The sequence below is a fragment of the Catharus ustulatus genome, chromosome 17 (genome assembly GCF_009819885.2).
Source record: "Catharus ustulatus isolate bCatUst1 chromosome 17, bCatUst1.pri.v2, whole genome shotgun sequence".
In the NCBI taxonomy this organism is placed as follows: domain Eukaryota; kingdom Metazoa; phylum Chordata; class Aves; order Passeriformes; family Turdidae; genus Catharus; species Catharus ustulatus.
In genome coordinates this window covers 371735-652595 of record NC_046237.1, presented here as the reverse complement: position 1 = coordinate 652595, position 280861 = coordinate 371735, and the positions used below count along the sequence as shown (strand labels likewise).

Sequence of the window (280861 nt, the reverse complement as noted above, 5' to 3'; positions counted from 1 at the left end):
TGCTGTGGCACAAACCCAGGTATCATCCCTGTATTTGCCTCCTGGGGCTGGATCTCAGGGCAGGTTGTGGGCATCTTCTGGTACACTTTTTACATGATGTAAAAATCCCTTTTTTCCCCTTCATTGTACTTGCTGCTTTTCAACAGGCTCAGAGCCTGTTGGCAAAATGACTTTTACTGAGCACAAGTAGGATACTCACATGTCTTTGGAGTGAACGTGGATTTGACACTGATTTGATTCTGCTTTTTCTGCCTGCAGCTTATCTCCCAGGCTCTCCAGTGAAGGACATTATTTCCTCGGTGCAATATTTTCCATATGACTAAATAATGGCCAGGGGCTGTGATTTTTGTGTCAGTGCTTGGCACTGAGGGTTCCTGCTCAGAAATCAGATGGGCATGTGAGAAGAAGCCCTAAAAACAAGCACTGCATTGTTCGGAGTGACAGGGTAAAATGAACTGGGGTATTTTTATTTCCATGGCACTTAGAATTCGTCTCTTTTTCCCCAACGAAGCTGGAAGTCACAAGGAGATTCATTCACTGTCAGCAGACACCTTCCCTGTCAAACTGGAAGTCATGTCCCAGTTTCTCCATTTGCAGTCCCTGGAGCTGAGGAGCACCAGTTGAGCTGCAGGATGTCCAGATCCCACCCTGGAGGGAGCAGGATGTCCAGATCCCACCCTGGAGGGAGCAGGATGTCCAGATCCCACCCTGGAGGGAGCAGGAGCTGTCCCTGGAGCTGAGGGGCACCAGCTGAGCTGCAGGATGTCCAGATCCCACCCTGGAGGGAGCAGGATGTCCAGATCCCACCCTGGAGGGAGCAGGATGTCCAGATCCCACCCTGGAGGGAGCAGGAGCTGTCCCTGGAGCTGAGGGGCACCAGCTGAGCTGCAGGGTGTCCAGATCCCACCCTGGAGGGAGCAGGAGCTGTCCCTGCAGCTCTGACAGCACAGCACCTTGGTGAAGGGGATTCTGATTTCCAGTTGTGTTTGGTCAAGAGCTCCCCATTGCCAGCAAGCAAAGAGGTTTCTGAGTGGGGTTCAGGTAAAACCCGCCTGGGCCCCTCATCGAGGGGATCTTGCAGTCACAGCTCCCTGACCTGCCTGCTCTGTGCTGACTACACGTGGTTCAGCCTGATCCTGCAACAGGGAGAGGAGCTAAGGGCGTGGAATTAATCCAGATAAAACCACGGGTGTGGAAGGCTCCTTTAGAACTGTCTTTACTGGAGTAAAGAAATGTGGGAAAGCAATTACACCAGTGCCAAGGAGCAGAATGAGTAGGAAGATAAGGGGAGAAAGTTACTGGCCTGACAGTCCTTCAGAGAAGAGGAGGAAAAATTGGCTTAAAAATTGAGCCTGATAATGGTGTTTGATTACTACACACAAAAGTGGTTGTTCCTTGAAATACTAGTTTTATAGTCTAGTGCAGAAAAGCTAGGTAGCAGCAAAGAAAGTTGATAGATTTCAAAGGGAATATTAATTAGGAACAATTTGAAAGCCTAGCTAAGGATCTATTTAAATTGATGCATTTTAAGGAAAATTAATCTTCCACAACTTGGAAGTAAAATGACTTGATAAGATGCTAAGTCTGTATGTGTTCAAAGTAGACTTTGAACATTAGGAAAGAATAAACCAAAAACTAAAGGGATTCAGGGCATGAGGCAGTGCTGGGAGACAGGAGGGCTTGGTGCAGGTTCCTGTGCCTCTCCACGGTGCTGTGAGCGAAATTCAGGATTTTTGTAGAGTGTTAAGTGTGCAGCTCGGTGCCAGAGGGGCTCTGCTCCTGTGTGGGGCTGGCAGGGAGCTGGGCTGGCTCCACCTGGCAGTGCCAGGAACTGTGATGGGTGCTAGTGGATGTGGCTGAACATGGCAGAGTTTTTGCAGAAAATGAGATTTCCAGGTGTAATGATCCCGTGTGTGCTGGCAGCCTGGAGCTGAGCTGTGGTTTCTGGGTTTTCTGGGAAATGCAGGTGGGTCTGTGGCGTGGAGGAGGCACACAGAGGGAGCTGGGCTGTGTTTGGCTGCAAAGAGCTGCCCTGAAGGGCTCTTTGGCCCGAGCACATCTGTTCCTCTGAGATAACCTCTGGAGCAGGGAGCTTGGCCCATCCACAGCAGGCAGCCCTGACCCTGGCTGGGAGCTGAGAGCTGCAGAGTTCCTGCAGGGCTGTGCAAAGGAGCTCCCAGGTGGGGTGACCACAGCTCTGTGGGTGCTGCTCTGAGTGCTCCTGACTCTGTTTGGAGCTCATGCCCTCGGCTTTCCAGGCTTTCCAGGCTTGCTCCAGCACGGCTCACCCTTGGTTCCCACACCAGAGCCCGCTCCAGGAGTGCAGCTGTTACTGCTCTCACCTCCCTGCTCCCCTCGGCTCCAGGCTCTCCCCAAAGGTTGCTGCAGGGTGAGAGGTGCAGGGGAAGGGGAGAGGAGCTCCCTGGCTGCTGTGCTGAGGCTGGCTGGGATCCCCAGGGCAGTGCCCTGCCCAACTGCAGAGCTGGGCACGGCTGACTCAGCCTGGAGAGGATCCTGAGAGCGAAGGGTTAAACTCTGGCCAGCTGGACTTTGAGCCAGGCAGCATCCCAAGCAGAGCGGACAAGTGGGATGTGAGAAGTCAGAACATGCAGGCACTGGGAATTGTGGGTGGCACTGAAAAGCCAAATACACAGAAATACATATATTTAATATATATTTCCATTACAGTCACAAGCACAAATTGTGAGGGGGGAAGTGCATCTCAAGAGCAGCATATGTGTTGCCTCATGCCTGCAGCAGAGTATACAAGCATGGGAATTGTGTCTATTTAACATAAAGCTGAAGGTTTGGTGTACAGATGGTGGGAAGTTGGGCAGCAGCATGTGTAGCTTGGATCTGTCCTACGTGAATGCCATCACCCAGCATTGTTCCCAGCTAAATGCCACCCTCAGAGCTGTCCCTGACCCATCTACAAAGATGCTGAGCTGCCTCTCCAGGGCAGGAGGGCTCGGGAAATTACGTGTGTGTGACCTCAGCTGGGCTAGGTGAGAATCCAGTGACGGTAAAATCAGATGAGAACACAAAGCAGTGGGAGAAATACGGGTTGCTAAAACCAGCCAGAGGGCCTAAATCTTGTCAGACAAATGTGGGGTTTGTCCCTTCCCTTTAGGGTGGGACACAGGAAGGAATGGACTCAGACACCTGTGAGTCACTTGGGAGTGAGGCACCACGGGCTGATGGGTTGGATCAGCAGGTACAAAATGTGCCTGGGGGATCCTGAAGGAGGAAATGTGACTGGAGGGATGAAAAACTCATTGCACAAAGAATTGAGAGCCGTGCACAGACAGGTAATGAGCAGAACCTCCAGCACACTGTGTGACATTAATACCATTAATGCTGCTTGCAGGTGGGGAGAGAGGCCTGGGGAGGTGCCATGATTCATGGAAAGTGAGTGCAATAGGACTGGAAGTAATTCTTTCCAGATTAATTTCATTAGTGGGCTGTGCTGTGGCTGCTCTGGTACACCCCTGCTCCAGCCAAATAACCAGAGGGCACTGTGAGGGGAGCAGGCTTTGCAGAGAACCTCACTCCACATTCAGGCAATTTTTTCAGAATCTTCTTCTGTGTCTATTTATGGTGACCATTTTTGTCTTAATCTGGCCAAGCCCATTTTTCAATCTGCTGTGATTGAGGTCAAATGCTAGGAGCATGCTTTTAGGGAAATAATTTTTGCTCTCATAGATTGTGTTGGGCTCTGTCTGTTCTGAAGCTTAGGACACTGTCTGCTTTGTGGATGCAATTGAAATCTGTGCTTTGAGCCTCTGCTGTGTGTTTGCTCTCTAGAATTAAACGCTCCTGTGGTCTGAGTGGAAGCCAAGAGTGCAATGCTTTAGCTGCAGCTGCCTGCCTTGGAGACCTCTCAAACTGATCTTCATGAATTTTCTGCCAAGTGGGGACAGCAACACTGCTGAGATGCTGTTCTCACACAGGCAGTGGGGCTGGGAGGTGACCTGCACCTCACAGAGTCTCTGCTGTGTTTAACCCCTTGGGCTCTCTGTGAGGGGCAAACCCAGCCACAAGAGCAGGGTCCAAAGCCCCTCCAGCTCCACTCTGTGTGGGCAGTGCAGATCTTCACTGGCAGCACCACAGGAGCAGCCTGTGAGCAGGTCAGTGATGGCCCAGGAGGGTTTTTGGTCTTCTCTGCCCATTCAAGGTGCTGGCACAGCAGTGAGTCCTCCTGGGGTCCCACCTGAGGCCTCTCCATCAGCTCAGAGGGGTTTGGGCTGCAGCTGTGCTGTCAGCCGTGCACAGAGAGTCAAACAAGGCACGAGAGATTCCTTGCAGAGGTGCTGGGCAGGATTCCCCCTTTGGCTGTGACTCTGGGCATGACTGGCCAGGTGAGTGAGCACAAGGGACCCTCCTGCCCCACGTGTGGCTGTTTGCTGCTGCCCCTCCTGCCCAAGCAGAGCTGGCTCCGAGGGCTGTCCCTCCCTGCAGCTGCCAGTGCTGGACACAGTGTGTGTGTGGCACTGAGCCCTTGCTGCCTGCACATCCCAGTGCTGGACACAGTGTGTGTGTGGCACTGAGCCCTTGCTGCCTGCACGTCCCAGTGCTGGACACAGTGTGTGTGTGGCACTGAGCCCTTGCTGCCTGCACATCCCAGTGCTGGACACAGCTCTGGACAGTTCTCTGGGTCACTAATCCAGGTGAGCAGGGAGAGAGCTTCCTCCCCATTGTCTCTGTGCTCCCCTGTGCCATGAACACAGCCATGGGTTGATGTTTCATTTGGCTGAAGGATGAGGCTCCTTTCAGGCCTGGACAGTGCTGGGTGCAGCAGCACAGCTGCCTCGAGCTCCTGTGCCCTTCCTGAGCTCTCAGAGGGATCCTTCCACGGGGCTGGGCTATTTCTGGTCACCCTCACACTCATGACAGTTCCCTTGTGCACAGAGATTTGGATTTCCATCTCCTGCTGAGGTGCTGGAGTGCCCTTCCAGGCTTCCTCTGGCTCCTCGTGCTGTTCCCTGTTCCCAGGTGAGCTCCAGCTCCTCCTCTCCATCCCTTTCCTCTGTGCCCACCTGCTTGGGAGATGATGGGAAGGGGACAGGTCTGAAATGCGTGAAGGGCAAGGCTGCCCTCAGAGTCCCCACCTTCCCTGGCCAGCACAAAGTGATCATTCCAGTCTTTCTCTTTCACGAATTGATTTGATAACTTGTTTTTTGAGCACAATGCCCTCAGAGCTGTTTTGCCACTTGAGCCTTGGATCCCTGCTCCCTGTCACTTTATTTTTGCCTCTCCTGGCTTGATTATTGAGAGCAATTTGCAGTACATGGCTCTTTACTCATCAGGAACAAACCAGGGACGCAAGACAGAAAAGTATTCCCATCTTCTTTGTAGGAGGCTGAGCAATGTGCTTCCAAACCTCTTCTTTGCACACCTGTGCTGTCACTGATTCATTCTCAACTCTGTCATTTGCATACAAATGACCGTGGTTCCCCCAGGCTGCAGCTGAGCTCCCTGCCATGGAACATGTTCTCTGTATCTGTCACTGCTCCTAAATGAAAAGCTGAACATTTCCTCCCTTGCAGTGTCTGATAATGGCTCCATTTCCATTTGTGTGTTGCTGGCTGATTTTCTGGTTAGACTATGATAAATAAGATTTAAACATTCAGAACAGATCTCTAGCTAGTGATGTTAACACGTTTTGGAAATTTAAATTACGCCTCATAGCACTGGTGCATTTACAGATTCTTGCTGTCGGTGCCTTCCAGCACAGGGGCAGAGCCTCCAGCTTCTCAAAGTCTCATCTTCCTTCCTCTGCCCCTGACAGAGTTTGCTGCCAGCATTTCAGTGGGGTGATCCCAGGAAAGGCTCCTGTGTCTGGTGGTGAGCTGGTGGTTTCCCAGAGGTGGAGGGATACGAGTTTCAGGTTTCTCCCACCATCTGGAGTTCAGAAATGCTAAGCCAAGGCTGGGCAAGGACCCCACGGGGCACCTGTGACAGGAGCAGCTGGGCTGGGCTGCACTGTCCCTTCCTCACCTGGTGCAGGAGTGACACCTCAGCCCACCGAGCAGCTGGGGAGCAGGAGAGGCGGCCCCAGGGCAGGGCAGGAAGGTCTGGCACCAGCACACCTGTGTGTGCATGTGCATCTCATCCCCTGCCAGCTTCCCGGGGCTGGAAAAGAGTCCAGACACACGTTTGGAAGAACCACAGTAATTTGGTTTTGTTTGTTTCCATTTTCAAGTTCTTTGTAATATAAAGAGTCCATAAGCTTCATTGTAGAGGTGGAATTTGGAATGCTTGCTCCTAGATCTGGAGTCTGGCATTGAAAAAGGAGATGTTCCAGCTGCTGGAAGGAAGAAGAAGAAGGGAGAGCTTAGAAAATGAAATTTGAGATTACAGAGACCACAGCATCTCTAGGATTCACAGCAAAGAATTAGGCTTCAGGTTGGTTTTGGTTTCTAGACAACAATCTGCTGGTTAATTCCCAGGTCAAAAGGACTCCTTTGAAGACTCTGTGCCTTGACCACTGCCATAAAAAGCAAAGTTGGAAGGGTGGTGGGGCTGGGCTTGAGCACAGCTCTCTGTGTGCTTAGGCTTGAGAAGAAAAAGCTGTTCCATGGACAGCCAAGGGTGGGGAGTGTGTTTTCCTGCAGGTTTGCTTTCCTGTCCCATCACCTCCACAACCCCTGGCTCCTCCATCTCCTCTGAGAAAACTCTTGCAGGTAAGAAGGGAAGCAGCAAACTGGGATCTGTGTCTGCTCCATGGCATCTCCTCGAGCTTCCTCACCTTCTCACACAGCTCTCCTGGGTCTCTCCCTGCTGCACAAACCCTGCAGGAGCTCAAAGACTTCGGTCCCTCCTCCGAAGCTGGGTGAGGCTGACACCGAGAGGGAGGTTGGTTTCCAAAGGAAAACAGTGCTGAAGGAATAATGCAATGGTGCCAATGTGCCACAAAGCTCAGTAACTGCTGGCAGTGCAGTGTGATGGAGAGTGCTGCTGCTCCTCTGTGAGCTTGTGACTGCTGAGAACTGCCTGTCCCTTGGGGTGTTACTGAGCATCATCCCTCAGGGCCCTTCCCGGTGAAAATGGGGCACATTCCCTGGGACAGGTTGGGATTTTGGGGTTAACTCTTGCCCTGTGAAGAGGCTGCACAATGGGGCCTCAGACTTGGCTGAGGCCTTCTGTATTCCTGGAACATAAACAACAACTAACTTCCAGTTTCTAACAATCTCAGTGTGTATCTATTTACATAGCTGGGGAGAACATAAATGATTCTATGAAACCTCTTTCACACATGTGAGTACATAAGGCTATTGCTGTGCTTTTCTCCAGCTTTGGATTTCCTTTATGAAGCAAATTTAGGCATCTGGATCCAAGCTGACCAGTAGTCCTGGCAGTATTTGAAGCTCTAAAAATTAATATTAGGATTTTTGATATTGTTCCCATTTCTTACTGGCAACCAGGGGAAAACTCTTGGTGTGCAGGATATTAACAAAATTAAGTGATGGTTGTGATGTGTTTCACCAAGCAGACAGGTCAAATGCTTTGTGTGGAAAACAAAACCCAGCTCTGACTGGAAACAGACTCAGTGCGACAATCCCCACGCCCTCATCCCCCCTGCCACTCCCAGCATGTCCTTGGAGCCCCTCAGGGGTCCTGCCCAGCGGCCAGGTGGGTCTGCAGGGACAGGTGAGTGAGTGCCCAGCCTGTCTCCCTCGGGGCACAGGAGAGGGGTGGCCAAACAGAGCTGAAAACGAGCCCGGCAATGCTGAGGCCACAGAGCGCTGCTTTAACATCCCCTCCTCTGCTTTAACATCCCCTCCGCGTGCCTCGGCTTCTCTTGCGGTGAAAATCGCGGCTCCACGGCCGGTTCGTGGAGTGAGGGAGCGCGGCTGGGGTGACCGGGCTGAGGGGCAGAGAGGGGAGGGACAGACAGAGTGGTGCGGGAAGGACAGAGCGGTGTCAGGACAGAGCGGTGTTGGAAGGACAGAGAGGTGTTGGAAGGACAGATCGGTGCCGGACGGACAGAGCGGTGCGGGACGGACAGAGCGGTGTCAGGACAGAGCGGTGTCGGACGGACAGATCGGTGTCGGACGGACAGAACGGTGTTGGAAGGACAGAGCGGTGACGGACAGACAGATCGGTGTCAGAAGGACAGAGCGGTGCCGGACGGACAGATCGGTGTCAGGACAGAGCGGTGACGGAAGGACAGAACGGTGCAGGACAGACAGAGGGGTGCCAGGACAGATCGGTGCAGGACAGACAGAGAGGTGCGGGACGGACAGATCGGTGTCGGACGGACAGAGCGGTGTCAGGAAGGACAGATCGGTGTCGGACGGACAGAGCGGTGTCAGAAAGACAGATCAGTGTCGGACGGACAGATCGGTGTCGGACGGACAGAGCGGTGCAGGACAGACAGATCGGTGCCGGACGGACAGAGCGGTGTCAGTACGGAGCGGAGCCCAGCGGAGCTGTCCCTTGCCGGCGGTGCTGAGCCCGTGGCGGAGCCCCGGTGAGTTCCCGTCGCGGGGACACGAGCGGGCTGCACCGGGGGCTCCCCGGGAAGGGTGAGGCTGCCCGGGGTGCGCAGGACGCGGCTCCCCGCGGGTGTCCCCTGGTGCAGCAGGGCTGGGAGTCCCCTGGGGGCTGTGGGGACGCTCCCGAGGGTTCAGGGGGCTCGGGGGAACCGGGAGGGGCTGCTCTGTCCCCCCAGACCTGCCCTGGGCACCGGTGGTGGGAGAAGGGAGTGAGTGAGTGACTGACTGACTGACTGACACACTTCAGAGTGTGAGCAGGGCTGAGCTCCCCGGGAAGGGGTTTGCAGGAGTCCCAGATAACTGGGCAGAAAGCAGATTTTACTGTCTGTAGCCGGTGGGGACAGGCAGCCCTGGCACAGCAGAACTCTCTAATTCCGGGTAGGGGTGCCTGTCCTCACACTGCTCTGTCCCTCAGACCCTGAGCACTTCTCAGCTGTGTGCTTTTACTGCTCTGTGCCTTTCTAAAGCCTGCACTCTGCTGGGTAGGCAACAGTGTCTGAGCTTCCCCTGAACTGGGAATTGCAGAAAATGATTCCTGCCCTTCACTACTGAGAGACTCTGGAGCTCAGGAGTCTCCAGGCTCATCAGGTTTCTTCCTCCTCTCCAAGGCAGGCTCTGGCTTTGTGGCAGGTTTGCAGAAGAAAAGCAGCTGTTCAGGTCTGGAGGAGAAAAGGGCAAAGTTGGCAATCATACAAAATGAAATTATTTTTGTCTTGTAGACAGAGTGCATGTGATCAGGCCAGCCCAGCGTCCTCCCAGGCACCAGACACAGACAGGGATGGAGGTTTGGGTTTAGGTTTGAGTCTCCCTGAGAACACAGGAGTGAGAGCTGGGGTACAGAACACAAGGCTTCCCTCAGAATGTACCTGTGGCAGCAGCTGCTTGGAAAACTTCATCTCATTTTGAAGTCTGATTAAATTGAGGGGAAAGGAGCTTTCACAGTCTGTCTCTTCTCAGAACAGCATCTGAGCAATGGAGTTTAAATCAAATTCAGCAGCTCTGGTGCCCAGGGACTACGTGGCTGAGCAGTTTGATGTTGAAGGCTGCACTGTGCTGGCTGTACCCCCGGGGACAGTCTGGGCTCAATCCCTCCCAGAGGAGTCACAGATTTAGTCTTGATGGAGCACAGTTATGTGTTTGGAATATTTCTGAGTTAGAAGAAAACTCTAGTGGCTGTTTCTATCAGAAATGACTGTGGGTGTGTTTGGTGCCTGCACTGACATTTCTGCAGTTTGTGACTCGCCACTAGAGGTGAGAGCAGAGAGGAGGCCTGTGCAGATAGCCCCCATCACATGCTCATCTGAGGGAGCACCTTGATGGGAGGATCCAATCTATGATTTCCTTTTGGACACAAAAGGGATGGCTCTCCCTATTTCTATAAAACTGATTTATCGTCTGTGTGTCGGTGACATCAGAGCGCTGATCAGTGTAAGAGAAGCATTTTCATCAGTTCTGTGTTGGAATGAGAGGTGTGTGCTTCACAGCACAATCATGGAAATAGGCTTTATCCTAAGTAATATGTCAGAAACAGAAATTCCTCTCCTGTCATTGTTGGTCCTTTTCACCAGCTTGATCTCCCAGGACACTTGCAGCTCCCCTGATGTAATGCAGGATGGAGACGTGCCAGGGATCTGAAGGAAATCAAATCCTCCAAGCTTTGCCAGTTCTCTCCCTTGCTGCATGTGTGCTGAGGAGCAGGAACAATTCCTTCCAGACTGTTTGTGCTGGGCCTTGTCCTTTCTCATCACCAGTGCAGCTGTGTGATCACAGTCCCTTCTTTTCTCCTGGCTCTGTGTTCTGAATGCACAAATGTTTTTTTAAAGCCTCTTGGAGAAGTGATGTGCATGTGCTGTGTTCAGCTTGGCTACTTCCAAGGGCTCTTGAGGAAGAGCAAATATGGCCTAGGGGAGAACTGTGCATTATGAGAAATTCAGGAGTGATTTCCCCAGCTCTAAATGAAGGCTGTTTCCAGTTAGCTTAATGAAGAAATCATTCTCATGTCCAGAGTCACTTGGTCTGTACATGGAGATAAAAATCACTTGTCCCTGTACACAGAACTCTGAAAAGCACCGGAGGGTAAAGATAATTTCCATTGGGTTGTGAAGCATTGAGCATCCAGGGTGTTCTGTGGAGGGGCTGCCAGCTTTGGGGGTGTGCTGGGGACACCCATCACCCCTGGGGACACCCATCACCCCTGGGGGCTGCTCTGAGCAGCCAATCCCTGTGTCCAAACACGCAATACCTGCTGCAGTCACACCAGGCTGGGACTTGCCAAGAGAATGGACCAAAGGCTGATGCTCACAGTGAAATCTGTGACTGAAGGAACGGTAACCAAGTGGGATCACCAGCCTGATCCCATCCCAGGCCTCTCAGTGCCCCTGGCAGCATTGGCCAGAGGATCCTGCTGGCCAGGAATGTGTCCCCACGTCCTCTGGGGAGCTGGAGGAGCTGGGCACTCCTCATTAGCCAGAATTCACTCTCACTTCCATTGTATCTTGCTTTACAGATGGGGAATGTGTCCAACAGCTCAGTGTTCACCTCCACCTTATCAGAGAGACAAGACCTGATTTTTGGCACTCTCTATTTAGTCTTTGGTAAGGAAAGATGCCCTGTTGGTGCCTGTGTCCCTGCCCAGCTGCCTGCTAGAGTCAGTCAGGCATTTTCAGCCACTGATGCTTCCAGAAGTGTCCAGTCATTAGCAGAATAATTAACCTGACCCTTCCCATGTTACTCAGAAGTATGATCTGGTGTCTGCATTCCCCTCTCAGGTGAATTGCCAGTGCCTGTTATACTTTAAATATTTGAGAAGTTGCATAAGTTTGAGGAACATGCTGTAACTCCTACCACAGCCACCTGAGGTGAGACAGGCAAGGGCTCTGTTGGTACCCCCAGCTTCAGGTCCGTTGAGGGGGATTAGGAGCTCAAGCTGGCCCTTGATTTCAGCAGCAGTTGGTAAAGCCACTAAAGCTCACTTAGCACAGATGTGAGCCTCGCTCTGTGGGAAAAATGCCTTGTGAGGCTGGGAAGAAGGATAAACATCTCAGTACTCTGCTCTCCAGTGACTCCAAAGCTCTGGATTTGGCCAGATCCCACGTGGGAGTCCTGTTCCTGAGGGGAGCCTTAGTGTCAGCCATTCAGTGGCTTTGGAAGCTGTCCTTACCATGAGATTAATTTGCAGCCTAATCCATTAGTGAGGAGCTCTTATCCTGCCCAACCTGCCCCAAGAGCAGCAAAGATTCCTCTTCTGAGGACACTGAAACCTCTTTTCCATGAAATCACAATTATGTAATGAAAAAGAGAAAGCCCTCCTTATAAAACTTTAATCACCACTGTTGATTTAAATACATTAATAGCAAACAAAGAGCCTTCTTTTGTTTAGTCTGGATTTTCCTTGATCTTTATAATGCCTTTCTTCTTGTTTATTTTGTTACCATGATGTGGGACAGTGCAGACTCACAGGAGTGACATTGCCAGGAAGAAATGAGGAAGGCCAAGGGGCCCAGCTCCCTGGCCCCACATCAGAGGAGCAGTCACACACAGCTCCTGTTATTTATCTAGCTGGGAGGAAGTGTCCCCTTGCTCCTTCCAGCTGCAACGAGTGTCTTTGGCCAGCTCCTGCACCCAGAGCCCATTGCAGTCTCATCCCATCTCTGCCCTCCTACCAAACTGAGGATCTCAGCAAGGGGAAGGGATCTGATCCAACGTAAAGCAGCTCCAGATGTGCTCACAGAGCTCTGTGAGTCCCCTGGGCTCCCCTGCTCAGCCCACCCCAGAGAGGGAAGCCTGGAGCCCTCCCCACTCTCTGCAGACTTGTGCAGTGTTTCCTTCACATCTCAGGACGCTCCTGGTTCCTGTGCTGGCTCTGTCACACACAGCAGCATTCTCTGCCTCCTCCACAGGCATCCTGTCCCTGTCTGGGAACTCACTGCTGCTGCTGGTGGCCCATCAGAAGAGGTCCCTGCTGAAACCTGCCGAGTTCTTCATCGTCAACCTGGCCATCAGTGACCTGAGCATGACAGTGACACTCTTCCCCTTGGCCACCTCCTCCTTCTTTGCACACAGGTACCTCAGGGGGCTGGCTCTGCGCTGGCCAGTGGCCCAGTTTGCAAACTGGGAGTCAGGAGGTCTCTGGCAAGTGCAGAGGGCACGGGGGCACATGTAAGCTGCCAGACAGCCATCCCAGAGTGAGTGTTTGCTGCTCCTTGTCCCTCCAGTTCCTCACACTGCCACAGGGGTTTGGTGCTGGGTGTCCAAGCTGGCACTGCAGTGGTGGGAGCTGCTGTGGGTCAGGGTGCACGTTTGGGATGCTCAGGGAACAAATCAGGGGCAAGGCCATGCCAGTATTTCCTTGGCCAGGTGCTGGTACCTGTGCAGCCCATTGGAACCTCTCCACATGTGCCCTGCTCTGGTGCAGGAATCCCAGCCCTGGGAAATTCCCACAAAGGAGAAGCCTACTGTGCAGCCGAGGGACAGGGCTGTCAGCCCTGGGGAAAGGACGAGGGACAGGGCTGTCATCCCTGGGGGAAGGACGAGGGACAGGGCTGTCATCCCTGGGGGAAGGATAAGGGACAGGGCTGTCAGCCCTGGGGGAAGGAGGAGGGACAGGGCTGTCTGCCCTGGGGGAAGGACGAGGGACAGGGCTGTCAGCCCTGGGGGAAGGACGAGGGACAGGGCTGTCTGCCCTGGGGGAAGGACGAGGGACAGGGCTGTCTGCCCTGGGGGAAGGATAAGGGACAGGGCTGTCATCCCTGGGGGAAGGATAAGGGGCAGGGCTGTCAGCCCCCACCTGGGGGAAGGATGGGCTCACCTGCAGGCTCTCCTTGCAGGTGGCTCTTCGACCAGGCTGTGTGCACCCTCTACGCCTTCTGCGGGGTCCTGTTCGGGCTGTGCAGCCTGGCCAGCCTGACGGTGCTCAGCACGGTGTGCTGCCTCAAGGTCTGTTACCCGGCATATGGTAGGTGCTGGGATGTGTTATCTGATCCTCACTCACACCGCTCTCTGTTAACAGAGCCCTTTTTCTTTTAACGAGCCGGATCCATCTCTTCAGGGGAAGCTCTGCCCCACAGCAACCTTTCCCCAGTCAATATTTAGAGTCACAGAATCACAGAAACAAGTTTAGGCTGGAAAACATCTTTGGGGTCATTGAGTCCAGCTGTTACCCCAGCACTTCCAAGTCCAGCACTAGACCATGTCCCCAGGTGCCACATCTGTGTGGCTGTATCACAGCAGATTGCAGGTTTTTGAATGTCCATACACACAAGCTTAGAGCAGAGCAGGCTGCAGCTGGGAAGCCACAAGCTCTGGCAGAGCAACAAGAGCTGCTTCCCCTGGTCCCTGGTGGGAGAGCCATAGGCTAAATGTATTTAATTTGCTGAGATAATTAATACAGGAGGGCTGGGTTTGCAGTGTGGCAGCTCATGCCTGTAGCCCTGTTTTCACCTGCATGTCCTCCACGGAGCCAAGGTGAAGGTTTGCACTGCAGAGAGCACCTGAGGAGGTGAGGGAGCCCGTGGATGTTCCTTACACAGCTCCTTCTCCAACTCAGAGTTCTAAATTTCCTCAGCTCGGCTCTAATCCCTCTAGCATTTATCTTCAGAACAGACTTTGCGTTAAAGACCAAAAATAGAAACAAAATGGGAAATCACACATAAGTTTGGTTTGCAGACCAGCACCCCGGGGTCCCTCTATCCCTCTCTCCCCTGACTCACTGCCCATGTGCTCCGAGCCAGCGGCTGCTGCCAGCCACCAGCGTGTCCCCAGCAGCTCTCAGTGCCTCAAGGACAATGCTGGAGCAAAGTCACCTTGGTTATATGCCAGCACAACAGCTCAGGAGGTGGCTGAGAGGTGGGAGGAAAGATGAAGATGTAAGTTGGCTGTGGAAAGGCAGCCCAGGTGATGGTGGCTTTTCCCTGCACAGCCCCTGCTCTCGATCAGCCAGTGCTTGGCAGCCTGGCTCTTGGGGCTTGTCTACAGCCCAGCCCAGCTTCTGAGAGGAAAATGCAAATCAAATTGTGCTTTTAGTTGCTTAGTTTCAAAGCAAAATGTTGCTTGAATGTATGTCTGAAGATTTAGCACTTTTCAGTGAGTCTTAGAAGATCAGAGAGTTTGAGATTTGATGGGGGTTGGGACAAAAACGAAAACAAAACGTTTCCCCCAGAGCTTTACTCTGCAGGGAGGGAAAGTCCTTCGAGTGACGGGGTCTGGGTGGCCTAGAGGAGCAGTGACCCCACGAGGCTCGGAGGGGCTGCATGGCCAGACCCCGGCGTTCCCTGGGGGTGCCTCAGGGTGCAATTCCCTCTCTGTGCTGTCCCTGGCCCACGGCAGCCCTCCTGTCCCCCCACAGGGAGCAGGTTTTCGCGGAGCCACGCCGCGGTGCTGCTGCTGGCCGTATGGGCCTACGCCCTGGCCTTCGCCACGGCACCCCTGGCCCGGTGGGGCAGCTACGGCCCCGAGCCCTACGGGACGGCCTGCTGCATCGCCTGGGCGGCCTCCAGCAGGGAAAACACGCTCTACATCCTCCTCCTCCTCATCTTCTGCTACCTGCTGCCCTGCCTGCTCATCCTGGTGTCCTACGCGCTCATCCTGTGGACGGTGTGCGTGTCGCGGAGAGCCGTGAGGCGGCACTCGGCCCCCCGGCCTTGCTGGTGCCGCCAGCCTGACACGTCCTGCCAGCCTGACACGTCCTGCCGCCCTCACACGTCACCCCCAAGGCCTGACATGTCCTCCTGGACCCGAACGTCCCCCCGGCACGGGGCCCGCGGCCTGCACGGCCTGCTGCTCAAGGTACTGGAAATTGGGGGTGCTGCTCTTCAACATACTGGGAATTGGGAGGTGCTCCTCAAGGTTCTGGGAATTGGGGGCTGCTCTTCAAGGTACTGGGAATCAGGGGGTGCTCCTCAAGGTACAGGGAGTTGGGGCTGCTCATCGAGGTAAAAGGAATCAGGGGCTGCTCATCCAGGTACCAGGGTCAGGGGGCTGCAGGGTCCCGTGTGCCCTGCCCAGCCCATTGCCCACGGGCAGGGGGACAGCAGGGGGACAGCAGGACCCTCCTGCCCAGCATCCACTGCTCCTGGTGAATTCTCCAGGCGTTTGTGTCGCTGTGGGTAACAACACATTGCTCCTCATTTAAAGCCATCAGGTGGAGGAGTTTTTATTTTAAATTACATTGGAAAAGATCATAAAGGAGCTTGCATGAGTCATTGTTCCCCAGACTACAAGCTAATACTATAATTTACCAAGGATAAGTAAAAAACCCTGAATAACCTTTAAAAAATACAGCACGAAAGAATAGAGCTTGCAAGCCTGGCTTCAAAGGAAACATCCACATCCAGTCAGGGGATGAGGACTGAGCACAGCCCAGGCCTCCCAGGTCACACAGGTTGCTGGAGGGATTTCCAGCTGCCAAAAGCTGTTGGGGTCTGATGCTGAGCCGGGTCACTGGGTCTCTCTTGTACCCATCTCCCAGAGCAAGCTGAGGCTGTTCCTGAGTTTCCCAGGTGGGACAGGGTGTGAGTGCCCTGAAGCTGGAGCAGGTCTGTGCACGGGGTGTGCTGAGCTGCTGCCCTGCTCTCTGACATTGCAGTACAGGTCAGCAGCTGAGCATGTGAGGCTGCTCAGGGTCCTGCTGCATGAGGCTGACTTTGGGGGGTGTCAGCATCCCCTGAGCGCTGCAGGCAGCTGAGGGCACCTCCATCTCCCTCTGCTCCTTTTGCAGCTGAGCGTTGCCGTGTGCCTGGGGTTCCTGGCTGCCTGGACCCCCTACGCCGTGCTCGCGCTGTGGGCGCTGCTCGGGGATGCCAGCCAGGTGCCAGCGCTGGCCTTCGTGCTCTCGGCTGTGTTTGCCAAGTCCTCGACGCTCTACAACCCGCTGGTGTACCTGCTCCTCAAGCCCAGCTTCCACCAGCTGCTCTCCAAGGACAGGGTGCTGCTGCAGCTCCTGTGCTGCGGCTGCCGGGGCACTGCGCTCCAGTCCTTCCCATCCCCGGGCCGCCCCGGCGCTTGCAGGAGCTGCAGCGATGCCTTTGAGCGCCTCAGTGACTTCCCCAGGTGCCACACACCCCCCCGGGTGCCCAGCAGCTCGGCCCAGCCTGGCCCCCTGGCCGTGCTGGCCCGTGGAGCCGCCGGGCAGCCGGGGCTGAGCAGGACGGTGCAGGTGATGGTGCTGCTCACACGGAGCTGGTCAGGCCTGGGCACTGCCAGCGTGGCACGGGAGGCTCTGCCCTCGGCCATCACCAAGGACCTGCTCTGAGCCCAGCCCTGCCCAGCTCTGTCCTACCAGAGCCCTGAACACAAACCCACGCACAGCATTGTCTCACCCCCATGCTCTGTGGGTCCCAGATGTTCCACATGTGATGGACATGAGCATGAAAGACCAACCCCTCTGGTCTGGCTCTTTGAGCTCTGAGCGTGTTTTTGCGTGCTCAAAAACAAGAACAAGAATAGACCCCGTTGCCTGAGATGTGCCCAGGGTGCAGCCCAGGGTACAGTCTCTCCTGCAGTTTGCTCTCTGGGCCCTTGGCCTTTGTTTTTCCAACCTGGTGCTCTGATGGCTAAGTTGCACCTTGACTGTCTTAAAAATTGTGCCTGGCAGGATGCCACGAGCTGTGGCCAGGCCGAGGGTCCAGCACTGCCCGGGGACCCCTCTGTGCCAGGCTGGATCCATCCCGTGGGGCACGGCACAGCTGGGGCCAAGGTAGCCGTGTCCCCAGCGGGGAATGGTGCCCGCAGCTGCCAGCAATGACCTGAGGATTAGAGACAGCCCCAACCTCGAGGGCAGCTCCCCTGGTGTGCTGAGAAGAGGGATTCACCCTGGGAGCTGAGGCCCAGCAGGGTTTGGAATGGGATTCCGGACTGCAGAACCAATTTCTTTGGATTTGGTCATGCTGCAGCAGGTGAGAAGGGAGCTGGGGGCTGCATTGCTGCATTTCTGCTCAGTGAGAGCCTGGCCCTGGAGCAGCAGAGGAGCCAGGGCTGCCTTGGGGTGGGTTTGGTGCCCAGGGGCTGCACTGTGGGCGCTGCATTCCCCACTCTGTGCTGGCTCTCTCGGGAGTCTGAGGGCACAGCTACAACTCCAAGGTGGCAGGGACACAGTCTGGCCTAGGAAAGGAAAAATGGGAAATAAGGTGACTGTCAAGGAAAGTTAGCAAAACCATAAATGAATGTGAAAATCAAACATAGCAGAAATTTCTTCCAGTGGCTCTGAGCTATGGAGGTTAATGTGTAGTTTGAGGCAAAGTGAAATTTTATTTCTGAGTTGTGTAAGCATGGTGATATTTTAGTGCAGTTGCTTTTTAAATAGCTTTCCCACCCCTCATTGCTCCAGCTTCGTTGCCTTAAATGATACAATTCCTTCTGTGGTGCTTAACTGGAGGTAAGGAACGCTTCCAGCTCGGGCTCTCGGCTCTTGTCCTGGTGCTGTCCAGGGGCAGGGCTGGCAGCAGCCCCAGCCTAACTAAAGTAACTGCCAGGCAAATCAATAAACAAGAATATTTCTTTTCTGAGCATATTGAGTGAAGAACTCCGAACTGTGAAATGACTGACAGAAAAGCCATTATATTGATAAGTGAATATGAGCATAAGGCAAAAACTTCTTTTGGTTCCAAAACAAGGGAGTTGGCTTTGCTCCCTCAGAATACGCACTTAATTCCGGGTATTGACAAACGTAATATCACGTTAAGTTTTAGAGTAGTCGGTTTTAAATGCAACTTTCCTCAGAGTTTTCGCTGGAAGCGCTTCAGGGCGATTCCCTCCGTTCTTCCCTTCACTGCTGCGGTGCCGCCGCCAGAGGGCGGCAGCGAACGGCGCGACCGAGCCCCGGGCACCGGGAACGGCCGGGAATTGCCTGGAATTACCGGGAACGGCCGGCAATTACCGGGAATTACCGGGAATGGTCGGGAAATTACCGGGAACGGCCGGAAATTACCGGGAATTATCGGGAATTACCGGGAACGGCCGGAAATTACCGGGAACGGCCGGGAATTGCCGGGAATTACCAGGAACGGCCGGGAAATTACCGGGAACGGCCGGGAATTGCCGGGAATTACCAGGAACGGCCGGGAAATACCGGGAACGGCCGGGAAAGGCTGGGAATTACCGGGAACGGCCGGGAAATTACCGGGAACGGCCGGGAAATTACCGGGAATTACCGGGAACGGCCGGGAAATTACCGGGAACGGCCGGGAAATTACCGGGAATTACCGGGAACGGCCGGGAAATTACCGGGAACGGCCGGAAATTGCCAGGAATTACCGGGAACGGCCGGGAAACTACCGGGAACAGTCGGGAATTACCGGGAACGGCCGGAAATTACCGGGAACGGCCGGCAATTACCGGGAATTAGCGGGAATTGCTGGGAATTACCGGGAACGGCCGGAAATTGCCGGGAATTACCGGGAACGGCCGGGAAATTACCGGGAACGGCCGGCAATTACCGGGAATTAGCGGGAATTGCTGGGAATTACCGGGAACGGCCGGGAATTGCCGGGAACGGCCGGGAATTACCGGGAAATTACCGGGAACGGCCGGGAATTACCGGGAACGGCCGGGAAAGGCTGGGAATTACCGGGAACGGCCGGAAATTACCGGGAACGGCCGGGAATTACCGGGAACGGCCTGGAATTGCCGGGAAATTACCGGGAATTACCAGGAACGGCCGGGAATTGCCGGGAACGGCCGGGAATTGCCGGGAATTGCCTGGAACGGCCGGGAATTACCGGGAATTGCCTGGAATTACCGGGAACGGCCGGGAATTACCGGGAAATTACCGGGAACGGCCGGGAATTACCGGGAACGGCCGGAAATTGCCGGGAACGACTGGGAATTACCGGGAACGGCCGGAAATTACCAGGAATTACTGGGAACGGCCAGGAATTGCCGGGAATTACCGGGAAAGGCCGGGAGCGACCGGGAATTGCCAGGAAATTACCGGGAACGGCCGGGAATTACCGGGAATTGTCGGGAATTACCAGGAACGGCCGGAAATTACCAGGAATTACCGGGAACAGCCAAGAGTCACAGGGAATTTCCGGGAACGGTCGGGAACAGCCAGAAGTCACCAGGAATTGCCGGAAGTGAGTGGGAATCACCGAGAGTCACTGCGGGGAAGCGCAGGAATCACCGGGAACCTCGGGGACTGAGGCTTTGTGCCACCCCCGCTGCAGCAGCAGCTCCATCACCGAACGCCTGAGGAGAAGCTCTCGGGACCTTCCAGCAGCTCCCGGAGCACAGGGTGAGAAACGCAGTAACAGCGATGGGTAACTGAAGTTTAACTCAGTCTGCTGGGGTCTAGGACGGTGACAAAGGCTGGTTCTCACACACATCCTGCCAGGGATCAAGCAAGCACCGATGGCTTTCACAGCTCTGGGACAAGCAGTGAGGCCCTTTCCAGGGGCAGGGAAAGGCAGCAGGGGACAAGATGTGGTATTTTGAAAAGCTGCTCAGACAACAGGTTCAGACTCCAAATACATTCTTGAACTTTTATTCTCTCAGTAGGTAAGCAGCGGATTAAAAAACTCAGTAGCAAAACCAGACCAAAACTAAGTCTCACATCTTCAGAAACAAATGTGCATGTGCAGGTCAGATTTGGGTGCTGAACTGTAATTCACATCCTGGCAGAGGATATACAAATGGCCAAGGAGGAATTTGGCAGTGGGAGCAAACTGCTGCACGTGTCACCATGGCAAATGTGCAACAAACACGTTCAGGTGTTGGCAACGCTGAGCAAACACTGGGCCATGGAGAACAAATGCAGCGGTACCACAGCTTCTGAAACAGTGTAAGCACAAGAGAAAAATGGGACAGCTTAATGGGAGCTGTTTGGCACTTGCCAGCAGGGGCTGCTTCAGCCACGTGCAATATTAATCCTTCTGTACCTGGATTAGATTTTGTAGGCTCTTTTTCCTCATGTAAATGCTGCTTTTGCTTCCACTGAAGCTTAAAAATTCCACTAGTGAATTCTGGAGTGTTAGGGACACTTCATAAATTAGGCAAAACAGAAGCTGCTCTTTGCTAAGATTTGAAGCCAAAGTGCCAGCAAGGAGCAACTGCCAATTACAGAGACCCAACTGCAACTGGCTTTAGCCAAAGAGAAGAAACTACAATTTCAAACACAGCTCTGTGCTGTCACAGGCCTCCACTTCCCCAAAACCATGCTATAATCAGTACTGTGGATTAGATCCCCTTAGTATTAAAACCGAAAAATCCCTTAAAACAGAAATCAAGAATCTCTTAAGTGACAAAACTACATTTTCAAAGGTGATTCCCTGTATGTGCAATATCTGCTCTTGTCAAGGTATGCACCTTTTCTGGGTTCAAAATGTGCAAATTCCATAAATTATACATTTCTTCCAGTCAGATTCCCTTACTAGTGCTGAAACAAATTCACAGTATAAACTGTCAAAACTCTTCATGCTGTGAATTAATATATATATATAAAAGGTAAAGTGCAATTTACTCTGTTCTGCAGAGCCACACAAGGGCCCTGTACTGCAGTGTGTGGTCACAGCAGGTTTGGGGATGGGAAGGAGCCCTCCCCATTCACAATGTCATCCCTTCATGGCAGACGGTTCTGCTTTTCAACGGGCTGCGTGCAATTTGCTATGCAGTCAACTCTGAACAAAAGGTTCCTCCTTCAGCCCGTGCAGCGTCTGACCTTGGTGGGTTTCCCTTCCTGGACAGTCACAGCAGAGCTGTGGTGTCACCCAAGCGAGGAGCAGGGGCAGTGTGTAGGTGGGAGTGCCCCGCTCAGCGCGCGCCGGCCCCGCTCTGCTGCAGCAGCTCCTGCTCGTCGTCCTCGGAGCCCGAGGGGCCCTGGCGAACCTCCTCGTACCACTTGTTGGTCAGGGTCTTCATCTGGATGCGTCCATCGTGCAGGTCCTGCCGAGGGCAAACAGCAGTGGGGTTGCAGCAGCACCCCAGGGCCAGGCACAGCACCTGCTGTACCTGCTGTACCCCAGGGCCAGGCACAGCACCTGCTGTACCTGCTGTACCCCAGGGCCAGGCACAGCACCTGCAGCACCCCAGGGCCAGGCACAGCACCTGGTACCTGCTGTACCCCAGGGCCAGGCACAGCACCTGGTACCTGCAGAACCCCAGGGCCAGGTACAGCACCTGCTGTACCTGCTGTACCCCAGGGCCAGGCACAGCTCCTGGTACCTGCAGCACCCCAGGGCCAGGTACAGCACCTGCTGTACCTGCTGTACCCCAGGGCCAGGCACAGCACCTGCTGTACCTGCTGTACCCCAGGGCCAGGCACAGCACCTGCAGCACCCCAGGGCCAGGCACAGCACCTGGTACCTGCTGTACCCCAGGGCCAGGCACAGCACCTGGTACCTGCAGAACCCCAGGGCCAGGTACAGCACCTGCTGTACCTGCTGTACCCCAGGGCCAGGCACAGCTCCTGGTACCTGCAGCATCCCAGTGCCACGGCACAGCACCTGCAGCACCCCAGGGCCAGGCACAGCACCTGCTGTACCCCCAGGGCCAGGCACAGCACCTGGTACCTGCAGCACCCCAGGGCCAGGCACAGCTCCTGCAGCACCCCAGGGCCAGGCACAGCTCCTGGTACCTGCAGCAGCATCCCCAGGGCCAGGGCACAGCACCTGCAGCACCCCAGGGCCAGGCACAGCTCCTGGTACCTGCAGCAGCACCCCAGGGCCAGGCACAGCACCTGCTGTACCCCCAGGGCCAGGTACAGCACCTGGTACCTGCAGCACCCCAGGGCCAGGCACAGCTCCTGCAGCACCCCAGAGCCAGGCACAGCTCCTGCAGCACCCCAGGGCCAGGCACAGCAGGGCCACAGCTGCACACATTCCTCAGGAAATCACTGCTCCTGCTCTCTGAGCACACACAGCCATCAGTCAGTAATTACTGCTGCAGATGAGTTTTGATGATGGGTGTTTCTACCTGTGTTCTCTAGACAGTTCTGCTCTGTGTTTCAACAATCCCAAAGCTGTCTGCAGGGCCTGGCTTTGCCTCTCCTCGTGTTCCCAGGGACACTGGGAAGCCTGTGGCCTGCCCTGGTGATTCACATGCTTATTTTTCCAGCCTTTGGTTGCAATCTGGATGGCAGCCCATGCTTTTGGCTACCAACTACGAATCAGATGCTTAGTTTGATTTCTTGATTCCATTCTGGTTTTGCAATAAATGACTCTAGTCTTTGTAGGAAGGTGCTGAAAGGGTACTTTTGAAAAGTACAAAACAAGAGGAAAAACAGTAATTTTGAGCAGGCTAGGAAGATGGAATGTGCACTTACACAAAATTATGAACTGCACAGCCAAAATGCTTCCATGGGAAATCTGAAAAACAGTGAATTCTGTGGCTAAGGAGCCTCAGATTTCTGAAGCATGGGAGTGAAAAAGGCACAGTATTTACACCTTGGGCCACTCAGTGTTAAGTTACTGTCAGATGTTGTTTTGCATTTATAGCCTCAGAGCCTTGGTCTCTGGAAAGTGAGCGGTCTGGAAAGTGAAAGGGTGCAATGCTGGTACCCATTTCCAAGACAGAAACTGCACTCTGCAGCAACATCACAGCTCCACAAGTCCCAGCACCACTGACAGCAAGGGGTAGGAACTGTGTGTGACAGCCCTGCACAAACTCTGCCTGAGTGGCAGCAGCAGCAGCCAGTGACTCCTGATGCCCTTCATGGGTCTCTGCACCATTAAAGGCAAGTTCAGTAAATCCTGACACCAAGTTTAAGTGGGGTAGCTCTGAGATGCCCATTCAATCCAACTCACAGAGCAGCTGTTCAGTACAGCTGCTCTCTCTATGCATGAGCAATACACAGATGTCCCACTGTCCCCACACAAGTGGCTGCACCATGAGCCCTGTGTGGTACTGAGGACAACAACCAACTCCACCAGTTTCCCTTCTTCAAGAAAATAAGAAAGACTTACTTCTTGTGTGAGCCTTCTGGTGAAGAAAGGATTCAAATACTCGACATCGAGCCGCATGAACCCCTTGAGGTTCTGCCGTTTTATGTACTGGGCTTCATACTCCTCCTCTGTGAGCTCTGATAAATGCTCAGATTCTATTGTGTTTCCCTAAAAAATCACAAATATTGGAATTACCCAAGAGAAGTGGCAGTCATCCCAGCACCCTGATCAGCCCCTGCTCCGTGGTGTCCCTTCTGACAAGCAGCTGCCATGCTGGAGCAGTGTGGAGATGATCCCACGTCAGCCTTGCAGGGCTTGGGGCTGTTCAGCCAAGCCCAGAGCCACTCAGCTTCCCTTTCCATGTTGAAAGGGAAAAGACCTCAAATGTTCCATGTTTTGTGTTGCCACTATTGCTGAGAACAGGTTTCTACTGTGCAGGTTTTGTCTTTTGAGCTGGACAATGCAGCAAGCAGCACTGGCATTGTCCCACTGAAAACGAGCCCTGTCCCTGCACTCTTCCTGCCCTTCCTTGTGCAGGGTAATTCTACAGACTACAACCAACCTCATGCAAAGAGAAAATGCTCTTAAGATCCTCTAGAACAATACCCTGCATATATTCTTCAATGGTTTAGAGAAAAACAGGCAAAAAATGTCCTGTGGTAGTTTTAATTCTCCAGTCTTTTGCACAAGAAGTTCCAGAGTGGCTTTTGGCTTTGTCAGATTTCTTGCTATGCCAGAAACTGCTTTAAAATAAACTCCAGTCAGAGGAGGGCTATTGTTACCACCTTCTCATGATCTTTGAATTTTCAAAATAATTTCCAGCTGCCTTTTATGACTAATTTCCATCTCACACTGTACCAACTACTTTCTGTATATGACTCAATCCTCTATCATTTGCTTTATGCTTTTCCATGGGTTACTTTAATTTATATACATCAACTTGCAATTGGGTTGAATTAAAAGACTGTTTCTCCTCCCCTTGTCCAAACACGTATTTTGTATAAACACTAACCAAACTCTGTCTTTGGGATACTTTAAAATCACATTGCTTGGCTTTGTCCTACTATCTTGGCTTTTTCTACTGCCTTCACCTTACTGTTCAGTAAAAGATCATGTACTAGCCATGAAAAATGTTTAAACTGAAAAACCCCCCCAGCAAACCCCAGTGATCCCCTGCATGAAAACCCCAAACCAACCATCTTCTCTGTCTTGCTGAGATTGACATCCTTCTTGTTCCTCTTGCGGGGCTTGGAGTCCTCGATGTCCACGAGCCTGATGAGGGGCATGGTGCCCCCGCCCAGCAGCAGGATGGTGAAGAGCACGATGATGATGGTGGTGGTGCCGATCAGCTGCCGCTTCTCCATGGGCTCCAGGCCCAGGTGGAGGCTCAGGGCGTAGGGAATGGCACCACGTAACCCTCAGGGAGAGAGCAGGGCAGCAAGGGACAGTCAGCCAGCAGCAGCCCTGAGCACCCCACAGCGATTCTGCACCCCCAGAGGGTTTCTACAGTCCCATGGCATGGCCATCACCTAGCACTGGGCTACCACCCCAAAACAAGAGTGAGCACTTCAGACACTGCTGCTCAAACTGTGAAGCTCTTGGGCCTCTACACAGAAAAGCTCTCGTGGGGCTCACCACAGTAAAGTCCTCCAGCACAAAGGGAAAGAGAACATTTCTCTGCACTTCAGAGTAGTGCAAATGTTCAGTTGAATTTTGCCCAACCAATGAAAAACCTCTTCCTCCTAGAGTGGGCCACACACAATGAAAGACATAAAACATTTCTTCTGCTTCTCACTATTTTGAGCTTTGACTTACCACTAAACCACATGATAAACATCATTTTGGGAGTGATTTTATGATCACGGAAAAAGTTGAGTAGGTAGGAAAGTGGAAAAATATTCACTGCTCTACCAAACAGAACCAGCACCTGAAAAACAGAAATAGAAGCAAAAACCATTTGATGTGTTACATGCAGCAGCCCAGCTGGTTTTACAGGGGAAGGTGAATATGCTCTTCCTGCTCACAGGCAGGTGTGTGCTCCATGAGCAGACAGGGCACTCTGCAATGTTACTCCTCAAGCATTTTGTCTGCTTAACTGGAACTAAATCAGACCTGTCACTGATGGAGACCAGGCTGCTTTACTTATAATAAATAAATGAATGGAACCCAGGAGGCATTCCAGGGAGATCAAGAATTACTTTGGGTAGGAGCACCCTTCAGCTCAGCTCCTTTAATCATTCCCTTGGTGCAGCAGCCAAGAGGCAAGAAGGAATTTCCATTGTCTCCCTGTGGCCCAGTTGCTCAGAAAGGGCAGGAGCCAAACAAACAGCACTTCAGGCTGTTTCTCAACACTTCCCTGGGTATGGCTGTAAAACATTCCCCACACTGAAGCAACACTCTGAGAGCGGCAAAGAAAAAAGGGGACTATTGATTTAATGGCAAACAATTAACAAACACAGCGAAAACTTTAACTCAGAAAAAGGCAAGGTTTTCCCAGAGCATTGTTTTTAAGCTCCACTACAAACAGACCTTGATAAGGCAAATATCCCAGAATTAGTCAGCAGGATCCTTGAAGGGCTGTGCTGTTTTCCTTTATGAATCACCCCAAAATTACACAATTGGCATTACACCTGAGAGGGCAATGCTGCTCAGGAGGAAGTGTCACACCTTAGGTACACACTAGATAGGGAAGTTGTGTGCAGTGCAGGCAGAGCAGTTCCCTGTGCTGATATCCCTGTCTGGGGAAGCTGTAGATAAAATCCTTCCCTGAACATGGGATGGGCCAGTGTGCTGTGCACAACTGGAAATGGATCCACATTGCCCTCACTGGACTCTGCAAAAGGGAACACACTTTTCATACTGGTATTAAACCACTGGCAACAGATGGAGGCAAGCCCCACCTGAAAGGAAATTCAGTCACTGCATTAAGAAAAGAATTAGGAAAGTCTGAGAATTTTTTATAAAGACCTATAAATTGTAACACTTATTCTACAATCTTTTAACTGTAAGGTGTTTCCCCCCTCTCCAATACCAAAAATGCATCTAAAAAGATATGGAAGAAAGTAAATACCTACTATGCACCAGATGACAAAGGACATTTCAAACTTGTGAGGAAAACTAAAAATTGACAGGCCAAGAAATGCAAAAACACACGTTTCTGAAAAAGAGAAATCACATCTTAAATTAACAATTCTAGAAAACCTTTTCTACTCCTGTTATGAATTACTACATAGAGTACATAAAATGGAATTTCCTGACAAAGCTCTGGAGAGCTGGTGGTGCTCACTAAGGAGTGGTTAAGCTCACTTAGCAGCAAAGCCACTCCCTGATCACACTGCAGCCTCCTGCAAACAATACAGGATTCATTCATGGCAGCCCCCAGAAACCAGGGCCATGTTTGTAATGCAGGAACATGGCATTTCTTCAAAGGTTTGCTTTGGAAAAGGAACTGGAAAGGCTCTAGGACTCTGAGCTGCTTGTACCACTGCTTCCAAAGACTTCCATATTTAAAGTTACTCTTTTTGCAAGTAGCTTTTTATATAAAAAACAAATTTAAAAAATCCCACTCAACCCCCATTTCCTCGAACTAAAAACAAACCAGAGGAACACACAAGTCAGAGATCTCTATCTGACCATCAATCTTATGGCAAATCTTAGCAGGAGCCTGCAGGATGGGAGAGATTTACTGCCTGTTTTATGCAGTGTGGCAGGAAAGGTGACTTTTGAGTGCCTTCCAGCCTCCACTCTCAGGAATTCTTCTCTTGAAGACACACAACGACACACAAGTGCCTGGATGCAAATTCACACCTCTGCTGCTCCCAAGAGAATCACCATTCCATGCAAGTGAAATTTTTAACTGTGAATACTGGATTTAATAGCAGGCAGCACCTACCACACATGAAAGCAACAGTTCTGAGTGTCTGCTGCATCAGGATCTGTGTCACTGGGGACAGGTTGTGGTGTGTGTAGTGAGACATCACGATGCCAGAGAACAGGATTGCCATGATACCTGTGGGCAGGAACAACACCAGATCTGCAAAGATTGACTGCTCCAGAGTAATCCTCTCACAGGGCAAAGCCTGCTTCCACAGCAACAGAAATATTTTAATGTATCAAACAGTGTGGTCAGAACTCATTTTGCTACTCACCTGAGAGTGAGATCCCTTCTGCAAGTCCATAAGGAAGGTAAGCAAAGATAATCATCATCCCAAATTCTAGGGAAGGGGTCTTCCTTAAATCAATGTGCTTTAGTACGTACACAGAAATGTTATGGAAAAAGTAAATTAAAAAACAAATCAAAGAAATACTTTGATGTGTTCATTCCATTACCAAACAATGATTATGTTAATGTACTTTAGTGAATAGCCAATAAAATCTGCATATTGGCCTTCAACTCAAATATGGAAAGATCAAGTATGGAAAGATCAGTCATTTCTTATGTGAGGAATGTTTCTTATAGAAGCTACTGCTGGTAGAAGTCTGTCAGAAGACGGAGTAAGAGACAAAAAAAAAAGATCTCTTGCTAATGGTGCCTCTACAATACTGATAACAGGTAAATCAAATACCTTTGAGTCACAAGTAAAGGGAAAATAAACTGTTTTTCTCTTTGATTTAGTATGATTTAGATAGGAGTCAAGAAGAGTTGAGTATCTATCTCCCTCTTCTGTTGTGATGCATGGAGTAATTTCAAAGTTTGTTGAATTAGGCTGAATTTAATCAAACAGTCTACTCCTGTTGTTTACAAAGTGTTTGGCAGTGTGTCCCAGCTGACAGGAGTAACAGCCCAGAGCTCACACAAGAACTCAGAGCCAGATTAAACACCCCCAAAAGTAACAAAGGTGTCTGGGCTGCAGCAAACCCCTCCTGATCCCAGCACAGCAGCTCCTGCCTTGTTTAGCAACCAACTCATGGAAGTGGAAGAGGAAAAATGCAGGCCAGGATAAATCCACACAGAACAGAGCCTGCATTCAGCTGCCTGCACATGATCCATAGGGACAAACGAGCTGGGCTGACTCAAAGGCCCTCGGGAAAAGCACTTTTTTTCCTTCTTAATTAACTGTTTTATGTATGTAAAAAAAAAAGCCATATGCTTGTTAAAATGGATTGGTATTGAAATGGAATTAATATATTTTGAATTTACAAAACAATTACCATATCTTATAACACTCCAGTGCACACAAGCTATTATACAACATCTCAGACCTTAATTATGTTCATAAAAATTTGATGTGACTTTTAATACACATCCATGCACACTAACATAAAACCAAAATAATGTCTAATAAGAAATATCCTCTAAGAAATGCTGGAGAAGATGGGAAGAAAAATACTACTAGAATGTTACAGTTCACCAATGTATACATATATATCACCAAAATTAAAAAAGGATATTAATGCAGAAATAAGACCAGTAAGTGTGCCAAGTGCTGCAGAGCCAAAGAACATCTTGAGAAAGTATCCCAGTGCCTGTAGAAAGGTTTGCCATCCACTTACATCTGACATATTTTCCCTTGTCAAACCTTCTGCTGTGCTAGATACAATTAAAAGAGAAATAAAAAGAAATTGTTATACATTCTAAGCCTGGATCCAAAAATATCAAACATCTTTTCAGCATAACAACAAAAAAGACTCCCATTTCTTTGTTGCTACCACTCTTAAAAGGCTTTTACTGTGATATATATAACAAGAGGAATGTCAAAAGATGTTAAATCAAGCCCTAGTGTAATCCCCAAAGGGAAACCTAATTCTGCTAAAAATCCAGCCCTGCTCCTCTGAAGAATCCCAGAATGGCGTAAATAGGCTATGGTGAGGCCCAGTGTTTCAAAACAATGCTCCAACTCTGAAAAGGAAACACATCCTACACTGGTAAAAACTCATGTGATCCTCTGAGGAGAACAAATGAACAGGAAGAACTCTCATCAAATATTTAGGTGTGGATGAGAGACAAGGTCACTGATGGAAAACAAAGCAGCTCTTAACAGGAAAGGGGAGAAACCTCCTTGAATTTCAGGAATATATTTCATGAAAATTCTTTGCAATGAACACAGATTACAGCTAGTGTTTGTCATGGATGGTTTCAGCCTTCAGCACCACAACTGTAATAAAAGCAATTAATTCATTAGAAAATGACTCTGACTTCACTACCTGCTTGGTACAGTTCCTTTTATATATTCACAGCCACATATATTGGCTTCAGCAATAACATGAAAATTTATCTATGCATTTTTTACTCTTTCAGCCCCCAAGAACTATCCTAGGTGAAAGACAAGGATTTTGGATGCTCCTCTTTCCCATGGCAGCCCCAGCACAAACACAACCCCATTGCATGGAGGCTGCTGCTTTCCTCCCCAGCCACAATGGCACAGCCACAGCAGCTCTGGGAAGGTGAATTTTTCTGTGCCTGACAGGTGAACTGTGGGGCTCCTGTTGTCAGGACCCTCAGATGGAAAGAGAGCTGATAGAGAATGGAATTAGAAAGCAATTAATTACCTAGGCTCAATGAGATAAGGCACTGAGGAGGGGGTAATGAGGCAGCCATTGCTGTCTGCTGTAAATGTTCATGTTTTGGATTGCTTTTTACACAGAATCACCACACAAAATTCAGCTTTAACCTGAAATACACCATTTGTTCCAAATGAAGATGGAAGGATCACTGTGTATCTGAAGAACTAACAGGAAATGATGTGGCTGCTGCTTCCATAAACGTGTGTGGCTCCAGTGCACTTACTTGGTCAGGACAATTGAGACTGCATCGTTGAGAATACTTTCTCCAAAAACCAACATGTTAAGCACAGGATCCACATTAAGGGCATTGAAAATGGCAATTGTAGCCACGGGGTCAACTGCAGATATTAAAGAGCCGAATGCAAAACTGGGAGGACACAAAAGAGGAAACCAGATGAAACAAATACCTACCCAGTAACCTACAGCAACAACAGTAACAAAGCCCGTCTGTGTCACAGTTTCTACACTGTGATACGTTGTACTCTCCAAGTGCAACTTGCCAAGTTCTTGAAAAAATCTACATTATTGATACTGAAACACTTTTTCTGCCTTTTAAGAGAAGATTTGGACAAGGAAGTTATACCCTTATCCCATATTAATAATACCAACTAATCAAAGTTTACAAATCTTAAAGATTGGTTAAAATACCCAGTATCTGTCTAAAGAAATCACTGAGCACAGAACAGAGTAGAATGCAATAGGTTGGAATATAATACAATACTATTTGGAAATAAGGGTGTAATAAATAGGGTACAGAAGGGTTCCATCTATTTCTCAGTTTCATACACAATGCTGAATCTCAGCAATCTAAACACTAACCAAAAGAGGTGGCCAACTGCAGTGCATGTCCCACCCCTGCAGCTATCCTGAGGAAAGCTTCATTTCATACACTACACCATTTCCCCAAGAGCTTACCTGTCTGTCATGTTGAGTTTATAAATTACATCAGCCTGAAAGAACAGATAGAACATAATCACAATCAACTGTGGTGTTCTGCTGCTCCTAAAAACCAAGCTATTCATCAAAGCCCAAGTTCATTATGAAGGAAAATTCATAGCAGTGATGTTATCAGTTTAACACTGCCCTCCAACAGTAATCTACTGCTACAGTTCTGGTCACCCAGCATCAGGGAACCAGAGCAGAGTCAGGTGAGCAGAGTAACCAAGACATTCCAAGGAAGAGAAATCTGAGTGGCAAACAGGAAAGTGCAGAATGCTTGGCCCACCAGAATGAAGTCTGTGAGAAAAGGTAACTATCTGTGTCTATATATAATCAACAGGAAACACCAAACCACAGAGGCAAAAAAAAAAAATTACTATTGTAGAGTACAAGATGGCTCTAGAGAACACAGGTACACAGGTTTTGGAACAGCCTTCCAACAGGAAGATTGTGGAAGTCAGAAAAAATCAAAACTCAAGTTTTAATTGCTTTTCCCACGGCACATGCTGTGTGACAGAGTCACAGAGTGGCTCAGGTTGGAAGGGACACCTGAGGTCACCTCCTCCACACTTCCTGCTCCACAGGGCCCCTGGAACACCTCACCCATGGATAATGTCCATGGGCCATGTCCAGAGAGCTTCTGAGCACTTCCAGGGAAGGAAACTCCAGCAATATCCATGGCAGGGGCTGTAGCACTGCCTTTGTGAGAGCAGAGAACTGGACTTTGTGACCAGGAACTCACTTTCACTCTATTTGTCTTTCAAACAAGAAGCCAGACAAACTGAAGTGCTTCAAAGCAGTAAGTCTTACCCGGCCCAGGAAATAGATTCCTCCACCTACAATGAAAGCTGATATTGCAGTGCCAAATACTGAGAACAGAATGATGGAACCAATGTTCTGAAAAAAATTACCCTGGAACACAGTAAGAGAATAAGTAGATTAGCAAAAATGGCCTGAAGGAAAACTCATGTTTGGGTTTGCTAGATTTAATTAGATTCTATTTCACAACTGGGTTTTGGATTCTAAAGGCCCAGTTTGTGTCCAGGTACCCCAGGACACACATCCACACCATGTGCCCAGAGGGACTGCAGCTCTCCTGAGGACAACAGCAATTCCTCTGATTCCCAGGACTGATTCCCAGCCTGGCACCACAACAAGAACCCAATCCTCAGGAAACAGCTGGATATTCCCCACCTGGCAGAAGTGGAAGGGAATCCGTCTGCTGGAGACAGGGCGTGTGAAAAAGCCTGGTACACTTCCCAGTTCTAGCCCACTGCTTGTGATTCTGTACTAAAACATCTCCAGTGCTGGTACCAGCCCCTGGTGTCACCATGGCCACTGTCCCCTCCCTGCCCTGCAGCACAGCTGGAGCACAAGGGAGCACCAAAGCCCCTTGGCCAGGAGGAGAGCTGTGAGAAATGCCCATGGAAACACAGTCCCAGGCAAGGGGCAGAACCCTACACACAATTCCCTCTTCTTCAGCTGTGGAGTGACCCCACCTTCCCACTTCTGATCTTACACCTTCCCACTTCTGATCTTACACCTTTCCCACTTCTGATCTTACACCTTCCCACTTCTGATCTTACACCTTCCCACTTCTGATCCTACACCTTCCCACTTCTGATCCTACACCTTCCCACTTCTGATCCTACACCTTCCCACTTCTGATCCTACACCTTCCCACTTCTGATCTTACACCTTCCCACTTCTGATCCTACACCTTCCCACTTCTGATCCTACACCTTTCCACTTCTGATCCTACACCTTCCCACTTCTCCTTGCCAGCAGCCCTTGTACAGCTCTGCTGAGGTAAGAAACCTCTCCAGCCAGGGCAAACCTCGTGTGTGCTGTTCCCTGGCAGCACTCAGTTATCAACAACAAGCCACACTCCCTGCACTCTGGGTTCAAGAGGTTCAAATTTTGCACTCTCAGTTCTCTAATGATTAATATAATGGAATTTAATGCAATTATCCTAAGCTTCATTAAGATAACTAAAAGCAGAATCTGTTCCAAACAAAACCTCAACACCCAAAATGAGTATCTGGCAGGGACTGACCTTGTGCAGTGAATATCCAGATTCAAATATAATAGGTGGAAGCAAAAGCAGAAAAAACATATTTGGACGAAACATTTCTTCTTCCTGCAAAGACCAAAAAAGTTAATTATAATTTCAGGGATATCATCATTATTGAAATAATGTAAAATCTTCCATAAGAAAATCTATTAAAAATATAATGATGGAAAACGAAAAATCTTTCTCCCTTCTTATCATGAAGTAGAAGACTGAAGAACAGTAAACTATTCCAGGCCTGCTACTTCCATTGTTCTTTTTCAACCCAGTCACAGAAATCTACGAGTTACTTATTTTAAATTACTGTCTCCAAAAAAGCTGCATAGAAAACAGGTTATTTATGGTAAAGAAACAATCTTCCTGTTTCTACAAAAAGTATTCTCACTTTATCTGAGAGTCTGGAGATCTGTAGGGACTGCCAAGGAACAGTGACCACTGCTGGAACAGAACAGGTTAACTGGGACCAAGCAGTTTCACTGGAAAACTCATCACTGGAAAACCACATCATCAGCCCAGGGCCCTGCAGGTGACAGGCTCAGGTGACACAGCACCTGAGGGGCCCGAGGCTGGATCCTTCTCAGCAAATGTGACTTCTGCCCAAGTGGAATGGCACCATTCTGAGGGCTCCTTTTTGCCATCACAGTGATATAACTGATCCAACCCCAGGTAAGATGCTATTTGTTGTGTCCTCAGTCTTTGTCACTTATCTCATCCCCTGGCCATCAGTGCTCAGGATGTCCCCCAGCCTGGCACCCTGGCTCTTCTCTGGCAGAGTAACACAGAAGGCAGAGGAGTCCCAGGCTGAGGGCCAGTCTCCTTACCCACCTGGGCACTCCCTCCTGGTCCCCCCAGCACTGAACACAGGATTGTCACCTCCTCAAGCCCAGATTAACTTGTTTAAACCCAGGGTAAACAGCTGATGGACTGTTCTGTTCCAACAGCAGCTTTCAAACCAGAGGTACTCATCTCTTTAAAATCTCATTCCTGCCTGTACCAGTGATAATCATCTTAAAGGATTTGGGGGGCTTAGAAAGCAAAACTCATCCTCTGGGCTGAAATGCTGCATCCCATGACTGTGCACACACAAGCCTGTGAACACAGTCCTGGCTGACACTGCTGCTGCTGCCAGCACAGCCACTGCACCAGAACAAAACCCAGACCTGAGTCACTGCACTTGGGACAACCCCAGAAACCAGAGCTGCACGAGGAAGGGACAACAGTGGGAAGGAAGGACTGTGGTTGTGCTGTGTGGAAGCAGAGGAAAATCAAACATGGGGACTCTGACTATCAGCTGTGCTGGCCAAGAACCATCAGCAGGCACAAGGACTCGGTGGTGAACTTGAATGAACACTCAGTAAGGTGTGATCATTAGAAACTACACAGAAAAGTCTTCAGAGCAGGGATATTAGCAAGATTTGCTTTGTACAGGGATATAGCCTGCAGTTCAATATTTCATTTTTTTAATCTTATCAGATTAAAAAATAAATATTTAGTAAATTTAGAATCATTTATAACCATGTAATAAAGTACATAATTATTGATTAGAAAATTTCACATCTAAAATTACGACAGCCTATGATAAAACCTAAGCTTTATTGCAGTGAAAGTAACACAAATGAGCAATAATAATGTGATATTTGTGGTCTTTCACCTTGGCTGACAACAAGAGTAAGCCCAGCTCCCCAGTGCCTCCCAAGATGTGACCAACACCTTCCAGAAAACCTCCACATAATTCATCAGCTGTCACCAGCATTTCCCACATTTAGAGAACAAGTGCTCAAATCACAGCATGAAGGATTTTTAAATTTCTTACATACATGCTCTTACTCAGATTATTTTACTTAATCCATTAGAAACTAATTTAAAATGCTGATGTCATGGCCATTTAACTGATTTTCAATTTTAAGTAAAATGTGATGCTGTGAAACAAAATCACAGTTTAAATGCTGCAAGATTTTAAATTAAAGCAGGAACAGTGAAGAGTTCATTGCTTTGATAATGTGGATAAACAATAGGAGGCAAAATCCTTGCTTCACTGTAGACCTCACCTCTCGGAGAAACTTCTGCCACGACTTGCCCTCTAAAACATCAAGTATTACAAAGCCTTCTTCATAAGACTTAGGGATTTTTCTACAATTAAAAATTAATTGTTACAACAATACCTTCCAGTTGGCCAGCTTTTGAGCCTCTATGATTTTTATAAAAGCTCCCATAAGGATACCTAGGAGAGAATAAGAAAACATTCTGAAATAGCCACAAAACATCATTGTTTATCAGCTCTCCAAGTTTTAGTAATGAAATCAAGGCAAATCATAGTGCAGCAAGTCTTTCACTCCTAAACCATGAAAACGCTGAGTGTTTTTGGGTTTAACACCCAAATACCCAGTTTCCAATATGTTACATAACTGCAGAGTTTCCCTGCACAACAGATTGTCTCTTGGGATATCCCAGCTCCAAACAGACCTACTGAGAGGGTGATGCTCACTGGTTCAGAAAGATAACAGGCTTAACTACTCAAAAACACTTCTCATCTCAGCTGCACTCAGATTTCACCTTTCTTGAGTCAGGCATCTGTGCTTCACGTCACTTCAATACTATCTGCAGTTAAAGCAGCTTAAATGAAATCAGCCTTCCCCACAGAAGTGAATTTTGTTTGAATGAAATCATAGCACTTTCTGGCAATGAGGAAGGCAACAAACCCTGATCAGGGTGGAGACCCTGTCAGAACTGTTTTCCAAATGAGTTACACACTGTTTAAGTAATGCAGAAATAATGTGAATTTAGAAGAATTTTATCAAGGCTGCTGCACACTGTGGTTAAAGGTTATCACACTCCTTCCTCCCGTATATCTTCAAACATAAACACATAAAACTGTAACAAGATTTCTTCTGGCAGTCACAAAGCTAACTCATGAACTGTCGTTAATTGTTTTCAAGTAGTTACAGGGAACTTGTCTTCTGCCAGATTTCAGATCTGTGTTTCTGCACAGTTGTTTTATTATTTACAGAATGGAGACTTCACAGTCTAACTCTGGGACACAGAAGTCAAATACTCCAAATGAAAGGTACAGAGTGTCTGCAAAGCTTCCAGTTTGCTTTCCTGTAACTCATGTTAAGTGTGCTTTCCTGTAACTCGTGAGACCTCCTCTCATGCTGCAGCTAACAAAAGAGTCTCACAAACAGAATCACATGGATTACTGCTGATGGATGTGTCACACACACAAAGCCATGAGGCCTAAGCCTTCTTTTATACCAAAATCTGGGAAGGCATCGGTCCCAGAGGGGAGAAATAATTGTTCCATTAAATGGTTTCTATGGAAAGGAAGAGAAAACTTGAATGAAGGAACATCAAAGCTCTGCTGCTCCTTGAAGGACAGAATGCAGACATAGCCACTCACATGCCACATACATTCACAAACTACTCTTCCTTTGTTACTAAATGAATGAATGCAGGTTTTGATCAGCTGTTTCTGTTAAATCAGGCAAGCCAGTTTTGTCAAAGTGCTAATTAGAAGGGTAAGTCTGTAATAGCTAATCTATACCTAATATGTTGGGAAAATTTTATAGCATTTTCTTACTGCAATGAACCTTCATTTTTCCTGAGGATATGTTAAAACTCAGTAACAAACCAAAGAGAAAAGACATTTCTGGGAATTATTTTTACCAACAAAATTCCAGCAGCTTAGGAGGATGAGGATCAAAACCCAGCCTCAGAGAATGCACTCCCACCCTGTCCACAGGAGAGACACACCCTCTAGAAACCATAAACTTCTGAGCAGCTTAGACAATGGGAGGAAAAATGCTTGAGAAAATCATACCTCTCTTCTCTGCTGTCACTTTTATTAGCCTTCAATAACTTCCTGAGAGCATTTGCTAAATTTACAAGCCAAAACAGGACACACCTCACTTCTGGCACTGCTGGCAACAGTGGATACTTGAAACCCAAGGTGTGCTCCTGCAGCTGTGCAGAGGGCTGTGGGCAGCACTGAGCTGGCAGCTCCAGTGCTTGTACAGGTGCAGAGCCCTGTCAGCAGGGCTGAGAGCTCTTCAAACATCACTGAGCCCACAAATTACATAAGGCTGAAATGACACAGGCCATCTGTGAGCTGGGCTGCTCCTGGGTACAACATCCTGCTGACTCACACACTCGCACCTGCTGGTATCGTGTCACCTCACTGGGGGGACACACTGCTGTGGCCACCCCAAACCCAGCTGAGCACGCTCCTGCAGGAACTCAGAACAGAACACAGAGATGCAGCACTGCTCCTTCTGACCCACCCTGGGCAGGAGACAGCCCTGGCAAGGAGCTTCCTGCTTCTTGAACAGGGTTTTGTTGGTGCTCACAGCACACACCAACACAAAATCCAACAGCTAAAACCCTTCTCCTGCAGCTGAGATGCCAACCCAAGACACAGAAAGAGGAGAAGGTCTGTGTCTCTGCTGCCCTGCACAGCTCAGCAGGAGCAGGGACACAAGCTGGCCCAACAGCGCACAAATAAATTAAATTTCCCTGACATAAAACTATAGGCTCAAGAATAGTCCAAATTTAATCCAAATGAAGTAAGCACTAGATCTCCATGAAGGGAGACACTCATAGCTCTAGCCACAGGAAGAGCTCTTGCCATGGGACTGCTGGGATAATTAAGGATCTGGCAGTCCAGGAGAGTTTTCAGGATAGTTGCAGTCCCCAGCCACATTAAAATGTCACACTCAGATGGAATTCTGCCACCAGTACAAACACATGAACCACCTCAAAGGGAAGGCTGGAGCCTCATGACCAGGGAGAGATGCACATCTTGTCCTACCCTGAGGATGCAATCTAGAGGAAGATGCAAACGACTCAGGTAGTGACATCCCCATAGGTGTCATTTTCCTGGGCCAGTCTCTGCATGCCTGCTCATTTCTTTATTTCTTCAATCAATTTAACTCTATTAATTAGTTGTTTTCTTCACTGCACCAGCTTGCTGCATCTTTCTAGTGATGGCTAACACACAACAGAGCATTTTCTGCAGTGCACATTACTGACAGTTCTGGACTAACACAAAACCAACGTAAAAATGTCACATTACTCACCTAAGGAAACAACAGCCACGCTCTCTGGTAAAAAATGAAGCCGGTATTCTATCAGTAAATGCACCAATATGATGCAAATAGCTGTGAAGGGGAAAAATGGAGATTCAGGAGTGTTGGAAAAGAACAAAATACACTTTTAAGTAGTATTTTTTAAATACACAAGCAAACTCCTAATGATTTATCAGACTTCACTTTGGCAATAAACCAAGAAGCACCAGTGGAAGCCGTAGCTCCCACCAGCATAAATGTTCTCAATCCCTGTGCCTGTGCAAAACCCCACTTCACAGAGAACCAGAGCAGAAATAAACCACTATGATTTTGAGTTGGCCTATGTCCTCAGACACAGACAACAGTTAACAGAGATTAACAGACTTTCAGTTCATCATTCACCTATAACAAGAAGGCTAAAAAAGATTGTCATGCCACTAGACTGTTCCTCCTGCTGTGCCTGGACTCCAGTCTGAACGGGAAGGATGGGTTTGGGAGGCGTAGGTGCCACCAGCTTGGTGGTAGCAGCCAGCAGAGTGTGGAGGGTGGCATTGATGACTTCATGGGTGACGTTTGCAGACCTGTCAGGATAACACAATATAACAGTGATTATACGGGATGGGAGCAGCACGATAAAGCCCACCACAGATACGCACACATCAACCAACCACCAGATCAAACTGAACTCGTACTGGTGACCAACTCGTTACGGTCGTGTTTTAAAAGCAGTCTCTGATTAGAGAAACATTGGAAGTTCCTGCTCGTGGAGCTGACTATTGCAGAGCTGCTTCATGCATTGTAGACCCCCGAGACACAGTGACAGCCCAGCACGCAGGGACAGCCCGGCCTGCAGGGACAGCCCGAAATGCAGGGACACACCCAGCCCACCCGGGTGTGCTCAGAAACAACCCCGCTCACACCCCCCGCCACCGGGACTGCGGCCAGGCCCCGCCGCCTCCAGCCCTGGAGCCCTCGGCGCGGCGCGGGGCCCTCGGGACAGCCCGCACCGATGACCGCACCGGCACGGCACGGCACGGCACGGCACGGCACGGCACGGCACGGCACGGCACGGCTGTGGCTGTGGCCCGCCGCCCCCGCCGCCCCGCACTCACTCCGCCATCTTGCCGGGCTCCGCTCCCACGGCGCCCCGCGCGCCGCCGCTTCCGGCGCTGGGCGGGCACGTCCGGGCGCGCGCGCGGCGCCGGCGGAACGGCCGCGGGAGCGGCTGCGGGCGCGCGCCACCGGCGCGCCACGTGACAGCGGGCGGGCGGCGCGCGCGCGACGGGGCGGGGGCGACTGGGGCGCCCCCTATCGGCGGGGCAGCGGCTACAGCGCCGCCATCGCTCCCTGCCCTCAGAGCCACCATCGTGTCCTGCCCTCAGAGCCGCCATCCCTTCCCTGCGCCTCAGAGCCACCATCGTGTCCTGCCCTCAGAGCCGCCATCACTCCCTGCCCTCAGAGCCGCCATCGTGTCCTGCCCTCAGAGCCACCATCCCTGCCTGTGCCTCAGAGCCACCATCCCTTCCCTGTCCTCAGAGCCGCCATCCCTTCCCTGTCCTCAGAGCCGCCATCGCTCCCTGTCCTCAGAGCCGCCATCCCTGCCTGTGCCTCAGAGCCACCATCGCTCCCTGTCCTCAGAGCCACCATCCCTTCCCTGTCCCTCAGAGCCACCATCATGTCCTGTCCCTCAGAGCCGCCATCGTGTCCTGCCCTCAGAGCCACCATCGCGTCCTGCCCTCAGAGCCGCCATCGTTCCCTGTGCCCCAGAACCGCCATTGCTCCCTGCCCTCAGAGCCGCCATCGTGTCCTGCCCTCAGAGCCGCCATCGCTCCCTGTCCTCAGAGCCGCCATCGTGTCCTGCCCTCAGAGCCGCCATCCCTTCCCTGTCCCTCAGAGCCACCATCATGTCCTGTCCCTCAGAGCCACCATCATGTCCTGTCCCTCAGAGCCGCCATCGTGTCCTGCCCTCAGAGCCACCATCGCTCCCTGCCCTCAGAGCCACCATCCCTTCCCTGTGCCTCAGAGCCGCCATCCCTGCCTGTGCCTCAGAGCCACCATCGTGTCCTGCCCTCAGAGCCACCATCGTGTCCTGCGCTCAGAGCCACCATCACTCCCTGTGCCCCAGAGCCACCATCGTGTCCTGCCCTCAGAGCCACCATCGTGTCCTGCGCTCAGAGCCACCATCACTCCCCATCCCCAGAGCCGCCGCTGAGTCCCGGTGGCACAGGCTGGTTTCCGAGGCTGCTCTGGACACCTGGCAGTAACGCCTGTGACACGTGCTGCAGTGTCACACCAGGCTTGTTCTGCGGTGCTGAGGGCAGGAGCTGGATCCTGGCTGCCCAGCCGCAGCCTGGCCTTACAGCCACAACAAAGCATCTGACGAGTCCCACTGGGCTGAATGACAAGGCCGCTGCCTCAAAACCAGTGTAAAAATGCACTTGAATTAAAATATCAATGAGTAACTAATTAGCGATTTCAATCGCCACCTTTATTTGGTCTAAGTTCAAATGCCCTCCTGGTCCAGGCTGCTGCTGGAGTTGTGTCTCTAAACTCTCTTGTGCATCCTGGAAAATGAGCTAATTACCATCTTTCAGCTTTCAAAGCCATTTGAGGATATCCATCCATCCATCCATCCATCCATCCATCCATCCATCCATCCAACAGCATCACATTAATTTCTGATTTGGTTTCTGATTTTACTAGCTCAGGAAATAAAAGGGGAGTTGGACAAACACACTTGTTGATTTGAATACCTCAGATTGTTTTAAAGGCCCTCTGAAATATCCGCTGTGAACTTAATCAAATGAAATTTCAGTTTCATTTCCATAAAAGTGAAAGCCACCTGAATAGGCATGAACATGTCTGAATTTTAAAAGCCAGTAACTAGGACAGCAGCTGTTTTTCTCCGTGTTGCTGGCAGGACAGAGCAGGAGGATGTCTGGTTTCCCGTTGACAGACTGAACCTACACCTCCTTTGCTCATCTGATGTGGTTTTGTGGTGGCCTACTTAGATAGTCTTACCCCAGTTATGACCAAGGGTTTATTTCCACGCTGGCTAATTTCCGACAATCTGCAGTTTGCTAATCCCCATCTGCTTTAACTCATTCTCTGCATCCCAGTAGCATTTGGGACAGAGTGCATGGCTTCAGCCGAGGCACAGCTCACGGGGTGACTCAGAGCCCACAGGTGCCAGTGGAAAATGAGAGTGGCACTTTGCAAAGGGGTGCAAACTGATTTCCAGAGTGATGTGTGCGCATCTTCCTCTGCTTGGAAACAGTGGGACTGCAGGCCTCCAACTCATCAGGAACTCAAGCACTTCTGCTTTTTGGTCTCAGTTTTCATGATGTACTGGAGTAGAGATTTTGAACAACATTTCATCCATAAATAATGAAGCTTTATCCAGAATGAGATCCACTTAAGCTGATGAAACACAGGAAATTTCCTTGTGAATACCGTCTTCCTTTTTTCTGTGAAAACTAAAATTCAGAGTTTGCCAAGGATGGCTGGAAGTAGCTGGTCAGTAAAAGGTGAATCATCAGTGTTTCCCTTGAGAACGCCTCTAAGAAGAAATTAATTTCTGCAAACTTGCATGTTTTTTTCTCGTAATAACTTTTGAAGGTTTTCTTTGCTTTTCTGGGAAGCACAGTGACAAAGCCAGAAGTTACATTGAAAGGGATGGAGGGAGAGTGGGTGGGATTATGACAGAGGACAGTGGGGGCCATGTGCCTCTCTCCTCCACGCAGAACAGCTCATGCTCTGGGTCACAGGACAGGAAAAAGCTCCCCAGCCATGCAGCCCAGTCCTCTTTGGCAGGTCCTTATCCTGTCCTCTGAGAAATCGGGAAAAAAAATCACTGAAAGCACCTCTGGAGAGCTCCAGTCCATCCTCTGTTTACAGCAGCTCCAGCTTCAAGGTCAGAGGAGGATGCTTCATCCAGAGAAATTTTGAAAATAAGGATGGAATGTCCCACTCCATGGAGGAGCTGCTCTGGGACTGACCTGTCCTCGTGCTGCTCTCAGGGTGAAGGACTCTGTGTGCAGCTGGAAGCCCCCGTTACATTTCATAGCTGGTGCCATGGCCGGCGTCTGCTCCTGCCTTACAGCTGTGCCCACACTGATCTGAGGCAGGAGTAGCTGTGGCCGTTCCTGGTGTGTGAAATCCAGTCAGAGTGGTGGAAGAGCCATGGCAGCTGTGCTGGGCAGGGACAAGGGCATGGCTGGGGTCCTGTGTGACCAGAGCAATGTTCAGTTCTGTACCAGGCTGGTGCAGAACAAGGAAAATCTTAAAACTCTCTTTCCTAGTCACTTGAGTTGTGTTTGGCATAATGAGCAGGTCATCTGGTCTAAGAAAGCAGGCCAGAAATTGTACTGGTCTGCTGTTTCTTTGCTTTTCTCTTGTTTGGGGTTTTTTGGTTTTGGCCTTGGCCTCAGCCTCATTTTTTGGGTTGTTTTTGTTCCTTAAATCTTTCAACTGGTGTGATCAGAAATCTCCACACTTGTTTTGTTTTACTGGCCTTTTAGTTGTCATGTGCTTTTAATCATGAGGGACTGGTGCAGAAAATAGATGAGTACAGATGTAATTCTTCAGGACGTGACTGACCTTGTCCTCACTGTGCCTGCTGGCCCTGGCCAAAGGGAAACCACAGATGGGGTTTGGGAGCCATGGGAAGGACTCAGGAAGGAATGTGGAAGGGAGGAAGATTTAGCCAGGAAAGTGGAGGCCTGACAACATAAACACATACCCAGGACTGAACCTCACAAAGGCTAGGATCTGAAGGGGAAAAAAAATAAAAAACAGGAAAAGGGAAAAAGGTAGATGGAGAACAAGGGTCCCAGGGAGCCCTGCTGGAGGGGGAGCATCAGAGCAGGAGGCAACAAGGGCTGCTGGGTCAGGCTACTGTGTGAGAACAGGAAATTGCAGCCAGCAGCTGGTCAGCCCCTCTGAACCGTCCTCTTCCCGCTGAGCTGCACATGCTCAGCACTGCACACTCCGGGTGAAGCAACCACAGGTGATACCAAATTATAACGTCTCAAACGCTCTGTGCAGAGACATGGTGATTTTCGTGTCGCATCTCTGACTCATCAGCAGGAAATGCCACTGCTCGTTTGACCTGTTGTTCCCAGTGGGAAGGGGCCAGTCCGTGTCGCTGCCACTGAGGTAACCAAGCCAAGCACCGCTCCAGCATCGCCGTGCACTTGGTGTTTCAAGGACTTGGCCACAAGGAAAGCAGTAATTTTGGCAGGAGGCTGTTCGGGCTGCTTCTCACTTGTGGTTTTGTGATGCACAGCTACTGAGCATCTGTTGATTAATGCATGCGCTGAATGTTGCTTTTAATAGATCACAGGAATTTCACAGTTGTTTAAGCTCATCTAAGATGATGTGGCTGTAGGTAACATAGTGTTTAGTTTTAATTTTTAAATTATGCAGAGCAGCCTAAATAGATAGCAATGTACAACATCGAGGGCGGGCACAGATGTGTTAGTGACCCGCAGTAACCTTGTGGAAATGTTGGGGAAGGTGCTGATTTACAGCCCAGGACTTTGTTCTCGCTCGGGAGCGGAGCCTGTCGGCTCTAAAGACCAAGGCCATGCCAGATTTACTCCAGGGAGTTGGTTTAGCCCTTATGACAGTCTTTGGCCTTGACGACATGTGGGTTTGCCTTTTAGATTATCTACAAACATGGTGATCTCAGGCACGCTGAAGTCACCCTTGAGTCAATTCTCTCTGAAACAGTGCTGAAATTCCTTCTGCAGTGGGGTGCAGTGACAGCGGGAGGAGGCTGCCAGGAGCAGGGAAGGTGGAAGTGCTTCAACTAGATTTATTGTAGAACTGTGCTACAAGTGTTGAAATACACCAGTTCCCTTCCAAGCTTGGGTTCATACAAAAGATAAAATATTTCCTGGGTTGCGGAGAGGGGTTCAGCTCTAAACTCACCTGAAGCCAGATCCTGATTCTGGCATGGAATTCTACAGGCTGTAACCCAAAATGAGCCTGTGTTTTCAAAGACAAAATCAGCAATATTGAGAACACCAGGATCAGCAGTGGTCTTAAAATGGCCATATCTGTGGCTGCATGTGAGGAGGGAATGCCTATGGCACCCCAGGACCAACAGGGCAGTTATTGCTTACAAAAGAGCTGCCTTTGGGGGCTTCAGCACCACCCGGGCCCCATTACAGCTGCTGAACTTGGCAGGCTGGGATGTGGGTGCTGGAGAGCTGCATTGGCCTGAGAACAACCTCTGGGCGAATGGATCATCTGCTCTCACTCCCCTCTCTCAGTCTGAGACTGAAAAAGAGAGAACCGACCATACTTTCACAGGACAGATGAATGATCTTTGTTATTAAACCCAGGGCGTTTCTATATTACACAGGTGAGGGTTCAGCTGCCACTAAGAAGGCAGGGAAAGCGTCAGTGTTTGATTTGCTTTATTGCTTTGGCATAGATGTGAAAGATTCTCTTAGGCTGACCTGACTGAAGAAATGCTGAAAATACTTTTAGACCCTTCACTGTGCAGAGTTGTTTTTCTATTTCTTAATGTGCCTTAGCATTTTATTCTCTTGTTCTCTAGCAGATCTCTAGCACATCTCTGCTATGTGCAGTAGCCATAAGCCTGGGTGCATATATACACACAGACTTGCATGTATAAACATAAATAAATACATAGGCAGGCAAATTCCAAACACTAGTTCTCAACAGATAATGTCTCTCCAGTTGCTTTGTTGTCTGTTGTTTGAAACTATTGGATGCTTGGTTTGTTTGCTTTTCATTGCATGTTTAGGCTGGTTTTGACACGCTCAATCTGGAGCTTATCCAGGAGGAAGCAGTGACAGTGGGGATCACATTGCGTGGCTGCAGCCAGTGCCCAGCGAGATCTGCTGCTGTAGCCAGGCACCAAAGGTGGTGATTCACCTGAAGTGCAAAGGGAAACAGCCCTTGGAAACAGGGCCCCAAAGGGCACTGGAGGGAGTGTCCCCAAGGACACGGCCACGTCACCTGCTGGCACTGCTGGCTGAGTGGCTCAGCACACAGGCTGGAGAGGCTGAGCTCCTCCCACGCCTTGGATGGGCATGGGGTGAAGAGCACCTTGCTGAGAAGTGATGGAAACTTCTCCAGCCATGATTGCTTTTCAGGGAAGTGCAGCTCTCCTGACCCCAACCTCATGTCTCCGTTTTTAGCAGCAGAGGTTTGTTCATGCTGTGCCCTGCCACATGCCAGCAGCTGCTCTGCCAGGCAGGCACAGGACTGGCCCCGTGCACAGAGCTCGCTGGTTTACCAGGATCTGCAGGGTTCAGACACTGACAGGTACAGCCAGGATGTGCTATCCCAGAGACAGGACACAGAAGAATTTTCCTCTCTTATTTTTTGCTTTAAACACTGAATTTTTTTGACTGTGAACTCAGGCATTTCATGGATCTCAGAGCTGGTGCTGTGCCGTGACTCATCGAGTCCCCTCTCCCAGCAGTGTGTGATGGGCCTTCTGTCTCACGGCGTGACTCTCCCAGCACAAATGGGCTATGTTTAGTGACAGGCTTCAGCAGGAGGCAGTTGCTGTTTTACAAATGCCTAAACTGAGGCACAGAGAGGCTGCAGAAACGGGTACAGAGAGGCTGGAGAACAGACAGCAAGTCAATGGGTGAGCTGAGAAGAATCTCACAGCGCCCCTTCTACCTGCTTCTGACCAACACTTCATCTTGAGACCCAAACATACTGGGGAAACCTGCTCCCACTTTTTTACCCCAATCTCCCAGTGAAGAGGTTTTGGTTTGTTTATAGGCACAGATGGCTCTCACTAGCACCACTTACTTATCTGCCCATTCTGCACCCTGCAGGCAACCAGCCAGATGGGCTGGAGCCCAGCACAGGGCAGATCCACGTTTGTGTCTGCTGCCAGCCCCAGGGACACAGCCACACTGCACAGACCAGGGACACAGCCACACTGCACAGACCAGGGACATAGCCACACTGCCAGCCCCAGGGACACAGCCACGCTGCACAGACCAGGGACACAGCCACACTGCACAGACCAGGGACACAGCCACACTGCCAGCCCCAGGGACACAGCCACACTGCACAGACCAGGGACACAGCCACACTGCCAGCCCCAGGGACACAGCCACACTGCACAGACCAGGGACACAGCCACACTGCCAGCCCCAGGGACACAGCCACGCTGCACAGACCAGGGACACAGCCACACTGCACAGACCAGGGACACAGCCACACTGCCAGCCCCAGGGACACAGCCACACTGCCAGCCCCAGGGACACAGCCACACTGCCAGCCCCAGGGACACAGCCACGCTGCACAGACCAGGGACACAGCCACACTGCACAGACCAGGGACACAGCCACACTGCCAGCCCCAGGGACACAGCCACACTGCCAGCCCCAGGGACACAGCCACACTGCCAGCCCCAGGGACACAGCCACACTGCACAGACCAGGGACACAGCCACACTGCCAGCCCCAGGGACACAGCCACACTGCACGTCTTCCCAGCGCTGGCCAAGGGCTTCTGCATGCTCATGACAGGAGATGTGAGAAGGCAGTGATGACTAAGTAACATCCTTTTCCATTTCTTCCTGAATGTCTTCCTCAAGTCAATCTACTTTCTTTTTCAAAGGGCTGTTCAACGCTTCCTTTCAAACAGCACTGCAAGTTTGAGCCTCCCGCCTCCTGCCCCAGCTGTGGTTTCTGGAGTGCATTTATGTATTTGGTACATGTGTATCCATCCCAGAGTGTGATGGCACATTGTGCGTGTGTGTGTAGGGGAATGACAGGGAAAGAAGACAACAGCAGTAGAAAGAATCATTTGTAAATTAAGGAAAAAAGAAAAACAAACAAAAAATGAAGAATGAAGTAATCAATTATGGCCAGGCCAGAATTAGAATTTAAACAACCTCCTGCCCCCATTTCCCATACCCAAAGCTGTATGGAGGCATCTCAGGAGGCAAAGAGCAGGGTAAGCCTGACTCCAAAAGCCTCTCCAGCTACTCCTCAGTATATAAGAATCACAGAAACTTCTAGTACCTGCAGCTTCCTCTGGCAGCCAGTCCCCACTGGACTGCGAGCACAGCCACCTCCTTTTCTGTTCTGGACCTGGTTGCCCCCAGATTCCTTGGCCAGGGGCCCATGTGCTGCAGGGAACCGTGAGTGCTGTGTCCACGTTTGCCCTCGGTGGACAGGCAGCAGCTGCTGCCCTCACAGGAGCCATTCGTCACCGGGAGGTGAAACCCCAACACCCTCTGCACAAATGCCATCTGCAGAAAGCTTGGCCTGGCCTGAGCCCTGCCCTCCTTCCTGCACAGCCACCTCCTCACTGCTGTCCTGTGCCCAGGGTTCCTTTCAATGTTGAATACCTGTTTGTTAAGGGCAGGGTTCAGCACTCTCTGGATTACATTCTTGCTGGTCTATAAATTAAAAGTTCTTCCTCTTTCCTTATTACAGACTACCCTGGAAGCCCTTCTGTCAATGGGTATTAACAGATCTTTGTGACAACTCTGATAAACAGAGTGTTTGGTTAGCTGGATTACATTTACTGGTGCCAGCTGCAAATGAGTCTGAGTATCTGTTGTACTGGTGAGGTGCATCTGCTGTGACATGTCTGCAAACAAATGGAAAAGTGAGCAACTGTACAAACAACTGCATTTCTCGCTCAGGGCAGTAGCCTGGAGCTGCTGGGCACTCCCAGGACGTGTCACCTCTCGCTCACACGAGCATCTTGCTCTCCAGCTGCCTCCAGAATCGCCAGCCCTCGCAGGAGGAAGCGCAGGACCCTTCCAAGAAGGGCCCTCCAAGAAGGATGCCTGCCCTCCCTGCCCTTTGTCAGTGTTGGGACAGCCTGGCAAAGGCAGCTGGGACACAGGGAGGCACACGGGGTGGCACTCCAAAGTGTGTGCCAGTGATTTCCCAGCTGGTCTTCCTGGCCTCCAGCCCGCTCTGCTCAGTAGCCATGCTGCAGCTAGCCAGACACCTCTGCCCAGTGCCATCCAGCAGATTGTTGGGAATACAAGCAGGAGCACCTGGAATTTTTGGGAGGCTCCATTACTTTGTCCATGATGCCTCTGCTGGGAGAGAGAATTTTCACAGCTGAAATGATATAATTATTCTGTTCAGTACCCAGGAAAGTCAGAGCAGAGAGAGAAATAATCACCTGAATGTTGCACTCAGCCTGGTACACCGCACATCTTCCTGTCAGAGGCTGCTGCTGGTGACTTTTATGGGCATTCTCTGAAGTGTAAGAAGTAAAAGAATGTTCTACTTCTGTTATCTCTGCAATCCTTCATCAGGACAGCAATTGCTCTGTTGATAAAACACTGCTCCTGTTCACACCTACTTCACAAATCACTTTTGACACACAACATGCAGGACCCACAGGACCCAGAGCAACATCCCTTCCCTGTGACCTGGAGAGAGAACACGGCTCCTGCATCCTGCAGCGTAGGTAAGGGGACAAATGCAGATTTTAGAGAGGTAAAGTGGAAAAGCATCAATAACGAAGATTTAATGCCACATGAGTGATAACTATCTCATAGGAAAAAGAGGATATTTTATGAAAGAAAAAGAAAAGACAATGGAAGGAAAGGAATCTAGCTGTGGTGGGCTACCCAGCCAGGTGCTCGCTCCCCTCCAGTCAGATGGGGAGAAGATCAGGAGGATAAAAGTGAGAAAAAATGAGTGTATTGGGACAAAGGCAGTTTAATAAGTGAACCAAAGCTGTACAAGCAAGAAAGCAAGATAAGGAATTCTGTCTCCACTTTTCATCAGCAGGCAGGTGTTGGGCCATCCCTAGGAAAACTCATAAATGTTACAAACACCATAACCTTGAACATCTCTCTTTCCTCACCCTGTCCCTGAGCTTTCACGGCTGACCACGATGTCCTGTGGTGTGGAACATCCTTTTGGCCACTCAGGGTCAGCTGTGTGTCCCCCCCAGTGTCTCACCTCCCCAGCCTCCTCGCTGTGGGGGCAGAGTGTGGAAAAGGCCTTGCTGCTGTGCCAGTCCTGCTGGACAGTGGGTAAAGCACTGGGGTGTTAGCAGTGTTGGTTTAGTCAGAGCTACAAACCACAGCACCTGAGCAGAGCCACTGCAGGAACTCCACTGCTCCCCAACCAGACCCAGTGCTGGAGGAGGAGAGCCTGGTGAGAAAAGAGCAAAGGGCAAGGGAATGATTTCTTTCTTTGGCAAGCCCATTTTTCTTGGATACTCCTCTCTCTCCAAGAAGGGATCGCTCTCCAGCCCCCTTTCACCCCTGCAATGGCTCTTTTGACAGACCCAGGTGCTCCTTCTCACAGCCCCAGCCCTGCAGCCCTGGTGCACAGACTGACGTGGGTGCACTGCCCATTCCTGCAGTGCTGCTGCCCTTGGCTGTCCCTGCCTGGGGGGTGAGATGAACCTGGAGCCAGCAGCTCCCCCTGCTCTCCTAGGGCCAGGTCTTTCGCTGGAACTCCAATTAATTTCAGGTCTGAAAAAGGGTTGCACAGTCTCAGTTTCAGCTGGGACATACAACCTCACATCCCTCTGTCCCAGCAAAGCAGTGATGGCTCAAAGTGATCCATGCTATTCTAAACCCAGAAATCTGCAGCACCAGGAAAAACGTTAACAAAAAGCTGTTTGTTTAGTTTAAAATACCCTTACAAACTAAACAGCTTAAACCCAGGTTGTGTACAATGAACTGCACACTGTAAAAAAATCTTTTTCTTGGTGTGTCTGAGAAAAATATGCTGATGGCAAGGCCAAGCCTGGTTTGTTGTTGTAACCAGGCAGCGTTCTTAGCAAGCTGGGCTGCTAGCCTCAGTCAGCCATTGTGAATAACTAAGGGAGGTTGCATAAGAAGAGGAACTCTGCAAACCTGGCTGAAACCAGCTGGTCATGCAGGGAGCACCCTCACCCTGGTGAATCATGGGGTGGTGATTGTTTGGGGACACACCAGTTAGGGCCAGCAGACCCATTGGGTGACCTTCACTGGCCACCTCTGTATCACAGGCCAGTATTATCCTCTGTGAAACCTGTAATGAGCCCCACAGCTTCTGTTTCAGGATGTGTGGTTCACACTTAAATTCCATGGAATTACACTGCTTTAATTGGGTGACAGCAAGACATAAAAAACCCTTATCACTTCCACTTTTGCCCTTACAAAATTCAGCCTGACTCTAAATCAGAGTATTTCAGGCTGCAGTTATGTTACATGGTCACTCAGGTTGTTCATAAGAGGTGAGTATGAGCCCTGTGTCCTGGACAAATTGCAGCTCAGGTGATGCTGTTCTGCTTTGCCACAGCTTCCCACCATTGCTGCACTAGCTGGTGATGCTCTGCCCTGTGTGCCCTGCCCCACATCCCGGGGTTATTCTGCACTGTCAGCTGCAGACCCTGTGTGGGCTTGGGTGCAGATTCTGAGGTTCCTGCAGGAAATAACAGAGCAGGGTCAGCCCGACTGTGGATTGCAGCCCCTGCTCCTGTTCCAATGGCACAAACAGCGTCACACTGGATCCACAGTGTCCCTTGGGAGATGTTCTGCCTCTTTCAGAGCCCACCTGGACACAGCTGCTGCCTTTCCCTGTGGGGACCAGAGCTGCTGCTGTGCTGTGTGGGGTTGGGGCTGGTGCCTTTCCCTGTGCCTTTCCTGGGTGGAAGGTTTGCACAGGCTCAGCAGAAGCACCACAGCGGGAAGGTGCTGACCCATCACACACACAGCTGCACAGCACCTCCACGATAATCCTGCTGCTTCCAGAAGGGGCTGGTCCTGCAGCACATGGACTGTGTGGCTGACACAAAAACGCTGTTCTTCCTGACTTTGCTGTGTGGCAACACAGCACTGCTGCACAGCACTGCTGGCCAGCCTGCACAGCCCTGGCTGCTGTAAATCTCTCTTGTCTCCACGTACAACATCTCAGCTGAAAAAGAGCAGGTATCTGGGGAAAGGCAGGCAGGCAGCAAGCTCGTCTTGAGGGATAGCTGCAGTTGTGAAATAAGGTGTTTCCAGATGCCTTATTATCCCTTGCAGTGAGGGCATTAAATCAATACCCATTTCACTCCTATAGGCAGGGTCCTGCTTGTGTCAACAGCTGATACTTGACAGCATTAAGTAATTACAAACTGCAGAGTGAGATATTCCATGGAGTAAAGATCTGTTTAGACCAGAGTGTTGTGACTGGAGCTGGATAACCTGTGAGGGCACTCAAAAAACACTTTGCCCTTGAATTCTGGAGAAAGAAGGAAGAGAGATTTGCGCATGGCCTTGCGTGAAGATCACTGGAGCGATGTTTGTGGTGAGCATTTTCTGGAAACAGTGCTGAGAAGGCAGAGTGTGAGCAGGGGTGTGGGTGCAGGTGTGTGCCCTGCCCTTGGTGGCAGCTCACTGGCCTTGTGCTGTTGAAATCACTGATTTGCATTGTCCTGGTCAGCAGGTCACGGCAATGGCTGGAGCAGGCAGTGCTCAGAGCACGGAGCCCCGAGGGCCAGGGCCAGTCTGTGCAGAGTTTGCAGCCCTGGATTCAGAGTCCTGCTGGTTTGGCTGTTACAGATAATCCCACATTCAAACCCTGAGTTTCCCTTTCTGCTCCGTGCTGGGGAATTTCTGGTTGTTAATTTTGCAGAGGCACCCAGCAAAGCTGAGTAATGCAGGGAAGCAGCCTCAGACTGCCTGAGCGTGGAGGAAGTTACACATTTGGCATTTGAGAAAATGTATGCAAATAGCTTTTCCAAGGCATTCTCATCACCATCCACGTTTAAAGCAATTAAACCTCCCTCAGAGCGACACTTCCATGCAATAAACATTATACAGCACCTCACCAGTCTCCAGCACAGCCAAATAAATAATTGAAGACAATGATTCTGAGCTCTGAACTGTTGTTCTCCAGATGAGGAATAAATCAGCTGCAGCAGGAAGAGCAGTAGCTGTTTTTAGAGCTGGTGAGGGTCTCTTTAGCTTGACTTCACCTTCCCTGCTCACAGTCACGCTCACTTCTGCAAAGATTTGAGAGTCATGTATTTATAGAGGACAGCAGGAGTCCCACAGCAAACAGGATCAGAATCAAGCATGACAGGAAATCATTAGGATTTCCTCAGAATAAAATAAATATAGTAAAGGTGCAAATGCTCCTTCGGGGAAAAGCAAGAGCCCATGGCACAGACGGCGCTGGTGCCAAAAGCAGGCAGTAATTAAGCCCAGAGGAGAGGAAATCTGAAAGGGCGGCGGTGCTGGTTCCAGCACATCTCTCACAGGCTGAGCTGCTTCCCAAGCCTTGATTCAGCACCTGCCTAACCCTGCAGAGCTGGGGGCTTTGCAGCAGGTGTCTGAGCCCTCTGCCAGGCTGCAGGGGAGCAGAGGGGACAGGGATGCCTGGCTGAGCCCAGCACGCTGTGTGTCGAGGTTACCCTGCCCGTGTCAGCTCCACATCACTGCTCTGATGGGAGGAAAGCACCCAGAGCTGTGGCAGGAGCCCCTCACGGGCTGCAGCCAGCTCCTCACTGCCCTGCAGGGCTGCAGCTGCTGCAGCTTTGAGCAGGGACAGCAGGGAGAGCTCCCCAGCCCCCTGCTCCTCATGGGCACCTGGACAACAAATGCCCAAGCTCCTGCTGGCTGTGGGGGCAAGCAAACCTCCCCTCCTCATCTGACCAAGACGAGCAGAAATCACTCTGTGGTTGTTCACTGCGTGGCTTCTGAGTGATAAATCCAAAAACAGAGCCCGACCTTGCTACAATTTTAAGAGGAATGAAAGGCTGCACGTGTTTTAAGGAAGTCCTACAAGCCCTTTCCTTGTACATCAAAGGGCAGTGACTGCAGAGGCAGTGCCTGGGTGGTCAAGAGGTTCATCTCTTTGCCTTTCTAATTTAATATTTATTCCAGTTAATCAAAATCCAAGTTGAGAAGAAGATTAAGGTGGCTGGAAGGCTTCATACTTTATTCCAGCAACATATCCAAATATATTCACAAGATTAATTATGATTTTGTGTGTGGCTGAAAGTGCAAGAAGGGATCCAGAAGGGAGTCATTTCCTGTAGTCACCTGAGCAGCTTGCCACTGGTCAGCAATTGAGTGGAAGTGGTTAAAACCCCTCTGTAGTAGCTGTTGAATTAATTTGGCTTCTTTTTTGCTTCACAGCAGAAGAATTTATGTTCTGCATTTGCACCATAATACTTAATGTGACCGTGGAAGGTTCTTACTCACCATACAACCGTTTTCCTCTCTTGGGAATCCAATTAAGCTATTGGCCTTTGTGAGTTAATTTTGCATTATGTAATTACGAGTTAATAGAAAGCAATTTCCTCTGAAATGTTCGTTTGTTCCTGGTTGTCCTTGTCCCCGGATTTCTGGAAGGCAGTTGCATTGCTACATGGTGTGAAGTTGTGAAGTCAGGTGGCTTCAAGAGAGGCGGAATTGCATCCTACTTCCTTGGCTCTGCTGCTAGTTCTGAAATCCAGCTGTGTGCCTGAATAATGCAGATGTTTTTCCATCCCTGTCACCTGGCAGGGCTTAGGCAGGATTCCACTTCTGTCTGCATTGCCTTTTCCTCTGGTTTTGCCTGATGTGCTTGCAGTCCTTCACAGACCAGGGCAGAGCAGCCTTCTTCCATCCGATCCACAAACAAGGCTGGCCCCAGTGGAGAGCTTTCTGGCATTCCCCTCTTGGCCTCCAGGTGTACTGGAAACAACCTGTTCATTTTCTGACTCTCAGACAGTTTGGGCAGTTTGGCAGTAATTTACCCCAGCCATTGCCACAGCCTTTTGAGAGGGACTTCTGAAAACAGTATTTTAAAATCTGGATGAATTACTTGCACTGAATTACAGAGTAATTTTATCTCGTCAGCTGAAATTTCCTTCCTTGGGAAGTTTTGGGAAATACAGCCTGCTGTATTCCCTTGACTGAATATTTTGGTCTCAAAGGCATTTTATGAGTCTGTGCACAATCCATTTTGACTGGGTCAGATGATCAACTTTCAGAGGTGGGCTGATGCAACAACTTCATTTGAATCTCTGCAATGAGAAGATAACCATTTCAGCCTATTTCTCTGATCAGAGCTGCCTTCCAAGCGAACGTGGAGCTTTGCACAATCGTTCCTGTGGATCTTGCTCCTTTTGGGGAGCTATGACACATCTGTTGACTCTGGCAGAGTGAGTCATCCCTACGGTTAGGCATGTGTACAGGTGCTACTAATATCAGAGCCCTAATAGCCTTGTTAGAAAGTGTAGTGGGTGGCATAATGTGGGAGCTGGTCTGCAGCTCTCCTGTGTGCAAGGAGCACCTTGCAGCGTTCAGTGGAGTTTTTCCACCTTAACAAATACCTGCTTTTGGTTTTCTCTCTGTGACCGCTGGCACATCAATGTGGGATTAAATTGCTGCGTCCGTGGGTGGCAGTGGTCTGATAGCCAGCCGAAAATGCCAGGGCCACTTAGGTGTGCTCTTATTGCCAAATTAAGTACACACCCTGTTGTGTCTTTCTGAAAACCTGCTGCATCAATAATTATGTCTCTGATCTGGCACACAGCCTATGCTGAGTATTTATTGCATACACTGGGGCTGTGGGTGTGCATGTAAAAAATATTTACATTCCTACTGTGCGTGCATTCCCTGTGTCCTGCTCCTGCTCAGGGCCCAGGATGACACTCTGCTGTCTTTGAACGGATCTGGAGCAAGCCCTGTGCTGCAAAGGGACAGTGGAACAGAGAGGGAGCATCCTGCAAGGCCGAGAGCTGGTCAGCATCCAGTCCACCCCAAGTTTCTGTCTCTCTGAGAGACACAGCTCAGGTTCCCACTTCTCTCACAAACCATCTGGCAGCAGAAACTCCAGGGAAGAGCTACAGCAAGAGCATTGCTGAGCAGCTGGAGGGCTGACAGTGCAGGGCTGACTGTCCTCACCCTGTGCCCAACCAGGCTGTGATTGCCAGAGCTGTGCCCAGCCAGGCTGTGACTGCCAGAGCTGTGCCCAGCCAGGCTGTGACTGCCAGAGCTGTGACTGCCAGAGCTGTGCCCAGCCATGCTGTGACTGCCAGAGCTGTGCCCGGCCAGGCTGTGACTGCCAGAGCTGTGCCCAGCTGTGCTGTGACTGCCAGAGCTGTGCCCAGCCAGGCTGTGACTGCCAGAGCTGTGCCCAGCCAGAGCTGTGACTGCCAGAGCTGTGCCCAGCCATGCTGTGACTGCCAGAGCTGTGCCCAGCCAGGCTGAGACTGCCAGAGCTGTGCCCAACCAGGCTGTGACTGCCAGAGCTCTGCCCAGCCATGCTGTGACTGCCAGAGCTGTGCCCAGCCAGGCTGTGACTGCCAGAGCTGTGACTGCCAGAGCTGTGCCCGGCCAGGCTGTGACTGCCAGAGCTCTGCCTAGCCAGGCTGTGACTGCCAGAGCTGTGACTGCCAGAGCTGTGCCCGGCCAGGCTGAGACTGCCAGAGCTGTGCCCAGCCAGGCTGTGACTGGCAGAGCTGTGCCCAGCCAGGCTGTGACTGCCAGAGCTGCGCCCAGCCAGGCTGTGACTGCCAGAGCTGTGACTGCCAGAGCTGTGCCATGGCCAGGCTGTGACTGCCAGAGCTGTGACTGCCAGAGCTGTGACTGCCAGAGCTGTGCCCGGCCAGGCTGTGACTGCCAGAGCTGTGACTTCCTGAGCTGTGCCCGGCCAGGCTGTGACTGCCAGAGCTGTGCCCGGCCGTGCCATGGCCAGGTCTCCCTGGGGTGGCAGTGCCAGCTGTCCCTCACACTGCAGCAGCAATGTCCCTGTCACTGTGAACGTGCAGTTCCCACCACCCCAGACCGAGTGTGGTGGAACAGTGACCCTGTGCTCCCTCCCTGCACCCCGGAGCCACCAAAACCTCCTGCCCGCAGATACAAAATGTCATTTGTGTGCAGTCGTGTGAGAGTGGAGTGTGCAGTTACATCTTCTCAGGGCTGTGGGTGCGGTGGCAGGACCTGTCCCTCCATCCCGCTCATGGCCCCACACTGACAGCCCTTGCCTTCCCCGTGAGGCTGTGGGCAAAGCTGCTCACACAAACCCTCCCTGAAGTGTCTCAGGCACCGTGGGTTGGTTAAACTCTGCGGAAAGTGCAGGATTTGATGGTGCTCCCCGCAGCTGGGAGGCTGCAGGTGGGGCAGAGCCAGCGCTCCCGGGCACTGCCCGGGCACTGCCCCGCTGGGCAGCTCCGGCCCCGAGCCCAACCCTGCGTCTGGAACGATCCGAGGATTTGCAACCTCTCCTCCTCTTCAGTGTCATTTCTCTTATTGGACAAGGGTGACGAGCGGGAGGATGGCTCTGTCTGATGTTCCTAATCCCTTACTGGAGGGACAAGAGGGGAAGAGACGAGGCAAAAGAAAAGGGTCAAAGTGAAGTGGGTTGACTGGAGCCCTGGGGAGGGAGGGAGGAGATGGGAGGTGAGTCAGAGCAGGGCAGGCATGTCCTGCGTGGCTCCCAGGCTTCCCTTGCCTGTGACAATCCCGCTGCGGCAGCCAGGCCTGGGAGCGAGTTTCTGGGTGGCTCCTCCAGCAATGTCATTGCTAATTAAATATGTTCTAAAGGTTCGATTATTAGTTGAGACGATGTCTCACCTTTGACCATGTCTGCATCAAACAAATCATAAACCAAGCAAGAAATCTTTTTGCATTTCCTTGCCCAAGGCGTCCTTTTAGGAGTTGGCTAAACGCTGTTTTGTGAACACCAAACCCAGCTGCACTTGGCCGGGCAGTTCTGCTGCTGTGCTGTGCACTATCAGAAGTTAATAGGGTTCGGATTTAATTTATTTCAATGAAGGTGGTGATGGAGCGGCAATCCTGGGAAACAAGAACAAGTACCAGTTTCCTCATTCCTGAAGTTAATGCAGGTCATAAAGCCTCTCCAGGGAAATCCCTGTTTTCCTCCTCAGCATCCTTCCATGCCTTGGCACATGAAGAAAATGAATGCCTTACCTTTTAATGAGAGATTTCTATTTTTCTGCTAAACTCTCCTCTTTTTAAACTTTATTTTTATTTCCTCACTCTGTGTCTGAGAGGAGCTTGCTTGTGTCCATTTGCTGACTGTGGGAATGTTTGTTAATTTGCCCTTACTGCAAGGGGGGCCAGTCCTTCCAGGGGTCACTGTGACACAGCCACACCTGGAGCATCCTTTACCCCAGGCTGGCACGGGGCTGGTGCAGGGCTCTGCCCAGCAGTCACCGTGTTCTGGGATCAGAAGTTTGGGTTGAGCAATGCCTCACTCCCTGCCTGGGAGAGACTCGTCCCGGGACACGTGTCTGGAGGGACATACAGGGCATGTCCTGGCAGATGGCCCGTCCCTGTCTCCTGCCCCACAGCCTGGGACTGCTGCTGCCTCTGCTGCCCAGCCTGGGCTGTGGCAGCTGGCCATGTCTGGCCCACAGCCTTGCTTCCTGCCTAGAGCCTGGGCTTGGTTTTCTCAGCACTATCTGTTGGTGAAATAAGAATTATCTCTCCTTCTAGCCTCCCCCGAGCAAAGTCTGCAATCATAAACGAGGCAACAACCAGTCCTCTCTGGGCTGGGCCCCATCTGCTCTGCAGCTACTTCTGGCTTCCTCAATAAAGATGGTGTTTCTGGTCTCCCATATTTTCATTTTCAGGCATCTCCATATCTCCTTCCAACTCCTCCTACACACACCAGGGGAGCTGCCCACAAATGTGTGCAAAACTACTTAATTACTCTGTAACCAACCGGGCTGCTGGTCCTGCTGATTATTGAACAAACCTCACGGCTTCACCCCCTCTTCCCTTCCACCCACCCCCGTCCATCACCTTCCCTCTGGCGCCTTCTTCCCCTGCCCCACGTCCAGGGGCACCCAGAGCTTGCTCCAACAGAGCCCTGGTGCTCGGTGGGCTGGGCAGGGGAGAGCCCTGTCCTGGGGCTCTGTGTGACAGGGCCACGGCTGGGTGTGCCAGGGCCACGGCTGGGTGTGCCAGAGCTACAGCTGGGTGTCCTGAGCTATTGATGGGTGTCCCAGGGCCATGGCTGGGTGTCCCAGAGCCATTGATGGGTGTCCTGAGCTATTGACGGGTGTGCCAGGGCCATTGATGGGTGTCCTGAGCCATTGACGGGTGTGCCAGGGCCATTGATGGGTGTCCTGAGCTATTAATGGGTGTGCCAGGGCCATTGATGGGTGTCCAGAGCCATTGATGGGTGTGCCAGGGCCATTGATGGGTGTCCTGAGCCATTGATGGGTGTCCCAGGGCCATGGATGGGTGTGCCAGGGCCATTGATGAGTGTCCCAGGGCCATTGATGGGTGTCCCAGAGCTATGGCTGAGTGTCCTGAGGCATTGATGGGTGTCCCAGGGCCATTGATGGGTGTGCCAGGGCCATTGATGGGTGTGCCAGAGTTATGGCTGGGTGTCCTGAGCTATTGATGGGTGTCCCAGGGCCATTGATGGGTGTGCCAGGGCCATTGATGGGTGTGCCAGGGCCATTGATGGGTGTCCCAGAGTTATGGCTGTGTGTCCTGAGCCATGGCTGGGTGTCCCAGAGCCATTGATGGGTGTCCCAGGGCCATGGCTGGGTGTCCTGGGCTCAAGGACAGATTCCCTGGGATCACGGCCAGCTGCCCTCAGCCCCTTGTGAGTGTCTCGGGGCCGTTTTTGGGTGTCCCTTGAGCGCTGCCGGTGTCCTGGGCCATCGCAGTCAGTCTCAGCGCCATTGCCGGGGGCCCCGAGCCACTGCCGGGGCTAAGGCTGGACACCGCAGCAGCATCGGCAGCACAGCAGCAGCAGGGCCGGCTGTCCCGATGCCGCCGCCCGGTCCCGGGGAGCAGCGGGGCGGTGTCAGCGGCAGCCCCGGTGCGGCGGGGTCGGTGTGCGGGCCCGCCCCGCGCCGCCCCGCCCCGGCCCGCCCCGCCGCGGCACATTCATGCGGCGGCGCTGGGCGCGGGCGGCGGCTCCGAGCGGCCCCGGCGCGGCGCCTCCCGCCGGGCCTCGGCGCATGTGAGCGGGGCCGAGCGGTGCAGGGCGGCGGCGGCGCCGCATCGGCCATGCGGTGGCCCCGCGGCCCCCGCGGCGCCTGGCGGCTGCTGCCCCGGCGCTCGCTGCTGGCCGCGCTCTTCCTCTTCTCGCTCTCCTCCTCCTTCCTCTACTTCGTCTATGTGGCGCCGGGCATCGGTAAGCGGCGGGCCGGGGCTCGGGGCGGGCGGGCACGGACGCGCCGTCTGCCGCTGGAATCGCTGAGTAATCCGCGCCCGGCCGGCCCCGGGGCCGCCGCATCCCCGGCGGGGCGGCCGGGCCCGGCGCTCCCGGCTGCGGTGCCGGGGCTGGGCAGCGCGTCCCCGTCCCCGGCGCGGCCGCAGAGGCGGCGCTGCCCCGGTGCTGGTCCCGAGGCGGCCCCGGTGCGGGTCCCGGTCCCCGGGAGGCGCCGGCCCCGCTCCCCGCGCTGCCGGGGCCGGACCGGGGGCAGCGAGCCCGCTCTGCCCGCCCCGGAGTTTGTTTGGAAGTAGTGGAGTGTCGTCCAAGTGCTTGTGATCTGAACGTGCTCCCTGGCGGAAAGCCTACTCTGATTGTCAAGTGGGAAGATGAGAAGTGTGTATTTTAGAAGGAGAGCGTACTCGTTCCTGTGTTCCCTGTCACAGCTCCGTGGGAGCTGGAGAAGCCGGGTGTCAATATGGCCAGCACCCGGTGCTGCTGGGCTCTCTGTCCATCTCCTTTGAGATAAGGAAGACTTGTCCTCGGAAAGCATCTGTTCTCTTCATACGGTGTATCTCGTTTCTGCAAGGAACCAAGGCTGGCGGTTTGGCCTTTAACCAAACTTTGGCAACAATTTATTTCTATAGAAACAGCCCTTTCCAAAGAAATGGGGAGTTTCTCCTTGAAATGTCATTGGTATTGCTCATGCCATTCTTATCTTGGCCATCCCAAGGAGATATCTGTGTGCTTTCAAGGTGACTTCTGTGGGTTTTTATTTACAAGCGATGTCCCGTGGCTGCCTCTGGGCTTTGGGAGCCTTTCCCAGGGCTGGGTAGGGGTTGGCTGGCATGGGAAGCTCTGCTCGTGTGCTGGGCACATCCCGAGTGAGGCTGTGTGTGCTGAGCCTGGCTGTGGTGTCCCAGGGCTCTTCTGTCCCTCTGGGCAGGGCCCCGGGGGTGCTGAGCCCTGTCCTGCCTCTGCTGGCCCCCGGGTGGTCACGGGGGCTCAGCTTGGCCCGTCCTGCCCCGTGCTGCTGGGGCCAGTGCTCTTTGTCCAGGGCATCCTGCAGCCCTTGGCGGGGCAGTGCAGGGAGTGGGGGGCTGTGGATGAGCTTCCCGGGGCCCAGGTGGAAGTGCACTTTGAGAAGGAAATGTCTCTTGTAAATATGGCTTTGTTCTGTTTTTAAGAGTATTCTCATTAATTTCGTGTTATTTCTGCATGGTTGCCAGTCATTGAGATGGTGTAGGGTATAAATATGTTTAAGACAAATTCTGTGCCAAGAGGCCTTTCCCTGTGTGGAGTTTGGATAATGTGCTCATGTTCTTGCTACCTGAGATGCCCAAAGAGGAGGCAGGGACATGTTAGTGGTCCCTGTCCCCACCCCCCCATGGATGTCAGTGATGTTCTGAGTCATCTTCTCATCAGGTGACAGAAGATCTGCTTCCTTGGTTTTTCTTTTTTTATTTTCTTCCTCTTTCAGCCAAAAAAATGTTTCATCATGAAAACCCAGCCCAGTATTCCTGGGATGGCTGGGATAATCCTCTCAGCACTTGGAGGGAGTTTGTTTTCAGGCTGCAATGGTGAATAGAAGCTTGGGAGAAGAGCAAGTGAGATAGGACATGAGCAGAGCTGGGGATTTGCATAAATCAGCCACGTGTGGGTGATGGAAAGATGCTGTCAGCAGAGAGTTCTGGGGCATTTGTCCTGCCTGCTGCAGCCTGAGTGCATGGAGTGGGGCTGGGCTGCCCTTCCATGGGCACTGAAGGGGAAACCTCTGTCTGTCCTGACCCATCCCTTGTAGGGCACACTGGGGAAGTGGCTGCAGCAGGGCTGGCAGTTCATTGGCTAAACCATGGGCAGGAAAGTGATTAATCCATTCCTCGATTGTACCTCAGCTGAAAAGAAAAAAAATCCAAATAAGTGGGACCTGAGGCTGCAAGTGAGCTTGAAGCAGCTGAAGCCTGGAAGGGCTTTTGTCTGCCTGGTGTCCCAGGCTGGTGGGAAGGATCTGTAGGGCCAGCTCTGCTCTGGGGGCAGCAGCTGGTGCTGCCAGGGCTGGGAATGGTCCTGTGGCAGGATGGCATCCCCGTGCAGGGTGCACTGTCCCGTGGGTGGGAGCCTGTCCCCAGGCCCTGTGTTTGTGGGGACAGTCTCACTGGCACTGCCGAGGCGTGTTGTGTTCAGGCAGCTGTGCGCCAGTGCCAGGAGAAAACTGGGACAGTTGCACTTCTGGGTGCTGTCTCAGCGCATTGGTGTGGAGCTGGCATGCTTGTCAGCTGGAAAAGCTGGATAACTGCTCCTGGTGCCCTTTGGAGATGGGGAAGGGGAGCCCAACCTGGTTCTGGGTTGCTGGTTCTGGTTCTGAGTGCTGGCCTGAGTGGCCGTGGTGTTTGGCTCCTCACAGCCCCAGTAACCCAGCAGTCTGCTCCAGACAGAAACGCAGGAGAAATTCGTGTTTACTGTCAGCAAATAGCCATGCTTGGCTCCTGCACGGAGTCCAGGGCTTTTGGGCCTTACATTTGTGTCGTGCCTGGATTTAGGTGATGCCAAGGTAGCTCCTCATTCCTGTTCTTCACCAAGGTTTCCCCCTATGGAACTGAAATGTTCTTGTGGCCTCAGGTTTGTGCAGGGCAATCCAATGTAAACAGCCAGCTCTCACATCCAATAGCTTCTGTCCTCCCCACACAGCACCCTGGCAGTGGCACTGCTGGGCTCCTTCCCTCCTTGGCAGGTGAGTGCCAGGGTCCAGCGGGTGGCACAGACGCTGCAGCCTCTCCTGCGGGGCCGGGTCTTGGTGTGGCTCTGTCTCATTGTGGCCATTGTGTGCAGGATGAGGTGGCCGATTGTTCTGCAGCCCTGAGCAGGGCTGCAGGGGCTGGAGGCTCCAGGAGCTGCCCTGGTCCTGCAGCAGCAGGTACGTGGGGATGCTCATGGGGTGGGGAGATCCTTGTGCTCGCTGCTGTGCCCAGGGCTCAGGGACCAGCAGGGCTCAGGGACCAGCAGGGCACAGGGCTTCCACTGCAAGGAGTCACACTGAACTCATCCTGGAATAAACACAGCTTGGCACTGGGCCAACAGTTTTGTCCTGTTATGGAGGTCAGGGGGCACCTGGACAGGTTATTTTGCAGGGATTGCTCTTGACACTGAGGCTCTTGCCCTCCTGGGACAGCAGCCCTTTGTGCCTCTTGCCTTGCCCAGTTGGCTGGGGAGAAATGGGCTTGCCAGAGTCACTCTGACTGTGCCCAGACCCTGGTGTTGGAGCAAGGATGATGTGGGCACAGAGACTCTGCTGGCTTGGGGGTGGAACACCTCGAGAAGCTGTTCCTGTTTCATCCTGTGCTTTGCCTCTGAATTCATCCATGGGATGTGGGGCCATCCCTGTGTTTTCACATGGTGGCAGCTCATACAGTTTTCCTACAAGTGTCTGGTTTTATTCTCTTTGAACAGGGCCCAGGAAGTTAAGGGAATTTCTTCCTGCAGCTGGAAGCAGTAATGCTTTTTCAAGCTGCAAGTTATTTTATCTTGATACCTCTAACTGCAACAGTGGGAACTTCTCAGACCTTGGACTTGGTCCTGGTGTAGAGGGTGGCTGCTGCGTGGCTTGGAGGGCTCACAGGGCCTTCCCTGGTGCTATTGGCTTTTCCTTTGTCACCTCCATGAATGCTGGAGCCGAGCCTCTTTAGTTAATTTTATTTTTTTAAACTTAGATTTCCACAGGAGTCTTACTTGGTTGGATCTGATGCAGGAAAATAATGAAGAGAATTTAAATTATTGGGTGAAAGATTGTTACCTTTGAGAGAGAGCTGTAATTCAGTCTGGCTTGACTTCCTCCAAACTTATCAGGAATTGCTCCAAACCGGTCACACGGGGCCTGAAGGTAGCACCACTAGCCCTGAATTACATTTATGGCACAAGAACTTGATTTTGCTGGGCAGGAGGGTTTTGAAGCACTGTTCTGTCAGGCTGTGTGAGCAGCAGGGCAGTGCTGGGGGTACCAACAGCTACTGTTCCTCACTTTTGCCACAGTATTTTATCACCAAAGGTGCCTGATCCGGTGTGGTCATTTAAGGCATCAGCCTGGCAGATCTTAGCACAGAGGTGCTCTGGGGGGATGTGGGAAGTGGTTGAGTTGCCCGTGGTGATGAGGGACAGAGGAGAGTGGTGGGCAGGGGGCTGGCACTGTGGGGCTGGCACTGTGAGGATGGCACTGTGTCATAGCTCTGGCCTTCATCTCCAGGGCAGCACGAGCAGTGTGGAGCATGGCAGCACTGCCCTCCTTCACTCTCTCTGCCCTAAGGAGGGAGCAGCCTGGCTCCACAGCATGTCCCACTGGGGATATTGCAGATATCTGACAGTGGTTGCGGGTAGTAAGAATTCCTCAAGTGCTCCTTGATACAAGAACTTGGGATCTCCTGTGCCACAACTGCAAGGAGAACGGTGGCAGCTGTGGGAAATCCTTTGGAGTTCCTTTGGCAGCCCCAAAGAGGCTCCCAGAGGGCAGGGCTGGGCTGGGGACAGCCCTGTCCCACCAGTGCTCCTGTGCCAGGGCACCCCAGATGCTGGTGGTGCAGAGACCACTTCGTGCTCAAGGCTGACAGAGCACAAGGGTTCTTTCAGGGCAGATGAATTACTGGGTTTTCTTTGCCTGTGAGCACCTGTGCTGTCTGTCAGGCACGCCTGGTTTGGGTTATTTTGCTGGTGGCTCACTGGGTGTTGCAACTGCAGATTATGTGGGGAGTTCATGTTTTCCATGTGTCCCTGGGAGCCTGGCTGTGGCTGCCTGGCAGACACAAAAGCTTCAGGTTCTGGTTCAATCCTGCAGATTGAGTGCTTCATAACTTCAGTGATGTGTAGCAGAGGTTAAAGCAAACCCCCCCATGCTGTCAGCCTGTGGCCTTCAAGGGTTTGGGAGGCCAAGGCAGGGCTGCAGCAGCTCAGCCCTTCAGGTGGCTGCTGGCTCTGGAGGAGATAAGGGCTCTGACACTGCAGCTTCATTTCCTGAGCCGATCCTCTGCCTCTCTTCCAGGTGGACTCATTAATTGCATTAACTCAGGCAGCATCTGCTCTGCAGGGTACGATGAACCCCCCTGGGGAGCAGCGCAGGGAGTGGAGATGAGCAGTGTGGGGAGCTGTGTGTTTGCACTTGATCCCATTTGGATGCTGTTACAATCGCTGGGTTTAAATATCCAGGCACATGGAGTCTTTAAATACTTCATCTTGACTGAAATTTGTGTGGAGGCTCACGAGGGTGGCAGAGTGGTGGTGGCACTGGCGATGTCCTTTGGCTCTGCAGAGCCCTCTGCTCGCCCTGTGGCAGCACTGGGGGTGAGGGATCCAGGAGAGAAGCTCGTCTGCAGCTGTGCAGAGCAAGAAAAGCCTTCCCTGAACAGCTTTATTTTTAAAACACCATTGTCACAATACAATGTGTGTATTTACTTGGACAAAACCTTTGCTGGGTTATTTTAGTAAAGTTTATTTCCATGCAGGCATTTTCTTCCCCATTGCATTCAGACTGTTCTGGCTGTGGTTTTGGCTGGCAGCATTTTGAACACGGGTGCTTTAGGGTGGTTAATGTGTGTTTGAAGCTTTCCTAGCACTAGCTCTAAATACCTTGGGGATCAGTCCTGTTTGGAGAGATGGAGGAGAAAATGTAAAGTGGACTGTGCTGTTGAAATGCGAGATAAGCCCAAATCAGACATTTTTGAGAGATGGTGGTGGATGTGGTTTTATGGGGAATGTGAAATAGATAACATGAAAACCACCAGAGCTTTCAGCATTACCCTGGAGCTGCTCTTATTTTGAAAGGAAAGGTGGATTGGAAAGCTGAGGGTGATGTCAGTGCCCGGCAGGAGAAGAGCCCTGGGCCATCCTCATCTGTGCTTGGAAGGTCCCTGGGTGGCAGCGGGTGGCACATGTCACCCTGGTCCTGGTGGGAATGTCCCCGTGGGGGCAGCTGTGCTGTGGAGCACGATGGGCAGGGGCATGGGCTCCTCCTTTCATTGGAAAAGGGATTTCCTGGGGCTCACTGGTCTTGCTGAAGTGAAGGAGGGGCCTGGGGAGTGTATTTGGGGGATCCCCCGTGCTTTGCAGTGACTGTGGGCGTTTCTGGTAAAGCCACAAGCTTCAGTGTGCCTCGTTTGACACTTTGCTTTCTCGAGGCACGTGAATGTTTCTGCAGGGGTGCAAAGAGCTGGGTTTGAGCTGCTGCCTCCCCACTGGCTGTGTGGGTGAGGGTCAGTGCAGCCTGGGGCTGGAGCTGGAGCTGTGCTGACGCTGTGTGACTTCCCAAAGGTCGTTGTCCTGGTGTTTGAGGTGCAAACCCGGCGGGTTCTGCCCTTTGTCAGCCTGCAGGTGGATGTGGCAGCCGTGGGCTGGCACAAACCTCTCTGGAGCCTTGCCCTGAGCAGGGTGCTCATGCTGGGGCCCCTCTGGGGATGCTGTGGGGTGCTGGCCAGCCCCCCTTGCGCACAGGGACCAGAGCTGGGCTGTCCCTGTCTGTCCCCAGCCCTTGTGGCAGGGAAGGGGCTGCTTCCAGGGGATGTGAGGTCAAACAGAGCTGTGTTTTCCCCGGTGGTTTGTGCTCTGTCTCCCTTGCTCGGTGCAGCCTGTGCTGTTTTCCTGCTCCAGTGAGCAGGCTGTGCCTGTGTGCTGGTTGGGCTGTGTGAGACAGCCCCTGTGAAGCTGTTCCCTCCTGTGCCTTTCTAATCTGAAAGGTAAAGGTTGGCAGCTAATTCTGTGTGGAGCATGCCACTGCACACGTAATGGAAGGAGGCAAATAGAGGCAAAAACACCCTGCACTGCTGTGGGCTGTGGGGTGAGCAGTTTGACCAGTGCTTGTCTGTGTCTGGAGAGGTTTATGGCAAAATTATTGACTGGTTTTATTGAACGCTATTGCCGTACAAATTATCAGAGCAGACTCTGGAACCTGGAGCTGTGCTGGCACTCCCTTGCTGTGGGGAGGTGGGGACCAGGCTGGGGACCAGGCAGGGACCAGGCAGGGCTGAGAGCTGGGCTGGGCTCGTTCCCTGCTGAGAGGGGCTGGCAGGCTGTGGGGTGCCTGTGGCACAGCTCCTGAGCGAGGTGTCTCCCCACAGCAGCAGGGTGGGAGCGAGGATTTGGGCTGGGAAGTGGAGAAGACGGCTACATGAACACTAATGTTTATAAATTGCCTCCAAAAAAACCTGTGCAAGGCAGTTGGAATAGAAGAGGAAAGCAAACACTGCAGTGCACCAGGTAGTCAAGTGCAAACAGATATTTTTTCCCTCTGTACCTGGCAGGAAGAGGAAGGCATTTCAGTGCCTGCCTGGGTGCCCTGTGCGTCAGAGGGGCTGGCAGGGGCTGCGGGCTGTGCCTCGGAGCCCTGGGCACCTCTGCCCGGGCTGGGCAGGGCTGGGATGCAGGGGCAGCTGTGGGAGCCAGCAGGCAATGCACAGAGCACAGGTAAATAAAAATAAACTGCTGGAGCAGCCCAGAGTGCTGGAAGGGGTGAGGGCCGTGCCCAGGGCTCGTGGTGGTTCCTTTAGCAGCTGAGAGCTCTGTGCTGCTGAGTTCTGTCAGCAAACAGGGGCATCCCTGGGGGCTGGGGACCCTGCAGGGGCACACGGTGGCCACCACTCCTGCAGGAATGTGAAATGCTTCCACACATGCAGCTCGCTCTTATTCTGCAGTCATTTTTTTTTTCCCCTCAGTGTTTTTCCAACTCATGTCTTGCTGCCAGAGTCCATATTAATAATGCATGACTTTTTTTTTATGGTGCTTCCTTCCCGGCGTCCCTTTCAGCTGCTGAGTCAGAGAAGATTGTTATAGCACAACCTCTGAAGCGGTGAAATGCCCCTGCAGTGCTCAACTGCTGTCATTTATCATCCCAGCTCCTCTGCGGGCAGCCTGTTCCCTTGTCCGGCTTGGGGGGAGGATCCCCGTGCCAAAAACCTGATTCCTGTTACACCAGCTGGGGACTGGCTAGCTGGGCTCTGCTCAGCCTTCCTGGCTGGTGTTTGCTGAAAGCAGATATTGCCTCTGTTGGCTGCTTTGTTGGCTGCTTTTTTTTTTTTTTTTTTTTTTTTTTTTGGTTGAAGTCCTGTGAAGTTTTTTTCCTAATCTGCCTGAAACTGTGCTTTGGGATTGTGCCCAGGACTCTTTTTTCCTTTTTCCCCCTCCTTACTATTTTTTAAATAATTTTTTCCTCCTTCCTGCGCTCCCCTCAAGATCTATACCTGGGCTTTTTAGGATAATTTGGATAACAGAAGCCATATAATGTGTTAATGGGGTTAAATTAACTTAAAATCCTTCCAGTGGCTGATGAAATGTGCCTGGCTGCTGCAGGAAGTGCTGGAGCTGCTAATGCAGCATGGAGCAGAGATCTGCAGGGCTCCTGCCTCAGGCTGTGACAGCCCCAGTGGGTCACCTGTGTGCAGAGCCAGTCCTCACCTGCTGGGTCTGAAACCTGCAGGGAAATAGGAGCAGTTGCCCTTGTCAGGGAATTTGTCTTCTGAAGACTAAAGTGACACCTCCACTGCAGTCTCTGGAGCTGATCTCTCTGTTTGCTCCCCAGTGTGGCTTTGGTGGGAGTGGAGTGGCTGCTGGGTGCTCACAGTGCTGGGCAGCAGATCCCCACGGTCAGAGCTCAGCGCTCTGCCTCAGCAGGCGTAGAAAGACTCACCTGTAAATATGATCCCAGAGAGGATTGGGGTCACCTGGGGAAGGAGGGTTTCCTTTGCCAGACTGCCTGAGCTGCCTCATTCCCCACGTCCTGCCGTGTGTGCACCCACGGTGGTGCCTGCTCTGGAGTGCAGAGGGGTCTGGACAGGAGGGAAGGGCTCTGCTGTTCCTGCTTCCTCAGCTGGAGGAGCTGCCAGAGCCCCCCCAGGTGTGTGCGGGGCTGATGTCCTGCTGTACGCCTGCCTCTCACCTGGCCAGGCTCCTGTCAAGCTGTCCTTGTGGTGTGCTTTCCCCTCAGCACCTTCCTGCTCTGCTGAGGCTCCACAGTGCTGGGCTGCTGATTCCTTCCTCCCGAGGAAGGGAAAACTGCTGTGGTGTGAAATTCCCCCAGAGCTGCAGCACATCCTCCTGCTGTGCTGCAGCCTGGCTCCCTGCTCGGGGTCAGGGATTTCTCTTTTCCTGGTTTGTTTTATTTTTTTAAGGGTTTTTCTGGCTGTTGGGCCCCCAGTGCCCTGGGGCACCCTCCCTGTCCCTGCCAGCTGTGGTGCTCCTGTGTGCTGCAGGGGAGGCTGTGCAGGAGCATCCCCTGAACTGCATCTGGAGGGCACAGGGGCTTGCTGGAGTGGCCCTGCTGTGGTCAGCAGCTGCCCCAGTGCTGCTGCCTGCCCAGGCCCTGCCCCAAGGGCCACCCTCCCACTGCCACAGCCCCACCTGCCCCGCGGTGACACGCAGTGCCACCCACGACTGGTGAGACGAGCAACTTGCTTTGCGGCTAACAAGATTTAGGTGGATTATGCTATGTATTTAATCAAGGGCTAAGCTGATTGCCTTATTTGGAATGGATCAAAGCCCTTGGAAATGCCAGCCTGGAGACCAGCTATGAGTGGGAATGTTGCTCAGCCCGTGCCTGGGTGGCGAGCTGCGCTTTCGAAGAAGCCGGATGTTCAGCAGGCAGGTTTGACTGCAGCAGCGACCCAGGTGAAACCAGATTGGGGAAGTCTGAGGCCGTGGGCAGGTGGGAGTGTGAGAGTGTTGTTAGTCATTGACCATCATGGAGGATTTGGGGGAAAAGGCTTCCTCTTCTAGCTTTTAACTTAAACCATGTTCCCAGAAACATAAAGCTTCGTGCAGACAGCTAAGTGAGATGCTGTGGCATTTGGCAGCCAGGCTTCCACCTTCTAGAAAAGCAGCTCTGACTCTTGTGAGCTTGTGTGGCTCTGCAGCAGGGACCAGACCCTCTGTTGCTGTCCCTGCAGTGGCTGTCAGCAGTGCTGGAGCTCACCAGTGCCTCTTCTCCCCTTGTCCTGAGCAGCGCTGCCCTGGCCCTGCAGGATTTTGGCAGCAGAGGAGCTGCTGCTGGGTGCAGGGGAGTGGAGCAGGGGTTGTTCCTTGCGAGGCAGCCTCAGTTAGGAGCTGTCCCTGTAGGCAGGAACTGGAGTTCAGAATTGCTTCCCAGTTCAGAGCTGTTGCTCTTGTCAGGGTCTGCCTGGAGTGGCAGCACGTTGTCCCAGGTGTGTGGTGTCCCTTTCCTGCAGGGTTGGGGTTTTTGCCACGGGAGCTGTGTGGGTGCTCTGGGGTGCCTGTCTCCTTGTCTGTGAGCTGTGAGAATGTTCTGCACCACTTCACCTGCGTGCAGTGAGACAGTCCCATTCAGCAAGCTGTGGAAAATACACTGGTTATTCAAATTACCTTCTCTTTCTTAAGAGGAGAAGTTTTTTCTAGGAACCAACCTCTGTCTTGCTGCCATTTGATGCAAGGATGGCACACACAGGTCACAGCTCTCCTCCTGTGAACGTGACTGGGCACTGCCTGTAGGGCTGAGAGCAGCCCAACCAAAAGGCTTGGCTGGAGGAGAGGGGTGTGGGCAGCTTCTGCTTTGAGGTGAACCAGGCTGTTCCCAGGCAGCAGCAGGTGCTCCCCACACAGCACTGCGGCTTCCCTTTGCATAAAGCAGCCCTGGGACTCTGCAAACATCTCTCCCCGCTGCCTCTCAGACCTCCTTGTTTTTGTCTCGTGTCCTCTGCAGTGGGAATAACCCTGGACCAAGTTCAGGGATGTGCTGTCACACCCTGGCTGTGCTGTGGGCCCCTTGTCCTGCCTGCCCATCTCTCCTGGATGTGGCCTGAGCCCTGGTGTGGGGCTGGCAGAGCATCTTGTGTGACAGCCAGGTGTAAAATGTTCCATGTTTAATTTATTGCTAACCAAGCCTGCCAATAAGGTGCCTCAGTTCTGTTCCTGCCCAGACTGTTTGTACATCACCCTAACTCCTGTGTGGAGTTATAGCCAAGGGTTGCCTTTGTGTTTCCAGGGCCTGGGCAGGTTTGTCAGCGTGCAGCCTGCCCATCAGCCTGGCTTTGGGTGTCCTGGGCTGTACAAACGGCCTGGCACTTTCTGGGCTGTACAAACGGCCTGGCAGTTTCTGGGCTGTACAAACGGCCTGGCAGTTTCTGGGCTGCAGCAGAGGGTCCTGCTGGTCCCTGGCTCTGCAGGCAGCTCCAGGGCTGGTTGTTCTGTGCGTGGGGTTGGGAAGGGCTGCAGGGCAGAGCAGATGGAGGGAGCTGTGGCAGGAGGGGGGCAGGGGCTGCCCAGCCTGGGGTGCTCGAGGTTAACCCTGCTTTCACCTAATCACAAGAGGAAGAACTCTGTCAGCACAGGGGCTGTGTGGTTGCTGTGCTGCAGGGAGCTGCTGGCAGGGCAGGCTCGGGCTGGCTCTGACCCTTCCTCACCCTGCCTGCCCTTCACACAGGGTGCCCACCCTGCCTGGGGAGGGGTCACAAACCCCAAACATCTCAGGGTGCTGCCAGAGAGCACCTGGCATTTGTAGGGCTGCCAGAGGCAAAGGGGTAGTGGGGGAGGATGGCCTGTAGCTGTGATGGCCTGGGAAAGCAAACACAACTGCAAAAACCGGGTGGCTTGAGTGCATAAATTGGTGAAACCTAAAATCTCCTTGCCCAGTGTGGAGGGCATGGCTGCTGCCTTGCTGTGGGCTCATGGCATGCCCTGTGAGCTGGAGGAGCTGATGTGGGCAGGGTCTGTGGGGTACCAGCCTCAAACCAGCTCCATCCTGGGGCCCCTCAGGGCTGTCCTGGCTCTCAGCTCTCCTGGCTGTTCCACCTGGGAGCACTGACCTGCCATTCCTGGGGTGTTCAGTTTTTCCAGGTAGCTGTATGTTCGACTCATGTTTGCAGAGCTCCACTTCTGGCTGCAGACAGGCTGGAATTGATTGGTTTATTATTTTTCCCCTCTGTCCTGTTGCACATATCAATGGGAGAGTGGTCAGAGCCCTTGGCAGGCACTCAAGTCTCTTCAGGAACCTTAAGTTGCTGCTGTGTGCAAGGAGCTTAAAGGTGTTTCAGGGGAGAGAGGGAAGGAGGAGAAGGATGTTTGCTGTTCCCTCGTGCCCCTGGGTGTGCTCATCCCTCCCCAGGCCCCTGCAGAGCCCGAGGAGCGCTGGTGGCTGGGGCAGGAGGGGACAGCGATGGCAGAGGCTCAGGCAGGATGTTCTGTGCCCCATCCCCACAGCCAGACTCTGCTGGACTTTCCCTGCTGGTTCCCTGTTTGTACAAGCCCAGCTGAGCCCGTGGGGTGCGAGCTGGAGCCAAGGGGTTCCCGTCCCTGCCGGGGCTGTCCCCTGAGCCCTGGTGCAGCTCGGGGCTGTGGAAGTGCTGATCCCTTGCTGAGCTGCCTGGCTCAATAGCCTTGTGGCTGCTTATCTGGGATTAATGTGTAATTTACTCGGTGCTTGGGCGCAGCTCGGAGCGGGTGCTGTGGTACAGGGTGGTGCCAATCTGCTCCCTGACACCAGGGCATTCTGTTCCCCTGCCATGATAAGGGCTGGGGTTTTCCTGTGCCTGGTGCCACCCTGGCCACGCTGGTGGCAAGTGTTGGCCGTGTCTGGGAAGGAGGGATGAGCCAGCAGAGGAGAAGGGCAGTGCTGGGGACAAGCCACGAGCCTGCCCCTCCCAGTCTGCGTGTGCCCAGCCCGGGTCTGGTCCTGAAGGGCACACACAGCTCTGTGGGTCATAGAAGGAAGGGTTGTTTCTGTTCTTGGCATCCCAAACAGGCTCAGGGCATTGCTCTTCTGCTGGCACCTGGGGAGGTGTCACAGGGGCTGGGATTTGGTGGACAGTCTCTTAGGTGTTAAATAAGTTCATGGATAGAGGGATGATTTTTTCCAGTCATTCTCTATACTAATAATGAAATCAGTTAATTTATTTACAGCAGCTGTATTGCCAGTTTGATTGTCAGGCAGAAGAAAATCATGTGAAAATGTTGCGTATTCCAAGGTTGCACAGCTCACAACAAAGCTAATAAATGTCTTAGGATGTCAGAGTTCTTACAAAATCCCATAGGTAATGATCTGTGTTGGAAGTTCAAAGTTGCACCCTCTCTCTGATAGCTTTTTTGCTTCTCATAAAACACAGCAGCTGGAGAGGCCATTCAGTGCTGCCTTTAATTATTGCAGACAAGAACGACTCTGTAATCTGACTGTGGAGGCCAAGCTGCTGTGGGTCTGAAATGGCTCTGCATGGTGAGAGTACCCTTGGCAGGGAGCGCTGCCTTTGAAAATCCCGGACAACAATCATCCCACGTGATCGAGAATTCCAGCTTGGAGAATTTTTGAGGAGTTGAAAGGGCTGGCAAGGCAGGCAGATGCCGTGTGGAGGGGGGGCTGTGGCTGTGCTCCCCTGGCTGCTGGCACGGCTGCTTTCCCAGGACTGGCACTGCACCCAGGGGACACCACAGCGGGGACAGGCTGGGGACATCGCTGCACAGGGGTCACTCCTGGTCTCCGTGGTGCAGATTGTGCACAGCAGCTTTGTGCTGTCAGGGCTGGGGCAGCTCGGGGAGCTGCGTTCCCAATGGCCTGGCAGAGACTGGCCCCGGGCATTTCAGGCTCAGTGAGAGGGAGGGGAAGGAAAGGGGAGCAGCAGGTGCGGGCGAGCCCGGTGCCCCTCCGTGCCCTCCCGGGGTCCCCACTGCCCAGCAGAGCCTGGAGAGACAGGGACAGGCCAGAGGTGACAATCCCTGCCCTGGCTCTGCCTCCGTCCCCGTGGGGCTCCCTGGGACAGCGCACGGATCGTGGGGACCAGGGCTGGGACCAGGGCTGGGGACCAGGGCTGTTCATCTTGGAGAAGAACAAAGCAAATGTAAACAGGGCGTGCTGGCCCGTGCCCGTGGCTCTCGCAGCCCGGGCGGGCACAGCAGTGACCTGGAAGAGCCTCCCGGAGCCCCCTTGGAACAGCTCCTCGCAGCAGGCATGAGGCTGTGCATGTGATAACCCTTTTTGTTCAGCCACGCTGAGCTTGTAAAACATGCCTGAAAAATCAGGGCTTTGGTTTTATAGCGGGGGAATAGCCAAAACAACAGAACCTGTTCTCTTTTTCTCCATCCAAGTCAGGTGTGGAAGCTCCACTCTGTGCAGTTTGTGGTGTATGAACTGAGTCAGTAGATCCATTACTCTAAAGTTGTTTTTTAACAATTTCCAATGGCTATTCTCCAACAGATATAATCTCCTAATTTGAAAGATTAACAAATCAATGACTTTAAAATCTATTTAACTGGTGCTTGATGTATATGGAAATTTAAAATCCAAATCCCACCTGTCTCCTGTTCTGTGCTGTGGTCTGATTGTGTTCTGGATTGCTTCCAGCTGGTGACTCCCTGTTGACTGCATTTCCTAGGCAGCACCTCTCCACATTCCCGTTCTCCTGCCTGTTTGAGCAGGATGCCCAGGCTGGTGGCAGGGCCTGCCTGCAGTCCAGGATTTCCTTTGTCTCCTGCAGCTGTTCCAGTTCCCATGGCCCAGGGGATGAGGAGTTGTCCTTCCCTGCCCATGTCCTTCCCTGCCCTCCCCCTTCAAGGACAGCACTGGGGAGGATCTGCCTGCTTCTCCCTGCCCTGCTTGCCCAAGCATTCACTTAATTCTTGTTTATTGTTTTTCTTTGCAAAGCTGTTTGTTCACCCTGATCCTACAAGAGCACTGGCTCAGGCACTGGGATTCCTGCTGCCTTCAGAGGGTGTCCAGGATGCAGGAATTCCCACCCCTTTGTCTCCTAATGAGGCGAAGGAACAAACGCTGAGCTGAGAGTGTTTGGGAGTGTAAATGTTTGCTGTGGCAGCAGCAGCCGGTGCTGGCAGCCCCGAGCTGGGCTCGGGTCGGTGTCAGCGCCTGCTCAAGAGCCTTTGATTGCTCATTTCGTGCCCTGCCTGCACCGCAGCTGCTGCCAGAGGATGCTCTGCTGCTCCTGGGGAGAGCAGCCTGGCTGGAGATGGGCACGGAGGGATGCAAAATAAACAGGACATGCAGTCGTGTGCAATCGCATCTCCTGCATGGCAATTAAAGTGGGAGAGCCTGGATCTCTCGAGGAAGGGTAATGTTTAACTTTGGCAAGGCTGGCTGTGCTCTGTGCTCCAGCCTGCACGTGTCACCGTGCCCTTCCTCAGGGACAGGAACCCACAGGGACCTGGATTGCTCCTGGGATCTGCACAGAGAGTGTGGTGTGACAGCCCCGTGTGGTGTGACAGCCCCTGGGCACTGCTGCCCTCTGAACGGTGAGCTGTGTGCTGGCACTGCTCCTGCTGCTCTGGGGCTCGGTGCCACCACAGCCTGGGCTGCTCCTGGGCTGCAGGGCTCCTTCCACGGCTGCTCTGCTGCTGGGGATCTTTTATGAGTGCCCTTCCCTTCTGAGGTTTCCCATGTGTGCCGAGCACGTTGTGCTCCTTTGCTGGGGATCCTGAAGCCAGTGCAGTGCTTTCCAGGAGTGGCACGAGCAGCTTTAGAAGTTGCCACCAAAAAGAAGTTACTACCTTAAATGTACACATGAAAATTTTAGAGTCTCTTGGAAGAATTTAGATTTTCCTCCCCTTGCTGAGGCTTCCTCAGGGTCGTTTTTGTGTGAGACAGTTCAGATACAAATTTCCCATATCCAGGTTTTGGCTGAGTGTCACTTTAGCCTCCCATGTTCCTGCGTGCTGTGTGCACGTGCAAGCTGCCAACTTGCCAATTTTGGGGACAAGTGGTTTGTAATTACCAGCTCAGTGCTGCTGCACTGTTAATTCTTAGACCATTTAATGTATCAAATGATTCCTTCCTGTGCTATTTAGAGGCAAAGGGCTAAGTAACAGCGATGGCATTAGTATTAAATTCTCTAAAACTAATAGGAACCTCTTATTTAGTTGTTGTGGCACTCAGCGTGTCTGGGGACTACAGTGCCACTGCAAGGCTAATGGAGACAGAGGTCTCATGGTGTATTAATGCTGGGATGCTGCTACTTTTCCTAGTTGTGTTATTTATGAGTTAAGACCATTGTAACTGTCTATCAGTGCCTTAGAGGCTTAGTTTGATTAAACCCCTTTGTATTGCTAATGCTAATGGAGCTGGATTGAAGCTGGGGATCTCTGAGGAGAGCTTAGCAAAAGGCTTAACTAGACATGACTCTGCTGGTTTCACTGTCCTGGGCCTGCAGAGGGGTCTGCAGCAGGCAGGGCCTGGCAGGGTGACCTGAGACCCCCCTGCTGCCTGCAGGACCTCCTGAAGGGTGCCTGACCCCCTCCAAGTCACTGCTGCATCTCATTTGGGTGTCCCACTGCTGGGCACCTTGTGCCCACTCCAAGCATCTGGTGGGGTGTTGAGCAGGAGTTTCTCTGGTGCTGCATTGGTTTGTGACTGTGCTGGTTGAAATGGGGGCTCCGGGGGCTGGCAGGGATTGCCCTTGCAGCTTTGGGGCTGGCAGGGATTGCCCTTGCAGCTTTGGGGCTGGCAGGGATTGCCCTTGCTGCTTTGGGGCTCCAGGGGCTGGCAGGAATTGCCCTTGCTGCTTTGGGGCTCCAGGGGCTGGCAGGAATTGCCCTTGCTGCTTTGGGGCTGGCAGGGATTGCCCTTGCTGCTTTGGGGCTGGCAGGAATTGCCCTTGCTGCTTTGGGGCTGGCAGGAATTGCCCTTGCTGCTTTGGGGCTGGCAGGGCTTGCCCTTGCAGCTTTGGGGCTGGCAGGGCTTGCCCTTGCAGCTTTGGGGCTGGCAGGAATTGCCCTTGCTGCTTTGGGGCTGGCAGGGATTGCCTTTGCTGCTTTGGGGCTGGCAGGGATTGCCCTTGCTGCTTTGGGGCTGGCAGGAATTGCCCTTGCAGCTTTGGGGCTGACAGGGATTGCCCTTGCTGCTTTGGGGCTGGCAGGGATTGCCCTTGCTGCTTTTGGGGCTCCAGGGGCTGGCAGGGATTGCCCTTGCTGCTTTGGGTCGGGCAGGAATTGCCCTTGCTGCTTTGGGGCTGGCAGGGCTTGCCCTTGCTGCTTTGGGTCGGGCAGGAATTGCCCTTGCTGCTTTGGGGCTCCAGGGGCTGGCAGGAATTGCCCTTGCTGCTTTGGGGCTGGCAGGAATTGCCCTTGCTGCTTTGGGGCTGGCAGGGATTGCCCTTGCTGCTTTGGGGCTGACAGAGATTGCCCTTGCTGCTTTGGGGCTGGCAGGGATTGCCCTTGCTGCTTTGGGGCTGGCAGGAATTGCCCTTGCAGCTTTGGGGCTCCAGGGGCTGGCAGGAATTGCCCTTGCAGCTTTGGGGCTGGCAGGGATTGCCCTTGCAGCTTTGGGGCTGGCAGGGATTGCCCTTGCTGCTTTGGGGCTGACAGAGATTGCCCTTGCTGCTTTGGGGCTGGCAGGGATTGCCCTTGCTGCTTTGGGGCTCCAGGGGCTGGCAGGAATTGCCCTTGCTGCTTTGGGGCTCCAGGGGCTGGCAGGAGAAGGCTGCACACAGCAGTGAGACAATGCTGAACTCAAACTGCCCCTCTGTGCTTCTGCAGCTTGAGTGGACTAATGAATGGGAAAAGTGCTGAATGTGGCAGAAAGCCCTAAATCTCAAAGCAGAGGAAGACCGGCTCCTTCCTCAGGAAAGGCTGGCTGCTGTGCTGGGTGCTGATACTGCTGCAGGCATGCAGGGCTGCTGTGAGCACCTGGCCCCTCTTCCTGCCCCAGTCCCGGTGGTGTCTGTCCCAGCTCGGGTGGTGCTGTGCCCCAGCAGGGGGATGCTGCAGGAAGGTCCTTTCCGGACAGTGAGAGCACGTCAGGGTCAGGTCTGTGCCTGTCCCAGGTCAGTGCCTGGCAGACATCGCAGTCAGGCCTCTTCTGAATCAGCTCCCAAGCTGCAAATTACCCTGTTGCCTCTTCCAGTACGTATCATCACGCTGAAACTAATTTTCCATGAGAGAGTCAGCTGTTTCTTGATTAGAAGTGCTCCGAAAATACTAACAGAGAAATGATTACAGGAAGACTTCAGCGCTCATTTATGTAATTGGACTTTACTTCCCTGGCTGAAGTTGTTGCTGGCTTGAGTGAGCACTTGCTCTCCCAGTTTGCTGAGCAGAGGTTGGGGTGCAGCATCCCAAGGGGGGCCGTGCCCTGGGGAGCAACCCTGTGCCTCTGGTCCAGCTGGTGACAAGCTGTCATGTTTTCTGTGCTTAAATCACAGCAGGGCTGGCTTGTCCTTTAATGAACCAGCAAGAATAATCTTCAGGCAGTTATTTGGGCAGATGGATTCCTAAGTTCTGCCTGTTTTCTGGGTGAGGAGTGAGGATTTTGCTGGAAATGAATAGAAAAAGGGACAGCTCCCCTCTGCCCTGGCTGTCCTTGTGCAGCTGCCCAGTGGCAGTGGCCAGGCTGTTGTCTCTCCATGCTGAGCTCAGAGGGAAGAAAGGCAGAAGGCCGATGTAATTTTCGAGATCATCCTGTGTGATGAGATTAGCAATATATCACAACAGGGAGAATTGCTTTCTGCCTGAACCAGGGCTCGGGCCAAGCCCACCGAACCTGTGTGTGCAGCAGGGAATGCTCAGGATGATCAGTGGCTCTGGGAAATGCCTCTGGCTTCAGGGGCCTGGGCTCTGCAGGGCCAGCCAGGTCAGGCTTAATAAATTTAGAGCATTTGTTCATCAAAAGGGCAGCAAATGGAGGAGGGGTGAGGTTTGAGCTCGGTGGTACAGTGGTTCCCAAATGTTGGTGCAGCCCCTGGAGCTGCTCTAAGCTCCGTGTGTGCACAGGGAGCAAAATGTCTGCAATAACGTGTTTTAAATCCGATTTTGTGGCCTGAATGAATTGCTTGTTCTGGATAAACACAGTGTTTGTGACGCTTATCTGGTGCAGGCAGTTTGTTTTGGGGGTGGGAGAAGGGGCTCTGGTCCCTGGCCGCGGGGGGCTGTTGATGCTGGGTGTGTGCAGCATTAATTGCACATCATCCTCGGCCAGGTATCTCCTCAGTCATCCCCTCAAAGGGGTTAACACGCGGAGAGGCGGCCGCTGCGGGACACAAAGCCGGTGTTGTGCTGCCGGCTCCCCTGGGCTGGTGGCCGCGGTGACAGCGTGCCCAGCGCTGCGGGCAGCCCGGCCAGGCTGTGCCATGTGGCTGTGCCGGCCCCGCTCCGCCAGGAACAAACGGCGCTTTCACAAACCTCCCTCTCCTCGCACTAACCAGCGACTGCCTGCTCGTTTGTCTCTCCTGTTCTTTCATGCTTCACCAGACCTGGATCTGCTTTACCCAGCAAGTCAAAGCATAATGAAGTAGAAAGTGAAATTACTTGATCAGCATCAGCGAGTTGTTTTTCAGCGCTGACCCAGCTCTGTGGGCTGGAAGGTGCAGATTGCTGCCCCTTCCTCAGCAGCAGCCCGGCCCAAATCCAGCTCAGCTGCGTGGCCTCAGCCCCTCTCTGCTGGGCACAGGGCAGAAGCTGTGCCTGGCTGGGGAGCAGGGTGGTTTTGGGGAGCTGCAGGGTGGTTTTGGGAGGCTGGGGGTGTTTTTGGGGGTGTTTTTGGGGGGCTGTGGGGTGTTTTTGGGGGTGTTTTTGGGGGGCTGCAGGGTGTTTTTGGGGGGCTGCTGGGTGTTTTTGGGGGGCTGCTGGGCTGTCTGTGTGTGCTGGGGCTCAGCCCGTGCCCTTGCCTGGCTCTGGAGGATGCTGTTCCTGATGCTGCTCGGTGCTGCCTGCGGCAGAGCCGTGTGCCAGCAGCGGGTGGGTGCTGTCACTGGGGCAGGACGTGGCCTTGGGTGCCCCAAGCACCAACCCTCAGTGTGTCACACCCGAGGCAGGGCTGGGAAGCTGAAGGAACAGCTCGTGGTCATCTGGGAGACCTGCAGGGGCTGGGGCTGCCCTGAGCACGCTGCCCCACACCCCGAGGCTGCAGCAGCAGCGCTCTCTGTTCACTGCTGACCCCAAACTGCCCGCTCCTGACCGCTCCTGCAGGAGCTCCCATATTTCTAAATCCTGGTGGAGCTTCCTGGCAAAGCTGGGGCTGGGAGGTGATGCCATTTCATGCTGAATTCTGAGCTGATGATTGCAAATTTCTGAAGGTTTTGGGGCTTGGGCGTAAGGCTTTGCACAGGAAATTTCAGCTACTTCGGTTTCTGGCCTGGGGTGCTGTATCAAAATGCCAGTTTTTCCTTGAGCTGCATCCCTGGACATCTGTTAGAGCAAATTCCCTTGAAGGGTGCATGTGTGGGAAGGGAGGGGCTGGAAATGGACATTTACAGTTGCATTTCAAGACATTCAGTTGCCAGGCACTTAATGCAGCTGACCCCATTCTTTCTGGGAGTCCTGTGATTCCCCGTGGTTCAGAGACAGGCTGGGCACGGGCAGCAGCTGGGCATGACGTGGGGCTCCATCCCCCTTTCAAATATTTACTTTGCTGTGTGAAAACAAAATACAGTTGGGATTGGGAAATGTGTCTGGCAGCCTTTCAGGAGCTGCCTCGGTGTGTGGGTGCAGGAGGGGGCAGGTGGGCAGCCCGGGGGGTGCAGGGCTGTGTACCCGGGCTGGGCACCCCCAATCTATCTCCAATCTCTGTGCCCAACCTGTGCCCCCGGTGACTCCAGCCACGGCTGTGCCCTCCTGGCACTGCCAGCTGCTGCTCTCGGGCTGGGAGTGCTGCTGCAGAAATGCCCTGTCTGCTGTGGACCTTTCCTGGTGACATTGCATCAGCTGCTGCCCTCCTCTGAGCAGGGTCTCTGTTGTTTCCTTGGCCCGGTGCCCTCTTTTTCTCTCCTGGAGTGTCTTTTGACCTGTTTTTTTAATTACTAATGCAGAACAGGCCTTCTAGGTTGCCCCTTCTTGGTATCTTCATGTCAAGATTTTATTTTCCACTTTGTTCTTAAGTCTAAAACTTCACCAAGAGGGATGGGATTGGCACTGATGCTGGGGAGGGGTTCTGTGCACGGTGTCTGTCCTGGTGTCCCCCGTGGGTGTCTGTCCTGCCACCCCTCTGGGTGTCTGTCCTGCTGTCCTGCCGTCTCCCGTGGGTGTCTGTCCTGCTGTCCCCCGTGGCTGTCTGTCCTGCCGTCCCTCTGGGTGTCTGTCCTGCCGCCCCTGTGGCTGTCTGTCCTGCTGCCCCTGTGGCTGTCTGTCCTGCCATCCCTCTGGGTGTCTGTCCTGCTGCCCCATGGCAGCTGCTGGTGACCCAGGGCTGTGCTTGCTGCTGTTTGCTTCAGGGCCTGGTCCTGCCAGCTGGGTGTCAGCTTAAACTGAAACCTAATCAGGCTCAGCCTGCGCTGTGCCAGGGCACAGGGTCAGCAGCAGAGGAGAAGAAATGTGTCTGGGGGCTGCCCTGGGGCCCAGGGCTGTGCTGCTGCCTGCCCTGGGCTGTGCTGAGCAGGAGCTCGGAGCTGGAGTGGGGATGCTCCTTGTGCCAGGTGCAGGTGCCAGCCCTGGGCTGCAGCCTGGAACGGCCGCCCTTCTCCAGGCACACAGCTGGCTTTCCTGCCATAACGACATTTCCTAATTAAACCTCCCTAATTAAGCAGCAAAATGTGCTGTTGGTTAAGCTGCAGTGCTGTCTTACAGCCTGGTAGTCAGGTTTGGCTGGGTGCATCCCCTTGCCAGGTTTCCAGACGTGCCCTACGCCTCCAGTGCCCCGTTCCCTGCCCTTCCCAGCTCTGGGGCAACCCAGGGATCCCTCTGGCACGGGGGAGCTGAAATCAGGCAGGAGGCTGGGAATGCTTACCCTGGTTTCTTTTCCCTACAAAAGCAGATGCTGATGGAAATATTCCTTTTTCTTCCTCCCTTGCAGTGAACACCTACCTCTTCATGATGCAAGCCCAAGGCATCATGATCCGTGAGAACATGCGAACTATTGGGGCTCAGGTGTACGAGCAGGTGGTCCGCAGTGCCTACGCCAAGAGGAACAGCAGCGTCAACGACTCGGGTATGTCTGGGATAATTGTAGTTTTGATCAAGGGTTCCATTTTCATTGGAAATTAAGTTAATGGAATTAATTTATAGTGGTAAATGCAGGGTGGAAGCATTGATTAATTGCCTGCTTCTTTATATATATGTAAAAATATATGTGTAACATAAAAATACTCTCTCTATATATATAAATACTGTCAAAATGTTAAAATTATATTTATTTATCTATGCAAAAAGTTCAAAGGCTTTTAACTTGCATAAGGGGTGAAAATCTTGAAAGGTCTGAAATGATGGAATTTGAGCAGAAAACCTCTTTGCTTTCCAGGAATTCAGCTTGTAGCTTCAACCAGTCTGAGGGTAAACACTTTCAAATTCAGTGCAAGGATCAGGTTTCATATTTCAAAAATCCCTTCCCAGGCGTGCGCCTGCGCAGAGCCCTGGCTCTGGGCACGTGGAGGAGCCTGTGCTCACCAGCTTCACTCTTCCCTGCAAGGATGAGCCGAGATGCCTTGGCTGGAGACGTGCCACAAATGATACACTGAATTTTGGGCAGGATGCAGGAGTGCAGCCCAGGCTCCCCCTGCAGCCTCCATCACCGTACACGGGGTCAGGAGCTGTGGTGCCAGCGTGGTGCAGGGGGCAGAGCTGCCCCTGCTGGGGGAGGCGTTGCTGCTGGGCTGGTGGCACCCAGCCTGTCCCTTCCCCGTGGCACGGCCCCCAGCCTCACACCGGTGCTGCTGGCATCAGCCTGGGTGTGGGAGCTCAGCCTGCTGGGCACAGGGGCTGGCAGAGTTCTCCAGGCCCAGATCATCTCCTCATTAGCACAAGCAGAGCTGTGTCCTTGTGCCCAGCCTGCAGAGCTGCAGCCTCCAGCTCAGCTGTGCCCCGCCTGGGACGGGACAGGAGGGGAATTATCGACTTAGGCAGGAGATGAACGCCCCTGTCAGCTCCCGTGCTGCACCTAGTCAGCCAGGGCTGCCACCCTGGGCTATTTTTAAGACTGGAAACATCAAGTAAAGCAGAGGCAGGGTGAGGAAGCGGCTGATCCTCCAGGGGAGGAGGATTGGGTGCTCCTTTGCTGCTGCTTGCAGTGCTGGGAGCCTTCATCCTGCTCAGGCTCTGCCCTGGGGGGCTTCAGGTGGTCCAAAAACCTGTGTCCTCCTGCCCAGTGCCAGTGGCTGCTGCAGTACTGGCTGTGCACAGCAGCCCCAGCTGTGCAGGGACACGTGGGGACAGTCCCTGCCCAGGAGCCCAGCCGTGGGGACAGTCCCTGCCCAAGGGTCCCAGCCGTGGGGACAGTCCCTGCCCAAGAGCCCAGCCGTGGGGACAGTCCCTGCCCAGGGTCCCAGCCATGGGGACAGTCCCTGCCCAGGAGCCCCAGCCGTGGGGACAGTCCCTGCCCAGGGTCCCAGCCGTGGGGACAGTCCCTGCCCAGGGTCCCAGCCATGGGGACAGCCCCTGCCCAAGAGCCCAGCCGTGGGGACAGTCCCTGCCCAGGGTCCCAGCCATGGGGACAGCCCCTGCCCAGGAGCCCCAGCCGTGGGGACTGTCCCTGCCCAAGGGTCCCAGCCATGGGGACAGTCCCTGCCCAAGGGTCCCAGCCATGGGGACAGTCCCTGCCCAAGGGTCCCAGCCATGGGGACAGTCCCTGCCCAAGGGTCCCAACCATGGGGACAGTCCCTGCCCAAGGATCCCAACCACGGGGACAGTCCCTGCCCAAGGGTCCCAGCCATGGGGACAGTCCCTGCCCAAGGATCCCAACCACGGGGACAGTCCCTGCCCAAGGGTCCCAGCCATGGGGACAGCTTCAGCACTGTCCCTGGTGCTGTGACACAAAGTCTGCATTAACCCTGGGGACAGAGCCTGCCCTCCTGGCTGGTTTTGGGTGTCACTGCCTGGTGAGAGCGCTGTCCCCACGCTGCTGCGGGCAGTGAGGCTGTGACAGCAGTGAGGAAACCCAGCTGAAAAGGGCAGCCCTCGGTGCGAGCCAGAGCTTCACCGTGTCTGACCAGGGCTGAGCACTGCGGGTGTGCGCTGGTAACGGGAGTTTACAGGGAAAATTGTTTCTGGAACTTTGGAACAGTATCAAGCATCAAAATAACATCTCTCCTACTTGAAAAGCCCTTAGGTTTGTGTACGGCCCATCTTGAGTACTGAGATATTTTGGATACTGTTAATCGAGCAAATAAACAAAGTTACTGACAGGATGTTACCTACTGGCGCACCACAGCAAACGCCTGCTCCAGTGGGAATCCTCCTTGGGACACCTTTGGGTGCGGGGCTGGGGGGGATGCAGGGGGCTCAGGGGGGCTGCAGAGGGTCCAGGGGGGCTGCAGGGGGGTCCTGGGCTCCTCTGACCCCGTAGGACACGGAGCAGAGGGAATCAGTGTGTGAGGTGAGAGCTTCTATTGATCCTCTGAGGAGGATTCCTGGCAGGATTGCCCTGTGTGGGAACTGCGCTGGCAGTCCTGGCTGGCACTGACACCTGCCTGGGGACTTCCCTCTCTGCTGGAGGGGCACGTCCCCTCTGCCAGCTCCTCCAGGGACAGGGCACTGGCAGCTTTGGCTTTCAAGAGCCATGTGCTCCTTTGTGATACCCAAAGGCAATGCCCAAAATTCCTCCTTTGGCCAGGCAATGCAGAGGTTTCTGTGACGTGGTGCTGGGGCTTCTGCAGCCCCCTGTGCCAGGATGGGGATGAGCACACAGCTGGGCTGGTGCACGTTCCTCTGGGGACACAGCTGTGCTGTTGGGGACACCCTCAGCTGTGACTGACTTTGGAGTCTGCTCACAGTGCCATGGGCAGGTGGCTGGAAATGACAGACCTATAGCTCAGGTGAAAACTTCTCATCTTTTTTTTTTTTGTCTTTTTTTTTTCCCCAGATTATCCTCTTGATCTGAGCCACAATGACACCTTCCTGCAAGCCACAACGTTTCTTCCTGAAGACTTTACCTACTTCCCCAACAATACCTGTCCTGAAAGGCTCCCTTCTATGAGTGAGTAGCATCCTGCGCCCCTCTGCTGCTCCCCTTGGCTTTGGAGGGCACTCAGCGGCATTCCCAGCTCACCAGCACTGCACCTTTCCCTGCCAGGCACAGGGATGAATGGGAGTGCTGTCTGGAGCCCAGCTCCCTCCTGGGAAATCATTGTTTACCCACCCTCAGGAATTAATCCCTGCTGTGTCAGAGCCATGTCTCCCTGCTGAAGTAGGAGCCCATCGCTTGGCAAACACAAACAAAAGAGGGATTGTGTGCTGGGAGCCGGTGAAAGGGCTCTGCCAGCCCTCTTCCAGGGGCAGGGCCGGCAGGGTGGCTCCCTTGTGCCTCAGCAGTGCTGCCAGCCCCAGCCCCGAGCTGTGCCAGGGCTGCTCTGGACATGGGCTGGGAGAAATGCTTCCACCAGAGCTATCCCCAGGTGGAAAATTGGCCTTTTGAGGGCAAATGCTTCCAAAGGGGGGAGGGCTCTCTGCTGAGGTGGGGGTTTAGTCTGCTGGAACATGCAGGGAGGAGTACAGGGGTACCTGGGGCTCTCGTGGACAGCTGCATCCAGCAGCAGCCACAAAGGCTGAGGACACCAAGGGGTTACAGCAGCAGCATTTCCTGACTGGCTTTGATGGTGCTGCAGAAAAGAAGTTGATTGCTGGGGATGGAGGACAGGGAGACAGCAAAGTGCTGCCCCAGGAGCACAGTTCCTCACCCCCCTGCTTCTCCCACTCTGCAGAGGGCCCCATTGATGTAAATATGAGCGAGATCACCATGGAGGATATCCACCAGTTCTTCTCTAAAGACCCTTCCATCAAGCTGGGAGGGCACTGGAAGCCGAGTGACTGCCTGCCTCGCTGGAAGGTACCTGGGGCTGGGCAGGGTCCTGCTCAGGGCAGGGGTCCTGCTCAGGGCAGGGCACGGGGAGTGCTGGGGGGCGGACAGGAGTGGGAGCATCTCAGCTGTGCTGCACCGTCAGAGCAGTGGTGTGAGGAGCTCTGCAGGGCCCAGGGAAGCGATCATGAACCCAAGGGCTGCTCTATGTCCCCAGTGCTGGGCAGAATGATGAGGGGGCACTGCAAGTCTCCCTTCCTCTCAAGGTGACACGGAATTTTTCCAAAGCAGCCATTCCTCAAAAAGTGAATAGGAAATCCATGTTTTGGGAGTTGTGAGGGTTTCAGGCTACTCTGCATGGGAGAGCTAAGGCACTTTGTCAGTGCTGCTCCTGCTGCTGCAGCCCCAGCAGGCAGCCCTGCTCCCCAGCTGGTGGCAGTCAGAGCTGTCTGTGCTCCCCAGGTGGCCATCCTGATCCCATTCCGCAATCGCTACGAGCACCTCCCCGTCCTCTTCAGACACCTCATCCCCATGCTGCAGAGACAACGTTTACAGTTCGCCTTCTACGTGGTGGAGCAGGTGAGTGAGCCCAGCCCAGGGTGTCCCTGCCAGGTCACATTGCTCTGTGCCAGCTCTAGGGCTCATGTTGCCATGTGTGAGTTGTCCTGCTCTGTCTGAAAGTGGCACAGCTAAGAGAGGTGCCCAGAAATTACTGGTTTTATGTGAAAAATAGAAATCTGGGGATTTGTATTGTTTTATTTTTTTAATTCTGTTTTGTAGGAGCTACTTTTTAAAAAAAAGCTTTGACCAGATGCATTCAGACAATGCTGCAGTTTTTTGATATCTCCCTGCAGTTCAGGCAGCATCCCCTAGGCACAGGAATGGCCTGACCAGAACTGGGCTTTTCTTGTAGAACATCACTGTCATTTAATGTATTCATGCACCTCTCACTTGATGTCCTCCCATATTTAGCTCTAGCTTAAAAAGATTGATCAAAATTGGTTTTTTTTTTTCCAAGCGTCCGAGTAATAAGGCTCCAGCATCTTTATTTTTGCTCTTGTACTGTAAATTGAATATTCCAGTGTTGGTTGATCCACTGATCTGCTCCAGTACTCCTTTCCTGGTGCCAGAGTGGGAGCTGGTTGCCCTCTGCAGTTTCTAGACAGGGCTGGGGGCACACCCAGAGCAGGAGCTGCAGGGACTCCTGCTGAGAAGGAACTCTGTCCCTGCAGGCTGGGAACCAGCCCTTCAACCGTGCCATGCTCTTCAACGTGGGCTTCCGAGAGGCGATGAAGGACCTGGACTGGGACTGCCTCATCTTCCACGACGTGGACCACATTCCAGAGAACGACCGCAACTACTATGGGTGTGGGCAGATGCCGAGGCACTTTGCAGCCAAGCTGGATAAGTACATGTACCTGTGAGCACTGTTCTTCCTCCCTGCGCCATCGCTGCTAAGGACGTGCTGTTGTTAGATTTAACTGATTCATTTCTAAGGCAGAGAATGAATCTGGGTTTATTTCTGGGGCTCTGTGCAAAGGGAGCAGGACAGGGAATGGCAGAGAGCAGCATCCTCAGGGCTTGGGCTTTCCCAGGGCAGGTGGGAGAGCCGGGGGCTCTGCCCTGACCCTGACCCTTCTCTCCTGCCCAGGCTCCCGTACAACGAGTTCTTCGGGGGGGTGAGCGGCCTGACTGTCGAGCAGTTCCAGAAGATCAACGGATTCCCCAACGCCTTCTGGGGCTGGGGCGGCGAGGATGACGACCTCTGGAACAGGTACAGGGGGTTCTGTGCCCCGTGGTTCTGTGAGCTGGGCCTGGTGTGCTCTGAGGGGACAGTTGTCACCGTGGGCAGGGGCAGTGGGCTGGCTGTGCTTGCCCTGGCTGTGATGGGCTGAGCCCTGGCTGTGCTGTGCCTGACCCCTGGCTGTGCTGGGCTGACCCCGTGGCAGGGGCTGGTGCAAACTGCCCAGCAGTGCCAGGGGAGCTCTCAGAGCAGCTGGAGCTGCAGGCTCTGTGCCTGCCCCACGCTGGTGGCTCTGAGGTGCTGTGACCCCCAGCCCAGGCTGCAGCAGGGGGTTCCTGTGGCTTCTCTGTGGGTGGGGAGGCCGAGCATGGCCAGAGCTCTGACTGCAGCCTGCAAGAGCTCCCAGCACAGCAAACACAACTGGTGATTATTTTTTGTTTATTTTACTTTGTTTCTCCCCTTTCCAACGCAGAGTACAGTACGCAGGCTACTCGGTGACTCGACCAGAAGGAGACACAGGGAAATACAAATCAATTCCCCACCATCACCGGGGAGAAGTGCAGTTCCTAGGAAGGCAAGTAATTTTTTTTTAAAGAATCCTAAAGCCTTTCACATAGAGTTTGTACCATGTAGGAGGTTCCCTGCAGCTGTTTGAGGGTAGTGACAGCCTGAACTCCTGAAGGAAACTAACTGCAGGGAGAGGGAGGCAGAGCACTGCCAGCATTCCTCCATCCCTGCATTTTGTGTCCCACATCCCTGCAGCCAGAGGAGGGGATGGTGCCCATGGCAGGCTGAGGGCCTGTCCTCTATCTCCAGAGGAATGTGCAGGGGTGCTGCTGCCAGGTCTCAGAGGCTGCAGTGTTTGTGGAAGGGCCTGAGCTCGGTGCTGAGGGAGGCTTTGCCCAGCCTGCAGGGCTGCAGTGTGCCTGCTGAAGCAGCAGGAGTCCCTGGTCACAAATCCCAACAGCAGCACCCTCTCCATTCTTGTTTCTGCTCCTTGGCCCCGAGCTGGGGTGGGTGTGCAGAGCCCCTGAGCTGGGGGTTTGCTCTCCTGTGAGGCTGCAGACATCTGTCAGCAGTGGTAACTGTCCCCTGGACCAAAGCAGGACAAGCACTGTGCAAGCATTTTTCTCAAGAAGATAAATTCCCCCTGGAGCTCTCCAGGAGGGCTCTGTCCCAGAGCCAGGGCTGTTTCAGAGTGCAAGGGTTGACTGATTGCCTTTGCCTGAAGATCACAGTGGAATTTGAGTCTTCTGAAAACTGTGCAACAGAAAACCAGAGAAATGCATCTTTCACAAACAACTTCAGGAATTAACACTTGTAGCTGAGCAGCTGCTGGACAAGCAGTGCAAACTCTGTTCTGCAGAGGCTGCTGCTGCAGAGGTTTGAGCTATGTGCTGGTCTTTTCTGCAGAAGACTCATTTTTGGGGGTGTTTCCTTTTGAGTTTCCATCTTTAGCCCTGCTTTTCATTTCTCTGTTGGACAGAATGCAGCCGTCAGAGATGCTTCTCTTACTTCACTCTTGAAAAAGAGAAGTTGCCTTTGGTTTAAAAAACCATATTTAGTCAAACCCTTGAAGCATGGCAGGCTGCTAATGCCATGGGACTGAGCTCTGTTTCCTGGTACTTCCCTCTGTTCTCAGCCTGCACCTTGCCCTGCCTGAGGGCACAGCCCTTCCCTGGCCCCTTCTCTGTCCCCAGCTCTGTCCCCAGCTCCCCTGGCCCTGGTGCCTCCAGGCCCCAGCACTGCTGAAGGGAGTCCCTGTCCTGCTGAGATGTTTCTGCCTCTTTTCCCCCCCAGCCCTCCTCCTGTCTCCTCACGCTGCCTCTGAATGTGCTTGAGGCTTTTTTTGTGCACCAGCTGCAGTTTCCTTCCCCACACCACCCTTCTGCTGGTTTTAGTTCCTCACCCCCGTCCCTCAGACCAAAGCCATTGAGTTCTGTTCTTGTTCATCTCTGGTTTCATCAAAGCGGCAAGGACCTCATCAGCCCTCAGCTCTCTGGGGTGTGTGGATGGTGGGCTTGGCCCCCCAGGCTCAACCCCCTCTTGGGACTGGCACCTGCAGCCTTTGGGCAGGTGCCAGAGGTTGTTTTGGCAGCTGAATGCTTGCTGGTGGCACAGTGAGCATTTTGCTCTTTATCAAGTGTTCACCCTTTATCAAGTGTTGGACTTTTCTGGAATTTTTGCTAACACAGAGTGTTTAAATGTGATGGTTGCCTTTATTAAGGACTCAGGAGTTCGTTGTTTTGTAGCTGCTCCTTTGCTGGCTCTTTGAAAGGTGTCCTGGTAGCCCTGGGAGGAGTTTGAGGTGCTGTGGGATGTGTGGAAGTGACTCTGGCCTCTGGTTCTCGTTGCACAGGTACGCCTTGCTGAGGAAGTCAAAAGAAAGGCAAGCCCTGGACGGCCTCAATAACTTGAACTACTTTCCAAACGTCACATATGACGCCTTGTATAAGAACATCACTGTTAACCTGACACCGGAGCTGGCTCTGGTGACCGAATATTAAGAGGAGAAAATAACTTTGCTCTGCCCTTCACCAAGAAAGCACCACGCTAGACTTTCTTTTCCAAGGGTTATTGAGGACAAGCAACACTTTGTCTAATGAAGGATCACAGTATTTTGGAGAATGAGGCTGAAAGTGCACGCACAAATTGCCCTAGCTGTACCAATCCAGCCCGATACCCGGGCAGCGAGCTCAGCAGTCTCTTCATTTTTCTGCCACTTGCTTTCTGGGTTTCAGGACAACAGTTCGACCTGCTGCTCTCGTCTCCACATTCCTCCTCCAGCAATCTCTGGCGCTGGGACTCTCCTGGGATGCACTCTGTCCTCCAGGAGGCTCAGCTGAGGGACTCTGGCTTCTTGGCAGCGACATCGCGAGCAATTCGGTTGGCAACTGCCCTGGTGGGAGATCAAAGGACTTTTGATGCCGTTCTTCTATGTCTGTGCAGTTTTTTAAATGACCTGCTTGAAGTATATACAACAGAATCGCTTCTTAAAGAAGTGTAAGTGTAAATATGCTGTGTAAATTGCCCCTTTTTATTTTTCTCCTATGGCTCAAGTCCAAGCAAGAGGTTTACATGCAGTCACTCATTTTAGTCCTGAGTTCTGTAAACACTTGTGTGAGCATCGCTGTACTTGTGCAAGGTGTTCCCTTTTCAGCCAGTGAGACTGCTCGCATGGTTCCAGCTGGGCACGTGAGAAATGTTTGTGGGCCAGAGCCCAGAACCTTCCAGTGCAGTGGGTGAGAAATCCAGCTGGGTCATCACTCATCCCAGAAACTGCAGGGCTGGCTTGTTCCAGGGAGGGTGAGGAAATGGGAATATCTATTGAAAAGCCTCCCTTTTCTGTCACTTCTGCTACATGATGTGCAGATGAATCCAAAAGCCATCTGGAGCACAGTCCCGTGGCTGCTGCTCTGTGTCCTGCTGAGGGCAGGGTGAGGCTGGGGGGGCTCAGCCCCGGGCTGGGATGGAGCCACTGCTCCCATGTGAGCCCTGCCTGCACAGCAGCACTGCCCTCCCTCTGGAGCCTGCTGGAAGGTTTGGGAGGTTGGTTCAGTTTGTGTTTATCGTGTAAATCCACAGCACAGAGGTGCTCTCGGAGCCAGGCAGTGCCCTGCACTGTCCCCTCGGCTCCTGGCAGCACTGGCATGGGCACAGCCGGTGGGACAGGGGTCACAGCTCAGTCAGAGACATGAAGGACGTGAAAATATGAGGACTGGGAGCCAGAGCTTGGTGTGACAGCCCATCCAGCCATCCACTGTCATCCCTCTCTTTTCGTGGGCAGGCTGGACAGCCCAGCCCTTCACAGCACTGACACCACCACTGTCACTGGACCTCTCTGACTTAAAAGTAAATACATTGGGTGTTGGTTTTAGTTTGTATTTCCACACAACAAGGGCAGGTACTTGACCTCCGAAGGAGTTCAGCTCTTTCCATTGCATTGTTTGCCTTCGGTTTCCTTCACTTCTCGTGGTTTACATTGTTTTACATTGTTCTCAGTTCCGTGGACGGATGATCCCCATGCGCATCTGTGGTGGGTGTGACTGCCCAGGGCATTCCTAACCTGTATCAGAAAACGTTAGCTTAGAAAACACGAGTTTTGTGTAGATCTTGTCGGCCAGCATGAGAGGGCAGCGAGCCTGCCCTTGAAAAGCGCTGATGAGTTTGTACCTAAGTTTTAAAGTCTCTGAACCTACACGTGCTTTAAATCGCTTCCCCAGGGGATTCAGCCTGGTCATTCATAGGCAGAGGTGAGGATTTGCTTTTTCTGGCGCATACAGCAATAAAGACTTTTGCTTCAGAGTCTTGATCTGTAATTCACGTGGACCCTTTCCGGGTGCTGAACCCTGCCCCTCTTTTCCTTCATCTTCAGACCTTGCTAGAAACATGTCTTTGTTTAATGGTGCTTCAAACAAGGAATGTATTTCAACTAGTCCGAGTTCACTACCCCAGAATCATGCATGTGTGTGTGAGTAGGTGTTGAACTACCTTGGTTGGGATCCTCAGCCTTCATGTCCCTGCCACCCTGCACCTGGTGTGGAACAGAAGCCGTTACCTCTGTCAGAACCGCGCTCGGCACAGGAGGGTCCATCCCCAGCAGCACCCATCCTTCCTTACAACCACGTCGGATTTATTTTCCCTTTTTCAAATGTGGATTATCTGAAAATGTGCACTGTTAATCTTATCAGCTCTGTCAAATACTGTATAGTAAATGTAACTGTTAAAAACATACTGTCAAGCGCATGTGCTGTTATGGTGTAAAAATTCTTGTATTAAGGAGAACTTGTACATATTCTGGCAGCTGAAGTTCGACAAGGCCACTCGTTTGCCCCTTCCACGTCAGCGCCGTCAGCCACCCCTGCTGGAGGGCAGGTCCTGTGCGCTGCTGATTTATTTTTTTAAATGAGCCATGTGGGTTTTATTTGCAAAACTATTTATTGACAGTTAATTCTCCGTAACGCTCTGCTTCTCTAAGGGAGGTTCCGTCTGAGCAACGGCCGCGCACTTCAGGCCCCTCACCATCAGAAGTGGCTTTAAACTCTCAAGCTTTCCATCATCATGGCTTTTGAGCTTACTGTTATGTTTTTAAGAGGTGCCAGGGGGACGTTTTTGCACTGAAGATTAGTGTTTTACAACACACACACACTTCTCAGCAAAGCAATCCTTTGTGTCATTACATTTATTTACCCATGTGTTTGTACATTTTTGTATTTGTTAATTTATGAATGATTTTTTCAGTAAAAAATGCATATCCAAGAACAGAGATTGCAGTGCTTTCCTTTTTTTTTAACAGGAGGCTGGGGTGTGTATTTTTTAGTAGGAGGTGAGATTTGTAAACCCAGAGGGCAATGTGCCTATGAGAGTTTGAGGATTCTGAAAGCTGGTTAGAAGTTTCTCATTAGGACCGGCCAGAAATAAATTGAGTGTGAGGTGTGGATGCTCCCCAAACTCTTCCTGATCTGTTGGTGCCTCAGCCTTTTTTCCTAGCATGTGCTTCACTGTAGTTCTGGTGGAGGGGTCACCTGCCTGTGGGTGTTAGGAGGACGCTTGGCTGAAGGTGGTGCAGGGCTTGGGACTGTTGCTAATTGAATTTTTGAACAACAAACCCAAGCAGACAGACGAGCTTCCTTGCAGCAGCTTTAAAATATCTTTCTCTTGCTCTGCAGCATGCAGGCATGCTAGAATAAATAGCTGGCAGCCCTGGGTTGCTCCAAGCCTTGCCTTTTTTTAGCTCTCTGTCTTCTGGGAAGCTTCCTCCCACCCGCGGGGTGCCAGGCTCCTGCAGCCCCTGGAGGGGTGCCCCGGGAGGGAGGGGGCAGCGCCTGGGCCCCCGGTCCTGCGGGGCCGGGAGTTCCTGACCCGTTTGGGGAATGCCCGAGGTGCTCCAGGGGTACCCGGCTGTGGGGGATCCATTGCCTGTGTGACCCCCAGAGCGGCAGGGCAGGGGCTGCAGGAGCTGGATGCACATGGAGAGGGCTGGGATTGCTCCTGCCCCTGTCCGGGGGCTGCGTGGGACCCCCTTGCTGGGGCCCGAGAGTGGGACCAGAGCCCCTTTAGGGTGGGATGTGCCGAGGAGAGGAGCCCGGCGAGGGCCCGGCTTGGGGGCACAGCCAGGACACAGGCAGGGCATGGCCAGAGCACAGCCAGGACACGGCCAGGACACGGCCAGGGCACAGCCAGGACACGGCCAGGGCTCTGCCAGGACACAGCCAGGACACGGCCAGGGCACAGCCAGGGCTCTGCCAGGACACAGCCAGGACACAGCCAGGACACGGCCAGGGCACACTCAGGGCTCTGTCGCCGCTGCCCCCCGGCAGCACCGAGCCGCGGCTTCCCTCGGGAGCAGCCCCCGCTGCGCGGGCTGAGAGCAGCTCAGCCTCCCGTGCTGCAGCATCCCCCAGCTCTGCAGAGTGTAAAGAACCCCAACCTAACCAAAAACCAGCCACCAGAGCAGGGGCTTTCTCCCTCTTCCCTGCTGTTCTCCCGTGATCGGTACCGACAGCAAAAAGGGGGAAGCCAGCAGCTCATCTGGAATGACCCGGCTGGAGCAGGAGCACACACGCACTGCCCTGTGGGCACTCGGCGGGTCCCTGGATGCCACCCCATCCCTGGATGCCACCCCATCCGTGCATGCCACTCCATCCCTGGATGCCACCCCATTCGTGCATGTCACCCCATCCGTGCATGTCACCCCATCCCTGGATGTCACTCCATCCCTGGATGTCACTCCATCCCTGGATGCCCCCGGTGCCCCCGGTGCCGCGGTGGTCACTGAGGTGGCCGAGCCAAGCAGGCCGAGCTGCTCAGCCGGGGGCAGCCTGAGGATGCCCGGGCCCGGCTGGGGAATGATCTCTGCCAGCACAGACACCCCTCGGTCTCGCTGCTCTCACGTTTCCCCGGCCGGGCCGGAGATGGGCGCGATGCAGCCGCGCCCGTGGTGCCCAGGAAATCCCCCCGGGCCCCCAGCCTAGCCCAGCACCGCTTCCCTAACGCCCCCAGCGCATCAGAGCACTAATCGCATGGCTGGGGCGATGGCCCGGGTCCATCCCGGGTCCATGGCAGGGCTGTGTTATCCAGAGCTGATCGCTGAGCCGGGCGCGGCCCTTGACCGAGCGTGTCCATCCGTAATTCACCGGTCCTGAGCCTGGAAAGGCCGGGCCCACAGCCGCTCCCAGGGCACAGAGGGGCGACAAGGACCGGGCTCAGCAGAGCTCGTTCCAGCGCGGTTCGGAGCTGTGCCGGGCTCAGGGAGCAGAGCCGGACCCGGCCCGGGATGGGCAGAGCTCGGACCCGGCCGGGGATGGGCAGAGCTCGGACCCGGCCCGGGACAGCTCCGGGAGCTCGGCAGCGGGGCCGGGTCAGCTGGGCTGGGCCGGGCTGGGCTGGGCCGGGCTGGGCTGGGCTGGGCTGGGCTGGGCTGGGCTGGGCTGGGCTGGCGGCGGAGCGCGCTCCCACAGCGATCTCTGGCGGCGTCAGATTGTTATACATGTATATATACTTATTTTCTTTTTTTAAAGAATGGCCATTTTTGAGCGCCTGTTTTCCTTCCCTGCCTGTTTTGGCCCAAAAGCCAGGTGTTGGACCGCACAGGAGGAGGTTGGGATGTAGACTGGGTCAGTCTGGGAAGGCGTTTGGAAAAGGAGACAGGTGTGTGACAGGTGTTTCTGCACATCCCACAACTCTATCCTTGGAGGGTTTTTCCCCAGTGGGAAGGTTGCTGAGAACAATGTGTCTCTTGGAAAATCAAGGTGTCTTGAAGGTTTAACTCACTCATCCCTGGTCCCAAACCCTGTCCCAGCCGGTGGCAGCAGCCGATCCCCTGGAAGCATCTCCTGCGTCCCACCAGGAGCAGTTTAGGATGGGGTGAATTTTTAAACTTGATCCTGCAGTCCTTTCAAGTTGTGTCTCCCATTGAAACCCTGCCGCCCAGGTTTTTGGTCCATATTCATGACCATTGCAGTGTCTGTCTGTGGTTTTTGTTGTCGGGTTCCTGCTGCCCTCGAGGATCTGCCATGTGTGAGTTGGATGATGTGAATCAGTTCTTTGGGTTTTTCATGTTCTTATTTGGTAAACTCGGGTTCATGTTCTGGGAAACTCATCCCAGTGCTCCACACGGTCTGTGGGTATAAATCTGCTCTGGACTCCTGCCTGCTGCCAACATTTTTCAAACCAGATACTGAACAAGAGAGGTTTTAGTTAATATAAACCAGAGTCAATTTATGATGACAAAGTATTGCAAGATGTGCGAGGGAAGAGACAAGCTGCTGAAATGTTTGGCTGGAGTGAAGTGAAGGAGTGGAATGTTTTTCTTTGTTCAGTGGCGTCCCCAGGGCCGGCTGGGGCAGGGTGTGGAGGCTGCACAGCCCCCCTGCCCCTGCCAGCTCCTGCCGGTGCCGGGAGGAGGATGGAGAACAACAGTGCCCAGCCAGGCAGGGACTCCTGGGCAGGGCTGCTGAAACTCCGCTGCTGTTTTGTCCCTGGGTTTAGGGGTTATGTTTTCTTTTCTTTAAGACACCCAGAGAATGGGTGTTTCACTGGAGGTGTACCTGGACCTGCAGAGCCCCAGTGTGAGGCTGCACCAGCCCCTTCCCATCCTGTCCCCTGCAAAGGCTGAAGCTGCAGCTCGGGCAGGCTGTGAGCATTCACCGAGCCCCGCTCTCCCGGCTGCTCCCCACTGCCTCAAGGACCGAGCTTTGTGTCCCTGGGACTGGGGGCGTCGGACATGGACCCGATGGAGACGATCCGGGTGGATCCCGGCTCTGACGGGAGCTCAGCCCTCAGACACCGCGGGGTTGGAGGTTAGCGTGGTCCAACACACGGATATTTAAACATTCGCTGCTTTCTCAGAAAAGCGGAGCAGCCTGTGGGTAACAGGGAGCTCTCCCCTGTTCCAGGTGGGAATTCGCCTTTTCCCTCTGTCCTGTCCTGCCCCGAGCTGCTCCCCGCGGCGGAGCCGGGAGTGGCGATCGGTGGCGATGGGTGACAATAGAGGGCAATAGGTGACAATAGGTGGCGATAGGTGACAATAGGTGACAATAGGTGGCCATAGGTGGCGATAGGTGACCATGGGTGGCATTACCGGCACGGGCTGGAGCCGGCCGCGCTCCGTGTCCGAGCTGGCACCTGGACTCGGGCAAACCCGCAGCTGGAGCCCAGGTCAGCCCCGAGCTCTGGCTGCTGTTCCCGAACCGAGGAGGAGGAAACATCTCTGGAAAGTTCCGTCTGAAGAGCCAGAGCAGCAAAGCAGCCGGGAGATCCCCACGGTGTGTGCTGTAGACAGCCCTGCTCGGGGCTGAGCTGCCCGTGCCCTGCCCTTGTCTGCTCCGGTCCAGACCCCCAAACCAGCTGGGACCCTCCACTGAGCCACAGATCCGGGAAAGGAGGGACAGCAGAGCTGCCTGCAGTGCTGTTGGCAAGAAAGCAACTAAACCCTTCGGGATCATCTGGTTGTCCAGGTTCACAACACCCCTGACTGCTGGGGACAGCCTGCTCTGAGGCTGCTGCTGGGCCAGGCTCATTCTGCATCACTGTGGCCCTCCAGCACTGCATCCTCTTCTCAGTTGGACCTCAGCAAATGCATCTTCCCAAACTCTGTGCTGCACAGGGGATGCAAACACGCTCTCATCACAAGGCAGAGTTCCTTGCTTGTTGCAGCCCCGACGTTTGCTGGGTGTGATCTGGAGAGACATAAGAGCTGCTTTATTCTTTCTGATGCATGACCAAGCCAGCTTGTTTCCAACATGAATGATTAAAGACCCACGTGCATTTGTAATGACCATATCCTAATTAAAAAGCAGCCCCCTCTTTGAAAATTTAGGCAGCTATAGTGGCATCGTGCTAACCAAAAAAGAATTAATTATTTATATAAAATGCTCTGGTCTTTAAATTACTTGGGCATAATGTACTGCAAAGGCACTTGTATCAATAACAGGGCTATTTTGCTTCCACTTAATCATCACAATTTTATTTATTTATTTATTACCAAGAACAAAAATACCCGAGCTGGTCCATCTGATACTTTGCTGCACCACTGATGGGCTGTTTTGCTCCAGTCTTACATTGCAGTGGCTGTGGTTTTGCTGTTCCCCAGCCCCCTGAAGGACCTGGTGCCATGAGCCAGGCTGGGGCTTCCGTCACCCCTGTGCATTTGTCACCCCTGTGCTGCTGTCACTGACCCACGTGCTGCTTTTGGGGGCTCTGCTCACTCCAGCCCCTCACCTCTCAGTAACTCTGAGTCCTTTTGCTGTTTATTTTTAGGGTAGTACTGTAGGCCCTGTGTTTTTCTGGCTTCTCCTATTTCTCCTAAAGTTTCCTTCAGGCATGGCAGCAGTTCAAGGTGAATTAGAAGAAGTGGCAGGAGCAGAGGACACGCTGCAAAGCTGATGTGTGGGTGTAGCTGGATGATGCAGCGGTTCTGGGCTGCTGCTCCTCTTCTGCCTGCTTTGGTTACTCTTCACTTTATCTTTCTTTCAATTACCATTTTTTTAAAAAATATATTTTCCATTCCATTTCCAAATCAGCTGGGATTCGGGCTGCCCAGCAGCCACCCCATTGGGCTGCCATGTGGGTGTTAATCTATTGTTAATTCCAGAACAGGCAGGACTGTTTAGCAGGAGCAGCTTTGGGAAGCAGGAACTGATGGGCTGCAGGAAGGTGCTGTTGCACTCCAGCCACTCCTAAGAGGGGGTCAAGGGATGAGTGACAGGATTTGTCTGGTAAATGATGAGAAGCAGAGCAGAGACACCCGAGTGCTGCTGCTGAGCTCCCAGGCAGGCTGAGAACTGCTGGGTGTGTGACATGAGGTGGGCCCAGGGGACACTGAAAACCTCAGATACTTCTGAAATACCAGCCCTAATTCTGGTCTGCAACCCAGGTGGCTCCTGCTGCTCCAGGTGTGTAACTCAGAGCACAGGAGAGCTCTCCCAGAAGGGGCACAGCGTGGCAGGGAGATGCAGATGTACCCTAATCCATCCTCCTGTACCCAGCCAGGATCAATACGTCTAGACCATCCTGACAGGTGCTTAGGGATCTTTTTCTTGAAGGCCTTAATGATGTCTCCACTCCCTATTCTCCTTGGGCAAGCTACCCCAGGACTTTACACTTTTTTTCCCAACAGCCATCCTAATTCTCCCATCCTACTCTATTTTGTCCAATTCCCAGCAGACAAGGAGCACAAACCATTGCTTTAATGAGCAGAATTCTCCCCCATCTCTGCTGTGCCCTCCATTTCCCTGAGCTGACCCATTTCCCAGCTCTCCTCCAAGGCTGTTCTCGTCTCTGGTCACTGCTCTTCTGCCCTCTGGCCCTCACCAGCTCAGGCCTGGCTCTCCTGATGAGCAGTGCCCAAACTTGGCTGCAGGGCTCCAGTGGTAGCAGGGCATGTGTCTCACATACAGCTTTTCTGTTTATGAATTCCAGCATGATAGCTGCAAAAAAAAAGCAAACAATGTCCTGGTAGCCCTTGAGATTTGGCCATGGTGGAGATGAGGACCATATAAGTACATAGATGGATGTGTGGATGAAATGCAGACTTTCACAGCCAACAAAAGCAGCTGAGCTGGGGGAGCAGCCCGGGGGTGGCCGCTGCAGTTTGTGAGTGCAGCTCTGTCCTGCAGCTGTGGGACCCCCAGGACACTCCTCAGGACACCCAGGAGCCCTGTGTGGGGTCACACCAGCTGGGCTGGCCGTCCCTGGGGGCCCCCAGAGGGTCTGAGCCTTTCTGCTGCTGGGGCTGGATTTGGGGCTGTACCCACAGCCAGCTGCTGAAGCCGTTCTCGTTTGCTTTCCGCTCTCTGGGAGAAGATGAGCTGCACATCTTCCCCTCCCCTTCAGCCCAAGGAGCTGCAGTGATGCAAAGTTGGGCTCTGCAGAGGATGCAGGAGGCGTCGAGGAGCCCGCGGTGATGGCTGGAATTCCTGTTGCCATAACAACCCAGTGCAGCCTTAAATATAGAGTCGGTTTTACCCCCTAGCCCCGCTCTGTCCTTCCTCCTGTAACAGAGCACGCCGGCTTTGCTGCTCCTTGCTGCCACCTCAGCGCCCCAAAGGTCACAGATGGGGCACCCCTGCAGCACTGAGTGCTGGGTGGGCTCAGAGACCACTGACCACAGCCCTGGCTCTGCTGCATTCACAGCCTTGGTGTGCAGGGCCAAACCCAGTGAAAATCCTCGGGGGGCTGCACTGGGAGAAGAGATCCCCCAGAGCAGGGGAAAGCATTTAACTGCTGGAGCAGCTGTGGGGTGGGAGGGTTCTGAAAGCAGCCGGGCACAGGGCAGCTCTCCCGGCAGGGATGGCCCCAAATCTGGCCCAGGGATGTCCCAAACCCAGCCCAGGGATGTCCCAAATCCAGCCCAGGGATGTCCCAAACCCAGCCGAGGGATGGCCCCAAGCCCAACCCAGGGATGTCCCAAACCCAGCCCAGGGATGGCCCCAAGCCCAACCCAGGGATGTCCCAAACCCAGCCCAGGGATGGCCCCAAGCCCAACCCAGGGATGTCCCAATCCCAGCCCAGGGATGTCCCCAAACCCAGCCCAGGGATGTCCCAAACCAGCCCAGGGATGTCCCAAACCCAGCCCAGGGATGTCCCAAACCCAGCTCAGGGATGTCCCCAAACCCAGCCCAGTAATGGCCCCAAACCCAGCCCAGGGATGGCCCAAACCCAGCCCAGGGATGTCCCAAACCCAGCCCAGGGATGTCCCAAACCCAGCCCAGGGATGTCCCAAACCCAGCCCAGGGATGTCCCAAACCCAGCCCAGGGATGGCCCCAAACCCAGCCCAGGGATGGCCCAAACCCAGCCCAGGGATGGCCCCTATCCCAGCCCAGGGATGTCCCAAACCCAGCCCAGGGATGGTCCCAAACCCAGTCCAGGGATGTCCCAAACCCAGCTCAGGAATGGCCCCAAGCCCAGCCCAGGGATGTCCCCAAACCCAGCTCAGGGATGTCCCAAATCCAGCCCAGGGATGTCCCAAACCCAGCCCAGGAATGTCCCAAACCCAGCCCAGGAATGTCCCAAACCCAGCCCAGGGATGTCCCAAATCCAGCCCAGTAATGACCCCAAACCCAGTCCAGGGATGTCCCAAACCCAGCTCAGGGATGGCCCCAAGCCCAGCCCAGGGATGTCCCCAAACCCAGCTCAGGGATGTCCCAAATCCAGCCCAGGGATGTCCCAAACCCAGCCCAGGAATGTCCCAAACCCAGCCCAGGAATGTCCCAAACCCAGCCCAGGGATGGTCCCAAGCTCAGCCCAGGGATGTCCCAAACCCAGCCCAGGGATGGCCCCTATCCCAGCCCAGGGATGTCCCAATCCCAGCCCAGGGATGTCCCAAACCCAGCCCAGGGATGGCCCCAATCCCAGCCCAGGGATGTCCCAAACCCAGCCCAGGGATGTCCCAATCCCAGCCCAGGGATGTCCCAAACCCAGCCCAGGGATGGTCCCAAACCCAGCTCAGGGATGTCCCAAACCCAGCCCAGTAATGACCCCAAACCCAGCCCAGGGATGTCCCCAAGCTCAGCCCAGGGATGTCCCAAACCCAGCCCAGGGATGTCCCAAACCCAGCCCAGGGATGTCCCAAACCCAGCCCAGGGATGTCCCAAACCCAGCCCAGGGATGTCCCCAAACCCAGCCCAGGGATGGCCCCAAGCTCAGCCCAGGGATGTCCCAAACCCAGCCCAGGGATGTCCCAAATCCAGCCCAGGGATGTCCCAAACCCAGCCCAGAGGTGGCCCCAAACCCAGCTGAAGTCCCTTGGCCTGTGGGAGAGGTCATCCTGTGGAAGATCTGCCGTGCCTTTGGTATCTCCAGTGTCTGATTACTCTGTAAAACCATCTCACATTGAGGTTTAATGTCCAGCAAATTGTGAAGAGGATTTTAGAAGTTCTTGTTTATCTATTTAATTAAAAATTGTGTTTGATACCATGGATCAGGAAGAGCCCTAAACTGCAGGAATTATTTATTGGTGCAATATAATGGGAGATGTCCCAGAATCCTGGCTCTGCTGTGTTGGTTTCATTATGGTGCTGCAGTTGAATTTCATTCTTTGAGTTTGTAAGAAGGATACTTGGATGGCAAAACAAAGCTGCTGATGGGTATGAAATGCTAAAATTAAGATTTTCTCATAAAATCCTGATTCCTCTCCCTCATTAATCTACAGAGAAGTGCAACCTGCAAACGCCAGACGAATCCCTTATTCTTTACCATCTCCAGTAACATCTCATCCCTCTTAATATTGAGGAATTTTCTCCTGATTGAATCACTGAAAGTGGCTAACTCCTGAAATGGCCTTTCATTCCTCCTAGAGACCAACCTAGACACCAAAGGGTGGGAAATTCCAACCTGAGCATTTTTAACTTTGGCAAAGTCCCAAGTGAGTGAACAGGGAGCAGCGTGGGCAGGTCAGGCAGGTGCCCCAGGGCAGCAGCAGCAGGAGCAGCTCCCCTGCTCGGCCTCCTGCATCCCTCCAGGTGCATTTCCCTTCTGTGACCCCTTCTGAACTAGGTTTGAAAGACATTAGGTCATAAATCTTGGGGTTTAACAAGGAGAGACCCTGCTTTGGGATATCACAGCCTGAAAAAGGACATCAGGGCTCAACATCCACTGAGCAGTGAGTAAAACAGCAAGGACCTGCTTTCCATCACTGCCTGTCACCTTCCACCTCTCTGCTTCTTGAGAATTACTTTCTAACCCAAGCAATGAATTGGCCAGGGATTGGGGTGATGAACTGCTGTTCCCCGGTGCCCTGCAGGGCTCTGGGAGCTCCAGCTCCTCCCAGGGGCAGCTCCAGCTCTCAGTGCTGAGACCCTGCTGCTCTCGGGGCTGCTCCTTCAGGATCCAGGAGCGCTGAATTCAAACCTGCAAACTGTGAAGGATTCGTTTGTACCTACAAAGTCACCCCCTAAAATGTACTTTAGTCCACGGCAGGGCTGGAGCATCACATTTCCCCTGATTGAGCAAATTGGGAGGTTTGGTTTCAGATTGCACTGCAAAGACTTGTAAAGCAAACCGCTGAAGTTCCTGGGTGGTTCCCCAGACAATGCTGCTTGTTTGTGCTTGTTCCTGTCCTAATTAAACTTTTTCCACAGGGAAACTCTGGTTTTAGTCAATTTTCTTTTTCAAAACTGACTATTCTTTTTTTAGTTTACTGAATTGGAATCCACAAAGACAGATGCTCTAATAACAGATACTCTGAGACCTGTTGTTCACTTCGTTGAGTGTGAATGTTTACAATGGATTCTGTTGTCTGCAGGAGTTCTGGGGGCTGTGAGCTGCTCTAAATGGGAAAGCAGCTGCTGGGACCATGGGCATGCACTCCCAGAGGTGGCACATTCCCTGCAGCTCAGCCCCTGAGGCTCACCCAGCCCACATCAGCCTCCACACCGCTGCCACCCGCCTCCCTTCCTCCTCTCCTTGTGCAGCCACCTGCAGCCCCCCAAAAGTCAATTCACCTTTTATCAGGACTTTTACTACAGAAAGATGAAAAACACCCCTGCAGGACCAGTAGCTCTAGGCTAGGAATAAACTGCAGCTGCTTTTTGGAGCCTGAGATCTCCTGGAGTGGAAGTCGTGCTGTCCTGGCTGACCAGAGGAGCCGGACTGCAGTGGTGCTGTCCTGGCTGACCAGAAGAGCTGGACTGCAGTGGTGCTGTCCTGGCTGACCAGAAGAGCCGGACTGCAGTGGTGCTGTCCTGGCTGACCAGAAGAGCCGGACTGCAGTGGTGCTGTCCTGGCTGACCAGAAGAGCCGGACTGCACTGGTGCTGTCCTGGCTGACCAGAAGAGCCGGATCGCTGCCTAGCCCCCTGTACCCCCTGCACAGCCCTCCCCAGATCCAGGGGGCTGCTCTGGGCAGGGCAGAGCTCACACCGGGCTGGAGAGGAGCCTTGGGTGTGCTGCTGGGCAGGGGGATTGAGCTCTCCTCTGTTCCACCTGCACTCTGTGTGCGAGGGAAAGCAGCAGCCCTGAGCAGGAGGCCAAGAGAGCGCTGGGCTGGGCCGGGCTGGGCTGGGCTGGGCTGGGCTGAGCTGGGCTGGGCTGGGCTGGGCTGGGCTAGGCTGGGCTGAGCTGGGCTGGGCTGGGCTGGGCTGGGCTGGGCTGGGCTGGGCTGGGCTGGGCTGGGCTGAGCTGGGCTGGGCTGGTGCTAGGCTGGGCTGGGCTGGGCTGGGCTGGGCTGGGCTGGGCTGGGCTGGGCTGGTGCTAGGCTGGGCTGGGCTGGGCAGAGCTGGGCTGGGCTGGGCTGGGCTGGGCTGGGCTGGGCTGGGCTGGGCTGGGCTGGGGCTGGGCTGGGCTGGGCTGGGCTGGGCTGGGCTGGGCTGGGCTGGGCTGGGCTGGGGCTGGGCTGGGCTGGGCTGGGCTGGGCTGGGCTGGGCTGGGCTGGGCTGAGCTGGGCTGGGCTGGGCTGGGCTGGGCTGGGCTGGGCTGGGCTGGCTCTTCACCTCTGGGGCTTCTGTGGGTGACCTTTGTGAACGTGCCAGAAAATAGAGACAGGGCGAGGGACTTGAAGAAGACTGGGGAGAACATCTGCACGTGTGCATCCCACAGGTGTGGGGGGGAGCAGACACCCCCTCCCTGCAGCAGGAGAGCTGTGCTCTGAGCAGAGCCAGCACAGGCAGGGGCACAGGGAGCTGGGGATGGCACTGCTCAGGGTGTGGGGATGGCACTGCTCAGGTGTGGGGATGTCACTGCTCAGGGCAGGGGATGGCACTGCTCAGGGCTCTGTGGGGATGGCACTACTCAGGGCTCTGTGGGGATGTCACTGCTCAGGACAGGGGATGTCACTGCTCAGGGCAGGGGATGTCACTGCTCAGGGCAGGGGATGGCACTGCTCAGGGAGCTGGGGATGTCACTGCTCAGGGCTCTGTGGGGATGGCACTGCTCAGGGCAGGGGATGGCACTGCTCAGGGCTGGGGATGTCACTGCTCAGGGCTGGGGATGTCACTGCTCAGGGCTCTGTGGGGATGGCACTGCTCAGGGCAGGGGATGGCACTGCTCAGGGCTGGGGATGGCACTGCTCAGGGCTCTGTGGGGATGTCACTGCTCAGGGCTCTGTGGGGATGGCACTGCTCAGGGCAGGGGATGGCACTGCTCAGGGCTCTGTGGGGATGTCACTGCTCAGGGCTGGGCTGGGGTATCCCTTCATCCCTTCTCAGCCCCCAGGGCTGGGAGCCCTGCCTGGTTCTGCACACCAGCAGGCTAAGCTTGAACTTGAAAAGCCACCAAAGTATTTTGGAGAACTGCTGTGAGACACTGAAATGGCTGCTTGCTTTTCAAACATGATGGTTGTTGTCAGGTTTGGCAGTTTGCTGGGATTTCCTGATTTAATGGGGCTTAGCTTGAATTGAGGGCCTTTTAAATTTTGCATTAGGTTGGCTGTTGTTAATTATGTTGTTAATATTTAATGCATGGAAAAAGACAAAGGTAGGTAGCTGATTTATCTTCTAAAATAAAAATCTCTATTATGACAATTCCGAGGAATCTTTGTATTGTTGTTAGGTACCTGACAACTCTCTTAAAATAAAAATCTCTATTATGACAATTCTGAGGAATCTTTGTGTTGGTGTTATTTCAGTTGCTGGAGTGCAGAGCACAAAGGCTGGGAGAAGGGAGAGGAACCTCACAGTGCCAGGGACAGGGGATGGGGCTGGTCAAAGCTTGCAGCCTGGAACACAGGGAGGGCACGGGGGCAGGAGCAGGGCTGCTTTTGTGAAACTTTGTTCAAGGCCTGCCTGTTTTCCACCAGTTTCTCATAAAAGGTGAGCCATGAAAAGCTCAACCTGTTGGACACTCCATCAGTTTGGCTCTCACCTCGCTGTGCAGTTCTCCTGAAAGCTGCTGGTGGCAGCAGCCTCTGTCAGTGTGACAGGGCAAACAACCTCGGCAGGAATCACTGATGGACATCTCTCAGGGTTAGGGTACATTGAGCTGCTCACTCATCCCCATCCCACGGTGCCCATCCCTCGGTCTGAAAGGGAATATTGAGGTACCTTCTTGCCAGGAACCACGTGAGATTGCTCTCTGACTGCACGTCCACTTTCGGATCCACGCATGCAAGAGCAGAGCAATTCTCCTTCTCATTATCCCCAGGAAACTCTGCCCTCCAGGACATCCAATTGGTGACATTTTTCCAGTGTCAGACCACGAAGCAGATTTTGTCTGTGGTGAGCTCAGTGCTTGCTCTAAGGCTGAGCCCTCAGCCTGTGTTTGTTGAAGAGGAGCTGGGCAGGAGAGAGGCAGGGGGGCAATCGGGGGCTGTGGGGCAGGAGAGAGGCAGGGGGGCAATCGGGGGCTGTGGGGCAGGAGAGAGGCCAGGGGGCAATTAGGGGCTGTGGGGCAGGACTCAGCCCCACGTTCAGGGGGCAATCGGGGGCTGTGGGGCAGGACTCAGCCCCATGTTCAGGGGGGCAATCAGGGACTGTGGGGCAGGACTCAGCCCCGTGTTCAGGTGGCAATCGGGGGCTGTGGGGCAGGAGAGAGGCAGGGGGGCAATCGGGGGCTGTGGGGCAGGACTCAATCCCATGTTCAGGTGACAATCAGGGGCTGTGGGGCAGGACTCAGCCCCATGTTCAGGGGGCAATCAGGGGCTGTGGGGCAGGATTCAGCCCCACGTTCAGGTCACAGCTCCCTCATTGCCACCTCCCCACCCCAGGCTCTGCTCCCGAGCTCAGCTGGAAGCTCTTTGGGGAGGGGACCCCACTGTGCCCTGCTGTGAGGACTGTGAGAGCAGGCAGGAACTCCTGCCTGGGAATTCCTGCCTCTAGGTCCTGGCCCCTGCACCCCACAGACTGCCCTGTGTGCTGCAGCCACCTGGGGATGTGCCACAGCCTCAAGGCTGGAGCCACTGCAGCCACTGGCGTCCCCAGCAGCTGGGAAGGGGCTGGATGGACGAGTCCACACGTCCAGGGCTGCAAACACTGGCTGTCCCCTCCAGCCCTGCTGCCCTCCCTCCTCAGTGATGATTAATGCAAGCCCTCAGCCTTCCAGGGCTAATAAATCCACAGCTGCTCAATAACATGGCAGGCCCAATTGCTTCCCAGGGCTCAGAGCTGAATGTGAGGTAACAGATCACAGGCACTGCTGCTCCCCCAGGATGGGGCTGTCCTGCTGCCACTGGTCCCTCCAGGCACGGACAGGGACCTGGGGCCCCCAGCACTTGGACCACAGTGTGGATAGGGGGGAGAAAATTTCTTTTGCAAGTTCCCAGGCAGGTGGGTGACAGGCACAAATCAACCCACTGGGGCTTTTCATTCCTCAACCAGCAGAAAGCTCTGTGTAGTTTTTGTGTATTTTTCCTTTTTGGAGCAATTGTGCTCAGTCTCAAACCTGGTGTGCACAAGACAGACACAGCCAGGAGGTGATGTTTTACTCACCTCAGGGAATAGGCTGGTGCTTCCAGAGCTGCCAGTGCTCCCCAGAGCCATCCTCATCAAGAGAAGGGAAAGGTGGCTCTGATGGAGCCATCCTCGGGAAGAGGAGCAGGGTCAGTGAGCACAGACAGAGACTGAGGAGAGGCACGGGAGGAAATGAGAGGAGGAAATGTTCACCCTGACAGGGCTGGAGCCATGGGGGATGGCTCTGAAAGTGCTTCATGGGAACCTGAAGCAGAAGCTTCTCTGATAACCAAGATGCTCTGGGTTGTTTCCTGCCCTCCCCCTAAAATCCAGGGGAGCCCGAGGCTGAGGAGGCAGCAGGAGCTGCTGGCAGAGTCTGCCAGGGCAGCAGGAGAGAAGCCAGCCTGGAGCGAGGGGGGCTTGGGGCATTCCTGGGACTTTGAAATGGATCCAAAAAGTTTAGACAAGCTGAAAGCTAAAGTTTAGACAAGCTGAAAACTTCAACTCTTTATCCTCCTTTAAGGCTCCTTTTTGGATCGTGTTTTGCTGTCTGCTTCCAGTGTTTCCCCCTGGTATTCCAGAATTTCCGTGCTCCTGGGCTCTCAGTAGCACCAGCACTGTCTATCTCAGTTCTTCTTGCACTTCTCAACACTTGTTATGGATCTCCGCCAAGGAACCTGATAATTTTTTTTCCCATTTAAGGGAAAGAATTTTGGGCTGTAAAAGAAAATCTCCATTGTACCTAAAGTGTTTCCAGTCTGGAAAGAAAATCCCTGGGAACTGAGGGAAGTCTTAAAGGGACATAATGGGAAACACTCTGCCACAGAGGCAGTTTATTGTGCACGATTGCCTTTCCCACTCCCAAGGACAAGTCCCAGGCCCTGGGGCTGCAGGAACAATATGGTTTATTGTTACAGTTTAGAGCTCATTTCAGAATGTGAAACTCAGCAATGGGGACCCAGCCAAAACTCAGGGGCCACCAGAGCTGCTGCTTCCCTCTCTGTGGGAGACCTCAGTCCCACATGCCATGGGATGAGCTCTGGTTTGCAGACGGGCCAGGAGCTTTCCTTTTCCCACTGCCCTTTGTTTTCCTGTGAAATGACGTGAGCCAGCCTTCCTGCTTGCTTCCCAGGATGGGCAGGGAGATGCCAGACACAGCACAGGTGTTTGGGAAGATGTGATGCTTTGCCTTACCCAGCAGAGGAGTCACTGCAGATCAGCACAGAGATGGTTATTTCCAGGCTCAGCCTATTTCCCTCCCATGTTCTAGTTCAACAAACCCTGCCTCACAGACCTGTTCCACCTGGCAGCAAAATCCAGAATTGTCCATGCCACTGAATGCAAGCCCAGGAGAACAAATCTTTGCTGTGCCCTGCATATTTCCTCTGATGTACTCGGGTTCAAGGTGTTTCCTTGTCAATAACTGCTGTAATACCTGGAGAGAAACAGGGTTTGCACAAACTGCATCCAAACATTTGTCTGGCTCCACAGGCTGGGGAAATAACAAACCATAAATTAAATTTGCAAAGCTCAGAGTACAAAAATATCAATTGAAATGTGTATCCAAACCAAGAGTGGGTGAAATAACCTTGGAGAGCAGGATGCACATTTCTGCATCTTCAGGCCTGCACTGCCCCTTGCTGACAAACTCCTCATGTGGGACAAGAAATGCTGCAGGGAGCAGATGTCCTGGGGGTGGAAACATCCTCTGCTCTCCCCAGCCTGGTGGATCACCCCAGGCAGAGCCAGCTGGAGGGGCTGCCCCGGGCAGGGCTCCCTCTCCCAGCTCCCCCAGGGCCATTTTCAGTGTGGGAGGGCAGCTCCCAGCCCGGAGGAGCCTGTGCTGGCCCTGCTCGTGCCCCTCCAGGGCTGGCTCTGGGCAGAACACGTGCATGGCACCGGGGTGACACAGCAGGGTCCAAATGCTCTGCTAATAAAGCCAAGGTGCTCTTCCCCAGGGATTTCACTGGTGAATGTGATGCCTCTCCCTGCGTTAGGCTGCTCGTCATCTCCCTGCTGGCACCGAGGGGATGTGCCCAGGACAGTGCTGACAGACCCTGGCTCTCCCGTGGCACCTGCCAGCTGGAGGTTTCACAGCATTTTGTAATCATTAACAGATGGAGATTCCTAGCCCTGACCAGGGGTCTGTCTCTGTTGTAAGAGCAGTCCAAAGGTGGAATGATGACAAAGCAACAGGAGAGTGAAGTGCTCTGAATATTGTCCCAATATCTGTCCTGTAATGGAAATATTCATGGGATAGGAGGAGCTGCTTCACTGGGCTGGGATTAAACTGGACAACAAGTTTTATTCCCAGTTCTTCCTTCCACCCCTTTCTGGGTGATATTGCTTTTCTGTATCTTCATTTCCTCCAAAAGGAAGGTAGTGACCAACTCACTGTAAGAAATTCCGAAATATACAGCTGAGTGAAGTACTGGACAAAAGCACTGTTTGGGATTTCAGGAGGCAGCCTCTCAGGAAGATGTAGGCATTCAAACACCAGATATAATAGTCTGGCACTGACACTGAGAGCACTGGGCATCAGGAGCCAGGCACGGGCGAGAGACCATAGGAAATGGAGAAAAGCAGCACTGGGGTCATTTTTCCTTGTTAATCACATAAAATCAGACACCAGGCTCCAATTTCAGGAACTATCACTGGAGTCCAGGAGCAATCAAGGCAAGAGGCGGGCACAGCCTGTACCCCTGTACACCAGTCCAAACAGGTGAAGTGCATTAAGTGACACTAATTGATGCTAACGGATCTCCGGGCTGCTGCTGAGGGCCATTGCCCCTGGTGGGAGCGAACTAAAGGGACAGCAGGGACAGCCTGGCACAGGAATCCTTCGATTGCTCTGCTCTTGCCTGGAAAGTCGACATTTTCTCTGTTTCGGCTGTGTTTTCAGGTTAGTAAATGCTGCTCTACGTTATATTTATAGTCCTACTCGGCAGCAGAGATCCGCCGCTATTCCTCCTGCCTGTTTCTGCAAATATCTGCAGCCATGGTTGCGGGCTCGTTCCTTCGCCGAGGGGCAGCCGGGGTGGGGGCGAGGGCCCGGTCCGCCCTCCGAGCGGGGTGATGAGAAAACCCCGAGCCGCGGTGCGCCCGGCCGGGCATGGCCCGGGTCCGTGCGGGGCCGTGCGGGGCCGAGCGGGGCCGAGCGGGGCTGGCCGGGGTCTGAGCCGGCTGTGGCACACACGGAGCCGGCCGGGCTCGCTGCAATGCCGGGCTCGGGGCCGGCCGGGCTCGCTGCAATGCTGGGCTCCAGCTCACGGTGGAGCTGCCCGGCCCCGGCCCCGACCCCTCCGCCCCGCGCCGGGACAGCCGCGCTCGGCCCCGCCGGAGCCGCGGGCTGCACTTGTTGATCCCCGAGCCGAGGCAGCGCCGGCAGCACCGGGAGCACCGGGAGCAGCGGTAGCACCGGGAGCACCGGGGCTTTCCTTTGTGCCCGCCCGGAGACGGGGCTGGGGGGCGGGCGCAGACGCGGCTCCGGCGCTGGCGGTGGGTAGGAGCGAGGAGCCGCAGCCGAGGGAAGGCCTTGGAAAGCTTCCTGCCGAAGGATCCGATTTACCTCGTTTCCCTTCCCCTCCCCCTGGGCTCCGCGGACAGCCGGGAGCGCCGCCGCCATCCCTGCGCCTGGAGCTGCCCGGGGGGGATGCGAGCGGGGCCGCCCCTGCCGCCCGCCCCGCACCATGTAGCCGCCCTCGGCCCCGCACACCCGCACCGCCGAGCCGGGAGCCCGCAGGACCAGAGAGGTGAGGGCTGGGCTCGGGCTGGGCTCGGGCCGGGCCGCGGGAGCTCCCCCCGTGCGCGGCGGGGTCCGGCTTTGAGGCTGGGGGAGCCGGGTCGGGCCGAGCCCGGAGCCGTGAGCGCGGAGCCGCTCCTGCCCGTGACGGGTTTCTCTCCGTGCCATCTTGTGTAAGCAACAGTGCTCGGGGCTCTCGGCAGCCGCCGGGCTCCCCAAGCTCGGGGGATTTTCTTATTGCCGTTTTCGCTGCTCTCCCGGTTATGCAGAGGCCGGTGCGGGGGGTTTGGGGGGCGTCCCTGGGCAGCCCAGAGAGGCAGAGCGCGTCGTTAGGGTGGCTGTAAATCCTCCCTTTTCCCTGCCCCAGCTCTTTCCTCGGGAGATCGCGGAGGCTGGAGTTGCTGGAAGGCTCCGGGTGTCCCCGCAGCCCGCACGGGGGGCACCGGGGGCCGCTGGGGCTGGGCGCGGGGTCCGCGATGGGAGCCCCGGGCCGGGACCCTCGGGGCAGCCCCGCACCGGGGAGGCTCGGGGGCCGTGCCCCACCTCCGCACCCCGCCGGGCGGGGCCGGGGGCCGGGCAGGGCCGGGGGCCGGGCAGGGGGGGACCCCCGGCCGCCGCCCGGGGGAGCTCGGCGGCAGCGGCCGCGCCGGGCACGTGGAGCGGGCTGGGCTCGGGGCCGGGCGCGGTTCAGCACCGGCGGGCGGACAGCGGACACGGCGGCTCCGGGCGCGGACCCACGCGCGGCCTCTCTTGCAGCTCCGGGGCATGGAGGGGAAGGAGAGGTGAGCAGAGCCGGCCCTGCCCCGCACCTTGCAGCGCCCAGCCTGAGGGGGACCAGCGATGCCTCTGGGGATGAATAAGCATGGATCTCGCTCTACTACCTCTTTGCCTCCGGACCCCACCGAGATCGTCAGGAGCAAGGCCTGCTCCCGCAGGGTCAAGCTCAACGTGGGGGGGCTGGCCCACGAGGTTCTCTGGCGGACCTTGGACAGGTTGCCGCGGACCAGGCTGGGTAAGCTCAGAGACTGCAACACGCACGACTCGCTCATGGAGATCTGCGATGACTACAACCTGGAGGAGAACGAGTACTTCTTCGACAGGCATCCCGGGGCATTCACCTCGATCTTGAACTTCTATCGCACCGGCAAGCTGCACATGATGGAGGAGATGTGCGCCTTGTCCTTCAGCCAGGAGCTGGACTACTGGGGGGTGGACGAGATCTACCTGGAGTCCTGCTGCCAGGCCCGCTACCACCAGAAGAAAGAGCAGATGAATGAGGAGCTGAAGAGAGAAGCAGAGACCCTGAGGGAAAGGGAAGGGGAGGAATTCGATAACACTTGCTGTGCTGAGAAAAGGAAAAAGCTCTGGGACCTCCTGGAGAAGCCCAACTCCTCCGTAGCAGCCAAGGTAAGAGTTCCAGTTCTCGTTGTGCGCCGGCTCGGGATGGGGTGATCAGCTGAGCTGAGTCCTGCTGCCCTCGCTTCGTGTCTGGGCATTTGTGCCTGGCTGGATGCTGTGAGTGAGGGAGAGGAAGGCCTCTCACACAAATGAATTTCAATGGTTTTTGGGTGGTTTTGGTAGTTTGGAAGGGATCTGGTTTGAGCGTTGCTGGGGCTGCTCATGTGTGAGAAGCTCCCCTGGGCAGTGGCTCTGCGTGCAAACACTGCTTGGTTGGACATCTCAGACCTGATTCCCACTGGGCTGTGTTTGTGCACTTTGTAACGGATTTCTTTGGGCCTAAAACGCGTGAGTCTTCTGCTGCTTAACCAAAGTGGCTCTCAAGAAGCCACTTCTGCCTGAACTCTTAGACCCAGGTGCAGTGAGGAAATAATGCCTTCCATTCCAAGGCTTAATTTAATTTTTTTTGTTGTTGTGAAATGTATCTCATAGTTATTTGTGTCACACACTCCTAGGCTGTGTGGCTGCTAAAGCTGATGTTTGGATTTTATCCTTTACCTGATTCCAGCCTTTTTAAGTCTTGCCTGTGCAAGTGGTGCAGCTCTGTCTCTGTCAATAGCTGAAGTGCTGCTTACTTTGTAGTTGGCTCCAGTGGACAGATCTACTTGAAGGCATTTTGAAGATAAGATCCATGTTGGGAGAAGCCAATGTCAGAGTTGGCTCTGATAATTTAGCTGCCTCATGTTAGTCACATTTTCTTTAGTGAGGAAAATCTCTGCGAACACAGTGATTCAGTAACCATGGGGACAAAAGTGAAGGGGGAGAGGTTGAAAACTGTGGGATGAATAACTGAAAAGCATGAGAGACTGAGCAGTAGGGACCAAAACTTGAATTTTCTGTACATCCAAAACACTGCACATGATGAACCAAGAGCTGTATGGGACTTTGGGGAAGGGATTTGGTGAGGTGTGGAGCGGCTCAGCCCGGCGCAGGAAGGGGAGCCGTGGTCTGCCTGCTGAACCCATTATCACTTCTGTAATGTCAAACAGAGCCCCAGAGTGTCTCTATCTCTCCAGTGGCACAGATGACACTGCGATGAACACATTAATAATTTATAAGGCTCCTTTGGCACAGTCCTGGAATCCTGAAACACAGGCCCCAGGCTTTGCTGTCTGTGGCACTGACCCAAAATCCATTAGAGACTGTTGATGTTCATGATTTATTGTATATGAGCAAGGGTCATTCTTGCCAAATAAGTGTCTTTTGTGATTTATAAATGAAATACTCTAGCTTCATTTTCTGAGAAAATTCTCAGAGTAAGTGCACCCGGCATTGCAGGCTCTGGATTAATTGAGAGGGAAGGGTAATGCATCATTGCCCTCAGCATTTAGAGCTGCCATTCTGTGCCTTCATTACTGCAATGGAAGTGATGCTGTGTGTTCTCAAATCTCAAATATTCCAGCAGTTCCCAAACACAGATTCCCACTCATTTCGTGTGTCAGCAGGGCAGAGAGGCCTGATGAACAATTAGCTTAGCAGGCAGGGACAGCAGCCCTGCTAAGCCTGCTCCTGATCCGATTTGCTCCCTGCTGGTGCCTTTCCCCGTGCCAGAGTGTGCCCTCTGCTTTGATCACCTTCCCAGGCATCCAATCCACAGCTCCATGGGTTGGACTCACTGCTCAGCTTGTGCTGGGAGGAATGAGGAGAGGGGCTTGGCAGCCTGAGCCTTTGTGTGCCCTGCAGCTGTGCCCAGCTCCCTGACAGGCTGGGTGTGCTTTGCCAGGTCTGGGAGCCCAGGCTGTTCCTACAGAAAGGGAACAAAGTAAACTCTTGTGAGGTTAATGTCACACGAGGTCCTAAACGCTCTTGGGGAAATCTGAACTGCTCTTGTTTATTTTTCTCTTCAGACTTGTTCTACTCAGTGCAAAGGTTTTCTGTCCAACAAACACAAAATACCTTCATGTTGTCTTTGACAAGTCCAGAAAATGGCCACAGGTGCAGGTTCTCCAAGCCAAACCGGGGTCTTTGGCTGCATTTGAACATTTTCTGCACAGCACCTCACCTGACCCATCCATACCAGCCTACTCCAGAGTTATACTGGGACCAGTTAAACAGAGAGAGTTCTTCTTTATTGTTTGGTTTACAGGGATTTGGGTTTGCCTTTTTTTAAAATTTTTGGACGGTTTTTGTTGGTTTTGTTTTCTATTCATTTTAATTTTTTTATTATTTATTTCCATGGGACAATATGTGGCATACCCCAGTGTGTAAAACAGCATTCAGATAAGAGAAGAAGAATCCCCCAGACCTTTGTTTTTGTTGCTTTCTTATCCACTGGAGATCTACCTGTATCTTCTGGTTGCTTTGTCTGGCTTTTAACCCAACCACCTCATGGCAGCAGGGTTTTATTTCTGTTTGCCCTGTGTGTGACTGGAGAGAACACTCGTGGATTTTACAGTTCCAGTCCCTGAGAGGCCCCAGGTTTGCAGAGGAGGTGCTGGGGCTGCAGCAGCAGAGGGACAGAGCTGCTGTCCCTGGGCTGCACCCAGCCCTGTCCCCTGGGGAGGGTCAGAGCCTCAGCACTGCTCCAGCTCCAGTGCCCAGACTGGTTCCAGTTCACCCCAGGGCCTGGGGCTGGGATGTTCTGTGCTGCCCTGCACCCCTCTGCCCAGAGGGAAACCCCTGTGTGCAAAGTGCAGCACTCGAGGGACCTCCTCTCTGTCAAATGGGAAAAAATATCAGGCAGTTATTAAATAAAACTCATCTCCCTCTAACCTTAGGAAATGTTCTAAAGGATTGATTCTCCCATTTCCGTGGTTATTTGCCTGAGAAACATTCACTGCAGTTTTGTGGATGCTTTCTTCTCTTCCTGCAATCACTGTTTTTGCTTGTTTATGCTTATTTTTATCATTCTCCCAGTCTATTTTAATAGTTTGGTAGTTGATTCTTGGTTTTGCTTTTTAAATAGTATTCTTCATGTACTTTGTACTCACAACACCCATTTTTAACCACAGAGGACTCTGGTGCTCGCTTCTGTCATGGTTTACTCTGGAGGCTGACGAGGTGCAGATATTTTCTGGAGCAGCTCTTACACTTTGTTGCATGGCAGTTTTCCCCAGTCAGGAAAGAAAAGCTCTCAGAAGCCAAGCAGAACTGCTGCTTGTGCTCGGGGCGGGGTGTCCGTGCCAGGGCAGTAGTGCTTAGCGCTGCTCCTGCATTCTGGTTTGGGTTTTAATCCTAATTGCTCCTTCCCCTGCCAAGGCTGAGCTTGGGCAGCTGGTTCCTGTCACCCTCAGCCCAGCCACCAGGCCTGGCTTGCCAAAGTCTCCTCTGAAGCTGCTGCTTTCCCTAACCAAGGCTAGCTAGGATCCATGGGTTCTCACCCTGGGAGAGCCAGCCTTGCTGGAATTCCAGCTGGACTTCATGTGCTATCCTGGAAAATAAAAGACTGCAGTTGTTCAAGCTCTCCAGTATAAACAAATAACAAATTAGACCAGCTCAACGTTAGATTAATGTCTGTGGTTCTGGAAACTCTCTGATCACCTGGACCTTTCCAGCAGCTCTGCAAGAACATTGCCCTTTTTGCCTCTCAAGAGGAAAGTATTTATTTTCCTCCTTTAGTCCTTACAAATGATTTCCCCGATCAATATTTGAGCAATTAGTGTTGCATGGGATGTGGAGGGGGAGTCTGCTCGTCTTACAGACTCCTCTGCATGTGCTGGTTTCATCTATTTTTCTCTTGCTGTCCTGAAGGCTGAGAAAAACACGATGACATCACCCACTTTGCAAAAAGCTTCTCTGCATATCTGCATGTCAAGTAGGATGTGCACTTCCTTTCCTCCTCGCTGCCTCCACTTCCCACTTGTCCCTGTCCTGTTGGGAGCTCAGCTGCAGTGATCCCTCCCTTCTGACAGGCTATTTCTCATCTTTTCCTCTGCTCCTGCCATGCCTTTGCCAGTGCAATAATATCACATTTATCCTTGAAAACATGCAACTCCAATTCGGTAATCTCATTATGCATGCCTCTACATTCCCTGAACAGCTTTTCTCTGCTGCCCACTGCTCTCTGCTGCTAATCTCTGGATGCATTGCTTAGGGACTGGGGAGGATGCTCTGTAAGCTCTTTTCTTATTATTGTTGATAGTAGTGACAAAATAAGAATGATAAAAGCCTCTTGGAGATGCGTTTGCTACATCTAGAGCATTCTTCCCCCACATGGGCTTTCTATTCCTGGCCCTCCCTTATGGTGTGCAGTTTTCATTCATCTCTAAACCTGCCTGAATTTAGCATTTGGCAGAGGAAACCCCTCTCCTGAATCACAGGGGTCACATCTCAGCCATGTCCTGTCTGTCTCCAAGGGTCCCATCACAGGCAGATGTTGACTTTGACTATGAAAGGCAGATTGCCCATATTCTGCCTCCATCTGTAACTTTTTTTAGTGTGATAGAGCTACTGCCTTGGCTTTTTTGCTATATATAGGAGACTTTTTCCCTTCATCCAAAATGAACTCACATCTTCAGAGATGCTCAAAAGCAGAGCCTCATTCCAAAGCCTCTCCCCTGGGTTCAGGGATTTGCCTCTTTGGTCTGTAGCTTATCTCTGGTCTCCTAGCACAGCCCTGTCCTGTGGACACACAAGTGATTTCTGTTCTGGATCAATCTCTTTTCATCCTGCAGCTGCTTTCTGGGTCTTGTCCTTCCAGTGGACTTAAATCTTTTGCCTGGGGAGCCCTAATTCCTATGTTTAGTTCCCTGCCATGTCCTCTGTGTCACCAGTGGACCTTCCCACAGTGTATTCCTGTGCTGCCAGTGCCCAGAACTCTCCATTATAGCCTCCATAAACTCCCAGTTAGGGAAGAAAACCCCCAGCCACAGCCTAGCAAACCTGCCAGCTTGGCAGTTGTGTCCTGTGATTCTTTCCTGGCTCTAAAGGGACTTTAGCACAGCCTGGCCCTGGCTCTGACCCTGCATCCCTCCTGCACGGGTGCATCTGTGGCACTGAGCTGTTCTGAGCTCCCCAGGTGGGACCCCCACCCTCCCCAGAGCTGGGATCCCAGCCCTGGATCCAGGCAGGCATTGCCTGGCGCTCCTTGCTGAGGATGGTTTGGGTTCAGCTGTTTCTCATCCCAGCCTGCAGCCTCTGGAGAATTCTATAAAAGGAAAGTTAATTGTTGGGCCTTGTGTTTCTGTTGCTGTACTCACCATCCAGTGAGCATGAACACGTGCATGTTGGCACACTCCTGGGTTTCCAACTTCTCTGTAACTTCCTGCTAGGAGCGCCTGGAGTGAGTTTGTGCTCCTGCCTGAGCCTCCATCCCTGGGAGCCTGCCTGCCTCTGGAGGGGAGTGACAGGCTTGGGCTGAATTCCTTGCTGGATTTGTGCTATAGAAGTATAATCTATGCTATTTTTAAAGCACCAGCTCTCATTTGTAACTTTGGAAAAAATCTCTGAGAAATGAATTCCCCTTGCTGCTCAGTGTTCTCCCATCCTGCAGACAGGCTTTGAGGTGCCAGCACCACCAGTCAAAAAGAGAAAATCTGGCAACAATGGAAAATTCCTGTTTTGTTCAGCTGTAACTGCAGAGGTTTAGTAAAAGTGGGATTCAGAATGAAAGTGCTGGACCCAGCCCCCAGGATGTGGTGGTGTGTGTGATGTGCACAAGGCACAGCTTTGGCAGGCACCTGTGAGAAACCCTGCACGTGTGGCCAGCCCTGCCCTGTGCTGACCACCACAGTGTCCAGGGCTCCTCTGCAGGGGCACTCAGAGCTCTGTGGAAAAAATAATTCTTCTCTTAACTTTTCTTACACACTGGATAAATATCCTTGCTGTCACATTCTTCCTTTTACCCATTTCTCCAATCACAATTTCCTTCTGATTTCTCATGATGTCAATGCCCCCACGGAGAGGAATAACCCAATGTTACTTTTACAACATGAGCGTTGCTATTTGTCATTGCTAATGGCAAAATATTTATGTCAAGGAAAGTTCACAGCTGATCACTTAGTTCTTACAATAAACACAGTCACTGTGATTTACTCTGGGGAGAGATCTGGCAGCAGCAGGAGCACAATGGGGCCACTGTGTTTGAGCAAGGCACCAATCTGAGCCCCCTCTGCAGGAGTTCCACATCTGTGTTGTCATTTTGGGGCAGACACGGGTCAGGTGTGAGCAGAGGTGTGAGCAGAGCACACACAGACAGCCAGAGGCTCCCTCCCTCCTGGGCTGGCTCCCTGAGCTCTGTGCAGGGCCTGGGGGCACTCAGGGCTCCCTGCCCACCCTCCCTTGCCCCTCCATCCTGCCCTGCCCTGGGTTTGGAGCCTGGAGCTGCCCCAGCCCAGCCCCTGCCATTCCTGCAATCCCAAACTGCTGGAGCTGACCTGCCCTCTGCTTTCTCCCTGCTGGCACAGCTCTCTCTTGGCCTCTGCTGTCTGCTACACAGCCTGGCACCGCTGGGATGTTGTGATTTCTGATGAGAAATTCCACCCTTTATTGCAGGGGTAGGGGGCTGAGGTGGGTGCTGTGCCGTGGTGCCCGGCCCATCCCCAGGCACTCCATGCCCAAGCAGATTTATTTTCTAGGTCCCAGTGACACCAGAACCCCAGTGCTGCTCCTGTGGAGGGTAAAACTCCCGTTGAATGTATTGGGAACAGATGAGTATTATAGTGTCTGTGCTCATCCAGCAAAGCTCTCAAAGTGCTTTGAAAAGATGGATTAGTTAAGGCCAGGACAAACCTGTGATATGTGTATTATCCCCATCTTAAACGAGGAGGTGACCATGCCCAAGGTCAGGGAGGAGGACTGGGCAGGCTGGGAGCCTGGATTCCCTCTCTCCACGTCCAGGACATTTCCATGGGCTGGAGGAGCTTCCCCAGGTCCCTGCCCAGCCTGAGACCCCTCAGAGGGAAAGGGGCTGCAGCCCACGGGCAGGGACACAGAAATCAGCCACTCATTGCTGGGCACAGAATCCCTGCTGGAAGGAGCCCAGCCTGCACGGTGGAGGGAGGAAACCTTTGTCAGGTTTGGGGGGTCAGTGGTTACAGAAAAAGTGCAGGTTCACCTCTGCTGGATCTAAAAGCAGAAGTCTGTACTGGGCTGTTTTCACTGCTGAAGTGTTTTGAGCAGCAAGGGAGTGCAGATGTCAGACTAACAAAAAAACTGTTGTGAAATGATCAAATAAATCAGAATACATATCTGCCACATATCTGCTATTTATTGATATGTATGAATGTATATTAAACCTGCCCATCCATGTGGGGATTCCTTTTTACCAAACTTAGCCTCTATAAGGAAGGTGTTTATTTTCAATTAAGAGCTAATCTGTGCAAGCAGCTCCACTCTGAGCACAGCAAGTGCAAAGGATGACCCAGGTGTCACTCAGGAGTCTCCTCAGACACCCCAGGTGCCCCCTTTGGTACAAACAGAGCTCAGAGCCTGGCCTGGGGTAGCTGAGCTCCTTCCAGCCCAGTCTCAAAGATGGATTTGCATTTTTTGGTGTGTTTTCCCCTTTCTCTAGTCACAGGCCTCTCCCAGTCCCCCTGGGTTTGAGCTGAGCTTTGCAGTCACTGTGCTCCAGTGATGTGGGGTCCTGTGGGTGCTCTGTGCCCCCTCCTGAGCTGCTGGCACTGCTCTGGGGACGGGGCCTTAGCTCAGCACTCTTGGCTGTGCTGGGCATGGAGACAAAGGAACAGCAGAGCCAGACCCAAGCACTCGTTGGTCTTCAACCAATATTGGTACCATCCATCAGGAATCTGTCTAATCTGATAAAAAACCTACATCCCTAACAAAAGCTGGTGAACAGTCCAAGCAAACTGAAGGAACAATTTATTTGAAAGTTCTTTTTTTCTGCTGTACATAATCAGTTCCTGTTATTATGAGTTGAACTTGCTCAGTTCTGTTTGGACTAGGATTCGTGCAGAGTCTCTGGCCAAAAGCACAGATTAGTTTTGTTTTATTTAAGTCCATTTGCTCTTGTTCATTTTTGAACAAAATGGAGCTGTAAATCTCATTTGGAGTACATAAGCAGCATAAACACCAGAAATGCTCTCTCATTGGTACTGATAGACAAAATGCTTCTAAAGCATGATTATCCTTACCAGATGTTCAGACTCCAGATTCCTTGTGGGTATCTCTCAAAAAACCCTCATTTTGCTAAAAGAATAAATTGAAGGTGTGAGCAAAGAGGTCTGTTGCAGCATCACCACTTAAAGCCTTTAGCAGGGGCAGGAACTGCAGGAAGGTCCCTTCCCATGGCAAGAGATCTTCCCCATGAGCAGCTGAGCTTTGCTTGGGTGGCTCAGCATATCCAGTGGCTATTGGAGATATAGATATACATGTATTTATACAGGATCTGTTGGGTTTACAGTGCAAACAGGGAATGGACACGTGCAGGGGCACCAGGAGCAGCAGCCTGGACCCCCTTGTGCATCCCTGTCTGCTCTGCCTGTCTGTCCATCCCTGGAGAGGCTGCAGAGGCTTCTCCAGCCTGTGGTGGAGAGAGGGCAGAGCTGTAATTCATCCCTGGGCCCCTTCTCCTGGATCCAACCTTGTGTCCAATCCCAGCTGGGATATGAGAGCTGCCCCTTCTGTGGAACTGCCCAGGATTCCATCTGAGATGGGGTTTCTTCATGTTTCTGGGAATTGGGTTTGTGTCTGGCACGTTCTCAGCTCTGTTCTGTTTGTTTGGGAACGTCCATCTCCTGCTCTGCACACTTCACTGCTTCTGCAGCTCGTGCTTGTGTCAACCATGGTGACCACACATTAAACAAACTCCTTGTAACTGCTGCCTTGACCCCTTCCACTGTCAGCAACCTCTGCAACGTCCCTGCACTCTCCATAGCTGCCTGCTCTCACAAACTCTGCATTCCTCAGGTTCTGGGTCGGCAGGGAGTGGAGCTCTGTTCCTCAGGCAGTGTTTGCTGTCTGCCTGCCTGCTGGAATAAGGAGCTTCCACTCCTTGTTTACTTACTTGTGAATTTTTGGTAAATCTGTCCTTCATAGCAGAGAAGTTGAATCTTTTTAGAAAATAAAAGGATAAAAAAAAAGAAGCGTTGTCTTCCTGCCTATCAATGTGCCAGAAGTTTATTAATAATACATAATAATTATACATTGAGTTTCTTAGCTGCTTTCATGTGAGGATCTAAAAGTGCCTCACAAACATTAATTAAGTAATCCTCACGCCTGCCTGGTGCAGTAACTGCTGCTATCAATCTGCACTGAAATATGACAATGCAGAAGAGACAGTAAAGAGGAAAATCTCCCAGATCCAGGCAGGAGGAAAGCTGGTGTGGAAAGGCAGAGCAGGCTGGGGCAGGTGCCACGGTTCTGTGGCTGCACTGGTGTGGATCCAGCAGCTTCCCTGCCAGCCCAGGGGTGTTGGACACAACTGACACGGCACTCAGGAGAGTTTCTGAATGACAGTGCAGTGATTTCTCTGCTGGCAAGAGAGAAGTTGTGACTTGTCCTGGTTGAGAGCAGCAGAGCTGGGGCAGCCTCAGCGCTGGGGTTTGCTGTCCTTGCTCCAGGGAGCCTCAGTCTGTCACCCTGGGCAGGAGGGGTCCCAGGAGGGTCTCTCACCCTCAGCTCACCGCCCAGGGCACCCTCACGGGTTCTGAGGTGTCCCCACAGGCTGCTGCTGTTTCTCTGCTGCTCACAAAGCTTTAGGAAGCCCTGCACAGCCGGGCTGCAAAGCTCCCTGAGCTCTTCCCTCCCATCCAGGCTGAACTGCTCGAGCACCTTGGTGTCACTGCTGGGGCTGGCATCCCTTAGGAATGGTGTTTGTAGGGTAGAACAGACATGAAGAGGGGAGAACAGCACTGCCCCTCAGTCTGCAGCTGTAGCTCACTCCTATTAGACTGAATTCAACTGAATTAAACTGAATTAAACTCGGGGCAGTCACCACACAGTGAGCACAGAGTGAAGCTGTTCTTCCCTCTGACCTTCCCCAGTGATGTGATGGAGCTCAGCAGGTTTGTGGGGCTCAGCTAGAGGGGCTGTGCCTTGGGAAGGGGTTACCTGGGGCAGGCTGGGGCTGGGAAGGACCTGCCAGGTTTTGGGTGCCCTCAGCTGGTGTCAGGGTGGGGAGGGGCTGCCAGGACAGGCTGGGCCCTTCCCAGGAGCGCTGCACACCCTGTGGTTCCAGGAGAGCTCTCAGATACATCAGCCTCTAATTCCTCTCCATGGAGGAGATGTCAAGGGACACGGCTGCCATTTACTTTTGGTTTATTTTGATGAATGGTGGGTTTGGCAATTCCAGTATATTGGATCCCACTTAGTGTTATTTTGATCCTTGAAAGTGAATTTGAAGCAGATGAAGAGTAGTCTAGGAATTACAGTTAATTCCCACAGGTCAGAGCCCTGCTGGCCCTGCCTTGGCCAAGCAGATGTTGTAAAGGGAGTTTCTGAGCACCCAGAGCCAAGCTGCTGCCAGACCCACTGTGTGTGTGGGGTCCCTGACCCCAGGTTCCTGTCCCAGCAGACAAGGACACCTCCCAACATTTCCCCCAAACATGAGAAGTGGAGCACATCAGGAATCAGAGTGCATTCATTGACACGTCTGTGCTCTCTGTGGCTGTGTTTACACACAGTGTTACTCTATAGGTGTAACTTTAGCCCTCCTGCAGTCCCAGGGAATGGTCTCATTTAACATCTGCAGCCCTGGCCAGAGCTCCAGCACGTGCCTGCTCAAATACCAGATTTTCATCGTGCTAGGCAAGTGCATCAGGTCTCACCAGAGGGGCCTTTGCCTCTCTTTCCTGTCTGCTGAACACTGGGGCCAGTGCAATTCCATTGTTTTTGCATGTTCATTAAACTAACAAAGACATTTGCTGAAGTTTCTGGCTATGAATGAATGGCCATGAACAAAACTCACTTGACTTAATAGTTATTTTTAAAGATGCTCTTAAGAGCTTCCGTAAAGTGGCTGTGAAATATATCTTAGTTTGCAGTCTTCTGGAAAATTTGCTTCATGGTCCAGATGGCTTGAGCATGGCAATGCCACTTCCACAAGTTATAGATGTAATTAATTTAATCCATAAACTCTTTGTGGGAAGTTCTGTCTTTTTGTTCTGTGTTTATATAGCACTAAGTTCAGCAGGGCCTTGACTCACAGCTGGTGTATGCTACCCCAAAACAAGTAAAAAACGTGTTTTACAGAGAAAGCAGGAGCTGTGTCCAGGTGTTTGAGCTGTTCCCCCGTCCCAGCTGTGTCCAGGTGTGTGCTCTGAGCTGCTCCCCTGTCCCAGCTGTGTCCAGGTGTTTGAGCTGTTCCCTGTCCCAGCTGTGTCCAGGTGTGTGCTCTGAGCTGCTCCCCTGTCCCAGCTGTGTCCAGGTGTTTGCTCTGAGCTGTTCCCTGTCCCAGCTGTGTCCAGGTGTTTGAGCTGTTCCCCTGTCCCAGCTGTGTCCAGGTGTGTGCTCTGAGCTGTTCCCCTGTCCCAGCTGTGTCCAGGTGTGTGCTCTGAGCTGCTCCCCTGTCCCAGCTGTGTCCAGGTGTGTGCTCTGAGCTGTTCCCTGTCCCAGCTGTGTCCAGGTGTGTGCTCTGAGCTGTTCCCCTGTCCCAGCTGTGTCCAGGTGTGTGCTCTGAGCTGTTCCCTGTCCCAGCTGTGTCCAGGTGTGTGCTCTGAGCTGCTCCCTGTCCCAGCTGTGTCCAGGTGTGTGCTCTGAGCTGTTCCCCTGTCCCAGCTGTGTCCAGGTGTGTGCTCTGAGCTGTTCCCCTGTCCCAGCTGTGTCCAGGTGTGTGCTCTGAGCTGCTCCCCTGTCCCAGCTGTGTCCAGGTGTGTGCTCTGAGCTGTTCCCCTGTCCCAGCTGTGTCCAGGTGTGTGCTCTGAGCTGCTCCCCTGTCCCAGCTGTGTCCAGGTGTTTGCTCTGAGCTCCTCCCCCTGTCCCAGCTGTGTCCAGGTGTGTGCTCTGAGCTGCTCCCAGGGCTCTCCCAGCTCCAGCAGTGCCCTCCCCTGCTCTCCTTCGGGGGTGTGAGAGGGGAGGAGGGCTGCACCCACAGCTGCTGCGGTTCCACATGCAAATCAGGTGGCTGGAATACATGAATCAATGATCAATAACTTGATCTGTGTATGGAAAAGGATAATTGTGTGAGCTGTGTGTGGAAATGGTCAGCAAATCAGAACCTTTCTGAAATTCATTATCCCGAGGGAAACTATGTCTCTTCCTAAATTTATTCTTTTTTCCTTTTGCACCAGGTCCTTAAGCAGTTCATATCTTTGCTGTCTTACCACTTGTTCCCTGTATTATCATCTCCCTGCTGGAATAGTTCTTCTCCTCTGCCTTTGCCAGGGGAATAAGCCATAATGCTGGCAGAAGGCTCCCTCTCCCTGCTCACAAAAATGATCTTCAGCATTAAAAGTGCACTGGAACCCCTGTCACAAAGCCCAGCACTTCAGCACTGACTCCCTGCTGCTGTCCCTGGTGTCCCAGCAGCTCTGTGTGCTTGAGCCCAGCTCCAGCACTGCTCTGGCTCTGTCCCCAAGGGGACAGGGGACAGCCTGTGCCCCACGGCACTGCCAGGGCTGCTCTTGGCACATCTGGCTCATGGCTTTGCTCCGAGTTTCCTGCACCAGGGGGATTTTAGTTTCTTGCACCTCTGACCAACATCTGCAAAAATCTCTCTTTGCTTTTGAGAGACTGAAAATCTCTCTTTGCTTTCCCCGTCCTTGTCTGGCTGCACAGAAATCCTCTGGGCCCTCCTTTGCCCTGTCCTGGTACCTCAGAGCCCAGATTCAAGGGGCAAGCCAAACACAGTCTGTGTTTTCACTGCCCTGCTGCTGCAGCACCGTTTCTGCCTGAGTTCCTCAGAGGGAACACAAACAAAACTGAGTTTGGCCAGCTGTCTCCTTTCTGGTTTAGTATCCTAGGTGGTCAACAGCTAATGATTAATCTTAAATGTCACCTCTTTTCCTCTCAGTCTGAGTCCTTAAACTGTTGGGATGTGTGAGTACATTTCAGGAAAGCAGCAGTGCCCGTGCCAAGGAGCAGAGCAGGCGTGGCAGGGCTCCAGCCTCTGCACCTGGTCTGCTCTGCTCCTTGTGTGAAGTGCTGCATAATTGTCTTCTTCATTAGCTGCCTGCTGAATTCTGCTTTGGGAGGGATTAAAAACTCCAATGAATATGGATTATTTCAAATGTTTTCCTTTGGGACACAGTGCAGAATGGAGCATTTGGGGGCTGTATGTTGGTGTAGTAACAGGGATGGAAGGTGCCTTCCCCACCCTTTTCCAAAGTTTCCTCTTCAGAGCAGATCTCAGAGCTGATCCCCCTCTGCCTCGGGCACACACAGGGCTCTGCTCCAGCTCACCCTGCCTGCAGGAAAAAGGAAACCCTTGCAGAGAGTGGGAAACTTCAGCACACACACAGCTCACAGCTGGAGTGATCTCCTCAGGGTCAACAAGTGTTAAACAGCTCCTCACCATGAGGATGTGGCAAAGAGGGACAGGTTATGGGGCATTTAAAGGACCCATTTCACTGAGAGCCAGCAGCCTGTGCTGATGAAGTTTCTATAAAAACAGAGACATTTTCCTCCTCCAGTTAAAATTCTTAAGTGCTCCAGGTTAATGTGACATCTGCAACATCCAAGAAGCCTACAGAGATTTGTTTCTGTGGAACAGATGTTTAATTTTATTTTATGTTTTGGTCTGTTTGGACACTTCTTGTCATCTGCTTTTTGTGCCTGTGACTGTGACAGTGCTGGCCCGGGAGCTGAGAGAAAGGCCAGCACAGGGAAGGAAACCAGGATTTTTCTGGAATTCAGCAGTCAGTCTGCCACTGCACATTCAGCTCAAGCCCTCTCCCTCCCTGGTGAAAGAAACCCTTGATTCTCTCTGCTGCTGGCCCTGCAGAGCCAGTCCCAGTGCAGGGGAGGGGGGTGAAGCTCTTTGGGAGCTCACAGGGAATTCCCCCCAAGCTCTCAGCACAGCCCTGCAGAGCTGAGCCCCAGAGCAGCCCCTGGGCCAGGCTTGCCCTGGGATGGAGGGTGGGCTGTCCTGCAGGAGCCTGGCAGGGCTGCACGCTCTCTGTCATTCTGGGGCCTCTGCTGGGTGAAACAAAGGCACAAAACAGCCCCAGGAGCTTGTGGCAGGTGCTGGGGGTCCCAGGGCACTCTGCCCAGCCAGGCCCTGCCCACAGGTGAGAAATCCCAGCCCTGAACTGGTGTGCAAGGATGCTCTGCCTCTCCAGGTGAGGAATCACATGGCCATAACATTTTGTAATGTAAACAAGGCAGATGTGGGCAGAATCCTATTTGGGCAGATTTATAGCCTGGCTGTGGAGCAGCAGCCTTGCCTGGGCTTTGTGCCACCAGGAATTAATCTGCACCCTGGGCTCTGTTTTCCTTCTGGACAGGGTCCTGCATGCCTGTGTGTGAGACTGAGAGTGCTGCCTGCTGAGAGAGACTTTCCTGGGGAGGCTGAGCTGGGAAGCCATGGCCCTCCAGATGGTGTGGGGAGAGGAGCAGCCAAATCTGGGGGAGCAGCACCTCCCCAGCACGGGTGAGCCTCCAGGAGGCTGGCACTGGGTCCCTGTGCAGGGATCATCACACACAGGCAGTGTTTGCCATGCTTCTGCTGCACTGACACTGCTGGAGAAGCCACATGTGCTGACTCTGAGCACTGATCTCTGTCCTGCCCGTGTTTGTGGAGGCAGTGACCACGTTCAGCTGCAAATATCTGCACCAAAGCTCTGAACACAAATTCCCTGCCGCTTATTCATTCCAGTTGAATTAATTCAGCCCAACGTGCCCAGGTAGGCTTCACCCAGTGAGTGCTTTCACGAGGTGTGGGCATTGCCCCAGAGCTGCCTGAAGCTGTGCTGGGCACTCTCCAGGGCTGGCTGGAAATCTGGCAGCCAAAGGTTCTGTGCTCTGTGACCCCAAAATAAACTGCCAGGGACAGTTTTACAGCATGTGTACAGGCCAAATTACTCCCTTGTAAAGAAACAGAAGAGGTGACAGGACCTGGTTTTCTGATTGATGGCTTAAGCTGCACTGACCACGACGGCCACTCTGAAAGGCTGGCTAATACTGGCCTGCCCAATACCTTCAGGGAAAATAAAGAGAGTTTCTTTGGGTTCAGCAGTTGATGGTGCAGCAGCACAAATGCTGGGGATGTGTTTTGGTCAGGTCTGCAGTTCCCCAGAGCTCGGGTGGTTTGTGGGATTTCAGGTGAGCTGTGAGAGGCACTGGGGTGCTCCGTGCCCACGAGCAGCATTCCCTGTGCTGGGAAAGGCTGAGGAGCTCTGCACGGGTGGTTCCCTCATGTCCCCATCCCCTCAGAGCCCCCACAGTGCCACATTTCTGCAGTGCTGCCCTGGCTCTCCAGCCTGACCGAGCTCAGGAACAGCCCCCAGCTCTCTCCTGTCCCTGTGGCCGCTGCTCCGAGCCCACCCGGGCTCCCAGCACAGCCCAGAGCAGGTCAGGGTCAGGGTCAGGGTCAGGGTCAGGGTCAGGGTCAGGGTCAGGGTCAGCCCTGGCCTTTGGGGAGTGCAGAGGGTGCCTGCAATGCCCGGTTATTTGCTGTTTCTTGCTGTTATTTGCTGTTTTTGGTGTTTGACGTGAGCAACACGCACCACATTCAAAACACAGAGATAAGAGCAGGGCTGCAGTTGGGATTTCTGGGCAAATGCTCCCCCCACTGCTGGGGGAAGGCAATAGAAGTGCTTAAACTGTCAAATTTGCTCTTTTTCCATGTGCTGGATGATACAAGCAGGTTTGTGTGGAGCAGGGTGTTTATATCAGCAGCACTGACAAGGTCAGAGGTGGTGTGGGGATGTCACCCATGGGATCCATCTTTAGATTTGTAAAACTCCTCCACTGCCCTCCTGCCCCCTTCCCATTATTAACACCCAGGGAAGCTCCAGGGAAAAGAGGACTCTTAAAATTTCATACTCTCATGTAGGTGCAAACCACTCCTGGTGTTAAAGGGAGATTTGCAGTGATCAGGATGACAGATGCTAAAGGCTGCTGAGCTTCCTGGAGGAGAGCTGCTCATTGACTGCAGGACAATGGTGTGCACAAGGATTAGCACTCAATAAATCCATCACAGGAGTACCAAGATGTTATTACTTGGGTTTGGAATACCCTGAAATAGCTCACCACCTGGGCAATTTTGCATCATTGATGTACTCTCAGCTGGATTATATGACTTCCTAGAAATGGATCGGATAGACTGAGCTGTTTTGAGAGTGTCTGTCTCTGTTATTCATGTATTTCTTCAATTTGTATTCCAGGAGAAATAACAATATTCTCTAGGGGCGCCATTCATTCATACACAGCCCCAGATGCAAACACCAATAAACCACAAAGTCCTTAATTAACAACCCCGGAGAGAATGACATCAGGCAGGTACTACCAGCACCTCAGAACAAAGTGCACTTGGAACCAGGTGCAACTATTTACCAGAAGCCTCCAGAAAGCCAGCAGTAAAGCTGTTTGTTTTTCCAGCACGTTGTGCACTCACTGCTATTTCTCTAGATGGAAGAAGCAATCTGAGACACTAAAAATACCCACCTTAGACCAACAGAGCTGTAAAATGATGTTAAACAAACAGTAACTCAAGGAAATCTTCCTCATTACAGTTTTATCATCTGGGTGAGGCAGAAAAGGTTATAAGGCAGGATTTTATTGGGGGGAACACTGCCAGGGGGACACAGCAGGACAGCTGCCCTTGGGAGCCCTTTGGGGTGGGATGTGAGCCCTGAAATCTGTGCTTTGACACGAGCTCTGCTCTCAGGGCAGACACACAGGAGGGGCAGTTTGTGTTCTCCCCTCATGTGCAGAGCAGGGAATGGGAATGGGAATGGGAATGGGGCTCAGGGCTTTGTGCCTTGGGGAGCTGCAGAGGTGCCAGGGCAGGGCAGGGCAGCCTGGGGCTGGCTGCAGGACCAGGTGCCCTGGCTGTGCTGAGGACAGGCTGCAGAGAAGCTGAGAGCTCCACACTGGTCTGGGGCTGGGGAGGTCCCTGTCACCTGCAGGCTGTGAGCTGCAGCCCTGACACTCTGGCATCACTCTGGCATGGTTGTAAAGCTGCAGCTGCACAGTGGCTTTGGAGCAGTGGTGTTCCCTGTTTCAGGCCCAGGGACAATGGGAAAAAAGTCACTTTTCCTAAAATAGCTGGCATGTCAAAACGCAGATTTTATTTATTGACCTTTCCAAAACCCATAACAAGAAGTCCTTTTACAGCAGGAGCTGCTGCCTCGTGCCTGGCTCTGGGAGCTCTGGGAGCCTGAAGGACCAGCAGGCTGCTGCTGGGATCACTGCAAGCCAACTTGGGATCTGGGCCCTTGAGCGTGGGCTCGTACATAATTCATTGGTGTGGTTTTTAAAAAGCCTTTTTCTCTGCCTTGTGTCAGCCACACGCTCCTGACTCAGTTGAACTGCTTATTCTTTCACTAAAGCTCTGCCCTTGTTCTGACAAAGGATTTCTAGTAGTTTATTTTTTGTTACTAGCAGCCTGTAGAAAGCTGCAGATGCTGTTATTTTCCTGGTAATGCAGAATTTCACTGTGCTGGGGTATTTTTTCAGCCTGTCCATCAGACAGATAAAACAGGCTCTTTTTTTTCCTCCCCTGTCAGACTTTTCAAAGGCTCTTCCAAAGCAGGTGCATAAATTAAAACAAAATAGAAGTCAGAAGTCAAAGGAAAACTCTTAAGTCTGTACCGTACTGGGAGGGATTAGGGGGAGTGGAAAGTCTGAGTCACCCATGGCCAGTGCCCGGAGCCAGAGCTAATGCGGCAGAGCCAGGGAGGGGCAGCCTGCTCTGCCCTGCCCTGCCAGCCCACTCTGCTCCTGCAAGCCTAAAACAAAACAAAAGGAAACGTGGTGCTGAGCCGGACTCAGCCTCTGATCTTCCCCAAAGTCTGGTTTCCAGCTGTTTCAGCGCTGAGAGCGTGGCAGTGTTTTAACTCTGCTCTCACAGCCCAGCTCTGTGCTCTGGGATTCATCCTGCTGCCCTTTATCCATGGAACCTGAATTAAACGGCAGGGCTGACCCCTGCCTCTGCTGTGTGACACCTGTGTGACACCTGTGTGACACCTGTGTGACACCTGTGTGACACCTGTGTGGCCCCGGCAGGAGTGGCCGTGCCTGGCAGTCAGAGCTGCTCTCCTGGGCATCCTGGTAAACATTCCTGCCTTGCACAGCACTGCACAAATACTGAGCTTTGCAAATATTGACTGGGAAGCTGAAGGTGCAGGGAGGCTGGAACTGAGCTCTGGGGTTGCATTTATCCCTGTCAGTGCAGGGAAGTGCAAGGGACACCCAGCACATCCCATACAGGCACCCCATGCACAGCCCCGAGCTGTGCAGCCACACCTGAGATCAGAAACATCCCCACGAGTCCTTTTCTGTCCTTTTGCAGCCCTTTCCCATCAGTGTGCTGCTTTCCCATGAGGAGCCCGTGGGACCCCAGCCCTGGTCTCACAGCTCCTCACGGGAAGGGAGAGCTTGGCAATGTTCACCCCAAACCGAGGGCAGGGGTTGGAAGGGAGAGCTTGGCAATGTTCACCCCAAACTGGGGCAGGGGTTGGAAGGGAGAGCTTGGCAATGTTCACCCCAAACTGGGGCAGGGGTTGGAAGGGAGAACTTGGCAATGTTCACCCCAAACTGGGGGCAGGGGTGGGAAGGGAGAGCTTGGCAATGTTCACCCCAAACTGGGGCAGGGGTTGGAAGGGAGAACTTGGCAATGTTCACCCAAACTGGGGCAGGGGTTGGAAGGGAGAACTTGGCAATGTTCACCCAAACTGAGGGCAGGGGTTGGAAGGGAGAACTTGGCAATGTTCACCCCAAACAGGGGCAGGGGTTGGAAGGGAGAGCTTGGCAATGTTCACCCCAAACTGGGGCAGGGGTTGTAAGGGAGAACTTGGCAATGTTCACCCCAAACTGGGGCAGGGGTTGGAAGGGAGAGCTTGGCAATGTTCACCCCAAACCGAGGGCAGGGGTTGTAAGGGAGAACTTGGCAATGTTCACCCCAAACTGGGGCAGGGGTTGGAAGGGAGAGCTTGGCAATGTTCACCCCAAACTGGGGCAGGGGTTGGAAGGGAGAACTTGGCAATGTTCACCCCAAACCGAGGGCAGGGGTTGTAAGGGAGAACTTGGCAATGTTCACCCCAAACTGAGGGCAGGGGTTTGCTCTCCTACCAGCTCATGTTGGAGGTGGATTTGGTTCCCTGTGTGCACCCACCAGGGAGGGCTGAGTCCCCAGTGAATCCATGTTAGAAAACAGCTTACACAGAATTTTTGGCTAAGGGGTTCACTTCAGTTTCTGCACTGTTGGGAAGTTTGGGTTAGAAATGGGTGTGACTATGGGTGGGACAGCCTTGTTGAGCAGTGTCCTTGCCAATCTGGATTTTTGGTTCCACAACAGCTGTCTGTAGGTTTCCACAGCATCTCAGAGCTCCTCAGGTGCAATCTGGATTTCAGCAGGCTTTTTGTGAGAGGCACAGGTGCTGCCCTCAGTTGACACAGGTATGAGCAGCATCAGGAGGGTGTTGGACTTGCTGGGTCCCTGATTTCCCCTCAGAGCTGGACACAGGAGACCCTTAATGCTCCACCTTCAGCAGCACTATCAGAGCTGGGCTCCACCTTGTAATGTCCTCACTGAAAAACTCAGCACCTGCAAACCAAGGGCACTGCTTGGTCAGTGGGCTTAGGGGACAAGAGGGGCAGTACCAGCAGCAGTCTGGACCTTCCATCCTTGCCAACAGAACAATCTGAAAAGGCAGAGAACCAAAAACCCACAGCCAGTCTGTACTTCTGAACATTTCTGAGGTTAACAAGGACTGTCTCAGTCTCAACTTTCACAAAGTCAGGTTTAATGGAAATTAAAAACAATGCTTGTTTGCAGGATTTGTATTTTTACCCCAGGCAAACCCAGGAGATGGGTTAAACTGAGGAACTGTTCTTCAGTTTATTCTCAAAATATAACACACATCCAGAGGGATATAATTTTTCTGTTAGGTTTACCACGCTATCTTTGTTAGATTCATTCCTGGTGATTCACTTGTCACAATAAGGACCTCAGCTGGGAAACAAAGCACGACAGATCCTGGGCGGTGTCGGGGTGTTGGGGTGTCCTGGGCAGTGTTGGGGTGATCTGGATGGTGTCGGGGTGTCCTGGGCAGTGTTGGGGTGTCCTGGGCAGTGTCAGGCTGTCCTGGGCAGTGTCAGTGTGTCCTGGGCAGTGTCGGGGTGTTGGGGTGTCCTGGGTGGTGTCAGGGTGCCCTGGGCAGTGTTGGGGTGTCCTGGGTGGTGTCAGGATGTCCTGGGTGGTGTTGGGGTGTCCTGGGCAGTGTTGGGGTGTCCTGGGCAGTGTTGGGGTGTCCTGGGTGGTGTCAGGATGTCCTGGGCAGTGTTGGGGTGTCCTGGGTGGTGTTGGGGTGTCCTGGGCAGTGTCAGGGTGTCCTGGGCAGTGTTGGGGTGTCCTGGGTGGTGTCAGGATGTCCTGGGTGGTGTTGGGGTGTCCTGGGCAGTGTCAGGGTGTCCTGGGCAGTGTTGGGGTGTCCTGGGCGGTGTCAGGGTGTCCTGGGTGGTGTTGGGGTGCCCTGGGCAGCGTTGGGGTGACCTGGGCAGTGTTGGGGTGCCCTGGGCAGTGTCAGGGTGACCTGGGTGGTGTCAGGGTGTCCTGGCTCCCGTCACCCCGTGCTCCTCACCCTCGTGGGGTGGCTCTTGGGGCACACCTGAGCTCCTCTCAGCAGTGGGACTGAGTGCTCAGCCCGTGCTCGATGCCCTGGGCACAGAAACGCTCTGAGCAGCACCAGCTCCACTGGCCTGGTACGAGGGGAAGGTTTCAGTGCCAGTCACCCAAAACCTGGGGCCAAGGTGTGAAATGATGTTTAGCTCGTGTGACAGCTGTGGTGCCTCCCTTGCAGTGGCACTGAACTCTTCTGTCCGTGCTCTCTCTGTGTTTATCTCCCTTTGGGCTCCATCCTCCCCCACTGCACCTCCCTCATTTCCACCTGCCCAGCCCAGGTTCCCCCTGCAGCAGAGGGGTTTGTGCCAGGCAGTCCCTCTGTCCCTCACTCTGTTCTGGCTGCAGGGGTCAGGACCATTGCCTCGGAGCTCTTTCCTTTTCCTGCTCACCTGTCCCGCTGTGAGCGCTTCCAGCCCCGCTGTGGGCACGGTTTGTGCTGACTGATGCCAGCTCAGGGTCTGGCACAGCGGGGCCAGTGCTTGGGCAGCTGGAAAAAATACATTCTTTGGTGTGCTTTTCAGAGAGACAGCCCAGCAGTTCGGGGTTATGATGCAAATTCTCTCCTGCCAAGGCTTGCATCAGCTGTGCTGCGTTCCCACGTCAGAGCAGTTGCTCTGATTTCCTTGGTGCTGACTAACACATCATGAAGGCTGTGGCTGGTTCCACCTCTTCAGAGCTTGACTCACCAGCTTTGTTCAGAGGATCAGTTGCCAAATTCGAAGTTAGACTTTATGAATCATATTTATTTATATTAGGGTAGTGCTTGGGAGGTCCAGCCCTGGGCCAGGAGCCTGCTGTGTTAGAGAGGTGCTGCACAGCATCCTGGCCCAAAGGCTCCACTGCTGCTTCCCAGGGGGAAGAGAGGGGCAGGGAGAGGCAGGAGTCACCCACAGACACTGGGGAACACCATTTGTCTTCTTGCCAAATCTTCATGGGAGATGCTGGGAAGGAGAGAAAGCTTTTTCTTTTCTGGGAGGGGACCACAGCACTGTGCTGCAGAGAAAATATTCCCTTTCCATGTTGCTCCAAAACCAGTTACTGGTGTAAGATGGATACAGAGGTTTAGGGTTCATTGGCTTGCCATGACTCTTTCATAGGAAAAACTTCTTTCTGAGGAAAAGATAAATGCTCCCAGCATTGGCAAATGAGTGCATTATCCCCTAGATTAATTACTGTGATGTGAAATCAGGTGCTCGTTTTTATTCAAAGCTGCACTAGAAGTGCTGGGTGGGCCCAGGCTGGAGGTGTGAGTGGGGCAGAGGAAGGCTGGAGCTGTGGGGTGAGCTGGACCCGGGCTGAGCTCTCAGGGCAGGGCAGGGCAGGGCAGCAGGGGCTCAGCCCAGGAGGGGGAAGCTGCTCTGGCAGGGAAGCACCACACCTTGCTCCACTGCTGACACTCGTTCACACATTGCATTTCCTGGCATCTCACTGTGCTCTCAGGCAACTCCAACTCCTTTTTTTTCCCTCAGTAGTAGTGAGAACTCCTTCCTTTTTAACCAGTTCACTGGCTGGATCCCCCTGACCTGTCAGCCGAGTGTTCCGAGGCTGCCCCAGCTGACAAGCAGCCTTTTCACGAGGAAAGGCGTGTAGAAAAGCCAAATCTTGTCCACACTAGAGCCACCGAGTTCAGCAGTGCCAGGGCAGGGCTGAGCCTGGCCCCAGGCAGTTTTTTCTGCAGCTCTCCCAGCCTTGTGCAATAAAATCAGTGGGATATTTGACAGGTCTGGGTGTCTGCTGCTGCCTTGTTTGCTTTTGCCTTCCATTCCCCACTGTGGCTTTGAAATGCAAATTGCAAACTTTATGTGGTCTGTCAAAGGCAGTTTGAGTTATTTTGATGTATTTTTGATGTGCTCTGGAGCATCACAACTTTGAGGTTTACTTGGGGAGGCAAGAAGCGCTCCTTATCAAAGCTGACAGCGCAGGAAGGGGCTGAGGGTTGGCAGCGAGGGCTGGAGGCTGAAACATCACCGAGAGGAGCTGCAGTGCCCACAGGGAGGTTGGGGCATCGCCTCTTGGTGTCACCTCCTCAGTCCCTGGAGCTGGGCTCATGCAGGACAGGGTAAACGGCTTTTATTCCATCCCCTCTCCTGGCTCTGTGTGTGTCCCAGCCCTCCCTGGGTATTTACACCCCAGGTGTGGAGGGCAGGGCTGGCCCCTGTGGTGGGGAGCACAGAGCCAGCCCTCGGGCTCTGGAGTATTTTGGGCGCTGGTGTAAGACAAATGAGAAGTGCCGTTCCTTCAGTGGGCTACAGAAACTGGGTTGTATTGAAAGAAATGTTATATAAGGGCCTAAAATTAGCAGGATGGAAAAAGAAGTCTGCTAAATACTCCCGTCTCTCTGTTGACACAAGCAGACTTCCACCAGAAGGGGAGGGCTCCTTAATTAGAGTTTTCTGACGTATTCCGGAAATTAGGGATGGAAAGAAACCACGGGTTGGGTTGCCCACCCCAGAGAGTTACTGGGGGATGATCCAGATCACCCCTGAGCCCTCCCATCCAGGATCTGCCTTGCCATGGCACAGCTCAGGGCTGGGAGCAGGGTCCCCTCTCCTGGGGAAGGAAATGCTGTCCCTGGCAGGCTGGCTCTGAGCAGCAAATGGAGCTGGTGCTGTGGATGTCTGGGGGAGCCTGTGGAGCCACTGCCTGCCCCAGACAGGTTTTCCATGGCTGAGCATCCCTGCAGGAGGAGCCAGGACCTGTCTGCCCTGCTGGGCACCCGAGCAAGCGTGGATGTGCTGGGGACCCAGCTGTTGAACCTGAGCCTGTTGTGCAGCGTGGCTGAGGTTTGCTCCCCCAGCTCTTGGCTCTGCCAGCAGACTGCCCTGTTTGCTTTTCATTATTTATCCATAAGCTGCAGCCTCAGAGTCCTCCTGGCCCTGTAGATCCCAGGCTGTGGCTCTGTACCCAGAGCAGTGTCCCTGCTGTTCGCTGAGCCCAGCTCAGCCCAGCTCAGCCCAGCTCAGCTCAGCCCAGCCCAGCCCAGCTCAGCTCAGCCCAGCCCAACGGGTTTGGCCAATTCAGAGCTCTGAGAACACACACGGGACACAGGGGAGCAGTGGAGGGCACAGGGGAGCAGTGGAGGGGCAGAGGGATCTGTGGAGGGCACAGGGGAGCAGTGGAGGGCACAGGGGAGCACAGGGGCACAGTGGAGGGCACAGGGGAGCAGTGGAGGGCACAGGGGAGCTGATCTCCCCCAGGGATGCTGCCTGGCTGCAGGAGCTCAGGCTCAGCCCGGCTCTGTCAGCCCTGACAGAAAACATCCCTGACAGAAAACATCCCTGCCACCCCCGCGCCCGGCAGCGCAGGAAATCACTTTATATAGAGGTGGGAACCACACTCCCAGCGCCGGGGTTTGCCTCGCACAGGCTCCAGCACCTTCAGCAGGAGGAGGAGGAGGGAGCCGGGCTCTGGTTCTGGTTCTGGTTCTGGTTCTGGTCTGGCTCGAGCCCTGGCACTGGCTCTGGCTCTGGTCTGGCTCAGGCTCTGGTCTGGTTCTGGCTCTGGGTCTGGCTCTGGTCTAGCTCTGGTTCTGGTCTGGTTCTGGCTCTGGCTCAGGCTCTGGTCTGGTTCTGGTCTGGTTCTGGCTCTGGCTCAGGCTCAGGCTCTGGTTCTGGTCTGGTTCTGGCTCTGGTCTGGCTCTGGCTCTGGTCTAGCTCTTGTCTGGCTCTGGTCTAGCTCTGCTCTGCTCTGGCTCTGGTCTAGCTCTGGTCTAGCTCTGGTTCTGGTGTGGCTCTGGCTCTGCTCTGGCTCTGGTTCTGGCTCTGGTCTGGCTCTGGCTCCTGAAGTGCCCACCCAGGTGGCTCTCAGCAGGTGCTCTGTGGTCAAGCTCTGAGTGTTCACCAGGAGCCAGGGACTTCCATTCCCCTCTCCCCAGCACTGCTGGGACACTGCTAAGAGCAAAATGGGAGATTCACCGATGATGGGCTGGGTTATTTTTAGCAGAGGCTCATAAATCACCGAAAATCTCAAGTTTTTGTTTTGAAGTTTAAATTCAGACAATGGAAAATAGTGCTCCCAGATCAAATAAACATTCTCTTTCTATTGACAGAAAAATAAACATGAGCTGCTTAAATATCTGTAGAGCATAATTTATTAATCACATGAGAATGAAAAACACAGGCTCACTGTGATCCCAAGAAAAGTATGAGTCTCAGGAGTGCACCAAGGGCTGGGAGAGGTCAGGACTGTGAGAGCTGGAAAATGAAACAGCTGTGGTTTCCAGGCTGGGATGTGGCACGAAGGCTTCAGTGTCTGCAGACTGCACTGGGTAGGGATTGTTTGGAGGTGTTCATTATGTAGGGCCAAAAGACTGCAGATAAATATTTATTTATTGAGCAGGTCCACACACAGTACCTGCATTTACAGACATCAAAAACCCGCTGAACATCTCATTTATATTTATTGAGCAGGTCCACACACAGTACCTGCATTTACAGACATCAAAAACCTGCTGAGCATCTCCCACCAGATCTCCCTGGCAGTGAGAGGCTGTTCCTGCAGTTCAGGGCTCTCTGGGGCTGCCAGTGCAGATTTATGTGGATATGGATACTTGACCAGTCAGGATAAAAGATGGGTTCAAAACTGCAAACCTTTTCTGGCAAGAGAAAACAGCACAATTTCCAGTTTGGAGCCATTGCTCTTTGTCCTGAAAGCATATGCAGTATCTCTGGCATTGCATTGCTCCATAATTTTTAATTATCACTCCCAATCCCCATCCAATGGCTGGGCATCTGTCACTGGAGCTTTTCTGCCTTTGACTGGTGTGCTTGGAGCAACAGCCCAGTGCTGGAAGGATTGACCAGCTCCTGCCCAGTGAAAACCAGCAGGGGTGGTGGCTGAAGTGCAGACCCCAAGAAGTGTCCAGGCAGTTCTGAGCTGGCAGCACACAGCTCTGGGCTCCCACCTGCTCCCTGCAGCAGGTCCTGCTTCAGGACAGCCCTCAAGACCTCTTCACTGACATGCAAAGGCCAAATTGAAAAGGTATTTCACCTGTAAAGACTCTAAGAAGTGACTGAATCATGGGTCTGTTTGGCACATGGTCCCAAGCACATAAATCCGTGAAGGAAAGCTTAGGAGAATAGTGAGTTAACTCTTATAAAACATTTTCCATTTCCCATGGTACTGATATCAGTCAACTTCTGTTGTACTGGAAAAAAAATCACCCAATCCCTGAGAAAACAAATCAAATTTAAATCCCAAGAATTGTGCTTTTTGTCTTTAGCAAAATCTCTGCAGAGACAGAGCTTTAGAGCTTTCTTTTGGTTTTGGAGAGAACCAATTTAGAAAATAGTGGGAAGGTGGTTTCCAGTAGCCATAAATCCAAAGAGCTTTGACAGTTTTGTCTTTTCAATTACAAAATGAGACTTCACTTTGGTCATGCTTACAATCAAGATCTGAATTTCCAAGCTCTCTCCAGGTACCTTCTAATTCCAACACTTCAGGCAGCTTCTTCCTCAAAAAGGGCTCAAACCTCTTTTCTGCCAAGACTTCTCCAGATTTCCCCCCTTCAGCCATGGAGATGGCAGGTTTGCAGGTTTGCAGGTCCAGAATAGCCCAAGCTGTGCCAGGTCAGAGGAGTCCTGGCTGCAGGAGCCAGCCCAGTCTGTGCTGTGCTCTCAGTGGAGCAGGATGGGGCTGGGCTGGGCTGAGCCGGGCTGGGCTGGGCTGGGCTGGGCTGGGCTGGGCTGAGCCGGGCTGGCTCTTTGTCCTTTCATGCAGCACTCCCAGTTCTGTGCCCTGCCAGGACTCACACCAGGGCAGGGATGTGGCTCCCCAGAGCCCCTGTTCTGTGCTCTGCCAGGACCCAGCTCCAGGGCAGGGATGTGGCTCCTCAGAGCCCCTGTTCTGTGCCCTGCCAGGACCCACACCAGGGCAGGGATGTGGCTCCCCAGAGCCCCTGTTCTGTGCCCTGCCAGGACCCAGAGCCCTGCCCAGCTCTGCTGTGCCCAGGGCAGCTCAGGGGCTCTGCCAAGGACTGTGCTGTGCTCCAGATCAAACCCAGGCACCTGCAAGGAACACCCACTGGTATTTAGGAAAACCCAGCACTTAAATCCTCACTACTCAAAGGGTAGAGACTGAATTTTTTTCCAGAGGTAGGAGAGGAGATTGTGAAATCCTCTGGCTGCCCTGAGCTTTGTTCTGGCTGGGTGGGAGGCCTGACCTGCCTGTGCTGCCCAGTCTGTGCCCTTTCACAGAAAGCTTCTGCTTTTCTTCAGGCTCCAGCATTTTCCCAGCCCTCCTTTGCCCTCCCACTATCAGCAGGAGCCACAGGCACAAAGCTCCTGCTGCTTCTTCTGAGCAACTTCAGATGCAGGATTTTGAAGGGGAAAAAATGAGTTCTCTCAAACTGGCCATCTCCGTGACCTTGAGTTAGTTTAAATAAACTATTGTCTTTTAAGGTCTTACCACCAGTGAAAACTTGTCTTTCTGTCTGCCAGTGCACTTCTCAGTGCTGCTGTTTTCTCTTCCAAAAGCTGACAAGCAGAAAAACAACTCCCTTCTCCCTTCCCTCTTCCCCCTCTGTGAGTCCAGGCAGTGGCAGGATGGCTGGATTGCCCCTGCAGTTTATTTTGGGGTTTATTTGGAGATGCTGCTCTTAGAGGGGTGCCAGGAGCCCCAGAGGGTGTGGGCTGGTCCCAGGAGCCCCAGAGCGTGTGTGCTGGTCCCAGGAGCTGGCAGTGCTGAGGGCAGGGCAGGGCAGTGCCTGCTCTGGCACAGCTGCCTGCTCACACTGAGGTTCCTCTTTCACAAACTCTGCACCTTCTCTCCGAACCAGAGCAAAATTTTCTTGAAGGCTTTGTCGTGCCCTCGTTTTTGAAATGTAATTGAAAGGGAAGAAGTGACTCAGCCCAGCCTGCCCTGGTGGGAGCTGCAGGGTCAGCAGGAGCTGACCCCTTGGTTCTGTCCCTGTCCTGTCTGCTGACTGGGACAGCTTGAGGAAAAAACCTCCAGGCAGCTGTGGATGAATTTTCATCAGTCTAGGCAAGGGGAGAACAAAGAATGGAGAAACAGAAACAGGGAGGAGAATAAATCAGGGGGAACATCCTGGGGGCTATCCCAGAAAAGCTTAAAAGGAGCAGCTGGGGAGACTGAGTCTTGTTTGATGCATGCCTGGAGCTGTGAGAGAGGAAACCTCACTCCTGTTTCTTTTCAGGGAACCAGGGCTGTTCAATCTGCATAAATAAGTAGGATTTCACCAGAGAAATGCCTAAGTGTTTTGTCAGTTTTTCCTATTAATTGGGTCATCTTAGTGGGGCCCCAAACTTTGATCCAGATCAAACAGGGCTGAGTCTGGCTATCAGGAGCAGGAGCTGCTTTCAAAGGAACAAGCTGTGAGCTGGAATTGCTGCTGAATCTGAGGGAGCAAACGTGCACAGAGCCCAGGACCTTAGGCCAAAAGACTTTAAATGGAGACATAAAACAAGAGGTGGAGATCTTGCAAAAGGAATTAAAGTAGATCTAAGGCGGCAAGAGACTTTGCAGAAGGAATTAAAATGAGATTAGAGCAAATTCTAATAAAGAGCTGTAGGCTTCAAAAAAAAAAAAAAAAAAGAAGAAGAAGTTAAAGGAGGCTCTGGAAGATGTGCAGAGGCTGAGGGAGCCCTGCAGGCAGAGCTGGGGTGCTGGGCAGGGGAGCTGAGCACTGGTGCAGCCCCACACCTGCTGACCAAGGGGAGCTGCAGCAGGAGGGAAGGGAAGGGGCTGGAAAATCACCTCCAAAAGAAAGGAAAACAGGCAAAGAGCAATCAGACCCTGGCTGAAGTGAGCCCAGCTAGCTCAGACCAGGAATTTGTTGCAATTTTCTTTACTGCCAGCCCACGGAGGCCTTGAGGACAGGTCAGACTGTCTCCGTGCAAGCATGGGGGAAAAAATTCCTGAGGGGATTTATCTATCTGCTGAGCTTGGGAGCACAGAGCACTGAGACCATTGCCAGCCTCAGTGACAGTGGCCTGGCCCTGCTGGGGCTGCTGGAGAGAGCCATGGAACCAGGGGGAGTCAGAAACAGGGAGAAAAGCAAGGACAGCTGAGCCCCTGATCCTTGAAGTGCCCACAGGGGCTCCAGGTGCCTTGGCCCTGGATCAGCCCTGAGCAGGAGCCCAGAGTGAGCCAGGGACAGCCCTGTGCTGGCAGTGGGACCCAGCCCTGAGCCCTGAGCCCTGAGCCCTGAGCCCTGAGCCCTGAGCCCTGAGCCCTGAGCCAGCCCCTGGGGCTGCAGCACTGGGGAGGAGGGCAGGGACAGAGCTGGACCTGTGAGACCCTGCCCTGCTCTGAGAGGAGCTTGGGGCTGGCTGCAGGTGCAGGGGGGGGGATGCTGCTCACTGCTCTGCTCAGCTACAGGATGGGGAGCAAACCCTTGCAGCTGTGTGGGTTTGCAGGACTTGCACACTCATGATAATTAAATGAAGTGCCAGGGAGCCCTGGGACAGACTGGGCCCTAAGCCTTGGTTACTCCGTGTGTCCAACTTGTTTTGATAAAGATATTAGCAACTTCCAGATTCTTCCTGGTAATTAGATGCCAATCTTGTACAAGGTCTCTCTTTCTGTGCAGTGAAATTTCCTGTTGTTACCCTGCAGCAAGGGACCATCTCTGACTGACAGCACAAGAGCTTTGCAGCAACAAGAACTGGTAGGAGCTTGGCAATTAGAGCCTATAAATGGCATCTCCTTTGAATGCTGGATAATTTAAAGTGATTAAAGACAGATTAGCCAGGCACAACAAGTGAACAAAGGAGTGGATGGCAGGGGCGTGCCCCAGGCTGGCGATTGCTGCAGGACCCTTCCCCTGGGTGGAAGGGGAGCTGCTGTTGGAGCAGCAGAATGGAGCCCTTCTGGCTCCAGAGATGGCTCAGGGAGATGGAGAAGGCTGAGGGCCACAGAGCTGAGTGCTCAAATGCAGAATGATATCCTGTGCTCAAGCAGTGAACAGTGGCCCTCTCCCTGCCAGCCTTGCTGCAATGTGCTCTGGCAGCACTCATGCATTGTTTGGCTGAAGTAATTTCTGGCTGGCTTGTGAAATCCTCCCTCCTCGCATCAAGGCAAGTCAAATGACCTGAATACCAAGCAGAAGGAGCCCAAAGCCAGGCCCTGTGATGGATGTGTTGTGCAGCACTCCTGTAGCTGGTGCTCCCACCCCACCTCCGTGGCTGTTCCTGCAGTCTGGGCACGCCTTGGATGTGGCACGGTGTCTTCTGGAGGAGCCTGAAGCTCTGCAGGCCTTGTTCACAGCCTGCTGCTGCTCATTAATCTTTGAACTGTCTGAGAACTCTTGTGCAGGAATTGCATCTGGTTATCAGCTCTGTCACAATCCCCCTTGACGGCTGCTTCAGTGAGCTCACCCAGATCTCATCAGCTGTCCCTGCTCCAGGCCTCCACAAAACGCATTAAAACAACAAATATGCTGGGAAATTCAGTGTAAAAGTTGGGGTGGTTGGTATGAGAGCATGGCTCACAGCAGAGACTCTTTCAGGACTCAGGGGAGAGTTTGGGTGTTTGCCTTTCTGAGTCCCTTCCCCACGTCTCAGGGGAGCTGTTGTGTGTCCAGAGCAGGAGCTGAGCAGCCAGGAGAGCCCCTCTGCTGCCTGCAGCCTCCTGCCAGCCCAGATCCCTGAGCTGGGCAGACTCTGAAGGGATTCTGGGGGCCAGGAGATGTGCAGGACCTCAGGCACTTGAAGTACCTGCTGCTTTTTCCTGAAGGCCATCTCTGGGCCAGGAGATTTCAAGATGCATCAATCACAGCTGAATTTTCGGGCAGCACTGGGGTTTCTGTTGTGCTCATGTTTCAGGATTCTCACCACACTCTTTGAGCCTGGAGCCACAGAAGGTCCAGGCTCTGAGTGCTGCTGCTCCCACTGCTTGCTGCAGCTCAGCACTTTTCACACACTCTCCTGCCTGTGTTTGCCATCAGCCTCACCCAGCTCAGGACTCCTGGTTTATTGACAGTGCTCTGCGATGGCCTGATCAGAGAGAGACGTGGGTGAGACAGGGTTTGAATCATGGTCTACCTGCAAGAAATGGAAACATTCCTTTTTTTGCCTTGGAAGTCTCATAACACCAGGAAATGCCTTTGTGGCAGCAGATGTCATTGAAGGAAACTCATTAGCCCAGGACAAGATTGAAAAATAGTGGTGGATATCGGGATTTCTTTGAATTCCTGGCTTATGGTGCTTCTGTGCCCAATCTCATTTGCAGTGGATTTGCTCCACAGGTTTCCAAACCGTTTATCTTAGCACTGCAGGCACACAGAAGATCCCAGAGGCGATAGCAGGGGTGATTTCCCAGCCGTGTCTCGGGGAGGGAACGCTCCTGTGTTCAGCAGGAGCTGGCAGAAAAGGGCACTGGGAGGTTTCCATGGCAGCTCCTTCCCACTGCTGGAGTGCAGGCTGCGACTGGGGACCCTGGAAAGCACGAGGAGGAAAACCCAGACAGCCTGGACATGTGGAGCCTGCAGGGCCATGGGTGACCCTGCTCTGTGCGTGGGGACTGCCAGCTGCAGCACCTGCAGAGCTGGGCTGGGCCAGAGAGGGGGGCCCTGGGGTGTGAGGGGCTGTGGGGGCTGTGAGCATCCCTCTGCATCCCTCTGCATTCCTCCCTGCATCCCTCCCTGCATCCCTCCAGTGCATCCCTCCCTGCATCCCTCCCTGCATCCCTCCCTGCATCCCTCCAGTGCATCCCTCCCTGCATCCCTCTGCATCCCTCTGCATCCCTCCCTGCATCCCTCCCTGCATCCCTCCCTGCATCCCTCCAGTGCATCCCTCCAGTGCATCCCTCCTTGCATCCCTCCCTGCATCCCTCCCTGCATCCCTCCCTGCATCCCTCCTGCATCCATCCTGCATCCATCCTGCATCCCTCCAGTGCATCCCAGCCCTGCATCCCTCCCTGCATCCCTCCAGTGCATCCCTCCCTGCATCCCTCCCTGCATCCCTCCAGTGCATCCCTCCCTGCATCCCTCTGCATCCCTCTGCATCCCTCTGCATCCCTCCCTGCATCCCTCCCTGCATCCCTCCCTGCATCCCTCCAGTGCATCCCTCCAGTGCATCCCTCCTTGCATCCCTCCCTGCATCCCTCCTGCATCCCTCCCTGCATCCCTCCCTGCATCCCTCCCTGCATCCCTCCTGCAGCTCGGTGTTCCCCCGGTGCAGGGCAGCACTGGCAGCACGCTGCACGCTGCAACCACAGATTACAGAGGGCAAGGGGAGCACTGAGCATGACACAGATTTGCTGGGGCTGCTGCAGCCCTTTTATCCTCTCATTATTCACTAAACTGGCCCCTCCAGCGCGTATTTTTTCACCCACAGTGAGTAACACGAGCTCTTTCCCTGTTTGCAGCTCGGAGGGCCCTTGCAGGGTCTGGGAACTCAGTGCCCAGCAGGCAGAGGAGCAGCTCCAGGGGCTGCAGGCTGGGACCCCCCCAAACCCTCCCTAGGGAAAAGGACATGCATTTATCCCTGCAGCAACCTCTCAGGATTCCCCAGTGCTCAGGGACCAAACAAAACAAAACGAGCTCTGTTTTCCAGCCCATCCCTGAGCAGCCACAGCCAGGAGCTGGAGCAGGCTGGATTGACGAGCTGCTGGAGCAGCAGCAAGGGAATGTTCTGAGGGGCATTGCATAAGCAGGGTGTTTGCAGATGCAGGCGAGTTCTGGTGCTGATGTCAAAGAGCAGAGCTCAGCTGGAGTCAAACACAAATCTCCACCTACTGAGGATCAGCCTGTGGTGCCAAAACTCTGAGTGGTTTGTTTTCAGGGCACCAGGAAAATATTTCAGTGTTGGTTTTTTCCTTCTTGAATTTGGAGAGGTGGTGCAAACAGTGGTGTGAAGCATCTGTCTCGGGACTGAGGGCTCTGCTGGCCAGGCTCTGGCAGCTCAGGGAGTCACAGGGTGCTCCAGGGGGGGAATTCATTTCTGCACATGACACTTGGTCACAGGGCAGTTTCAGACCCTGTTCAGACATTCAGGTTGAGGCTTTCCCGCTGTGAGCCAGGTGTGGTGCCCCTGCAGGCTCCTGTGACGGTGATCCCGGGTGCCCCCAGCCCTGGGCAGGGACAGGGACAGGGCTCAGAGCCCAGCTGAGCCCCAGCCACGCTGCAAGGTGGGAGCAGGGCTTGTCCCCTGACCAGGGGTCTCTCTGCCTGGGATCCCCACGGCAGCCTCCGGGGAGAAGCCAGGCCCCAGGTGATGGCAGCACCGGGTACACACCTGGATCGAGGCAAGAGCAATTCCCTCTCCAAGGGCGCTTTTCCAGCACAGAGCCCCCTGGAGCAGCTGTGGGGATGGCCAAGGTGGGCAGTGGTTCCTGCCTGCACCAAAAACCTGCCCTGCCTGGGCTCCAGCAGGGTACTGCCTCACAGGGCAGCCCAGAGAGCACTGCCCCCCAAATCCAGGGTGGGAAGTGGGGGGCTCTTTTGGGCAGAGCAGGGCTCAGAGCCCAGCTGTGTTTGTGCAGTGCAGGGCTCAGGGGGGCTCAGGGATGCTCAGGGGGTCTCAGGGGGCTCAGAGCCCAGCTGTCTTTGGGCAGTGCAGGGCTCAGGGGGCTCAGGGATGCTCAGGGGGGGCTCAGGGATACTCAGGGGGGCTCAGGGGGCTCAGGAGTGCTCAGGGGGGCTCAGGGGGCTCAGGGGGCTCAGAGCCCAGCTGTGTTTGGGCAGTGCAGGGCTCAGGGGGGCTCAGGGGGTCTCACAACCCAGCTGTGTTTGGGGCCCGTGCTGCCCCACGCCCCAGCCCCGCTGGAGCCAGCGCTCCGTGCTCTGCACCGACTGCGAAAAAGGAATTATTTATGTCTGCTGCATATTTCTGGGCCTGACTGCCAAACATGGCAAGCAGCACTGGGCACTCTGGGGCACTCTGGGGCACTCTGGGGCACACTGGGGCACTCTGGGGTCAGGGTGGAGCAGCCCCAGGGGCAGCCGGAGCCCCCAGCCCTGCCCGGGCTGTCCCGGGGCTGGGGTCCTGCTGTGCGGGATCAGCGCTCACAAACCACTCCAGTTTCAGTGCAATCCCGTCTTCCCTGAAGTACTTCTTATAAAAAACCCAAACCCTCCTTTCAGCCCTGTGCAATGGATAAAAATAGCGGAGTGTTCGGCGGGCAGGGGCGGGGGCGGTGTCCCGGTTCGTGTCCCGGTTCGTGTCCCGGTTCGTGCCCCGGTTCGTGTCCCGGTTCGTGCCCCGGTTCGTGTCCCGGCTCGTGTCCCGGCTCGTGTCCCGGTTCGTGTCCCGGTCCGTGTCCCGGCTCGTGTCCCGGCTCGTGTCCCGGTTCGTGTCCCGGTTCGTGTCCCGGTTCGTGTCCCGGCTCGTGTCCCGGTTCGTGTCCCGGTTCGTGTCCCGGTTCGTGTCCCGGCTCGTGTCCCGGTTCGTGTCCCGGTTCGTGTCCCGGTCCGTGTCCCGGTCCGTGTCCCGCAGAGCCCATCGCTGCTCGGGGAGCGGGGCTGGAGGCTCCATCCCCCGAGCAGAGAGCACAAACGGCAGTGAACACAAACCGGACCGTGTCTGTTCAAATGCGGTGTGCTGCTCGTGTTTTCATGCGAGCAGGAGCTGTGGGACAGCAAAATGGGAGCGGGGACTGTGCTCCACCAGCCGGGAACAGTCCTGCCTTCTGGAGATGCTCAGACCTCGTCCAGGGTTTTATTAGGCTGGGGCTGTGCCCCAGGAAAAAGGGGTTCGCTGCTGAAGCCACATAACGTAGCTAAAAACTTTGGTTTTGTTGAGAAATCTGCCAACAGAACCACAACATTTCAGTCACATCTTCAAATTAAGATGCTTTGTGGGCTGTGTTAATTTAGTCTGAATTCCCCACTGGAATAGCCCAGATGAACTGATGGTCTTGTTTTGTTTAATTTTATGTTAAATACGGATATTGTATTTAACTGTAATTTCCTTATTATAGTTAATATTCATATCATGCATACCAATCTGGTTAAAGCACAGCGTTCCAGTGAGTCAACTTTTCCCTGAACTTCAATCCATAGGAAATTTCAAGATTTGGAGCTTTTTCTCTCCGAGGCAGGAGGATTTTATGATCCAAACCTGTAATAACCCGGATTTCCTGCGGCTGGCAATTGTGGTTCTCTGCCCACACAGCTCAGCTGGGCCAGGCTGCAGCAGCATCCTGGGGCTGGGCTGGGGCTGAACTGGGGCTGGGCTGGGGCTGGGCTGGGCAGGGTGGGAGGTGGGGACACAGGGGGCACAGGGGACACAGCAGGGTCAGGCCCCAGGGGTGGCTTTGTCACCTGCAGTGCCTGAAGGGCCAGCAGTGCCCAGGGATTCCCCAGGGATTACAGAGAAGCAGCTTTGAAGAATAATGTTCCACCTGCAAGCTTTGTAGGATTACTTTTAGAGGCTCTGGTTAAAGTTATTTTTTGTGCTTCTCTTTCTTCCTCACACCACAGAACCTGTGCAGTGTTTGCAGAGTGAGCTGCAAAGGTGCAGCACGTTTATTCCCTTGGCTGCTCCAGCACTGGAAACAAATTGATGTGGCATTGCTTGGACAAACCTTCCTGCAATTCTGTCCTGGATAAACCTCCCAGAACAGAATTGCATGGTTTCTTCCTTCCAGTTGGAATCAGTTCAGTTTTTCCTGCCCTGTCCCGTTGCTCTCACTGCCCATCTGATGGCAGGAGCCGTCCCTGCAGTGTGTGAGTGTGCACAGAGGAGCCCATGCAGACAGACCCCATCCCCTGCTTACATCTCCTCTGACAGCTGTGCCAGACAGTTCTGTGTTTATTCTGAAGCCCTGTGTTGGTAATAACAGTTTATCTGCTGATCAGTTTTAGCTTGCAGTCTGCTGCTTTATATTGTGGATTTCTGCCACTTCCATTTATTGGGATTCTGTCTCCTGTTAACAGGTTATTGTGAACCATCTTTCACTGTCAGGATTCAGTCCTGGAGCTCTCACTGTTTGAAAATTCTGCAGATTTATCCTTCCTTGCTGTAGTCACTCAAAACAGCCCCAGCTCTGGAAGTGACAGGCGTGTGGTGGAGTTTGGGAAGGGGATTTGTTTGTTTAATTCTGGGGAGCGTGTGTTTAACCATTGCTTGAACCATGCAATCTGGAACCTCTCCCTCCAAGGCTCCTTTTGCTCTGTTCCCAGCGTTCAGGGGGACGTGCTTGAATTCTTTCTTTCCCCCACAAGCTGTTCAGAACCCTCCTGCTTGAAAAAGGAGATGTTGGTGTGTCAGTGTTTGCTGGCCCTCCTGAGGACGATGGCCCTGATGGTCCTGCTCCTGCAGCTGGGCCAGGAGCACGGGCCAGTCTCAGGACAGGACCTGAACCCTTCCCAAAACCAGCTCAGGATTCCTCACAGGCTGCCCAGGGCAGTGCCCATCCCTGCAGGGATCTGAAAGCTGTGTGATCGTGACACTTGGGGACATGGGTTAGCACAGTGCTGGGTTAGTAACTGCACTTGGTGATCTGAGAGGTCTTTTCCACCCTAAATGGTTCTAAGATTCTAAGAAGCAGATGTAAATAGAAAAGGCAGACAGAAATCCCATCAAAACATAACATGACAGACAAGCTAGGAGCAGCAATGAGGCTTTATTTACATGCTAATCAAATCAATCCTGCTTTGTCAGCCACGTTATCTGGATTGAAAGGGGCTATAAATACCCAGGAGCAGAACGAAGCTCCAGAGAAGAATATGTCTAATTCTGGTGTGGTTTTCCATTAATAGAAGGGTACGTGCTCGGTACGAGACCTGAGGAAAAGTTTCTGGCCCTGCAGGGCTCAGCCTGGGCAGCTGGGAGGTGTCTCCTGCTGTTCCCTTTGCCTGAGTTGACACAGCCCTTTTGTGACACCCTGTGTCACCTCCAGCCACACGCAGCAGCCTGCCCCGTGTCCCTGCCTTTGCAGTTTGCTCCTGCTCTGCCCTGGTGTGACCCCACAGCCCGGAGCAGGGGGCACAGGGCAGAGGGGACATGGAAATGCCTTTCCCTGCTCCCCTCCTTCCCCTCTGTGCATTTCCATCGCCACTCAGAAATAAATTCAGCACTGCACTGCTTTAGTGGGAAAAGGGTTTTCTAAAAAGCATTCATAAATAGAACTGAGGGCATGGGAGGAACGAGCTGCAACCATGAAACAGATGGGTTTTTGTTTTTTTCAATGGGCAGTGGTTGGATAACATTTAACTTGGAGAATTTCGCTATTTGAAAAAGGGCATTTCCCATTGGAATAGATTTCTTCTGCTCCTCTCCTGTCCTGTCTGTTCCCATCACATTGGCAGACTAAGTACAAAGGATGGAACATCAGGCTTTGAACTGGGTATTTTGCCTCAGCTTTAATGGCATTAAGACTACGCCTTTGATTGCTGAGAAGAGCCAAGCTCAAAGGCAGCAGTGAGTGCTGGTATGTAACAGATATTTTGAGGTATTTGACAGAAGTTCATTTAGTGTTTGCTTTACCTTGAGTTACAGGAGGAAGGCAGAAAATTGCTGCTTTCTCTGAGAAGGTGATTCAGTGTGCCAGTGTGCTTTAGGCACAGGACAGTGTGTGCTGGTGAAGATCATCAAACTCAGAACCTGCCTGGGTGTGACCAGCAGACAGACCAGGACCTGTTCAGCTCCCTGGCCTCTGCACAGTTTCAGTGGCCACTTAGGTGGGTCCTTCATAACTAACCTAACCACAGGAGGATGCAGAAAATGAGCACTTTGCTCTGCAGTGCACAAAGCCCTCCTGTCATCATCCCTGTGAGCCCAGCTCGGGCACAGGAGCAGCTCCCAGGCTGTCCCAGCTCCTCCCTGGGCTCCTGAGCCCGGCACAAGCCCTGAGCTGCCTTGGCCTCTCCTGGGTCCTGCCCAGCCCCTTTTGGGAGCTCTTTGTGCCTTTTCCCTTGTGGCTCATGGGCCAGGAGCTGGAAGCCACCGCTGAACCTTTACCAAATCAAAGCTGGGGGAAGGCAGCCGTGCAAATTCTGCTCAGGTTGGTGCTTTTCAGTGCTGTCCAGTTGGATCTCGGGTTCCCATCCTGTTTCTTGTGGCAGTGCAGGTGTCTCCGCCCAGACCCAGACTGGGTCCTGGCAGCTCTTCCTCAATGGGCTTTGCTCCCTGCAGACACCTCTGAGCCCCTCCTCCTCCAGCTCATTTGCAGATATTTTTTCTCTGCTTGTTCTAAATAAAAATAGGTCAGTTGTAAGTAATTTATTATGCAATGATTTTACTATATTTTGCCAGACATAAAATCATACAGTTGTAGCAAATTTTAGTTTTGAGCAAGCAATGGTTCCACTCCAGCTGTTACAGCTCTTCATAGAAGTTGCTCTTGAACATTTTTCAAATATTGTTCTTCCTGAAATGAATGAGCAAGTCAATGAAGTGTCTCTTTCTTTAGAAGAAACAAAAAGTTGGAGTATGACAAAATATTAAGCAGTAATAGAGATATGTTTTTATATCATAAAACTGTCTTCCAACTAAAACCCAACCAAACTTCCAGTTTCTGTGTGGGTTCAGTGAATATTAGGGCTGCCTTGGATCTCAAGTTTTAAGAGCAGAAGGTTTGAGATATGGGTGCCTCAAACACCAGATTTCCTGAGCTCATGGGGCTCAGCTGAGCTGGGGGCTGGGGGCTGCATTTGGGCTCCCCATCCTCACACAAACATCCCAGGCTGGGGGAAGGACTGTGCTGACCCAGACTGCAGAGCCTGCCTAAGCCTTAAGCCTGGTTTGTGTGTGTGACCTCAGCCATGCCCTTCTCTGCGCTCTCTGTGTGTGCAGAATGTGAGTGGAAAGGAAAAAGCACTTCTGTCAAATTCTATTTCACCCTACAAGTCTCTGGATTCTCCTTTTTTTGTTTTAAAGTCAATGCAAGTTGGAAAATCCTGTAGGCTCCTTTGGAAACTGGAACCTGAGCACTCATGGCTGCTCCTTTCCCTGATGGTGACACAGGACACGAACTGGTGTGGCACAGGGGACACACCAGGTGCTGTGACACACAGGACACAAGAGGGGATGACACAGGGGACACACCAGGTGCTGTGACACACAGGTCACACCATTGCTGTCACACACAGGTCACCCTGCAGGTGAGCGCTGTCCCTACTGTCCCTGCTGTCCCCGCTGTCCCCACTGTCCCTGCTGTCCCCTCTGTCCCCACTGTCCCTGCCGTCCCTGCTGTCCCCGCTGTCCCCACTGTCCCTGCTGACCCCGCTGTCCTTCTGTCCCTGCTCTGTCCCTGCTGTCCCCTTGTCCCCGCTGTCCCTGCTGTCCCCGCTGTCCCCACTGTCCCTGTGTCCCCACTGTCCCCACTGTCCCTGCTGTCCCCACTGTCCCCTCTGTCCCCACTGTCCCCGCTGTCCCCTCTCTCCCCACTGTCCCCTCTGTCCCTGCTGTCCCTGCTGTCCCTGCTCTGTCCCTGCTCTGTCTCTGCTGTCCCCACTGCCCCCTCTGTCCCCACTGTCCCCACTGTCCCTGCTGTCCCCCCTGTCCCCGCTGTCCCCCCTGTCCCCACTGTCCCCACTGTCCCTGCTGTCCCTACTGTCCCCACTGTCCTTGCTGTCCCCCCTGTCCCCGCTGTCCCCCCTGTCCCCACTGTCCCCGCTGTCCCCACTGTCCCCACTGTCCCTGCTGTCCCCACTGTCCCCTCTGTCCCCACTGTCCCCCCTGTCCCCCCTGTCCCCGCTGTCCCTGCTCCAGCCCCACTCTGTGCCCAGCAGCCTTTCCTCCTGCACTGCTTGCTGAGCCCGGGCAGCTGAGCCAGCCTGCAGCCCAGGGACCGAGCGTGGCCATCTCTCCTCTCCTCAGGAGCCACCTCCGCAGCCTGGAGCATATTTGCAAAATCTATTTTCAGCCTCACAAGGCAACACGAGCCATATCTGCTCACATTTGTCAACCAAAAATATGTTGATTGGTTAAAAATTACAGAGCAAACCTTACTGGAAGTAAACTGTGAGAACTTTAGAGCCATTCATTTTTACCATCCCCAGAGCTGATACTATTTTTACCACTAAATATTAAGATGTTCTTTAATGCATAGACTATGCTAATGACCATATGCAATTACTGGGAACATACAGGCAAAGGCTATTTTATTCTGCAACTGCAGTAATTAAATGTGCATAAATTGGGTACATTTTTGGGAAACAGGCATGTTTGAAATGAACGTTTTTCACCTCTTTGTTAGGTGGAGCTGAGATGGCTTTATTAGTGCTGGATAACTGATGTGTGACAAATCCATTTATGCTGGGGAGCAAAAGAAGTTGGGTTTGGCTCTGCAAAATTCGGGTTTCTTTCAGTGCTGCTGCTCAGTGTTATGTCTCAGAACCGTGGTGGGATCCCCTCAGGGCTGCTCTGTCACCCCTGGTGATGGCACGTGAGTGTCCCCTGTCCCCAGGCTCTGTGGAGCTCTCGCTGGGGCTGCAGGATGTCCTGGGCACGGGGCAGGAGGAGCAGGGGAGCAGCCAGGCTGTGAATGTGAGTGCCACAGCTCAGAGCTGGCCTTGGCACACAGCACACCCCAGACAGAGAGCCTGCTGTCCCCCAGACACTGCCCACAGCAGCACAGTGCCAGGCTCCTGTGCCTCCCTGCCAGGCTTGGTGATCAGGGAAGGTCACTGGCAGAAGAGGTCTCTGTTGGTCCAGCAGTAAATTCTTTATTCTGCCTTAGACATTTGGTGCCTTTGCCTCTCTCTGGAGGTCTTGGGTGCCTTCTGGAGAGCTGTTTGCTCACTGGAAAACACAATTATTCTTTTTATACAAAGACAATAGTGCTTCAGGCTGTAAATTCCAGATGCATCATCCTCATCCAGAGTCGGAGGAGCAGTGTGTTACAGACAAACTGCCAAAATCACAGCTGCCTTTTAATCTCACGCTCTCACTCTGCAACATGCTCTTGTAATATCATTTTATTTTAGTGTAACATTTTATGGTCACTAGTAGGAGGCAGCCCCACCAAATTAAAATCTCTGGAGTAATGAAAATCAGCTTTGTTTTGGTTTGAATTTCATTTCTTGCTTTGTGTAACAGGAGGTGTGCTGGGGCAGTAGGGGCAGCAGAGCCACTGCCGTGGGTGTCCTGTGGGCTCAGGCAGCAATGCCCCAGCACAGCTGTCACAGCAGCTGGGTGTGCAGGACAGCAGTGCCCAGGAGCATTTGAGGCTGCAGGGTCCCAGAGCCTTTCCTTGGATGTGCTGCCTGTGCTGCTCTGGACCAGCAGCTCCTGGGGCTCTGCTGGCAGCTCTCAGCTCCCTGTGCTCCTCTGGCTGTCAGCAGCCCTGGAAATCACTCCTGTCTGCCCTGCTTGGGAATACACAGAGGCTTCCCAGCACATCTCCTTTGGCTGCATGAGTCTCACTTTGCTCACAGTGGAGTAAGCAAAGCTGGTGGAGGAACAAGACAAGGCAGGGAAGGAGCTGCTGTCAGCCAGGCTTGATCTGAGGCTGGCTTCAAAGCAAAACTCTCTCCGTGCAGCAGTTCCCTCAGGTGTGCACCTCACATCCTGGCTCTGGTTTTTCCCAGCCTGAAAGATCCCCATCACTCAGCAGGAGATGGGACAGCATCCGTAATTGTGGCAAAAAGATGAGCAGAGAGCTGGGCTGCTCCTCTGTGCCCTTCCTTGCTGCCAGCCAGACCAGACTACCCAAAGAAAAACAACCACAGAATATGCATGGTTTTGAAGAGAAAAGTGGAGCAGTGAGGCTGTTCAGACACAGCAGAGAGTGCTCAGAACACGCTGTATTTTGGGCAGGACAGCTGAGCTGTGCTCAGGAACGCTGCTCAGCCAGAAGTCAAGTTCACGAAGCTTTGCAGCTATAAAACATTTTAGTTCTGCTTCCCATTTAAAATCCTGATGGGTCACAAAAGGCTCTGCCTTCCAGCTGTACTGGGTTGAAGCACTTTGCCAGTGTGCCCTGGCAAGAGCCATGGGCCTGGGCTGCTCAGAAAGGAAACTGTCTGCAGAAATTCTGGTTTTGTTTCCTCGAGGAGACACAAATGACAGGGATAAGTTTTTGGAGAGGCTCTTGTGCAGCAGTTCCTGTTAGAGAGCTCCAAAGAAGGGACAGTTCTGGAGGAGCTAAAAGTGACATTCACCTCCAAGACATTTTGCACTGCTGCTCATGTTCTCCCTGCCAGTCTCTGAATCATTATGATAATAATATAGTAATAATAGTAATAAACTGTGGCCATCTGCAGGAGAACATTAACCACTTATCCACTGTCTTTATTAGTTCTACAAATTCATCATTATGGCAAGAAAAGTAAAAAATATTCTCAGGTCATTAATTTTATGTTGAGATCATCATTCACCATTGCATTTTCTGCGAGGCTGGGGATTTTTGCCCAAAGCAGTCTCTTGTGTGCATTTCCCATGGATTTTCAGAATTGTTAATGCCCAAGGGATAAGGCAGTGATGTGGAAAATAGCCAGCCCCTGTGTGATTTGTTCTCATGATGATGCCTGAGGCTTTCTGGTTCAGTAAGGATAAAACAAATTTTAAGTCCCTTTTTGGAAGGCTCTAATGGCCCTAATTCCTATGCAAATGCCTAAGGCCCATATCTATTAGTGCAACTAGGAAATAAGTGTCTGCATGTTTTGTTGTTTCTTGGCACTGTGGGCTCAGCTCTGGCTCTTCCAGGGATGGAGAGGAGGGACAGGGACACCTCAGTTCTGAGCAGAGACAGGAGCTCCAACACAGCCTTTCCTGTCGATGGAAAAGGTCACAATTCTCTGACAGACCCGAGCACAGCCAGCAGGGTCTGGCAGTGTGACCTGCAGGGATTTCAGCTGAGGATCAGCTCCCGTGTTTCGAAGCTGCTGTGAACAGCTGAGCCAAGGCGGGACCTGAATGTCCCCCAGTCACCGTGGTCCTGTCTCCTCTGCCAGCCTTTCTTCTTCTGCCAGCAGGGAAAGGGAGCAGAAGGAGCTTGGATCTTTCATTTTCCAGCTGGCCGGGAGGTCGCTGCCCTTTCCCTGCAAAGGAGCTGGGGGAGTTCCTGGCACGCAGTCATCTTGTAAAGCTTTTGACTAGAAATAGAAAACTCAGATAGACCTGTTCTGACCCTGCTCTTGTGCTCACAAAACCACTCAGCTTCCCATCTGTGGCACAGATGATGGGGCTTTTCTTTCCTCTGTAGAAATGCCTCTAACTCAGACTTTACCTGGAAACCACAAAGTCCCTTGTCAGAGGGCAATTCCTGACTGAGATTGCCTGGAGCACAGACACAGGATCTGTGTGTGTGCTCTGAGCAGCTCCTGAGCTCCAGGGAGGGAAGCTGGGACCCTCTGGAGGTGGCTGGGTTTCATTTTCAGTGAGGGATGGCACAGCCTTGTGGCATCTCGTCAGCAAAGCTGCCGTGAGGGAGGCAGGGCAGAAGGAATTTATCTTTTCACTCCTCAGGGCACCCTTTATGTTAAGGGAGAGAGAAGGGGGGACAATGGAGAAGGCAAACCTGAGCCTTTCACTGTCAGAGAGCAGCTTGGAGGGATGCCCAGCGTGGGGCTGGGGCTCCAGGCACACACAGAGCCTGGAGAGGAGGCTCAGCTCTGCCAGGAGTTTTAAAAACCAGTTCTGGGTGGGTGGAAATGGCCAAGGGCTGCCAGTTCTGCCTGCACTGGTGCTGGGCCCTGCCAGTTCCCAGCCTGGGTGGCTTCTCCCTGCTGAGAGCACGGAGTGGCCACCAGCCCAGCTGGGAAGGCGCTCAGGACTCTGCTCTCCCTTTAAGGAAAAAAGTGTTTATGGCCAAGAAATTTGGGATTGATAACCCCAAGTCTCCTATTTTAAGATCTGGGAACAATGTGATGCTGTAGAAACTCTGTTTGGGAACTTTCTGGCAAAATATTTTTCTTGGAAGATGACTGCTGAAGCTGAAGCTGGTGCAGGAAAATGACAGTTTGCAGGGCTCCCTTCTTTGAAATAAATTTAAAACAGGAGTTTAAGAGAAGCTTTGAAATGATTTTCTGATGTGTGATTCAAAACAACTTTTATGATAAAACAAGCTAATTTATGCTAAAGATTAATATTAAATATTAACCTTTTTATATTACAAAAATATTTTGAAATTATAGAGATCAGAAATCTAGATTATCCTGCTTATATGATTTTTTTTCTTATTTTCTGATATAGACATAAATTTTCCATGACTCTCCAGTGCAAATCTAGTCTGGGCAGCAGGCAAGGGTGAAGGAGGGGTGCAGGTTTCCTGCCAGCACAGTTCTTCAGTGACTCTGTTGCTCCAAAGGAAGAGAGGTCTGAGCTTCCTAAAGGCCCCTCCTGGCTGTGCTGGGGGTGTCACAGGTGCCCCCAGCCCTGACCCTGGCACTTTGTGTTTGCTCTGCTCTGCAGCATCAGCTGGGCTGGGGCAGCACCGAGTGGGACCAGAGTGTGTGACAGGGGCACTGGGGGATGCTGAGGGACTGTCAAGGGCAAGGGCAGAACATTTTCTCCTCCTGAACACGAGCATGAGGGTGTCCTTAGGGGAATGATTCACCCTTGCCTGCAAACACTTTGTCATCCCAAACACCATCCCCAGCACTGGCCTTCAGGCACCGAGACCAAGGACACCAAGTGTGACTTCATGTCTCTGAGCAATTCCACTGTGGGATGACAAGGGTGGAAACACGATTTGAGCAGCTTTCCTCCTTTCCTCCTTTCCTCCTTTCCTCCTTTCCATTTTCTCAAGGCAAAGCAGGTGAAGCCCGGTGCCAGCCCTGGCTGCCCTGTCCCAGGTGTGCCCTGTGTTCCAACAGGAGACATTCCTGTACAAGAGGAAGGGCATTTCCACACCCTGGCTCTCAGTGGCCCCCAGCCTGGCTCAGGCTCCTGCACCCTGGCCAATGTGGGCAATAAAACTCCGAGGATGCTGCAGAGCAGAGTCCCAGCCTTGCCTGGGGAGGCACCAGGGCTCTTTCCCTGCCTGCTGTGGAGCTGGATCCTTGCAGCACGCTCTGGGGCTGCTCCCAAAGCCCAGCAGAGCCGGCACAGCCCAGAGAGCGGCAGGAGCTGCACCTGGAGGATGCAGTGAATGGAGCAGGGTACAAGGGCAGGGGCAGTGAACAGCCCCTGGAGGATGCAGTGAATGGAGCAGGGCACAAGGGCAGGGGCAGTGCACAGCCCCAGGAGGATGCAGTGAATGGAGCAGGGCACAAGGGCAGGGGCAGTGAACAGCCCCAGGAGGATGCAGTGAATGGAGCAGGGGCACAAGGGCAGGGGCAGTGAACAGCCCCAGGGGGATGCAGTGAATGGAGCAGGGGCACAAGGGCAGGGGCAGTGAACAGCCCCAGGGGGATGCAGTGAATGGAGCAGGGGTACAAGGGCAGGGGCAGTGAACAGCCCCAGGAGGATGCAGTGAATGGAGCAGGGGTACAAGGGCAGGGGCAGTGAACAGCCCCAGGAGGATGCAGTGAATGGAGCAGGGGCACAAGGGCAGGGGCAGTGAACAGCCCCAGGGGGATGCAGTGAATGGAGCAGGGGTACAAGGGCAGGGGCAGTGAACAGCCCCAGGAGGATGCAGTGAATGGAGCAGGGGTACAAGGGCAGGGGCAGTGAACAGCCCCAGGAGGATGCAGTGAATGGAGCAGGGGCACAAGGGCAGGGGCAGTGAACAGCCCCAGGGGGATGCAGTGAATGGAGCAGGGGTACAAGGGCAGGGGCAGTGAACGGCCCCAGGAGGATGCAGTGAATGGAGCAGGGCACAAGGGCAGGGGCAGTGCACAGCCCCAGGAGGATGCAGTGAATGGAGCAGGGTACAAGGGCAGGGGCAGTGAACGGCCCCAGGGCTCTGCTGGGCTCACAGGTGAGCCCTGGGCTCCTGGCTCTTCCCAGAACTTCCTCACCAGAGAGAAAACAGAGCAGGCTTGCTGTGAGTGCAAGGATTGCAGTTGTGCAGCCCCCAGAACAGTGGAGCAGGGATGGGTCGGGGCCTGGGGGAGTTATGGCAGCAATGCAGAAAATGCCTCTCAGTGCTCAAATCACATCTCCAGAGCTCCACTGGCTGCAGGAGCCTCCTGCTTCCACCAGCATGTGAGAGGAGACACGAGGCTGCAGAAACAGTGTGCTCCCTTTGAGAGGGGATGCGAGGCAGCAGGAGCTGGGCTTTGGCAGTTCAGATAATTGTAACTTGGAGTGGTAGATTATTTTCAGCACTTTGGCACTGAAACAGGGATGAGCATGAGCTGAGCACTGAGGTTGGGCTCTGCTGAAGGACTGGCAATTGCTGCTGCTCGTTGGAAGAGGAGCACACAATGTGCAACAAGTAAACAAGGAAATCACAACAGTGCATTGGGTGAAATGTTCTCATCCCACCCCAGGGATCCAGGAGGAACAAGTGTCTTTTTCTGCTCAGGATCAATGGTGTTATTTGGGCTAATTATTCTGGATACTTCCCTCTTCTTTTTTTAGCCCTTTTAAAGAAAGGAAAGGAATCTTTGTCTGATAAAATGTTTTCATTCGAGTCTTGGCTTTTCCAGATATTAATTTTCTACTCCCACACCTCCATAGTTCATGTGTCATTGAATGAAATAATGAAGCCAGCATGGTTTGCTGTTTAACCATTTAAAGGCTGGCTCTGACCTCACTCTTACATCCAGTTACTCTGCTGCCTGCAGCTCAGTCCGTCCCTCTTGTCCATGGAAATGGCAAGAGAATCTCCTCAGACCTTATCCCGAGCTCTGCAAAGAATTTGCTTCCAGCTCCCAGCTGCCCTGTAGATCACCACATTTTTAGTAAATTTGTCCAAAACTATCTCTTCAAATTAGGAGTGTGATTTGGAGAAATCAGAAAGCCACTCTTCAGCCAATTTCCTGGCAGGAGGGCAGGGCCGGTGGGAGAAGCGCAGCAAACCCTGTGCAGGGTGGGTCACAAAGGAGGAGATGTCCTGGGCTGGCCAGGGTGGGCTGACCCCAAGGGGGCACAAAAACTGCCCTGGGGAAGGGTGGGACCCTCCTCAGGTCCCTCCAAGGGCTGTCTCAAAGCCAAGATCACACCCCAGGGAAGGGATTTTGTGTCTGTGGCTCTTTCTGTGAGCGTGCTTCCCGTTGTGTAACTCAACCCCGTGCTGTGAGTTTATCCTGAAAAGTGTTTGGAGTAAAAGCTCCAATGAGTCTGTCAGGCACAAAGTGCTCTGCTTTCCTCAGAGCAGCACACTGGAGCTGCAGCCGCTGCTGTGCCCACAAACCAAACCAAACCCAGGCTCTCGCAGGCTGGGATGCACCTCTGCTTACCAGAGCTGAGAGGAAACTGCTTTGTCTTTCTTTTTCCCTTTCCCTTTTCCTTTTCCCTTTTCCCTTTTCCTTTCCCCTTTTCCTTTTCCTTTTCCCTTTTCCCTTTCCTTTTCCCTTTCCCTTCCCCTTTTCCCTTTTCCTTTCCCTTTCCCTTTCCCTTTTCCCTTTCCCCTTTTCCCTTTCCCCTTTTCCTTTTCCCTTTTCCCTTTCCCTTTCCCTTTCCCTTTCCCTTTCCCTTTCCCTTTCCCTTTCCCCTTTCCCTTTCCCTTTCCCTTTCCCTTTCCCTTTCCCTTTCCCTTTCCCTTTCCCTTTCCCTTTTCCCTTTCTCTTTTCTTCCCCTTTTCCCTTTCCCTTTCCCTTTCCCTTTCCCTTTCCCTTTCCCTTTCCCTTTCCCTTTCCCTTTTCCCTTTTCCCTTTCCCTTTCCCTTTTCCCTTTTCCCTTTCCCTTTCCCTTTCCCTCTCCCTTTTCCCTTTCCCTGACCCCACTGCTCCCTGTGGACAGAACTCTCACCCTGTGCCAAGGAGCCATGTGCCGAGTGTAAATGAGTTTTTCTCTCCCCTCGGGGAGGGAATTGGCTGCCAGGGCACAGTGCAGGGTTTTGGCCAGGCTGTTTCTTCAGCACCAGGTAGAGAAAAGCCCCGGAGCAGGAGGGAGACTCTGGGGTGCAAAGGTGGAGAAGCAGCTGAACTGAGTCACAGCTGATGTCTCTGTTGTGACACTTCAATAATGGCCTGACTCAGACACTGCTCTGTAAACAGGAGCTCCCCAAAGTCAAAACACAGAAATCAGGGTTTGAAATTCCTCCTCACTAGAATATTGAAGGGCAGGCCTAGAAATATTGAGCATTTTGGAATAAAATCACATACTAATGACTTTTACAATTAATTCCTCTTTTTATTCCACCTGGACTGGCCTGTACAGGGGAAACCTGGACTGAAAGGCTTTTAGGATTTTTGGACTGTTTTATCTTGTTTTCTGACTTCATTAAGATACTTCTCAGATGCTGAATGTGTCAGATGGAATATGCAGTTCTTGTTTCCTTTCTTAGGTCTCTCATAAAATTTTCTATAGGATTTTACAAAGCATAACATTCTTTGTTAAACAAGAGTTTGTAAGTTTTTCTTAAAAAAATATGAGATGATGCAGATGCAGGCAGGACATGTGGTGGGGACAGGGACAGGGACAGGGACAGGCACAGGGACAGGGACAGGGACTGGGATGGGGACAGGGACAGGGACAGGGACAGGGACAGGCACAGGGACAGGGACAGGGACTGGGATGGGGACAGGGACAGGGACAGGGACAGGGACAGGGACAGGGACAGGCACAGGGACAGGGACAGGGACAGGGAGCTTCGCTGGGAGGGCACAGGGCCTCCTGAATCCTCACATCAGAAACATTCCACACAAGTGTGGCAGTGCCAAATTCTGATGGAAATGTCAAATAATTTTGGCTCTCTTGTTTAGTTTCACTAACATCAAAGGTGTTTCATTTTGTTGAGGTAAAAATGTTTCCCTTTGATTTGATCATTCTAATTTGTGTCATTTTGGCTTCTGAGGCAGATGAAAATACAAGCTCTGAAATGGGAATGTATAAGAGTATAAGGTACATAAACTGTTCAGTTTTTTATACTGGATTGTGACTTTGTAGTTTTAGCACAAACATCATAATTCATCAAACTGGAACAATTCAGCATTATCAAATCCACTATCTCATGCCCTCTTTTCTGTTGCTCCAAAGAAAACACAAAAATGACAGCTCTCACAAGTTTCCATAAAACAGATTTTTCTGACTAATATTGCTAAATTACAGATAAGAACAGTCATACCATCCCTGCTCCATCCCAGCTCCATCCCAGCTCCATCCCTGCTCCATCCCAGCTCCCATTCCTGCTCCATCCCCTGCTCCATCCCTGCTCCATCCCTGCTCCATCCCTGCTCCATCCCTGCTCCATCCCAGCTCCATCCCTGCTCCATCCCTGCTCCATCCCTGCTCCATCCCAGCTCCATCCCAGCTCCATCCCTGCTCCTCCTCTATCCCTGCTCCATCCCTGCTCCATCCCAGCTCCATCCCTGCTCCATCCCAGCTCCATCCCTGCTCCATCCCTGCTCCATCCCAGCTCCATCCCAGCTCCATCCCAGCTCCATCCCTGCTCCATCCCAGTTCCCATCCCAGCTCCATCCCTTCTCCATCCCTGCTCCATCCCTTCCCCATCCCTTCCCCATCCCTGTTCCATCCCTGTTCCATCCCAACTCCATCCCGGCTCCATCCCTTCCCCATCCCTGTTCCCATCCCTGCTCCATCCCAGTTCCCATCCCTGCTCCATCCCTGCTCCATCCCAGCTCCATCCCTGCTCCATCCCAGCTCCATCCCAGCTCCATCCCTGCTCCATCCCAGCTCCATCCCTGCTCCATCCCAGTTCCCATCCCAGCTCCATCCCTTCTCCATCCCTGCTCCATCCCAGTTCCCATCCCAGCTCCATCCCTGTTCCCATCCCAGCTCCATCCCAGCTCCATCCCAGCTCCATCCCAGCTCCATCCCTTCCCCATCCCTGTTCCCATCCCTGTTCCATCCCAGCACCATCCCTGCTCCATCCTTGCTCCATCCCAGCTCCATCCCTGCTCCATCCCAGCTCCATCCCTGCTCTGTTCCAGCTCCATCCCAACTCCATCCCGGCTCCATCCCTTCCCCATCCCTGCTCCATCCCTGTTCCATCCCTGCTCCATCCCAGCTCCATCCCTGCTCTGTTCCAGCTCCATCCCTGCTCCATCCCTGCTCCATCCCAGCTCCATCCCTGCTCCATCCCAGCTCCATCCCAGCTCCATCCCAGCTCCATCCCTGCAGGGAAAAGGGAGAACAGCCCAGCACAGCCTGGCAGCAGCCCCAGGCACTGAGGGACAGTGTCCAGTGGCCTGGTGGCCCGCTGGCTGTTAGAGGAAGGATCCAGCTGGAAAGCTGCAGTCAGGGAAGGAAAGGCAGGCTTTGGTTCCATGCCTGTTTTGCTCAGCTGGGAATAGCACAGACTTGCTCTGGTGGCGTTTTCCACCACCCACCATCCCCACAGCCCCCAGCACAAGCTTCCTGGGAGGGAGCAGGGCTTTCTCCATCGTGCTAGCACCACGCTGGGAAGCAGCAGCTGCTCCAGGCTGTCCTGGTGCTTTGTTCCTGTAGGAGCTCTGAAACAAAAATTCACTGCAGGAGACAAAACCAGGGGCCAGTTTCTGTCTGACACCAGGGTGGCCACGACTCCTGAGTGCAGTGTTTGCCCAGTTTGGGCTCTCTGTGAGGAACCTCCAGGGCTTCACCCACAAAAATGGGGATTCCTGGAGGTTCCTGCATGCACATTTAAAGCTGGACCGTGGGGGAGTTTTAAGGCTGAGTGTAAATGGTTCAGAGCTGTAGCTTTGTCTCTCAAACACACTGAACTTTGCTAGGAAAGGCAGAGGAAATGTTCAGGCAATTAACAATTAATAAGTAACCGTCCCTCCCAGCTGCAGCTCTGATGTAACCTGGAGCTTGGTTCACTGCTTGGCTTCAGCTCATTGAGCACTGACGAGTCCCAGGTTCATTCTCCTGTGTGCCAGCCTTATCTTCCCTCTGAAGGAAATTATTAATAAATTCTTATCTATCTTGGGGAAGCCATTCCAGATTTGCAATTTTTTTGAGTGTATATATTCTTTCATTCTCCCCTCAAGGCCTTTCTGTCTTATCTGAACAAAACATCCCTGTTGTCATACCAACTGTGTAATTTGTGTTCACATATCTTTCTGCTTTTCCACTTACTTTGTTTGTAGCTGAACTCGTTTCAGAACATGAATTCCTACAAAATAGGACAATGTTATCCTGACACCTATCAAAATGATTCATTTCATAGGTTGGTTTTTGAGGAAATGGATGGTTCCTTAGCTGCCAGACCTTCAGCAGCTGAAAGGTTTAGAGAAGTTGTGAGTTGTGACTTCTGGTGACAGTGAGGATGCCCAGGCTGTTTTCCTCAGGCTCTGGTCCATAGGAGAAACTGGTTGCAAAGAATGATTGCAAAAACCATCCTTAAAACCCCAGCAGTGCTGCTGCATACACAGTCCAGGAAGCAAAATCAGAGGGATTTTAAAAAGTGAGCATTTGGAATTAAACCATGACTGTCTTTGCAGCCCTATGGCAGCACAATAAAAGCACATTGTTGAGTTCTTCTGTAAAATTACATTTCACCTTCTTTGAGGGGAGGCTGGGGGTCCTCAGGGCTTGAGCAGAGAGATGAGAACATGAGAACTCTGCTCTCACCAAGGTGGAATCCAGGTTTCAGGGCACCTAGAGGCAATGAAGAGCAATGGAGTCTTTATTACCAGAACATTGATAAATTATTGATAAAGCCATTTGCCCCTGGACATGGTGCCACCAGTGGTCAGTTTAGCAGAGGTGCCACCTCACGATGCAAAATACAAGTGATGGAAGGTGAGCTGGACATGAGGCATTGCCAGGGTGACAATTTCCAAAGGAAACTCAGCTTTTGAAAATATGAATGGCATGTTCAATTTGCTGATCTCAATAGGCTGAGACTCAGTCTCCCCTGTGTTCAGAGAGTCTTTTTAACCTCCCTGTGTGGCTTGTCCACTTGCCTGCTGCAGATCCAGCAATGGTATGGATGTGAGGGGAACACAGCCCTGAAAACAGCACTGCAGGTCCCAGTCCTGCACTGCAATGTGCTCTGCAGGCTCCTTAAAACCACTCAGATCCTATTTGTTGTGATGCCAGTTGTACTGAGGCTCAGAAAACAAACATCCATCTTTCCCTCTAAGAGCAGTCTCTGGTCATTCTGCCATGGTAGAAATTTGTTGATCTAATTCCTGTCGTGCAGGTCTGTGCTGCCAGCAGGGCAGTGCCTGTGCAGAGGAGCACAGGGGCTGCTCTTGCAGCTGAGAGCTCACCAGTGTGTCTGTGCAGGGCCAGGAGCTGCCAGAGAGCAGTTTCCTGATGGTTCCTGTGCCCATCCCTCCTTCCCAACCACCTGTGACAGGCACTGCCCAGGCCCTGGACACAGCCTGTGTCCTGCCCAGCCCACAGAACAGCCAGAAGCTCAGCTATGATTTACAGTGGGGGTGGATGCAGCAGAAAATGAGATTTTGCTCACGTTTGTTCCTGAGCTGCACTGTCTGGTCCTGGCCATGCTGACAGCAGGGGTGGCCTCAGGAGCTCTGGGGCTGTGCCAGGACACAGCTCTGCTGTCTGCAGCTTTCACTGCATCCACCTGATAACGGAGTCAGCCTTAAATTCACTTTCTGGGGCTGGGTTTGCTGGGTTTGGGATCTCTCCAAGCATCCTGGAAATTCTCCCCATGGCAGAAGGACGGGATCTCCTGGGCAGTGCCTGCAGACAAGTGGGGATGGTCCCAGGCCAGGGCTGGGCATGGCAGCCAGGCTCACCTGTGGCACGTGGGGTGCTGAGGTTTTGGAGAGGAGAAACGAGGAAAAATGGACAAATATTTGGTTCTAACTTTTTAGAACACTGAAAAATCTTAGGTTGGCAGAAGCCAAACAGTTTATCTTCTTAATCCTCCTATAAGAAATTTTGTCCCTAGGTTTTTCATCCTTTTCCTGTTTGTTTTTCCTTATTTTATTAGAGAAATAGAAAGGATTTGTTCAGTGAAATTAGAAAGCCTGTCAAGAGCTGCATGTGCTTTATGGCTGTTATCAAAAAGAGACGATTGTTGTGACGGAATGCTTGAGAGGAAAACAAGAGTGCCATTTCAGCATCTTCTGTAACATGAGTCATAGTTACCCTCTTGCAATTAGAATTTTTATCAGCACACCAGTGGCCTTGGCATGCTGTGAATGGATGCCATTTTCTTGGAGTGTTTAGTCTTTCCTAATGCTTCAGAGAAAATAAAGATGGGCTGGAGTCGCTCAGCTCCCAGCTCTGAAGGAAGATCGTGTTTTCTGCAGCCTCAGGCTGGGCTTTCAGGCTCCCCAGGCACAAAACCCATTATGGATCTGAGCAGAGCTCAGCATTCCCAGGCCCTGCTGCTCTCCCCCTTCCTGAGCGTTCCTGAGCTGGCTTTGCAGGTGGTGAATGCCCAGTGATCTGCACCACACCAGCCCCTCATTCCCTGAAGGAACTTCCCTTCTCTGCTTTTTCTTTCCTTGGGGCAGACTCAGACCCCAGGCTGACCCAGCAATGCCAAACAAGCCAAGGCACTCTTCCAGGAGGTGCTGTGTTTAAGCACCTTCATGAAAATCCTGCTACCATACAGAAAAATTACATTTTTTCATTTTCTCTAGATCCACATTGCTGAACCAGGGAGAGTCTGACACCTGTGCCAGAGCAAAGAGCAGATGGGAATGTATCTTTTATTTGATGCTTTACGTATGGTTTTCAAAATTCAGCTCCTGAGTAAAGCAAGAGACTGGCCAGAGCAACTTCTCATTCCACAGGGAATTTCCGTGCCTTGCCCTTCATTTCTGGAGCAGGGGCAGCAGTTTCCACAATCCACCTTTCTGGAGCCATGCCCGTGCAGGCTGGGCTGGGCTGGGCTGTGGCAGTGGCAGTGACAGTGGCAGGGACAGTGGCTGTGGCTGTGGCAGTGGCAGGGACAGTGGCAGGGACAGTGGCTGTGGCAGTGGCAGTGGCAGGGGCTGTGGCACGGCAGGGACAGCAGCCACAGGCTGTGGGGAGGGCTGTCACCCCACCAGAGGTGCCCCCATGTGCCAACCAAGCCAGCCTGAGCTGAGCACACAGACAAGCCTCTTGTCATTCAAAACAAGCCGATTTTTCCTTTAAAACCCCATAATATGCAGGTTTATTTTCTGCAACTCTTCCAGGCCGGTTATCCCAACTGTTGGCAAACTGCAAGGATGAGGTTGCCATGGATACTGTGCACTGATTCACACGAAATCCATCCTTGCATTATTCCCAGAGTGGTGAGAGCCTTTCACAGCTGATCATTTCGAGGAGAATGACTCATCGTTAAATATATCATGGCAGCTCTGCATTGTTTGCTCTCCCCTGGCAGCATGGCTGGGATGGGCAGCCCTGGGCTGAGCTGGGCAGGGTGTCCTGGCAGGGCACGGGTCCTGCAGCCACACCTGGACACTGCCCAGGGCCGGTCTGTGCCCACCCTGTGCCCCCAAAAACCGCAGAGGTGACCGAGCTGTGCCTGAGCCGAGGGGGCTCAGCCCAGCCGGGCTCCAGCACAGCCAGGACACGTTTGTGTTCCTGCTGGGCACTGCCCTGCGCCGGGGACACGGCAGAGCCTGTGCCCAGAGGGGCCTGAGAGGGCCCTGTCACCTGTGTGCCACTCAGTGTCACTGTCACCTGTGTGGCACTCACTGTCACTGTCACCTGCGTGCCACTCACTGCCCTGTCACCTGTGCAGCACTCACTGTCCCTGCCACCTGTGTGCCACTCACTGTCCCTGTCACCTGTGTGGCACTCAGTGTCACTGTCACCTGTGTGCCATTCACTGACACTGCCACCTGTGCCACTCACTGTCACTGTCACCTGTGTGGCACTCACTGTCACTGTCACCTGTGTGGCACTCAGTGTCACTGTCACCTGTGCAGCACTCACTGTCACCTGTGTGCCACTCACTGTCACTGTCACCTGTGCAGCACTCACTGTCACCTGTGTGCCACTCACTGTCACTGTCACTGTCACCTGTGTGCCACTCACTGTCCCTGCCACCTGTGGGGCACTCAGTGTCACCGTCACCTGTGTGGCACTCACTGTCCCTGTCACCTGTGTGCCACTCAGTGTCACTGTCACCTGTGTGCCAGTCACTGTCACTGTCACCTGCATGGCACTCAGCATCCCTGTTACCTGTGTGCCACTCACTGTCCCTGTCACCTGTGTGGCACTCACTGTCACTGTCACCTGTGTGCCATTCACTGACACTGCCACCTGTGCCACTCACTGTCACTGTCACCTGTGTGGCACTCACTGTCACTGTCACCTGTGTGCCACTCACTGTCACTGTCACCTGCATGGCACTCAGCATCCCTGTTACCTGTGTGCCACTCACTGTCCCTGTCACCTGTGTGGCACTCACTGTCCCTGTCACCTGTGTGGCTCTCAGTGTCCCTGGTGCCACCCTGGGGCACAGAGCAGGACCACCCCGCTGTCCCCATCCCCAGCAGGATCCCCTCTGGGATCTCCAGTCCTTTTTCAGGCTCCTTACCCACTGCTGGTCACCCACTCAGTGAGTCCCCGATTCCCATCTGGGGGAGTTCCCAGCTGGATTTTGGGGTGTGGAACAGCCCAGCACAGTGACATCTCTGGGGACAGGGAACGAGCAGGCACTGCCTGCTCAGGTTTTGAAGCGGTGCATTGAAAGAATGTGCAGAGAACACAAAACTTTCTTTTCTGTAGGAAACAGCCCCTTTCCAAAGAGAACCCAAAACCAAAGGAAATGAACAAAACTGGGCTGTGTGTTCTTGACTCCAGGCCAAAATAATTCTCTGTTATTCCCAAGACAAAACTGTTTCCTCTGTCCCTAAAAGCCAAAGATGTGCATTTCATGCAAATTTAATGGGAGATTTTAGTATCCATCAGAGCCTGGAGCTGTGTGAGGCACAAATGGGGCTTCCCAAGCGAGGCTCTCGATTCCCAGTCATTGTAAATGCAGGCAGTAATGGCACTTGTGAGCCCTCCCAGCCTCTGAGGGGAACCTGTGTCACAGCTGGAGGTTTGGGCTGGGTTTGGGCTCCAGGCAGGGCACAGAACCCATGGCAGGGTGTCCCCTGCCCCGGGGCTGGAGCTCAGGGCTGTGTTTGCAGTCCTGCACTCTGCAGGGCTGGCTGCACATTTCCCAACCTCTGCTGCTCTCCACGCTGCCTGTGGGAGGAAGGCTCTGTTGGTGGAGGTGTTCACACCTGGATTTCTTGGCCTCTCTGCCTTAACTTTCTTTAGAGAATGGAGAGAGGATTTCTCTTCATAAAAAAAGACTGAATTTCACCTTTTCACCCAAAACCTAAAGAGCCACAAGAACTCAAACGCTGGAGGAGCAGCAGTGGTGAGAGCTGGGGGTGCTGGTGACCAGAGAAGGAAGGTGCCAGAGGAGTCCTGCTGCATCAGCTCCTTGTCTTTGGGGTTTGGGTTCCTTTGGATGCCTTGCTCCTCTTGCCCAAGGCACTATTTGCCATTATTAGTGATTATTATTATTATTATTATTATTATTATTATTATTATTAGCCCAGGGAGCGTTCAAGCCTCTCTGCAGGGCTGGGGCAGCAGCAGTGCTCTGCTGGGCAGTGCTGGCTGGCAGTGGCAGCCTGGCCTGGCACTGTGCCCTCTGGCTGGGGACAGTGTGTGACAGCTGAGCCCACCTTGGCACAGGTAACCCCCCTCCATCCAGGCTCATCCCAATCCGTATTAAGGGTTTGCCTCACATAAGAGCATTGAGGAAACATGATCTCCTTTCCCCTTCCTTGCTCCCTCCCAAAGACACTGTCCCCTTCCTGGGGAAAGTTCTGTGTGCAAATCCAGGGAAAGTTCTGTGTGCAAATCCAGGGGGAAAGTTCTGTGTGCAAATCCAGGGAATGTTCTGTGTGCAAATCCAGGGAAAAGTTCTGTGTGTAAATCCAGGGAAAGTTCTGTGTGCAAATCCAGGGAATGTTCTGTGTGCAAATCCAGGGAAAGTTCTGTGTGTAAATCCAGGGAATGTTCTGTGTGCAAATCCAGGGGAAAATTCTGTGTGTAAATCCAGGGAAAGTTCTGTGTGTAAATCCAGGGAAAGTTCTGTGTGCAAATCCAGACCCACCACTGAACTGGACATAGGGCTGGGCACTGAGCTGGACACGGAACTGGGCACTGAGCTGGACACAGGGTTGGACAGAACTGGACACTGAGCTGGACACGGGGCTGGACATGGGGCTGGACACAGGGCTGGGCACTGGCCTTGCCCAGGGCACTGAGGGGCCCCTGGTGTCCCCAGGGATGGAGCTGTGCAGGGACCTCAGCAGCCAGCCCTGCAGGAGCTGGGGGTGAACCTGCCCTGCAGCTCAGCCCAAGGAGCCCCAATGATCACAGGATGCAAGGTTTGGGCAAACAACAGCATTTTAAGAGTCAGAATGTCCTGAGACAGTTAAAACACCCCAGGTTCTCCTTTTGCAACCCATAACTTCACATTTGCAAGTGTTCAGAGTCAGACCACGGGTCAGTTGGCTTTGCCTGGACCTGGAGCCACGTTATCTCTTGAGTTCCTTAATGCTGCACTGCTTTTTCCCTTGACAAATTCAGGCAATGGCATTTTGACCTGTTTCCTAATGCAGTGTACTGCAGCCTCAGAGTGTTACTGATGGTGCAGCACTGCTCTGAAGTGCCCCTAAATCTGCAGGGTGGGACCTGGGGAGTGCATTGAATGTGGCTGTGCTTTAGAGGGGAGGAATTGTATAAAGCTGAAGGCAGGGAGGAGCAGAGTGCCTCCTGCCTGGACCTGGCTGGCTGCTGGGAGCAGCTCCAGCCCCGTGGAGCTCCTGCTAAAAGCAGCTTTGGCTGTTTTGGCTGCTCTGGTTCCAGGTTTGGGATGGGTTTGGGCTGCTGGAGCCACGAAGGAGCAGATCTCAGCTGTGTGCTGGGGCCAAGGGGGGTTCAGCCAGAGCTGCTCCCTCCAGGACTGGAGGAACTGCCTGGGCACGGGGTGTTGTCTGCTCTCCTGGAGAGGAGAGCCCAGTGGAGTGTGTGCTGTGGAGGAGAACAGCAGGGGATACTGTGTTCAGTGAAATTGAGATGGTCCAACTTTGCTTTGGTTTTGGAACCACTTTTCTTTCCAAGGTTCATCCTGTTTTCTGTCACACAGGTAACACAGTGTTTCTTAAGGTCATGATTGGAACAAACATTTTCAGTAGTCTCAAAATGCTCTTATTTATATGAAACATATTTTCAGAAGTGTTGCCATGCACTAAATGTCAAAATGTCCTTACTTCCTATGGGAAACATTAAAAATCAGCCTCTTGACGAGCTCCAGTCTTAGCATGGAGCTGCCTGGTTGATGGCAAAGCCCTGGGGCTGCAGCTGGGAACCTTCAGCTCACTTCATTGCCCACCAGAAAATTATAATAATTCCGTTGAGCTGTTGTATGGAGTGACCCTTAGTCATATTGTCTAAGCTACTTATCAGCACAGAAATAAGATGTATATATAAATCTTCTTATACTTGCTGAGAGACCTAAGCAAGGCCAGCCCTGGTCACTTGTCTGGCTGTGACAAGGTTACTGTGCAAGGAGACAAGGTGGTGGAAAAGCACGCTGGGTGTTTGCCACTGTCAGTGCACTTCTTCCTGTCTTGAGTAGGTGAGTGAGGATGTTTTCCTGAGCAGTTCTGTCCTGCCACCCTGCTGTGCCACAGCCACTGCCACTCACACAGGTGTGCTGGTGGAATACCTGCTGTCAGAAATCTCTTCAAAAACCAAACCACTCCTACCCTGCCCTCTGCCCTTTGGCTCACGGCTTCTTTTTCAGCTGCTCAGCGCAGGATTTGATTTGAGCAGGGGGTGAGGTCTCGTTTACCTAGGAGCTCTCAGTGCTGATGGTGCTGCAGATACTGCTGCTGTCATGGCAACGAGGTTATTTATGCATCACTGATACCTGCTTGGCTGTCCTCCCCCTTCCCCCGTGCTGCCGAGTGACGATGGGGTCAGGGGGCCATAAACTGGGGCAGGGAGCTCCCAGCCCCACCCTGGTCCATAATCCTGCAGCTCTCCGTGCTGCCCACCTGGCACGGCCCCAGCGCCTGCCACCCCTTCCCAGGGACAGCAGGAGGGGTGTGGGACATTCCAGCTCCCCTTGGCACACCCTGGCAGGAGGGGTGTGGGACATTCCAGCTCCCCTTGGCACACCCTGGCACACCAGGCTGGACAGGCTGCCTTCCCCTCCCTGCCCTCCCTGCCCTCCGTTGGTAACTGTGCTTGGAGGTGTCACTGCTCAACCAACAGCGGGGCCACCACAGCCACAGGCTGGCAAACAAGGCTCCAGGACTACAGCTTCAATTTAGTTAAGTTCTCCTTCGAATTCTTTCTGGGTTTTATCTGTCCATTTTCCATGACAACCAGACAGAAGCAGAGGTCAGAGGAAAGCGAGGGAGTTTCTTCATTAAAATGAGATGAAGCTCTGCCAGCCTCCAGCACTTCTCCCGTGAAGGGTTTTCTGCAGAAGCCCCTGCTGGAGGAGACATCACATGTTCCCTGGCAAACCTCCCTCTGCAGACCTGGCTTGTTTTCCTTCAGTGAGGAGATTCTTCTCCAGACATAAATCAGTTCTGTTTACGTGTAATGTTAGGTCCAAAAAGTGGAAGAACCTTCTCCATAAGGAGTGGAGCAAGTGGCTGTCTGGAATGCGCTGTCAGACCAGGATCTGATCTCCTGACCAAGCAGGGGCTCTCCTGCAGCCCTGGCACTGCCCAGCTGGGCTCAGAGCTGCTGGGCAGTGCCAGCTCAGCCCCAGGAGGGGCGGCAGCCACGGCCCCCGAGCCCAGCGTGCTCCCCTTGCTGCCAGCTCCGGTGCCAGGGGGGTCTCGGGGGGACCCTGGGACCCTGCTGGGTGTTGGCACAGCCCTGGGGGCTGTTTGCAGCCACCCATGGCACTGAGCCCCCAGCCAGGGCTGGCAGCGCTCCTGGGGCACAGCTCTGTCCCCGGGGATGTCCCTGGGCTGTCCCTGGAGTTTTCCCTGGAGTTCTCCCCGGGGCTGTCCCTGGGCTGTCCCTGGGGGTGTCCCTGGGTTGTCCCTGGACTGTCCCTGGAGTTTTCCCTGGAGTTTTCCCCAGGGGTGTCCCTGGGCTGTCCCTGGGCTGTCCCTGGAGTTTTCCCTGGAGTTCTCCCCAGGGCTGTCCCTGGGGGTGTCCCTGGGCTGTCCCTGGGCTGTCCCTGGGTTGTCCCTGGAGTTTTCCCTGAAGTTCTCCCCAGGGCTGTCCCTGGGCTGTCCCTGGAGTTTTCCCCTGGGCTGTCCCTGGAGTTTTCCCTGGAGTTTTTCCTGGAGTTTTCCCTGGAGTTTTCCCCGGGGCTGTCCCTGGGCTGTCCCTGGGCTGTCCCTGGGCTGTCCCTGGAGTTTTCCCCGGGGCTGTCCCTGGAGTTTTCCTTGGAGTTCTCCCCGGGGCTGTCCCTGGGGCCCCACAAGCTCCATCCATCCCCTGCACTCAGTGGCTCTCAGCACCTGCCCTGCCAGGGGGTCAGAGCAGGGAACTCCAGGGAATTCCGTGTCCTGGCACGCTGTGGGATGGGGAGAAGCAGCACCCCGAGCCCCAGGGAGCCCCTCCCTGTCAGGGCTGCGCCCCCAGAGCTGTTCCTGAGCCCCCAGCAGCTCTCGGAGCTGCCCACGGAGCCAGGAGCACCATCCCAGGAGAAGGAGGGCACGTGAAGGAATAACAATACTTCCCTCTTATGTAACTCCTGCCTAAAATACTTCAAAGTGGGCCTATAGATAAATAATTGAAGATAATACGGAATTAGCTGTAATTTTGTGTGCCAGAAAGTAACAGTCCCCATTGGTTCTGTGCTGGTGAGGTGTGGAAACCGTCCTGGCTGTGGGATGAGATGAGGCTCCAGGAGCTGCCCCAGAGCACAGTGTGCTCGCAGGCGTTGCAGCTACTCAGTGTTTAGAGCAAAAATTATTTCCTGGGGAAAAACCCTCAAGAATTCTGAATAATGAATAATTGAGAAATTTCAAATTCGCCCACAGGCGTTTGCAAGGGTGGGGAGGGGGAGAAGGGAAGCAGCATTTGTCAGATAAATTATTTGTGAATTAATCACTCGGCTCTCTGAAGTCGATGGGGAGCTTGCATAAATAAAAATACTCATGGAGGAGACCAAGTCTTTCTTTAACAGTGCTCTGAGAATGGTAAATTCATTAGCTAAAAGCACTGATTATGATTCAAAGGGATTGGGAGGGGAGAAAATCAAGTCATAATTAGTCATTTAAATTGTATCAAGTAGCAAGAACTGATTTTTAAACTAGCCCAAACAAAAGGGAAACGATTCGTTCTGATTAAGTCAGTCTCTCTTGCCCTTTTAAAGATTTATAAAGCAGTGTCAATAAATTATGGTTCTTGGGATTCAACCTATAAAAACAGCATACAAATGTAATACAATACAGTGTGAGACAAGGGGTTTGGCACAGTAGATCAGAAATTCAATGTATGTTTATTAAGGAGGCATATAAAATAAGTCTCATGTCACCCCAATATTGATCAGCTGTCACTTGTCTGAACTCTCCTCTTCATGCCCATTGTTCCCAGTTGTTTCTCTGGCTGCTCTTTTAATTTTAACTGAAGTTGAACCCAGTTTGCTCACTCATCAGCTTAATTACTCTGCAGAAGCACTTCTTGTACAAGGACGTGATCTGGGTGCATTGTGGTGCTGGGGGATTTTGCAGCACACACACCAGAGCCGTGTGGAGTTCCCTCTGTCCCAGGGCAGCGTGTGATCCTGATTTCCTGGAGTGCATTTCCAGCTGGTTTCCGAGCTCAGCAGGGACAGATCTGTGCCTGGGGTCTCTGTGCAGGCAGCAGTGGAAATGCTGGGGCAGGAGGAGCAAACACTGTTTGTGCTGAGTGCTGAATTCAGTCACACCAGTGCTGAGGGATGGAGCTGGTGTCACTACATCACTGCAGTTATTGCAATTAGGAAAGAGCAGCAAAGAGCTCTGGGTTCCCTCACACCTGCACCCAAATTCTGTCATGGAGGGCTCTGAGCTGGGACAGAAAAAGACACAGGGCTGTGCTTAAAGGAGGACATTTAAACTATAAATCCTCTTTGTATTTAAACTACAAAGTACTGAACCTCTCCTGGGTTTGATCCAGAGCTAACACAGGTAAGTGTCTCACTGTAAGACCAGCTATATTCAGGATTTCCCAGTGTTTTGCATCGAGGAAGAAATGGTGTGTGTCTGGGTGCTCAGTTCAGGAGAGTGATGCAAACAGATGCTTCAGCCTGGGTCCACACAAGTCCCACTGAAATCTGTGAGACTGGAGCACACGCTCAGGCTGTTTGTCAGAGCCTGCAGGAGTGCTCAGCACAGCGTGTGTGCTCAGGGCTCCCTCCCTGCCAGGGCTGTCCTGGGGGAGCTCTGGGGGCAGCCCTGGGGATGGGGGAGCTCTGGGGGCAGCCCTGGGGATGGAGAAACTCTTTTTCCCTTTTCCCAGCCTTTTTTCCTCCCCCAGCTCTTTTTCCCTCCCTCTGTCAGGCACTGCTGGCTGCACCAGCGCTGCCTTCCAGGTGCAGAAGTCTCTGCTTCACCAAACTTTCTCAGTCACCCAGTCCTGCTCTATTTTCAGCACCAATAAATCTCCTGTAGACATCCCCTTTGTCACAGCCTGTTCCCCAGCTCCCAGCTCCATAGACTCCTCTCTGTTCCAAATGTAATTGCTCTTCATCCTTTTTTCCTGCTGTCTGGAACCATAGCTCATCATCCTACACTTCTCATTATCTTAATTAAACCAGGGCAAGTCAAGGGCCTGTTTTATAACCTGACATTACCCTGTACATTTTTTTTCAGCTCAAAAAATGTGAATTAGTGCTGAGATATCTTCTTGAAGGAAATTGGCACCTCAGCTCCCTCAGTTTGCAGCGCTCTGGTTGTCTGGGCTGAGCAGTCTGATGTGCCCCATCCCAGCAGGTAAAGCCAGCGCTCCCCACAGCAACCCAGCTCCTGCTCTGGTGCTCCTGGGTGCCTGCTTTGGGTTTATTGCAAACCACTGGATCTGCCTCCTCCTCTGATTCAGTCTGATTTGGTCCAACTCTGTTCCACTCTGTCCACTGGTGGTTGATTTGTGGTTTTTGTCTCATTCCTGACATCCCAGGGGCTGAGGGCCGAGCCACCCCCAGCAGGAGAGAGGAGAAGGGAGGCAGTGCCCTTGGCACATCTGTTTGTCAGAAACATCTCTGGGATTTCCCAGAGCCTTCAGTGAGGAGAGGCTGGGACAGGCTGTGGTTTAAATGTTTGTTCCCCTGGAGCAGCATGTGGGGAGCAGGAGGGCAACAAGTGCTGAGTACAGAGATTTTCTTGCACTCAGATTCATCTTTAAAATCTCCTGTAAAGGAGATGTCAGTTCCAGGGGCAAACAACTGACTACCCTGATTGTACAGGGAAACAAGAGATTCAGATATTAGGCATTATTTCATTACTAAACACTGGCAGATTTTTTTTTTTTTTTAATTTTTATTCTGAAGTGAAAATGTATATTTTAAAACTTGCCTTCCCTCCTGCTGTCTGAGCTCTGGAAGACATTCAGCAATATTAGCAAAGCTGATGGCTGCTAAATGGCCTTATTTCCAACAGTAATGAGCGCATTTAATAATGAATTAAACATCATTAACCAGGGAAGTTTTTGGTGAATGCTTCTTTAGTATCATTGTTCAGCAATTATCACGGGAGTGAATAGCTCATCTCTGTCCAGCTGCACCATTTGTCATTATTTGGAGGAGCAGTGAAATCCCTCTGGCCGAGCAGGGCCAATAACATGAAATGACACCGGGTAAAGTTTAACAAGTGTTTCTGTTGCTCTGCAGCCCTCAGTGACTGCGGGGCTGGTCCTGCCCCACCTCGTTTCTCTGTGTGCTCTGTGCTGTTTCCTGGCTGTGCTCCTGCAGTCAGGGGAGCCTCTCCCAGCGAGACCTGACCCATGGGCACACCGAGCTTCTTTATGGGACATGGATACGTACAATGAAACAAAGAGATAAGGGAAGTAATGAAGCTCTGTTATTTGCAGTTTGGTAATTCCTTGGTAATGAGACCTTGCAGATTTCTTCATCATGTAGTTGTAGGGTCACATGCACAAAAACACAGTTGAGTCTTCCAGAAAGTTTTCCCCTTAAAATACTGAGCTCTGAAAGAAATCCCCAACTATTTGGCAGTATTTCTTTGGTGTTTCCTTACTGCCATGGCTGAGTGATGTATTTTTTGGCAAACCATGTAGTTGCCAAAATATTCCTTTTAGTGTGGCAAGGAGGCACTGCCCAGGTGCAGCAGCACCAGGTGAGTGCCTGGGGTGGCTCTGGGAGGGGAAGCACCAGGGCAGAGCTCTGGTGTGGAGCTCTCACAGGGCTGCTCTTCCCCTTGGCTCTGCAGGGCTCAGGTGGGGCAGCTGCAATCACTCTAAATTATTTCCCACTGCAGCTCCTGGGCTCTGCACCTCTGCTCTGCAGAGATCCCACTGCCCACAGCTCAGTCACAGAGCAGCTGCACAAACCCAGCCCAGAGCCACGAGCAAACCTCTGTAAAACACCAGCAGAGGTCAAACCACTGCACAAGCCACTCAGCAGACTTCAGCTGGTGTCCAGGAGGGAAGGACACAGGGTGCTGGGGCTGTTCCAGGCTGTGCCGAGGGCTCAGCTCAGTGCAGGCAGGTGCAGGACTGGGGGAGCTGTTCTGCAGTGTGCCCCAGTGCAGGGAGCACCAGGGAACATCTGCACCCTCCCTGTGTGCCCCAGTGCAGGGGGCACCAGGGAATGTCTGCACCCTCCCTGTGTGCCCCAGTGCAGGGAGCACCAGGGAATGTCTCCATCCTCCCTCTGCATCCTCCCGTGTGCCCCTCACACACCCAGCAGCAGGGCAGGGACCAGCCTGGGCACAGGGTCACTCCCAGGGTCACTCCCAGGGTCACTCCCAGGGTCACCCCAGGGTCACTCCCGGGGTCACCCCCAGGGTCACTCCCAGGGTCATTCCCAGGGTCACTCCCAGGGTCACTCCCAGGGTCACTCCCGGGGTCACCCCAGGGTCACTCCCAGGGTCACCCACAGCTGTGGCTCCCCAGGGAGGAGGCTCCTGCCGAGCTGCCAGGGCTGACCCCTGGGGGCTCTGTGCAAACACCAGCACCTCCCGTGGTGCCGGTCCCGAGCGAGGGCTGAGCCCTCCTTCCTCTGTTCTGGGATCAAAATATTTACAGCTCAGTGAGTGGGGCTGGCAGCAGCCCCAAAACTTTGCTCTTGATAGTAAATGTCACATTTAATATTGATGATGTGGGCTACTCAAGTCACACTTGGATGAGTTAACCATTGGGAATGACATCTATAATAGGAAACTCCTCAAATGTGAGCTCCCTTGTATGAGCTCACGGCTTCTTTTTTATAAAAGATATAGAAATCTAAGCAATTCAGTGGAACTCTGTGGATTCTGTTCACTGTTGTATGGCCAGGAGAAATCATCTACAGTCCAGGCTGGTTAATTGCTGTCCTCAGCAGTGCATGGGCTGCACCCTGTGGGGCACAGGGCGGGTATTTCACACCTGTGGAGCACAGGGTGTTTGTTTTACACCTGTGGGGCACAGGGTGGGTATTTTACACCCCACAAGGAGCAGAGCAGCTCTGGCTGTGACCCCAGAGTGTCCCCAGTGTCCCTTTGGTGGGACAGGCTGCGGAGCTGGTGCCACAGCAGCACTGCTGCTCTGGGATTTTCTCTTTGCTGTGCACTGAGATGGAAGCAGGGATCCAGGCCAGCACTGAGAGGAGCTGGGCTCTGCATTTTCACACCCCTATCAAACAGCAGGGTGAGTAGTACAGTGAGTTTGTAGCGTGCTGTGGGCACTTAGGACACTCTGTACATTACTGGAAACAAGAAGTAAATACAAAGTTACGCAGACCATCAGCATTATCGCTTGACTTAAAAGGGTTTCTGATGACTGGGAGATGAATTCTGCCCTCGGGTGTATTGGTGCAAATGCTGCTGGCTGCTCACAGAAATGCAGTGCTCTGGTCAGACCGTGCTCTCAGCTCCATCAGCTGCTGTTCAGGTCACTGGCTGCTCCTGGCTGTTCACATCCCCTGCCTGATGCTCACGGTACTCTGGGCTGCAGTAAAAATGCTTGGCTGTGGACCCCAAAAATCCATGTTAGGTACCAAAAGCAGACAGGAAGGCTCTGTAGGGAGGAGTGTTGTGCATTAGGAGCAACAACTTCTGTAGAAAGGGATTCACAATGTGGTCACATCCAAACTGCTCCATGGGAGGGATTTTTGTATCACCCTCAGCCAAGATTCCAAGTGAGTACATCTACTGTGCATTACAGAGAGGTTGGAGAAAAGCTAGGGAAAATACAATGTTCTGTCATTCTTGGCATGGCAGCTCATCCTGGCAGGCGACTCCTCTGGTCACAGCTGCACCATGGACACATCTGTGATTAACACCCACCTCAGGCAAAACAAACAGTAATTATTTGCACTTTTAACCTCTCTGGCTTCTCTTAGCACATCTGCCAAAGTCTGCCCTGACTCATACCTTCACCTGAGCCAGGAAAAGCCAACCTTTCTGAGCAGTAGCTATTAACCTTCTCTTACAGATGGGGAAACTGGGCACAAAGAGAATAAATTATTTGCCCAAGGTCATAGAACAAATCCAGAATGCCATAATTGGGAAAAGGACCCAGACTACCTAACCCCAGCTGGTGTGCTCTGACAGCAGAGCTGTTCCTCCTCCTGGGCTGGCTCTGCCCCTGGCATTCCCTCACTCCCACCCTGCCCAGTCCTTTGTCCCTGGGTCCCTTCCCCACACCTCCCTTCTCAGCAGTGTCACTGTGCTCACTCATGTTCCCAGTGCAGGTTTGTGCTCAGCTCTTCAGCAGCCTAAATGCAAATTACACACTTGTGCTGAGGCACTGATTTATACTCATTTGTGCTCTGTTTTGCACTGGGAAGAGCTGAGACACTACAGCTTTTTTAAACCTTTATGATGACAGGGGTTTAAAAGGTTGTTCTGTGAAGTGGTGGGATTGATTGTTTCATCAGCCTGAATTGTGGCTTGGCCTGTGAACACAGTGAAGCCCTTCAGTCTCTGGTTATCCTGATGCAGGGACCTTTTGCCTGTAATCAAGCTTGAAAGTGTCAAGAGCAGGTACTGCATCACCATGAGCATCAGCAGGATCTGAGTTAATTCCTTGCATTGAGTGAGCGAGCCTTGTCCCAGGACAAAATGTCTCTGGATTGCTGGAGTTCACAGGGAAATGTATCACAGCCACTTGAAGTGTTGTCAATGAAGAAAGAAAATACATTAACAAACCACAAAAAAACTCTGTAGCGGGAGCAAATCAAAAATGAATTTGATGTGCAAGAAAGGGAAATAACAAATTACAGCCTGTATATCTTGAAGGTCTTGTGAGAACCACAAAGATCCATCCCTCACCAGATGAAGGAGCAGCCACCAAGCACAGCAGGTAATTTCCTGCAGAGGAAAACGGATGTGGATCAAAAGGTCAGAAAGAGAAACTGTGAGGGACAGTCACATGAGCCAGGTGTGCTGTGAGATCCCTGGGAAGTCCCTGCTCTATTTTCACCATCACAGTTCATACCTTTTTGTTTCTCTCAGCAAGTCAAAAGCTTCTAGTGAGAAGCTTTGAAAGGACTAAAACAACATTTTAAAAGTGTTCTTCCTTGGTGTCTTTGCATTTTGCAGTCAGTGAGAGGAGCTGCTTGCCCCACAGGGCCCTGCAGATGTGGGATTTTCCTTCCACAGAAAAGGAGTGTGCAGGGCACAGTGAGGGTGCCTGGCTGCCACTGCTCCTGAGAGCCATCCCAACACGTGCTGGGAATGACAATGACATCCTGAGAGCTGCCAAAAATCACAAGGAACAGCTGGTAAAAACCTCCCAGTGCCCTTAATATGCAGTAAACAAATCTGCTTCACTGAAACCACACACAAGGTGTTGGGAGCCTCGATTTATGGGCTTTAATCCCATCCCAAGCATCACAACTAAAACCCTGTAAAGGAAATACTCACAGTCTTCTCAGGTTATTGCTGATGTTTCAAAAAGACCAAGAACTTTTCTGGAATCCTATAAAGAAAAATGTGTAATAAAGGATTTTTTGCCTCGTTTTGGCCAGCCAGAGCTGCAAGCCATCAGCATTGTCACATCCTGCTGCTGTTGCTCTAGCAGAGGAATGAAATATTCACCCCTTTTGGCTGAGGCTTTTATTGAGGTTTCAGGTACCCACCTTCTGCCATCCACTCCATTTAAGTAATGATGACCAAAGCCCAGCTCACTTCTCAAAGATTAATAGCTTGCTGGAAATATTTGATTGTCTGGAAACAGAAGTGAAGGATGCTCCAGCATGGTCCTCCCTCCCAGGGAAGCCCCTGAGGCCAGGATTGATGCTGTCAATGACAGGATTAAAATCCCAGTGTGTCCCACGACAGAGGTGGCTGAATTCCAGCAGTTGAAAGCCAAGGACACATGGCTTTGACAGCAGGATGGAAACTGGCTTAAAGTTGCTGTGAAGTCATCATGACATTGTTATGGGATCCTGACATCTTGCAGAGAAGCAGCACTAAATTATTTTGCAGTGCTGGTTTTTGGAAGCCCACAGGCAGCTGTGACAGGAGCAGCAGGAGTGGGGGCTCAGGAAGGTCCTGCCCTGGTTTGGTTTGGTTTGGGCAGCTCAGGGTGCAGGTCTGTGTGTGCAGAGCTGTTTGGGGGGGTGTTACTGCACACAGGGTCATGATTTCTTCTTACACCCACCCTCCTGCTCATTATCTTCATGCAAATTTGATCTTTTGTTCAGGGCATTAAGGTCAGCAACAGAAACCTGTTGCATTTGCATCCCTGTCCCTCTCCCCTCACATTTCCATTCTCTAAATCCTCGATCACACGTGGTGGGTTTGTTGGGGCTGTCCTGTGCAGGGCCAGGAGCTGCACTTCAGTGATCCTTGTGATCAGGATATTCCATGATTAAGTGGTCACTTTAAAAACCCCAATTCAGCAGTTGTTTCTGCTGCTCACAGCCTGCCAGGGCTCTGCACTGCAGCTCAGCAGCGCTGTCAGAGCCTTTCCCTCTCTGCCAGGTTTGCTCCAGCCTGGCAGAGCAGGGATTAGAGTTTGGACTGGCTCCTCTAGTCACAAACGTGCTCCAGCCCTCAGGGCACGGCTGCAGCCTCTCTTCTCCTTTTTCCTGTGGGAAAGGACTGGCCTGGTGTAGGTGTCCATCTCCTGAAGTTCTGGTTCTCCCTTTTACGGAGATGTTCAGCTCTGCCCAGCCCGGGTTGCTGCTCTGCTCTGGGCTGCTCTCAGGTCTGTGATCCCATTTCCCAGGCATTTAACCCTGCCTGTAAAAGCCGGGAGGCACAGCTGGTGCTGAGCTCTCTGCCAGAGCACCGGGGTGGGCAGGGCAGAGCTCAGGCCCTGGGGGGAGCTCAGGTGTGTTTGGGTTTCACTTCAGCACCAGGGAGGTGCCGGGGGAGTCAGAGCCCGGCTGCCTTTGCAGAGCTGCACCTCTTTAATTCAAGTGGTGACTCACAGCCTGGAACAATTAGGTAGATGTCATATGCAGCTAGTGAGTGGTGTTTTTCAGTGTTCATTTTACTTATTGTATTGTATTATATTTTGATTTATAATTATATATACAGTGCATTCCTTTCCTGGGCTCCAGGCAGCCTTGCCAAAATTAAAAAGTACAGTTAGCAAAACTAAAGCCAGCAGAAGCTCAGAGCTCTCTGTCAGAAATAACCAGTTAGAGCAACTCTTTTTTTTCCCCCATCAGTTCTTCATATATTGTCTGTTCTCCCTGCATTTCCTCCCCATGAACCTGTGGATGAGGAGAGCAGCCCCTGGACCAACCTCTTGGCCCCACAGCAATGCAGAGAGCAACAAAACAACTCCAACTCATTCCTCAGGTCCAGGAGCAGCACTTGTTCGTATTTTTAAGTATTCCAAATGCTTTCACTTTGTACTCCTGGAGCTTTTACTTCTGGGAGGAATTCTATGTAATCCTTAGGTGGGATTTGCAAGTGCAGTGAAGCATCGCCTTGGTCTGTGGAAGCTCTTCTTGTTCAAGGAAATTCAGTTTGCTGTGAGCAGGATGGCAGGGGGGGCTGGGGGGGGTTCTGGGGAGTTGGGGTGGCAGTAATGTATTCCCAAGGTTAATCACAATTGATTGTGTGCAAATAGCTACTGCCCTCTAGCACAGTGATCAGAACCTCCAGGGACACGTTTCTGCCCCTGGATGTGCACAGTGGGATCCGGGTTTGCAGGGATGAGGGGGTGGCACAGGGGGCTGTGGCTGGCACTGGGTGTTTGCCCAGTGAAGTGCAGACCTGTCCCTGAGGTCACCAGCTGGGGGAACTCCTCTTGCTCCCCCTCTCCTCTGCTCATCCTCCACCTAAGCACACCAGTAGGGTTCCTGGCATTACCTTGCCATGTAAAGCACACTCTGAGAAGGTCACTGAGTTTGCAGGATTTTGCAGTTTGGGAATGTTTGTGCTCTGTCTGGAGCTCTGGTGTGTCCGTGCCTGGACAGCACCCAGCAGAGCTGGGGGCAGAGCTCGTCCCTCTCCCCCCACAGTTCAGGCTCCAGGCACAGTTTCTCTTCTCAGCAGTTACTGCTGGTTACTGGAGGTCAGACTTGCCGTGGGTTCTTATGCTAGGGAGAGTTTTGCTTTCTCTGGGACAGATTTAGACTCTTATTTAATGAGCACAATTACTGCTGCTGCTTTGGTGTGTTGATGAAGCTTCCAGATGGCTAATTGTGTGTCCTGAAGGAAAAAAGAAACTCAGCAGCTGATGTATCCAAATCCAACAGAGAACAATACCTCTGGCTCTGGGACTGCCAGATTCCTCATTTTAAAAAATAGATGTTGCCCTCATTGTGATATAATGGCTTAAGAATTTATGCATACAACTGAGACAGGAATATGAGAGGAACGTGAGAATTTCTGTGACCCGTGTGGGAGGATGCTCTTGTGATTTAGAGACCCCCTGGACCCCCAGCAGGCAGGCAGCTGCATTCCTGGTGTGGCACTGCTTCACGGGGCTGGAGCTTCCATAATTACTGAGCTGGGAAGTTAATTAATTCCTTAATTATCCTGAAACGGTGATCAGAGTTTTATAACTTAACCATAACTTGAGTGTCCTTCCAGGCTGTGTTTTCCCAGAAGCTCTCACTGTGGTTTGGGGCAGTACAGAGTGGATATTGCTGGGCTGTTGCCAGCCAAGGCTTTTGCTGACCCGTGTGAGCTGGGACGAGCTGTCCCCTCACCCCACACTGCCCAGACTGTCCCCAGGGCATTTGCCCAGCTTGGATCTGTGCTTGCCACAGGCCCAGCCTGGTCCTGAGGAGCCAGCCAGCCTTCATCCAGCTATTCCACTGCTAGTGTCAGCATGAATAAACCATGTTCCTTTTAAGCCACCACAACTTTTGACAGCTACAGTGCTGTAAATAAAGCAGCTAACGCAGATGCTAATATTAATTCTCATGACCCAGTTGTGCTTCACTAATAGTATTTGGGTTACCAGCCAGGCAAGACAAGACCACAAATATTTAGCCTGTCTCAGTCTGTTATACCAAAAAGCAAGCATTTGAAGATATTAATTTCTAGAGCTAAATGTCAGATGTGCCCTTCGTTAGGAAAAGGCGAAGGAAGCTCTGAAAAAGTCACAGAAATCCATGTTTGGTGGTGGTTAGCAGCTAAGCCATGCTGGCCAGGCACAGGGCGATGCCAGCACCTCGTGCTGTGCTGCAAATGTGCTGTGACATCTTCGGGTCAGCTCTGCTCCTGCCCAGGCCTGGGCATGCACCACAGAGTGCCCCAGCACTCAGCAGGCACATGTGCTGTGTCTGGGACTGAAACTTGTGCTGGGGTTTGCGAAGCAATCTTTAAGATAATAGTTAGCAATTAAGATTTCACGATAATCATCCATTTAGCCCTTTCCAGCTGTAGCTGCTCTCCCCTTGGCCACCCCTTTGGTTTCTGCCCAGGAAAACTCCTGGACAGCTTTTTCTGGAGGCACTGGAGGAGTGTCAGGTGTGAGAAGCTGTTTGGGAGAGGTGTGGGTGCTGTCATGCAGCCTCCTGCAGCTGCAGTGAAGCAGCCAGCGGTTCCAATCGCTGGAGGCACCAGGGCTGTGCCCCCCAGCTGCCCTGCTTGGCTGCAGGTGTGATGTTGCTGCTTCACACAGCCCCACAGAAAGGCCAGCCCCAGGGTCTCGCTGTTCTGTACCAGGTTTCTTTATCCTCACAGCTGTGACACAAAAACACAGAAGTGTGTGAGCAGCCTTGGCACAGCCATTTCGAGGGCAGAGCTGTTGCCATCGGTGTGTGGGCATGGATTTGGGCTCTGTCATGAAGAATTCGTGGGACAGCTCTTCCTCCAAAGAGCTGGATTGCATTTACTGGAAGCAGCTGAGTGAGGACAGGGAGCAGCCCTTGGGGTGTGGTACAGGTGCTTGTGGTTCCTGTCATAACCTGACCCTGGCTGCACAGAGGCAGAAATGAGCTGCTCACAGCAGGCTTGGAGGCTTAATTAGGCTTCTAGTGCTCTGTAAAGTTCACTCCACTGCTCGGTGGAGGACAGTTCAGGATAAGCATAATAGGATTACTGCTGCTATATACAGCTGCCTAAGCCAGGAAGTCCTCGTAATGTGCCTTTACCCAGCAGGAAAATCTGTTCAGAGGATGCTTTTTATAACCCCAGTTCTGCATGCTGTGAGTGTTGGGAGGGTGTCCTGCCCTCCAAGGTGTGCTCAGCCCAGGTGAGCCCTTTGGGAAGCACATTTCCATCGTGCTGGGCTTTGCCCCTGACAGCCACAGCCAGAACCAGCACTGAGCACCCTCCAGGGCTGTTCGAGGAGCAGAGCTCAGCTCAGAGCCAACGTTCCCACTGCTCCCAACAAGGCTGCTTTCCTTATCTCTGCCCTTCCTGCAGGGTAATTCACAGATAAAACAATCGGTGTTATACACACACAGACGCCTAGGAGCTAGTCCTAATCTTTCCAAATCCCTTAATATACCTTATGTATACAGTTTGGAACTTGTAGATTTAACACGATAGATTGATTTCATGCACTATCTCAATGGAAAATGACATTAGTAACTACCTTCTTTTGTAATATTATTTTTCCCCTGTCTGAGCTGCTGCAGAGCATTGAGCTGTGGCCTGTCTGCCCAGGGCACAGCAGCACTGAGGGCAGACCAAGTCCCCTGAGTGTGTTTGCTGCTCTTGTCTGGATTATATAAAGCCTGAGATGTGGTACAGCCTTAGGAGAATTTGGCCAAATCACTGCAGTTTGAGCATATGTTATAACCAATCAGTTGGAATGGTTGTAGTTATTTTTCACAACTCCCCCAAAATGGAGAAAATGGATGAGAATTGAGTGGGTCATGTGGATTGACAGGGGAAGCTGCTGTGACAGTTTGAGACAGATGACTCAGGGTTTTTGCTTTACGGTTTTCTGCATTTCACCACCAGGAATTTCCAAGGGCTTCTCCAGTAAAAGCAGGCAGGCAAAAACACAGCCTTGCCTCATTGCCATCCCATGGTGAACCGTGCTCCCATCCCTGGCTTCCCCTCTGCTCCCCAGCCCTGCACTGCAGCTCCTGCACACCAGGGCTGCTGTGCCCACGGCCCCCCGAGCCACACCGAGCTGTCCCTGAGCTGTGCCCCAACTGTCCCCTGAGCTGTCCACCCAAACTGTCCCCTGAGCTGTCCCCTGAGCTGTGCCCCAACTGTCCCCTGAGCTGTCCACCCAAACTGTCCCCTGAGCTGTCCCCTAGGCTGTCCCCTGAGCTGTCCCCTAGGCTGTCCCCTGAGCTGTCCCCCAAGCTGTCCCCCTCGAGCCGTCTCCCCTGTGCCTGGCTCCCCTGTCCTGGTGGGACAGCCAGGCTGGTTTATCTGGCAGAGCCCAGGGGAACTCGTCCCTGCTCAGCCCAGGCCAGCTGTGTTTGGGAACAGGCATTGCATCTCCACTGTGACTTCAAGCATTGCCTTCTATGCTTCTTGCCTTTGCCTTCAGCAGAAAAAATGTTTCCACTGCGTAAATCAAGCTTTGGCCAACCCGAGCTATTGTTTTGTCTGTGCTCTTACGTCCCTTTTAATAATATACATGTCAACTCTGCCATGTCCCATCTGTTAGAAGATGCCTGCATTTACACATTACCTCATTAGTCTTACTGTCTATCTGGCATTTTTTCCATCCTACAGGCTCGTCATTCCTTTTACATCACTGATTAAATCATTTGCTTAGGCCATTAGCAACAAGGCTCAGTGTTTTTATACTCCTGGCTCCATAGGACGTGATGTGGGAGAGGGCTGAGAAAGGGGGAATAAGTCAACTTTTGAGCCTCAAGCTGGGAATATCAGAATAGAGAGCAAAAGGAACACATATTTTATGGTGGCACTGTCACGAGCAGCACAGCAGAGCAGTGGCTCTGTGACAAGAAACATTGTGCAGAGCCTTTCAGTGTTTATTTCTTGGAGCAGCCTGAGCTGGGAAGAGAAACAGCCCAGAAACCTCCCCCAGCGAGCAGACACAGCACTCCTCTGGAGCTGGCTCCTGGGAGACGGGGTTGGGGTGCCTGGAGTGGGGACACAGCTGGGACAGGGTGGGCACAGCTGGGACAGGGTGGGCACAGATCCAGGACAGGGTGGGCACAGCTGGGACAGGGTGGGCACAGATCCAGGACAGGGTGGGCACAGCTGGGACAGGGCGGGCACAGCTGGGACAGGGTGGGCACAGCTGGACAGAGTGGGCACAGCTGGGACAGGGTGGGCACAGATACAGGACAGGGTGGGCACAGCTCGGGCAGGGCAGGCACAGCTCGGATCAGGGTGGGCACAGCTCGGGTTAGGGTGGGCACAGCTGGGACAGGGTGGGCACAGCTTGGGCAGGGTGGGCACAGCTGGGACAGGTGGGCACAGTTTGGACAGGGCAGGCACAGCTTGGACAGGGCAGGCACAGATCCAGGACAGGGTGGGCACAGCTCGGGCAGGGTGGGCACAGCTCGGGCAGGGTGGGCACAGATCCAGGACAGGGTGGGCACAGCTCGGACAGGGCAGGCACAGCTCCAGGACAGGGTGGGCACAGCTGGGACAGGTGGGCACAGTTTGGACAGGGCAGGCACAGCTTGGACAGGGCAGGCACAGATCCAGGACAGGGTGGGCACAGCTGGGACAGGTGGGCACAGTTTGGACAGGGCAGGCACAGCTTGGACAGGGCAGGCACAGCTCCAGGACAGGGTGGGCAGTTTGGTGAAGCCAGGCTGGATCCTTGGGACAGGCACAGGCACTGCTGGGTGTGCTGGCAGCCAGCCCTGGGCAGCAGTGCCAGGGTGGGCACACAGTGACCCTGGGCACGCAGCGACCCTGGGGCAGGAGTTCAGCTTCTGGTGTGTAACAGGGACTGGGGCTTTTCTGTGAATGCCAGGGCTTGTGCCACAGACCCTCGTGAAGGAGGGATCAGGGCAGACCGTGCAGCTGGGTGTGCCCCTTGTGTGCAGCCCTTTCCCCTGACCCCAGCACCACACCTGGGCAGGGCAGCCTCTGGCAGAGTTGGCCACAGGACTGCAGCTCAGCTCGGAGCTCCACCAGGCAGCAGGGCCAGCACAGATCCCTCTGGAGGGAAATCCTGGTGTCACTGCACCTGCCTGCAGCAGGAGAAGGGACAGGAGCACTGAGCCACGGCCACCTGGAGCCCGTCCACTTGGTGCTGGCACAGCCCTTCCTTGCCAGGAAAAGAACACTGACAGAGTTATTTTCTTCAGAATAATAAAACAGAGAAACAGTAACAAAGCCAAGAACATTGAGATGGTGGCAGCAAGAGCCTGGCTTAAATACCCCAAAATAACATCTGCCAGAGCCTGATTTCAAAGCAGCAGCTGTTGCCTGGAATAAAACCACAAAACTTTCCAAACGGTATTAAGAGTGCTAATATAAAAAGCAACTCTTTAGTGAAAGTTTCAGGTGCACAAATGCACACACATGATAAAGGATTTCTACAATTTTTATAAGGTTAATTAATTGGTATAGCTAGCAGTGCATCCAATAGGAGATCTGCTGACCAGTGACCCACCCTTGGGTCAGCCCCTTGGGCTCGGTCCAGGGGTTTCTTTGCCCCATTTCTTGTTATGTCTCTTAAGTTCTGGTGGAAAACAAGATGTTCTTGTCAGAAATTATCTTCTTGAGAGTAAGACTAAACAGGTTTTCAAGAATGTGTTAATAAGGGTTAGCTTATTGTGAGAAAATGCAGGAAAGGTACTGGAAACCATACAACTGTAGACTAAAAATCTACAAAGCTACAAATACATGAAATATATATATAAAGCTAAAAAATCTTTAGGCATCACAGCCACTGGACTGCAAACACAGAGACTTGGTGATTGTTACTTTTTTCTTCAAAATAATTTTTAAAGAAAAAAGTAACAATAACACATTTTTCTTTGAGAAACTGTCCGATCCCCTCCAAATTTCCTATTTCTTTTACATCTTCCACCATATTCACATAAAAGGAAATTGGCCACAATTGTTTTCTGAAAGCAGCCAGTTTGGCTGGGGATACAAGATCCAAGTGGGATTCTGCTGAGCATCCCAACCTGGAGCAAGGAGCCTTGGCAGAGAAAGGGGAGCCCTGCAAGATGCACTCCAGCCCCTCTTCCAGGCTGCCTTTCTCAGGGACTGAGCCTGCTCCCACGCAGGTTCCAGCTCATTTCTTTGGGAATTGCTTTTAGGTGCAGAGAGGAGGTTCTGCACAAGAGGGCACTAGGAGGAGCAGACCCATTACACCCCCTATTCCAGCCTTTAAAATGCTCTGTGGGGGCGAGCTCAGCTCAGGCTGCAGCAGTGGCTCTCCCAGGCCATGAGCCAGGCTGCTGCTGTCCCCTCGAGGGGCACAGGGGGGGCCCCAGTCCTGTGCCCTGCTCATGGAGCCAATCCCAGCCAGGCAATCCTGGCAGCTGGGAGAGCAGCCTCTGCTGCCATTTGACAAAGCCACCCTGCTGTGTGTTGCTGTTTGTGTTAATAATGTTTTGGCAATTTTCAAGAGTTGTTTTATTTGAGAGTTTGAAAGGTAAATTGTCAGGAACTCAGTGCACTCGCATGGAGTACTGAAACAATCCAGGAGCACAGCTTTGCCACTAATTTTCTTCCTTTGTATCTTCATTATTGCTCCCTTTGGTAACTTGGATCTTTAGTACCTTTGTAATTTAACTGAATTTTGGAACAAACCCTAGAGGTGTAGAAGGGATGGATTTGACTGAGACATCTTTAGCAGGACCTCTCCCTCTCCCTCCTGCCCTGCTGACAAAGTGTGTGGGGGTTTTTATTTGTTTTCCAGCAGTATTATCTCTTACACGTGGCAGTGTTAATGCAGCCAAAAGCAGAGTGCCAGCCAGAACGCCCCAGTTTGTCTGGTTTGACATCCACCTTGCCCAAAGGCAGTCAAGCTTAGCTGCTGGACTAGCCAAGCCTGGCTTATTCACCCCATGAAAGGACAGCCTGTGCCCAGCCTGCTGCCTGCAGGAAAAGGATCTGCTCCTGGTAATGCTGACCAAGGAGCCTCCTCCCGAACAAACCCACCCACTGCTCAGCAGTCTGATAGAGATGGTTTGGACCATGAGCAGAAACCTCATGACAAAGATTTGAATCTCATGAGACGTTGCAAGACAAGCTAATTCTCTAGAGTACTGCAAGGAACAGTATATAAATAGCTTAGTTTAAAAAATGTTTTCTGTAGGGCATTTTTACCACTGCATTTTCACCACCATCTTTTCTGTGGTTCCCCAACCAGGCCAGATGAGCTTGGCCAGCACGGCACAGAACTTCAGGATCACTACTCACATCTTTTTTTTTTTTTGCCTTGTGCTTTCAGTGGCCACTACTGGAAGTTACAGTTTAGGGATTTCCATTCCAGGTGGAAATAATTCAGGAACAGGCTGTGATTTTCAGGTAAATTACACAACTGCATCTTGCAACCTTTGAATTTAAGCACAGGAGAAGTTGGCACCAGAGCGCAGTTGCTGCTCAGTTGCAGAATTGAAGCAAGGTTTTGGTGTGTGCAGCACAGAGGGCAGGGGTGCCCCCAGGCACTGCATTCTTTAAACCTGGCTGGGGTTTTAGTTCCAGCTTATTTCCACTCACCACTGATACAATTAAATAATCTCTGCCTGCTGGATTTTTCTTTTTAAAGTACGTGCCTACAATGATCAAAGGATTGTTTCATGTGATGGGGTCAGCAAAAGAAGCTCTCAAGGTCAAATCCAAAACAGCCCAAAGACTCTGGGACTTGGATCTGACCGCCAGTAAGAGCAATGAGCCAGGAGAAGATGAGCAGCTCAGGAAGTAGAAAATGAAGCTTTTGAAGCCAATAATGCCCTCTGGCAGTGAGCAATCAATTGACAGAGAAATGGGAAAGAGAGAGTGAAAAGAAGTCAGAGCCTTGAGCCTGGCTGCAGGAAAGGCAGGACATTCATAAATAGAAAGCAGCACATTTTTTCCTTCCTCTTTCTTTCCCAGGGGAGAGTGGCCATGGGAACAGACACGCTGTGTGCCCCGGGAAGGGGATGCAGCAGAGAGCAGAGCCACACAACCTGCAGCAGGGTGATTGGGCACACGGCTCCAGTGGCACTGCCCTCAGCACTCCTTTTTCTTTCCAAGAAATAAAGGGAAACAATTAGGCAATCTTAGCTGCCCTGAGCAGCCTGGCCGTTCAGGACTGCCGTGGGAATTGCCAGCTCATTCCCTGCAGCACATGGGGAGAGAGCCCTCAGCTGCCAGGGATGCTCATTCACATCTGTGCCAGGCTGCAGCCCTTGGAGGGTTATTCCTAGATCTCTGGATAATTCTTTTACACTTATTTCCCTGGCATGCTGACTGGTTTTTCCCTTATTAAACAACTTTAAACAACTCCCAGTTTGGACTGAACTTGTTTTCTCCCTGTGCTGGGCTCACCCTGTGTCCCATTTCCAAACCTGCTGAGCAGATTCCCTCTGTCCAGGTCCCACAGGTGGCAGCAGGTGATGTGATCACACTGTGCTGTCCATGGTCTACTTACCACTTGCTATGGCCCCGTGCTAATAGGAGTGATTTGTTGCCAAGGATTAGTTTTTAGCTGCTTTTGTACACAGTTTGTATACAGTTGTTGCTATTTATTAAATATGTGACATCCAATCCAGTGTTTGGTGCTTAAAAGGGAAGAACCATCTGTGCTTGAGATTAAAACACTTCACTCCCTTTGTGCCAAAGCTGTCAGTGAGGGTTCCATGCTCTGCTCTAGAGAAGAGCCTTGGGAGCCCTGGCTTGGGACAGCTGGACACCTGGACAGCTGGACACCTGCACAGCTGGACACCTGCACAGCTGGACACCTGGACACCCAGCTGACAGGGCCATGCTGGTATCAAGCACACTAAACAGGAGAGGATATTGCCCCTGCCTCTCTCTCTGCAGATTTACTCCTCCTGCAGGCTTCCCTTTCTCTTCAGAATGTCATTAAGTGTGGCTCATGCTGGTAGATGGATTTGCCACTTTTCCTAACACATTTCTAGAAGAAATGTTAAACAGGCCATTGTTTTTTGCAGAGAAACATCACTTGAGCTGTGTTCTACTCTCCTCTCAATGTGGCAGCTCAGGATGGCATCAATGACTCGGTGAATCTCCTGCAGCAAGACTCATTGTGCCTTTTGGTGAGAAAGCAGCAGTGGAACTGGTTCAGTCTTCCAAAAAATTCTACACTATAATATGCAGGACTAATGTGCCTGTAAGATTTGAATAGAATTAATATCAATTATTCTCATGCATATTCATGAGAGGAAGACTGGTTTAGCAATCAAGCTAATGGTTTTTGCTTAATTACATTTAGTTGATTTCATGCTATCTTAGCACATTCCTGATTGAATTTAACCATTAAAAAAAAACCCTCCCACAACTACTCCTGCAAACACCAACACTGAGCTCAGCCTCCCCTGTAAATAGTGTCTGAGGCTGAGCAGACTGCTCTGCAGGGTGGGAGTCAATCACGAGCAGTGTCTCTCCCTGGTGCAGGGTAAAATCCCAAAGGCATCTTGAGAGCTGTTCCCAAGCACTCACCAGTGCTCAGGTGGAAGGCAGGGGTTTTTTGCTTTATATTTTTGCTTTATATTTTTGCTGTATTGTTTTGCTTTTTCTGAGTGCAAACCTCTGTGTGCTTGAAAGCAGGATAGTGGGAATGGGAGGTGCACCTGAGAGGGGAGCCCTGGCTGGGGCAAGGTGGGGCAAGGATTTGTTGGTGCAGGGCTGGAGCCTGGCCCAGGAGCAGCTGCTGCCTTGCAGGGTCAGGGATGCAGGGCAGGGGGGATGCTCTGAGCGTGGGGTGTCCTCACCCAGGTCTGTGTTCAGCTTTCCAAGGAAATGCCAGGCTGTGCAATGAATACCACACTGCCTGACTTGTGTGCTCCAAGAGCAGCACTTTGCACAAAGGGTGGTGATGTGTGAGCAAGGGGGCACAGCAGAGTCAGCACAGGCTGGCAAAGGGAGCTGGTGGCAGCAGCAGTCCCAAGGGACACCCCAGGCTGGGGATGGCAACAGGGCTGGTCTGCATGGACGGGCAGGGGGACACGCAGGGTCTGTGCAGGGTCTGGGTCTGTGCAGGGTCTGTGCAGGGTTTGGGTCTGTGCAGGGTCTGGGTCTGTGCAGGGTCTGGGTCTGTGCAGGGCAGTGCAGGGTCTGGGTCTGTGCAGGGCTGTGCAGGGTCTGGGTCTGTGCAGGGTCTGGGGCTGTGCAGGGTCTGGGGCTGTGCAGGGCAGTGCAGGGTTTGGGTCTGTGCAGGGTCTGGGTCTGTGCAGGGCAGTGCAGGGTCTGGGTCTGTGCAGGGCAGTGCAGGGTCTGGGTCTGTGCAGGGCAGTGCAGGGTCTGGGTCTGTGCAGGGCCTGGGTCTGTGCAGGTCTGTGCAGGGTTTGGGTCTGTGCAGGGTCTGGGTCTGTGCAGGGTTTGGGTCTGTGCAGGGCCTGGGTCTGTGCAGGGTCTGGGTTTGTGCAGGGCTGTGCAGGGTCTGGGGCTGTGCAGGGCTGTTGCAGGGTTTGGGTCTGTGCAGGGTCTGGGTTTGTGAAGGGTCTGTGCAGGGTTTGGGTCTGTGCAGGGTCTGTGCAGGGTCTGTGCAGGGTTTGGGTCTGTGCAGGGTCTGGGTCTGTGCAGGGCTGTGCAGGGTCTGGATCTGTGCAGGGTTTGGGTCTGTGCAGGGCTGTGTGGGGCTCTGGGGTTTGGGTCTGTGCAGGTTTGTGGGGCTGAGTGTGTCCCTGCGTCATCCTGGGCACAAGGCAAGGCCAGGAGAAAAATGGGAAATTTCAGCTTCCATGTGCCATTCTCTTGTTTTGTTTTCTGATTTCCTCATGCTAGCAGCAGCAGAAATAGGACAGATGCTTCCCTCTCATCCTCTCCTGAGAACTGTCACTGCACTCATGTCTAAAGACAGTGTATTGTCTTTCAAGTTTGTCTCTTCAGTATTTTGATTCATCTATCATTTTCTTCTCCAGCACACCATTTGCATCTGGGCTTTGCTCTGAAAGAAGCCTGACACCATTTATCATTTAATGGGGTTTGATAGCTCTCTGACATCTGAACATGTTCTTAAGAGTGTTACGGAGTTTACAGCCAGCTATGCCTGAAGGCGACTTTCTGCCCACTGTCCCTTAGTCAGCAGCACTTGTAGCTGCAGCTCTCTGGGTGCCTGTAGGCAAACAAAGCACTGACATAGAACCAGCTGAAGTACTGTATCCTCTTTTAAACTAAATAGACTTACTCTATCCACAGATAAACTTATTACAGCTATAATTGAAATCAAATAATTATGCATTATTCAATCTTGGCTTTTCCAGGCAAATGTCAAAATTAAGATCTCATATGTTTCCAGAGCAAAATGTAAGTGGCTTTATGTGGGCTGTGTTTTTCTGGATGTTATGCTGTGCTTGCAGAGGAGTGCAGGGCTTTGCCTTCCTGCAGAGGGTGTGCTCAGTGCCCGGGCACTGCAGAGCTGAGCTGTGTGTGCAGGGCCCCTCCAAGTGACATGCAAAGTGCTAGGTCAGGGAAAACTCCTAAGCAGAGGTTTATGCTCCACAGAAACCAGTAGGACTTAAGGGGTTTGGAGATTCAAGGTCTTAGGTTACATCTTAACATCCTTCCAGGTGAAAAAAGAGGATTAAAGGTTCTCTGTACTTCCCTTCAGCCATATCCCCCACTTCGGTCCCAGCTTGCCATCATGCAAGAAGCAAGGGTTACCTTTCATTGTGGCTTCAGCATGTTCTAGAAAAAACCTCCTGCAAGCTCAGTGGTCAGAATCTTGACATCAGAAGTGACTGTGTTCTGCAAACTCTTTCAGTTTGTGAATAAATAGACATTTTCTAGTGAAGAGATGTTTCCTAAAACAAGTCCCCTGTCAATAAATACCACAGACATGTATAGCAGCTGTGAGCAGGAGATGTTATTCCTGTGCACAATCAAGTGGGGAGGAGATTAAGGAACTCTCCATCTGTTTCTGCACTGTGCAGCACGTGGGATATCACTCAAAATACACTGTGCTCTCTTTCTCAGAGCCTGGGCAGACAGAGGCTGGCACAGGCGTGGCAGGATGGAGCTGGACAGTCAGACTCAAAGTGTATTCTAGCTTGGGAAAGCAGAGGGGCTGCAGGAAAAGTCTCTTAGTAAATGGAGCATATGAATGAAACCTGCTCCTGATGCCAGATTTATTCTGCAGGCCTTGATGGAGCTAAAAAAGCACATTAGACAAAACCATTATTGAACTTCTTGATTACATAACAATTTCCTCATCGTATTTCCAAGAATATCGAATCTATATTCAAACACCCTCCTACTCTCTCCCACACACCACCCCTTCTCCTTGCTATATCAGCTTCATTACCCAGTATGAAGACAGAAAAATACAGGGCATGTTGCCACGAGCAGAGAGATCTCAGATGCTTACCCTGAGATTTTAGAGCCATCTATGGGATTGGGACAGCCAGTTCTTATAAATTTTAATGGCCTTGAAAGTCTCCTGTCTTATGCTTTTATCTCTGTTAGAGTTTTTAGCAGAGAAAACAGCCAAGCCATAAATATCACCAAACCTCAATGCTGGGTTTGTCCCTGCTGCCTAAAACTCACCCCTCTCCGTGCGGGGTGAACACACAAACTGCTGCTGCAGAGACAGAGATGGGAAACTTGTGAGCAGCCCTGTGTCCCCCAGGGATGGGCACAGACCTGGCATCACAAAGGAGGAGTCTCTGGGGCCACTCTCGCCCAGCAAGCAGGATCAGGCCCAGGGCAGGTGGCTGTGTCCTGACAGGTGCCAGGTAGAGGGGGCCTGCCTAGTTTTGAGGGGAACTTTGGAGGAGATGTGGTTTAAAGGCTTGCCAGCATGGCACATCCATCTTGCCTCAGCAAACAGCAGTTGCACAAACTGGCTGCACTCACTCCCAGAATCAGCTTGCTTATCTCATTTGCATGTGTAATAACCAGCATGTATGTACAATCATGCTAATCACTTCGAGGCAGCTGCTTTAAATTCATCCAAAACCTGCCCTGCCTGTCCTTGGGTTATTTAGCTTCCACAAAGGAACCACAGCATCCACTCCACAAAAACCTTTGAAACAGCTGATTGAGCTGCCCATACTGCACCACAAGTCAGGGCCATCGTCAGGAGTCCTTCCAGAACCTTCTGCCAGTAACCTGGTAAAGCTCCGAGGGGATTTCCACGACTGATGGTGTACTGCTACAAGTGTAGGGCAGGAGTAAATACAGAAGCAAAGAGGACTGCAGAGCTTCTCTCATGCAATAGTTGGTGGGAATGGTCTGAAAGTGCTGTGGGGAAAAGCCAGTCCTAAGCCCAGTGAGCTTTGGGAGCGGCTGCAGGAGTGTCTGTGTCTCTCTGTCTGTCTGCTGAGGATGGCTGCCTAGTCCTGGCTGGGCTCCTGCCTTCAGCTCACACAGAGCCAACGTGAGCACAGTGCAGAACATTTGTCATTCCTGTGGCTGCACCACACAGGGACTCCCGCACCTGCCTGTGCCACAAATGTGTCCTCATGTCTCTCCTTTGAGCTCTTTGCTCTCCTGATTTTTTCCTACGTTTCTGAATTTTAGGCTGGAGGTTGTGCCAGTGTTAGTTCTGCATTGTACAGGACCAAACAGGGGTATCCAAGTCAGCAGCTCTGGGTGCTCCTGCAGGGATGCTGGAGGTGCCTTCCCCAATCCCAATAAACAGCCACAAATACCAGCCAGGCCAGCAGCCAGGCCTGGGAGAGGCACAGCTTGCTCTGTAAGTGGGACATGGACATTTCAGCAGCACTCACAAAATCTAACAGGCCTCTGATGCTGAACTTTCCCATCCCTGGTCCTTCTGCCAGTCCAGGCTGAGCTGTTCCTGTGCCTGAGCCTGCTCTTTTGAATCGAGGTTCTTGCTGGAGAAGCAGCGAGATTTGGGGTCAGTGCTCTGGAACAGGGACCACAGCTGCTTTTTTACAGTGACTGAAAAAAGGTTTCCAGTTTGTAAGGGCTGGAGCCTCATGCACTGCAGAGGGATTGTTTCTGCTCACGTCCAAACTGGTTCCATTGGCTTTTCTTGTTAAAGAGAAGTGAACCTGGAAGAGTAAATGGAGGAGGAAAGGCCAGGACTGGAGTGAAAAGGCTGCCTGTGATGCAGAGCATCCCTAGAGCCCTCCCTGGGAGTGCAAACCTCTTCCCTTCAGCTCTCTGTCTCTCATTACTGACAGTGGAAAATACAAGAGCTGCCAAGCTAGAGGTTCAGTACAGCCAAGATGGGAAACCTTATTAGAGAGACAGATGGTGATTTCTATAATCTGAAATCCCAGACTGTAAATACTTTGGGACAGAGCCCTGTGCAACTGAACAGTGCTAAAGCCTGACAGCAGCAGCTGGATCCAGTTTTCTGTGCACAACTGCTCCGGGGGTGGCTTTCAGTGATGGGAGATGTTTCCAGGACAAGGTATCTCTTACAGAAAGAGAAGAATCTTCTAAATCCTGCTGGAGAGACTCCATCTCAGTTTTTTGTACTTTCCAATTGAAAAGTGCCTTGAATAACTGAGGACAATCAACTCACATTTGGAAGTTCTTCTTAGCTTAAAAAAATTCCTGAAGATGTGGTTGCAGTAGATGAGTAAGGGGGGAAATCTGTATCTTGGGAGCACAAGTGACATCTTGCTGCAACTTGTGGGAGAAATGACAAATGTCTGTCTCTGTTTATTGCTTAGCTTTGTGGCTAAATCTCGTAAACCAAAATCAAATTTGCCCTTAGATCTCCCAGTTTATTTATTTATATTCATCTGACATTGCCTTGATTTTCAAAGCAGGAAGGTATATCAAAGGAAACAGAAAGTTTGATACCAATTACTGCTGCTGGATGCCATTCACTGAATAAAGATGGAGTGTTAATATTTACACTGAAAGGGAAGGAGCTAAAACCCAACAGGTACATACATCCAAGCCTACAAATAAGCCCTTCTGTGTACAGTGGGCAGAGATAAAGCCAAGCAAAACTAATTGAAATTACCTCTGCAAACATCCCAAACACCTTCAGAAATAGTGGGCTGCCAACAAAGAAATGCCAGCAAAAGCACCAAAAGAGCCTTTTAGGAAAGCAAATCAGGCTCTCTGCTTCTCAGGGGTAGCTCCTGGTCTCCAGGAGATGCTCTTTTCAAACAAGCCACTGTGCAGAAGTAATTAACATCTAAATTTCCCCACACTTCACCATGAGACACTTGACTTTTATTCGCTTGAGTTTGAGATGTGTGAGTTCTCCAGTGGCTGGACCTGCCCTGCCTTGGCTCTCCCAGTGCTGTCCAATTTGGTTTGCTCAGATGCTTGCTCTCTCCTCCAGAAAACTAAAACCTCAAAATGGCTTAGAAAACTTGGTGAAGTTTTCATGTTTTTCACAACAATCAAGAATCAAATTAGAGATGAGTAATTAAATAAGAGTGTATTATTTGTATGCTTATGTGGTAGAATTGTACACACATCTCTTTAATTAGCCATCAGCACCCCAAATTACAGCAGTAACCGTTCATTAAATGGAGGGCACAGTGCTGATCGGATCCTGTCTCCACAACTGCGTTCCTTCTTGCTTAAATTTCAGAGCTTGTTGTCCAGATGGGCCTTGTTGGGCACCTAATTAGTATTAATCAAAAGCTCCTGCTGCTTCACAGCCCTCCTGGCATCCTAGCCGTTCCTCACGTGTCCCCTGACTACACAGAGATGAAAGCACAGGAGTCGAAGTAGAAGCTTTATCCCCTTTATGCATCTGCCATAACTGAAACAGCTTCCAAAATGAACTCAGCTCAGGATGCATTGGTTATCTGATTTCTGTGTACTGAGCAAAATGGGTCTTGCAGTGTGTGAGTGAAAATACAGCCATGAGTTAAGGGCAGGAGAGGCAGCAGCGTGTATTCTGAGATTGACTCACTCTTCTCTCTTTCCTTTCCAGATTTTGGCAATCATTTCCATCATGTTTATTGTACTATCTACAATTGCCTTGTCCCTTAATACACTTCCTGAGCTACAAGGCGTGGATGAGTTTGGGCAGACCACAGACAACCCCCAGCTGGCGCACGTGGAGGCGGTGTGCATTGCGTGGTTCACGATGGAGTACCTGCTGCGCTTCCTCTCCTCCCCTAAGAAATGGAAGTTTTTCAAAGGCCCACTGAATGCTATAGATTTGCTGGCTATCTTACCCTACTATGTTACTATCTTCCTCACAGAATCCAATAAAAGTGTACTTCAGTTCCAAAATGTACGAAGAGTGGTCCAAATATTTCGGATTATGAGGATACTCCGGATTCTAAAACTCGCCCGGCACTCGACGGGTTTACAGTCCTTGGGGTTTACACTGAGGAGGAGTTACAATGAACTTGGATTACTCATCTTGTTTCTCGCTATGGGCATTATGATTTTCTCCAGTTTAGTGTTTTTTGCAGAAAAGGATGAGGATGATACAAAATTCAAGAGCATCCCAGCTTCTTTCTGGTGGGCAACAATCACCATGACAACGGTAGGCTATGGAGATATTTACCCCAAAACTCTTCTGGGTAAAATAGTAGGAGGACTGTGCTGCATTGCTGGTGTGCTTGTGATAGCTCTTCCCATCCCAATTATTGTCAATAACTTCTCTGAGTTTTACAAGGAGCAGAAGAGGCAGGAGAAAGCCATTAAGCGCAGGGAAGCTCTTGAAAGAGCAAAAAGAAATGGCAGCATTGTTTCCATGAACATGAAGGATGCATTTGCCCGTAGCATAGAACTCATGGACATTGTGGTTGAGAAGAACGGAGAAAGCATAGCCAAAAAGGATAAAGTTCAGGACAATCATTTATCTCCAAGCAAATGGAAATGGACCAAGAGAACACTCTCTGAAACTAGTTCTAGTAAATCTTTTGAAACTAAGGAACAAGGATCCCCAGAAAAACCCAGGTCATCTTCAAGTCCCCAACACCTGAATGTCCAGCAGCTCGAGGACATGTACAACAAAATGGCAAAGACTCAGTCCCAGCCAAACCTGAACACTAAAGAGTCGAGCCAGGCTGGAAAGCAGAAGGAGGAGCTGGAGATGGAAACCCTTCCCGGCCCCATGGTGCCGCTGCTGGCGACGCGCACCGACGGCGTGGTGGACATGAGGAGCATGTCCAGCATCGACTCCTTCATCAGCTGCACCGCCGAGTTCCCCGAGGCAGGGCCGGGGCGCTTCTCGCACAGCCCCCTCACTGCCCTGCCCTGCAAGGGCAGCATCAGCGTCATCCAGGAGCAGGGCAGGCCCGAGGCCCCCGCCCGCTACGTGGAGATGAACCCCAGCTCCGACTGCAGCCACCGCTCGGCTTTCTTCATTGAAAGCCCCAAAAGCTCCATCAAGGCCAGTAACCCCTTAAAACTAAGATCTCTGAAAGTCAACTTCATGGAAGAGGACACCAGCATGTTAGTACCAGCATCAAACGTCCTGAGAACATACCCAGACCCTCTCAAGAGCCGGGGAGCCGCTGCTACTGCCACAGACACTTCCTTGCTCTCTGACAGGTCTCTCATGAGCCCAGAAACCTCCATCTACACAACTGCGAGTGCAAGAACCCCCCCAAAGTCGCCAGAGTCCCAGGCAGCTCTAGCTTTCAACTTCCATGATGCTGGCATTCACAAATACATCGATGCAGACACTGACGATGAAGGTCAGCTCATGTACGACTCCAGTCCGCCTGGAAATGTGAGTCCCAAGTACAGTGTTGCAAACAGTGGCTATCTAAAGCAAAAGGACCATGTTTATAGAACAGAGAAGAACCATCTAGAAGCTGCTGCTTTACCCACCTCCCCTAAGCTGATAGGGCAGAACTGCATTTACTCTCTGGAAGGTATCACTGGAAGAACCCAGGGCAATCAGGAGACTGTCAGACTAGAAAATCACATTTCCCCAGAAGTCCATGTATTACCAGGCAGCGGAGGACATGCTAACACACATGATCAAAGCATCTGAGGTGGGGTCTGAAAGAACTTACTGAGAGTTTAAAGGAGTATCTTCACAGTCAAGACAAACAAGAGCTTCTGCATGGCATGAACTTGGCTGAAACAAGCCACCTGTTTCTAAAAGTCTGGGGGAGGTCCAGTGTGGGTTTGTGAAAATGTCCTTCTGAAACAACTTTAAAGACATTGCCCACATCAGTCAAAAAAATGATTGCAAATCATGATCACACATTGATCTCCTTTCATGTTGTCCAGTGAAGCCAATGTGACCAAATATCCATCCATTCCCCTTGAACGCTAGAGCTCCTTTTGGAAATATTAACATCTGATTTGCATTAGTTCCATAAAGGATGCCAAGGCAGCCAGATTTGAACTCTGGAATAAATTGCTGGGGTTGGTACAAAGCTTTCAAAAACACAATGCTCACTGCTTCAGGGCAGCTGTTCCCCATCTACAGCTTTCTCTGATGGATATTATGTTTAAAGGTAACAGGGAACACTTACATTATTGGAAAATCCAAGTGAAAAGCATTTGAAACAAATCATGGTCTAGAGAAACCAATTCTTAAAATGCTCTTTGTGTGTTTAACAATCTGATATCCTGTAGGACCTGATGTTTTCTTTTGAAATATCAGCAGGGTGAGTTGCACCACTTGCATCTAATTCCAAACACGCCCTAAGACATAGCGAGACTTGCACTTGCCCTCTGCTAAAAGCCGGGACCTGCCCCAGGGCCAGCGTGGCCGCGGGGAGAGGTCGGAGGGGCCATGCAGGAGCAGGAGGCTGCGAGGCACCGCAGCCGGAGCCGGGGCTGGCAGGGAGCGGGGCTGGCAGCAGGGAGCCCTGCCCGTCCGTCCGTCCGTCCGTCCGTCCGTCCGTCCGTGCCGCTGCCGGGGCTGCCCCGGGCTCCGCTCCCGCCGGCTCCGGCCCAGGACAGCGCCAGGCTGCTCCGAAGCTTTTTGCGCCCGAGCAGCGCAGTGAAAGATATGCAAGTGTTACATAAATATGCAAAAAGAGGGAATGGGTAGTGATCCGTGCCAGGCCTGGCTGTGCTCCCTCTCGCCGGGTCGGGCAGGAGAGGCTCCTGCAGGGCCGTGGCACGAAGCGGCTGCGAGAGGCAGGAGAATCAGGCCTGGCGTTTTAATAGCATCCAGTCATTTTTAAATGAAACAAGAAAATAAAGAGGAAAGAAAATATATATTAAAAAAAAAAAGATCTGACCATTTTAAGTGAACAGAACTAGCAGCCACCAGCCTAGGTTTTTAAAATACTATTGTTTCAATAAAGTTATGTCAAATTGTGTAGGAAATAATTTGTCTTTGGTTTTTAATCTCGGGGGGGGAAAAGCACTTTACGTTGACTTTTTGTTGTCGTTGTTGCAATGCTGGAGTAGGATAGCAGAGTGTAACAATCAAGCACTTTAACCAAGCACTACTTTAATTTGTGCCTCTTGTTGTGACTGTGATTTGTTACACGCCTGTAGCAAGTCACGACTTGTCCTGTGATAACTGTGATGGTAACTTTTCTGTTCTTCTGTTTCTACTGTAAAACTCAGTTGTAAATAGCTCTGTCACTGAGCGTTTCCTGACCTGTCCCTGAGGTCCTGCCGAGGTGTAGCAATCTGCAGGCAGCGGGTCCGGGATGAGCTGAGACACGGGCGTGGGAGCAGAGGGGCACACGTGGGAGGGAGACCCCCCAGCCACTCGAGTCCACCGCATTTCGTTCCTTCCTATTGTAAAAAACAAGTGTTGGTTGGTCCTGAATGTAGCCGTGTGTCCGTCCCGGCCGTGCAGCACTGTCTGTAACCCGTAATAGTGAATGCAGCATGTACGGACAAAAGCAATAAGCACATTTCTGTTTCAGGAGCTAGCGTGGCTTGTGAGGATGGCTTTGCCAGGCTCTCCTTGGCACGGAGCTGTGCCCGCCCTGCCGGGACTCGGCCCTGGGACCCGCTCGGAGCCGCCCGGGTGGCCCAGCAGGGCCAGGCCGGGGAGGAGCTGAGCCACAGCTCGGGAGGGACCGGGGCAGGGACAGAGCCCTGGGGCGAGCAGGGAGAGACCCCCGGGACGGTGTGTGTGCGGGAACTCCCGGGTTGTGTGTGCGGGAATTCCCTGGATGTGTGTGCGGGAATTCCCGGGTGTCTGTGCGGGATCGTGTGCGGGATCTCCCCGGGTGTGTGTGCGGGAATTCCCGGGTGTGTGTGCGGGAATTCCCGGGGTGTGTGTGCGGGAATTCCCTGACTGTGTGTGCGGGAATTCCCCGGGTGTGTGTGCGGGAATTCCCCGGGTGTGTGTGCGGGAATTCCCGGGTGTGTGTGCGGGAATTCTCCGGGTGTGTGTGCGGGAATTCCCGGGGTGTATGTGCGGGAATTCCCGGGGTGTGTGTGCGAGAATTCCCCGGGTGTGTGTGCGGGATCTCCCCGGGTGTGTGTGCGAGAATTCCCCCGGTGTGTGTGCGGGAATTCCCGGGGTGTGTGTGCGGTTATCCCGCGGGTGTGTGCAGGAATTCCCTGGATAAGTGTGCGGTTATCCCGCGGGTGTGTGCAGGAATTCCCTGGATAAGTGTGCGGTTGTTCCGCGGGTGTGTGTAGGAACTCCCCGGATAAGTGTGCGGTTATCCCGCGGGTGTGTGCGGGAATTCCCTGGATAAGTGTGCGGTTATCCCGCGGGTGTGTGCAGGAATTCCCTGGATAAGTGTGCGGTTATCCCGCGGGTGTGTTTAGGAACTCCCCGGATAAGTGTGCGGTTGTTCCGCGGGTGTGTGTGCGGGAACTCCCCAGATAAGTGTGCGGTTGTTCCGCGGGTGTGTGCAGGAATTCCCTGGATAAGTGTGCGGTTATCCCGCGGGTGTGTGCAGGAATTCCCTGGATAAGTGTGCGGTTATCCCGCGGGTGTGTGTAGGAACTCCCCGGATAAGTGTGCGGTTATCCCGCGGGTGTGTGTAGGAACTCCCCGGATAAGTGTGCGGTTATCCCGCGGGTGTGTGCAGGAACTCCCCGGATAAGTGTGCGGTTATCCCGCGGGTGTGTAATTTACGGAGGGCCCCGAGGTTTCTCCGCCCTCCCGCAGCCCAAGCGCCGCTCCCGGCGGGCTCTGCCCGGCGCAGGAAGGATCAGGATGAGCTGTAGGATTTGGCCATAGTAAATACAAGTGTACTTAGAGGAACCGACGTATTGCTGAGATACTGGCTAAGATTGAGTCGTCACAAAAAAGTAAAAAGTAACTTTCCAGCAGATAAGCTTTAAACACTGATTAATTCTGTGGCTTTCTGAGGCCACAGAGCGGCAACAAGAAATCTTAAAGAGAACAGTTTCAATATAATCTCTGTGTTTCAGTGATCAGTCATGTCTGCCATCAGCACAAATGTAAAAAGAAGAAAAATCAGGGATTTTTTTTTTAATAAAGTAATAGTGATTTCCAAGTTAAATATTTTTAGAGCTGATGCTTTCATGTGGAAAAAAAAGTCATATTTTACATATCACGAAAGTGAACGTATTTAAATATAGCCATATAGTGTAGTATTTACCACACTCTCATTCAAATTGATGTATTTGGTTTATAGATGGCACTGACAAAAATGTATAAATCAACAATTCTATCATTTTTTATCTGACAGTCAACTGGTGCAACTCTCCTTGTAACCAAAGGCCCTCTGTCTGCCTTGCGTGATCGCTCATGACACACACCTTATCATCTATTTAGTCCTACCTTTAAAGTAGCATTTTACCGAGTCACTTTTGAAAGCCAAATTCAAAAGTATCATTTAAAAAAATCTTCCTTTTAAGTCTGAATAGCCAAAGTCCTATAGATTTCTTATAGAAAGCAAATAATTTAAAATTTAGCATATAATATGCTTGAAGAGCATTTCTTTCTTATTTGTGTATAAAGATGTAGCTCTCATTTTGTGCCCAATTAAAAAGGAAGTATGTTTAATTTATTTTAATGAAATAAAGTCTGAATACGAAGTATGTATCTATATATGTGTGTGTGTGCATAATACACATATATATAATGTAAGCACTGGGAAATCTACTCTAACCTAAAGCTGTGCTAGACTAAATCTGTACTCATTGCAAAGGAAAGGCAATGCTTTGAAAACACAATGCTCACTAAATGCTACAGACCCTAGCAGGACAAGTTAATTTTTGTTTGTTTAATATGTTTCCCAAAGTTCACAGCGACTGGGGAAAACAGGCAACACCTCTTGCATGGAGCTAAAGCGTGGGGTTGAATCGTTCAGTCACTGAGACTTGGCTTCAGGTCTGCACATTTACTGTGCACCAAGTGTCGAGCAAGCTGCCAGAGCCTCACGTGCTGCTGCAGAAGACATCACACCTGCAAGGACCCTCTCTGCACGGGTGATGTCTGCACTTGCTCGTATCTTACGCCATCAACATCACTTTTAACACATACATACATACATATATGTATGTGTGTATGTGTGTGTGTGTGTGTGTGTGTGTGTGTGTGTGTGTGTGGAAGGAGAGGGTGTTGTTTTCTTAACCAGGAGGCTAAAGATTCCCTGAGTTTTGGCCTTGAACAGAGGAAAAAAGCAGTGACTTTGCAGTAGATTTCTCAGTGCCTTTTTTAAAAAACTTCACCTAAGCACACTTATGGAAAAAAACCCAACCCAAAACAAGAGAGTCTCCTGTGAAATCCACATTTTTTATGAAAGGTTTGAGAGCCAAAAAAAAAAGGTAGAAGAAAGGAAAAAAATAAAAGCAAGAGAGAGGAAAAGCAATCTGTGGAACGCACATTCCCTTCCTGAACATGCCGTGTGTCAAATGCCGGGGAATTTCTGCCTGGGCGAGTCATGAGAAACATCTGAGGCGGTCAGGTTGTTTGGCAACTATGGCTGTGACAAACTGTAGCCTTTTCTTCCCTTGCAGCTAATAAGATACACATTTCTAAGGAAAACAGTATTCTCTTCTGTAAAATTGTAATGTATTGTTAATATTTGTACCTACTGTATATTTATGTCTTGACAGAATTCTGACCGGTACAGTTTATAGTCAATAAGGAGGTTATGTAAAACTCATCACAAAGGTTTCTAAAGCCACGTTCTCTCTGTTGGTGAGCTCCACACAACACCTCATCCCAAAGCAAACCCTGCAATTCCTGGGGAAGGAGGCCCAGAGGGGCTTCCCTGGGCTCCAAAGCAGCCCCAGCCCCCATGAGTGGTCAGTCATTCTGCACACAACAAGTGCTACCTTGGGTTCGTTTGGATCACCCATTTGGGGAGAATATGGCTTTAAAGAGTTCTTGAATAAAGTACAGATGTTCTGGTTACCTCTGTACTTCCTGCTTGCCATTGTGTTGGCTTTATAAGTACCTGATGTATGGAAAAGTCGTGTGACTTTCATGCATTCCAGAGTAGTCTATTTTTCTGTTCAGATTGAAAAAAAATTATATATATATATATAAATATAAATATATATCTGTATTTTTAGCAAATTTATAATAGGGCAATCAAGTCAGATTTCTTCTTTTGTATTACAGAATAATATATTAGAAGCTCTCTCAGTGTTCATTTACACAGCTGATCCCCCAACATTTTGTTGTTGTTATTTTCTTTTTTTCTGATAAACACCTGCAACATTCCTCCTGGAAGTGCATCTGTGAAAGGTCATGGGGTTTGTCTGATGTTGCATGTTTTTGTATTTTCCTGTTTGTGCTACTTTAACCAGGGACTGGCTATGGGAACTGAGATATTCCTGCTGGGGAATGTGAAGCAGGCCAGACTGCCCTGGTGACAGCAGGGGAAGGGCACCCAACACGCCTGGCTGCAGTTCCTCCAGATTACATCAAGAACAGAAAGAAGAGACAGGCTTTGAATCTAATTGTCCTAATAGTGACATGATGGAGTTGGGATAAGCATCAAAATCCAGGCTCTTATTCAAGGCAGCGACCTGACAATGCTCAGGCACCTTCAGGGAAGCTTTTCCTGGATTAAAACAGAAGGGTCCAGACTTCTCTTTCCCACTGGGTTTTGGAATTTTTATTTTTGGTCCCAGAGGAAATCAGGAAATGAAAAAAAAAATTGTGGAGGAATGAGAAGTGTGAACATTCAAAAAGGGACCAGATTTTGATTTAGTTATGGTAAAATCTGTCTGTGTCCACGTACCTGCTTATGTAATGATCTTCTTTGCTCCTTTGTAGCTGTACCCACAGGCATATTCACAGAAATTTAATAAGAAGTCCATGAGATAAATGTTCATCCTGAAGCTATCTCATGGCCTGTTGAAATTTAGCACGATGAAGAACTTCAGAGCCACTCTAGCTCTGCACAGACATTTCCTTCTGATTCAGCCCAGAAGTTTGGGCAGTGACCGTGCTTTTGCCAGAGATGGAGTTTTGGTTCCATTTCCTTTCGTTTGTTTGTGAGATTTTCTTCCATGTCCACTATAATAGCCAATAAACCTGACACAGATGTAATTTGGAAAGGTGTGTGTTTCAGAAAGTCCAGGTATCCCTCGAATGAAAGGAAGACACTAGACCCAGTTCTGCATGTGACTATCAGCAAGACCTGTTCACAAATGAAGGTATTAAAGTTGGGTGGGATTTTTCTTTCTTAGGAAGCAATTAATGCAATAGGCTGCCATATCTATCGTCAGCAATCACACAAATCCCTTCAAAAGGCGCCTTCCATGTCAGCAAGTTTGTTAGAGCATAGTCAACAAAACCACAGAATGCTTCTGGTCAGCCCACTCTTACCTCTGCCCTCCCACACCAGGGCAGGAGCAGCCCAAATGCCCCAAATGAAGAAGAGATGTTTATTTTCCAGCAAGGATCTTGCACCCCATGCTGATCACATTTAGGCTCTTGCACTGAAACTTTGTCTCGGCCAGGCAAAGGAAACCTTAGGAAAACTGAAAATCTGCATCCAGGATGAGATCCTGTTCGTTCCTGGAGTTACCTAAGCCACAGTAAGTGTCCTTTGACACCAATGGTTGGGTGCCACAAGTGTTCATATCTGTAAATACTACTCCAAATTTTGCTTTGCTTGATTCTGGCTTCATTGCACAAGAATTTTTCAGTCTTAGAAGCTTAGAAGAGAAAGCAAAACCTCCTTTGTTTTAACTAAAATAATACTGTTGATGCTCTGTAGGACTGAACAAGGACTAACCTTTATTTTTAAAGGGGTCTTTCCAACAGTGCAGTGACACTACCTTCAAAAATTAATAAGGCTGAGCTCCGTACAAAGAGCCCTCAAAACTAGAGCCTCATGAAAGCCAAGAAGCCAAATTTGTATGAAATGCTAAATTCTTTGCTGCTGTAAGTTAAAGCCCATTGAGGCCAATGGAGCTGTGCCCCCTTTAGATCAGTAAAGAATTTGGATCCATACCTCTAAAAGCTAATGGAAAATTAATCACTTTGTACAGGCTCAGGGCTGGAGGTGTCTGCCCACAGCACCTCCTTGGAAACCAGTGGGCTGAGGGAATGGGAAACAGAAGCAGGTCAGGGAAAGCCTGGGAAAGGGGGAATCCTTCAGACAGGAGGGTGGCAGCCACTGCAGCCACGACTGAGCATCCCCACGGCAGCACACTGTGCACCTGATGGCACGAGCAGGTCCCACTCACAGGTGCCTGTCTGTCTGTCCCTCCAGCAGGTCCCACTCACAGGTGACTGTCTGTCTGTCCCTCCAGCAGGTCCCACTCACAGGTGACTGTCTGTCTGTCCCTCCAGCAGGTCCCACTCACAGGTGCCTGTCTGTCTGTCCCTCCAGCAGGTCCCAGACTCACAGGTGACTGTCTGTCTGTCCCTCCAGCAGGTCCCACTCACAGGTGACTGTCTGTCTGTCCCTCCAGCAGGTCCCAGACTCAGCCCCACAGTTCAGCACTCTGCCCTCGGCCCAGGATTGCTGGAGCTGAGAGGACACTGCCAGCAGAGGGGCCATGGGTTACCTGGAATTGTGGCACAACCTCTGGTCCTGTTGCTAATCAATATTTAAGACCATTCATCCGTTCTTCTCTGCACTGTGTTTTTCATTTAGGAGCTCTGCCATTTATGACTCTTCTTCCTGTTATGTTTTACTGCCTCCACATACTCTTCACCACACGTTGGCTCCTGCAACCTCTGTGATTTATTTTGTTTATGTCAGTTTTTTGTTGGCTTATGAGGAACATTTTTTCCCCCATTCTCTGGCTTTTTGGTGGTCGGTGCAGAAAATTACTTTTGCATTGAACCATTCTGCATTGGTGTATTTGGGGGGAGGGTGGGAGAGCAGCATCTCCATTTCACTTTGAATTTTGAAGCCATGATACGGCACTCAGAAAGGCCAGCCACAGCTACCAACCAAACTCTCTTCCCAACTAGATTAGCATTAAAAAATCCACCCCCACTTCCTGCAGCAGAATCCTGCTCTCTCATCAGGCCACTGAAGCAGTTTTGGAAAAGGGGGAAAACATCAGCACATCAGCGAGGGCTGCGGGTGCTGCTCAGTGATGTCCCCGTGCCCGAGGCTGTGGTGCCACCAGGGCTGGGCCAGGGCCCAGGCAAAGGGACATCCCCAAAGGGCAGCCCTAAGTCACTGTGGGGTCCTTTTAAAAGAGAAAGTGATACTTAATGACAAATGAAAACTGGAAAATGTGTTTCCTGTGGCTCTGCTGGTACATTTAGATCAAATTGCTTTTACAGCTGAAACTGAAACTGGCTGTGACCCAGAAAGGGCAGACTGGGACCGGTTTCTCCATTGCCTTGCACTGAGTTATTTCTTAACCCACGCAGTGGGGAATCACTGGGGAGCCCAGCTCAGCGTGTCTGTAAGGAAGGGCAGTGCTTGTGCCCCATAGCCCAGCAGATCCTGCATGTCTTGCACAATCTCTTCATTGGGTTATATTGGAAATCACTCAATTCATCAGTTATACTGGTCCAATGCACCAGCAGATGTTTTCTTCCCTTTTAAGAAATGTTTCAATGCCCTGGCACGTTGGGGTGATTACAGCAACATTAGCCATATACTAGTGTACTTAGAGTCTTACATTTTTTGTAACTTTGATTTAGTCATTCTTTGTTGAAGTTTATTGACCTCTCCAGTTGTTTCTGTAAAACAAATTATTAAAAAAAAAAATCCGTGTCTTTATATGCATGTAATAATATGAAACTGTGATCAATGTGTGACATTCAGAAACTGTACTGTCTTGTAAAATATGTCCAAATGTCTAAGGGTTTTAAAGCAATGGTCCCTTACTACAGCCTACAGAAATAAATAAAAAGGAATGGAAAAACCTAAAGCCTGTATTGCTCTGTTTCATGGTCACATACACTGGCCAAAAATCAAACTCCTGTTGGCTGGCACTGAGCTCCTGCTTCAGCTCCCGGCAGCTGCCAGCAGGTTCAGACATATGTTACTGTTCATGGCTGGGGCCATGAGTCAGGAAAGCCGTGCCGAGCCTGACACCTCCTGTTCTGAGTCTGACAGAGCCAGTGCAGGAACCGCCAATGCAGAAACCTGCAGTGCATGAACCTGCAGTGTATGAACCTCCAGTGCAGGAACCGCCAATGCAGAAACCTGCAGTGTATGAACCTGCAGTGTATGAACCTCCAGTGCAGGAACCACCAATGCAGAAACCTGCAGTGCATGAACCTGCAGTGTATGAACCTCCAGTGCATAAAACTCCAGTGCAGAAACCTGCAGTGTATGAACCTGCAGTGTATAAACCTCCAGTGCAGAAACCTGCAGTGCATGAACCTGCAGTGTATGAACCTACAGTGCAGAAACCTGCAGTGTATAAACCTGCAGTGCTCTCCCTGCACAGACAAAATCCATTCACACCTCGTGGTGCCACGGCCGTGGCACACACACAGTCCCTGGCACACACACAGACACACACACGCACACAGACACACACACACAGCCCCTGACACACACACAGAGCCCCTGGCACACACACACACACAGTCCCTGGAACACACACAGACACACACACAGACAGACACACACACACACAGTCCCTGGCACACACACACAGAATCCCTGACACACACACACACACACACACACACACACACACACACAGACACACACACAGTCCCTGGCACACAACAGTCCCTGACACACACACAGAGCCCCTGGCACACACACACACACAGTCCCTGGCACACACACACAGAATCCCTGGCACACACACACACACACACACACACACACACACAGCCCCTGACACACACACACGTGCTCCCCAGCACTTGAGCCTCACCAGGAGATCAGCATCTTGATCATGCAATGGTGCAGATGCAAAACCAGATGCAGATGGGAGAACAGCTGATGTTTGGAGACAAGGAGCTCTGGCTGTGAATATTAGACAAACAGGCTGCTGTGGCTGTTTGGGACACAAATGGGCTTTCTCAGAGACTTCTGCTCCATTAGATTGGGTTGGTTAAATTGTGCAAGTCATCAGAGCAAAGATAATTCAAACTGCTCAGGAATATTTTCTAAGTTTGTTACATCAAATGCTGTTTTGTATTGGAATGCTATTTCTGTAGGAGCCTTCAAAGCTCTAATGTGAACCCCCTGATTGGTGAAGACCTTGATTTATGGCCATTAAAAATGAGAACAAAGACCAAGTAAGCCCATGTTCTATGCAGACCATCACCTGGCAGGTTCCTGCACACACAAATCCAAGGAAAAAGACCAGGTGCACTTTGCAGTTCCACATCTCACTTCATACAGATGCAGACGAAAACCATAAAGTTAAATGCACAAAGTGCATTAAATGAGTGCATTAAATGCACAAGTGGACAAATATCACAGAAGTCGATTATTTAATGCCATGGTTCTACATCTGCTTGTTTAGGTCATTTTCAGTTTAGGTCTTTATAAGAAAAATCTAAATGATCAGATGTTTCATCACAAGCAGTGACAGTCACATCTAGGAAGACTAAGGTTGAACATGAAGGAAAGTTTACAAATGAAGAATTAGAAAGTGGAGAAATTCCTATAACATATGTCTTCCTCTTTCACTTTCTGCTAATGACTTCTCTTGTTATTTGCCTGCCAGCCTGAGCATGCAACCTCATGAGTTATAACCCAGTATCTGTAATTATACTGTCCAAGGTGGCTTCTCCATGAGTTTATTTACTTTATCAAGTCAATTAAAATAATGCCTGTCTCCTGAGGCATGGTGGTTCGTTATTGTGTCCCAAATCTCTAGATGGGAAATATCTTTGCCCTAGTTAGCACACACTACAGAAATCTGTCCTGCCTTGCTTAGGCCCTTCATCCCACATCCCCTCAGTCCCATAACCACACGTGCTTTATGCCCAGCCAAGGAGCAGGTGTATATTATATATATTTATATAGATATATATATGCAGTGAGTGGAGCAGGCTCAGTGGCCCTGTGGAAAGCAGGGACCCCCAGCCCAGTCTCCAGTGGCAGCTCAGCTCTGCCTGCTCAGCACCAGCTGACAGAAGTTACTGGGCCATCACCTTTGCATTTCATTTTCTACCAACACCTGAGCAAAAGGGTCAGCTTCTCAATATATTTCAATCATTTCAGAAGAGAAAGTAATTATATCAATAATTTACAAGGTATTTATAAAATATGAATTAGATTCTTCCATACTGCCTCTTTCTTACCTACCTCCCTTCCTACTTTCTGCAGAAAATTGGGCTACTAAGAGATGCAGCATCATTATCATTCAGCAAGCAAGAGCATTTACAGGTAACTTTGCCCCAGAGTTTAATTTTCAACATTCAGGCACAAGCTGAGACTAATGTGTCACATCAATGAAAGTTTGTGGTTTCTGGCTGGAAACACAAGTACTGAGCAATAACCTGAGTGTTGAAAAATAAAAGCAAATATGTGCAACACTGCATCATTGAGTTTAATCCTTATGTAATTAAACAATTAACCCACAATGTAATCAAATGTTTTAGATTTTTATATTTTCAATCTGTTTGTATAGATCTAAATACATTTATTTATATATCTATTTATTTTATAGATACATACCTATGGATATATGAGATATATATCCTGATCTATAGAAAATAAATTTAGATTTTTAAAAAAAATTATAGTTTACACTTTGCTATACCCAGTACCATTTTTCTAATGTCAGCAGGCGTGGATAGTAATAATTGAAGCTAAAATGAATTGGTCTATGTGCAAACCCAAAATTACATAATGTAAAATGCTGTTTTCATGCCTTGATGAGAATCAGTGTTAAAGTGAACCACACGGTGATGCAGCTTTTAGCAGTGTCCTGAGCAGTGGAGAGGTAGCTTGGGGACAGGGAGCTGAAGATTGATCCAGGCATGAGAAAGTGTAAATTAAGAGCCATGAGGCTTGAACACAGCTATCAAATGAAAGACAAAGTATTTGACCACTTCCCGAAGGTCTAATTGACCAGAACAATCCATGGCTTTCTCTATTTGTTTTGCACATCAGCTATTTTGGTTTCCAGTAACATTTTCAGGCAAACAAATATTTCTGAGGCATTTCAGGATGAAGGAGAAAGGCTGCATGGAAAAAGCAGACCACCAGCTGCTCCCCTGGGATTCCAGCAAAAAGGAACAGTTGATTTCTTATTAATGTAAATGAGCTCGTTATCTGGGCTGCCTTCAGACTGAGTTCAGCAGTTCAGAGCCTCTATTCCAGGAAATACAGAATTTATGTAACAGAAATGAAGAGAAAGTGAAGGAAGGATTTTCTAAGTGCCTGTTTCCCGACTATTCTGGAGTCAGGGTGGAGGGGTGGAAGCTGAGATGGGATCTGCTGGGCCATACCCTGAGCTGCAGGAAGGTTTTACAGACACTGAGGTATTTAAAGAGGATTTCCAGGGCATCAAGCACCCCATACTGTGTTGCAGTTTTATTAATATATGCCGACATCAGTTTGTGCAACTGATACTCTCAAAAGTTCCAGAATAAACTCAGCAAAGAGCATTTCTTGGAGCTCTTTATAGAGAACAAAGAGCTTTAAGGATGGGCAGTCCTTTCCACCAGGATTGCTGTGAGAGTTTCCAGGCTGACTCAGCCATAGCACAGCTGTGAGGCCTGGCAATGCCTGAGCTCTGGTCCTTATTTAACTCTGACCCTTTGCTCCTCAGCACTCCTCGGAAAACATGTACCTGCTTCACAAAGATGATTTATCAACATTACTCACTGATCTGAGACCTATATGGTGTATTCAGCAAGCTAATTAAGAGTGTAGCACCAGCTAGAAATATAATTTAATGGGGAAAAAAAGCTGAGTGAGAAAGAATGAGCAAAAATACATTATTTTTTCCCACAGCCCCATTCCTGTGCACGGCAAAAAGTTGCAAACTCTGTCTCAGAGATAAGAGATTTTACAGCAGCTGAGGCTGAGAGGTGCCACTGCCCGAGTCCAGCTCATGGAATGCTCTCTGCTTCTGAAAATTAACTTCTGAATGGCCAAAACAGGGTGCAAGTGACCCACATCCCCCAAGACTGATGCCAAGGTGCTTATGCCAGGAGGGGCTGGGGATATTCCCAGGGGTATTCCCCAGACTTCCAACTCCCAGGCTGCTGTTTTAACTATTAAACACTCTTCCAGGAGGAGGAAGCTAAAAATCCTCTATTGGAATACTGAACCCACACACTGCACATATTAAGTCCATCTCTCCTATTGTTTATCTCCCTCATTCACTCTCCCTTCAGAGAAGAATCTCCCAGAAGCTTTACCAAAGTTTTTTTTCATATCATTCTCTGCCTGAATCAAGAATTTTCTCCACCATGGGTGACAAAGCCTGGTATCTCTCTTTTCCTGGCTGTTACTTAAGGTATTAAGATCCATATCCCCAACACAAACCATGCTGGGACTTCTAATTGGGTTTTCCTCCCACTGTAACTCCCTCTACCATCTGCTCCTCTTTTTCTCTCGGATGATACATCCCTCAGTCACTGAGCAGTGCCATGGCAAGCCAGCCCAACCCTGGAGACTCTGCCAGAGCAGCACCTTCCCTCTTGCCTGTGCCAGGCTCAGCTCTGGGGGGAGGTGGAACTCAAACCATCACCCACCCCTGGGACAGGAGGGGATCGTGTGCTGCTGGGTCACTACAGCCAGGCCACATTCCTCGCTGGGCTTGGCCTCCAGATTTGCCACGGGGTTTCTTTGAAAAGGAGGCAGAAACCCCAATGCCTCTGACCAGCAGCAGAGCTATTTAACCTCTGACACAACCAATTTTTCTGCTGAGCTGAAATGGCCATCCCCAGCACTAACAAAGGGCTCTGCAGCCTCTCTGCTGAGATAATTGGTATCCCGAGGCTTCAACAGGATGCAGGAGCTGCTTTCCACTGCTTCATCTGAGGATTCAGTAATCTGCAGGAAACATGGCTACTTCTCCTGGCCTCTTTCCAGACCTCCAGTCATGTTAGAGTTGAGATACAGCAAATGAAAATACATTAGAATTTTAAAAGGGTACATAAGTGATTCTTGCTCATTGGGAAACTTGAAGCTAATGTTGCCTGGAGCTATTACTAGTGTTTTCAGAAATAATTCATTAGCTGCAAAAATCTTCTCTTATTTCTTGGAAAATGAAACAAAAAATCAGCTGTTTCACTTTCCCTGTTGATTCCTTCCTTTCCACCTCCTTCAGCACTCTCCAGGCTGCAAAGTTGAGACAGGAGGTCTCAGAGACCGTGGACACACAGGTGAACTCTTGGCCAGCTACCATAGGATGGTCCCTTTCACCAGTTCTCATACTTTACTCACGGTTTTCTGGGCAGGGTTTCTTGCCCTGCCTGAGCCCACCTGGCAGAGGAGCAGCAGCATGTTCAGAGGTGGCTCTGGCTGCCAGAGCACAACCACCAGAGCTCCAGGTGAGATATCAAAGGACTGGTTGGACCAGCGGGTCTCTCCCAGCAGAGACACAGCCAGACTAAGCCAGGGGGACAGGGACAGGGACAGCTTTCACCCCCGTGACTCCAATAGCTCCATTTTTCATGGGGTAAGGAAGACCCTGGAAGACTTTTTCTCTGCACTTCAGTGATTTTCATTTTGGTCCCAGAAGAAAAACAACACATACAACTGAATGAGAGAGCAAGAGATGGGAGTTTTGTAGATTTTCTCTCGAAGAAAATACACCAGGGGTTGAAGTCAAGCTTCATGTGCCAAATATTTTGGTCAACCTCATATTATCTAAAAGATACAAAACTAAATTTCTTGTGATTTGTGTAAGGCTCTGAAGAATGGAAGGCCTTTCTTAAAGTCTTGAAGAGCACTGAACTAAGTGCATGTACCCTGGGTGAACATCCCTCATCCTGCACAGAAGGGCCCAGCTGTCCAAGCCCCACTGTGGCCTGGAGAGGGAAGAGGGAAGGGCTGCACTGACATGTGAGAGGGGGAGCTCCTGCCCAGCTGTGTCCCACACGCACAGCTCTTTGTTGACAAATTTAAGGAACGCTCTTTTTCCCAGGACGAGGAATTAGAACCTCCGCATCAAAGCAGAACACGAGAAATGTGTGAGTGATTGATTTGCTCACTGTCCAGGAGAGCTCTGGGCTGAGGTGCTCAGGCACAGCCCAGTCCCTGCTCCATGTGAGCCAGCCCTGCCAGGTGCTGCCCTGTGTGTCCCCAGCCCTGCAGGGCCAGGGGAGCCCCCCTGGCACAGACTGAGCCCTCTCCCTTCCCTGGGTGCCCCCCTCGGGCTCCCTGCCTGGGCTGCCTGTGCCCCTCGCCGCGCTCCACACACGGCACGCGTGGCTGCTGGCACCTGGAAGGGAACTCATTTGTCCTCCTTAGTGCTTTGACAGAGCAATTAGATTGGGTTCAATTGCTGGGACTTTTCCACCTGTGTTAATAGCCAAAATTGCTTTCAAAGATAGACTGAATGTTTTGAGTTTGGAGGGAGATTGCTATCCCTTTTAATTACATTTTCTGTCTCTAATGAGACAATTATAAGCATTTCAATAGCTCCCAGTCACCAGCTTCCCACTGTATGAGAGCATAGGAGAAAAAGGCATCCTCACCACCCCCTTTTCTTTCCTCTACCACCCACTAAGTTCTTTGAGCAATTCACAAGTGTGTCATGTATATTCACCTCCATCCGGGCAGAGATCCTAGCAGCACTCAGACTGCCCAAAGCCCTCCTGGAGCCACTGCACTACCCCAGCTGCTGCACCTGAGGACCAAACTCCAAATCCAGTGACCTTCATGGGGCAGCACATGTGTAAAGAACAGCTGCACACCCCTACCCACTCCTCTCTCTCAGCTCAGGTCACAAGTGCTGAAATCACAGATATTATCCATAGTGCAGAGAGGATATTGTTGCAGCAGGAGCACAGGAGGTGCCTGCTGGACCAGCACCTGGCACTCCAGTGGCACTCCAGTGGCACTCCAGTTCTCACAAAGGTCAGTGACTTCACCGTTAGAAACTTTCCTGGAAAATGAACTGGAAGCTCAGGTTCCTGCCATGCTCCTGAGCACTGAAGGGCTGGTTCCTTCCAGCTGGAAATCCCTTCTGCTCCTGAAACCAGAGCCATTTAATCTTAAGCAGCATCAAATGTTATTATTGTAAGCTTGCATAGCTCTGCAGATAAATACTGCATTTAACATTCCTGTGTAATGAAGTAAAACACTCTGGTCAAGAATGGAAGTTTATTTAAGGCAATATAAAAATATTGCCATTAATCCAGGATTCTTGTACCCTACAGACCAGGATGCTGGAGAACAGCCATTGTAAGCAGGATAGATTTAAAGGCCTCCCCATGTGCAGCTGTCACGGAGTCACAGGGCATCTTACACAAACAGAAATGACACATAGATACACAGACACGTACTGTGATAGCTACAGCCTGTGGATTGCTGCCAGCAGAGCACAGAGTAGAAAAAGCAGGAGGAAGGGTGAGAACTTGACCAAGATTAAGCCTGGGAGTAGGAGCAAGCAGTGAGTCAGAAGTTCTCGGGATGCTTGCCCAGCCCTGTGACCCTCTAGCCCCACACACCACAAGGGAGATGCACATTCCTGTAGCTGCAAACATCATCCACACTTGGGATTTCTCCACTGAGATTCCTTCAGGACTGGCAGACCTCGTTTGTGATGCCAAGAGACCAGGGCAAAAAGAGCTGCGACTCCTGGAAACAATGAATTTCCAGCCAACCTGGAAATATCAATGGATTTTCAAACCAAAATAATTTCCTTTGTTTCTTTTTCTTTTTTCCTTACAGCTTCTAGAAAATCAGTCAGAAAAGCTTTGCTAAGGTTTGGAGCTGCCAGCTGCAGCCCTGACACAAGCACGAACTGTGTGTTAAACAGTTTCCATCATACACCCCAAGCAGTGGGGCCCAGGTGTGCAAGCTCCTACCAACACCCCATCCTTGGGGAAGCTTCTCCAGGAGCCAGCAGGATCTAGGGCTTACCTTCACCTGGTTAAACATGAATCACTGTTGTCTGATTAGAAATGATCTTCCCAGTACTTTTCTGACTAAAAAATGCTGTTTTGACACACTAGTTCAAGAGCTGTCACTCTAATTGTAAGAACAAGTGGTGATGCAGAAAACCAGCAGTGGCAGCAACAACAATGAAAAAAATTACAAATCCCCAGGTGCTAAGAGCAGAGCTTTAATGAGATCAGTGGAGAGGCTGGAGGAGCTTCTCCCTGCACACAGATGCAGGACAGCATCCAGAGCATCCTCCTGAGGGGCCCTGAGCCCTTCACAGAAGGGGTGAGGTTCACACTCCCCCTTTGGCAGCTGAGGAGATGAAGCAGAAGAGAGCTGAGCTGCAGTCCTGGGCGTTTGTAAGAGGCCAGGAGCTGAACGTGGCAGATTTTTTGTTGCTCTTTTTCTTCACCTTTGGCTCCATTTCTGGCCATATTTTATCTCTTGTTTCTAAATGTGCGAGGGTTCTTTCCTTTTGGAAGGAAGCCGATCTTCATCTTCAGATGAATGCAATCCCACATACCAGGACACTCATGGAGCTGATGGACCTATGAAGATACCATGTAAAAAATGGTCTTTTAACACCTTCTGTTTCAAATGCAGAAGAAAACTGCTTAATACAGGGTTAGGGTGAGGAAAAACACAATTCCCCCATGGCCCCTCTCTCTCTCCATCCCATGCCAATGAAACATTTCTTTACAAAACAAAATCACACGGGTTCTTCGGCAGGTTGTAAAAGGATCTGGATTTTCTGCTTGACTTTTCATCATTAGAAATTGAGATACTCAGCTGGAGAACAGAAGGAAGTGTAGGAACATCAGCTGAGCTTCCTTTTGCTTTTGCATAAACCCGACTCACCAGTGTTTGGCTTTATTTGCTCTTTGCTGTGGAGCCAGGCGGGTGCCTGCAGGGCAGAGCTGCCTGGTGCCGCATTCTCAGAGCCCAGGATGATTTCTGGAGGATGGGGACTCAGCTCCTGGCTTTGCCTGTTTGCTGTGGGAGATGTTCTGCTGGTGATAACCAGTGGTGAAAGGTTTTCAGGTTGCCATGGGAACGGCTGTCATCTTCAGAGAACAGCCTCTCCTCCATGTGAGGCTGCCTTGCTTGTTTACAGTACAAAGCCATTCTTTGGTAGGATTTTGCCTTGGATTTCCAATAGTTTCTTTTTTTCCCAAAATGCAGGTAGTAGAAATGATGGAGATCGTAATGATGAATGATGATAAAACTCCTGAAGGGAAACAGGCAGGACCCAGTATGTGTCAACACCATAAGCTAATTTTCATTTGCAGGCAAAGTGATCTGACAACATCATTACCTACTTCTGCTCCAAAGGCTCCCTCCTGCTCTCTTCCCCCAGGGATTTACCAGCAGGATCTGTTTGTGCAGTCACACAAGGTGTGGAGCTGGAGCCAGCACACTGCACAGCCCTTTTCAGAGACATTTGCAATGCCTTGTGTCATCAAGTGACAGCCTGTGCAGAAACACAGCTGCTGTGAGGGTCCCTTGGGCTGAATCTTTCATACTCCTGCATCTCCAGGCTACAGTGACAGAAGGGAAGGCCTGGCAGTCCTACCATGCCACCAACAGTAGCTCTTGATAAGACCTTATGTTATCAGCTCTTAGGGATGAGGCAGCAGTGAAGAAAACTCTTGTGGAAGATTTCAGTTTTATTAAAACTACTACACAAAAACTGCATCCATTATAGCTTCAGTATTCAATTCTGAAAGAATTTGCTAAAAGCAGAGTTTCCCATGATCAACAGTTTGGGTAGATTTTGAAAATGAAGAACTTTTCCAGTAGCTGTTTCCATTCTGCTCCTGAAATAACCACCTGGCTCTTTAGGAGTAGGTGGCTCAGAAAGGGGCTTCTGCAGGACAAGGAAAACTTTCCAGTGACAAAATGCTGCTCTCATTACAGACCACCAAGAAATGAAACTGGCTTTCAGCTTGGCAGAGATCCTCACTGCAGAAGCCAAAATTACATGCTCCAGTGATTTATTCCCAAAGCATCTCTGGGGATCACACCCCTCCACTCCTGAGAGGCCACAAGTTAGTGAGCCAGCCCCTGGGTGTGTCAAATGGAATGACCTTGATCTCACCCTGCAGTGAGTTCCTGTTTGGAATAAATTAGGTTAAGAAACTAAAGAGATGGCATCACACAGATTAATCAAACAGACATTGGGAGAATATCTCCAGTCTCCTTTATTTTAATTTACAGAAAAGTATGAATACTAGTAAGCAGAATATAAGGAAAATATTTCAGGTATTTCTTTGTGTCAAAACCACAAAGCTATAGTCAGCCCTCCTGGCACAGCTGAGCTGGCTTCCTATTAAGAGCCCCAGGACTGCATTGCATTTTGGGCCAACTCAGAGATGTTCCTTGAAGCTGGAGTCCAAGAGGCCAGTTTGTCCCTGTTCTCACGGATTTGACAAGCACATTTCCAAGTTCTGTCATTACCTCAGCAGCACAAGACCAACCCTCTGTAAGACTGAGGGCCAAATGAAATTATGAGACCAGGGAGGATGAAAATAGAAGGAACAGATACACAAGCACAAGCAGGAAGTACCCAAAGTGCTGTGCCACAAAAAGAAGGCACTTGGGTTAATCTATTTTGCATTGTTGATTTTTGAGACTTAAAAAAATAATAATTAAACCTGGCTTCTTATGGCCTTTTTTGTTTGATTTGTTATTTGGTAAATTCTCATTCCTTTTAAGAGAGGAGGAATTGCAAGAAGTCATCAAAGTCAGACAAGATTCTCTCGGAAATAAGAGACTGGCACTTCCCAGCCAGCCTGATTTCCTTGGAAATCGAGGAGCACCCACAGACAGAGAGGAGCCCAGGTGCCCCCTGTGGAAAGGCAGTGAAAGCAAAGCCTCTGACACGGAGAAGTCACTGCTCTGGCTGGGGCTCCTGCTGCTGCCGCACACTGGGGCTTGCTGGGACTGCCACAAGTCAGATGAACAAGAAGCTGTGAACAGAAGGGCAGGAACAAGTGTCCAGCTGGCGAATTCTCCTCCAGGTTCCTTTGCATCGATGGTTCCCCACCGCCTGCCAGTGCAACAGCTGATTCCTGAGACACAGTCATTACAGGGAGAAGCGAGAGAAAATTAACTGCACCTCCACTGCAGGGCACTCACCACCAGCTACAATAGGGCTCCAATCACCCAGTAAATCCCATTTAGTCTGATAATATAAACTTTTAAATCTCCCAGTAAATCCCATTTAGTCTGATAACATCCATATTTACTCATGGGCCCGATTCTGCCTCTTTACCACGGTAAAGCAGCAGCAGCCACAGTGAAGCCCACAGGTTGTACTAGTGTGAAGAAAAACCTAACAGTGACAGGAACAGACATGTCCCTGTAGCACTGTGCCCGTGCCCAGATTTTACCACTGAGTGGCTTAAGGGAATTGCTGACAGTGGCATCTCCCAGGCCGGAGCTCTGGAGGAGTACAGCTAGCACACCTGGATCAACTCTTGCCCTATGCCGAGAGCTGACACAGACGGCCCAAAGAGCCCTCATTTCTCCAGAGAGCTGCGGGAGGCACAGTGTGACCCTGAGAGAAGGGATCAAGGGAGCAGAATAACAAAGTGCAGGTGAAAAGAAGAACGGAAAGCCTTACAGGTGGCTGCCGGAGCCGTCACCGCGGCAGTGCTGGCGGGGCGGGAGCAGAGCCGGCTGCTGGCACTCCACGCACACCGTGTGCCCCTCCCGCAGGTCGCGCGTCCAGCGGCCGTGCGAGCGCTGCCCCTGCAGGCAGCCCGGCCCCAGGGCCACCAGCTGGAACTCCACACAGTACCTGCAACCCAACAACGGGCCATCAGCTCAGAAACCACGCCAGGCCGGCACGGGCTGACACAGCCACGCTCACCTGCTGCACCACAGACCATTGATTAAGAAAAACCAACCAAAAAATCCCCCCATCCAAGGTCATTAACAGCAGAACATGTGAGGTACCTGCATTTTGACAAGGTTAAACAAGGAACAAAACTACTCTGCTGATACTTTCAGCTAACACATAAAAAATATCAGGTATGACTGGCATCTGTTTTTACCAACAGGGACACAGACTGGTCAAGCATTTGATAAATCTAATTCCAAGTCTGGTACCCACTCGCGGAGCCACAGATCTTCTGTCGACTCCTGTCAGTTACTCAGAATGGATTTTGTTGAGCAGCTTGTGACAGGAGCTAAGATTTGGTCTGTAAAGGTTCTCCTTGTGATGATCTCCCTCCTGCAACCAGAGACTCTGCAGGTGGAATGTGGCTGAGTCCCTGAGCTGAGCCTCCAACTTACCCTGTCCTTTCACTGCCATCAGCTGCAGCTCTTCTCTTCCTCCCTTTTCCAAACCCTCCCGTAGTTATTAATGCTGGGACTGTGTACACCAAAGAGAAAGGTACAGAGTGTCAGTGGAATGCTGCTCTAAGGCTTGTTATGTCTGCAAAACAGAACTACGGGCTTTTAATGTCATAGGGTTTTATCTTTAGCAGGAGACAAAAACAATTCTAAGTTTGTATTTTCATATTATCTCTCACTGTCAGCCATTTCACTGAGAAGAGAATCTGTATAGCTGCCAGGTTTTTGCCTGAGCAGAGTAAGCCCACCTATAGGAACACCCCACAGGGGGAGGCAATATTCACTCAATGACAGCTCTCAACAGGTTTGAAGAAGTCACTTGCAGCTGACAGATCTTGACCCCAAAATACCAACCAAAATGACAAGTAATCCTTCTAAAAGAATCAGTAAAGGTGTTCCACAAGAACCTGATTTGAACTAACTAAACCCAGGCTTTTTCTTCAGAATCTATCTGGAGGTCTCCCTTGCCTGCATTCTGCCCCAGTGCAGAGAAGGGATATCTCAGTGTGGAGAGGTACCACTCCTTTGTGACTTTTTGCAGATAAGTCATAAATATATATATATACACATATAAATGAGGGGAAAAGTGTTCAACACCCACTTACAGAAGTTTTAAACAGACATAAATCTGCCAATCTCACCAAAATTTCCAGAGATATGAATCTGTATAAGTGAGAGCAGAGCAGACCTGTAACATCTCACTTTTGATCACGGTGGATCACAGCAAGTGGCAGGCAGCACTTCCAGCACTGTCCTGGGAAGGACGTGTCTAACCTCCTGTGTGAACAGCCCAGTTCTCAATAAGCCCAGGCAGGTCCATGGCAAACACAGCAGTGTCTAAAAACAATTCTTCAAACAGAGGAAAAAACAGCTCTGCTGACCCAAACCAGAGTCCTCCCCAGGACTGCTCAGACACTTTTCAGCGGGCTTACTGAGGGACTGCTGGCACTCTGTTTCTTGCCGGCTCCAGTACTCCACACAGCCAGCCCTCTCCTCCAGGGCAGGACACGGCTCTGCCCCGTTCCTGGGCTCCTGCACGATGTGCCTGGTCCGGACACGATAGGTGGTCTTGCAAGGCTCTGCACAGCCACTCCAGGCACTCCACTGAGATACCACACAGGGGATAACTGGAGGAAGAGCAGCAAACCGGGATGTGGAAGGTTACAGGAATGGTGCCAATGAAATGCCTGCTCCAGAAAGAACGCTTTTTGACCCCGCTCAGTAGGAGGTTCCTTATCTCAGACCTGTCCCACAGCTGTCTCGGGCAGCTCTCCGCAGCTCTCCTCCAGGCTCCTCCGAGCCCCGCTGAGCCCGGCGGTGCCCGGGCGCGGGGCCGGAGCCCGAGGGCGAGCAGGGCGCCGGTGGCTCACCTGGGCAGGCCTGGCCGTAGTCGTGGCAGCAGTCCAGGGTGCGGGTGCAAGCCTGGTCGCAGTAGCAGGGCCCGGTGGAGCCGTCGGGCCGGCGGCCGGTGCTCAGGCAGGAGGGGTCGCGGCCGGGGCAGCACAGCCCGAGGGCAGCGCAGCCGGGGGCGCGGCGGGGCACGGCCGGCGGCAGCAGCAGCAGCGGCAGCAGCAGCAGCGGCAGCAGCGCCGGGAGCCAGCGGGACATGGCCTCGGCTCGGCCTCCGGCACCTGCGCTGCCACCGCGGGCGGAGGAGCCGGCCCGGCCCCGCACCGGGCAGGAGGAGCGGCCACGCCGGGCGGGGCCGGGCGAGGCCTTGGGGAGCTGTGTTGGGGCGTACCGGGGCTGTGCTGGGGCTGTGCCCGCGGTACTGGGGTGCTGGGGCTGTGCTGGGGCCTGTGCCCGCTGTACTGAGGTGCTGGGGCTGTGCTGGGGCTGTGACCGCGGCACCGGGGTGCTGGGGCTGTGCCCGCTGTGCTGGGGCTGTGTTGGGGCTGTCACACCGTGCCGGCGGCAGTGCCCGGTGCTGCTCTCGGCCATCCCCTCCATCTCTGCACCCTGCAGTGCCCGGTGCTGCTCTCGGCCATCCCCTCCATCTCTGCAGTGCCCGGTGCTGCTCTCGGCCATCCCCTCCATCTCTGCAGTGCCTGGTGCTGCTCTCGGCCATCCCCTCCATCTCTGCAGTGCCTGGTGCTGCTCTCGGCCATCCCCTCCATCTCTGCAGTGCCCGGAGCTGCTCTCGGCCATCCCCTCCATCTCTGCAGTGCCCGGTGCTGCTCTCGGCCATCCCCTCCATCTCTGCAGTGCCCGGTGCTGCTCTCGGCCATCCCCTCCATCTCTGCACTCTCTGCAGTGCCCAGTGCTGCTCTCGGCCATCCCCTCCATCTCTGCACTCTCCGTGGCACCACGTGCCACTCCATTTCTGTGGCTCATCAAACTAAAAACTGTTCAGCCCTGCTTCAAACCGCTGGCATTTACCCACCAGATTATCGAAAGATTACCATCAAAAGCAGATGATAAAGGAGACCAATTGTTTTGCTGGATTTGACTCCAGCATACCTCAGGAGCCATTAAAAATGGAAAGTACTTCACTGCCAGTACAGCAGCTTCTAAGGAGAATAATCCAGTTGGCTATGCTGCTTCTCTTCAGAATTACCCTGAATTTTCTTAATTGGAAATGCAAGAAGCTTAGAGAGATTACAGCCACTCGTGTGAATTATTTAGCTATTCAGTACAAAGCAAAGGGCTTTACTGTAACTTTTTAATCAAAGACGCTCGCTCTAAAATATTGATCACAACAGATGTTATACCTTGCTGAACACTGAACTGGGATTTATAAATCGCTTTTTTGCAAGCAATTATGCTATTGTACTAAGACTGGGTATGGACAGAGTGTTCCCATTTCAGGGAAACTGCAGCAAAGATGTTTCTAGAAAAACGGAAAATAACATTAGAGGACAGGTTAACACCTTCAGCATGTACAATTTTGGAGGCATGGGCACAGAGGAGACTTGGCACTGCATCGGCTTGGGCATAACATGGTAAAACGGTCAAAAAAGATAAGAAATAGAAAGAACTTTAGCTTCTTTATATATCACTAGATGTCTGCAGCAAAGAACAGGCATCTTATTTTCTTGGCAGTGGTCAGATATTGTCACCTTGGAAATCGTACATGTGGCAAATCCTTCAGTGAGCAAGGGGCATAAGGGCTGGGAGAGGAAAGAGAAGAGCAGTGCCAGTCAGCAGCTACGGGGTCGAGGAAGCTGGAATTTCCTGCGTGACCTCGGGTAAGCCATTCAAGCAATGCATGTGTCACTGTTGATCTAGAACAGGAAGGACATTCAGAAGGAGATTGCATTACTCAGCTAATTAGCTCCCCCAGCAGAGGCGGGCGCGGCCCTGGCACCATTGGCTGAGGGGCAGAGCACAGGCCCAGCTCGGGCTGCCACGCTCCACAGCCCCCTGCCAACGGCAAATTACTCTGAGACACACAGACCGAATGAAAATGAGCTTTGGAAGGCTATGGGCCTGCATAAAGACTGCAATTTGGACTGACCCTGTGCGGTTAGGAAAATTGAATCTGGGTCCAGGCATCGCAGAAGGGCTTACAGCCAATGGCCCCAGCAAGCTCCTGGGACCAATCTTTGTTCCTTATCTCACATTCCCAGAGTGAAAGCAGTATCTTCCTTGTTCTGGATGACATCGTTCCCACCTGAACAACAAAAGAGGTCACATCCAGACCACATTAGCAGAAAACCACAGGCACTGACCCGAGTAACATCTCCGTCAGTGCAAGGGATCTGCCAAGTGTGGAAGGGTCTGTAGCCTGGAAGTTACAGCTGCAGAGCATCTGTTTGAAACAGTGGCTACTGTAGGAGACAGAAATGCTTCTTCTCACTGCCTGGAGCACTCTAAGGGTCCCAAAATCTGGATGTTCCTTGGGTGGTCACAAACTCGAGTTGTGCTTCACTGGCTGTCCATGTAACATCCAGCCTGTGGACACAGCTGATGTGTCAAATAATCTTATCACTGAACAGACATGAAAGCAGACGAAATAACACAGCAAATAGAAGCAGCAATGAATAATGGACTGTGCTTTGCTAATGCAGCAGCTAACACATGGGTTTAAAAAGAATATAATCACCATGCAGTCAAAATATGCCTGGGTCTTTGGGAATACAAATGTTAAAACTCTCCCTTGTGCATGAAAATTTCTATTAAAAGCAACATCAGACAGAGAAATAATCTGTGCTATTTTTCTTTTTAATGCACGTGGCACCAAGAAACAGATCTGTTTGAAAAAAAGCAAACATTTTCCTAAACATTCCAGCGCAGTGAGTGACTCCAGGCTTCAGTTTAGAGTTCCACGAGTACCAGGAGCAAGGTCTGTTTGTGCCGAGGCCCAGCGCGGCACCGAGCAGGGACACGCTGCGGCTCAGCCTTCATCCATCCTCACTCAAACCATCCAGCACACAAACGCCAGCAAAACTCAGACTGCTTTCAATTCTCAGTGAAACCGCCTCGACCCCACCACTTACCAAAGCACTGTAGTACAAGTTTGTAAGGGGGCTGTCTGTCCTCCACGGCTGTGCAGCCCAAGCAGGGCGAGTACCAGCTCCGTGCTCCGGCAGGCTGCCGCAGCTGCTCTGGGGACACTGCAGGGGGCTGGGGGCTGGCTTTCGGGACACTGCAGCGGTTTTGGGGCTCGGTTTGAGGACACTGCAGCGGTTTTGGGGCTCGGTTTGGGGACACTGCAGCGGTTTTGGGGCTCGGTTTGGGGACACTGCAGCGGTTTTGGGGCTCGGTTTGGGGACACTGCAGCGGTTTTGGGGCTCCGGGCCCGCGGCGCCCTGAGGGGCAGCAGCGGCCGCACAGCGCCCCCTGGCGGCCGGGCCAGGAACCCAAACCCTGCCCGGGAACCCAAATCCATCCTGCAGGAACCCAAACCCAAACCCTGCCCGGGAACCAAAATCCATCCTGCAGCAATCTCAAACCCTGCCCAGGAACCCAAACCCATCCCCGCAGCACTCAGGTGTGCTAACCTACCAACCATTTCAAATTTATGCTGATGCAGAGCTTGAAACCTGACCTGAGCAACTGTTCTTGCAGAGGTAATAAAACATGCCAAGAACATGGTTCAGCTGCCTCTATCCTTCCAGCTCCCACTGGACAAGCACTCTCTCCTGCACAGAATGTTTGCTGGTAGCTCTGCTCATTATATTAATTAAAGTAATTGTATTAGCAGCAGTTCTGGTCCCTCACCAATAAGCAGTTTCAAGAGATCATGGCTGCTTACATTAATTGAATGAGAAAAATCTCTACTCAATTTAATTGAAGACTGCTTTGAATGTTGAATAGTAGCTGATTTTCCATCGTTGCTGTTTCCTTCTAAGCCTGCATGCCAAAGGCCACTCTGAGCTCAGACACCAAAAGTCCCATCCCAGAACCACAAACTGATTGGTTATGCAGAGGCTGAGCACAGGCTGCCCCTCTCCAGACCTGCAGCACAGCACCAGCCACAGGCTCAGCCCAGCACTTCCACTGCAGGGTTTGTGGAGCTCTGCTGCCATGAGACCATGCCCCTTCTCTTGCCTTGAGGCAGCAGGCTCTCCAATTCCGAGATCCAGGAATGAGCTGTTAAACATGGGGTCAACAGAATTTCAGTCACCAGCCAAACTCACCCATTACTCAGATTTTATTGAAAACAGGCTCCCAGCAGTGCAGAAATTGCAGAAACACTGCTGCAGCATCCCAGACAGCCCTTGCCCACTTCACAGGCTGCCAGGGATACACCACTGAAACTTTCTGCATGGCAGAAAGCCCTGCCTCCCCTCCTGACTCACAAGGCTAACACCCTCCCATTTAAGGTGGCAGGACACCAATGTATCTCTCCTGACAGGTTTGAGGTCAGAGCTGTTGCAGGCTGATGGGAGTGCTGTGGCTTGGGTGAGGATCCCGGCAGCAGCATGGGAGCAGCAGAACCATCCATCTTCTTCAGCAGAGCACTGAGCCTCCAGCAGGGCCCAGGACAACTTCTTATCAATCTCAGCCTGCCAAGAGAACAGCCAACATTTAGTCTATCCACTGTACCCCAGCTTTCCAATCCCCCCCAGCCCCCATAAAAACCGTTAGACAAGGGCTGCTCTGCACAGAGCAGAAGTGGCACTCCAAGCAGGATGAACTCAAACTGCACTGTGGGAGACTTTAGAGCAGGACTTGATATCAGCCTGGGGGAACCAACAGAACAGAGTGCCAGAGAAACATTCAGTCAGCTCAACCAGCCCCACAATTTGAACTGAGCTCACAGAGGGGGCACAGTCCTGCTCTTCAGAGACTTCAGCCTCCCTCAAGGCAGAGCAGCTGCACCTCAACAGCAACACGAGGCTGCAACTGGACTAGCCAGTGGCAACAGCTGTCTATCTGAAACTCAGGTAAGCACATTTTCTGGAGAATTAGTGAAATGCTAACCAGACAGGCAGGTTTTCAGATGCCACACTGAGAACCTCCCATGCAGGGAGGGGGCCCCAAGAACTATAAAGAACAAAAGCTCTCAGACTCCTCAAGAACTACCTTGTTGTTTTTACACTGCTTGAATGGGGCAAGACAAAAACATTACATTTATGCCCTTGAAAATTAAATAGAAACCTTTCACACTGCTTTGCCACTAATTTGAGATCTTCAGAAAAAAACTTGCACTGCAGAAGCAACTTCCTGGGAGAAAGCTGGTCTTTCCCTTTTTCTTTATTAAAGCCAGTGAACATAGGTGAATTAAAGACTTACCATTCTCCCTGACAAAGGGGCACATGGTGCAGCAAAGTAGACAATGTCCTCATCACACATCTCTTCATTGTCAGCTGCAGCTTTAACTTCAGGTCTTCCCAAGGCTCAGCCCCTCAGCTTCTGCCTTCACAGTGCCCTGGGGGTAAAGCCAAAGGGATCCATCAGCATCATGACCCTGATTCCAATGTTTTGGGCATTTGTTAACACCAGAGTGTGGGACACAGCAACACTTCCCTGCTGGTGCATCAGACATGATCTGGCTTGAATAGCAAGAAATCAACACTATCGCTCTGATGGGGAAAAAATTCTGTCATCATTTACACCAGCAAGTCCCTAGGAGCTGTGGACACTCCCACCCACACTGGAAATCCCTTTGCACTCCCCCACCCTGGCCAGCAAGGGTCAGAGCAGAGGGGCCTTGCAGCACCTCCCACAGGGACACACCTCAGCCAGAAGGGCTCCTGCCCCTCACTGGGGCTGCCACCACCCACCAGTCTGTGCACAGGGCCCTTAAACGAGCCCTGGGAACACAATGCAGCAGGAAACCAACGGGGCAGAGCTGTGAGCCACCGTGCTGCTCCAGCTCAGCACTCGTGGCCAGCTTGCAGCCTCCTGGCCTGCTGGCTGCTGTTCACTTTGGACATAATGGAACAGGAGGCCCAAACGACCTCAATGCAATGCCTCTGCAGCAGGAAAATCCCTGCACTCTCACTTCTACAATACCTAGGTTAACACTCATCAGTATGCTCTCCAGGGATAAATGGGAAGCAATTCCCTTGCAGAAAGGTATTTCTTCCCCTCTTGTTTTCCCCTCCCTTATTTTAAAATTTAATTAAACATGTGATTCACACTTACTATAGACTTTATCATTATTTGCCAGAGGTTCAGGCCTGGTGGAGCAAAGCAGACAACTTCCCGTACCACACATTTCTTTATTGTCAGCTGCAGCCTTAACTTCAGGTCTCCACAAGGCTCAGCCCCTCAGCTTCTGCCTTCACAGTGCCCTGGGGGTAAAGCCAAAGGGATCCATCAGCATCATGACCCTGATTCCAATGTTTTGGGCATTTGTTAACACCAGAGTGTGGGACACAGCAACACTTCCCTGCTGGTGCATCAGACATGATCTGGCTTGAATAGCAAGAAATCAACACTGTCGCTCTGATGGGGAAAAAATTCTGTCATCATTTACACCAGCAAGTCCCTAGGAGCTGTGGCTGCACACCCACGGCAGCTGTGGCACACTCCCACCTTCCCTAGCAGAACTATGGCCAATGAGGGAGTTAATAGAAACCATTCCCCAAAATGTGGCTGCTTGGCACGCTCTACGGTACACAGAACAGGGAAATATTCCCCAAAAAATAGACGACACCGATGTATGGGGGTTGTAGAGCAGAGTTCAAGATAGCCAAGGCATTCACCAGCAAAAGAGGGGTCAGGCAGAGACAAACAGGTCATTGCTGCTTGGGCGCGGTGTCCATGCGAGGGTCCCTCGTGTACGAGGAGCCCGGACAGCCCCGGAGTCCCGGGATCCATGCAGCAGGGACCCACGCCGGGCAGCGCCCCGGTGACACCCCCTGGCAATGAGCGGGTTGAGTAATTCGGTGCCTCCTTTGGAACAGCGAACACGAACAGGCGCGGTTTGGGCTCAGCACGGAACAGGAACAGTCTCTCGGCGCACTCACCGCGTGGCCCTGGCTGAGGCTCGGGGCTGCCGCCGCACGCCAGGAAAGCGCCCCCATGGCCGGCCGGGCTCCGGGCTCGGGGCTCTCGCAGGCCTCGGGCTCCGCCGCGCCCTACGGGGAAACAAAGCACAGTGAGTACCGGGAGCAGCGGACGGACAGCAGCGGCCCGCGGCTGCTTCGCTGGGGCATCAGACACGATCTGGCTTGGACAGCGTTGTTCAGCACTGTCGCTCTGACGGGGAAAGAGTCATCACCGTCACCAGCGAACGCCGCGGAGCCCCGCGTGGCCTTGCGGGAAGAGCGGCCCGAGGCGGGCGAGGCGCCCCTGGGGCAGCGCCGGGCCGAGCGGGAGCGGGGCGGCCTCACGGCAGGGCCCGTGCCTCAGGGGACACACACGGCTCCGCCCGCCCCCCGGGAAGCGACCCCGGGCCCTCCCAGCCCCGCCAGCACCTGCACCCACCTCAGCGATCCGGAGCAAGAGGCCGGGGGCCGCCGCGCGATCCAATTTATGGGCCCCGCAGGCCCCGCCTCGGGCCCGCCCGCCGCCACCGCCGCCGAGCCGGGAGGGGCCGTGCGCTGGAGCCGTGCGGGATGGGCTGAGGGGGCCGGGCTGAGGGGGCCGGGCTGAGGGGGCCGGGCTGAGTCGGGAGCAGGGCTCAGTCGGGAGCAGGGGCCGGGCTCGGGGGGCCGGGCTGAGGGGGCCCTGCCCTGCCCTCCCCTCCCGCGCTGTCGCTGGCTCGGAGCCGGGCAGGGCCGGCAGCCGCCGCCGCCATTTGGGCGCTGCTGGGCGCGGCCCGGGCCGGTGTCGGCGGCCGGGGCGGGCGGAGGGGGCGAGCAGCGCAGCCCCCGGTATCGGTGCGTGTGGCATCCTTTACTGGGGCGGGCGAGCGTGGCTTTGGACACTTATTTTTCCTTTATAATTTAAAATATAAACCAGCCGTTAAGAGCCGCTGCAGCGCCGCCTCCATCGCGGCCGTGCTCTGCTCGCGGTGCTCGCTCAGCCCCAGCCCGGCTCCTGCTGCTCCCGGAGCTCGGCTCGGGGGGACACAGCACAGGAACAGCTTTTAGCTGCGTTAGATAGCTAAATTATGTTGCGTTAAATAGTTTGCCACTGAGTAGCGCGAGGAATGGAATAAAAAGCAAATGTGTCTTGAATGAAAACAGCCCAGTTTGTAACCCAAACACTGCCGTGAGTGGTGATTTTTATAGCTAAAATTCACCTTGGGAACGGGGTGTGAGTGCAGGGATGCGGTTCTGGAGGAGCCCTGCCACACGCCGATACCCTGGAGGTGCTCCCCGAGCAGGACCCGGCGCGTCTCTCCATGCCCTTCGTCTCTCCTTGGCCGTCGTCTCTCCGTGCCCGTTTGTCTCTCCATGCCCATCTCTCCGTGCCCATTTGTCTCTCCGTGCCCATTTGTCTCTCCGTGCCCATTTGTCTCTCCGTGCCCATCTCTCCGTGCCCGTCGTCGTTCCGAGCTCAGTTGCAGCCCGATCCCGAGCTGAGCCCTCCAGGCGAAGGCAGAACTTCTTTCTCTGGACATGGGGCTGGAACGGAGTCACGCAGGGGCACGGGCAGGCAGAGGAGCAGAGCCAGAAGCCTTTACATCCGCACGGACTAAACACAGGACAGGAACAGCTGCAGGAAGAAGCTCTGCTCCAGACCGGCTCAGAACCGTGTCACAGCTCCGTGCTTTTTTAATACACGCTGCTTAATTCAGCTCCTGTTAAAATGCTTTTTCCAAGTTAAGTGTGTTTGTGGGCAACTAATTTTTGACAGCATCTTAACAAACAGGACTTGTGGAATAAATCTCAGTGCTGTTAATCCAAGTTCCAGAACACCAAAAGATGAAAAGACAATCAAAGGAAGGATATTTTAAGAGGATTACAGGGAAAACTAATCTTGTTAGACTGCAAACCCCTGTCACATGCACAACACAAAAGGAACTGTAAACGTGATTTGTGTTGCCTAGCTTGGCAAGGAAGGGAAAGTGGGGAGATAGGCAATAGCTGCAGCAGAACTTATTATTAAATTTATTGGATTTTATGTTTGGGTTTTATTCTCCTTGGCAAAACCAGGTGGAAAAGCCCTCACAGGGACTCACTCTGTCAGCATCTCCCGTGTGCCAGCTCACAAGTGCCAGCACAGAATCATTCTCTGGGGAGGGGAGACAGGAAAAGATGGAACATTCCTAAATTGCTAAACAAGGCCTTGATAGAGTACATGTTTCATGTACCATCCTCTTAACCGTTACCCTGTTATGTTCAAGGCTCTTTTAAAATCAGAACTGACTATGAAGAAATCCAAACTTTTTTTGGGATACGACCTCTGCTTTCCCAACATAATAGCCTAAACCAGAAAAGCAGCACCAGATGCCTACAATATTCTTGACATTTCTAACACAGATTGTGATTTTCCAGCAAATGGACTTTATTAGAAAATAAAGATAGGCATCAAGAAAGGCATGAAAAGATCCCCCTGAACTGTTGGGTCAGCAGCTTCACTGTGATAGTCAAAATAAAACAGTCAGCACCCTCATGGGGGTTGGGAAAAAAGCTTCATGAGCTTCTGCCAAAACACACACACTGTTCTTTTAGAATAGGAAAAATCCCAAACACAAAATTCACAGAACGGATTACTGCCATGGCTCCAGTGATTCCCATTCCCATTTGGCCCTCCTACAGAGCCTTTTACAAGAGCTAAAGTGTGCATTTTAACTATCTTGCAGGTCAACATTCCCAAAAAATTTGGCACAAATTCTTTAAGATCCTAATCCTGAAACCAAGACTGATGGATCTTCCTTGGGGAGTCAGAAACAAGAACAGTGTCTCAGCTGTGTCTCCTGCCTTTGCCAACAGGAAAAGTGAGGTACCCAGGCAAAGCCCCCCTTTGACCCAGAGCTCAGCTTTCCCAAACCCACTCGGTGCCAGAGAGCCCCAGCAGGAGGCTGTGAGTGCAGCCAGCCCTGGGACAGGAGACTCTTCTCTCACACAGGCCAGGAGGGATCAGGGTGTTGAGCAGCACTGAACAGCTCTGTGCCAAAGTGCCTTAACCCAGGTTCCTGTAAAACACAGCACTGGCCACAAGGACTGCTGCAGAACAGTCCCAAGAGCAGGCCCCAGTCCCATCCAAGGAGAAAACTCAGCAGGTGAAGTGGGGAGAACCTGGGCCCACTGCTGTCAGTGTGCTCCCTGCTTTCCAGTAGCAATTGTTTAGTAAGGAGTTTATGAGTTGGAAAAATTTGCAATACAAAGCCTCAGCCTAGCAAGTTTCTTTTAATTTTTAAATGTACAGCATTTTAGTTCTACAAATGTAAAAAAAAAATAAAACCAAAAAAAGCTTTACAATGTTTGGGGGTTTTTAGCTTATAATGATCACACCCAACGTGATTCAATGCAATCTGGTCTGCAGTTCCTGTGGCTCGATTGCTTTGGATGATGCAAATAAAATGGCCAAGACATTTAGCTGTGAGAGAGCACCTGCAGGAACTGCTCTCCGTGGCAGGAGCTGCCTGCACACAGGGCTGGAGCTGCTCCTGCAGGTCACAGTGAGTGAACACGGACCGTAGCTCACACTGGAGAGACAGACACGCGTCAGCCAGCCCCGAGCTCTGCCTGCAGCGCCGAGCCAAGGCTGGGCTCAGCTTACAAGCAAACAAGGAAACAGAGCTTAAGTCTCTACTTCGAGGAAGTCCCATTCACTGGCCGGGTTCCTCGTTTAAGTGAACTTTTAAGTTTCACTCTGAAGTCCAGTTTGAGCTCCCATTAACACAGCTGCACTGACACTGTGGCACAAAGAACAAACTGTACCCACGTCACTTTGCATTCCCTTGCCCTGCCAGGTCTGCACACCCTGCACAGCACAGAACATGGAACATTCTCTATGCACTCGAGAACCACTGGAAGTTACTCCACAGCTTAACACACTGCCCGGACTAGAGCACAAGCATTACAAACCTATAAAAAAGCAGCCCCTGTGGTGGTGTACAGGAATAAATTAACCAAAAAAATTTAGTATTACCATTTATTGGTGACAAACACTACGTTTTACTTACATTCCATGGGGAGAAAAAATTCCAGCGTAAACAATGAACGGAAGCAGTACTGAACTCGCGCGGCTATCGTGCTGTACCTGGACCAATGCAAACCTCAGCGCACCCACCGTGCGCAGGAACACAACATCAAAAGCAACACAGTTATATATAAACATAGGTCGTTTTTTCAGCCCTACATGGAGATGTAATTAAACAGTATAAAGCACTCAAGGAAAATCAATCTGCAGTTTTAGATGCACTACATTGAGATCATATCCTGTACTGTAGTGAGCTGTGAGCCACCAACGCACAGTCCCTAAAACACAGCTCAGAGATCACTGAAAGTCACGGTGCATTCCAGCTCCCCTACCCCACGCTCCAGAAAACTAGAAATTAACCAAAAATGATCAAACCAAGTTTAAAATTCCTAAAGTGTTTAAATTCATTCAACCATTGGATAATTAGGGTTGGTTTGCAAAAATATGGGGCTTTTTTAAATGGTGGGACACAGCCTGTTTCCAGTGAAACGCTGCAATTCCAATAAAACCAAAATAACCACATACATGGATATGATCTTCCCAAGTTAGTTCACATGTAACATGTCAGTCTCAGAAGACAAAGTTTCTAAACTGTGCTATGGTTCTAGATACAATTAAGAAACTTTAAAATGAAAAATTTATAGTGTCATTTCAATCAAAACAACATAATGAAACTAAAAATGTATCACTGTTTGAAGAAAAAGCAACAGTTATGATTTAGACACTACAGTAGGTTGTAGAGACTGTAGCACTCCAACGGTTAGGTTACATTTAGAGGAAGCATTTGATTTTCTCTGGTGCTTTCAGGTTTGGGTTCAGTCAAGAGCCTGTTTCAGGCAGTGCTGTCCAGTGTTTGTCCCAAAGGGTTTGCGCTCGCCGGTTTGAGGAGAGGGTCACTTTCCATTTCTTGTTTCACACATCTGAAATGAGAAAACACCTGTTACTTAGGAGACAAAACACTATTTCCACTATTTCCAAATAAGATGCTTTAAATTGGATACAAATAATTTGATGTGCATTTAACAATTAATGTTAATGTGCATCAGTGCAAGGGAAGTCGTGGGAACCACTCACACAGACATTGGTCCATTTCCTGTCCTTGGCATCTCTGTGGTTTGTTGGTCCAACTCAGACAGCAACTTTAAAATATTCAGTGCAGCCTAAGAGAAGAGAGAGCACTCAGCAATTCAGCCTCTGGCCAGTTCAGTAACTTAGTGAAAGCACTCAACACAAACAAATGTTCTTATGTTGGTAATATTTTAAAAGAATAAAGTTTCATAGTTATGGTGGAAAAGGCAAAGGTAGATAGAATTTCATCTCACTTCATTGAACAATTGGATGGTGCTGTGACTGGGGATTCCCACTACATGAAAATGTCCAAAGCAAGTGACAAAGAACAAAGAAATCTGTATCAAATTGTGTCCATTAGGAAAGTACTGCAACAACTTTTAGTATAAAAATCAGCAAAATCAGCTTTTCCTAAGTGTATTCACATACTGCAAGTGATTCCTTCAGGCTGCCATACTCAGCTCACCTCTGGAGCTCAAAAGAACAAGAACAATTCCTCTGCATGGGAGCAGACTGGGAACATCCCATCAGCTCCACCTAAAGCCTTTTACAGCCTAAGTCCCCTGCAGGTTTCATTATAGCAGGCTCATTTTTCCACAAAGAAATATTTCAGCCACTGGTTATAAAAAAATCCTTTTTATAAAGGGAGCTGAACAGGTTTAGAGTGACTCTTACTATCCAATGCTGAACTGCATTTCTTCCACAGGGGATTCCACTTCTGCAGCAAGTTCTGGGAATGTGAGTCCAAGTGTCACAGTTCCCAATGAAACATCAGCCCATTCTGATATAATAAGGAAATGAGCTGAGATGCTGTTAGGTTTGTACATTCCTTTTTGTGCATTTACTGTCAGGGGCTCATGCAAATACTGTCAAGATGAAGTAAATGTTCTTTTTTGTAGACTGTGCTCATATGTTCAGCATAATAAGCATTACTTAGATTAGATTCTGATATTATTAATCATTATTTCCACAACCTGTGAAATGTTAGACAACAAAGAACCAGGGAACTGTAGAACATCTAATTGCTCCCAGCAGTGCTATAAAACCTTGGGCTCCCCTCAGGGAAGGCTCAAGAGCAGCACTTCAGCAATGCTCATCATACCATGTCGTGGCAGGACTCCACATCCTTTCCAATCCCATGACTGATCAGCGGTGGCTGAGAGGAACAGTTTATAAGAGATACAAACTCGTTCTTGTTATTTTTTGGGAAGTCTTTATATTCAACCTGAAGAAAAGAGAAGGATTTATTTCTTTTCAGTTAACCAAGTACAGGAAGTATATCACAACTGCTACAGATTCTTTGCCCATGTATGAAGCTGAGCCTTTCTTCTCATCATTCTCTCAGCCAGTAGAACCACTCTATTTGAAGTTTAACCTTACAATGTTTTTTAGTACTCACAAGAGCTTGGCAAGGCTCCTGAATAATGGTTGTTGCTAGAACCTTTATTCTGGTAACTCCTGTCTGCATTTCACATTTCTGTGTTATGCTTTTTGAGCTCATCTGTCATATGAATATAGGAAACTTAATGCAATTCTCATTAAAGGGAGCAAATGCAAGAAAATGCAGAGCTCACAGCAAATGTTAATTTATGACAGATTAGTGAAAAAACCTGATTTCACATCAGCCAAGTTCAAGTGCACACTGTCTTCCTACATTGGGGCAGTTTTCAGGAAATGCTTCTTTAATTTTGTTCTTCCAAGACCTCAGAGTAGCACTGAATTGGGGCTGAGAATGGCATAGAAATGTGCATTTGAAAATTAAACTTTAAAAGATGCAAAATTCAGTACATGTGATAGGTGAAGTGAAGCTGTTACAGGAGTTTCAGCAGGCTCAGAACTCATCTCCGCTTTGGAACAAACAGAACATTAGAGCAGCTTGGAGAGCTTTGGAAGTCTTGCAGAGTGGAACTCTTACCTGGATTCCTTGAACGTTGGAAAGGTAGTCCAGCTGCTCGGAGGGCCTGGTCAGGGGCCCGTGGGGGAAGTGTCCTGAGGAGCTGCTGCTCTTCAGGATGGTCTCAGCAGTGGGAGAGGTGCCCCCGTAGAGCAGCTCCCGCGCGATCATGGCTGTCACCGTGGCCTTGGCGGGGTTGGGAGCTGCCCTGCTGAACTCTTTGGTGTGGTGTCCTTGGTTGGCTCCTACAGCCTGGGCAACCTCAGGGACCATGGGAAGAATTCCTGCAGGAAGCTGCTGATGGCTGAGATAAGGCATCCTAAACTCATCTTCTTTATTACCTGCGAGGAGAGAGGTGCACACTGAAGAGCTGCTGTTTGAGAGCTCTCCTGCAGGCACACACAGGCACCAAAACTCACTTTGGAAAAAAATAATTATTTCAAATTACTTCTGAAATACTAACAAACTTGGTAAGCTCCATCAGCCTTTGGAGGGTCAGAGTTTCAGCATCATGGAGATAGAGTTTTCTCACCGAATCACTGACTCTGCAACACCTGCTCCTGCCAAAGCGAGCACCTTTACCCTCCAGGAGGAGCTTCTCCAGGTCAGCCAAGCTCACAGACACCTCAGCTGCAACCATATTCTAGATAGATCTTTTGCTTTCAGGATTTTTTATTCCATCATTTAAACTATAGGAGCAAATAATGGAACCACAGAATGGCCAGAGCCACCATTAAATGATGTAAAGAGAGTGACAGGCTGCAAAGTTTAAGCTGTACATTGTGAGAACAAGCAGGTAGGCAAGAGGCAAGACTATTTACAGCAAATATCCAGCCACAGTCAATGGACAGCAATCTGCTGACATCACAGTGTAAGTTAAAGAGGGATAAGAACAGCTTTTAAGGGAACTCACACAGAGCTATGGATGAAACTTGCACAGGTGTGCTAAATAAAGGTGGGGGAGGCAGTACCACCAAAAAAAACCAAGGAGTTATTTTCATGGCAGAACAGATTAATGAAGTTCTGCAGGGCTGAGCTGTTTCAAATCTAAGGATGAAAGCCAAACTTTGTAGATGGCAGAAAACAGGATAGCAAAATCTGACTAGGAAGTCAGGAAGTTCACCTAAGATCTTAGGGATGCAGTAAAATAGTACTAAAATCCAAGTCAATTCCAACTTACTGTAATTTAAACAGCAAGGTTACACTTAAACACATGAAGTACCTAAAACATGCTCTCCAGAAGAGCAATCTGTGGTGATAGACCAACTTTCCATAGTGATTCCTCCCACCAGATGGCATTCCAGAAAGCAGTGTCTGTGTACAGGGTGGCCAGGTTTGGGGCATTTCGGTTCCAGCCTGGCACCTCGGGTGGGTGCACCACAACTATTCACTGGCACAGCTCCTGCTCCCAGGCATCCACACCAGGCACGGGCTGAGCTGGTTCTGGACAAGGCCATTCCTTCCCTCTCCAACCCTGCCTGAGGCTGAGCAGTCAGTACTGACACCCTGTCACATCCTCATGCCAGAACAGGGGCCTTGGGGTTTGAACCAAACCTTTATTTGGTTTGGGGTTTGAAACAATCCTTTCCATTTGGTTTGCAAGGCAGCAGCTGCACAGCTCTGCCCATCCCAGAGTGCTACAGGGCACTGCTGGAGGGACTGGGACAGACTGACACCCCCAGCAGGGCCCTGCTGCTTTCACCAGGTTACTCACTGGCTGAAGTCTCTTCAGAGCCCGGCTCAAAGAAGGTTACTTTTCTTCCATCACCTGGTTTCTTCACTGGGGTCTTAAAAATAAAAGGAAAAGAACTCAAACACAATTTCCCTTTAAAACTTTTTCCCCCCAAAATTTTAAAGTTTTCAAGATGCAGCTGATCTCACCAGCCAAAATTTTAATGAAAAATTATTATTCAAAAATGTCAACAAATACATTGCTATCAAGAAAAGAGAAGTTCAGTGATTCTCATTCACTGAAGGCCTAAAACTCCCACATGCCAGAGAAGTGGTATTAGGAACACAGCTCCCCAGGACTAGACACCAGAATAAAGCCAGTTAAACTGCCTTTAGTCACTGCTACTGCTGAGGAAGAACAAATGAGCTCAGACATGAAAAGGAGAAAACCAAGCCTGGATTTGCTGTTTGAACTCCCTAGCAGTGTCTGCTGCATCACCAGCAGAACACGAGGCTCCTTCCCCAAGGGACTCACCAGACAGACCCATCTCAAACTTTTCACTGTGACAAGGCTGAGCAAAGCTATTGCTACCAGAGCACTACAGCCTGCCAGCCTGCAAGTTCCTAAGAACAACACATCGACTACCACACGTTCTGAGACGTTTCATAAAGCAGGAGTACATTCATTTATCCTTCTGATGAGACTTTGATTTACTTGAAATCCCAAAAGCTTAATGTATCTAAACCACTGGGTACTTCATGTTTTTTAGAAAGCAATCCCCTCAATACAATTGTTTCCTGGCTAGGGCAGAGAGAATGACCTTTCTACATTGCTACTGCCTTGCAAGGCTGCTTCTGTTCAGCTGAGCCTTTGCTGCAGCGTTAGCCAGCTGCTGCTTCCTCAGGACTCACCTTCTCTTCTGTCTTTAATGCTGGTTTTGGAGGCTGAGGTTGAGGAACTTTGAAACCTAAAATTTCCAACATATTTTCAGCTGCATTGCGTTTAGCAACCTTTTTGTTCGTGCCCATTCCTTCAGCTGTGTGTACACCAACTTTCACCTGGACAGAAGAAGAAAATTCAATTCTGAAGCAGTAGTGTGGGGACTCCCTTATTAGTGATCTGTCTCCAGCATGCAGTGAGCCACGAAACAGTTCAAGTGATGATTGTTCTAAGCAAATTGTCATTTATTATCAATAATCGTTGGCCTTCAAGCACAAAGAACACAAACAGAAGAATCTGTATTTCACCCTCTCACCTTGGGTACCCCAGTTAGTGTTAACAAATGCTACGTTACAAAATACAAGCACCTTAGTATCTCTTAGCAGAATAGTAATACTGCTGTTAATTAAAACATTACGTAGTTGCAACATAGACTAATAGTGCCCTGCACATTTTTTTTTTAATTGGTTGTGACTTTTAAAAAAATTGGTCTGTGCAATGCTCACAGCCACATCCCCAGGGCTGTGCCAGGGCCACTGTCACTCCCCAGGTTGTGCCAGGGTCACAGCCACATCCTCAGGCTATGCCAGGGTCACTCCCCAGGCTGTGCCAGGGTCACAGTCACACTCCCAGGCTGTGCCAGGGTCACTCCCCAGGCTGTGCCAGGGTCAGAGTCACTCCCCAGGCTGTGCCAGGGTTACAGTCACTCCCCAGGCTGTGCCAGGGTCACTCCCCAGGCAGTGCCAGGGTCACTGTCACAGCCCCAGGCTGTGCCAGGGTTACAGTCACTCCCCAGGCTGTGCCAGGGTCACTCCCCAGGCTGTGCCAGGGCCATTCCCCAGGCAGTGCCAGGGCCACTGTCACTCTCCAGGCTGTGCCAGGGTCACAGTCACTCCCCAGGCTGTGCCAGGGCCATTCCCCAGGCAGTGCCAGGGTCACAGTCACACTCCCAGGCTGTGCCAGGGCCATTCCCCAGGCAGTGCCACCTCACCCACCTGCATGACGAACTCCCTGCGCCTGGGCAGCCCCCGTTCTGTGATGAGCATGTACTCAGGCTCCTTCTCCTTCTTGGCCTGCTGGATCTGGGCAAGTCTGCTAATGGGATTCATTCCTTGACCATATTCTGGACTTGTTTGCAGCTACGTAGAACAGCGGTTAGGAAATAAGCCAAACTTTATGAATATTTGGTTTAATAGACAAAATGCAGCATGACAATGAATTAATTCATATCTAGATTTTAAAAATACTGAAATAAAAGTTGCTTGATTAAACACTGTCACAGCCAAAGAGAAATACTCCATTTATTTGTCTCTGCTGCCACACTTGACCACATATAACCTACCCTGCTAATAGCTTTACAAATTCTAATCCTGCTGTATTAGGAGGGACAAGCTTGCAGGAGAATTTGTGCAAACAAAATCAAGCAAAACTTGATTTTTATGTGTTGCTCTTTTCTTTACAAGGTTTCTCTTTCATCCTGAATTTACTGATAACTGCTATAAAAGTGGTGGCAGAACCCCCTTAGAGTGGGAGCAAAGTACCAGCTCATTTGCTGCACCAAGGGCTGGTAAAGGCTGAGCAGCTGCAGAGTATTTATAACTGACTCAGAAAAGCCTCTCTGATGATTATTTGCACAGCCAAAATTCCAACCCCTTCCTCCTTACCTTCACTATTGATTTTGTTTTCTTTTTGATTCGTGGCTTCATTTTCTCAACCGTAGGAAGGGGTGGCAATTTTTTCAGTTCTTCTAGGACTGCTATTGCAGCATTTTTCTTTGAGATCTTCTTGCTCTTTCCTTCACCTTCACCCATGAATTCTCCAACTGATACCTTGGTTACAAAACTCTTCATATGGGGAGGACCACTTTCCTTGGTCACCTGTTTCAGAGGGAAAAACTGAGTGAAAGCGTGATAAACACTTATTAAAAATGGCAGGGCACATTGTTTATAGCAAACTTCTCTCAAGAACTAAGGATAAAGAGATTTTAGATTCTCATACAATCCAAAAAGCAAAGCATACTCACTCTAATAACCTATTCCCACCCAGCTAAGCATATACTTTTAAAAGATCAGATGCAGCAAGCAGTAAAGAGTATTTACACAAGTCATTAACCCATCTTATTTAATTTACTGTTTCACTGTTTCAGTACAAAAATAGGACTGTTCTATTTCACCAGTGTGTCCTTCCCCACAGTTAACAGCACCTCATTAAATATATCATGGTACAGGAATAAAACATGAGAGAAAGCATCTCTTTGGGATCTAACATTTTAGTCCAGAAATTCTGATTTCTGAACTCTGAAGTTCTGAAGAATTCTGGAGACATCTAAAAGACAGATGCTCGCTACAGATTTAGGCTTTTAACTCCATTCATTACACATCAGACTCCAAAATATCCATATAATCAAACAGTAAGAATTAATTAAAAGCTTCCACCCACAACTGGCTTTGTGTGACAGTGTATTTTTACCAGTGATGCTCAGGCTAATCTGCAATAATTGAAAGTTTCATGTAAAATTTCAGAGAAGAGTTTCAGAAGCAATTTAGTTACACACAATTTTCTTACTATAATAATCCAGACAGTTGGCTTAAATGTTACTCTGCCAGCTCAGGAAAGCAGCACAATCAATTAATATTTTAGTGAAACAGAGATGTTCCTGTGGAAGCTCCTGATTTAAGATAACTGAAATGATCAAGGAGGGGCAAAGAGGCAGCAAGCAGCCAGGCCAAAGGGAAAGGAAAGTCAGATGCACATGAGGTCACCTCATGGCAAGAAAAGAAACCTACTTGTGAGACTCTGCACTCGTGGGTAGTCCAGATCAGTGCTTGATTAAGCAAATATTCCATATGTGTCTTTCAGAGTGAGCTCTACTCTTTTGCCTCGGCTCTGCACTTCCCTGTTCTAATTATTAGTGCAGGGTTCTGTTTTGGTTCTTCACTGTAATAAGTTTTTTTTCAAAAAGCTTGGAAAAAAGATTGCACAGACAACCACAGCGTAGCTGTTCACTCCATGTGATTATTTTAGGGCATGAATTTGTGAACAGGTGGATTTTTCTTTTTTCTTCCCTTTACCATATAAACTCCAAAACAATCAGGGTGACTGTCAAAGGTTAAAGTGTATTCACAACTAACAAGATATGTTAAAAGTCAGTTGTTTGAGTTATCTAGGAGAGACTCAACTTAATGTGTACCCTTAGTAATCTAATAAAAACAAATCTAGAGCTTGTAAAGTAAACATACCTCAAAATTCACAGGCAAGTTCCTTTTAAGTGCAATCTCAAAAACTTGGCTTATTTCAGATTTATTGAGATTTTCATCATCTGGTTCTTTTCCGTTAACCTAAAAGAAGCATACTCTATTTAAAATAAAGATCCTATTAAATTGAATTTTATCCATTCAACCACTTTACTGAACTCTCCAAATTTTGAGTACTCTAACCTTTACTGCCATGTTACATTAATGTGGAGAAATGCAACCCACTTACTACAGAACTGAATCTCAAGAAGCTCGTTAAGGTGTATGTGTAAAAGCTTTCAAACCTTCATATTTTCATGTGCTCATTACAAGAAAGAACAAATGGAATAAGGGCCAATAGGTTTTAAAATGTGTTTACAGAAAATGAAATTGAAGTGCTAAGTGCACTGATTTCCAAATGGAAGTACCTTTGTGAAACACAATTTTCATATACTGATTGGACATTTGCACCAAAAGCACTAAGACAGGATCAGGTAAGAGAAAGGGCAGGAAAAATAAAGATTCTGACAGTGGGACCAATGTGAATGAGGGATGGTTGATGAGTCCCTGGCACAGTCCTGTCCTTTCACATGCTCCCTTGTAAGTGCTTCCCTGCAGCTTTGTTTTCTCATGTCAAGAGCATCCTGTGAGGAGCCAGCCCCAAATCAAACCCTGACCACCTCTGAGAACTCAAACCTGCTGGGACTGCCCATGAAACCTTCCTACAGGAAAACTTTGACTGGGATTCCAAAGGTGTCTGCACTGCTGCTGGCATCAACATGAGCTAAGGCATGGCAGCAGCAACAGAGAAAGTTTAGGACTAAATGTCCAGCAGTGATAATGGAAAGGTTATGATAAAGATGAACAGCAACAATATCACTGATTATATCATGCCACAGTACTAGTAATGCAACCAGGTAATAAAAATGATGTAAGTATCTTATTGGAGCAGCAGCAGGGGAGCTGAGCTAGAGAGCTTTCACAGATTAAAACTTGTTGGATGGCAATGAGCATCCCCCACGCCTGCTACTAACAGGTTAGTTTAAAACACAAAGGATTTTTTATCCCACCACTTCAGACAGGCTTTTCCCACCTTAGAAAAAAAAAAGTTGATAAAATTAATCAGAATTTTAATTCCTCCCACTGTGCCATCAGACTCCCCACTGTTCTCACAGGCTGGGGCTTGGGGCCAGCCCTGGCCCTGGGGTGCCAAGGCAGGGGCAGTGCAGGTCTGGGGGGCTGTCCCCAAGGCAGGGGCAGTGCAGGTCTGGGGGGCTGTCCCCAAGGCAGGGGCAGTGCAGGTCTGGGGGGCTGTCCCCAAGGCAGGGGCAGTGCAGGTCTGGGGGGCTGTCCCCAAGGAGGGGCAGTGCAGGTCTGGGGGGCTGTCCCCAAGGCAGGGGCAGTGCAGGTCTGGGGGCCTGTCCCCAAGCCCTGCTCACAGCCTGGGGCAAAAAGGGACAACACTGAGATCAAGTACAGCACCTGAAGTCTCCCCCATCTCCTGCCAAGGCCAGTGGCAGTGCAATTGCCAAGTGCCCAAGGAGCAGCAGCCCATTCCCAGGAGCAACACCTGAACTCCTGAGGCCACGTCCACCCCAGCACTGCCAGGTCTGTCCCTGCCCTCACTCACCAGCACTGCCACAACTTCCATTACAAGCACTTTTCCTCCCCTTGTAATTTCAGATAGATTCTAGTTTTTCAAATTCCAATGCTCTTCTTTGTGAAGATGACCATGACTTTTCTTCACAGCTTAAATTTTGCCATTTAATATCCTCTCATGAGAATACAAATAAATGGAATGGAGTTATCTGCTCTACTGCAGTGTATGTTCTTAACACATTCCAAGTCTGTGTGCATAGTGCAAAATGAAAGTTCTTTTCCTCAATACCTTTATCTAAAAAGAGTGAACTATTAGCATCATCACATTGTTCAAGCAAATTCCACAAGTCCTGTACTCCATTACGAGCCACCTGCCCTCTTCCAGGAGCTCCTGCCCGTTCCCTTCTCTTCCCCAAGACTGCTTGGGAGCAAATGCTGAAGCCCAGGAGGTGCTGCCCAGAGCTGCACTGACCAAGCAGAGCCACCAGTCCCAGCCTGTCCTTCCACATCAGGGCTATCAAGGACAGCTGGTATTTACCAAGGGACTTGGTAACAAACACAGAAGCAAATTTTGAAACAAAATTAGAATTCCTGCCTAAGAATCATGCTAGGAAGCCCAGTGTCCATGTTTCCTAGGCTTTAAGTCGAAGCTTTATCATCACTAAACACACCAAGTAAGGCCAGGCTGCTCCTTCCCCAGGTCCAGCCCAGCCCCACCGAGCGGATCTCCCACCACAGCCCCTCCCAGCGCTCCAGCATTCAGCTCAGCTCTTCAGGCAGGCCTTGTCCAGCCAATAAATGTCATCATTTCTCCTGCCACTTGCTCCTAAAGGTGTGGGAAATGATCATTCTTCCCCTTAAAGTCTAATCATTTTACTCAATGATTTCTTCTTAGAATCACAGAAACATTTAGGTTGGAAAAGATCGTTAAGATCATTGAGCCCAACTTTTATTATACATTGAATATTTTCTCATTTAGAAATATAAGAGTAAAATTCTGTAAAACCAAAAATGTGTAAAAAACCACCTCAAATAATTTTTAAAAAAGTACAAAATTACTCCCCCTTAAAACACCTGAGTTCAAACATCAGAATATTCTGTTTACTCCAGCATACACACAAATGGGGTACACCAAAATAACTACATTTAAAAGGAAAATTACTGGCAACATCAAATGACTGTTAGGAAGTATCAGGATTATGTCTGCTTCAGAAATCTTCATTTGCCTCTGCTGTATACAGGCATTTTTAACAGCATTTCTCATGACCCTGCACTCCTGTACCCGCTCAGGCCCCTGCCTCACTGCAGGAATGAACAGGGTCCACTCAGCACCACAACCTTCCTCATTCTACCTTCATCACTTTAATAAATGAAAACTTGATCATCCAAGTACTTGTTACAAACCAGCACACCCTGCTCCAAGGTCCTCTCTCCTTTCCCTAAGCTGCATTTCCTCAGTTCCTTCTGCAGACAGGTCAAATAGAAGTTGAAAAATAAAATGACTAATGCAGTTTTCTCAGGGTCAAGACACCATTCAGGGCCTGCTTGATTAATAAAATAATTCTCCCTTCCTGCAGTCTCTTGCATCATTTACTTCCTCCACCCCTGGATTTACTCCCCTCATACAAAGTGAGACATCCTACAACAACTGCAGTTTGTTCTGAGGACATCACATTATCCAACTCCAAAACACAATTCTATACATTTTCAGAAAGTGACCTGTTGTGAAGCATTTCTAAACAGTGAACAGAGAATAATTCAGTGCCATGTGAGCCCTGCAGAGCTGCTGTCCTGGCTCTGTGCTCCCTGAGGGGGAAACGCCCCACGAGAGGAGCTCATCTGTTACAAGGGTGGGCTCAAAAAGAGTTCAGACCACTGACAGAGCGATATTCCAGAATCTGGGGTTCCCAGCACGGAAGGGGAACATCCTCCTCTGCTTTGGCCTCTCCTGCACGAAGACCAGCTGGCCCCTGCCCACGCTCTGCCAGGTCCCAGCTCAGATTTCAGTGCAGGGCTCAGCCCAAGCCCCAGCTCCTGCTCCAGCATCACTCCCTTTTCCCATCAGCAATCCCTGTTGGGGATTCCCCTCCATCCTTCAGCATTTCTCCAGGACAGCTTTCCCTTACCTCAGGCAGCTCCACCAGTGCCTCCCAGGCCTCTTCCCTGAACTGCCAGAGCCAGGGCTTTGCCCATGTGCTGGGCAACGCTCTCTCCCACACACACCAAGCTCCCTTGACTTCACGTCTCCTCAAGCCTCTTACTCTCCCATTCCTGGTAGTTCCCAGCATTTTTCCTCAGTCTCAGACCCTGTTACCTTCTTGTCCAATTCTTCATTTTCCTTCTTTCTCAGCACACAGCCAGACTCCATATCCAGCAAGTTCTCCCTCTGCCCAAAGCAGCCAACACACACGAAGGGGTGCAGGCTCCCAGCCAGCCCAGCAGCTCCTGTGCCCAAAGTGACACCTTCTGCCTGAAGCCACTCCACAAAAAAGCACAAATCCACAATAATGGTACTGGAATGGAAAGTGCTGGGCAGCCATAAATAAATGAAGGGATAAAAATTGACTTTTTGTATTTCTATCAAAATGTGTGTATGAGTGTACTAGTTCCATGCATTTCCTGCTCTTCTACAACTTCCATGGTTCTTTCAAAAATCATGCAGGAATTTGTCCCAGGAAGTAAATCTATGCCTGAGTTTTACGTTGCCCATTTATGCACTTCTTCAGAAGTTTGTGTAGGATCTGTACCTGGTAAGATATTAATTCCTATCTATGTTTCCAGTGCTCATATCTGACAGAGGTCTACAGCATTGCTGTGGAAAAATATGACAGTAAATAATTAACATAACTTCATCTGGGAAAATTCTAGTTCCATAGAAATTTATCCTTTTAAATCAAAGTGCTTCTACTGACAAAGTAAGTCACCACTGCTACACAGAATTAGATTTCCCAACTCTCCGATTCCTCTCAACAAGGAAAAATCTACAGTTATATCCCAGTTTATTCTAGCAATTTATGCTTCCAACACTAAGATAAATTCCCACCTCTGGTTTCTCAGGCAAGGGCTCATTCTGCAGAACTTTCAGAGCTTTAGCAGCTGCGTCATGCTTAGCAGCTTGTCTTGTTCTTCCCTTCCCATGAAACTGCTGGCCTCCAATTGAAAGCTCCACTTGATAAAGTAAAGGCCCAACAGGAAATGGGTAAAAGTACCTGCAAAGAGAGAGGCAAACAAGCAAATGATTTGGCCTACAAAGCAAAGAGACACCTAAGTCAGATGTGGGTCAATCTCTCAGATACCAGTAACCACATCAACACTGAAGCACTAGTTTTAAAAAGTCAAATTTTGATTTAGAGCCTAAAAGAATTTAGTGAGCTACCTTTGAAACAAATATTGACATTCCTTGTTTTACAATAGGAACAATTTCTGACCAAGAGCTACACAAAGACAACAGAACTGCGCTTCTACAGACTTGGCAGGCCAGGAAGTTTTGAATTTTAAGTTCCTATGCCTATATAAAATTATTTAAACTGCAACTTTAATTTAAATAGTTTCAGAAGAACCATCAAACTGTTTTCTTCATTTTTGTTTTCACATAGAAAGGAAATGCAAGAAATATTTACCTCATATTTAGCCATGTGCTTAATGAAGCTGGCTATACCTGAATGCTCCCAAAACCACTTCAGCTTTCAGTGCAGCTCCCCTGCCCCACCCCACAGACACAAAGCAAGTCACAGATGTTGGTGGGTGTCCTCCTCTGCTGCCTCTCAGCTGTGTCCCTGCAGGGACAGAGGCAGGGGGGCTGGGGCAGAGCAGCAGTACCCACCGTGGGGGATAGGTGCCACCTCTCATGGTGTAGTTGTAGGTGGATCTCATCCCTGTGTAGGGGTCGATGGGTTTGTACATGGGCTTCTTCCCCAGCTTCATGCAAAGGGCGTTCAACTCCACTGTGGGGGTTACACTGTCTACAGAGAAGGGAACAGAAAGGAACTGAGACAATTTAAACTCTCACTGCTGGCTCACAGCAGGGAAAAATGAGCTCAACTTTTGCCACATGCAGCATCTTAAATGACTGAATTCCAAACAGAACTCCTAATGAACAAAAACAGAGTAAGTCTAGATGATGCACATTAAAGCAGCCTACTACAGTTGTGACAAATCCTGTTAGAAAAAAGTGAATTTGCTGTGACCTCTTCTTGGATTTGTTTTGGGGGGTTTTGCTTTTAATTTCTGAAGCTGCCAATTTACCTAAGTTTACAGCACACCTAACAAAGTGCAGAAAAAGAATTTTCTGCAGTAAAGAAATTTCTCCAAATACACTTTTAAGTTACAGACACGCCACATCCCTTCTGTGTCTCTTGCTTACTGAGAATGACCAAACATTTCTCCATCCTCAATGACCTAAGAAGGGTTTCTAGGACTCCTCACTTCCAAATTACAACTCTCCTTGGCAAAGGCAGGTAAATTGCTACTGAGGGCTACAACATTTCTCTCAGTGCTGATACTGTGGGCATGAAGAACCGACTCCCAGCCCATTCTCACTAGAGAAAGAACAGTCATTAAGTGTCTTTTATTCCACCAGGAGTCTGACTGGCTCAGAAATCAGCTGTACTCCAGCACAAGAGGTCTGGTGTAAGGTAACTGCCAAAAGAAAATGGCCTAAGGAACAGATGCACAGACAAAATCAGTACTTGCTAGCTGACACAGCCATTGTCACACAGGCAGAATCACAGTTTTTATTTATCCTTATGCAACTTCAATACATACCAAAAGCAGAAAGGTGTATTCTCTCTGTGCATTATTATTTTAAATCAGTTTGTTGTGGCATATACCTGGATTCTTGCCTTCACTACGAGATGGACGAGCTGTAGGCTTTGGGAATTTTGTCCCTTCCAAAGCTTTGGCAGCTGCTGCATGTTGAGCTTTTTTAATACTAGTTCCTTCAGCTTCCCAATGCTGGTCCCCAAGAGTCAGCTGCACTGTAAACACCTCAAAATCACAAACAGGCATTTTGTAAAAAAGAATTCATGTTGTTTATTAGACTCTCTTACAAAATACTGAGTCTTCCAGTGATGCACAAGTTAAGAACATGGTAATCCAAGCTCTCCTTAACTCCCATGGCATCTCCAGATTTCCATCACTTTGGACATGAACAGGATTTTCCCGGTTATTGAACTAAGAATTTCACTGTAGCTGACAAGCATCCTGCATGAGATATGACAGGTTGAAAACTCAGAGCAGTGTGGGGAGAGGTGACAGCCCCAGGACTGCTGCTGTGCTCATGGCACTGAACAGCAGACTGGAAACACCCTTGGGACAACAACTCCACTCCTGCTTTAATCCTCTGAAAGGTTTATTAAAGATATTTTTCAGCAGTTTGAAGAAAGTTAATTTCACACTGTACCATTAATGCTTCTACATGCCCACAGGTGAGTGAAACAGAACTGAACAGATGTTCTGAATGTTATTCCAATACTTTTTGTAAATGTCAACTCCTTTCTGCCTTGAAGCTCATGTGACATTTTGGGAACCAAACTTTACTTCCCAGGTACCAGCTTCACACTTCCCAACCACTGCTGCTCTGGGGGGCTTCCCTTTCCTCTCCATTACTCTGCATTATCTTGCACCAAATCACACACGTTGCCCTCCCACTCCTGAGGGTGAGGGAGCATGAGCAGCAGCAGGAAGAAACTGGGATGAACACTTACCTTAGAATGAGCTGGACCTTGCTCACTCAGAAGTTTATACTCAGGCTGAATCTTGTTGAAACGGGCTAATTCATTCACAAGACACATGGGGGTTTTCTCTTTGGGGTTTGCCATGTTTGAAGGAGCTGAAAGGTTATATAAGATCAGATAAATTAACTCATAACTGTGAACTCTGCTACAAATTTTAATTAAAATAGGACATCTCAATGCCTTAGCATCTAGTTGTCTGCAATACTGGAACAGACAGCTTTGCTCAGTGGCCAAACTGGTAACAATCTATTGAATTTTGGGATTCCCAAGCAGTGCTCATGCCTAAAAAGCATCATCTTTAAATTCAAGGTTCTCATGCAAGCCAGAAGTATGAAGTTAGAAGACTCCTGCACATAGCTCACATCTTATCTAGCACATGTCAAGGACCAAATCTTCCAAGTATTCCTCAACAGCACTTGCTTTGAATAATTTCAAAAACTCTGTTAATTTCATTTCCCTTTTCCTATTTTCCCCTATTAGCTACTTTTATTACCCTTTACTTGTTCTGTTGCATTTTGTTAGCATAATGTATTTATCATTAAACTGGTAATAAAAGAACTAAAGATAACAGAACTAAACGAACTATTTCAAACAACACTTCTTCATATTTAAAGCAAGCTACTGGCAGAAAAGATTGATAGTAATGTTTCAAAAATTTAATGTCATACAATTAAAAATATTCTCTACTATTACAAACATATTAATTAATTGCTGGAACTATAGGCAGAAGTATGCTTCTATCTGTCTCCAACAGATTTCATTCCATAGGGAGTTACTGCAGTTGCATAAATATTACTTTTAAATTACGAGTAGGTGCAAGAAATCTGAAATATACCATGCCAAACTATAAGCATTAAAGTACATCCAGTTACTGACCCTGTATCTTACCTGCAGCTGCATTGGTAGATGTAACTGAAGCAGAGGGCAAAGCAGAGTTCTGGATAGGTCTGCCTGCATTTTCAGAGGGCAAAGAACTGGTAGTAGAAGGAATACTCAAAGGCTGTGAAAGAGATGGGTTTTTATTCAGTATTTGGCTCCCTGCAAGGGCAGCAGAAGGATTCTGAATCTGAACTTGAGACATGTTCACTTCCAACCAGAGCAGATTACTGTAGGCAAACAGCTTTGAACGCAGACAAACTCCAATTTTGGAAGCCAAATTGCTGACCTAAAACGTAAAGATGAAAAATAGATTATACTAAATATTTTGCATTCTCTAACAACCTACTGAAATTATTCCTCCATCAGCAAAAAGGGAAACAGTGCTCAAGCAAGCAGCCATTGTTCCCATTTTGTCCAGCTGGTCACTCACACACCCAGTTTGCACAGCACTTCCACCCATGCACCCCAAGTGTACCACACTTCTTCCAATCACAGAAGAGCAGCACAGAAGCTTTATTTATGCTTTTTCATTGCTGTCCATCTCTTTTCCCCAGGACTCAATTCACTCAGGAAGCAAATCCTGTTACTTACACCCAGAGCCACTGGTTACACACTGAACAAAGAGCAACTTCCAGGACAAATTACATTTCATGCATTCCGCCATTTGAAGTTCAACTTTTTCACTTGGAGGGCAAATAAATTCAGTCTTTACCAAAAAAACTATTTAGAGAATACATCCTTTATTATTATCATAGAGTTTTCCCCCAGGATCACCAAGAATGCCAAGCCACTTCTGAAGGGAAAAAGCTGGAGTGCAGCAGGGAATGCTGAAGTAGCTCTGGCTGGGAAAAGCAAAGGTGTAAGAGTTCATAAACTGTATCAGCTACAGGTATTGTGAAGGCTACTTCTATTTAAGTCAGGACATGTCTCAGTCACAGTTCAAGCATCAATTTAGAGTCACTGGGCTCTGCAGCACTACAAACAAGTGTGGGAAGTGCCCATGGCACCTATGGCCATTTAAAACCCCCTTGGAGCACAGGACACGTCCCAGCCCATGTGCAGTGCTGGGACAGATCTTCCTGTGCTGACAAATCAGGATTAGATTTCTCTTACACATGGATGCAAAATTATCTTCATGTTCAGCCAGTGGAACCTAAATAGACACACACAGGTCAGCTGTCCATATCCACTTACAAGCCACATATCAATTTATTTATTAGAAACACATTTTACAGCCAACTAAATCCATTTTACACACAAAGGCACTCACACATGCACACACACACACACGTCACCTGCAGATCTGATTAGGGCAGCAAACAAAGGTTTATTCTTTCCTAACTTAAAGGTGAAAAGGAGAAATCACTGCTCCAGCCACCACCAGGGGGCCATTAGCAGCAACACAACTCCACCAGTGCCCTGTGAGCTTCAAATTCTGAACCTGTGAATGGACTTCCAAATGTGAGAGGAGCAGCAATGAGTCAGAGGGAAATTTTTAGCTAGTTACTGACAAAACAAGCCTGAGAGGAGAACCTAGATTAATACATTCATGGACAGAAAGATTTAATTATTTATTAACTAGGTGGTAAGAAACTACTGGGAAACAACAGATACACCACCAAATCTACCATCTGGAAAGTTTCTACTTTGGAAAAAATCATAAACATGTCAGAATTATCATACTACTGCCTGGATAACTTTGTTTTTATTAGAGAGTAAAAACAGTTCAGTGCTCATTAGTCCAGAAGACACATATGCAGATTAAACTCCAAACAAATCCTATATTTGACTCCTAAATTTGCAGCAGTTACACCATGGGTGCAGTGTGAGAGTGGCATTAGAGAGTCTGTCTGAAGCACCTCTAAGAAAGTGCAGAATGAGACTCCAGAGTAATAACTTTACAACCACTAAGTTTCATTCCCAAGAGCATCCCTAGAACCACTGGAAGTGTTCAGATACAACACAACAGTAATAACTGCCTGGCAAAGACTACACCAAGGTCTTGCAGATGAAGAAATGCAAGGGAGTCTTGCAATGATAAAGCAAACAGTGGACAGAGGAACAAAGATGTCAGGATTTCAGGGCATTTTCCCACACTGGTGCAGGTAAGTGCTCCCTGCTCAACACTCGAGGTGCTGCTAGAAGTGACGCCCACCCGGATACCCAAGAGAGGTGAAAGAACAAATGCTCAGCTCATCCAGCCTGAGCCAGCAGCTGATCCCAGAACTCTCCTGCCCTCCCTCCCTCCCTCCCACAGGTACTTCTGGCTGACTCCCCCAAGGTGCTGCAGTGCTACCACAACAGCCTTGCACTAGAAGGTGATGCCCACCCAGGGGTGGCTGCCACCAAACAACCCAGGGACCTGTTGGCAATATTAACTTCGATGCATTCCACATGGCACAGGACTGCTCAGCACTTGCTTTTAGATTTTTATTTTATTTTGGTGTATCAACGCCTGGAACGTTCCTAGAAATTCTGAACACATTAAAATGCAAAGTTCAAGAGTCACTAAGGTAAGCAAAGAAATGCATGAAGATGTCAGCATGGCCAGTTCACTCAGCCAAAAAGAAATTCAGACGTTCATATATAAAAAAATGTGACATTTTTAGATAAAAGCTTTCTTGTTTTGCTTTGGTTTTTTTGTTTGTGTTTTTTTGGTGTTATAACTCACACAGGAGTTGGGGATACAAGGCATAGGACCAAACAAAAATCAAACACTTTCTCTGGATACTCATGTTTTACCACAACTTGTCATTTTTTAATATGATGCAAATAGAAAGGTAAGAAACTTCAATGTTTTAAGTAAGTTTCCAGTACCTTTAGGAGATCCAGAGAGTAAAAATTTGTATTTAGTTCTAAATAGGATATTTATGATGGAGAATGCCTAAAAGAAAAAACAGAGAGATAGCATTTTGCTTCCTAAAGGCACAAAAAAATCTTCAGTAGAGAATGTCTCACCCTACACAATGTTTGCCTCATCTACTGGATCACAAGGACTTGTATGAGCCTTCCATTACCACTGACAAACTGTTCAGCACAGCTGCTTTTCCAAGCAGAACTTCCAACCTGATCCAAGAACCCTCCTTGCTCTTTCCCCAACCCCAAGTGATGTTTCTCACCCAAGCACTGCAATCTCACAACAGTGCTCTTTGCAGAATTACAAGCCACTTGCCAATTTTCCTTCTGCAGTAAGGCTTCCAGTTCTCCTGTAGTGAGGCTCTTCTTCCTAAGAGATCAGTTCCCAAAATGAGGCCCAGACCTTAATTCACAAAGCCAAACCAAAAGCAAGCCACAAACTGAGAAACTCTGGTGGCTATTAATCACAAAAATTTATATAAATGCTATCTTTTGGCTACATTTCCAATCTAGTGATTTCACTCACAAACAGGCTAAAACCATTTTAGAATGAAATTAACTCAGTGCTGCATATGAAACCTGTCACTGCATGGACTGCTTTAAATGGAAATCAAAACCTATTTTATTCTGCTTACAAATATAGCACAAAGTGTTTAATCCTTCTTTTCCATGCCTAAGCCAACTGTGTGCAGATGCCAGCAACATCATTCCCAGCCACAAAATGGGGGAGATCTCAATCTTGGTTAGGGTTAGAGGAGGACAGAGCTCCTGAATCTACTTCAGACGAGCATTTCAAACTCTTGGGCTGACTCCCAGGGCTGTGAGCAGCTCTCCTGCTGGAAAAGGGAGGATGCAGAGCCTGAACCAGGCTGGCATCACACCTGGTGTGACCAACAGGAGGGAACAGGGGACACGAGAGGATTGCAGGGAGCTCAACTTCTCTTCTGAAGGGTTTTCTGGAGGCTAAACTAAGCATCTGAAAAACAAGGAAAGGGATCATATTTGCAGGCAGGGCGAAGACCAAGTCGCAGGAAAACACCAGAATTTTCTCCCCCAGGCATTCCTGGTAGCCCTGCCAAGAAGGAACCCCTTGACCCCAGCAGAACAAGCCCAAGGGCTGGCAGGCACTGCCTGCTGGTCCCCATGGCACAGACACCACTGATGTGCACCAGCAGACTGGAGAAGAGTTTCACCAACACCCCTCACCAGCACACACTGACTGTACCAGGCTGCTTTAGAAAATGCCCTCCCCATCCTGAGATCAGCACTAAGAACCAGCCCAAGCAAGGTGTGCACTAGTCCTGCACTCAGACACTGAGCCCCCAGCGGGAGCCTGCACCCACCTGGGAACAGCCCAGGCAGGAGCAAAGGAGGAAAGGCCCAAAACAGCTTCAGAGTAATCTAACCTATAGGACAACTACTAAAGGATCTGAACCTGTGTGTTCTGAAGAGGAGAGGGCTGGCTGGGACCTGAGCACCAGCAGCTCATGTACTTGAAAGGATTTTGGAGTGGAAAAGAACAATCTATTCTTTACGGTTAAAGTGACAGAAAAAGAGGCAACAGCTTAAAACACACCAAGAAAGCCTGCCCTGCTCTGGGGAACAGGGGTTCCCTGCTGGTGCCAAGCTGCAAGGCACTGCCACATCCCACAGGATGGGGATGGCACCCGAGGGGTGGCACTGCAGGGGGGTGGATGGACCCTGCACTCCCTCTGGGGCTGCATGCCCTGCACTGCACACACCTCCGTGCAATCCCTGCACCTCTGGGGCTGCATGCCCTGCACTGCACACACCTCTGTGCAACCCCTGCACCTCTGGGGCTGCATGCCCTGCACTGCACACACCTCTGTGCAACCCCTGCACCTCTGGGGCTGCATGCCCTGCACTGCACACACCTCTGTGCAACCCCTGCACCTCTGGGGCTGCATGCCCTGCACTGCACACACCTCTGGGGCTGCATTCCCTGCACTGCCTGCACTTCTGGGGCTGCATTCCCTGCACTGCACACACCTCTGTGCAATCCCTGCACCTTTGGGGCTGTGCTCCCTGCACTGCACACACCTCAGTGCAATCCCTTTACCTCTGGGGCTGCATGCCCTGCACTGCACACACCTCAGTGCAATCCCTGCACCTCTGGGGCTGCATGCCCTGCACTGCCTGCACCTCTGGGGCTGCATTCCCAGCCCTGCACACATCTCTGTGCACCTGGCATGTCTCCACCTCTCACCCAGGGACACGAGGGCCTGGCTGCTCTCACAGCATCTCACAGGAGCCCTGCACAGGCTGGCTCTGAGAAACCACCTGCAAATACAAGAGACTGAACCCCCACAGGAACAGGTTTTCACCATTCAGGACCAGCACACAGAAAGGTGTCCTGCTCCTCAGGAGGTGCAGACTGCAAGGCTGCAGGTCCAGACACTCTCCTTGTGCCCCTGCTCAGGAACCAGCTGTGCCCCATTGCCACCCTGGTGCACACACAGTGCTCCACCAGCACCCGGCAGAGCAGCCTGAGCAGCAGCACAAATGCCAGACACGAGCATCAAGTTCAGACTGCAAGGGCCTCCTGACATCACCAAATCAACGTCACGAGACAAACAACAGCCAAGAAGCAGGTGTAGCCATAGGAAATGAGATGCTGAAGGCAGCACTGACTCCTCTCTGAAGAGCAAAGCTCCGTGGCACTGGGGCAGCCAGAGCAAGGCAGTTCCCTGCTCTCATCCACAGCAAACTGCTCTCAGGCAGCAAAGTTCATTTAGCTCATTCCACAGACAGAGCCCCGAGCCCAGCCCTGCCACAGGTGAGGCTACCAGGGGGGCTCAGCTGACCCCAACCCTGCCACTAGTGAACAGCACCTTCTCCCCTTGTGTGCAGACTGGGATACATCAGAGTGTTCACCCCGAAATAAAACCCTGATTAAACGATCCTCTCTCTCCTCCTGTTTTTAAGGAATTTTAAATTACTCCAATGTGGTGGCTGAGTCTCTTGTCCCACACTCAATTATTTGAGGCACAAAAAATAAATACCCACAAACTCCAGGAGATTTGTTGAGATGCTCTGTTACCTAAAACACCTTTGAAAAGCCCACATTAGGGTAGCTTTGCAACATACAGCATAACATTCCCAAGCTGCTGCAACAGTGTTTAAGAGCATCTACTCACAAGTGGAAAGTCCAAACAAAAACTCACTATAAATTGGTAAGCAATGACTAAATTTTACAGACTTAAGGCTATTTGCACAAAATGTAAAATACTGGTTGAACAATGTTTTCTTCTTAGATAAGTCTTCTGCAACATCTCCACAAGCAGGGTCCACCCCAAAGGTAACACTGTGGAAAAAGATGCTGCTCTTTTTGGTAAGGGCACAAACACTAAATGTTATGCAAAATAGTCTGGAAGCCAAGACATGGATTATTATTAAGAGAAGAAAAGCTAAAATTTGGAAGTAAAAGAAAACACCTAACTGTTTACTTCCAGCTCAGTTAGCACTGTGACAGAAGAGCACACGGATTTTGGCTTTCCCCTGTGTTGAACAGGCCACAGAACCCACAGACACTGCTGAGACCCAACAAGCCCAGGTCTCCTGCACTGCCCTGGGGCATCTCCAGCACCTCCAGTGAAATAACCAACCCCAGCAAGGATCCTGGCCAAAGGAACCAGGAAAAGGGCTTTGGAACGTTCATTTCTCTCCAAAATAAAGCTGCTGTTCTTCAGGAAGATCTGAAAGGCACAAAGCAATTTCCAGCTTTGCTCTGACTTCGTACAGTCACACCACTTCAAATTTATTTCAACCTATGAATAATTTTGCCACAAAACACATTTTGACTGACTTGTACTGATAGTGAAAACATGATTCATGATGTTATGAAAAACTCTGAACAGAGTGGCTGCTTAGAATAACAATATAAAAAAGAATTGTTTCTTGCATGCACCCTTTTAGAAGAGTTTTGAAACAAGTTTGTGATCCAACTTCAGAAAATATAGTGAAAAGTTCAGCCCCTGGGCTCTTTTCATTCTCATTGAGATGTGACAGTGAATCTCTGTAAAAGTTAGGACAAACACATTTGTTGCATGTGTGAGATAATCAACAGACAAACCAGAAATCCCTTTATTACACTGCAGCCATAGCTGCATAATCACAACTCAAATTCTCATATCCACTAGTATTAAAAGAAAACCAAACCCAAAACACTGCCTCGAGTTTGGGCAAGGGAATTGTCAGCACACTTGCATATTCTAGTTAAAAGAAACAAGATTTCATAAATACACCTTTTCAAAAGCAGACAACAGACTCCATTCAGGTACTTTATTTCAGTGATATACGTGTGTCTATAAGTACACCCAGCCTTCGCCGACATCCCAAAGGATGCTCGTCTCAGGTTTGCCCTAAACCTGCCAGAAAAGAACGACAAAAACACCCAGCAGATGAAGGCACCATAAAAATGGCTCTGGCATTACCAGTACAGCATCCCCGGGACGGACATCCCAAAGCTGCGCTGTCTCTAGGACAGGGGAGAGGTTTAAAAGGAACTTGTTGCTTTACATCTCACGAAACACTAGCGTTCAGCTCGGGAAACAGGGAGAAGCGATCCTGGAGCAGCGACGGCTGCCAGAGCCGGGGGAACGAGGGGCAAGGCAAGGCAAGCCGGGGCTGCCCGTTCCGCGGTGCCAGGACGGGCTGGTGCTGTCCCTGCCGCTGTCACCGCTCCCGCACGTGCTGTCCGAGCAGCGGGCTCGGCTCGGGAGCTGCGGCAGCACCAGCACCATCCCGGGAGGATGCTGCGCTGCCGGCTGCGGGCACTCCGCGGGCCTCCCCGGGGGCCGGCCCCCGAACCGGCTCCGCTGCCCCGGGCCCTGCGCCGGGGATGGCGGGCAAGGGAGCGAGCACCCCCTGCCCACGGCACCGGCTGCGGTGCCGCCGCTTCGGCAGCCCCGGAGCGCCGCTGTCACTGCCCGCGCCGCCACCCCCGACACCTCCCCGCCGCCGCCGGGGCCATCGCGGTCCGGTCCCCGCTCCCCGCCGGGGAGGGCTCCCGGCCGCGCCACCGCGCACAGCCCAGCCGTGCGCGGGATGAGCACCGGGCCGGGAACGGGCACAAGGCGAGCCCCGGGCGGGCAGGGGGTTCTGGGCCGCCCCCTCCCTACGGCCCCGGCCCCGGCTCCGGCCCGGCGCGGGCCCGCCAGGCCCCGCCGCCCCCCGCCCGCGGCCCCGCCAGGCCCGGACCGCCCGCGCCCCCTCACCTGCGCTGGGCTCGGCTCCGGGCCGGGGCGGGCGGGGGTCGCTCAGTCCATGGGCCGGGCGGGACCGGCGGGGCGGCACAGGGCAAACACCAAAGAGAATGAGCGGGGCGGCGCGGCCCGCCGGAACTGACGGCACGGCGCCGGGGGCGGGGCCTGCGCACAGCCAATCAGCAGCGGGCGAGCCCCCCGCTCCACCGCCTCCCGCCGCGCCTCTGGCCAATGGGCGCGCAGTCCTGCCGGGAGCACCGCCTCCTCCGCGGCGACTACGACTCCCGGCGTGCTCCGCAAGAGTCGCAGAGTGGGAAACTACAGCTCCCGCCGTGCCCCGCGCGGGGCAGCTGCGCCCGCCGTCGCTTCCGGCCCCTCCCCGCCTGTTCCCCCGCCCCTCCGGCCCCGCCCCGCCCGTTCCGGCCCCTCCCGCAGCCCCGGTGCTCGCTCGGCCTTTCCTGCGCGGGGAGGGCTGTGAGATACAGCGCTGTAAAACACAGCTCTGTGTAATACAGCTCTGTGTAATACAGCGCTGTAAAACACAGCTCTGTGTAATACATACAGCCGAGCTGCTGTCCTCGGCTCGGCCTTCCAGGAGAGGCCGAAGCAGGAGGGAGCTCCCGGGACTGGAGCTGTGCCTCTGGCGGCCCGGACCGAACCAGGGCGTTTGTGAGGAGACAGGGAGAACAGCCCAGTTAACCCTAATCCAAGATGACTGCTTCACTTTCCATACAGCAGGAAAACCCCACCTGGAGCCTGGTCTCTGCTCCCAGAGAAGAGCAGCTGCCCTCATGTTCTCTTCTCCCAAAGCTTTAGATTTGCTCTCTATGATCCTACAACGTACCTAAACTATTATGTAAAGAAAAACCCTCACAATCCCCTTATTTCATATTCTGTTCTAAGTGTAAAACATCATTTTTTAAAACAACTACATTCTTCTCAAACAGTAAGTGCACAGTGACAGGCATTTTAAACAAGTACTTATTTATTCACAATTTAGATAAAGTTTAAGGAAAGACAAAAGAAATACAAAGGACAACATTAAAATGAAAAGGAATTTTAGTGACTGAAGTGAGTTTCTACAGCCAGTGCTCTCCACACGTTTCCAATTATCCAAACACTGCAGATGCAGATTTCAAATCAATCCCATAACAAACTGCTATGACTATTCCCTTTGAGATAAAACTGGGAATGAAGTTAGCCACCTTTATCTATGAGTACACAAACCATCAAATTCTTCAGTTTCAGCTTAAAGCCACGCTTATCTTTTACAAGATGGAATCTGTAATACAATTTCAAGCAGCTTTTTCATGTTGTCTGAGCTCTGCTATAAAAGAGTCAGTGTTGACCTTCTGCATGACAAACCAGCTTCTGATCCTGCCTTGGAGCCTCAGCTCAGAGCAGACTCACACTGGCAGCCTGGAGGTATCCCTGCAGGTACTGCAGCGCTTCTGCGTTCAGGCTGGTGCTCAGCATGGACAGCACCTGAAAGCACAGGGTGGGCACAGGTGTCAGCAGTGAAACACGAACCCTGCTGCCCCCAGAGCTGCAGCCATCCTCGGCAAAGCGCCTCATCTCTCAGGCAATCTTCACTTACCAAAATCTTGGGCAAAACAAAGATGCTTTGGGCTGAAAGAGTTAACTGTACACTCACCTTGTCTAATTTTATATGAGCTGCCTGAACTCCCCAAGTAGATGCAACCAATAGAACTCGGGACAAGTATTAGTTACAGACTACCAAGTGTGAACACTCTCTTTTTAAAAATGGCATATTTAAGCTTATTGCAAAATTAAGTGCTGTGAAAATAAGGACCTTCTAAGGCTCCTAAGGAAAATCCTTCCAAAAGCTATATTCCCATAAGAAAAAAACACAGCACGACCTTGCATTTTAGTTATGACCTCCTTCATTTAGCTGATTATCAAACATTAGCAGAGACCCATTCTCCCAAAGGCATTGCCTCTCTGCAGAAGCAGCACCCAAGTGTAGCCACCTACCCTGCCTGGGCACGCTGTGGACAGTTTGTGGAGAGACTGTGCCAGGTGGATTCTAGGATTGTTCACCATTTGCCCCACAGGATCGTGTTCTTTCCTGCCAGCAAAGGCCAGCTGAGAGAATGCAGTCTGGTAGCCTGGAGTATCCTCGATGTCAATGAAGTGCTCCTCGTCAGGGATCGTGTCGTCCTCGGGCAGCTCAAAGAGGCCAATGAGAGCCTGCAGCAAAGGAATCCTGGGAGCAAAGAGGGGAGGCAGAATTGAGAGCTTAAAATAGGACAGGGTGTCTTTTACAGGGATGCTCAAGTTATTTGGAACCCCTTATAATTTAGACTTTGCAGGTACTTGCTTGGCTACTGAAGTTGTAAATGTCACGGTATGTTGGACCAGAAGAACTGTGGGTCTGAATATTTTACTGGCATAATGTGGGTACTCCTACCAACAGCTTGAGCAATGTATGTATTTATCAGGCCAAACTGTCATGAAACATCCTAAAAAGAGCAATGAATTTCCAGATCACAACTTTCCTCTAAGAATTATTTTTAAAAAATTCTAGTTTGGGGATCTAGTCTGGGATCCAGTGATTGTCATCAAATTTAAACTACCTGGCATGCTAGACTACTAGACTGGTTGACAAACTTCCCTGGTGGCTTTCCCCAGAAGTCCACCCTCAAGCTAAGATACGACAGTTTCTGTCAGGTTATGGATATGCTCAGGTCTCCTGACCAGAGGAGTTTTAAGTCAAAACTGGGTCTAGCTTTTCAGAAAGAACACAAGCTGGAGGAAAGCAGTGTATTTCCCTAAATGCAGTTCCCGCTAGCCAAATCATGCTATCTCCATCCAAAACATCTCAAACCAGTTCTGTCATCCTCTTTGAAAACACAGTTTCATTTGTTGAGAAACAGAAGCAGCAAGAAAAGCCTAAAACAGCCTTGTGGGCCTGAGGAAATCACAAAGGACTTTCCTTTAAGGATGTATTTTAGTCTGAGCTCACATTTTCAATACCTCAAACAGCCTCACTAGTTCAGCCTGAAGAAGTGTGGTACCTACCACAGCTTGGTGTACTCAGTGTCCATCATGGGAGGACATTCTGTTAATATTTTTGTAATGCCAACAGCACAGATTTTCTTTTCAACTTGTCCAGACACTTTCTGGATTTCAGGAATTATAATTTTCTCCAACACCATTCCAAACATCCTGTGGTGACATTGAGAGTAAAAGTATAAGAAAGCCTTATCAGCCTTATGGTGACAAAAGAGAACCGGAAACAACATGAATCACTAGGAAATAGAGACAACCAAATAATTTGTTAAGATGCTGCCCTGTTGCAGTAGACACTGCATAGACAAACTTTTCACAAAGGATAATGACTAAAAACATCAATCTTTCCTTTTTGTAATCTTCTTAGATTAGTAACTTGAACTATCAGTGAGGAACTGTGGTCAGAAATTCAGAAAAAGACAACTTTGTAGACAAATAAACAAAATATACCACATTAAGAGCAACATTTGGCCAGTCAAATTAGTGATAAATGTAGTCTGACAGTCTAGCTAAACAGAAAACTCTTTCTTACTTGAAAAGATAAAAATAACACAGCAGGATTAAATATAACAAACAAAACATACTAACTTTGGCTGTATGCTGTCAAATATTTCTTGCAGAGCTAGTGCCCCATATCTTACACAATACAAGTTAATGAAGACAAGGAAACCTGTAATAAGAAAAAAAGTCAAAGTAAAACTTAATGTGAAAACAAAATAATAGCTTTAGAGCCAGCAGCAAAATACACTCCAGCAAGTTTTTCAAGGGGATAGAAATGGCACTAGTATTTATATGTGTTCAGTGTAAGTGAAGTACATGAACTTGCTGCCATGAAATTTGTCTAAAAACTGATCTTTTGATGCATGAAAAAACAAAGTGGTACAAGTCACTCCCTTCCCCCTTACAGCAGTTATAAAAAAGCATTAGAAAAGCCATTTGCATTTTTTTCAGATCAAGAACCAAAGAAACTCTTAAAAACCCCTCCACTTTTATCAGGAAACTCTACACAATGCAGACTCTGAGCCATGAGCCCCTTTGCACAGGTGCAGTATATTAAAGGATCCACTTCAACTCTGTCTGTGGAAGACCATTATAAACAACTCTATCATCCTTGTTCCTATCAGGTGGCATTAACCAGATAATTACAGGATTAAATAATGGACATTAGATAATTTGTGTAGTATCCTTAAAATAATTTCCTAAGTATGACAATCTTCTTGTGACAGCATGAATTACCAGAATATGTATTTCAATAAACTGTAACAGCTTTGCCAGTTTAGCATAAGACCTTATCAATAAATTTAGTCATACAAAGGCCAAAATGACACAAAAGCATGGAGCATTCACAGCACTAACACACAGCAACTACAGGACGTGTGGTCAGTATTGCTGTGCTGCACAGGAGGAAAGTTTGCTGCTACTGGCAGGAGATTAAATGGAGACATTTTCAGATAATGACATCACACATTAGGAAAGGAAGAGAAGTATGCAAGGCTTGGCCATCACTTTAATTCCATTCCCTCCATTTCCATTTCCACCCCTCTTGATGATAAATGATTTGGAGCAAGTCCTTGGCGTCACCACTCCCCCTCCGTCCACGCAGGAACTCGTTCTGTGCAGCTGCACCTCTGTCACCAGAGCTTTCCACAGAGCAAGGAACTTACTTTTGATAAATTTTGTTGTTTTGGAATTTTGAAGTCTTTGGAATAGCAGAATGAAGATCTGTTTCCTGTACTGGTCAACTGATTCACTGGAAATTTAAAAGGATAGTTATTCAATTCACTAGGACTTCACTGATGCCACTTCACAGAAAACACGTACAGAATTCTTCAAATTTGTTTGACAGAGAAATGTGATGTTTTCAGTTGTTAAAAATTAACATTTGGTATGTTTATACACTTCTTAATTAAAGAAGAAGTTAGCTTTAAATGTAATTTCAGCTCATACTCACGGAGGCATATGCTCGATGATGCTGTTTAGAAGATAGAACCCTTGATGATCATTAGCTTTAGAGGCAATCAACTTCTGGAACACACCTAACAATCCAGGCTGCAACAAAAGCAGATATAAAACCCTAGACAACAATTCTTTATATGTGACCTACTAGAAAATTGACCTTTACCATCTAAGGCATGCACCAAGGCAAAGGCCTTCATAAGCTAAGCCAGGATTCTGTTTTTGTGGTTCAGGTCAAGGAAGACTCATTTTGGCTTCTCACTCTTCTCTTCTCAAGACTGTTTTGAACAGAACCTGAGAGTTCTCATTATCCACACGTTTAACATGAGACAAACAAGACAAGAAAACTATGAAAACTTATCTGCTTGCAAGAACTAAGAGCAGGAATTTTTCATCTCAGTTCACAAAAGCACGACAGCCTAGAATTCACCTTACCCACATAAGGGAAAAGCACCCAAAAAGCTACATTCTGAGTATTGGTTAGTCTTTGTACGTAAGCAGCAAATGCTGCCCAACCCCAGCAGCCTGCTGGAGCTGCTCACAGTGTGAGACCCCAGATGACCATGCCTGGAGGGCAGGACTCTGCCCAGGACTCACGATCTTGTCGGCGGCCGCGCTGGCGATGGTGCTGGCGCCGCGCTCCAGGTAAGCCTGCAGCAGCCTGACCAGAGGGGGAATGTTTCCTGTCCTTTCCCAGAGAACTGGCTGCAGCAGGTGGGGAAACAACGCCATATAGGACGATGGGATTTCATTTTTATGCATTTCTAGAAGTAGGGACATCACTTGAAACACATAGGGAATGAACTCTGGAAGAGAAATTACATTTGCACAGTCAGACAACATGGTCACTGACAGTTCCCAGAAACCACATATCTATGGACTGAACCCACAATTTAATATTATCACAAAGATTTCAATAAATAAAACTCTGAAGAAACATATCTTCCCAAATGTAATTATTCCAAAAATTAGCAAGGATTGCATATATACACTTTCTATTTCCTCTACCGGTTAATGTTCCAAAACATAAAAAAATAACTGCTACAAACAGGTAATGGAATTTAGAATAATATTAAGAGGCTCTGGAGTGGTGATTGCTAGATTGTTTTTAAAAATGCAATTTAAAGTAAGTGAATGCTGTTGACATACCCTATGGAACAATCTAAACACTTTCAGACTGTGAAAATGTTGTTTCTACAAAAATCCTGCCATAAGGTAAATCCTAGCACCCAGCCCCAGTGGAGAGAACCCAGGCACTCAGGGCCTGTCCTCACCTTGCACATCATTCTGCAGGATCTCTGTGAACACCAGGAACAAAGCCTCCTCAAAGCTCCCCACTGCCTCTGGGTTTGCCTTGCACGTTATCCTTATCGACAAGCAGATGGACTCAAACATATAATGGTTAAAGTGAGGTTTGCTGGGATTCTGAAAACAAGTTATAAACAGATTAATCAACCCAAACTTGCACACAAGTCACTTATTTTGCTAAACATTTTTATTTCAACTGAAGACTAAAGTAGCACTTTGGACTAGGGATACTTGTATCTTATGTATTAATATGCTTACCAAATTAATTCCACAGATAAAAGCAAATATAAAATATAAAGACCTCTAAGGCATAAAGGAGAAGGTCTTTTTGTAGCAAGTGTTTTTCAGAAGCTCTATACAACCTAGCAAACAGTTAAAATATCACAGAACAAAAACCAGAAAAAGATTATTTTTTTATTTTCTAAGTGTTCAGTCAATTCTCTATTGAATACTCCTTACAACCTTCAGCTGAGTTTAAACTGTACAGCGAAGGAGTTTTCTGGACAGCCAATGAAGGTATTCTAAGGCATTCCCTACTGTCAATGGTTAAGAATTTGGCAAGTCTAAATAAAAAACTAAGAGAATTTTACCCACCAAAAGCAGAAGGGCAATTTATTTAATTCAATCCCACGTTTCAATGCCAAACTATTATTAGCTTTAGGGTGAAGAATACAGGAGTTGTGATAAAACCAGATTATTGTACTGGTGGCCTCTGCACAAGCAAGCATCTATACTACAACAAACTAGCATTACAGAAAGAGTTCATATGCTGTTTCTAAATTTCACATGACAGCAGGGAGAATGATCTGAGAATATGTTCTCAAAGGAAGGCAGTACCTCACTGGAATGCTGTTTCAAATTAGTTGCATCAGAAAATATTGAACTATTTAGAGCATTCTAACAGAACACCACCACCAAAGTACATTAAGTCCCAGCAAGACTGCTCTAAAAGGTAAAAGGTGACCCTTTTGCTCTGCTTCTTTACCTTACTGACAGCCAGCAGTTTCTGTGTGAGCTGTGTGATGACAGAAGGGATGTATGGAATTATGGATTCCTGTAGCAGAGAAAAACTTCTCATGATGGCTGCAAATAAATGGAAAATTTTAGCTTCTGGAGACAACATACACTTCTGCCACTCAATATATGCCCAAATCCTTTACCTTTTACTGTTAAAATAGGATCCTGAGAAATAAGGTACAGAAGGAAAAGGGCACCTGCTGCAAGAACATTCAAGCTATCATCAAGACAAAGCATAAGACAAAGCCTCCCTATTCCCATTTTACAGATGAACATAGCAGATTAAGACTTTACAAAGGCCATCACCTTCCTGGGCAAGTGTCAGATCTCACATGCTCTTAGCCATGACCAGATCTATCCTCTCACTGGCCATGACCAGACTGCTCAGACCTTCCCCTGGCACTGCCCAGGCAGCTCTCCTGACTCCAAGACTACCATTTGAGAAATCATTTCCCTCAGTACCATCATGTTTAGTGTTTCTCTTTGGTACCATAAGTTTAGTCAAAGATGACTTGATACAGCCTGGTAAGTAACTGCAGGCTCTTCAACACATTTGCATAAAATAGGTTTTGCAAATAAAAATGTCAGGAACATGTAACTGTAAGCCTTCACCTCGAGTTAACCAAGTTATTCTTATATTGTGGGACTTGTTAGGCCTTTACCTTTCATAATGTATTCATTTTCAGATGAGCCAGGAAGCGTCAGAGCTTTGAAAAGGTTTGTTAACAGCACTTCTACAAACGGAGCCATTTCTGCAGCTGTAATGCTGTTAAGTGAAACACAGCTCTTGAATGATGACAGTCACAAACTTCAAGCCTTATACAATATCATAATATATGACACAGAGGATTCCTATAGGTATTTCTCATCCTTAATATACAAAATCTATGTAGCAATGGATTTATTTCTGCTTGAAAACTTACAGGGTAGCATTATTTGTCCCTCTCATGGTAAACAGTCTTTCAAGAGCATGGGCTGCATAGGTATGGACCACAATACTTTCTGCTTGGAGGTGATTGATTAAGAGAGGAATAGACACCAGCAGCTGTTCTTTTGGTACCTACAGAAGCACAGCAATAAATCATAAGTACATTAAAACACAGATGGTTCAACTCCAGAGCACAAGCAAGCTCATCGGTGATATGCAGAGCTTGGCAGAGGGAGTATCTTGGGAGGCTCCTCCTGCTGCTTCTCCACACCCTGACAGCCAGGAGGTGCCTACTTCTGTCATTGTTCATACACTCCCTCTGCACACCACCGGTATGCTGGACTAGCAGTAAGTGCAGATAATCCTGATGTACATTTCCATTTTACTTTGCCTTAGTAGGTAATTAAAAATATCAAGGTGTAAAAAACCCAAAATCATAGATATTTCATAAGAAATTAACAAAGGTAATCCAGAATAATATGCAACATATTTTCTCACCCCGTCTCAGAAAAGGTGAAGGACAAAACTGCTGGACTCTAACAATTACTGCAATGATACAAGCAATCAAGGGTATTGGGACTAGCACTGACTTGGGAACATCTGAGTGTGCCACAGAATTAAGCAGCTAAGATATTCACTGTTCCCTTAGCATATAGACTCCATGTTAATTGGAAATTTATAACAATATCATTTACTTTCTAAACTAAAAATTCAGCATGAGGTGTTGTATAGGACTATCAAACACCTATTGAGTTAGCATATGGCCAAGTGCAATAAATTAGGATTGGCAAGTCTAAAGTAACAACCTACAATATGTTTTTCCATAAGAGTAAAAAGAAAACTTACTTGGTTTCTAAAAATCATGATATATTTGATACCATCTGCTTTTAGCACAGGGAATTCATTCACTGAAATAGAAAAATATGCAAACTTCGTTGATATTTCTCATACAAATGTGATTACTGAACATGTACTAAATGTACAGGTGACACTTGACACTAAGTAATAATCTTCCCCTGTAGAAAATAATACAGAATAGTTTTCTACACTTCTCAGTTCCTGCACTTTGGTATGGGAACTGATAAGAATATTAGTTTTAGGTACAAATCACACCCCAGTACCATTACAAGTACAGTTCAGATGAAATTTCATCTACTGGTTTCAATTTTAGCAGCCTTCAATTACACATTTCAAGACAACCCACTGTGCTTCAGATGCTGTAAGATAATTGTTGAAGTACACAATAAACTATGTGGTTTAAATCTAGACATCCACACCTCATCAATGGGGCCTGTACAGATCACGACCTGGCCTCAGAATTTTAACTTCTCAGGGTTTTGTAGAGCATACAAGTTTACAATAAGGTCTCAAATACAGAAATCAAATTACTTTGATCCGACAAGTGGAAGCATGTAGCTGATAGCAACGTGTGTATGCATATCCTGATCCTGCAGAGAGCAGGTGGGAAGGTGGCAATCCACCTTGCTGCAACAGCTCCTTCACTGCTGGCCAAACAAAAATGCATTACTCTGTGCCAGGTTTAACAGCCCATCTCAGAGATTCTGCTGATAAAGTAGTGCTTGAGACTTCACAAACAATGGTCTCTGTCAAGGTTATGATATATCACAAAAATACCGTATCAAAATGAGTATTAACTTACCAGTAGCAGACTTTAAGTCAGGTTGAATGTGGTTCACAAAGAATTCTGTCAGATTAACGAGTTCATTGGCCTGTGTTATTCCATGCTGGAAGAAGCAAAAAACAATTGTGACAGGATTATATAAAGGGCAGCTTTTCATCTCATCAGCATCAGCTACTGCACAGTTACTGCCCTTCTGAAGCACTGCAGGCCCATCTGCACTGTAACATCTGAACACAGGCAGATCACAATGAATAGAATGTACCAGTACCTTCTGTGTTTGAGCTTTGGATGCCAAAGACGTTACAAGGTAGATAGCTGCATCTTTGTGCTTCCAGTTAACAGATGGATTCTTTGCATATTCTTGCAGCATAGAATTAACATATCCAGAAAAAATCCCTGTCACAGGTCCTTCAAAAAATTTGCACAAGCCTCTGACCAGATCACAAGCTGCTCTGCGCCTGGTGTCAATATCTGCATGAGAACCAAAGATTCTTAGGACATGAGAAAGCAGACAGCTTTTCATATTAATAAACATAACAATCAAACAGTAACAGCTTCTCAAGGTGCTTCTCTGGGTGGTGCTAACACCCAGGGTTTGGCTGCTGCTGAAGAGCACTGTCACAGTGTCAGGGCTTCCTCTTCCTCCTGCTTGGCCTTGCCACAAGTAGTCTGGGGCAGACAAGGAGCTGGGAGAGGACAACTAATTAGGGCAGCTAATCCAAACTGACCAGCAGGACATTCCATGCTGTATGACATGCTCAGCAATAAAAACTGAGGGGAGGGGGTCTGGGAGAAGAAGCCATTGCCCAGGGACAGGCTGGGCAAAAGTCTGCCTGTGGGCAGTGGTGAGCCAGTAACTTTTCTCCCCTTTCCTTACTGTTTCTTTCACTTAGTGTCTTTATCCATGAATCCTCTCACTTTCAGCCCTCCCACTCTCCCTCCCATCAGACTGCAGTAGGCTGGAGCACAAGCCCACCACACCTGACAGTACATTTTTGTAAAAAACTACACAAATACCTAAAATGCAGCCAATCCTGGATAAGAATGATGTTTTCTTGAAAAAAGTTCAAAAATGCTTTCTCCAATTTCCAAATTCCTCCAATTTTGTCCTCCACTGCAAGCATACAGTAATTCCTTCAATCTATTAGGAAATGCCATCACTTCAAAAGTGCCTGTCAGTGAAGTGCTGGTGGCCTAGAGCTGTCCCAGAGCCAGGTTTGGCTCAGTCAGGCTCTGGCCTGGCTGCAGAGCTCGGCCTCCCCCAGCACTGCAGCAGCTGGGCTGGCACAGCCGTGCCCTGGGGCAGGCACTGCTCTGAACACATGCCACAGCCCAGGCTGGCTGCTGGCCAGCTGGCCTGAGCACAGCTTGTGTGCAACCCCAGGCTGAACTGCAGTTTAAACATCAAGAGTCTCTCCCTGTTATTTAAAACTCCACACACAGGACCTAATACACAACTGGCTACTAGCAGCATTGACTTACAGGCTGTATCTGCTGCAATGAGAATGTGGGCAGTGCAGAAGACATACCAATCCAATTAAGGAAAAAGCCCCATAAAAACATTGCTCAAACCAGAAAGACACTGTGATGAGCACATCGTGACAGCAGGCTTGATCACAGACTGGATAAAATCCAGCTGGGGGAGCTGTGTGGAAACCTTCTCAATTTCAACATGAAGTTATAAAAGCTTCAGTAATTGCTTTAGCTCTTTAGAGCTATATTTAAAGACCAAGTATTCTTAGTATAAATCTGTGGATTACCAGATCCTTCCAAATCCCTTCTTATATACTCTTCAGAATTATCTTCAAATGCTTCTTCATCAGCCGCTGAAAATATAAAATACATGGAAGTTGAAGTACTGAAGTCTCTGGGTCTTATGGTAAAAGCATGTATCATTATCAACTTGCTATTTTTTCCAAGGACCTTTCTATAACATTAATTAATAAGAAATATTCAGCCAGACTAGTCTGTTTAGCTTCTGTCCCACAAATTAGTCTTTCATATCCATGGGCTGATGTACGGATTCAGAGTAAACCTCTAGCACACATTCAACACTGGGTGTATTTGAAGAGGCTTTTCAGAGTCACAGACTTAAGAGAGAGAAGTTTCTTATCACTTCAATATCTTTTCACTGCATTTTAAATAAAGCATCAATACGAGCCATCAAAACCTAGAGAATTAAACACTACAATTTGGTAGGCCTGATATTCCTGCCTCTTTAGGCTCCTTGAATTATTTAGATACTCACTTCAGTTGTAGAAATTTATTGGTGGCACATGACCTAGACTTCCTCCACTGGGATTTCAACATGTAAAGTTAGGTACATTCATACAATGCTACCAAGCCCACAGGACAGCAATCTGCTGCAGAAACTTGGGTTTGAATCTAGCACTAAGGTACACAAGAGGGAATCCTCAATTCTTAGTCCTGCAAAGCAACATGTCATGATAGTTAGATTTTTATTGTGTTTTCCAAAATTTAACTCTCAAAAAGTTACCTCTAAATTCCATATTGGGAACAATAACTTTTTCACAGATGCTTGTCAATGTATTCTGGTCTTCAAACAGATGCTTGTAATGTGGTCTCTCACAAACTGAGGCCAGAAACTGGATTGCATTACTGACCAGCTGCAGCACCACAAACAGAACACAAAACTTCAGCAGGACTGATCCACTTGTAATCCATAATTTATTATTAAACTTGACAAGATCAGATTTTAGCAACTCACCAAGTCATACTTCACTTCCTGGCCTGTCGTGACTAACAGATTCCAGATTGCTGTTACAAAACGTGGCAGGTAGGGCTGGAATTCTTCATCATATTTTTGAGCATATAAAGCAGCATTATCACAAATTTGTGATTTCAAGAGCTCCAGTAATCCAGCTTCCTCTTCATCCTCACATAAAACAAAACTAAGAACTTAAACATCCAAACTTCAACACTACTTAAACATCAGAAGTATCAACACATTTAAGTTAAATATTTACAGCACTGTTTTACATCATGTTCTACACAGGTGAAAGAAATCCCTCATGTCCCTAGAACTAGTGTATTTTGCTAATCTGTACCCAAACTGCTCTTAAAGTTAGAAATCATACCTACATTTCACACCAAGGTATTGTGCACTTGAAAACAAAATTAATTTACAAATGTAACATGGAAAAGACCACATGAGGCATTGAAAAATACGCTTAGAAGCCACTACATCATGATTCTTTAATTGGAATAGTTGTAGAAGTTCCCTCCTCTTTGCCAGACCAGCACAGATTTTGTGGAACCACAATGTGAACTGGGAAATTGAGCTGGAATTAAAAAAAACAACTCAACCAAACCCCACCCCAGCTCTGTCTGCTCCTGTTCCCTCCACCCCCACCTGTCAGCTTTACTGCCTGCCCCAGCTCAGCTGCACAAGTGCTTGTGCTGGGAGCAGCCCACAGACACAAGACAAAAGAGCAGCAAAGATGCTTTTAGCAGCAGGGTAACTAGAGCACAACACACCTTAATATCCCTCCCCATGTGCTGTCAAAAAATTTATAGAGTTCTTTTGGCTCCATCAAGTGGCAAACTATTCTGCTGCTTTTGGAAGACATCAGCACTTACAATGCACAAAACATACACAAAAATAACTGGAGCTTTGCTGAGCTGGCATCAGCTCTCACCAGTGAAATTACTGATTCTTTAACTAGACCAAGACAGCAAATGCTGAAGCACTTAAGAGATGTCCTGCCCTCTATGTTCAATTGTTTCAAGTTCTTTAAGAGACCCTGTTTTCCAGAACACAGTGCATGAACCAGTTGAAAGGTACAGAAAACCTGAGCCCTGTGATGCTAATGGTCAGGTTACTTCAGCAGCTGTTCCTGAAAGAATGAACTCAGTGATGAGTATTGGCAATTTAATTTTTGTGCAAAGCTGGGTACACCTGTCATTGTCACACAGCTTGAAGAAATGAACCTCAAATTCCTTAGGACAGCAGAGTAACTTCTCTTAAACTCTATTTTTCTAACAGTCATCCTACTCCTTTATTTGCCCCACAAAAGTCACTGAATTGTTCAGAATTAGACCTAAGTTGTCAGTCCACCCTCTCCCCTACAGATGCAAATCAGGTGGTTCACGCAGTACTTACATCAGTCTGCAAGAGTTTATTATCTAAAGTTAAAAGGCTATGAAAGTTTGTCATCCATGTTTCCATGTTATCTTCAAAAAACTCAGGAAGATCCTGTGAAGGAAAAGCATAAATCTACATTTTCATTTCTGATTTCACTGCTTAGGTAACATACCTACACTGGAAGCAGTGCATTCACCTTCTATCTACTGAGTGACAATAACCTGTAGAAAACAGTCTTCAAACTGAAACAGTGCCCCTTCCTCCTCCCCTCCTCCCAAACTGTTCTGGCAGAGCCCTGGAGTAAAATAGTTCCAAATAAACTAGCTGTTCAGACTCTGAACAGATCACTTTTAAAATGAATGAGCCTTATCACCTCTCACTCTCAGAAGAAGAAAGCACAAGTCTTTTTTAACTCCAGCTTGTTCTTTTGCCCCCTGTGGAAGAACATCCCAAGGAATCCAGGCACAATCACACTTCACAGACAATTATGCTGAGACACTAAATAAACATCACCTCAGCAAGGGAGCCTTTCACCATGTCCCATACAGCACACTTAGTAATGTCCAAAATGCAGATCTGATTCCAAACCCAGACAACCCACCCTGCCCCCAGAATTGCTGCCCCTACAGTGCCACAGAGCTACAGGTCACGTAGCCCTGTAGTATGGGACCCAGTTCCTGTCAGTACAGACACATTTATCAAGGGGCACAGTGAACAGAAACTCCTGCACTGCACTCCTGCCTTTCCCACTCCTCCTCACAGGCCCCACACACCACGTCCCTGCAGCAATGCCAGCTCAGACTCTCTTGAACTTGAGTGTACATGGGGCCAGGCTAATGCCTTCAATAACCCTTCCTTACTGCTTTTACTCCAGCAGATGCACTGCTGATTTCTCTCTCTGCCATAAAGCATGGCCTTGAAGGCTGCCTCACATGAATTCTATAGTAACAGCTTCTTCAGAACAAAGTGAAACTATCCCAAGAACAAGAAGATTCACCTGAAAATTTAAACTGTAGAATAGCTTCGCAATTAGAATGAGAGAAGAAAAGAGAACCTTCAGGGCACTGGCATCGTTTGCATGTGTGCTGCAAAGTTCAATAGTTGCCTAGAAAAAATGCAAGATTGTCAATTACAAAACCCACACCAACAAAAAAATACTGAAAAGTGTCATGGAACGTTTTGGGTTTTTTTAAACAGAAAATATGGTTATTTTTCATCCTCTTATCAATCCTGATAGGTCCCAGTTCATGACTTGAATTTGTACCCTTTTAACAGTTTCAAACAACAATTCTTGAGTTTTAATTTTACAGGTATTCACAGCAATTCAGAACATTAAACTTGTTTTAGAAATGACTCAACAAGAAATACCTTGAAGAGATTTGTCAAGGGCAAAGCAAAGGCATCAAGCACAAGTTTGATCTCTGTCCATAATTCATTTGACTTAAATTCATGGCGGTACCTGACAAGTAAGAGAGAAACACATGAAAAACAGAATAGGCTTCACATTTATTACCAAATTAATTTGCACAGAATTTTGTATTGTACTGAACCTTGAAACAAATATTGTCAAGTTAACAAGAACTAAACAATATGGTTCAAAACCATGGAAGGTGTACAATTTGATAACAATTTAAAAGGTGTATGTAGAAGTCACAAGAGGCTTTGTAAACGTCCAAAATGAAGTCTAACAGTACAACATGCCAGCTGAACAGAACGCTTGTAATCCTTACAGCACGTCCCTTCTTTGCAGTACCTTTTAAATAGAGAGTGGGCGGTGCGCAGGACCCCGTTGATGACGTGGAAATCCCCGCTCTGGAAGCGATTCACCATCTCTGTCAGCAAGTCTGGCCACTTCTGGGGGAAGTCCTCCCGCCCAATGATACTGATGGCATCACTCAGCTGCAAAGGAAACAGAACTGCCCGTGACAGAACGGCACACAGCAGCCGTGCCAGGGGCTGCAAGCTTCCCAGAAAATCCTGGTCACTCCTGTCCAATTCAAAAATCACTGTGTTAAATATCTACTGCTCTCCACACAAATGCAAAAATCTCACCTTAAGTTCACACAGTCTCACTTTCTAGATTTGCTGTTTAACTGCCTGGTGTTAAAACGTAGCTAAAAGACTACACAGTAATCATCTCGAAAAAATGTTAAAGTAGGTAGAAATACCTGTAACAATATCCTCCAAGTTGTTTGGATCAAGATGAGCCCACTGGTAAGGGAATGGAGCTCTGCCAATAACCTCCAGACATGCTTAGACTGTTCCCAAAATTTCATGGACACAACCAGGAATGACATATTACCTGCTTTTGAATTTGTTCTGGGCTGCTAAGCATCAAGGGCACTATGTTGGCTTTAATGGCTATTCTGTCCAGTTCACAGATTTTGTTTGGCTCATCCTCGACCTAAAATGAAAACAATAATTAAGTCATGGACATCTCAGCATTCTCTAGGAAATGAGAGGTGATCAGCATTTCAGAAACCAACTGTTTATACTGATTTATGCAACTATTACAATGCTGAAGAATCTAAGAAGCAGACCTGTTAGAGACACTGCCTTCAATGAATCTGGAACAGCAGTATCTGAGAAAAGTTGAAAGAAATAATGTCCCTCAGTAAAACTTTGAAAAAGTTTTTTTCTCCTTCCCTAAGGGTAACTTTTCAGGTCAGCAATTGAGCAGCAGTGAGGGCAGGTGCACATGGCAATAAAATCCCCACATTTAACCAAGTCTCCTCTTCCACCACACCAAACAGCATCTCTGCCCAACTCCACAAACTGATTTTGTGCCTCAAGCCATCCTTCCTAGAGACTGTACATGAAGGTGACACAATCAAAACCCTAACATTGACTTTAAGAGTTATCTAACCAATTCAAAACACCAATCAGTTCCAAGTCCAGTCTTTCAGCAGTGCCAAGTAGTAGAAAATTGCAAAGCTGCTACTACAGAAATAAAATAATGAGGTGGATTGTCCCAACCAGTGACAGTCACATTATCTATGATGACAGCACTGAAGTTCAGAGACCTAGAAATCATCCAGCAATTAAGAGAAAAGCACCTCCAGAGAGACACTCAGTCTTGAGATACTCTAAACCTGCTGGTACCACTGCCCTTCTCACAGCCCTTTTACTATCCTTCCACAGACTGAAATCAAGAGTTAGCCATTTCAGAAGTTCAGGGTATGCTTATCTATACCATCCACATTAATGGGGGTTCCCAAAGCTCAGTACTGGGGCCAGGACTAATTAATATCTGTAATGATGATCTGGATGAGAGGATCAAGGGCTCCCTCAGTAGGTTCACAGATGACTCTGAGTTGGGTGGGATGTAGATCTACTTATTGTACCTTAAAAAGATGATTAATTTTTAGCACAGCTCCTCACAAGGATACCTACAATTCTCCAGTTCCTTTTAATATAATTCTTGAATGTTACAGATGCACAGACTTTGATGACATTTTCCTGTGATTTCTCCAGCAGTGTTAAGAGTAGCAGAGGATAGTTCTGGCTTCCTTCCACAGATTCAAGGAACTTCTCCGCTGCAAGAGAATATTCTGAGCTTAGCAAAAGCTGAACTGCTTTCTCTGATGGGAATGCCACGATTTCTCCAGTGTCTGTTTGAAATACCCAACACAAACACTTCCCAGAACATGTCTGACAAAAGGTATCACAGCTTCTTTGCTCCCCAGCTCCTCAATGCTCCTGCCATCAACAGCAGGTTGGGGAAATAAAATACTGCCTCCTCACCCCTGGAAAAGCCACAACCCCAGAGAAGTAAATCCAGGCTTGCTGTGAACAGCAGCACTCTTTTAAATAACAACGTGAAAAAACAACAACAATAAAGAGCAAGAATACAGAAAAGAAAATAACAGATAAAATTATTTATATTTATATCCATCCTGCATTCATTTTTCAGGGGGATTTCATTTTAAAAGGGTACTGAGAACTTCTGTAAAGAGGTTATTGCATAAATATCCACTGAAGTTTGCTACACAGAGACAGAACAGCCAAAAAGAAACAGAACTTTTTTGTTCTCAATCATGAGAATTACTTACCAGGACGCCTTATAGCAGGATCTGGATCTAGTGTTTTCTTTAGATATTCAGTTAAAGTTTGTAAATTGGCATCACTGAGCTCCATTTTGGCAGAACCTAAAACACACGAGTAATTTTTACATCCAGAAATCAGAAAGTCTATCCTAAAGCTACCCATGTAAAAGCAGATCCCACAGAAGCAACATCAGCTGTTTTTGACAATACCTCACACGCACAGTCCCCACAGGGTGCACAGGCACAGCAAACATTCCACTCCTCAAGCTACAGGTAACTGCCAGGGTCTGGTATATGGACCCCAAGCTCCAGAAAAGGCTTACACATCCAGCAGACATGAGCCATGTGCAGCCAAAAGATGATCTCTTGTCCTTTCAGGACAACAGGAATTTGGTTCTGCTGCCAGCCCCAGAAACTGCTCCTGACTGAAATAGCTGAACAGTCCTGCCCTGCATAATTGTAAATAAAACAACTCAAAGTGTGTTGAAGTCAGGGCTTTTTTAAAAAATCAAATACTCCTTATTAAAGAAAAATTTCAAAAGCAAATGCTTTTTAAAAAAAGAGACAAACGACTGTGCAAAGCCAGTTTGTCCTCTCTGTAAAATTAGGGTGGGAGCTAATTTAAATGCAATACTTTTCACAGAGTAACTCTGTGCAGTAAGTCCATATTGCTCCTCTCTAGCAATCTCCCACACATATTCTTATCTGTACCACAGTTATATATTTACTTCACAGCTTGCATTGCAATAATCAAAATTACAGCAATACTATGAGAGTAAGAAGTGCTTTAACGGAGCTGCTCCTCCGGACATCACCATCAATCCTGCCCACAGCAGCACCACTCACCCCCTACAAAGGTTATGAGCAAGCTAAGGCTTCCATTTTTTCTCTGCAGTTTCTATTTGGTAAAATTGACTGAAATTTACCTGTCCTGCTGTTTCATGCTGATCACCAGTGCAATAAACACAGTTCTGTACAAGCATGCTTGCAAAGGCAGTGAGCTTTAATGACACCATTTTTATGTCAGCTATGGCATCTATAACATTTAAAAATACACCAGCAGTATCCTCTTGAATTAAACAAATGTTAATAAGCAAACCAGATCCTAACATACTTTGCAAGAAGCAAAAATCTACCTGAAGAGTCCTGCCTCTCATGTTTCCCTTTGCTTTTGGGGTTTACTTGTCCTTAGTCTTGCTCACCAATTCACATCCACTACCATATTTTGACCTGTTATTACATACGCTTATTTCCTTCTCTCCTTCTAGCTCTTAATGTTTGTTTTCCAGTACAAAAAACATTGGTGGGACTTTAGCTGGAGTGATACGATGCTTTGTGTTCTGCTGTAGCCTGTGCCTGCAGAAAAGGCCGCAGAAAACCCACAAAGCGAGCTTAACACACCATCAACTTCAGCCAAGTTAATGCAGAGCACTCACGGAGAACCAGCCCAAGCCCAGACAGAGGGCGGCCGTGCGGCCGGGCTCGGCCCGGGAACAGCTTCACACAACGGCCTCCCCTGCCCCAGCACTGCCCGAGCACCTCCCGGACCGGGTGCGAGGGGAAAAGCCATCGCGACAGCGCTCCGGGACCCCCGGGGCCATTTCCCGCTTCCCCAAAGCGCGGGCCTGGCACAACAGCGCCCGGGGCGGCGGGAGCGGGCGAGGCCGGGGCCGGGGGCACGGGGCAGGGCCGGAGCGGCCCGCGGCTCCCCGGCAGGGACCGGCCCGCGCCCCGCCACGGCCCGCCGGGCCCTCCACCCGCGGAAGGGCCGGGGCGGCTCCGGAGCGCTCAGCTCTGCCCGTGCTGCCTCCTGCGGCGGCCCCAGCAGAGGGGCCCCAGGGCCGGGCGGGGCCGGGCGGGGCCGAGAGGGCGGCAGGGCCGGGGCGGGCGAAACCCCGAGCGGCCCCAGGACCCTCAGACTAACTCGGTCCCCTTGCCCCCGACAGTCCGGACTGGCAGCGGCCGCAGCCAATGAGAGGCGCAGGCTGCGCGGGCCCAGCGGGCTCGGACCAATCGCGGGCCGCGAGGGGCGGGCGCAAAGGCCCAGCATGGTGCGCTGCGCCTGTGGCCGCGCCGCGGGCCCAGCGCCGAGCGCAGCGCGGAGTTGGCGCGCGGGCGGCCGCGGTGCCTCCGGTGAACGGGGCCGCTCCAGCCCCATCGCCGCGCGGGGCAGCGCGGCCCGGTCTTACCTGGCGGCTCCCCCCCGGCGGCGACAGCGGCGGCTCCGAGCGCTCCGGCTGCGCTTCACATTCAAACCGCCGGGCGAGGGCGCGGCGGCGGCTCCGTGACCGCATCGCGCGGGGCGGTGACATCGCGCTGCGGCCCGGCCAATCAGCGCCCGCCCTGACCCCGGGCGCGCCGCCCGCAGCCAATCCGCGCCGCGCGCGGTGCCCGGCAGCCAATGGCCGGGCCTCTCCCACAAGGCCCCGCGGCGCCTCGCGCAGCGCGCCGGCCTCGCCCCGCCCCGGAACGGGAGCGAGCGGGGCTGGGGACGGCGGGGCCCGGAACGGGGGGAGCGGGGCCCGGCCCGAGCCTCGGAACGGGGGGAGCGGGGCTGGGGACGGCGGGGCCTGAAACGGGGGGAGCGGAGCCGAGCGGGGCCCGGAACGGGGGCGAGCAGAGCCGAGCGGGGCCGGGGGCGAGCGGAGCCCGGCCCGAGCCTCGGAACAGGGGCGAGCGGGGCCCGGCCGGAGCCCCTGCACTGCCAAGGGATCGGCCCCGGCCCCGCGACGCAGCACGGACGAGGACGGAGCGTGCGGGGGTACAAAACACGAACCGGAGCCCCCCAGCCCGCCGAGAAGCCCGAGTGGCGCCGAAGCCTCTGAGCCGCTTAAGGAAGCACCTGAGCAAAGAAGCAACACTTCGTAAAACTTTATTGATTTATCACTTGATTAAAGCATGGAATAGTATAACTATTATACATCCGTATTTTCATGTAGAAAACTTTACATTGTTTATCATATTATATAATTTTGGTATTCTCTCAGAACTCTATACATCCATTGGCAAGGAATGGTCTTTAAATTATCGATAGTAAATGCACTTAATACAGAGATATTAAAACTCAGATGTTTTAAATATGTGAAAACATACATTTTAAACAAAGGTGCTGAACAAACGGAAGTTACAGATTAAAGGGAGATGCACTTTTGACAGAGTTACTATTTTTAATCTTTTTTCCTGAATAGTAAGACTGAGTAAAATCCGGGGGGTGCTGGTTGTAGTAGAGGACATTGGTTTAGATTGTTCTGTTTACAGTTTAGAAGGTGAGGTACCAGACATGGATAACAAACCGCTGTAAAAACCATTTTTTTTCTGGGTGGTTTAAACGCAGCAAAAGCTTTGTTTAAGGAAAAAAAGAACAGTCTCAGACCAAGGGCTGAAGAGAAGCATGAATTAAACATCCTTATCCTATGTGCAGAGTACAAATGCTGCCCCTTACAGTAAAGAAAGCCCATGAAGCAACTGTGAAGTCATTTAAGACCTCAAAATTGAGACTTGTTTCAAGACATAACTGTAGGGCTTTCAAACCTGTGACACACAGAGGAACATGCAGCTGGGCCAGGTGTGTCTGATGGGACATGAGGGAACACATTCCATGAGGCAGTGACACATTCCAAATCTGAAAAATAATGGTTCAGATGTTTTCCTTAGGACTACCTTTGACCAGAAGAAAAAGAATAGCATATTATTACAGATTTAAATAGAATTAAAATAAATACTTCATTATCTGCAGTACCCAATGCAGTGACACTCCCAAGGGAATGAGCAGCTACATGAGGTGCAACACAAAAGGATATCTCAAATGCAGCAAGTTAAATACCAGCATTGCTTATTTTTCAGTCCTCTCCTATTGTCATATATAGCCATTCACTCCCTTCTACTAAGTAGCAGTGTAGAGATTTAACCTACTGGGCATTTAAAAGTCAAAGAGCCACAACTACCACTTTTCTTTGGTTAAAAATAAAACGTAAAAATAAACTGTGAAAGCCTTGTCACTACTGCTGACCGTAAAACCTTCCCCAAACAATGCTTACACAGGACAAACTGATGCACTGGGAAGCACCACAAAAACCTTTTGGAAAAAGATCACAAAAACAAACCAAACATATGAACAAAAAAACAACAACCAAAAAAAGCCAAACACACCTGAGGCCATCCTACCAGGAAACTCAAAAAACAAAATAGTGTTCTACATTAGTTCCATTCAAGTAGGTTGTTGTTGCTGTTTGTTGGCTTGTTTTTTTCTTTAAATACTGTTAATATTTTCAGTTTGCTACTCTGGATAGCACAGCAGTTAATATAACACTTTGCATTGTTTTAGGAAGTGGAGCCTCTCCTCCCATCCTGCCATACTTTCCTGGTTTACAGAAGTCTTGAAACTTGAAATTTAAAATTCCAAAGGTCAAGAGAGCATTCTGTCATGGAAACATTGTCACAGAAACCTGATGTATTTCCAGGAAAGAAAGAAAACTCTTGGGCAAGCAAAGCTGTGGTCTCATGTCACATTTTGCTTCACAGCGTTCAAAACACAAAATTGTGTTGGTAACTTAGAGCACATTAATGAAGTTTAAATTTGCTAAAGCAGTTTTTTGGAAATTCTGTTTTTTTTAAGATGCCTCTAGGAACTAAGAATTGAGAACAAAAACCACTTGCACAAAATGACAAATCAGAACTTGCAGGTCTGCAGTAAAAGGAGACAAACATTAAGGAGTGGACTTTTTAGTAAGCTGTCACCATTACTGCTAAACACATTATATTCAAGGGTCA

The 280861-nt window shown here is 50.9% G+C and overlaps 6 protein-coding genes, 1 long non-coding RNA gene, 3 other non-coding genes and 1 pseudogene across 13 annotated transcripts; 4 read left to right on the top strand and 7 right to left on the bottom strand.

The window, feature by feature from the left end:
* Positions 1-8335: 8335 nt before the first annotated feature.
* LOC117004441 lies at positions 8336-17393 on the top strand (annotated as a pseudogene).
* A 2565-nt stretch (positions 17394-19958) lies between these two features.
* On the bottom strand, positions 19959-39122 carry SLC9A8 (solute carrier family 9 member A8). The gene is made up of 16 exons (XM_033075081.2): positions 39055-39122; positions 38345-38523; positions 37955-38035; positions 35045-35103; positions 32868-32951; positions 31622-31723; positions 30788-30822; positions 30096-30239; positions 28760-28898; positions 27517-27622; positions 27261-27377; positions 26443-26525; positions 25184-25295; positions 24565-24785; positions 23390-23536; positions 19959-21371 (listed from the first exon to the last, which is right to left on the bottom strand). The coding sequence occupies exons 1-16, from the start codon at positions 39060-39062 to the stop codon at positions 21240-21242; spliced, it is 1749 nt and encodes a 582-aa protein (XP_032930972.1). The 5' UTR covers positions 39063-39122; the 3' UTR covers positions 19959-21239.
* Positions 39123-58889: 19767 nt separating this feature from the next.
* B4GALT5 (beta-1,4-galactosyltransferase 5) lies at positions 58890-91675 on the top strand. The gene is made up of 9 exons (XM_033075107.2): positions 58890-59016; positions 80732-80866; positions 83732-83845; positions 84570-84694; positions 85127-85243; positions 85897-86084; positions 86316-86438; positions 86881-86982; positions 88768-91675. Exons 1-9 carry the CDS (start codon positions 58890-58892, stop codon positions 88913-88915), a joined length of 1179 nt encoding a protein of 392 aa, XP_032930998.1. The 3' UTR covers positions 88916-91675.
* Positions 91676-108100: 16425 nt separating this feature from the next.
* Positions 108101-200392, top strand: KCNB1 (potassium voltage-gated channel subfamily B member 1). Of its 2 annotated transcripts, none has more exons than XM_033075138.2 (3): positions 108101-108632; positions 110229-110879; positions 196809-200392. In XM_033075138.2, the coding sequence occupies exons 2-3, from the start codon at positions 110313-110315 to the stop codon at positions 198831-198833; spliced, it is 2592 nt and encodes an 863-aa protein (XP_032931029.1). In that variant the 5' UTR covers positions 108101-108632; positions 110229-110312; the 3' UTR covers positions 198834-200392. The 2 variants fall into 2 exon arrangements, with proteins under 2 accessions (XP_032931029.1, XP_032931027.1); XM_033075136.1 differs by lacking the exon at positions 108101-108632 and adding an exon at positions 109103-109482.
* An 888-nt stretch (positions 200393-201280) lies between these two features.
* Positions 201281-208051, top strand: LOC117004326. Its single transcript, XR_004419612.2, has 2 exons — positions 201281-206387; positions 206428-208051. It is a non-coding gene; the product is annotated as an uncharacterized LOC117004326 (long non-coding RNA).
* Positions 208052-218405: 10354 nt separating this feature from the next.
* Positions 218406-222552, bottom strand: LOC117004440 (somatomedin-B and thrombospondin type-1 domain-containing protein-like). The gene is made up of 6 exons (XM_042779809.1): positions 222337-222552; positions 221895-222093; positions 221457-221651; positions 220465-220543; positions 219791-219967; positions 218406-219236 (listed from the first exon to the last, which is right to left on the bottom strand). Exons 1-6 carry the CDS (start codon positions 222550-222552, stop codon positions 219119-219121), a joined length of 984 nt encoding a protein of 327 aa, XP_042635743.1. The 3' UTR covers positions 218406-219118.
* A 4889-nt stretch (positions 222553-227441) lies between these two features.
* On the bottom strand, positions 227442-227532 carry LOC117004559. The gene has a single exon (XR_004419638.1). It is a non-coding gene; the product is annotated as a small nucleolar SNORD12/SNORD106 (small nucleolar RNA).
* Positions 227533-228309: 777 nt separating this feature from the next.
* On the bottom strand, positions 228310-228400 carry LOC117004558. The gene has a single exon (XR_004419637.1). It is a non-coding gene; the product is annotated as a small nucleolar SNORD12/SNORD106 (small nucleolar RNA).
* Positions 228401-229066: 666 nt separating this feature from the next.
* On the bottom strand, positions 229067-229151 carry LOC117004560. Its single transcript, XR_004419639.1, has one exon. It is a non-coding gene; the product is annotated as a small nucleolar SNORD12/SNORD106 (small nucleolar RNA).
* A 3743-nt stretch (positions 229152-232894) lies between these two features.
* STAU1 (staufen double-stranded RNA binding protein 1) lies at positions 232895-258194 on the bottom strand. 3 transcript variants are annotated; one of them, XM_033074929.2, is made up of 15 exons: positions 258069-258194; positions 249985-250261; positions 249067-249191; positions 248191-248347; positions 247185-247323; positions 246405-246570; positions 241769-241867; positions 240194-240424; positions 239525-239668; positions 238502-238648; positions 237633-237705; positions 235940-236259; positions 235127-235249; positions 234031-234116; positions 232895-233876 (listed from the first exon to the last, which is right to left on the bottom strand). In XM_033074929.2, the coding sequence occupies exons 2-15, from the start codon at positions 250175-250177 to the stop codon at positions 233789-233791; spliced, it is 2091 nt and encodes a 696-aa protein (XP_032930820.1). In that variant the 5' UTR covers positions 250178-250261; positions 258069-258194; the 3' UTR covers positions 232895-233788. The 3 variants fall into 3 exon arrangements, with proteins under 3 accessions (XP_032930820.1, XP_032930821.1, XP_032930822.1); XM_033074930.2 differs by having other exon boundaries at positions 240194-240406; XM_033074931.2 differs by lacking the exon at positions 241769-241867 and having other exon boundaries at positions 240194-240406.
* Positions 258195-259023: 829 nt separating this feature from the next.
* On the bottom strand, positions 259024-278384 carry CSE1L (chromosome segregation 1 like). The gene is made up of 25 exons (XM_033074988.2): positions 278281-278384; positions 276098-276193; positions 275439-275581; positions 274348-274449; positions 273799-273944; positions 273414-273504; positions 273043-273150; positions 272064-272156; positions 270669-270836; positions 270438-270567; positions 269701-269766; positions 268209-268411; positions 267959-268043; positions 267145-267206; positions 266294-266430; positions 266033-266136; positions 265339-265436; positions 264320-264470; positions 263643-263851; positions 263041-263138; positions 262754-262839; positions 261678-261759; positions 261099-261245; positions 260052-260283; positions 259024-259541 (listed from the first exon to the last, which is right to left on the bottom strand). Exons 2-25 carry the CDS (start codon positions 276180-276182, stop codon positions 259452-259454), a joined length of 2916 nt encoding a protein of 971 aa, XP_032930879.1. The 5' UTR covers positions 276183-276193; positions 278281-278384; the 3' UTR covers positions 259024-259451.
* Between the last annotated feature and the right edge of the window lie 2477 nt (positions 278385-280861).

What these genes read in the sequence shown, in the direction of transcription:
- SLC9A8 (XM_033075081.2), bottom strand. An exon ending in AACTGTTGCTTTCATGTGTG is followed by an intron (nt 26,526 to 27,260) that starts GTAGGTGCTGCC and finishes TCTCTTTTTCAG; the next exon opens with AAACGTGTGTTTTTGCATTT. An exon ending in TCAGCAAGACAGAGAAGATG is followed by an intron (nt 23,537 to 24,564) that starts GTTGGTTTGGGG and finishes GTGATTTTTTAG; the next exon opens with GGAAACACAATAGAATCTGA.
- B4GALT5 (XM_033075107.2), top strand. Translation starts at nt 58,890, where the DNA reads ATGCGGTGGCCCCGCGGCCCCCGCGGCGCCTGGCGGCTGCTGCCCCGG. An exon ending in CCTTCTACGTGGTGGAGCAG is followed by an intron (nt 85,244 to 85,896) that starts GTGAGTGAGCCC and finishes CTGTCCCTGCAG; the next exon opens with GCTGGGAACCAGCCCTTCAA. An exon ending in GAAGTGCAGTTCCTAGGAAG is followed by an intron (nt 86,983 to 88,767) that starts GCAAGTAATTTT and finishes CTCGTTGCACAG; the next exon opens with GTACGCCTTGCTGAGGAAGT.
- KCNB1 (XM_033075138.2), top strand. Translation starts at nt 110,313, where the DNA reads ATGCCTCTGGGGATGAATAAGCATGGATCTCGCTCTACTACCTCTTTG. An exon ending in ACTCCTCCGTAGCAGCCAAG is followed by an intron (nt 110,880 to 196,808) that starts GTAAGAGTTCCA and finishes TTTCCTTTCCAG; the next exon opens with ATTTTGGCAATCATTTCCAT.
- LOC117004440 (XM_042779809.1), bottom strand. Translation starts at nt 222,552, where the DNA reads ATGGCCGAGAGCAGCACCGGGCACTGCAGAGATGGAGGGGATGGCCGA. An exon ending in CTACGGCCAGGCCTGCCCAG is followed by an intron (nt 221,652 to 221,894) that starts GTGAGCCACCGG and finishes CTCTTCCTCCAG; the next exon opens with TTATCCCCTGTGTGGTATCT. An exon ending in GACGGCTCCGGCAGCCACCT is followed by an intron (nt 219,237 to 219,790) that starts GTAAGGCTTTCC and finishes ACTGTGTCTCAG; the next exon opens with GAATCAGCTGTTGCACTGGC.
- STAU1 (XM_033074929.2), bottom strand. Translation starts at nt 250,177, where the DNA reads ATGTCTCAAGTTCAGATTCAGAATCCTTCTGCTGCCCTTGCAGGGAGC. An exon ending in TAGTGAAGGCAAGAATCCAG is followed by an intron (nt 247,324 to 248,190) that starts GTATATGCCACA and finishes CCTTCTCTGTAG; the next exon opens with ACAGTGTAACCCCCACAGTG. An exon ending in CTCTGAAGAGACTTCAGCCA is followed by an intron (nt 236,260 to 237,632) that starts GTGAGTAACCTG and finishes CTCTCCTCGCAG; the next exon opens with GTAATAAAGAAGATGAGTTT.
- CSE1L (XM_033074988.2), bottom strand. Translation starts at nt 276,182, where the DNA reads ATGGAGCTCAGTGATGCCAATTTACAAACTTTAACTGAATATCTAAAG. An exon ending in CCAAAGCTCAAACACAGAAG is followed by an intron (nt 268,044 to 268,208) that starts GTACTGGTACAT and finishes TGCTTCTTCCAG; the next exon opens with CATGGAATAACACAGGCCAA. An exon ending in CCACAGCGTGCCCAGGCAGG is followed by an intron (nt 259,542 to 260,051) that starts GTAGGTGGCTAC and finishes CTGTGCTTTCAG; the next exon opens with GTGCTGTCCATGCTGAGCAC.